This window comes from Mauremys mutica, chromosome 1 (genome assembly GCF_020497125.1).
Source record: "Mauremys mutica isolate MM-2020 ecotype Southern chromosome 1, ASM2049712v1, whole genome shotgun sequence".
Taxonomy (NCBI): Eukaryota; Metazoa; Chordata; order Testudines; family Geoemydidae; genus Mauremys; species Mauremys mutica.
This window is the reverse complement of record NC_059072.1, coordinates 151,370,981-151,652,777: the sequence shown is the minus strand read 5'-3', so window position 1 is coordinate 151,652,777 and position 281,797 is coordinate 151,370,981. Positions and strand designations below refer to the sequence as shown.

The following is a 281,797-nucleotide window of genomic DNA, read 5'->3' as shown; positions in this document are numbered from 1 at the left end:
TGTGATGCAACCAATTCTAGCTGGAGCAGGGGCTGTGCTCTCAGGTGGGGCAGGATCTAGTATCAAAGAAAGGTGTTGATCCTTAGCATACCAGCCTTTTCCTCAGGGCTAGTCTGCACTAGACGTACTACAGCGGCACAGCTGCACTGATGCAGTTGTGCTGCTGCAGCAAGTCTGCTGAAGATGCTCTCTGCCAATGGGCGAATGCTCCCCTTGGCATAATAAAACCACGTCCGTGAGAGTTGGTAGCTATGTCAGCAGGAGAAGCTCTCCCACCAACATAGTGCTGTCCACACTGGCACTTAGGTCAGTATATCTTACTTCACACCCCTGAGTGACATAAGTTATACTGCTATAACCTGTAGTATAGCCAAGCCCTCAGTGAAAGGCTTGGACTTGTCTCTGAATTTGGAAGACACGGCCCCATTATGTTAAGAGGAGTCACTAGCTGCATCTGGGGCTGCAGGGCAGGGCTGGGGGCTTTAGCAGAGCTGGGAGGAAGGCCAGGCCTGGAATAGGAGGCAGTTCTGTGGGTCAGGATTGATGTGAAACCTCTGTTATGTGCCTTCACCCTCTTCTGATTCTCTTCTCGCTGCCACCTGCATTTCCACAAAGGGTGTCTACTTAAATCTTTAAGGTTTTGACACAATTCAACAAGATGTCCCCCTTCCCTTTTCGAAAGAGGGTATTTATGCCCAGAAGCATGCAAGAAACCCCAGTTCCATTCCTTGTCCCAGGTTCTTGCTAGCTGGGGGCTGGGCGTGCTGCAGTGGTTTGACCCAGCACTCTCTGAAGCTGGTATTCTGCTCTGCTATGCAGGACACCCAGGTTCCATTCCCTGTCCTGGTCTCTTACTCCCAAGAAGCTGGATCTCCCACCTCAGGGTAAGGAGCCTGTGCTGCCGTGTCGGAGACATACGTTCCATTCCCCAGCCCACTCACGAGGGGCTGCGAATGCTGTACATACACAGGCTGCATCTTCATATTCACTCCCCATTTTATGGGCTCTCCAGTCTGGACCTAAACTGGCTGATGATTGCCTGTCTTGGAGCGCCCTCGGCTGGCCAATAAGCAGACAAAGCAAATTTCATATATTCTATACCCATCCCCCTCTGCCACAAAGCAGGTAGTGTCTGATTCATACCCACTTGTGACCCAGTGCTGGGCTCCCTGCATACAGTTCTTCAGCTTCCCCTTGGTCATGAGCCAACAATGAGGCAGTAACTGAGACTGTGACATCTACTGAAGAGGTTTTGTGCCCTTTGCCTTTCTTTCCACATGGATGTGTAGGGCCTGAACACGCATCTCAGTGTAAAGCTCTAATTCAATCCAAAAATGTGATTCCAGAAGCAACGGGGCTCTGGGCTTCACAGGGAGTAACACTGCATTAGACAGAGGCTTGGTCTACACTACGAGTTTAGGTTGAATTTAGCAGCATTAGATCGATTTTACCCTGCACCCGTCCACAGGATGCAGCCATTTTTGTCAACTTAAAGGGCTCTTAAAATCGATTTTGGTACTCCTACTCGACAAGGGGACTAGCACTGAAATCGACCCTGCTGGCTTGAATTTGGACGCAATTCAACGGTATTGGCCTCCGGGAGCTATCCCAGAGTGCTCCCATTGTGACCGCTCTGGACAGCGCTCTCAACTCAGATGCACTGGCCAGGTAGACAGGAAAAGCCCTGCAAACCTTTGAATTTCATTTCCTGTTTGCCCAGCATGGGGAGCTGATCAGCACAAGTGACCATGCGAAGCTCATCAGCACAGGCAACCATGGAGTCCCAGAATTGCAAAAGAGCTCCAGCATGGCCCGAACAGGAGGTACTGGAGCTGATTGCTGTATGGGGAGATGAATCTGTGCTATCCGAACTCTGTTCCAAAAGACGAAATGCCAGAATATTTGAAAAAAATCTCAAAGGGCATGAAGGACAAAGGCCTTAACAGGGACCCGCAGCAGTGGCATGTGAAACTTAAGGAGCTCAGGCAAGCCTACCAAAAAAACAGAGAGGCAAACGGCTGCTCCGGGGCAGAGCCCCAGACATGCCGCTTCTATGATGAGTTGCATGCCATTCTAGGGGGGTGCCCCTACAACTACTCCACCCCTGTGCTTTGACTCTGTCAATGGACTCTCATGCAACAGGGATGCAGATTTAGGGAATGAGGAAGAGGAGGATGTTGAAGTTAGCGAACAGCAAGGAAACGGAGAAAACGTTTTCCCGAACAGCCAGGAACTGTTTATCACCCTGAAGCCAGTACCCTCCCAACCCTCTCAAGGCGGGCTCACAGACCTTGAAGGCAGAGAAGGCCCCTCTGGTGAATGTACCTTTGTAAATATTGTATATGGTTTAAAAGCAAGCGTGTTTAATGATTAATTTGCCCTGAAAACTTGGGATGCATTTGCAGCCAGTACAGCTACTGGAAAAGTCTGTTAACGTGTATGGGGATGGAGCAGAAATCCTCCAAGGACATCTCAGTGAAGCTCTCCTAGATCTACTCCCAAAGCCTTTGCAAAAGGTTTCTGGGGAGGACAGCCTTATTCCATCCTCCATTACAACACCAGGCCAGTAGCACGTAGTCTGGAATAATTGAATAACCCAGGGCCACCCTGGGGGGGGGGCAAGAGGGACAATTTGCCCCAGGCCCCAGACCCCACAGGGGCTCCCACGAGAGTTTTTCGGGGCCCATGGAGCAGGGTCCTTCACTCGTTCCAGGGGCCCTGGAAAACTCTTGCGGGGTCCGGGCCCCTGGAGCTTCTTCCACTCCGGGTCGTCGTTGGCAATTTGGCAGCAGGGGGTCCTTTCCACTCCGGAACCCGCCGCTGAAGTGTCCCAAAGACCCGCGGCAGGGGGTCCTTCAGGCACTTTGGCGGCAGGTCCCGGGGCGGGTCTTTGGTGGCAATTCGGCGGTGGGGGGTCCTTCCGCCCAGGACCCATTGCCAAAGTGCCGGGTCTTCGGCGGCAATTCGGAAGCGGGGGCCCCCCGTCGCTGAAGACCCCATGCCCTCTGAATCCTCTGGGCAGCCCTGGAATAACCAAGCATGGCAGCGTATGGTCCCAGTGTTTGCTGGCATTCAAGCAACATCCGTTCTTTCTCTCTCTGTGTTATCCTCAGGAGAGTGATATCATTCATGGTCACCTGATTGAAATAGGGGAATTTTATTAAGGGGACATTCAGAGGTGACTGTTCCTACTGGGCTGTTTGCCTGTGGCTGAACAGAAATCATCTCCTCTGTGTGTCACATGGTGTGGGGAGGGGTGAAGCGATCATCTCAGAGAATAGGGTGGGGTGGAGGGCTTTAGTTGGGTTTGTGCTTCACGTTAACCCAAAAACCGCAGCCCCTCCTTTTAAATGGCCAACCCATTTTAAATGGCCAACCCAACTGGTGCTTCCTATGGGACATGAAAGCGCTGCTGCTTGAAACCATTCCCACATGTTATGAAGGTTAAAGAAGCCAAAAGACTATGGCTTATCATGTCTGCCTGCAAGCCGAATTCTGTTGCCCGCCAGCCCTGCGTGTGTGATCTCTCATACCAAACCAGCAGGCCATCAATATAAGAGTCAAAATGCGACCTTGTACCGAAAGCACGTGTGTTATGTAATGGTAACAGCTTGGTTCACCGTGGAAGAGTCTACCCATTGTTCTCTAAAATGTGTCTTTTTAAATACTACTCTCCCTTTTTTTCCTCCCGCAGCTGCCAATGTTTCAACGCTCCCCCTATCATCTCCATCCCAGAGGCTAGCGAAGATTAGAAGGTGAAAAAAAATGCACTCGAGATGACATGTTCTCTGAACTCATGCAGTCCTCCCTCACTGAAAGAACCCAGCAGAATGCATGGAGGCAGACAATGTCAGAGTGCAGGAAAGCACAAAATGAACCTGAGGACAGGAGGGATGTGCGAGAGGACAGGAGGGACCAGCGAGAGGAGATGTGGCGTCAGCATGATGAAAGGAGGCATGAAGCAATGCTCAGGGCTACTCGAGGATCAAACTCATATTCTCCGGCGTATTGTTAAGCAGGAAAGGCAGCAGGAGGAACACAGACCGCCGCTGCAGCCCCTGTGTGACCAACTGCTCTCCTCCCCAAGTTCCATATCCTCCTCACTCAGATGCCCAAGAACGTGGTGGGGGGGGGCTCCGGCCACCCAACCACTCCACCCCAGAGGACTGCCCAAGCAACAGAAGGCTGGCATTCAATAAGTTTTGAAGTGCAGTGTGGCCTTGTCCTTCCCTCCTCCACCACCCCACCTGGTGCTTCCCTTCTCCCCCACCCCTCCCGGGATACCTTGACAGTTATCGGGGAGGGGAGGGCGGTTTATTTACAGGGAAGTGGAGTGAACCAAGGGGGCAGGTTTTTATCAAGGAGAAACAAACAGAACTTTCACACTGTAGCCCCCTGACCAGTCATTAAACTGGTTTTCAAAGCTTCTCTGATGTGCAGCGCACCCTGCTGTGCTCTTCTAATCGCCTTGGTGTCTGGCTGCATGTAATCAGTGGCCAGGCGATTTGCCTCAACCTCCCACCCCGCCCTCTCCCATCTCCCCCTTACTCTTACAGATATTGTGGAGCACACATCAAGCAGTAATAATGATGGGAATATTGATTTCGCTGACGTCTAAGCGAGTCAGTAAACTGTGCCAGCAAGCTTTAAAACGGCCAAATGCACATTCTACCACCATTCTGCACTTGCTCAGCGTATAGTTGAACAGCTCCTGACTACTGTCCAGGGTGCCCGCGTATGGCTTCATGAGCCATGGCATCAAGGGGTAGCCTGGGTCCCCAAGGATAACTATAGGCATTTCAACATCCCCAACAGTTATTTTCTGGTCTGGAAAGTAAGTCCTTTGCTGCAGCTGTTCAGACAGACCAGAGTTCCTGAAGATGCGAGCGTCATGTACCTTTCCCGGCCAACCCACGTTGATGTTGGTTACAGGGCCGGCTTTAGGCCTATTCCACCAATTCCCCCGAATTGGGCCCCGCGCCTAAGAGGGCCCCACGCCCAGTGAGAATCCCTTCCCCGGTTAGAGGCGCCTTTCTAATTTTTACTCACCTGGCGGTGCTCTGGGTCTTCGGTGGCGGGTCCTTCGCTTGCTCTGGGTCTTCGGCGGCACATCGGCAGCGGGTCCTTCAGTGCCGCCAAAGACCTGGAGTGAGTGAAGGACCCGCTGCCAAAGACTCGGAGCACCGCCCGGTGAGTACAAGCCCCATGTGTTTTTTTTACGTTATTTTTATTTTTTTAGTCATCCCTGCTGGGGCCCCGTCAAAACTGTTCAAATTGGGCCCCACACTTCCTAAAGCCGGCCCTGGTTGGTGAAATGTCCCTTGTGATCCACCAGTGCTTGCAGCACCATTGAAAAGTACCCCTTGCGGTTTATGTACTGGCTGCCTTGGTGCTCCGGTGCCAAGATAGGGATATGGGTTCCGTCTATTGCCCCACCACAGTTAGGGAATCCCATTGCAGCAAAGCCATCCACTATGACCTGCACATTTCCCAGAGTCACTACCCTTGAAAGCAGCAGCTCAGTGATTGCATTGGCTACTTGGATCACTGCAGCCCCCACAGTAGATTTGCCAACTCCAAATTGATTCCCAACTGACCTGTAGCTGTCTGGCGTTGCAAGCTTCCACAGGGCTATTGCCACTCGCTTGTGAACTATGAGGGCTGCTCTCATATCGGTATTCTTGCGTTTCAGGGCAGGGGAAAGCAAGTCACAAAGTTCCATGAAAGTGCCCTTCTGCATGTGAAAGTTTCACAGCCACTGGGAATCATCGCAGACCTGCAACACTATGCGGTCCCACCAGTCTGTGCTTGTTTTCCGGGCCCAGAATCAGCGTTCCATGGCATTTCAGTCTTTTAGACGTTTATGCCGGGGTGGGAGGTTGAGGCAAATCACCTGGCCACTGATTACGCGCAGCCAGACACCAGGGCAGTTAGAAGAGCACAGCAGGGTGCGCTGCGCATCAGAGAAGCTTTGAAAACCAGTTTCATGACTGGCCAGGCTATGGTGTGACAGTTCTGTTTGTTTCTCCTTGATGAAAACCCGACCCTTTGGTTCACTCTACTTCCCTGTAAGCCAAACGAGACCTCCCCTCTTCGATCACTGCTTGCAGAGGCAATAAAATCATTGTTGTTTCAAATTCATGCATTCTTTATTAATTCATCACACAAATAGGGGGATAACTTCCAAGGTAGCCCGGGAGGGGTGGGGGAGGAGGGGAGGAGGGAAGGACAAGGCCACACTGCACTTCAAAACTTATTGAATGCCAGCCTTCTGTTGCTTGGGCAGTCCTCTGGGGTGGAGTCATTAGGTGCCCGAAGGCCCCCACACACACATTCTTGGGCATCTGGGTGAAGAGGATATGGAACTTGGGCAGGAGGGCGGTCGGTTACACAGGGGATGCAGCGATGGTCTGTGCTCCTGCTGCCTTTCCTGCAGCTCCACCATACTCATAGACTCAAGGTCAGAAGGGATCATTATGGTCCTCTAGTCTGACCTCCTGCACAATGCAGGCCACAGAATCTCACCCACCCACTCCTGTAACAAACCCCTAACCTATGTCTGAGTTATTGAAGTCCTCAAATCGTGGTTTAAAGACCTCAAGGTGCAGAAAATCCTCCAGCAAGTGACCCGTGCCCCACGCTGCAGAGGAAGGCAAAAAACCTCCAGGGCCTCTGCTAATCTGCCCTGGAGGAAAATTCCTTCCCGACTCCAAATATGGCGATCAGTTAAACCCTGAGCATGTGGGCAGGACTCACCAGCCAGCACCCAGGAAAGAATTCTCTGTAGTAACTCAGATCCCAACCCATCTAACATCCCATCATAGACCACTGGGCATACTTACCTGCTGATAATCAAAGATCAATTAATTGCCAAAATTAGGCTATCCCATTATACCATCCCCTCCATACACTTATCAAGCTTAGTCTTGAAGCCAGATATGTCTTTTGCCCCCACTGCTCCCCTTGGAAGGCTGTTCCAGAACTTCACTCCTCTGATGGTTAGAAACCTTCGTCTAATTTCAAGTCTAAACTTCCTAGTGTCCAGTTTATATCCATTTGTTCTTGTGTCCACATTGGTACTGAGCTTAAATAATTCCTCTCCCTCCCTGATATTTATCCCTCTGATATATTTATAGAGAGCATTTATATCTCCCCTCAGCCTTCTTTTGGTTAGGCTAAACAAGCCAAGCTCTTTCAGTCTCCTTTCATAAGACAGGAGCATATCAGTTTGATCCTCCAGTAGCCTCAGCATTGCATCCTGCCTCCGCTCATCATGCTGCCGCCACCTATCATCTTGCTCCCACCACCTCGCCTCTCGCGCATCCCTCCTTCTCCTCGCATTTATTTTGTGCTTTCCTGACTCTGACATTGTCTGCCTCCACACATTTTGCTGAGCTCTTTCTGTGCAGGAGGACTGAATGACATTTCATCACGAGTGCGGTTTTTTTTGCCTTCTTATCTGTGTTAGCCTGTGGGATGGAGATGATAGGGGGAGCACTGAAACATTTGCAACTGTGGGAGGGAAAAAAAAGGGAGAGTAGTATTTAAAAAGACACATTTTAGCGAACAATGGGTAGACTCTTTCACGGTGAACCAAGCTGTTAACATTACATAGCACATGTGTTTTCAGCACAAGGTAAAATTTTGCCTCTGAATGTCCCCTTAATAAAATTTCCCTATTTCAGCCAGGTGACCATGAATGATATCACTTTCCTAAGGATAACACAGAGAGATAAAGAACGGATGTTGCTTGAATGCATTCCAGTAGCTGTACTGGCTGCGAATGCATCCCAAGTCTTCAGGGCAAATTAATCATTAAACATGCTTGCTTTTAAACCATGTATTATATTTACAAAGGTACACTCATCAGAGGTGCCTTCTCCGCCTTCAAGGTCTGGGAGCCCGCCTTGGGAGGGTTGGGAGGGTATTAGCTCCAGGGTGATAAACAGTTCCTGGCTGTCGGAGAGAATGCTTTCTCCGCTTGCCTGCTGTGCACTACCCTCCTCCTCCTCCTCCTCATCTTCCTCATCCCCAAAATCCTCATCCCTGTTGCATACGACTCCCACCTTGCAGGAGTCCACGAACAGGGGTGGGGTAGTGGTGGGGGCACCCCCTAGAATTGCATGCAGCTCATCATAGAAGCAGCATGTCCAGGGGTCTGACCCAGATCAGCCATTTGCCTCTTTGGTTTTTTGGTAGGTTTGCTTGAGCTCCTTAAGTTTCACATGGCACTGCTGTGGGTCCCTGTTATAGCTTCTGTCCTTCATGCCCTTGGAGATTTTTTCAAATACTTTGGCATTTCATCTTTTGGAACAGAGTTCGGATAGCACGGATTCATCTCCCCATACAGCGATCAGCTTCAGTACCTCCTGTTCGGTCCATGCTGGAGCTCTTTTGCGCTTCTGGCACTCCATGGTCACCTGTGCTGATCAGCTCTCCACGCTGGGCAAACAGGAAATGAAATTCAAAAGTTCACAGGGCTTTTCCTGTCTACCTGGCCAGTGCATCTGAGTTGAGAGTGCTGTCCAGAGCGGTCACAATGGAGCACTCTGGGATAGCTCCCAGAGGCCAATACCGTCAAATTGCATCCACACTACCCCAAATTCGACCCAGCAGGGTCGATTTCAGCGCTAATCTCCTCGTCGGGGAGGAGTACAGAAATAGATTTTAAGAGCCCTTTAAGTCGACAAAAATGGCTTCATCATGTGGACAGGTGCATGGTTAAATCGATCTAACGGTGCTAAATTCAACCTAAACTCATAGTGTAGACCAGGGCTGAGAGTATGTATAAGTAATTTAGGGTAAACTATGTTAAAGGGATGGGGTAATTATCCCAAAATCAGGCATTACAAACCAGGAAATTCAAAGGTTGGGTTAAACTTGTTAAGAAACATCATCACTAAATACACAGAACCTCCACAGGTCTGCCTTGTGATACCAAATATGATTAGTACAAAGTAGGGCTTGTGGTCCCAGAGTAAAGTGATTTAACTACAATTTCATAAAGAAATCACAAACACTAATCACAAGAAGGGGAGAAAAGCCTAAAATTCAGTGTGGCAAAAACCACCTTCCTTGGGAACATGGTGTGTGTGTGCAGAGAGTGGGGCATTTCAAGGGAAAAATAATCTGCAAGATTCACAGATTCTCCATGAGAAAAAAGCAGAATAATGCCCACCTCTGACAGGAGGACTGTGGCAGGCACCAGGCAGTGGGTGCTATGTAAATAGAAAGACTGAAAACAGAGACCCTGGAATACTCAGGAGGAATAGTGTACTGGGATGACCTTTTGATTTCTTTGCTACTCCTAGAACAAGGTGCATCTCATGCAGGGATTAGAGCAAGTCTTTTGGTTTCCTGCTCCTTCTATCTTCATTGCCAGATGAGGAGTTGAGCAAAAGCCCATGCAAGTGAACTGCAAAGGGAAAAAATGGAATTTGTGCCATTATTTTGCTTCTTTATGGAGAATAGAGAGTCCTGAAAGAACTTTTTTAAGTAGGAAGGAGTAGGTGGGGCTCTGCTTAATTTTTAATCTTAGAACTAGCAAGAATGCCAAATCTCATTTTCCCTACTTGTTGCTGCCAGCTCCTTAGAGCACACAGATCCATGGAGTGGGAGTTCTCTGAGTAGGTCATTGAAGAGCCAGAGGGTTGGATCTTTAACAAAAAGAGGTTTTCTCCAAACTATTTGTTAGGCATTTTATATTGTTAGGTGTTAAAAAACAGATTTTTTTATTCTAGCTGTGTAAAACTTTCTCCTCTTAATTCATCTGATTTCATAAGAATACACATTCTCCAATCCTCCATCGAGCCTTCCAGGAAAAAGAAAGTAGAAAAGACCTGAATTGTTATTGTAAAAGCCAGGCTGGAAAAAAATTAAACACAAACAAAAGCCTTCCAGGTCTTTTTAATCCATCAGAATAAAAGGGAAGGGGAGGGGAAGAAAATGCACACAAGCCCTTGTTTCCCCCTCCAGAACAAATTTTACAGATTACCTTACAAGGTCCTTAAACCATTAGCAATTGAATGTAAGAGCATATCTAATGAGGTCTCTCCAGGGTTTTCTGTGGGATTTAGAGCCAAAGCATGTGGTAGATTACAAAGGGTCTGAAATGTCCTATGAAGAAACCCCCTCATGATATAAGCATAACGACTGTGAGTAAACGCAGAATCAGTGGGATGAGCCCCTTCACCACATGCTGTGGAATCAGTCTGGCAAAGTCCCGTGAGGAGACGGGACCCAAAGCAGGATTGTTCCCTACGGATGCTCCAGGAGTTTGCCCAAGAGATGGAGAAGCCCCATCAGATAGCATCTAATCCATTTCCCCATAGGACACAGTCAGGGAGACAGCGTGGGAGCAGAGAGGTTGATCTGTGAGCCAACAAGGTAAATGGCGGTTGAAACAGTGTGAACGGAGGAAAGAGAGTGTGAGTAGGGCTCTACCAAATTCACAGCCATGAAAAATGCATCATGAACCATGAAATCTGGTATGCCCCCGTGAAATCTGGTCTTTTGTGTGCTTTTATGCCATACTATACAGATTTCATGGGGGAGACCAGTGTTTCTCAAATTGGGGGTCCTGACCCAAAAGGGATTTGCAGGGGGGTTGCAAGATTATTTTAGGAAGGGGTGCGGTATTGCCACCCTTACTTCTGCACTGACTTCAGAGCTGGGTGGCCTGAGAGTGGCAGCTGCTGGCTGGGCGCCCAGCTCTGAAGGCAGCGCCCTGCCAGCAGTAGCGCAGAAGTAAGGGTGGCAATATCATACCACGCCACCCTGACTTCTGCACTGCCGCCTTCAGAGTTGGGCAGCCGGAGGGTGGCGGCTGCTGACTGAGGGTCCAGCTCTGCAGGCAGTAGCACAGAAGTAAGGGTGGCAATACCATGCCATCCTTCCTTTTGTGCTGCTTCTGACAGCGGCTCTGCCTTCAGAGCTGGGATCCCAGCCAGCAGCCGAAGTAAGAGTAGCAATACCGCACCCCCCCCCATAATAACCTTGCGACCCCCACACAACTCCTTTTTGGGTCAGAATCCCTACAATTACAACACCGTAAAATGTCAGGTTTAAATAGCTGAAATCATGAAATTTATTATTTTTAAAATCCAATGACCGTGAAATTGACCAAAATGGACCGTGAATTTGGTAGGGCCCTATGTATGAGGCAGCAACTGGAGTGGCAGTGGAGGTGGAGGGATGTCTGTTTGAGATTGGGGAAGAGGAGCAGGCTTGCATTAAGAGAGGAAGTACCAGAAAACAAAGAGAAGTTAAGAAGGGAGGGGATCATAAGAATGGAGGCAAAGGAAGTGAACAGCCCGGAGGGGATGGGGCCAATTAAGTAGGAAGAGAACTTAGAAGTGGAGAGCCTTCAAGGAAGCACAGAGTCTGGATCAGAGGAACAGAGAGAACTGTGGGGGAAGAGGAAGTAGAATTTGTAAGATCTTGTTGATCAGCACAGGCAAGTGATCCTGCACAGAGAGGTTGCAGGAGCAAACTGGGTTTGTGGTACAATTCCTAGGTGATAGACGGACTATGGGGGCTGGGGCTTAAGATGCACATTCAACAGTGACCAGAACAGACTGAATCAGTCCAGTCCCCTGAACAGCAGAACGCAAGAGTCACAGCTTGTGTAACAGGAACATTAGGGCTGTGAAATAGTGTACATTAGAGATCATGGAAATAGCACCTTGGACGTTGGTACTAGCTGCACTCTGGTAGTGTCTGGACAGTCACTGACTGGGATGGATTCAACCTGAATGTTTCCCAGCTGATGCTTGTAAACACTGTGGATTCAAAACAGAGGTGCTGGAACAATTTGTGTACTGCGGGTGCTGAGAGCCATTGAATCAACTTGTAAAAACTGTATATAATGGAAACCACTTCAAGTCAGGGGTGTAGCAACACCCCCCCGCACCCCTAGTTCCAGCACCAATGGTTCAAAATGATTCCCAGCAGCTGGTTCCATGGAAAAGCTTAACTGACAAGAGATCAAAAATGTCAGTGCTGGATCCACAGACGCTGTTCAGCCAGCACAGTGCAGCCACAGCATTGCCTGCCTGGGTCAACACTAGCACAGCACCGCCACAACCCCAGCACAGGGCAGCCACAGCGCCAGCACGGCCTGGCCAGGCGAGCGCCTCCCATCCCGAGCTGCTGGGCTCCGCAGAGAAGGCAATTTCTGGCAGGCCTTCTGGAACAGTTTTCATAGTGGGGACGCTGAGAGCCATTGAACCAAACTGCAAACCCTGTATAGGATGGGAACCGCTTCAAGCCGGTGGTGCAGCAGCGCCCCTAGTTCCAGCGCCTCCGATTGCTGGTGCTCGTTCAGCCGCGTTAGGCTGCAGCCCCCTGCGCACAACAGCGAGTCGTTCCCTCCAAAGCGCTGCACCGCCCCCACCCCCTGCCCAGCGCTATGAGCGCACCACAGCCGCGCACTGGCCCTGCCCTAGCCCCGCTCCTGCCTTCTGCCCCCTCCCTGCTCTCCAACGACCCCACCCCGTCATGCGAAACCATGCACCGCCCCCTCCCAGCGAGCGGCAGCCAAACCCCTCCCGGCTCCTGCCAATTGCCTGGGAACTCTCGCCCACCGGGACTTGTCAATCACCGACTGTTGCCATGGCAGCAGATCCTGGCAAGAGTTCCCACCTACCGCCTGGGTTTCCATAGCAGCAGTAAACAAACCCTCCCTCTCCCTGCAGGTCCCAGGCTCCTGGAGCCACTCACAGCTGGGGTCAGTCCCCCCCCCCCCCAAGCAGGGGGCAGGTTTGGGTGCCCCGGTGCCAGTCTGGATGCAGGTCCAGGGCACCCATTGGTGCCGGCATTGGTGGATGGGATATGAGGCTTCTCCCCTCTAGTCACCAGGCCCCCTCTGGCCCCAGCTGATGCCCCATCTCCCCCAGTGGAGATTTCTCAGGGCCCTTTGTGTGCAGCAAGGTCATGGGTTCTCAGCAGGACTGGGGTCTGCACCAGTGTGACTGGGAGCCTCTGCACAGACTGAACTCCTCTCTCCCCTCAAAGGGGGCCCCTAGCGCAGGCCAAGGCACAGCAGCTGGGGGCGTGGGTGTAGGTAGGGCAAAGCTCTCTTCACTGCTGGCAGGCCAGGGTTACACACAGGCCCCCCAAGGGCTGCTGGTCAGGGCTCTCTGGCCAGAATTAAATTATCTTCTAATGGGGCTTTTTCTAGTCTCTGAAGATGTCGGATGAGGAGTTTGATGATGAGTACAGTGCCAACGAACAAGAAAAGGAGGGGGAGGAAGAGAAGGATCCAACAGAGGAGGAGGAGGAGGTAAGGAAGCCTGACATGGAAAGGAGGACCCTGAGCGTGAGGGGAGGGAATCTGCAGGGGGACATGGCTGGGGTTAGGGGTGAGCTGAGAGACTGACCCTGCCTTATTTTTGTGTGATGTTATCTCTAATCTCTCTTTCTCTGACTGTTTGTTTCTGTCTCTCTCCATTCCTTCTCCCCCCACTCCAGAGCTTGTCTCCCCACCTTCTTACAGAGGAGATCATGAAGGAAGGCCTCTCCCTCTTGTGTAAAACAGGCAATGGCTTGGCTCATGCCTATGTGAAACTAGAGGCAAAGGAAAAGTGAGTGTGGTAACATGCACAATCAAATCCTTCTTCCTGCTCCCCACTGGTAGCAGGGCAGAAGCCAACACCCTTTCTGCAGCACCCTTTCTAGGTGGATGGGAGAAGGTTGGGGGGGAAATTCTGGAAAGATAATTAATGGGGAAATGGATTGCAGTGCCCAGTAGTGTGGCTTCTTTCTGTATGGGTTGCCATGGTTGGTGGGGTATCCCACTCAATATTCTGGACAGATCATATTATGAGTTACCTCTGACTGTACCCTGGGATGATGGGAAGGGATATGGGGTGTCCCTCCTCCCTTCCTGTGTCTGCTTCTCCCCCAGTATCTACATAGGCCTGTTCCTGCTCTCCCTAGTCAAAGCTGGCACTAGGAGATGACTGGCCAACTGGAGTTCAGCTTGTTGGGCCAGCAAAGCATTTCTACGGCCCTGTCTCTCTGGTTAGACTCACACGTTGCAAGACATCATGCCCTGGTGGAGACCTCACCACGGTTAGCCAGCCCTAAGTTACCTCTGAGATACCCCATTCCAGATCACTCTGATCAGTAGGGTCAGGTAGATGCCCAGATACATTGATGAGAACACCAATATCAGCGTCCAGCTAGATACAATGACTGGGTAGATATGACAGATGGATAGTTAGATGGACACTCCAGGAAATGCTCTCAGCAGCTCTCCTTTTGTGAGCAGTAAGGAGGCTTAGATGACATCCCCCAGAGCTATGCCCTTTGCACTGATTCCTGGGGCTGTTCAAGTGACTTCGCCACCCCAAACTCAGCAGCCACCTGAATTATCTTCTTCCTCACCCACCAGTTGCCAGTAATCCATGGACCCATAAGTGTCATGGGGAGGACATTATTGGGAGACTTTGGAACTCACATCCCTGTGAACTGAGCCCCACGCTGGCCATATCCACCAGGTACTAGAGAGACCTTCCTGTCTTTCATTAATCAGGAGCAGCCCTTGCTGTTTTGCTGGCCAGGGTGGAAAATGTTTTCTGCACCCTATGCCTGAGCGGCTCAGGAGAGGTTGGGGACCCTGGAAGTTGGTACCCAGGTCAAATTCCCTGCTCGCCTGCCCCTAGAACCGGCGCTGTCACTAATTATGCATTCCAGCCTTCTAGTCCTGCAGCCTTGTCCTTCCCCATCTCCCATTTTTCCCCACCCAGCCCTCAATGCTAAGACCACTATCTGATGGACTTATCTCTTCACAGCCTCTCTGGGTTTCCTCCCCTCAGTTTCTGCCTGCTCCTGACAGCTCCTTCTCCATTCCTGGGAGGGGTCTCCACCCAGGGGTCCATCCGGGCTCTGTTTCCAACCCCTCTGCTCACTCCACCATCTGCCTTCTCCCTCCTTCTTATGTCCAGAGAAGCTTCTCCAGACCAGATGTAGGTAGGCTGCAGAGGAGGGGACTGGCTCCCCAACATGGAGGAGGGGCAGAGTGGAGATCAGCTCTGGGAGGAGAGGGAGAAAGCTGGATGCTTGTTTCACATCCTCATCCTGTGGCAGGGACCTGACAGATATCAGCCTTCTCCAGAACTACATTCACTTGCGTTATGTGGACTTGTCAGAGAACCAGCTGCGAGATCTGTCTCCTCTGGGCAGCCTCACCCACCTTCTGTGGCTGAAGGTGGATGGGAATCGGCTGATCAGCACCCGTCTCCCAGAGCTGCCCTACCTGCAGATTGCCAGCTTCGCCCACAACCACATCAAGGACACAGAGGGTATTACCCATCCACGCCTGGGCAGCCTCAACCTTAAAGGTGAGGTGGGTGTGTACCAGGCCTCACCACAAAGAAGTGCTCCTTGCTGTGTGCTGGGAAGGGAATGCTGGAGGGATTAACCCTTTTGCTGCTTCCTTCTCTGTCACTCAGGGAATGAAATCCAGGTGATATCGGGTCTGGATCCAGGGAAGCTGACAAACCTGCACACAGTGGAGCTGCGAGGAAACAAGCTAGAAACCACCGCAGGGCTGCACCTGCCCAAGCTCAAGAACCTTTACCTGGTAAGAGCACCTCACCTCAGGGGCATTATGCCACCGAGAGTGGTGTAGAGACTCCATTGGGGCATCCATGCGCCAGTGTGGTGGTAGGCCAGCACTGTGCAGCCTTGTCAGCCTGAGAGACTAACATGTTTCAAAAAGGTCAGGGGATCACAATCAACTATTTGGGGCAGATTCTGTAATCTAGTGTGTTCCCAACATGCTCAATCAGTGGCTCTCAGCTTCTCCTTTTTAACCAATCCCCTTGGCTGCTCTGGGTAGCGGTGTAAGGGAGAATAGCATCTTGTGCCAGGTGCTCTCCTAGGCTCAGGGGGGGCGAGTCAAGCTCCTATCCTGCACTCTCTGGGGGTTCCCACAGCAGGCAATGGAACAACCAGAGTTACTCTCTTCTCTCTGAAAGCAGCAAAGAATCCTGTGGCACCTTATAGACTAACAGACGTTTTGTAGCATGAGCTTTCGTGGGTGAATACCCACTTCTTCGGATGCAAGTGGGTAGTCTTGCATCCGAAGAAGTGGGTATTCACCCACGAAAGCTCATGCTACAAAACGTCTGTTAGTCTATAAGGTGCCACAGGATTCTTTGCTGCTTCTACAGAACCAGACTAACACGGCTACCCCTCTGATACTCTCTTCTCTCTGTGATGCAGCAGGCAGCCTGCAGGGAAGCTGCTGAGCAACTGCAGCAGATAAAGAACTGCAGGCACTCAGAGACCTCACAGCTAGACCTGCTCCTGCAGCTGCAGGGGATGTGACTTCCTTTAGCTCCTCTGTGACCCTCACTCCTGTCCCTGTTTTTCATTAGTTGTACCCCCAGAACCACTTGAGATCCGGGTCTGGCAGCTCCTCCCCTTAGGTTGGGGGAAGGGAGGGACCTTTAGATGTGGGGGGCTTGTGCCCATCCACTCCTAGATACTCATAGACTTTAAGGTCAGAAGGGACCATTATGATCATCTAGTCTGACCTCCTGCACAAAGCAGGCCACAGAATCTCACCCATCCACTCCTGTAACAAACCCCTAACCTATGTCTGAGTTATTGAAGTCCTCAAATCATGGTTTAAAGACCTCAAGCTGCAGAGAATCCTCCAGCAAGTGACCCGTGCCCCATGCTGCAGAGGAAGGCAAAAAACCTCCAGGGCCTCTGCCAATCTGCCCTGGAGGAAAATTCCTTCCCGACCCCAAATATGGCGATGTTAAACCCTGAGCATGTGGGCAAGACTCACCAGCCAGCACCCAGGAAAGAATTCTCTGTAGTAACTCAGATCCCACCCCATCTAACATCCCATCACAGACCACTGGGCATACTTACCTGCTGATAATCAAAGATCAATTGCCAAATTAATTGCCAAAATGAGGCTATCCCATCATACCATCCCCTCCATAAACTTATCAAGCTTAGTCTTAAAGCCAGATATGTCTTTTGCCCCCACTACTCCCCTTGGAAGCCTGTAAGGTATGTTACCCACTCTGGATACCTGCACTCCCATCCTTTTTTTCCCCTTTGTTATCTCTGGAATCATTTGAGTTTTGGGTCCAGTAGTTCCTCCCCTTAAGCTGAGGGAGGGGCTTTATATGTGGGCAGGTTTGCACCCCCCCATCCCCTTGATCTTCAATAGGTGCAGGATATGAAGTGTGAGGCATTTAGGGAGATGATGCTGTCTTCCTTCTCCCTGACAGTGACAGGACTGATTCCAACCCCCAGTTTTGAAAGTGTTGTGCAGGTTTTCTTTGAGACTGAGGACTGATAGGTCAGAGAAGGAACCTGTCAGCACTTGAAAGGATTGCATCTTAGAACAGCTAGAACTAGAGCAGCCAGGAGGAGAAACTATTAGTCCTAAGTAATATTCAGTGACAGGAGCTAGCCACAAAGTAATAGTGACTACAGTATAATTAGGTTCAACATTCAAGGGGCAGGTAGGGCAACAAAAAATGATACAGTGAGTGACCCTGAGCTTTGTAAAGGGAGATTTCAGTAAAATAAGATTAGTCAAAGACCCAAAGTTAAAAGTAAACAAAGTAAAGTCCTTAGATTTGACAAGGATACTACCTAAGAAAACAACGGATGGAGGAGGCGATGGCATAGGAAGGAGGGTTTTAAGTTTATTAGGAACTGGCAACCTTTTAGGAAAGGAGGAGCCTATATAGGAAGAATGGGCTCTACCTAAACCAAAAAGGAACCAGATTGCTGGCATGTAAAATTAAAAAGCTTGAGAGGATTTTGTAAACTAGTGACTGGGAGAAAGCCGATGGAGGCAGAGGAGCAAACAGTTTGGGCAAAGACCCCTCTTAGAGATGAGTTTATTAAAGGGGACTCAATATGCTAGTAAAGAGGATAGGAAGAAGTTGGTGAAGTGCAGGTAAGAGCTAGTGAGGAACAAACACACACACACACGAGTTCTATTTAAATAGAACACAAGAGGCAAGCAGCTGAATATTGACAAAATGTACAAGTGCTTATGTAACCTTTTGGGGGCTAGAGTTCACTTCATTACCCTTATCCAGTGCCTAAAAAAACCCAACTCCCATAGAAGAGTAGCTGGAGACCCAGAGTTTAGTCTCTCAGGGTTTTCAGCAAGGATTGCACAGGGTCAACCTCCCCACAGTCAAGTCCCAAAAGGAACTAAAGAAATTAATTTAATTAAATAACCTTTTTATCATAAGCTTTTATAATCTAATTTTTACAACATGACATGGCTATTTTATAATCCACAGACATTACTTTCACAGTTATACATAAGCATAAATAAAGAAAACACATTAAAATCTGAACAGGTCAGTCCCCACAGAAATACAGTGAGAAGAAACTGAAAGTTCCCAAAAGCTTAGATTTTGTTCACCTAAGTCTCAGTTAGAGTCTTTGGTCACCAAATCTAGACAGTCTGCTGAGTCTATAACAAGGGTGGGCAAGCTACATTTTAAACTGGCCCTCAAGCCTCACCACGCGGCTTGGTCCTGCTCTGGCCGGGACACTGGGTCGGGAGCCACAGCATTGCCCTCATGGAGTCTGACTCCAGCAACAGGGAACCTATTGAAGCAGACCCAAAACTACCACACCCAATTCCAGAAGCTTCTGGAGTGCTTAATCTGCCTAGCAACAATGATCCAGACACAGCTCACTCCCACCTCCCCCCATTGGGTCTCCTAAAGAGGCATCTCCCTATTAAACACATGGGTTACATACACAGACACTGGAAGTTTAATACTAAAATAGGTGAACTAGAGTACCTGGCATTAAATGAGGACATTGATATAATAGGCATCACAGAAACATGGTGGAATGAAGATAATCAATGGGACACAGTAATATCAGGGTACAAAATACACAGGAACAACAGAAATAGGTTGTGCTGGTGCAGGAGTGGCACTATATGTATGGTAAAAATCTTATATGAATCAAACTGTGCTATCAAATCTCTGTGGATAGAAATTCCATGCTTGAACAAGAAAAGTATAGCAGTACAAATATACTACCGCCCACCTGACCAGGATTATGAAATGCTCAGAGACATTAGAGAGGCTACAAAGGCAGAAAACATAATAATCATGGGGGTTTTCAACTATCCCCATATTGAGTAGGTACATGTCACCTCAGGATGGGATGCAGAAACACCATTAATGTCTGCTTCTTGGGAGCAGCTAGTTCTGGAACCTACAAAGGGAGAGGCAATTCTTGATTTAGTCCTAAGTGGAGCACAGGATCCGGTCCAAGAGGTGAATATAGCTGAATCACTTCATAATAGCGACCATAATGTAATTAAACTTCACATCGTTGTAGGGGGGGAAAATGCCAAAGAAAGCTAACACAGCAGCATTTAATTTCAGAAAGGGGGACTACACAAAAATGCAGAAGCTAGTTAAACAGATATTGAAAGGTACAGTCACAAGGATGAAATGGCTACAAACTGCATGGAAACGATTTTAAAACACTATAATAGAGGCTCAAACTAAATGTATACCCCAAATAAAAACAAACAGTAAGAGAACAAAAAAAATTCCACCATGACCCAACAGCAGAGTCAAAGAGGTGGTTAGAGGCAAAAAGGCATTCTTTAAAAACTGGAAATAAAATCCTATTGCGGAAAATAGAAAGGAGCCCAGCCCCTAGTAAATCAAGGGTAAAAGTATAATAAAGCAGACCAAGAAATAATTTGAAGAGCAACTAGTTAAAGAGACAAAAACTAACAGCAATTTTTTTAAAGTACATCAGAAGCAGAAAGTTTGCCAAACAATCAGTGGGGCCACTGGGTGATCAAGGTGCTAGAGGAGCACTCAAGGAAGACAAGGCTGTTACAAAGAAGCTAAATTAATTCTTTGCATTGGATTTCACTGATGAGGATGTGGGGGAGAGCCCCAAACCCCAGCCATTCTTTTTAGGAGATCAATCTGAGGAATAGTCCCAGATTGAGGTGTCAGTAGAGGAGGTTTTGGAATAAATTGATAAATTAAACAGTAATATGTCCCCAGGCCCAGATGATTACACCCAAGAGTGCTGAAGGAGCTCAAGAATGAAGTGGTTGAGTTACTAGCAATAATATACAATTTCTAATTAAAATCAGACACTGCTCCAGAAGATTGGAAGGTAGCAAATGTTGTACCTAAAATATTCAAGGGGTGATCCAGGGAATTACATCCCAGTGAGCCTTATTTCCGTGCCTGGCAAATTGGTTGAAATTATAATTAAAAGGAGAATAATAGAACACCTGGAAGATCATGAGTTGATAGGGTCTCACCAGATGTATTCTGCAAATGAAAATCACGTCTCACTAATCTCAAAGCGGAACTCACATTGACTTCAGTAGTAGGTATGAGCACTCAGCACTTCTGCTGATCAGCCCCCAGCTCTCAAATCAGACCCCTGAAAATGAGGAACATACAGCTAGTGACCACCTGTGAAAAGTCTGGTTGAAGTGATTTGCCCAGCATCACACAGGAACTCTCTGGCAGAGACAGGGCTAAAATCCAATTCTCCAGCGCAGCCTTAACCATGAGATCCTCCTTTCTCTTCCTGCAACCCTGTGCTTCCTTCAGTGCATGCCTTCCAATTTCTGCAACAAACAAGGTAGGGGTCCTACAGAAAACAGCCTCCTTTCCTCTGATTTACTCCCTGAGCACCAGCCATCCTGTGCACTGAATGAAGCAGTGGTTCTGTGGAAAAAATAGTATGTGATCATGTCATTGAAGATTGTAACATAATGCATATGTATAAGGGCAGCGTCGGCTCCAGGCACCAGCGCAGCAAGCGCGTGCCTGGGGCAGCAAGCCACGGGGGGCGCCCTGCCGGTCGCTGTGAGGGTGGCAGTCAGGCTGCCTTCGGCAGCGTGCCTGCAGGAGGTCAGTTGGTCCTGCGGATTCGGTGGTGGCTATACCAAAGCCGCGGGACCGGGGACCTCCTGCAGGCACGCCGCCGAATCCGCGGGACCGGGGACCTCCCACAGGCACACCGCCAAAGGCAGCCTGCCTGCCGTGCTTGGGGCGGCAAAAAAGCTAGAGCCGCCCCTGTATAAGGGGAGCCGAATTCAGTTTGCATAGACAGTTTTAATTATGGCATTTCTTAACTTTCGAGTGCAGCCTTAATAATGTTCTTTTAATGTGGAGTGTCATCAGCAAAGTTGGAACCTTTGGATTCATTGCACAGACCTCTGCCACTTCAATTAACAGAGTAACCGATAGCAGTATAAGTTGCCATCCTCTATGTCCGGGGCGGGCAACCTTTTTGGTCCGAGGGCCACATCTGGGTATGGAAATTGTATGGCGGGCCATGAATGCTCATGATATTAGGGCTCCGACTGGGGGTACAGGCTCTGGCGTGGGGCTGGGGATGAGGGGTTGGGAGTGCAGTAGTGTGCTCTGGGCTGGGACTGAGGGATTCAGAGGGCGGGAGCGGGAATCAGGGCTCGGGGAGGGGGTCAGGGAGTGCAGGCTCTGGGCAGTGCTTACCTCAAGCAGCTCCCAGAAGCAGCAGCATGTTCCCCCTCTGGCTCCTACGCAAAGGCATGGCCAGGCAGCTCTGTGCGCTGCCCCATCCGTAGGCACTGCCCCTGCAGCTTCCATTGGCCATGGTTCCCGTTATAGTCTTATTATTAGAGTGTGGAATTACTTACTATCCATAGAGATTCTATGGTACAATTTGATTCATTTAAGATTTTGACTTCATTTGATTCTATGCTTTCTTTCACATACAGTGCCACTCCCCCACCAGCACGACCTGTTCTGTCCTGCCGATATATTTTGTACCCTGGTATTACTGTGTCCCATTGATTATCCTCACGCCACCAAGTTTCTGTGATGCCAATTATATCAATATCCTCATTTAAAATGAGGCACATGAGTTCGCCCATCTTATTAGTTAGACTCCTAGCACTGGTATATAAGCCCTTTAAAAACTTGTCACTTCTTAGCTGTCTGCCATTATATGGTGTAATTGAATGGGACTCTTTTTCATTTGACTGTTTCTCATCAGATCCTACCTGTATTTTATCATTTTCCATCCTCTTCTCCTTACTAGGACATAAAGAATCTCCATTAATAGATCTTCCTCTAAGGGATGTCTCTGTCCAAACCACATGCTCCTCCAAACCTGTTGGCTTTCCCCCAGCCCTTAATTTAAAAACTGCTCTACGACCTGTTCATGGAGGATAGGTCCATCAATGGCTCTTAGCCAAGATAGTCAGGGATGCAGCCCCATGCTCTGGGTGTCCTTGGCCTCTGACTGCCAGAAGCTGGGCAGGATAGATCACTCAATGATTGCCTGTTCTGTTCATTTCCTCTGGGGCACCCGGCATTGGCCACTGTTGAAAGACAGGATATTGGGCTAGATAGACCATTGGTCTCACCCACTGTGGCCATTCTTATGTTTTCACATTTCCCAGTGGGTTTCACAGATGTTTGTTGACAGCAGACAAATGGTGAGGAATCTTGGGTTCCATCCAGGCTCTGGAAGGGAGTGTGCTCTAGTGGGCACAGATTCTTCTGTCCGTTTCCCCACCAGCTTCACCCTATTTTTCCCCATCTTCTCCAAACTGTCCCTATAACTGTAATAATGACTGGCCTAGACAAAATAAATCAGAAACTTCTGTTCTCCCTGTCACCTAACACAAGAACAATGAGACATTCAATGGCATTGAAAGGTGGCAAATTAAAAACCAATACAAGGAAATATTTTTTCACACAACATGTGATTAGACCATGGAATTTATTGACAGAGGTAGTTGTTGAAGCCAAGCACTTAGCAAGATTCAAAGAGGGACTGGATATTTATATGGATAACAAAAATATCCAGTTATAACAGTAAAGCCTACAAAAAATTGGAAGGAACATAACACTTCCCTGTTTCAGGGTTTAAACCATCCCTGGGGGCAGATTATCTCACATTTGGCTCTTGCAGTTTTCTTACCCCTGCCTCTGAAGTGTCTGTTTCTGGCCACTGTCAAAGGCAAGGATGGCAGACTAGATGGCCCACTGGGCTGATCCAGCCTGGCAAGCTCTGTGACCCTGCAAACACATTTTCAATTCATAATCAAACGCACAGAATGATAATTTAGAACCCAAGGCCACAGATTGGGTACTGCTGTGGTAGGGGGCACTGTGCTGGTAGTGCTGTGGGTGAACCGTAGGGCTCACTCTGTTCTCTAATTGGTAATGATCTCAATGCCCCAGTGTAATTCTAGGGGCCACTGTGCTGCAGGGAGTGGTGGGGGTTACTCAGTAGGGGACATTCTCCCCTTGGAGCCAGTCCTGGCTCCATTGCCTCAGCATAATGCTGCTGGAGGTTAAGTCTTTCACAAAACATTTTTCTTGGGTCCTTGTAGGCGTCAAAGATCCCCTATCCCTTTGCCCAAGTCAGGGTGTTAACCCTCATACTCAAATCCCAACTCAGATTATTTTAGTCTCAATCATAGAATCATAGAATATCAGGGTTGGAAGGGACCTCAGGAGATCATCTAGTCCAACCCCCTGTTCAAAGCAGGACCAACCCCAACTAAATCATCCCAGCCAGGGCTTTGTCAAGCCGGGCCTTAAAAACCTCCTAAGGCAGGAGATTCCACCACCTCCCTAGGTAACCCATTCCAGTGCTTCACCACCCTCCTAGTGAAATAGTGTTTCCTAATATCCAACCTAGACCTCCCCCACTGCAACTTGAGACCATTGCTCCTTGTTCTGTCATCTGCCAACACTGAGAACAGACGAGCTCCATCCTTTTTGGAACCCCCCTTCAGGTAGTTGAAGGCTGTTATCAAATCCCCCCTCACTCTTCTCTTCTGCAGACTAAACAAGCCCAGTTCCCTCAGCCTCTCCTCTCAAGTCATGTGCCTCAGCCCCCTGCGGGACTCATTATTCCTAAAAATTTTCCTGCAGCTTCTATTGGAAACAGTATTCCACTGGACCTACTATCCTAAGTCATTGCACAGCACTGTTGTTGTTTTGTTAAACAGTTGTTGTGCCCCACCCCAGAGAAGGGTGCACTTTAGAAGAGTGCACTGGGGGTGATGAGTATGTGGAAAGTGAAAGGGATTTTAGCACTATAACATTATTCTGATTCTCTCCTCCCTTTCTCCAACTTTCTTTCCTTCTCTCACCCCAATCTCTCCTCTCCTTTCCTGGTGCTCAGGCCCAAAACTTCATTACCCACCTTGAGGGCCTGGAGGAACTGGTGCAGCTTACAACCCTGCATCTGCGTGACAACAGGCTTGTGACTCTGGATGGCTTCTCTAAGAGCATGAAGTGTCTGCAGTACCTCAATCTGCGGTGGGTCCTCCCCTGATCAACTTTGGCTCTGGAAAGTGCTGGGAACCCCCAGTGGGCAATGGGACTGCTCTCCTCAAAGCATGTCAAGTTAGCTGCTTTGGAGACACCAGTCTTCACCAGCAGGTGGGGCTGGGGTTGGTCTTCCCAGCCCACTGATTTCTAAGGCCCAGGCTGAACCACCTTGATGGGCCCCAGTTCTCTGATTCCTCAACCACTTTAGGATGCCTCTCTTTGCCTCTCTGTGTTCCTTCAGAGAGATTGGTCCCTCCACATCCATCTCGGATCTGCCCTGCTGCACCTTGTACCCTTTGCTAAAATCCTCTTTGGTCCCTCCGCCCTCCCCGCTTCAGTACCCTATTGATTGCAAATCCCCTTTTCTCCTAGGTATTTGCTATACTGGGGAGGCGATGACACTGGCTGATCCAAAGGGCTGTCTGTACACTGAGGAGACACCTAAGGAAATCCAGAGAGGGGAAGGTCTTTCTTTTTGTGTCTCTCAGTTTGGGGAGCCCCAGGTGCTCAGGGCTGTTTGCTGATGAGTCCCTTTCAGTAGGTCATGTCTATTCAGTCACTATATTGTTATTTTTACTGGGGGATCTCAATAAATAGAGTTATTCTCTCTCCCTGTTTCCCCACCACCACCCCTCTGCAGGGGGAACGGGATTCTGAACCCTCAGGAGATGGCAAAACTGCAGGTTCTGCCCATGCTGCGGGCACTGGTGCTGATGGACAATCCCTGTTCTGATGAAAGTGAATACCGGATGGAGGCTCTGGTGCTGCTTCCCCGTCTTGAGCGTCTCGACAAGGATTTCTTTGAGGAAGATGAGCGGGCAGAGGCCGAGGAGACACGGCAGCGACACCGGGATGAGGAACAGGTTAGTGTTATGTCCTAGGGGCAGCCGGTGTAGGAAGCAATCACTTGAGGCCAGAGAGCAGACAGCTAACCAAAACCTCCATTTTATTTACAAAAACAGAGCGCTCACTCAGCCGGTTGAAACCGGCTGAGCTATCCCTTAATAGTCTAACTCAGTTGCCATAGTAACAAAACCCATGACAACCAAATACACAACAGTTAGAGCATAGAATCTCAGGGTTGGAAGGGACCTCAGGATGTCATCTAGTCCAACCCCCTGCTCAAAGCAGGACCAAATCCCCAGATTTTTACCCCGGTTCCCTAAATGGCCCCCTCAAGGATTGAACTCACAACCCTGGGTTTAGCAGGCGAATGCTCAAACCACTGAGCTATCCCTCCCTCCAGGGGAAGCGGGGTGGGGGGGCGTGGTGGGAAGAGACTCGGAAAGGAGAAAGACTAGAGATTTTCAGTCTGAATGTCTTTTCTTTAGATTAAGGGGGGAAAAGAAAGCCTAAAGTCGAGCCCCAGGAGAGAGTACAGTGTGTAAAACATCCTCTGAAACATGCTGCATCACATCTGTCATACAAAATGGCCCGAGCCATTAGCCTTAGCTAATGAAAGAGTCAGCATCGAGAAAACAGTCAGAACAATTATAGGGCCACCTACCCCACAAGCAGGGAAGAAAGCAACATCTGGAACCATGCTTGTTAACTTCTCCCTTTTCTCTTTTTCCCTCAGGAAATGGAGGAATCTGCCCAAGGGGAAGTGACTGAGTGACACCCTCCAGTTGCCCCTAGAGTCCCTTAGAACTCTGTGGGGCAGGAGTAGGTTGGCCAGGGAGCAGGACTAGTGTCTACGGCTCCATGTATTTGGCCCTTAGAGACCTTTCCTTTGCCCACACTCCCTGTCTCTCCTGGGAGAAGTTGGTGTCAGACACCCCTCTGTGCTGCCTAAGGGAATGCAGCTCTATTGCAGTCAGTACAGCACAGGCTCTGCTCCTCACAGGCCAAGGAGAAGGAGGGACAGTTAAGGTTTGTGCAGTTTGAATTGTGGAGCCTGAAGCTCCTGCAATATTTTCTGCTTTGAATAAAAAGAATTAATGAATCTGGAGTGAGTGAAGTTGATTATCCTGGGCCCCTCTCCTCTCCTTTTGTGTCTCTGGCTCACTCTCTCCATCCCCTACGTGCTGTTTGCAAAGCTTCTTCTAAATCCTGACTCATCGCAGCTCTGGGTCACATGCTGCTGTCTCGGCCCTATCAGGGGCGTCTCCATCCTGCTGCTGCTGCCGCCGTTGGCTTAGAGGACACATCATCTCCCCTTGAGGTCCTGCTCCTACATTCTTCCTCAGCTTCATCCTCCTCCTCCTTCCAGCAGCACTTTCTCAGTCTCTTGCTCACACCTGCCTTAGGAAGGTAAGTGTCCCCCTCACATCCAGCATCCCCCTTGTGCATCTCTACACTCCCCATCCTGGGGGGCCCCCAGCACCCCCCAGCATTTGGGTCCTTGGAGAAAGGGACCAGGCGGAGAGGCAAATAAACTAGCTAAACTCCTCTCACTTCCTCCTCCTGCTCTCCCCTCCCCCTGCATTCTCCCCCCTCTGCTTCTCTCCTTTCCTTCTTATTTTAATGTCATGCAATCCCCCCTGTCGTGCCCTTATCTGTGCTACATCACAAAGCTGCAGGACAACACAGCTGTGCCTCTCCATGGGGTATTTATTTGGGGAGGGCTCAACCACCAGAGGTAGGTTGTGTTCCCAAGGGCACCCAAGGGAGAAGCTGTGGCTTAGAAGCTTACTTGGGGGCAGCTGATTCCTGATGTCTCTGAAAGAGCTTGATGCTAGGAGGGGGACTAATCTGAGGTGCTGGTGAGCATCATTCATGGGGGAGGGAACCAGGAGGGACCAGCTTTGCTGAACCCTGGGATCAGACTAATTTCCTAGTCTAGCAGGGCGTTGGCAGCATCACAGAGCTGCCTCCCAGGGGGAGGGAGGAGAATTGCCTTGTGCGACATCACATAGTTCACAGCCCCACACCCCGCTGGGGGGCAGTGATGGGAAGAGATGGCAGCCAAGCAAGCACTAACTGCAGCAGCCCCAGCACTGCAGCAGTGTGAGCTTCCTGGGAGCAGTGCCGAGCCTGGGGGAATTGCAGCAGTGCCAGCTGCCTTACAGCAGTGCCCTGCCAGTGCGTTGCTGTGGAGGACTGCAGCAGGCTTGAGGACTGGGGAGGAGGATTGGGCAGTCCTTGCCACTGCCTGGCTTGGCAAGCGGGGGATGGAGGGATGCAGCAGTGTTAGCTTCTACAACACCATGCCCTGGCAGTGTGAACTTCCTTGAAGCAGTGCCAACCTGGGGGAACTACAGCAGTGCAAGCCTCCTGCCAACGTTACCCATTCCACCAGCCACCAGTCCCTCTCCCAGGACTGTGTGATGGCTCCTTGCGGAAGCTATCCAGCCTTCCTCTCCCAAGGGCCTGTGCACCCTTCAGCCTGACGTCTGCCCTCTTCTTCTTGAGCTGCGTATGAGTTCCAGGCTGGGGCTCTGTTCCAATCCCTTATCCCAGCTTATCCGTCTCTGACCTCCTTTCAGGACAGCACTGCTGCAGCCAGTGAGTTCCAGTGCGGCTCTTCCTCCATCTGGGGCCTTGGAGGTGGAGAACTGGACAGTGAGAGACAGAGAGAAGCAAGGAAGGAAGGGTACAGAGGGGAGAGGAAAGAGGAACAGAGAGAGTGATGGGGGCATGGGGATGCAGCATGGCTGAGGTCTGGTTCCTTTGCTGTCCTTGAGCCAGCTGCTTTGTGGCCTTTGGCAGGATTGGGTAGAAGAGGAAAATGGACAGTCCGAAATGAAGCTGGCAATGTTGCTGCTGAGGGGATGGGAAATGTTTAGTCCAGTTCATGTGTCATCATCAGGAAACTCACACGTGTGGGGTCTGTCCCTCCTTGCCCTCTCCCTCCTTTATGCTGCCTGCCAGGGCACTGCCATGAGGGAGACGCACACCCGCAGGGCACTGCCATGGGGGAAGCGCCTGTGGGGTCTGACAGACTGCGTGAGAAATTCGGCTTGCAGAGCAGCTGCTAGGGCAGCTGATGGGGATGCCAGCCCAGATGGTGGCTGTGAAAGGAATTGCAAGGGGGAGAACAGCCCTGCGTGGGCTCTAGGGACTCTCAGTTTCACTGGCTGAGCTTTCCCAGCGTTGGAGACGTTTTCTGTAACAATGTTGTGATTTCCAGACACCAGGAGAATGGGCTTGAGACCAGCTCCTGCCCCCAGTATGGGCTGCTCCTGGGCTCCCCGCTGCTCCCTCCACCCCACGCACTGCACACAGTCCCTGGTAAGGTGGAAATCTCTGCCCACCCCCACGCCACTGTGCCTTGTACTGGGCATTTGTCCCCTGGGCAAAGGCTTTGCAGGGCTCACCTACTGAGAATTGAGTTTTCCATGGGCTCAGCTTCGGATTGGGTTTAATATCCCCACTCAGAGCTGGTTACCCCTGGGGGTGGGGAAGGGGGACTTAACCTGTGTGAGCAAGAGAGGAGGGGAAGGGTGATGAAGGAAAGAGGGAGGAAGCAATGAGGAGAGGCAGAGAAGGGAAGCGATAGGAACTGGGGGGATTCAAGGGGCAATGGCTTGCGGGGGGTGGGGGGAGATGGTGCATTGAATTCTGCCATCCCCTGCCCTAGGGTGCCACTCCCTAGAGCAGGGGTGGGCAAACTACGGACCAGGGGCCACATCCGGCCCTTCAGACATTTTAATCCAGCCCTCAAGCTCCTGCTGGAGAGCGGGCTTGGGGGCTTGCCTTGCTCTGTGCATGCCGTGGTACTATGTGGCTCCCGGAAGCACCAGCATGTCCCCCCTCTGTCTACTACATGTAGGGGCAGCAAGGGGGCTTCGTACGCTGCCCCTGCCCCAAGAGCTGTCCCCGCAGCTCCCATTGGCTGGCAACCACAACCAATAGGAGCTGCAGGGGTGGCGTCTACGGATGGGGCAGCGCACAGAGCTGCCTGGCCGCGCCTCCACGTAGGAGCTGGAGAGGGGACATGCCGCTGCTTCCAGGAGCTGCTTGGGGTAAGTGCCGCCTGGAGCCTGAATCCCTGACCCCTTCCATCACCCCAACCCCCTGCCCCAGCCCTGATCCCCCTCCCGCCCTCCGAACCCCTCGGTCCCACCCTCCTGCACCCCAGAGCCCGCACCGCCAGCTGGAGCCCTTACCCTCCCACCCACACCCCTGCCCCAGCCCAGAGCCCCCTCCCGCATGCTGAACTCCTCATTTCTGTCCCCACCCCAGAGCCCGCACCCCAACTCCCAATTTCGTGACATTCATGGCCCGCCATACAATTTCTATCCCCAGATGTGGCCCTCAGGCCAAAAAGTTTGCCCACCCCTAGAGTTATTGCTAGGTACCTTGTCTGGCAGCCAATAGGTGGGTGGCAGCTGGGTGAGAAGACACATGGGCCTCAGATTGTTGGGAAGGGGAGCGGGGATGGGGGAAGGACTTCTCTGGACACCCAAAGCCTTCAAAGCTGCTCTGCTCCCAAATCTGGTTAGCTACGACTGAATCTTCAAACCTCCTCACCGCCCAACCCTCGCAATACAAGAGACCTCCATCCTCCCCCTCCCAGCACACTCATTAGCATGACTAACATATAGCACTCAAGATTTAGAAGCTGGGACCAGCCCCATACCCCTCTTTCCTCCCCCCCGGGCTGCAAGACAAGAGCGTTCCTCTTAGTCCATTCCTGGGGCTCCTTAGTGCCCACTTTCCCTAATGCTGGGACTCCAGGCCTTTCCCTCGGGGAGATGGTCCCCTGGGCTCACAGACCCCTCCGTGCTAGAGCCCTGATTCCTGTGTTCCTTTGCCTTGTATCAGTCTCAGCCTTTCCTCCCAGAGCAAAGGTGTGCAACCTGTGGACCTTAGGGCTTTGAAATGTGACCCTCAAGGGTGACCGTAGGCTAGAACAGTGTATTGGAATTGTAATGGCAAAGGTGCTCCCTAAGCTGTGCCCTGCGATTTAAAATTGCAGTGTTTGGCTCAGCCCCACCACTAGAAACCAGGATCCAGAAGGAAGAGAGAGCCGCCTCCCGCTGCTTCCCCTGCAGCCCCATTCGCAGCTCGACTCTGAGCTGGGAGCACACCGCAGCCGTTAGGCTTTCCCTGGCTGCTTGCCTAATGCCTTGCAGTGGATGGAAGAGAGGAGCTCTGGTTGCTCCATTGCCTGTTTCCCTGCCAGGCTGTGGGTAACCCCGGGACAGCAGGATAGTGATGGGTGGCTCCCCTCCCCGATAGCCAGCCTAGGCAGCCCAGGAGTGGGGAAAAGGAGAAGCTGAGAACTACCGACCAACTACAGGGACTTGATTCTCTGTCCCAGTCTTCATTAGAGCAGCCTGGGGGCTGGCCAGTTCCCAAGAGACCATATACCAGCTGGAAATAGCTCCAGCCATGCCCCTCCCCTGCATCCTGTTGTGCCTCCCCCCAGTGCCAGGGCCTCTGTGGAGGGAGATGTAGGCACCAGCTATGCCAACGCTGCACCCACTGGGGTAGGGCAGTTCCCTTGTGCTGCCTGAGCATGAAAGGAGCAGAACATGGCAGAGATTGGTTGTGGCCGCCTGAACGTTTTGCAATAACGTCTTCAGACTTCAGGCTGAAAAGGTTGGACAGTGTTGAACTAAACAACCCCCTCCCCTGAGGAATCACACCTTCGGGCATTTGCCAGCAGTTCGCATGTCCTTCCCTTAGCCATGGCTTCCCGGAGCCAGGTGAGTTTAGCCTACCTGTGCCCAGAACCCAACCCCTGCGGCCCCAGAAGCGTTTCTCTGGCTTGTCTCCAATGTTGCATCTACACTTGGGACAGATTCCCAGCTCAGGTAGACACACATGTGCCGGCTCTGCTCGAGCTAGTGTGCTAAAAATAGCAGTGTGGCCATGGTAGCATGAGCAGTTGCGAGTGATAACTCGGACTAGCCAGGCCAAGTACAAATGTGCCCAGACCCTGAGGGTATGTACTTAGGTCGGCTAGCCTGTGCTGCTGCTCACCACTGCCCTTGCTACACCACTATTTTTAGTGCATCAGCTTGAGCATGTCTCTGGGAACTGGGAATCGCACCCCCAGCTCCAAGGGTACTCAGACATAGCCTGAGATCCCTCCTGCCTGTCACTGTCTTTCTGGGAATGAAGGGCCCAGAGCTGAGCCCCATATCCCAGATAGGATGTGAGGCCTCTGCGATGGAGAAACCCAGAACTGAGCCTTTTTCCTTGCCTCTCCTCCCCCCCGCTGCCCATCTCCAACTCTTCTGCAGGAAAGATCGGGATCACCATGTCCATTGAAAAGATCCATGCCCGGGAGATCCTGGATTCCCGTGGAAATCCCACCATTGAGGTGGATTTGTACACAGAAAAAGGTATGTGTGACAAGGTGGGAGGAGACTGCGCATGTCTGGACTGTCCAGCACTGGGAGGCAGTGGAATTAGTTCAGTCCTGTGGCAGCCAGATAGGAAATAGCGCCCACAATCTGGATAAGCTGTGTTTCTTCAGCAGCCAGGCACCTTCTCCTTGCAACACCTAGGACCTTGACCACTTAATTCCTGCTGGTGAATTTACAACTAAGAGAAGTTGGGTCCCAAAGTTGTAACCTTATCAAATGAGTGAATGTGTGGATGAGTTTGTGCTGATAAGTGTGTAGTGAGTGTGCATGGGTGTCTGTCACTGAGCTCCCAGAGAGGAGAAGGCACCTCCTATACAATTCATGTCCTCTGAGAGATCTTCTGTTAGCTGAGGCAGGAGAGGCCTGTGGTTTTGGAGCTGAAGGATCAGCGTTTGTGGCTGGATCCCTAGGTAGGGGTGTGTGATTTCTCTAGTGAATGTGTGCATGCTCTGTAGCATGAATATTCATTAGCCTCCAGGAGGTTTACAGTCCAAACAGTGTTGTGCTAGTACATGAGCACCAGAGTGAGTTACTCGCTGGAAACTGAAATGAAACTGCTGATTTCTGTGTGTATGTGCTGGGTTGTGCATCTGTGTACACAGTAACAGCTATCTGTCCCTGAGTATGTTAGTGCACCCATGTGTGCCTCCATGTCTGTACAATGTCACAGAATTGGGTTTCTTTGTCTAGTAGGTATTTATAGAGTCTAGCTGTATCTTCAGGCATGTGCATGATCATGGGCCTTGCATGTTTATAGATTTATGATGTAGATTTATATGCATACATGTGCAAATACTCCTGTGTGTTCATATCTGTGCACGTATCCATGTGTATCTGTGTTTGTGTCAGGTTTCTGTCCGCTTCTAGAGCTGAATGCTTCATTCACTTCTTTATTCAATGAAATATCAAAAAAGGAGAAATTACCAGTCAGCCACCCTTCAAACTCAGACTCCCCTGGAAGGGGTGGAGACTAAGGGGTTTGAGTATGAGACTGAGGAGCAGGGCCCCTGGGTTCTAGCTCTGGTTCTGAGATGGAGTAGGATATAGTGCGTGCACCACAGGGAGGAGCTGGGAGTCAGGACACCTGGGTTGTCTACGTGGCTCTGCTACTGTCTCACTGTGTGACCTTGGGTGAGTCCTTTCCCCTCCTTGCGACACAGTTTCCCTACCTAGATTGTGGGGTAATGCCACTATCCAAACAGCTCGTGGGCTGTAAATTACATTCAGGAGGACAGGCAAACAAGAGGTGCGTAGGGGCTTAGAAGCTTCCCTTTTTCTTCCTTCTTTGCTCTCTTTTCACACCTATGTTTTGCTTTTTCTCAGGCATGTTCCGTGCTGCAGTTCCTAGTGGTGCTTCCACTGGCATCTACGAAGCTCTGGAGCTGCGAGATAATGACAAGTTCAGATTCCTCGGAAAAGGTGGGGACATTTCAGCTCCTGCTCACCCTCACTGAACAGTCTCAGGCAACTTCGTAGCCCCAGTGCTGTGTGTGTGCGTGTGTGTCCATCCCTCTGAGGGCCCGATTCTGCACTCAGCACTCCCGGTTTTGTGCTGGTATAATTCCACTGACCTCCGTGGAGTCACACGAATATAAAGCTGGTGTGACTGAGTGGAGAATTAGGCTTTGAATCTCTGTCTGTCTCTTTCTTTGTCTCACTTGCTGTCTCTGTCTCTTCCCTTCTCTAGGGGTCCTGCAGGCCGTGGATCATATCAACAGCACTATCGCCCCAGCTCTCCTGGGCTCTGTAAGGATGTCCCTTTAATCTCCTTTCTGGGAGGTTTACTTTGGTCTCTTGCTTTCTAATCTCTTCCTGCCTCTGTCTTCTTTCTTCATTTCACCAACTCGGTTGGCACATTACTGTTCCCTATGATTCCAGACCCCTCCCTGTGTGTGTGTGTGTGTGTGTGTGTGTGTGTGTGTGTGTGTGTGTGTGTGTGTGCAATTGACAGGTCTCTGCTCCACTGGGTGGGTGGGGCTTTATTCCATGTGTGTGTGTGTGTGTGTGTGTGTGTGTGTGTGTGCAATTGACAGGTCTCTGCTCCACTGGGTGGGTGGGGCTTTATTCCATATGGCCCTCCCCCATACTCCAGTTACCATCTGATCTGGCACCTCTCCAGCTGCCGCTCATTGTAAGGCTCTCTCCCTCTTTCACACATGCACCTCTTGGAGCACTGCTCATTCCTCATCCAGATCCTCCATTCCTATTCCCATTAGTCTCATCGTCCCTCCCCCAGCCAGCCTGGCATTCACAATGCTGTGGCCTATGGATGTTGTTTGTGCAGAATCTTGAATTTCCCATGACATGTTCCGTGGCCTCATCAGGCAGTGGCAGTGCTTTATGGCCGTAGGGCAGCCACTGTCCAGGTTTACTCAGGATCATCCCTTTTTTGAGGTAGCTGGCCTGGGAAATCTATAAGGAGGCTCAATACACACTGCCAGCTGGCCAGTTTTATGGGCTCAGGATCTCCCTGGATGTCCCATTTTTTTGTACCTTAGAGGTGGCAAACCTACATGGCCCAGCCACAGAGCCAGTTCCTCACAACCAGAGCAGAGGTGTGATGTATACTGAATCCATGTGCTACAGAAGTGCTATACAGTTACACACACAGCCCTCCCTTAGCTTTCCACACCTTCCTTTCTTAGCAGATGTGTCTTCTTGCAGGGTCTCTCTGTTGTGGATCAAGAGAAGATAGACAACCTCATGCTAGAGATGGACGGGACAGAAAATAAATGTAATTCCACTCTCCTTTGGCATGGAAAATAGAAATATAGATGTGTGGGGGGTGATACTGCAGGGCAGGACTGAGGGGCATTGGCAGATCTGTGAGGGGAGCCCAGGACTGGAATAGCGGGAGGCTGCAGGGCAGAACTGAGGGGCATTGGCAGAGCTGTGTGGGGAGCCCAGGGCTGGAATAGCAGGGGGCTGCAGGTCAGGACTGAGGGGCATTGGCAGAGCTGTGTGGGGAGCCCAGGGCTGGAATAGCAGGGGGCTGCAGGGCAGAACTGAGGATGTTTGGAGAATTCATTCCTCCCTGATTTTGGAATGTCCACAGCTAAATTTGGAGCCAATGCAATCCTGGGGGTCTCTCTGGCTGTGTGCAAGGCAGGTGCTGCGGAGAAGGATGTGCCCCTGTATCGACACATCGCTGACCTGGCTGGGAACTCCGACCTCATCTTGCCAGTGCCCGTAAGAACCTTCTATCCCTGGCTTCAAAGTCCACTTGCAAACAGACTTAGAGAACTGGGGAGGCAGGGAGGGGAGGCCAGGAATATGGAAACATGGGGACTTCAAGCACCCACTCAGCAGAGGCCCTGTCCCGTACCGGGCTGGGATATTGACGTTTTCATCCCCTGCTTCTTTCTGGACTTTTCCAGGCCTTCAATGTGATCAACGGAGGCTCCCACGCAGGGAACAAGCTGGCCATGCAGGAGTTCATGATCCTGCCCGTGGGGGCTGAAAGCTTCCGGGATGCCATGCGCATTGGAGCCGAGGTCTACCACAACCTCAAGAGCGTCATCAAGGAAAAGTATGGGAAGGATGCCACCAATGTGGGTGATGAGGGCGGCTTTGCCCCCAACATCCTGGAGAACAGCGAAGGTGAGAGATATCAAGGGAGCAAAGCCTCCATGCTGAGGCTCAGGGCAGGCTCACAATCCCCCACTCCATCAATTCCCCAGGATACCTGATTCCTAGTTCCTCAGGTGCTGGGCCCCCAGCCTGTCCCTGGGTGCAGCAGTTCCCCAGGCTCAGAGATCCCTCAGCCTCAGAAGACAGCTCCTAAGCTCCTTTCCCTTGGTTTAATCTCTCTCCATTCCCAGTCCCCCTAAACAACACCTTCCCTCTGGGGCTTACACCCCTCACACACTAGCAGACAATTCTCATGTCCTTCCCTCTCGGTCGTGGCGTTGCTCAGCTGGGCTTTGCTCTTTGAATCAGTCCCCAGAACTTCACCCCTCCAGCTCCCACAGCTTGTCACTCTCTTTCTCGGATTGAGAAGCCCATCACTGGGCTCAGCATGCCAGGTGGGGTCTCCCCAGAGCCACACAGGGAGGGACTATCTCCCTTTCTGCTCTGGAACATGAGACCTTGGGATATTCAGCCCCATGCTCTGTCCCACTGCAAACTCCTGGATAGTCTGCTGTCCCCCTCTCCCCAGGCAGGGTCTTACGAGAGAGAGACCATTCCTTCCTGACTGCCTTCAGTTGTCCTGCCCCTCAGGCAGTTGAATATCTGGGGTTTGGGAGGAGTTTTTACAAAACAGATGGCTGAATCTCATTCTGTCTCTCTCCCCATCCCAGCTCTGGAACTCCTCAAGGAAGCCATTGACAAAGCCGGCTACACTGAGAAGATTGTCATTGGCATGGATGTGGCAGCATCTGAGTTCTACCGCGATGGCAAATACGATTTGGACTTCAAATCCCCCGATGACCCCAGCCGCTACATCTCTGCCGACGAGCTGGGAGACCTCTACCAAAGCTTTGTTCGCGATTACCCAGGTGAGCTGCTGTGCTTTGTGAATCTTAGTGCGTATGTCCCGAGGTGTGGCCCCACCATGCTTGTGGATTGGGAAGTGGGGCAGCTTTAACTCACCCATCTTCCCCTGTCTCTGCAGTGGTCTCTATTGAGGATCCTTTTGATCAGGATGACTGGGAGGCCTGGTCCAAGTTCACAGCCAATGTGGGGATTCAGATTGTGGGGGATGACCTGACAGTGACCAACCCCAAGCGCATCGAGCGAGCTGTTGAGGAAAAAGCCTGCAACTGCCTCCTGCTCAAAGTCAACCAGATTGGATCAGTTACTGAAGCCATTCAAGCGTGAGTCCAACCAGCCATCTACTCCCAGCACCAATCTAACTACAGCACTTTTTACACTGATTAGTAAAATCGGGCTTTTTGTGTATAGACCAGCAGTAGGCAACCTATGGCACACGTGCCGAAGGCGGCACATGAGCTGATTTTCAGTGGCACTCACACTGCCCGGGTCCTGGCCACCGGTCCAGGGGACTCTGCATTTTAATTTAATTTTAAATGAAGCTTCTTAAACATTTTAAAAATCTTATTTACTTTATATACAACAATAGTTTAGTTATATATTATAGACTTATAGAAAGAGACCTTCTAAAAATGTTAAAATGTATTACTGGCACGCAAAACCTTAAATCAGAGTGAATAAATGAAGACTCGGCCCAGCACTTCTGACTCCTGGTATAGACAAAGCCTTGGTCCCTATCACCGGGGTAAAAGCCCCCAGGACCATCACTGGGGATTGGGGGTGTCAGGGTCCCATCCCCAGCAGGTGGAGGCCCAAGAAGGATGATCCATTTACTTAATTTCTCTCTGCAGCTGTAAGTTGGCCCAGGAGAATGGCTGGGGAGTGATGGTGAGTCACCGTTCTGGGGAGACCGAAGACACCTTCATTGCTGACCTGGTTGTGGGCCTGTGTACTGGGCAGGTATGTATCAGCTAAGCTGAAATCCAGGCCATGGAGAGCTTCAGGGAGGAAGAGGGGAGGTGAAGACTGGCACTGAATTAACATAGAGCATGAATCCCCCTCCTACCTCTCAGAGCACCCTCAGGGTCCCATGCGGGAAGGCTGGTGTGTGTGGGGGGAGGTCTCAAACTGTGCTTTGTGGTGAATATTTTACAGATAAAGACAGGAGCCCCCTGCAGGTCTGAGCGACTGGCCAAATACAACCAGCTTATGAGGTGAGTGGCCTGGGGCTGAGAATGCAAAGGCGGGAATGTCTCTCTGGCTCCACTAGGGGACAGACTCACTGGGGAGGGAGGAACTGACAGTGCAGGGAGAGAGGGAGTCTCCAGGACTAAGGATGCCAGCATGGGCATGTCTCCCTGGTACCAGGAAGGATCCCAGACCTGAGTGCAGTACCCTAGGTGCGGTCACCCCAGAGCTGACTTGTCTCTCCCTGCTCCAAGACATGATGCCTCTGTCAATGAAGTCACCACACTTACACTGCATCTGAAGAAGTGGGTATTCACCCACGAAAGCTCATGCTGCAAAACGTCTGTTAGTCTATAAGGTGCCACAGGATTCTTTGCTGCTACCACACTTACAGTGGCCTGTTTTCCTGCTCTGCCCCATTCCAAGCTCCTGTATGACTTGCTGTGTAGCACTTGCTCCCCATGCCTAGGAGAGTCCCTCGCGTTGAGGCTCTGAGTTGCACTACCTCTCTTTCTTTCTCTGGCAGGATTGAGGAAGAGCTTGGGGATGAAGCTCGCTTCGCTGGACACAACTTTCGTAACCCAAGTGTCCTTTGAACACTGCCCATGGCACACTGCAACTCCCCAGCCAATTCCCAATGCACAGACTCTGAAGCTACCTTTTCCGCACCATCCCCACCCCGCCCACACACACACACACACACCTCTCTCGCTTTTTTCCTCTCCACCAGCTGGTCTCCTCTCTCCTCAAATCCCTGAGTGCAGGTCTCCCTAGCTGGAATTACCCAAGGGAAAGATAAGAATGAGGCTTCCCTTTGTCTCCTGCTGAGGGGTATTGTGAGCGTGTCTGATTGTGCACCGTTTGTATTTTCTCTCGGTGTGTGGATATGTTCCAGTCATTCTGTTTGGGTATTAGATTGCATGAGCATATTTGCTAATGTTTTTTGTTGTGTGTGTGGTGAGCAGATGTGTGTCTGAGTTTGTGTGGTGTCAGGTTGTGTGCTTTCCCTTTGTGTACTGTGCTGGTTAGTGTGAGTCTGTGTGTATAGTTGTGCTTGACTTTGTGTGTTGTCAGTGGCTGTTTGCTGGGTGGGTGGGTGTGTCTTTGTGTCAGTGTGTTGTGTGTGTCTCTGCTGATCTCCAAATGTCCTTTTGTCCCAGGTGTGTCTGTGTTGAAGTGTGCTGGAATCTGTGTGGTTGACTTTGAGTGTTGTGTTGAGCTGTGTTTGTCTGCACTTACCATTGAGTTTCACTGCTATGTGTCACTTGATTTGTGTGTGCATGTTATGACTGTCTGGGTCATTTGTTCCGTGAAGTTTTGTGGGTCAGTGCATTGTGGTATGTGGGTGTGGAAAAGCGCACACGCGTGCACACACACACACACACATCCTTGGCTGCTTCCCTGGATCTCATTCTTGCTGTCTCCCTCTCTGTATCTCTCTCTCTCCTTCACCCCCTGTTCCTATCCATCACATCTGCTTTGTCCTCGGGACAATCCATCCTCAACTGAGCAAAAGAGACAAAACAAAACTCTAAACTCAATTAAAATCTATTTCACACCTGAGTCCCCTGGCTGAGCCTGAAATTTCTCTGTGTGTTACTTCCTGGGAGACAAGAACATACAGGGGCCATGATAACAGTCTTCAAGTATGTGAAAGGTTGTTCTAAAGAGCAGGGTGATAAACTATTCTTTTCCACTGGAGACAGGACAAGAAACAATGAACTTAAATTGCAGCAAGCAAGATTTAGGTTAGACATTAGGAAAAACTTCCCAACTGTAAGGGTAGTTAAGCACTGGAACAAATTACCTTGAAAAGTTGTGTAATCTCTGTCATAAGAGGTTTTTAACAACAGGTTAAACAAACACCTGTCAGGGATGGTCTAGATAATATTTGGTCCTACCTCAGTGCAGTGGACTGGATCAGATGACCTATCAAGGTCCCTTCCAGTCCTACACGTCTATGATTCTATACTACATGGAGTTCAAGAAAGTGGAGGAAAGAACACCAAAACGAGCAGCGAGCAAAGGTTAAGAAGGAAATGGTGAGGTTGAGAGAAGTGGTTCACACACACATACACACACTGTCCAATAAACCCTCCTCATGGCACTGTCAGAGGAAGTTCACTGCATGCAGTAGCTCACTGGCTGTGCATATGTTTATATACCAAGAATGCTCTCCAAGCCACCAAATTCTAGAGAGGGGGTCTGAAGAATATCTGAGATAAAAGTCTGTGCTGGGGTGTCAAGTCCCACCCCATACCCTGTGCCATCCAAAATAACTCCCAGGAGGAGAAGTTGTGCAAGGAATTTCAATCACTCTCTTCTGTCAAGTTAACATGGGTGGGAGCCACGAGCAGGCCTCAAACTGTTTAGCCGGGTGACACCTACTGGTGATAGGTGGAACTGCAGCTATTTGGGACATGAAAAGGCAAGGACTGAAAACAGACATCCAAAGCCTCTGTGGGGGGAGATGTTTCATCTGTGTCCTAGTTCAAAGTCTGCCCATCTTAGGGTGACCAGATGTCCCGATTTTATAGGGACAGTCCTGATATTTGGGGCTTTTTCTTAAATGGGCTCCTATTATCCCCCCACCCCCTGTCCCGATTTTTCACACTTGCTGTCTGGTCACCCTAGCCCATCTTGAGGTGTTTGGCTGATAGCCATACCTTCTGTCCTACTGCACCTGAAGGTACTGGTCAGCATGATGTTTGTATGCTGCCTTGGCTGCCTCTAGGGTTTGTTCCAACTCTTCCTGTATTCCTCGGATCTGATTAATCAGATCTGAGGCTGCAGGAACTGAGTGGGCTGTGGGCAGTGCAAGGTGGAAACAGGAGTGGAAACTATAATTGAAAAAACCCCAGACTCATCTTGGTAGAGACCTGGTTTGCATTGTTGTATGCAAATTCCACGTGAGGAATCAATGAGGCCCAATCATTTGGGTGGTAGTTTGTGAAGCATCGCACATGTTGTTCTACTGGCGGTTCAATCTTTCTGATTGGCCATCAGCTTGGGGATACACTGCTAGTAGGCAGAACACCTCCCGCCAAAACCGAGATACAAATTGGGATCCCCAAACTAAGGTGAAGTGGTCTGGGAGGCGGAACACATGGGTAATGAGGGGATGAACAATGTCCTTAGTGGTGGGAAGATGTAAGCAGGGAACAAAGTGTACCATCTTCATCAATGAACCCTTTATTGTCAGTATGGTATGGCATCCCTCAGATTTTGGTAACTCGACAGTGAAGTCCATCGTAATATTGGACCAAGGACATAAGGGGGTCTTGGTGAGCATTAACATCCCAAAGGGTTTGGTTCAGGGAACTTTGTTGCAGCCACAGGTATCACAAGACCTGGCATAGGCCTGAACATTGGATCACAGTTTTGGCAACCAGAACAATCAACATGCCAGAGAGTGGTATGGCTGGCTGAAGTGTCTGGCCCAGGGGACATCATGACAAATATGTAGGGGCTCCAAATGGGGGCATCCTTCAGGGACTAGATATACCTATAAATAAGGAGGAGTCCATCCTTGTGTATGAAGTTACCCTGAGGTTCAGCACTAGAAGTTAGGAGTGTCTGGGTGAAGGGGGTCATCTGGTAAGGAAGAATGTATGGTCACAAATATTTCACATAGTAGTGATCCCCGGAGGAAGTGATGTAGTTTCCAGATGCAGGGAGGCTCTTCACCTTAGGATCAGTGGCATATTCCCCTTTGTGGAACAGAACATCTGCCTTCCTGTTACAGGATTCAGGGCAGTAGGTGATAGTAAAATCAAACCTTGAAAAGAAGAGAGCCCAGCATAGTTGTCATTGGGTTAGGGCTTTAGCAGAGCATGGGTATTCTAAATTATTATGGTCAGAGAATACCCGAACAGGGTGTCTGGCTCTTTCTAGTTAATGCCTCCAGGTCTCAAAAGCCATTTTGATGGCAAGTAGCTCTTTGAACTGTCATAATTGTGCTTAGCAAGGGAGAGGTTGTGGGAATAATACTCACGGGGATGAAATTCTTGGCTGAGGCCCTGTGTCTTGGACAGACCCCGCTCCAGGTGAAGGTGTCGGTTTTCAGAATGAATGGCTGATTTGGTCAGGATGTGCAAGGATGGGCATAGAGGTGAATATCATCTTCAGATATTTGAAGGCTTCTTGGGCTTCTGGTGTTCAAGCAAACTTGGTGGTTTTCACAACAGAGAGGTTACAGGGGTCAGATTTGGGAGTAGTCACATATAAATCTTCTATATAAAGTTGCAAACCCAATGAAGCACTGAATTTCTTGAATGCTTTGCAGCATTGACCAATCATGAACTGTTTCCACCTTCCAGGGACCCATGTGGACTCCTTCACGGGCCAGAATGCAACCTAAGAATTCCATGGTGGGCTGATCAAAGATGCATTTCTCCAGTCAAGCATAGAATCCATGTTGGCAGAGTCTTTCTAGGATGTTGTGCACATGCTGATCTTTGGAGTAAATGAGAATGTTGTCTCAGTAGGCAATCACATCAATGGTACAGCATACCCTGCAAGGCATAGAATATCAGGGTTGGAAGGGACCTCAGGAGGTCATCTAGTCCAACCCCCTGCTCAAAGCAGGACCAATCCCCAAATAGATTTTTACCCCAGTTCCCTAAATGGCCCCCTCAAGGATTGAGCTCACAACCATGGGTTTAGCAGGCCAATGCTCAAACCACTGAGCTATTCCTCCCCCTGGAGGAATTAGATGCTGAAAGGTCATGGGTGCATTAGTAAGTCCTACAGGCATCACTAGATATTCAATGTGGCCATACCGAGTTCAAAACACAGTTTTCCATTCATCAGATTTTGATTAAGTTGTATGCCACTCCGAGGTCTAACTTAGTGAATATCTGGGCTATCCTTACCTGATCCAAGAGGTTTGGGATTAGCAGTACTGGGTATCAATTCTGCACAGTGATTTTATTTAGGACACGGTAATCTACACACATCAGTAGTTTCTTGACTGCTGGGGCGAGAGGAGAGCAGTGATCCTTCAACTGTCTCAACTAAATCAAGGATAGACTTAGGTTGTATGGATAGGCCAAGTATTTGAACCACAGTAGAGTCCATGAAGTTATTTCCTGCCCCAGAGTCAATCAGGGCTTTCTTGGAGATGGGTGATTGTCCAGAATCCCAAAGTTGGAGTTGCAGCTGGAGTTCTAGGTGCAGGGACATTTTCAAAGTCTCAGGCCAGGCACCCAGAATGGTTGCTGGAGGGGGCTGCATGGGGTTTTCCTGGTGTTCTCCAGGCTCAACCTGCCTTATCAAGGTTGGGCAGTCATTTCTCAGAGCCGCATGGTGCAGGGGCTTGCCAGGACAGACACCATGTGGCCGGTGCCACTGTGGTAAAAGCACAAGTTCTCTCACCATCAGTTTTCTCATTCAGAAAAGTCCAATTGGGTCCATACTGAGTCCACCTGCATGGGCTTGGATGAGGGTGCCTTCGCAGGGATTGTGGATAATGCCTGGACACAGAGTGAAATCCCTTTCCTCTCAAGTTGCCTTTCACTACATCAGGTGGTGATTTGGATGCAAAGCTCAACAAACATGCCTAGATCTGTGAGAGGTTCCAGAGAGGCAAGTTCATCTTTTATTTCCTTGCCAAGACCAAGATAGAATCAGCTCATTCCAAACTGTATCTGCTGCCAGGCTTTGGAAGTGGGCCGCATATGTTGTAGCGGGCCCCAAGACCTAGTGAAGTTTCCATAGAGCCATCTTCATGGTATGAGCCCAATGAGGATCATGGAAAATTGTTACAAAGGCTCTCAGGAAGATGTCCCAGCTGGCCAGTATGGGATGATCCTGCTCTAGCAGAGGGGACAGCCAGTCCAGGGCTTTGCCTATCAAAGCTTGGGTAAAGTTATTGTGGTTTTGGGTCCAGAAGGCAGCATGGGATGTGGGGCTAGGGAAGATGTACCCACTTGCAGTGATCTGTTCCTAGTTTTCTGCCCAAAGCTGGTCCATTGTGGCCTGTAAGATTTAGTTTTCCATCTGCAGGTGGGCAATCTGCTCCGAGTGTCTCAGCGCACCCTGGGGCACCTACAATGCCGAGTCGGTGGGTTCCAGACCCTTTCGGGGTAGGATAAGCCCAGGAGAAGACTGAAGCGGTATGAGCAAACTGTGAGGCCTGATGGCCAAGAAAGGCTAGGGGCAGTCCGGAGCAGTGGTCAAGTGCACACAGGTGGTCAGGTAGCCAGATCAATCGATATTAAAGGCAGTCCAAGGCAGTGGTTGGCGTTCACACAGGGGTCACCATCTGGAAGATCCAATTCAAGGGGCAAGGTCAGTGAGATAAGGATGCGAGATGGGTAAGCCTGCAAGGCAAGGTCAGGAGAAGCAACAAGATCTAGGCCAGGGATTCCCAAACTTTTTGCTGGCATGATTCCATTTTAATTAACTATTTCCTCCCAGGACCCCAGATAGCATGGAGGATGCTATTCTGAAGAGCAAAATGGCATCCTCTGTAAAGCATGACCTCTCACACACCATACATGTGAAGTCACAATGCATGGAAGATGCCATATTGCTCTACAAAATGTCATCCTCCACACAGTGTCACCTCGTACATATGATGCATGCAAGGTCACAATCTGAAAAGGATGGTAGAGCAAAACGGTGTCCTCCATGCATCATGACCTCAATGCACCGTACATACGAGGTCATGCTGTATGGAGCAAAATAGCAACTTCTGCACACTGGGAATCATTGCGACCCCATCTGCTGATGGTACAGCCCGCTTTGGGGGCACAAACCCACAGTTTGGAAACCGCTGGTCTAGGCAGCAACCATCAGGCAACAGCCTATTGCTCAGACAGTCACAGCTTCCTGTTCCGGTTAGGTTCTTTATGTAGGCCAGCTACCTAATGAGAATGTTGTCTGTCCAGCCACTCAGGACCCTGCGACATGGTTGCTGTGGGGATGTAGGCCATTAGCACTAAGGCTGTTGGCCAGAAGCCATAGCTAAGCATGCTGCTATGGCAGGAAGGCTAGGGATGCTATATAGGTATCTCGTGGTCTGGGTTAAATAGCAGGCTCCTGACATCAGTGTTGCAGCTGTGTCATAGTAAGGCTTGCAGTGTAGCCGTAGTATGAGCCAGCTACAGTACAGTACCCTCACTGCCTCAGAGGGTTGAGCACCACCTACTGATATGGGAATGTGCAATCTGACACCATTTGTGAGGCCACATTTGGGGGTAACAAGAAGCATTCTGGGAACTGTAGTTCAGAAATCACCTTGGTAAAAGCTCCATTTTCCTGTCTCCCTCTCCTCTCCTTTTCTCAAAATGTGTATCTCTTCAGCAGGTAGGGGAGAGGAGGTTGAAGAGGAGGATGTTTGACTGCGGATCTCCCATGAGAGGGCAGTAGTGTCCAAGGACAGAGCTCAAACAGGAGAATGGCAGAATTGCTAAATTGCCTTATTTAGTCTATCTGTCAGTGAGTTTGGCAGGGTGAGCAAGGTTACTGAAGTGTGCGTAAAGGGGAGGTCTTACTGGACAGAAATGAGGGGTATCAACTGAGTTGGAGTGTGTGTGTGAGGGGCTGGAATTGAGGAGGCTGCAGGTCTGGACTGAGGTGCATCTGCAAATGAGTTGAGAAGGACTGGAATATCAGAAGACTGCTAGACTGGAGTATATTGGCACAGGTGTGTGTGCTGTGTCTTGATAATGATGTTTTATGTGTAGTTTAATATGGCAAACAAAGCATTTTGATATATAGTCAAATTATGTTTGCATGAAAACTTGATGAGGCAGACCAGTATATCAGTAATGCATATGCATATAATGTGTGTCTTTTTCAGGAGAGTTTTGTATTGTGTTTATACTTTTAGATAACTGATGAAAATGGTAATTATTTAGAATCATAGTTAATGTTGTTTTATGATTAAATATGCATTTCTTTGCATCAGATATGAGTAATATGTTATATTTATTATGGGGGCACTCCACTGTTCATTTCCTTGCTTTTAAGTGCCTAGGCTTTGTAAATGATGTGATGTTGCTTAGCAACCTTAGCTGTTTTTTTACACAGTTTCTTAGTTTTGGAATTTCCTAGGTTTTGTTTTGTTTTCTTCTCCTGTCATTCGTTTTCATTTTTTTCTTTTGTGTAGGTAAATGAAGATATGTTTGGGAAAAAAACTAAATCCATGCGATGGGATATATCACCAAATTACTGAATTAGTGGACTGGGCCATGTTGGTCAAGGTAATAACAGCAGGCACTGAAATTGTTGTGGAAAGAATTTGTTAGCGAAGATTCATGGTCAACAAGCAATACATCACCCCAGTATGCCAATGAAGGTTCTGAAAAACACTTGTCAATGGGAACACACTACACACAAGCAATATATCACCTCAGCATCTCTGATTTTGTAAATGAAAGGATTTGACAATGAGCGCACACTATGTACAAGAATACATTGCCTCAATATTTTTGCTTTAGTCATTGCTGAAATAATTCCTCATTGGGAGGGGTATCCTAGACTATATTCTTCATCTGTTTTTTTTTCTTTTTGCTATCAGCCTCGATGATACAGATTCATTTCTAGTTTACATTTAATAGTAATATCATAAATAATTTATTATTTCTGCCCTTGAAAATTGCCTGTTGCACAAGCCAATATCAAATGTTTCTCAGAATATTGTGGTGTACTGTTATTTCAGTTCCAGACTGAGGCATACAAAGAGATGGCAGACTCTTCACAACATTTTAAAAAAGGAAGCATTTGTAAATTGCTTAATCTCAAAATATATTTGCTCTGTTTAGCTGACATTTTCAGAACAAAATTTAATCTGAAAACTGGAAGCATGAAAAATGTTGGTTTTCTCACTCATAAGTGTGTGTATCTGTTTGTGTGAGAGTGTGGATGGAGGGAGTTGTCTCAAAATCAACCTTATCATAGGGCATAGCTACTGCCTCCTTATAATATCATACTTTTTACTATTTTTTTTTATTATTATTTTTTTCTCACACCTTAAGGGTTGGGCAGCAGTGGAACTGATCCCCTGTAGAACAACATGACCAAAGAAGAGGAGGAGCTCTTCTCGTAACCCCCCTACAGCCCTTGGGATATACACAGGAGAGGTACTGACAAGGCCCCAACTGTTACGGGCTGGGCAACTTCTATGAGATACTGGATACCATCAGGTATAGGAGTTTGTGGTTTGGTGCTGAAGGCCAAAGACTATAAAAAATAAACTATATGATATTGTAATGGGCCACCATTAAGAGTTGTCAAGGTAGTGAAAGGGTGGATAGAGGAGATAACTCGTTAAAGGGGTTTAAATTGAGCCAAATGGCCCAAGCCCCCTGGTCAAAGCATGTAGGCTCTATGGTTGTGTGGAGCTACAGGGCTGCCCTAGATATTACTAATATAGCGGCTAAGGGTTTGTTGTAGACAGAGTTTGAGTAAAGCAGGAGAAGTGGGTTTGTGTGAACCTGAGGAAGCAGAGACAGAGAGGCAGCCTTTCCTGTTGGGCACCGAGCTGGCTGGCGGGGGGGGCTCACTGGGGGATTGTCCAGCAAGGAAACTCCCTGTGTGCTCTATGTTGCTACTGCTCCTCAGGCAAACAGGACTTTGTGTATGTTTCTGTCAATAAACAGATTCACCAAGGATTACCATCTCCTTGATTTCCCATCCAAATGGCGCCACCTCACAAGGCCTTGATTTCAGCCTTCCACTCAGCCCAAGAGCCAACATTATTATTTCAGAAGTTGTCTATGATCTGATCATATAATTAAAGACAGCAATGTAAATGGACATATATGAGGGGGTGCCCAGGAACTCTCACATTTCCTGATTTTTCAGTGCTTCTCTGGGCAAGTTTAGCACCCTCTTAGTATAGGTTATTTTTATGTTTATTTTTTCTAGGTTTTCTAGGATAAAGGAGATAAACTAAATATTCCCAAATCTGGAATATATTGACTAAACTGCTACCCCTGGAAAGTATTTTCACATGCATCAACGTAAAGTGTGATTCCTGCTTTATTCAATCCATACCTGGCAAAAAAGGCACACAGTCAATCTGTATGTAGAACACAGGATACCTTCCCTTGGAATGCTAGAAAATCATGTGCAGAAAAGTGCTAGAAAATGATAGCATGTTAAATATCATACCCATGACTAGAACACAGAGCTTTTGGTTCTATAACCAGGGCCTACGCCTCACTACCACCTCTGGCTGAGTCATTCAGCATCTCTGTGGCCACCTTGAAAAAAATGTAGCTAATAATGCTTTTCACATACCAGTAGATTTCAAAGCTCTTCACAATGATGAGTTAGAGTCATTACTCCCACTTTACTGTAAGTCCAACTGAGGCCTTGTCTGCACTAGAGCACTCAGCCATTTGTGCTTAAGTTGGTTGTTTGACACCCACACAAGCAACTTGTGAACATTTGCATCCACAGTAGGACTAACACCAATTCAAGGAGGGTGGCTGCATCCTTAGCCAGTATCCTTAGCCAGCGAACCTCCTTAGTTTGTGAGCTGAGAGTTCCCTCTTTGTTCCCCATCATGTCCCCTCTAGTCATGCTACCAATGGGCTCCTCCTCCCAAAACTAGACCCCTGGAAAACCCCTCTCTAGCTCCACAAGCCTTCAGCTCCTTGCCATGCCTCCACATAGCAGTCTCCTCTCCTCTGGCCAAAAAATCAGCCTTACTTGGAGAAACTACCACTTCTCCATGATAAGCCACACAAAATTGCAAAGCCAGGGCTAATCACTTATGCAAATGCATCTTTATAGTTATCTTGTCGCCAATGAATCCCACCCCAATTTGTGTGCTTAACCACCTATTGTGTCTTGTCATAAACACAGATTGTGAGCTTTCTGGGGCATAGACGTTGTTTTATTTGTTTGTGAAATGGGACTTTGATGCATGATTGCGACCTCTAGGTGCTACCACAATATAAATAATATTATATATTAATAATACATTACTTTTTAAAAATACTATGTTAACAGAAAGTTAGGATATCAAAGTCAAGCACTCAGAAGTTAGGATATGCCAGATTTAAGGTTGCATTAAATCCCCTTGTGTGTATATGCTATAATACAGTCTTTAATTACAAAATCATATGCTGTTTTCCACAGGACTCTTGTCTCATTCAGTGCATGGAATGGATGGTGTTCAGGGAATTAATCAGGGGTTTATAGTGAATGAGGCAGTTGGCTATAGACTCCCTGCCTCATTTGTGTCAGAAGTTGGAAGTAAATGCAACTGAGATCAATGGGAGCTGTGCTCTGTACATAGGAAGTGGTATACAATGCTAAGTACGCTGAAAAATCAGGACCTATCTGTTTCAAGATGGTCACCCAAAATTAGAGTTCAGGCATGAAAATACATCAGTGTACGTTTGGCCTTATTCTCTCTGATCCTGAGTTCTCCATGTGTAAAATGGGGGAATAGCTCCCTACCTTACAGAGGTGTTGTGAGGAGGAATTCGTTATTGTTTGTGAAGCACTCAGGTATTATGGTGACCAGCACCATAGAAATGCCCATGACAAAATTAATAATTCTGTATTCAGTGCAGGGTTTGGGTGCTGGGCAGTAAATGAGGCCTGGGGCCACACTTTGAATGATGCAGATAAAAAGAAATATTGACTAGTTACCCATTCAGTGTGCACCATGGATCCCGTGGAAAAAATAGTTTGTGATCATTAATTAAAGATCATATCATAATGTATACACACAAGGGGGCTGAATTAAGGTTACAGGCAAACTTAATTCTAGCATTTCTTAACTGTTGAGCTATTGGCTTCGCAACCTTAATGTTCTTTTAACATATTTTTTTAAATGTAATAAAATACTAGTAACAGAACTGGAATTCTTATGAAGCAGTTCAAGAAATAAAGGCTCCTACATGTGTGCTAAAGCAGCTGTTAGGTGCTGAATATAGGAGCACTCTTAACTTCAAAACTTAAACCAACCAATTAAGGGCATTATATTTTCTTGATCATTTGCACACTTTCTCTTACACATACATGCACACACACACAATACCTTGTCCTGCTTCCAGCGTAGATAAGGACTGAAATCACCAAGTGGCACCAGTGTGAGCAGAATTAAACCTCTACATGTCAAACCAAAATTAATTAGCTACTTAATTAATCACAACTTTTGATCTCTAAATGTAGCTGGTGCATGTATTTTCAGTGGCACTGAACTCTGTGGATAGTTTGAAGGGGCAGTAAGCTGCCATTTTTGAGCTAGAGGGGCACGGAACATTAAACAAAATTCCATTTTTTTTAAATTCAGGGTAATTTTTTAATTACTTGTAATTTAAAAATCTTTTGTTCAGACTTTATAGAATTTCTTTTTCTTTGCAATCAGAATAAATTTGGCATTGTTTGAGGCCTATGGAATGCTCCAAGCCAAAATGATAGATTATAAAGAGGTTTAAATAAGGCCTATAATAGGTTTATTATGGATGTCACAAATGTGTTTTCACGCCTGTTCACTTGTGGGTTTATAATTTTGGGTTAGTATCTCACATTTTCTAGGGCATTCAGCTATTTGGCCCTGTTGCCTGTTCGACATTTTCATTGCATTCTATGTGTGTCTATCTGTCTCTCTTGCTCTTCATCTCTCTTGCTCCCCCTCATTCTCAGGTGGAAAGACTGCGATTGGGTTACACTCTCATCCATTCTTGCAGGGCTCAGGGCCCTCTCTTGGCCTCCACGCTAGACTCTCCCTTTGTGCCGTTGCTTGGTAACTGGGAAAGGGGGATGGGGCAGGCTACAGGAGGGAAAGATGGGTTGTGGGGGGGAGGGAGTTGTGTGAGCAATTGAAGTGTGTGCAGCTTGTGTAATCCTTCAGGCGGACTCTGCATGCTGATTAGATCCAGACCGGCAAAAGCAAAGGCCAGGCATGGAGCCTTGGCCAGCTCGCACAGACACAGGACTAAGGTATTTGGAAAGAATCCCTACCCAAGGCACACTATGGATGCTTCAGGGAGTGGTATGAGATGCTCAATAGGGGACAAATCCTGCCTCCCCCCCAGTCAGTACTGATCCCAATACATAGGGCGCTACCAAATTCACAGCCATGAAAAACGTGTCATGGACTGTGAAATCTGGTCTTTTGTGTGCTTTTACCTTATACTATACAGATTTCACAGGAGGAGACCAGCGTTTCTCAAATTGGGAATCCTGACCCAAAAGGGAGTTGCAGGGGGGGTCACCAGGTTATTTTAGGGGGCTCGCAGTATTGCCACCCTTACTTCTGCACTGACTTCAGAACTGGGAGGCCAGAGAGTGGCAGCTGTTTGCTGGGCACCCAGCTCTGAAGGCAGTATCCCACCAGCAGCAGCAGCACAGAAGTAAGGGTGGCAATACCATACCATGCCACCCTTGCTTCTGTGCTGCTGCTGAAGGTGGCTCTGCCATCAGAGCTGGGCTCCCGGCCAGCAGCCACTGCTCTCCCGCTGCCCAGCTCTGAAGGTAGGGTGACCAGATGTCCCAATTTTATAGGGACAGTCCTGATATTTGGGGCTTTTTCTTATATAGGCTCCTATTACCCTCCACCCCCATCCCAATTTTTCACACTTGCTATCTGGTCACCCTATCTGAAGGTAGCACTGCTGCCAGCAGCAGTGAAGAAGGGTAGGAGTACCGCAACCCCCCCCCCCCTACAATAACCTTGCGGACCCCCCCGCACAACTCCTTTTTGGGTCAGGACACCTACAATTACAACACTGAAATTTCAGATTTAAATAGCTGAAATCATGAAATTTATGATTTTTTCAATCCTATGAGCATGAAATTGACCAAAATGGACTGTGAATTCGGTAGGGCCCTACCAATACACTAGTATGCTGTTGGATGATGCTATGCTGCAAAGTGGTGTCCATGAATCAGTAAGGGGTGCTTTCCTTTGCCTCAGTAAGGACAGAAATGGCTCTCCAGTTTACAGGGGGTGGTATGCTACAAGGAGCGATGTGGGTGATTTGGCATGGGGCATTCTGCCCTCAGTAATGACTCCTGGGCCATGGCCTTGTGCTAGGATGTATGCTGGAATGCAGAGTGGTGGTGTTTAAAAAAACCTGAAGCCCTAACCTCGGCTCTTGGGGTCCTAAGGATCCTGTCACTTTTCTCAATCATTGGCTTGTTATCCCCATGGTCCTGGCCAAATCTCAATGTAGGAGGTTGTTTCTGCCTCTTTACATTCACTGTGCAGTGTTCATCATATATAAGATTCTCCTTATTTTTTAGTGTTAAATAGCTGCAACCTACTGCCCCAGAAGTGGCTGCATTTCGGTCCAATTCTTAGGATTCTTTGATGCTTAAGGAATGAGAGATACATTATCAGAAAGTTTTGAGTAAAACCCTTAGGAACTGCAGTCCCATCTATACCTCTCTGGCTTGCTTTACTCCCTTCTAGGCCCGCCCCTCTCAGAGATACATGGGGGTCTTTGCTCTCAAGCCCCACCCCTTGTCCTGGAGCTACATGGAGGCCTCAGTCTCTCTCCTGCTTCAGGAACACGGGATTGCTCAGCACTCCAGTTCCTGAGAGATCCAATCCATTTCTTCCCTCACTTTTCTCTCAGATTCGGTTGCTCCTGGGTCTGTCTTGCCAAAAAAACTCCAGGCTTCTCCTTTGTATTGGGGAGTGGGAAGGGAGGAGAAATCGCAGGAAACTGGGGAACGAAAGGGGAGTGGAGCGAGACAGATTTGGGGAGAGGAGGGAGCCAGGAAAGGAGTGGGACACCATCCATGTCACCTGAGTTCAGATGCAGGCTCTCAGGGGAGAGGGTCTGTGGCTCGGAGAGACAAAGATGTTCAGATGATTCCTGATATTATCTCTGCCCCACCTCCCCCAACTTTCTGTTGAGCCTCTGAGTCCCCATCTCCCTCTAGTACAGACTGACAGTAGGGGGCCGCTGTTGGGTCGCTCCCCGCTGCCCCTCCTGGGGGGGGGTCTGTTTTTGGGGGGAGTTTGGAGAGGGACTCGGGGCGCTCGCAGCCCACAACTAACCTGCGGGACGAGCCCGCGTGGCCAGGGCCTTCTGCCGCCCCGCTGAGGCTCGCCCCCGCTCCAGCTCCCCCCGAGCTCCCTCTTTCCAGCCGTATCGCTCGCCCCTCTTCCTCCTCCCCCCACCCCCTCCTCTGGCTTTGCCCTCCCTCTCCCCGGCCCCGGCGCGGCTCGGCTCGGCTCGGCTCTCACGCGCTCCCCCCGCCCGCCGGCTCGCGCCGGGCTCGGAAGAGAAACATTTTGTCTAGCGGGAGGTGACGGCCGGGCCGGGGCGGGGGCGGCAGCCGCCGGGGGGCGGGGGGCGCTTCGGAAATGGGAGGCGGCTAAGGGCGGCCGCCGCCGGAGCGATGGGCGAGCGGCGGGGCGGGCTGGGCGGCGTTTGAACGCGGGGTGCTGCGCGGCTCCACGGCCCCGCGGCCATCGCTGCTCCAGCGGCCGCCGCCTCAGCAGCCCGGGGCCACGGAGCCAGGAGGCGGACGGAGGGAAGGGGCGTATTTAGTGCCCTTCCCCCCACCCCGCGCCCCCAGTCGACCTCCTCCCGGGAGCTTGCGGTGAGTCCCGCGCCTGCTCGGGCTGCGCCTGCCCCCGCCTGTCATTGTCTCTCTCTCGGCCCCCCCCACCCCACGCGTGTCGGCCCCTGGCGGGTGGGGGGGGGGCGAGGCAGGACCGCTGCTTAACCCCGCCGGTGCCAGCCCGGGCCGTGCCCGTGCGGCGCTGCCTGCTCCGGCGGGGATGCAGGGGGCGGGCGGGAGGCAGGGTCCTGCAGCCCCGGGGGCTGTGGCAGAGCGCGGCGGTCCCTGCTGGCACGATCCCCGCTGTCTTGCCCGGCGGGGTTGCGCTCCCTGAGCGGCCCCCCCAGTAGGGGGCGATGGACGGCGGGGGGGGGGGGGGCTGCATCGGGTCTTGGGGTCTGTCCAGTCTCCTCCCACGCCGCGGGGGGCCAGAGCTCGCACGACGTGACGTCACCCTCCGGGTGCCTTGCTGGAGCAGCCCCGTCCTCGCCGCCGCCAGGGGAAAGGGGCTGTGGGGTCCGAGCGGCGCTTGGGGGAGCCGGGATGCGGGGCAGCTGGGCACGGGAGGGCTGGGTACGTGGGGCTGGGTACGGGCTGCAGCGGGGTGGGGAAGGTTCTGAGCGTGCAACCCGACGCTGTGCAAGAGCAACGCTGGAAAAGCACCAGGCAAACGTGTTGTATTACTGGGATGTCTCCACCTTCTCCTGCCCCCCTCAGATCATCCCCGGCTCATCTTGGCAAATTCCTTTCCCAGAATTGGCTCTGAGCTGTTGGTTCCTTTCCAGGTGCAGTTTGGGGAGAGGCAGAAATAATTTTTGGTTCTCTTCGGAGTCCTGGTGATTCCCACATGATCTCTTCAGGGGAATAGGCTCAGGAAGAAGGTTTACTCAATCCCCATCTTCCCACTCCACCATGGGGGGGACCTACCACCCGCCCACTACTCTGAAATTCTTCCAAGAAAAACCACTAGGTTGCTGCCAGGGCACCAGAGTGCAGACAACTGGCCTGCAAGTGGGTTGTCATCAGTCTGGCCGTTGTGGTCCATTCCACTTGGCCATGGTTGTCTTGCTTGTTATGTTGGCTATTCAGTTGCTGTTGGTCCTGGAATTGATCACTATGTTTCCCATGGTGTCCTCAGTGTTTTAGCTGCAGGCCGGCCACCATGTTTGTTTTGTTCTGTGTGCCATTTGTTTGTGGTTGTGTTGGTCATTGTTGCCCAGTGGGTTTCTGTAGTTCTGAATGTTTGGTCACCATTGCATAACCCTATGCATTATCATTGCATACTATTGAGTTGCATTTGGATTGTCTTTTATGATGGCCATTGAATTGCTATTGTGTTGGCCAATTTCTTAATGTTATTTATCGTGTTTCTCTTTGTGTTGTGACTGGTTTGGTCTCTGTGCTGACTGTTGAGTTGCCCATACTATTACTATGAGGTTGTTCATTGCTTTATGACTAATAAAGGCTCTTCTGTCCTGCTCTGGTTATGCAACCTTTTACCCTTATCCAGATACTTCTTCATTATCCCTGGAAGATGTACCTGTATTTAAGCAAGTGGGTGAAGCCATGCTGCAAAATTCTTACCCATTATCACAGTTGGGTTGTGGATGGAGATGGTCAAATTATTAATTGAGATTAATTTATTTGAGGAATTTCATTTTCTTCTTGTGAATATTCCTTGCTCAAGTAATTATTTTCATGTTACTTGTGATTGTATAATGACTCACTTGTGTGAATAAATGTCAGCCGTTGGTTGTTAGTGACTTGCTTGCTCTGTTCCCTGACTGGATGATCTGGTCTTTCTCAGCAGAAGGACCCCTTTTCCATTTGTGATCTCTGGGAAATTGTTTGAATTCTTGACTGGACTTTTCAATATGGTTGTGAAGGAACATCCAATGCTAAGGCTGTCACCCAAAACAATAAAATTTACTCAGTCATTTGCAAATTAAATATCATGCATCCTAATGATAAAACTTGCTGATCCTCTTCTACTTTAGTAATCCCCCTCCCCTCAGATACTGGATAGATGGTTCTTATGTCCTTAACTTAGGGCTTGTCTACATAGAATTACATTGGAAATTTAGTGGCGCAGTTATACTGGAATAACTCCCCATATAGACACTTTTATTCTGGAATATGTGGAGTTATACCAGCATAACTATAACGGTATAATATGCAGTCCCCAGTATTGCACTGATCACTTTTCCAGCTCTGTCCCATTGCAAATTTCTGTGTGATTCCTCTTCTTCTCTGGTGTCTTTTTGTTGCTTCTGCTCTCCAGGCATCTCCTTTCCATTGAGAATCTGGGTTTCAGATTATTTCCCCTCAATGTTAGCTGGATTTGTCCAGGTTTTGTTATTTCCTGCCCATGTCTCTAATCTCTCTTGGTCATGTGAAGTACTCTATTGTCCTCTGTGGATTTTGCAACCCCTTTCAGTTTAGTATCATCAGATCCTCAGCTACAAGGTACCCTAGAAATGAAAAATATTTTTCATGTATTTATCACTTCATCTTTGCTGCATTTTCTTAAGGTGGAATTTTACCAGTGAAACAGTAACTTATTTTTTGGCTGTTGAAAAGGTAAAACTAAGTACAAAATATCAATCCTTTATAACGTTCTTAAAGGCTAATAGCCTGAGGGGAAAGTCAAATACTCTGAGTATGATTAAAATAGAAAGTGCCTATGAGAAAGTGTTCTTAAAAACCTCCTGGGCCACTTTCCGGTTGTCTTCACTGCAGAGTTAACCCAGTTGATCCCCCCCCGGTCGGCCTAGCCTGGGTGTGAGCAGCCATGTTGCCAAGCCGTATCTTTGTTACTGTGTGCTCACTGGAACTGCATTCACCCATATGTGTTGCTAGGACTTCTGGGGGCACATCCTAGGATTTTTTTGTGCTGCAGTAAGTTGAACTGCTCTATGATTCTTTCCCAGTGAATTGTGGGAGAACTCATCTTCTCTTCTGCATACAGGAGGAATTGTGGGAAGGCACTGGAGGACTGTAGGCACTCAAGTGATTTAGCCTGCAGCCTGACTCATGGCAAAGTGGATGGATTACCAGCTCAGGTGAAAGTCTCACTTGGGTATTAGCCATACTGCCAGCCGGGCCAAATAGCTCAGGTTAAAAGCACCACTAACCTTGAGTGAGGAGGGGTTTGTTTGTGAGTAGGAGCAGGCTTAGAGGTAACACCTGAATAAGAGCCTAGGTTAACTCCACAGTGAAGACATGCCCTCACAGGTCGTCTGAAAGGGGTTTCTTCTGACTACAGTAATTTGTTATTGTAGGGTCTTGTGTGTGCAGCTGTTTGTTACTGTCTACGATGCTACGATGAGATAACTTTTTTTTTTTTGATGGATTGGGATGGGGACCATATTTTCTCCCGGTAAGCACAAGGGTAACTACTTTGTCGTCTTTGGGCAGTTTTAGCCAGTAGTACCCCAGTTGGGTTTTGCTGAGGGAGGGCAGGCAAGTGATGCCACTCTTCCCCCACATTCATTGCCCAGGTGATGTCATTTGTCAGGGATCAGCCTAGCTGGGAGATTTCAGGCTACAATGATTCTTTGCCTTACAAGCTGCCTTTGAGTACTGGGATTTCATTCAAGGATACTTCTTGATTTTTTTGTTAGATGGATTTTAAAGCTTGAATGGACTATTATGACCATATAATATGACCCCTCAGTTGCCGAGCAAAGGGCATAGAACTCACCCAGTGATTCCTTCATGAAGACTATAACTTCTGGTGGAGCTAGAGTGTATCTTTTAGATAGATATTCTGTCTTCATTTAAAGATTTCAAGTGATGAAGAATCCACCACTCTCCTTAGTAAACTTTTTCAGTGGTTAATTACTGACTATTAAAAATGTGCATCTTATTTCCTATTTGAAGCTTCAGCTTCCAGCAGTTGGATCTGGTCTGCTAGATTAAAGGGCCCTTTGCTTTCAAAAATCTTCTTGCCATGTAGGTACTTACAGACTGTGATTAAGTCACTTTTTAACCTTTTTGATAAACTAAATAGATTGAGCTTCTTAAGTCTCTCTTTATAAGGCAGGTTTTCCAGACCTAAAATCTTTCTTACAATTATTTTCTGAATCCTTTCCAGTGTCTCAACATCCCTTTTGAAGTATGGGCATGAGAACTGAACACAGTATTCCACTAGAGATCTCACTAGTGCTGTATACAGAAATAATAACATCTCCCTACTGCTACTCAATATTCTTCTGTTCGTACATCCATGGATTTCACTAGCTGTCTTAGCCATAGCATTGCACTGGGAGCTCATGTTCAGTTTGTTATCCACCATGACCCACAAGACCTTTTCAGAGTCAATGCTTCCCAGGATACAGTCTCCCTTCCTGTGAGTTTAACCTACATTCTTTGTTCCTTGATGTATGACCTTCCATTTGGCTGTATTAAAATTCACGAACCCATTTTACCAAGTAATCCAGATTGCTCTGTATCTGATCTATCTGTCCTTACCATTATTTATTACTCCACCAATCTTTGTATCATCTGCAAATTTACTGCCTCCTTCAGTAATAGTTTTATCCTGAGATAAACCACAGTTGTGCCTTTGTATAAGCTTTCAATAGACTGATTCCCCACGTACTCACTAGGGAAACATCCTAGTTATTCTTATGACACTGGGTTCATGTGTTAGTGTTTTCACTAGTTAAGGGGCAGGCCATGTTTGTGCCTTGAGCACTTTTGTTATGTGCAGTGGTTTTGCCCACAGGTTGTCAAACAGTGCTTCATGTGGATGATGGTTATTCAAGGTTATATCACAATTGCCAGTCTAGAAGTGCTTCTGTAGGCTACTGTTTCACTTGCATAGGCTACTGCTGTCCCAAGTGCCTTGGGGGATTATGGTATCCAGAGATTAAATCATAGTTTTTCATTAGGCAACCTGTCTAAAGGTGATAGTTATTCCCACGTTTAGAACATGATTGTCTCCCATGTGGTCTCTTTATGGCTGATGGTTTCATTTAGGGTTAGGACATGGTTACTCGAAAAACATTGCCCAATAATTTGTGCCCTTTGCACACTATCTTCCACAGAGCTTCCCTTTGCCTGGTGGGCAGCTGTGACCTAATGCTGAGTGACACACATTACGCAGTGAGTAACTGCATGATGGACAACTGTGACCTGACCAGGTTAACTCATTACCAGGGGATATTTCCTGATGGGCAATTAAGATTTAGGCCAGGATTGCTCTGTTACGTAGTGACGGTGCTTTCTGATGGTGGACGATCATGACTGTGTTCTCCAGAGAAGATATCTGTTGACAAACATCTGTGGCATAGCTGTAACCGGAACCATCACCTTTTACAGGCCCTTCCTGAGAGGCTACTATGGCCTAACCTTGATTGCTGAACGAGGGACATTTATACATTGAGTCTCCAGCTTTTCCTCTGGCGGCCCTTAATGAGTGGGATTTGGGCTCTAAGGAGCTCAGAGGGTAAAGTGTTTTCTTGTTTTGTTTTGTTTTTTTTAATCTCCTAGTGTTGACAACCAAGTAACAGGTAGGTACAGCTTTGGATGTGCCATACAAGTGAGAGGTACCTGCACCTTCTTCATAAAATCACTAGTGAGATCATTCCAGTTAATGTATGGTGTCGTGTAGGGCATCTGTCCCTCTCCAGCTTTAGGTGCTGGTTGGGTAATGACAGGTCCCTGGTTAACAAGGGCTGACAGGCTTCATGTTTTTGGTCATTGAGTCCTGGCTGATTGCTGTCAGTTCTGAGGTGGCAGAGATTTTGGGGATACCCAACAACCCAAAGTTGATCTTTGCTTTGGTACCCATCTCCAGGGGCTCAGGTACCCATTTAGGCAGGATGAGGCCAACTTCAGACATTGACTGTGCTGTGACTAGGGAGACCATGAAAACTTAGAATCACAGAACTTAGTATAGGAACACTCCATCAGGTTTCCCCCAACCCAAAGTCTAGGGACCAGGGCAGGACTATTCTCCATGTTCCATTTTGTAGGGTTCCTGCTTCTCAATATTCCAAGCAATAGGGCTATAGTCTATTCTGGTATGGAGATGGCTCTCACAGCCTTCAGATGCCTCAGTGCTATAGGACAGTTTCTGTGTAGATTTTCCTTGGCTCATCTCACCCCTTTCCTTCTAGTTCTCTCCACTTATTCCCCCCACAAATTCCTCTCCCAATCGGGTTTTTGCCTCTCAGGCACTTGCAGAGAGTTTTTAGGTCCTCCCTCAGTCATGGCTTCAGTGAGGCCAGTGGATTTTACTGTTTGAATCAATCCCCAGTACTTAACCCCTCCAGCCAACTGAGCTTCTCTGTACCTCTTCTCTGAGCTCCCTCTAGTTTGTCACTGTCTTTCTGGGACGGAGGAGACCAGAACTGAGTACAGTATCCCAAGTGGGGTCTCCCCATAGTACCCACAGAATTAAGTATATGCAGAAAAAGCAGAAGTGTTCAATACATATTTCTGTTCTGTATTTGGGAGAAAAAAGATGATGTAGTCATATGATAAGACTCTTTCCATTCCACTTGTGTCTCTGGAGGATGTTGAACAGAAGCTATTAAAGTTAGACATTTTTAAATTTGCAGATCTGGATAACTTGCATCCAAGAGTTTTAAAAGAGTTGGCTGAGGGGCTTGCTGCAACATAGATGTTGATTTTTAGTAAGACTTGGAATACTCGGGAAGTTAGAAGACTGGAAGACAGCTAATGTTGTGCCAATATTTAAAAAGGGTAAACAGGATGACCCAGGTAATTATAGGCCTGTCAGTCTGACATCCAATCCAAGGCAAGATAATGGAGTGGCTGACACAGGACTCAGTTAATAAAGAATTAAAGGATGGCATTAATTATACCCATCAACATGGATTTGTGGAAAATAGATCTGTCTAACTAACTTGATATCTTTTTTGATGAGATTACAAGTTTGATACATGTAACAGTGTTGATGTAATATACTTGGACTTCTGTGAGACATTGATGTGGTACCACATGACATTTTGATTTAAAAAACCTCAAATTATATAAAATTAACATGACACGTTAAATGGATTAAAAGCTGGCTAACTGATGGGTCTCAAAATGTAATTGTAAATGTGGAAGCATCATTGAACAAGAGTATTTGTGGTGAGGCCACACAAGGTCCAGTTCTTGGTCCTATACTATTTAACATTTTTATTAATGACCTGGAAGAAAACATCACTGATAAAGTTTGCAGATGACACACACAATGGGGGAATGGTAAATAATAAAGAGTACAGGCCACTGATACAGAGCGATTTGGATAGCTTGGTAAGGTTGGCTCAAGCAAACAATATGCATTTTAATATGGCTAGATGTATACATCTGGGAACAAAGAATGCAAACCATACTTATATGCAGGAGCAGCTCCAGAGCAGTGGAGCTGCAGGTTTTGCCTGGAGCTGGAGCCAGAGCACAGCTCCAGAGCCCTGATTATATGATACAGGACTCTGCTCTGGGAAGCAATGGCTCAGAACAAGATTTGATAATCAGCCGAACATGAGCTCCCAGTGTGATGCTGTGTCCAAAAGGGCTAATGCAATACTTGGATGTATAAATGGGAATCTTGACTAGATGCAGAGAAGTTATTTTACCTTTGTATTTGGCACTGGTGCGATCACTGCTGGAATACTATGTCCAGGTCTGGTGGCCACAATTCAAGAAGGATGTTGATAAATTGTAGAGGGTTCAGAGAAGAGCCACAAGAATGATCAAAAGCTTAACCATAAAATTTATTTATTGAATAATAGTGATAACCACACCAGGAGAGCCTAAACCAACATAACATACATTATTAAAGGTTAATACCTAAGGTAGAGAGGAAAACAGAGAGGGAGAAAGAGAAGGGGATCTCACCACGCCCTGAAGCTTGAACTGGTCGGGGTTCCCAGAAGATAGTGGTAGCTCAGGGTCCTGAGGGCAGGAGACAGGCAGAGCCCCCAGCATGATTAGTCAGGAGATGGAGTCCCAGTGGAACTGATGGATAGCTTGGATCAAAGGGCTTGGCTACACTTGTGAGTTACAGCACAATAACAGAGCCCCGGGCGCACTAGCTCACTCCCCGTCTACGCTGGCAAGGCACGTAGAGGCTCTGTCTCCGCGGCTACAGCGCTGCTGGTACTCCGACTCAGCGAGAGGAATAACGTTTGCTGCGCCTTGGCTACAACGCACTGGCGTCAGTGCGAACGAGGTGTTGCATTACTGCACTCTGATCGACCTCCGGATATGTCCCATACTCCCCTAAAGTCAAGTGGTCACTCTTGTCATTGTTTTGAACTCCTGTAGGAATGCGGAAATGCCCTTTCAAAGCTCCGTTTCTGACAGCCGGCATGCAAGCCATTAGTGTGGAATGCTGTGAGTGAGAGAGAGAGGCGGAGGGGAGGGGGGGTCAGCTGCTGTCTGAACTTACAAGAAAGCATGCTGACATGCTCTCAAAACCCCACTCTCTCTCCTCCCACATACACACAACATACTCCCTGTCACACTCCACCCCCCACCCCCATTTGAAAGGCATGTTGCACTCACTTGCATGCTGGGATAGCTACCGCAATGCACCGCTCCCAATGCCACTGCAAGTGCCGCAAATGTAGCCACGCCAGTGCACAAGCAGCTGCCAGTGTGGACAGACTGCAGCACTTTCCCTACTGTGCTCTCCAAAGGTGGGTTTAACTCACAGCGCTCTACATCTGCAAGTGTAGCCGTGCCCTAAGCAATAGAACACTTGCTTGAACATAGGTGAGGGGTTTTGTAGAGAAACAACCATGGTTCAAGGGAGAACAGTAGATTTGTTTATGGGTAAACTGATGACTCAAGGGTTTTCTTTAGGCTAGACAATAGGAGCTGATCACTCTTGGCTATGGGTGGTGTTTTCTTCCAGGGAGCTCACAATGCAACTAGGCTGCTTCAGTATTTTGGATATCTATCAAGGATTCATTACTAGAATTGGTCTGATAACTGCTGAGCTGGGTCTGGGCAGGTGTAGGTTCATTAACATATGGAGCAGAGATTCCCATGATGCAGTGCTTCCTTGCTTTTGTAGTCCCAGAGTTCAGTGCGGTTTTCTGTTCTCCATTCCGTGTGCTAATCCCTGTCCCATCTTTCATGCAGATGAGGCTAGGGGAGTTGTCTCTGCTCTCCATTCTGTATGCAAATGGAGATGTCTTAATTTTGTCACCCTTGTCAGGAAGGGTCTAGGTGTGTTGCCCAATGCCCTTCACTGCTCTCTGCAAGTCTTTCCTCTGATCGGTCTTGGTTTGAGCAGAGACCAGCGGGGGTGGGGGGAGTGTCCCTCATGAGTCAGACAGGCCAGACACTGCACCCTGGTTCCCCAAAATCACAGAGCTGACTGGTATCAGTTTTGGGTTCCTGTATTCCATGTATAACATGTAGCTGTGGATTTACCAGTAACAGACCATGAAAACAACATCCCCATGGTCAACACCAATAAGAGATGCATCACAAGACCATAATCAGGATGGAAGAACAGCCAAGGGTGGGTCAGCATCCAGATCACTCCCACAGAGCCAGCCGTCTGATGCCTGATTGGAACTGGTCCATGACTTCTACAAGACACTCACTGACCTTCCTGAATAAGTGAATTTTAAACAGTGGTCTATAATTGAATAAACGAGTGGATAAAAGGGGCTACAAAAGAGCACAGCGTTATTAATTATAATAATATGGCATCACTGCAGCTCTATAAGTAAGGTTTGGTTGAGTGTTGCAATTACAGTATCCTCAGTGGAGCATTTAGGCCCTAATCCGCATTTAGGCCCTGATCCTGTACTGAGAACAGGATTGGTGGATTGCTGCATCCATATGGACTTCCATTGTGGTCTGTCCACCACCGGAGGAGGCCTTGCTCTGTGAGCACAAAATGATTCTTCTGATATTTTCAAGTAAATCCGTTAGTTAGTTATAACCATTATAAGATGTGCCCTTAGGAATTATTTTATGGTGAATCCAATCTTCTTCTGGTTCCCTATAGCAAATAGATTTAGTTACAATGTGGAAGTAGAAATTAAAGGCATAGGTTACTGTTAAAGTTTATTAATAAGGAGAGTTCTGTATATATCAACACACGTAGTCCTATTTTTTCTACTTCACAGTAATCATTAGCAAATATTTTATTCTCAGATATGATTCTCATTGAATTATAGCTGTCATTTAAAAAAATTAAGTTTCTAGTCCTGAGTGTGAAGAAAATCTTAAAAGAACAAAAACCATAACCTGAGTGTAATTGGTGTGGTATTATCTGCCTGAGTCTGCAGGTAGCCTGAAACATGGGTTTTTAGTTGTCAGATTACCCCTATTCATCTCAGAGAAGTTGTTAACTTAGAAACTTGATGATGACCATTTAAATAGAAATACTGTTAATTATTTTACAGATGATCATGTAAGTAGAAACATCCAGATAACGTGATGAGTGGATCTGATCATTTTGAAAGTTGCATAACATGTAAAGCAGGGCTTGTCTACAGTTAAAATGCTATAGCAGCACAGCTGTGCCGCAGCAGTGCTTCATTTTATACACTACCTACCTCAACGGGAGGGCTTCTCCCATTGCCATGGATAATCCACGTCCCTGAGAGATGGTAAGTAGGTGGATGGAAGAATTCTTTCGTTGACCTAACGCTGTCTACATAGGGACTTAGGTTGGCTTAACTACACTGCTCAGGGGTGTGGATTATTCACATCCTGAGCAGCATAGTTATGCCGACCTAATTTTCTAGTGTAGACCAGGCCTTAGTTATATAGCGTATCCTCCCCAAATGTATATAATTTACTCTTTGAGTACAGAATGAGTTTTGTGAACATATACAAGTAAATTTGTTAATTAGTTTGAGCTAAAAGCATTTTAAAATGACTCCTTTCTAAAAATGTTTTTGGTGTTTTTTGAATTCTTCTAGCAAAGACATTCCTGTAGACTGACAGTAGACGATTTATTTATAGAGTATTCCAGAATCTAAAATATGGGTTATTTTATAACTTGTCAGATCTTGCAAAGGCCTTGGGCTTGGTCTACACCGAAAAGTTTTATTGGCATAACTACATCTGTCAGGGGTATGAAAAAAACACAGCTCAACCAGTGTAGTTCTGCTGACACAGCTCCATCTACATTGGGAGTTATGTCAGCGGAAGAAAGCTGTCTTCGTTTGGGAAGGTGGTGTTCCTACATAGACAGAAAAACCTCTTCTGCTGGCATAGGCTGTGTCTACAAGATGAGATTATGCCATCAGATCTGTGGCAGTATAGTCTCTGTAGTGTAAACATACCTGTACACACAAATTGATGGCATTTCTGTATTTCGTCTGGTCTACACTGGGAATTTAAATTGGCATAGCTACGTCTCTCAGAGGTGTAAAAAATCCACACTGAGGGTATGTCTACACCACGAAATTAGGTCAAATTTATAGAAGTCGATTTTTAGGAAGCGATTTTATACAGTTGATTGTGTGTGTCCCCACTAAGCGCATTAAGTCGGCAGAGTGCGTCCACAGTACTATGGCAAGCGTCGACTTTCGGAGCAGTGCACTGTGGGTAGCTATCCCACAGTTCCCGCAGTTTCTGCTGCCCATTAGAATTCTCGGTTGAGCTCCCAATGCCTGATGGGGCAAAAACGTTGTTGTGGGTGGTTTTGGATACATGTCATCAGACATCCCTCCCTCTGAAAAAGCAAAGGCAGACAATCGTTTTGTGCCTTATTTCTGTGCAGACGGTGCAGTAGGACTGCTAACCGTTGTCATCCAACCACCACTTCTGCTGCAACTCTGCTCTCCTGCAGATGCCATACTATGGCAAGCATGGAGCCCGCTCAGCTCACCACTGCTGTTGTGAGCATTGTAAACACCTCGTGCATTATCCTGCAGTATGTGCAGAACCAGAACCTGCAAAAGCAGGCGAGGCGGCGACGACAGTGCGATCACGATAGTGATGAGGGCATGGACACAGACTTCTCTCAAAGCACAGGCCCTAGCAATTTGGACATCATGGTGGTAATGGGGCAGGTTCATACCGTGGAACACTGAATCTGGGTCCGGGAAGCAAGCACAGACTGGTGGGACTGCACAGTGTTGCAGGTCTGGGATGATTCCCAGTGGCTGTGAAACTTTCGCATGCATAAGGGCGCTTTCATGAACTTTGTGACTTGCTTTCTCCTGCCCTGAAGTGCAAGAATACCAAAACGAGAACAGCTTACAACACCAGACAGCTACCGGTCAGTCGGGAATCAATTTGGAGTGACTAAATCTACTGTGGGGACTGCTGTGATCCAAGTAGCCAACACAATCACTGAGCTGTGATTCTGGGAAATGTGCAGGTTATAGTGGATGGCTTTGCTGCAATGGGATTCCCTAACTGCGGTGGGGTGCTAGATGGAATGCATATCTGTCTTGGGACCTTGGCAGCCAGTACATAAACCGAAAGGGGTACTTTTCAATGGTGCTGCAAGCACTGGTGGATCACAAGGGACGTTTCACCGACATCAACGTGGGATGGCCGGGAAAGGTACATGACGCTCACATCTTCAGGAACTCAGGTCTGTTTGAACAGCTGCAGGAAGGGACTTACTTCCCAGACCAGAAAATAATTGTTGGGGATGTTGAAATGCCTACAGCTATCCTTGGGGACTCAGCCTACCCCTTAATGCCATGGCTCATGAAGCCATACACAGGCACCCTGGACAGTAGTCAGTAGCTGTTCAACTATAGGCTGAGCAAGTGCAGAATGGTGGTAGAATGTGCATTTGGATGTTTAAAAGCGTGCTGGTGCAGTTTACTAACTTGGTTAGACCTCAGCTAAACCATTATTCCAATTGTTATTGCCACTTGCTATGTGCTGCACAATATCTGTGATAGTAAGGGGGAGACGTTTATGGCGGGGTAGGAGGTTGATGCAAATCGCCTGGCCACTGATTACGCACAGTCAGACACCAGGTCGATTAGAAGAGCACAGCAGGGTGCGCTCCACATCAGAGAAGCTTTGAAAACCAGTTTCATGACTGGCCAGGCTATGGTGTGACAATTCTGTTTGTTTCTCCATGATGAAAACCCTCTCCCTTGGTTCACTCTACTTCCCTGTAAGCCAACCGCCCTCCCCCCTTCGATCACCGCTTGCAGAGGCAATAAAGTCATTATTGTTTCAAAATCATGCATTCTTTATTAATTAATAACTGCCAAGGCAGCCCAGGAGGGGTGAGGGAGGAGGGAAGCACCGGATGGGATGGTGGAGGAGGGAAGGACAAAGCCACACTGCACTTCAAAACTTATTGAATGCTAGCCTTCTGTTGCTTGGGCAGTCCTCTGGGGTGGAGTGGTTGGGTGGCCAGAGCCCCCGCCACCACCACCACGTTCTTGGGCATCTGAGTGAGGAGGATATGGAACTTAAGGAGGAGGGTGGGCGGTTACACAGGGGCAGCAGCAGTGGTCTGTGCTCCTGCTGCCTTTCCTGAAGCTCCACCAGATGCTAGAGCATATCAGTTTGATCCTCCAGTAGCCTCAGCATTGTGTCCTGCCTTCACTCATTGCGCTGCCACCATCTCTCATCTCGCTCCCGCCACCTCTCATCTCATTCATCCCTCCTGTCCTTGCGTTCATTTTCTGCTTTCCTGGACTCTGACATTGTTTGCCTCCACGCATTCTGCTGAGCTCTTTCAGTGAGGGAGGACTGCATGAGCTCAGAACATTTCATCACAAGTGCGTTTTTTTTCACCTTCTTATCTGCGCTAGCCTCTGGGATGGAGATGATAGGGGTAGTGTTGAAACATTTGCTGCTGCGGGAGGAAAAAAAGTGAGAGTAGTATTTAAAAAGACACATTTTAGAGAACAATGGGTAGACTTTTACACGGTGAACCAAGCTGTTAACATTACATAGCACATGTGCGTTCGGTACAAGGTTGCATTTTGCCTCTTATATTGAGGGCCTGCCGGTTTGGTGTGAGAGATCACACACACACGGAGGGCCGGGCAACAGAATTCGGCTTGCAGGCAGCCATGGTAAGCCAGAGTCTTTCAGCTTCTTCAACCTTCAAAACGTGGGAATCGTTTCAAACAGCAGCGCCCTCCTTTCCCATACCAAGCACCCGTTGGGTTGGCCATTTAAAAGGAGGGGCTGTACTGGCCACGAATGCATCCCAAGTCTTCAAGGCAAATTAAACATTAAACATGCTTGCTTTTAAATCATGCATTATATTTACAAAGGTACACTCACCAGAGCTGCCTTCTCCGCCTTCAAGGTCCGGGAGACCACCTTGGGTGGGTTGGGAGAGTATTAGCTCAAGGGTGATAAACAGTTCCTGGCTGTCGGGAAGAATAGTTTCTCCACTTGCCTGTTGTGTGCTATCCTCCTCCTGCTCCTCATCTTCCTCGTCCCCAAAATCCTCATCCATATTGCATGAGACTCCCCCTTTGCAAGTGTCCATGGACAGGGGTGGGGCAGTGGTGCCCCCCTCTCCCCGAATTGCATGCAGCTCATCATAGAAGTGGCATGTCTGGGGCTCTGACCCAGAACGGCCATTTGTCTCTTTGGTTGTTTTGGTAGACTTGCCAGAGCTCCTTAATTTTCTCGCAGCACTGCTCCAGGTCCCTGTTGTAGCCTCTGTCCTTCATACCCTTGGAGATTTTTTTCAAATATTTTAGCAATTTGTCTTTTCAAACAGAGTTCTGATAGCATGGATTTGTCTCCCCAAACAGTGATCAGATCCAGTACGTCCCGTTTGGTCCATGCTGGAGCTCTTTTGCAATTCTGGGACTGCAAGGTCACCTGTACTGATGAGCTCGCCACACTGGCCAAACAGGAAATGAAATTCAAAAGTTCCCGGGGCTTTTGCTGTATACTTGGCTAGTGCATCTGAGTTGAAAGTGCTGTCCAGAGCGGTCACAATGGAAATGCGCCTGCCGCCCTAAGGGCGCACGGACTGCCCCCGCCGCCCGCGGCGGCAATTCCACGTGCTGCTTGGGGGCAAAACAACAGGGACTGCCACCCCTTGCAGATTGCCGCCCCAAGCACCAGCTTGGAATGCTGGTGCCTGGAGCCGGCCCTGGGTATGGGGAGAGATTGATGGTATCTAGTATGGAGAAATGGAGGACACAGAGAGCCCTTGCCATGGGGAGGAAATAGAGGGCATTGGGGAAGTGAAAAGGGGGTGTATGCAGAGCCACTGGCATCAGGGGGAGTGTGCAGGACCCTGAGAGGAACAGGTGAAGACTCACAGAGCTGTTGGCTGGGTGGGGAGCTGCAGGGAGTCCTTGAAATCGAGGGGTACAGGAGGGAAGCACACATGGAGCTGGGGATGCGGAATGGAGGCATGCAAAGAGCCCCTGGTGTGTGCAATGTAGTCGGCATACATAAACTACAAAGTTTAACAACATATTACTTTTGGATTTATGAATAGTTGTAACTGTTTCTGCTGCAATGGTGATCCTGTAATATTTCTTTGTCGACTTGTATCTTATAATGAATATTGTGTTTGATTATTGATTTTGTTTTTGTATCAATTATTTTCAATTGATAGTGGATGACAGTGTATTACTGCAGGTTAAGTGATCTGTGAAAAGCCAACAGCAAACACATTCTTCATCCATAGCTCAGCTAGTTGGGCAATTCAGCACTTCAGTTGCTGAGCTGCAAAAAAATAATTCTGCTCTGAGCTTGTCTCCTGGATGTTGAGAAGTCTAAGAGGGAGGAGAGAGTTTCTGTGCTTTGAAGATCTGCAGGAGAAGAGCTACTCACCTGGCCATTCTGCAGAACTTGGGAAAGCCCCATGCCAACTGGCTTGAGCTTTGGCCTGCTAAACCCAGGGCTCACACTCAATCCTTGAGGGGGCCATTTAGGGATCTGGGGCAAAAATCTGTCCTGGGGATTTGTCCTGCTTCAAGCAGGGAGTTGGACTAGATGACCTCCTGAGGTCCCTTCCAACTCTGATATCCTATGAAACTGTCCCCCAACCAGTGCTTCCACAAGCCCATTATGCTTCCCCCACTGGTGTCCTCCTCTCCCCCCCCCCTATACCTTCTGCTTTTCCCCCTGCCATTTTCTATTGGTAAATATAAGCACATACACTATATGTATATATACACATTTGATGTGTTATTTTCAAGGTCAAAAATTCTCTTTCATTTTAACAATCTCCCTCCTCAATGCATATATCAAAGAAGTGACAATCACTCTGCAACACACAACCTGAGCTCTGACCCATTAGTTTGGTATATAACTGTGTGTGTTTGGGTGCGTGTGCACACACCTCCCACCCTCTCTTAATATTATTAAGGTTGCAAAGTCAAGCTCTCATAAGTTAGGAAATGCCAGAATTAAGTTTGCCCTTATATAGCACTTTATATGTTCAAGGCACTGTATAAATATTAACACTATTAACACCTTTTGGTATTGTTATCCCCATTTTGTGACTTGCAGAGAGAAAAGCAGTGACTTGCTCAGAGCCAGACACAGGATTAGAATTTAGGGATCTGGAGAAAAAAAATCTGTCTGGGGATTGGTCCTTGTAGACGGGTCGGACTCACCCCTGCGGCGCCTCCTGCTGGTGACTCTGGGAATTAGCTCGTTCCAGCATCCAGAGCGCCCTCTGCAGGCCGGTGATCCACCTGTCCTCTGGCCCCCGTGTCCCTCCCTGGACCCGGTGCCCTTTCACATGGGGTGCTGCCCCCTGGCAGTAACCCCTTTCTCTCTGGGTCTCCCCTCCTCGGGGAACCCCCACCCTCTGTCCCCACCTTGCCTCAGTATATGGCTACTGCCAGTCATTGTCTAGCCCCACGCCCTGGGGCAGACTGCAGTATCAGCCTACTCATCACTGGCAAGGTTGGGTTTGGACCTGCTGCCTTGGCCTACCCCTAGGCTGCCCTCTGCAACCCCTAGTACCTGTTGGCCCAATGCTAGGCCGCAGCCTGGGGCTTTCCAGGCTGGAGCTCCCCCAGCTCCTCAGCCTTTCCCCAGCCCTGCTCCACTCAGGTACCCAGTCTAGCTCCCTGCAGCCAGGCCTTTCTCTCTCTGAAGGCAGAGGGAGACTGTCTTCTTGGGCTTCTGGCTCACAGCCTCTTATAGGGGCCAGATGGGCCTGATTGGGGCATGGCCCAGCTGCAGCCACTTCCCAATCAGCCCAGCTTAAAAGCTGCTTTCTCAAGCCTCGGCCCCTTCCCAGGGCTGTTTTTAACCCCTTCAGGGCCGGAGCAGGGGTCCACCCTGCTATAGTCCTGCTTTGCTGGCTCCCTTGATGCCTTCGAGGAGCAGTGGGTGCTGTACGGGGTTCTCTGCTCGGTGTCCCCGTCAGGCTCCCTTCTTATGACCCTTTGACCGCACTCCCGTCCCTGTTCTTTTACTAGTTGTCCCCCGCAATTAGTGGGTTTCTGAGGCCCTGTAGATCCTCCCCTTAGGCTGAGGGGAGGACCCGTTAGCATGGGGCAGGCTTCTGCCTGCCCCGCTTCCCGGAAACCCAATAGATACAGTCTTGCTTTGCTGGCTCCCTTGATGCCTTCGAGGAGCAGTGGGTGCTGTCCGGGGTTCTCTGCTCGGTGTCCCTGTCAGGCTCCCTTCTTATGACCCTTTGACCGCACTCCTGTCCCTGTTCTTTTATTAGTTGTCCCCCGCAATTAGTGGGTTTCTGAGGCCCTGTGGAACCTCCCCTTAGGCTGGGGGGGGATCCGTTAGCCCGCCCCGTTTCCCGGAAACCCAATAGATACAGTCCTGCTTTGAGCAGGGGGTTGGACCAGATGACCTCCTGAGGTCCCTTCCAACCCTGATATTCTATGAATTGCTTATTGCCTGATACCCAGCCCTGTGCTCATACCTTCAGACCATGTTGTACTCCTGCACAAAGTGCTGAGTATGCACAGCTCTCATTGACTTCAATCGCAGTATGAGCACTCAGCACTTCTGCAAATTAGGCCTTAGATGTCCTAAGTCAGCTGCCCCAGGTACTACATCTGGGTGTCATTCACCTGCCTTCACCAAAAGACCATCCTTTCTCTTCCTGCAGTCCCCTGCCTCATTCACTCACACCTTGCAACTTCTGCAACAAATGAGACAAGAATCCTACACATCATTCCCTACACAGCCCTGATTGATTCCCAGATCAGGTCCATCCGATGCACTGAAGGAGGGAGGGGGAAAATGTGATTGTATAATTTAAAGACCATATTGTTGCCGCTTTTCAACCCAAGTGACTAGTCAAAGTTTGGGGCCCTATGAGTGTTGGGAGTAGAAGTAGGTGATAGTTGGGTATTTCTTTGTTGTAGTTTTGCTTATTTACCAAGAACATAGAAAGTCATGTGTCTTTCAGTGCAGAAGGATTCAAAGAGCAGGAAATGGCTTCTTTTGCTCACAGCACCAGGAACATTCTTTTTAGTTTGCACCCCTGACCCACAAACCTCGTCCCAGGTTTCTTCCAGAGTCAGCCACCATGTTTCAGCTGGTCTTTCAGGCTCTGTGCCTCTCAGGGTATGTATACACTTGAAATGCTGCGCTGCTGTAGTGCTTCAATGTAGACACCACCTATGCTGATGAGGGAAGTTTTCCTGTCACTGTAGATACTCCACCATACTGAAGTAAATTCCTACTGTAGACAAGGCCTCGGTCTTTTCCAGTTTAATGTGTGTTCTCCCCCTCCCGCACCCTCACTCACAATACCTGGTTAAACCCTCTAGCCACTGGATGCTAGTTTCTGGATGGCCTTATCAGACTTTGTTTTAGGTGTGGCCCCCTGTCTCTTATAACGATCTTAAATGGGGGACACATTCACGTATCAATTCAACGGAGGTTTTAACTCAGCCCATAGTTTCCCAACTTTTGAGCACTTGATCTTTGCAACTCATGTAGCTTTGTTAGCATAGTTTTTTTCTGTTAGGGGTTTCTCACATTTTTAATAATGAAAAAAGGCAAAACCTGTTTCTGTTGCATGCACCTGTTACAGCCCCTGCCTGCCTCGGCAGCAGGGTTTGAACTCTGAACCTTCAATACTGCAGCAGAGACCTCTACCACTTGAGCTAAAAGACTAACTTCACTAGCTCTTAAGAAGAAAAGGCTGTTTTCCTCTATGGACCAGCCCTTATAGGCTAGTACAGAGAGCCTCTCGTTCCTCCCTCTTCTGGGGCTATGTGACCCACCTAAGGACTAGTTGGCTCTGGGTTCTTTGCACCTGCTACCTCCATCTAGGTGCATAACTTAATAGACAGTCCCCGAGACTTCTAGGACATTACAGATTTATAGTTACAAAGAATCAAGGACAGATAGATTATAAGGCAAACATTGTATTCCTTAGAAAGATAGAGGTATGTGACGTTCCCCTAGTGTTATCTGGACCAATGATCTGCTAGGTCACTCCAATCCTTGACTCTAGGAGCCAGCCTTACCCTGCTCTGCTGTGAGAACCCCCACTCCTGGGCTGTTCACGCACAGCCTCTGGCATGTAAGCTGCTCCTTGGATTGTGCAACTGAATGACACTAGCCAATATCTCCAGTCCCAGACACAACCTTAGGAACTTCCATCTTCCAGTGTCCAGTTATGCCTGCTGGACGCTGCAAACTTATGTGAGTTTGTCAATTTAACAAAGAAATTGATATGCACCAGGCTTGTTATCCCAAGAGAAGTGTGTGACACGCTTCCAACCAAATGCACTGCTTCAGGTAGAATAAACAAACAAATTTATTAACTACAAAGATAGATTTTAAGTGATTATAAGTCAAAGCACAAGAAGTCGGATTTGGTCAGATTAAATAAAAGCAAAACACATTCTAAGCTGATCTTAACACTTTCAGTGCCCTTACAAACTTAGATGCTTCTCACCACAGGCAGGCTGGTTGCCCTTCAGCCAGGCTCTCCACTTTGGTCAGCATTTCAGTTGTTTGGTGGTGATGTCTGTAGATCAGGGGTGAGCAAACTTTTTGGACCGAGGGCCACATCTGGGTATGGAAATTGTAGTCCGGGCCATGAATGCTCATGAAATGGAGGGTTGGTGAGTGGGAGGGGGTGAGGGCTCTGGCTAGGGGTGCCAGCTCGGGTGGGGCTGAGGATGCGGGTTAGGGGTGCAGGAGGGTGCCCCAGGCTGGGACCAAGGGGTTCAGAGGGCGGGAGGGGGATCAGGGCTGGGGCAGGGGGTCGGGGCACGGGAGGGGGTCAGGTGCCAGCTCCAGGCGGCACTTACCTCAAGCAGCTCCCAGAAGCAGCGGCCTGTCCCCCCTCAGGCTCCTACGCAGAGGCACGGCCAGGCAGCTCTGCACACTACCCTGTCTGCAGGCACCACCCCTGCAGCTCCCATTGGCTGGAAACCACGGCCAGTGGGAGCTACGGGGGCGGCACTTGGGGTGGGGACAGTGTGTGGAGCCCCCTGGATGCCCCTACATATAGGAGGTGGAGGGGGGGATATGCCACTGCTTTCAGGAGCCGCGTGGAGCAGGACAAGCCCCCAACCTCGTTCCCCAGCTGGAGCACCAGAGCGGGACAAGACCTGGACCCAGCTCCCTAGCAGGAGCTCAAGGGCCAGATTAAAACATCTGGAGGGCCAGATGTGGCCCCTGAGCCATAGTTTGCCCACCACTGCTGAAGATGGAGGCGGAAGTGAGAGGGAGAGCATGGCAAATATCTCTCCCTTTTATCATGTTCTTTCTTTCCTCTTGGCTTTGCCCCTACCCCTCCTTCAGGGTCAGGTGAGCATTACCTCATCATAGTTCCTGACTGACCAAGAGAAGGCAGATGACTCACTTGAGTGTCCAACAGATCCTTTGTTGCTGCCTAGGCCAGTGGCTTTGTTCCTGTGAGGCTGGGCTGGGTTTGTCCCCTACATGCCCTGATGAGGTGTGAACTGCCTCTCTGTTCCTGGAGAGTTTGCCTGGGCTTGTTTTAAGCCATGAGGACACATTTTCAGCCTCAAATATATATACATGAAATTGCAATCTATAACATTACTATAACAACAATGCTCAGTGCATCATGAGCCTTCCGAAGACACCTGACATGACAAACTTTGCATTGGATGCCACACAGTCATATTAAAAGGATGAACATTTGGGTGTAGGGTGTTCCCCCAAGGTACAGAATGTCAGAGGGTAAAATAAAAGAAAGGGGAAAGATAGGGAATTGGGGATACTAACTGAATAACTAACCAATCACATAGCAATAAGTGAGACTCCCATTAACTTCCGTGGAAATTGGATCAGGCCCTAAGCTAGGCTGGGGTGATGGTGTGCAGGGCACCATGCATTTGTGGTGGGAAGGTTGTTCATGTGTGTGTGGGGGGCATATACTTATATACTAAGAAAATATAACAAAAATGCCCAGTAGTCTCCCTGCAGCTTTAGGTGGTTGGCTGAGTTGGAGCTGAATGAGAAGCAAGTGGTATCCCCAGCTGGGAAACCAATAGATGTCCTGGTTGTGTGGAGTGGGTCTCGGGTGTATGCCTCAGGTCCTGCCCGGCTCCAGTGCTGGGGATAGGATGACCAGATTGCAAGAGTAAAATATCAGGACACATGAGGGAGGAGGGCACACAGCCCTAGGAAGCTGTGTGTGTTTTGGGGGATGTACTGTCCCTGCTGCAGCCTTGGCTGCAAGCCACGGGGCCAGCGGCTGCTCCAGGCACCAGCACTCCAAGCGCGTGCCTGGGGCGGCAAGCCCGGGGGGGCGCCCTGCCAGTCCCTGCGAGGCGGCAATCAGGTAGCCTTCCGCGGTGCGCCTGCGGGAGGTCCGCCGGTCCCGCGGATAAGGCGGCAATTCGGCGGCGGGTACTCCAAAGCCGCGGGACCGGCGGACCTCCCGCAGGCCGAAGGCTGCCTGAATGCCGTGCTTGGGGCGTCAAAAAGCTAGCCACCTCACCTCCTAGCAGGGCTGGTGAGTGTGGCCAGGGGAGGGGACAGGGCATGGGGGAGTGAGTGTCTGGGAAGTCTGTGTGGGGGATGCTGGGCAGTGAGGGGTCTGGGGGGCGCTGGGCAGTGGGGGAGATCTGTGTGTGTTGGGGCACTAGTCAGTGGAGGGTCTGTGTGGGGCATTGTATAGTGGTGGTGGTGGTGGGGCTATGGGGAAGGGCACTGGGTAATGGGGAAGGGGGAGATCTGTGTGTGTTAGGGAACTAGAGAGTGGGGGGTTGTGTGTGGGGTGCTGGGCAGTTGTGGTGGGGCTGTGGGCAGGGAGGCGCTAGGCTGGGGTGATGGTGTGCAGGGCACCATGCATTTGTGGTGGGAAGGTTGTTCGTGTGTGTGGGGGGGGGGCATAGCAGGTCTGCCGGGCACTGGGCACAGCTGTGTGGCATGGCATGGGCCTGCCCTCAAGAAGAAGAGGCATGGTGGCAGCACAGGGCAGGAAGACCAATGTGCATCTGGCTATGCCATGCGTGCCCCATTGCCCTGGCCAGCTCCCCCTTGCACTTACTTCTCGCCTCCTCACCTGAGGGCTGGGGCAGGGGGAGGAGGGGTGCGGTATGGGTTTGGGCGGTGCTTACCTGGAGCAGCTCCCAGGTGGTGGCTGGCAGGTCCCTCTGGCTCCGAGGGTCAGGGGTGGCTAGAGGGGTCTCCGCATGCTGCGCCTGCCAAGAGCGCCGGCTCTGCAACTCCCGTTGGCCAGAAACTGTGGCCAATGGGAGCTGCGGGGGGCGGGGCCCCCCGGACACCCCTGACCCTAGGAGCCAGAGCCACGTGGCAGGGGCAGGGTCTGGGCAGGATGGCTCCTGGGAACCGGCTGGCAAGTCCCTCTGGTTCCTAGGGTTAGGGTTAGCGGGTGCAGCTCGTGGAGACCCCTCTGGCCACCCCTGTGCCTAGGGGCCGCAGGGTCCTCCTGGCCACTTCCCAGGAGCTGTGCGAAGCCAGGTAGGGAGCCTGCCAGCTAGGGTGATCAGTCCAGCCCTGTGCCAAATATTGTGTCAAATGGCATCCCAACGGTACATTGGTCGGGATGTGGGACAAACAGCTGAATATCGAGACAGTCCCGATTTTACCAGGACATCTGGTCATCCTAGCTGAGGAGGTCTGCTGGGGCCCACTGATAGTCATCTCAGACGCTGTGGAGGCTCCATCTGCCCTTTTTGGTCTCAGACCCTTTGGCTGAGGCTTTATCTACACTACCCACCTTTTAGTGGCACAGCTGTGCTGCTACAACTGTGCCACTAAAAGGCGCGCAGTGTAGCTGCTGTTTGTCGGCAGGAGAGAGCTCCTCCCACCAACAAAAATCTTCCATCCCCAACAAGCGGCAGCAGCTTTGTCGGCAGAGCGCTCCTGCCGACAAAGCGCTGTTTACACCGGTGCTTTTCGTTGGTAAAACTTTTGTCGTTTGGGTGAGTATCTTCCATCGACTTAGTGCTGTCTATGGCAGGGTGCTTAGGTTGGCTTAACTATGTCATTCAAGGGTGTGGATTTTCATACCCCTCAGTGATGTATTTATGCAGGCCTAATTTTCTAGTGCAGACCAGGCCTGGGGCTGTTGCTCAGCTGCTGTGTAACCTTGCTTCCCTGCAGCAAGCTTTCACTGCACAATGTCCTAGGTGGGCTGCAGTCTTGTGATGGGGCTGAAGCTGTTTGCCCTGCTTGTCAGTCGAACTCACAGGTTGTTTGTGTCTCGGGCACAGACTAGACAGGTCATGTCCAATTTCCCCATCCTCTGTGCTGCAGTCTGTGGGAACTGCATTTTCAAGTCCCCCAAACTGACTACACATATAACACACTGAAATCAATGGGTTACACATGGGACTTAAATTCAGCCGGAGCTGTCCGGAGAAGAGATCTGGTAAATATTTTCAATCCCCTTGGAGTTTTTACAGCATGTTGAGGGAGAGGGAAGTGGGCCGCATGTCTGGAAAATACTCTGTAAGAATCTAAGCCCTGGTTATGCAAGCAGGAATCGTTCCATTTTGCAGACAGCTGAGCCAACTACTAGTATTTGACCAACTCTTTCTGAGAAATAGTGTAGCTAAGTAGATGAGACTTGAGCCTGCTGTATTAGGGGACAAAGTCTATCCCCGGCTTGTGTAACCTGTGAGGCCTTGCTCAGTGATAAGAGTAAAGGGTACACAATTATTAGTATTAGCAGAAGTGAGACTAGAACTCATGGTCTCCTGGTTCCCAGTGGAATGGATCTGCTGCTAAGCAACAGGCTATGTAGATTTGGGAAAGGAGCTGGATTTATTTTGTCTTCATCCTGCCTGGAGGGTCACTGTGTGTGGACTGCTGAAGTGAGACACTGGGCTGGTGTAAATGGAATCTTGAATGGTTTTGGCAGCGAGCCAGAAACCAGCTGTGTGGTGTGAAATACAGACATACCATGGCAATTTTCAGTGTTTTACAACTCAACCAAATTTGGAAAGATTTTCATGAGGCCAGCAAAAGTCAGCTCCCAGGTCCTGCTGCAAAACCATGTAGGGGAGGATAGACAGTCACCAAGAATTTTTGATAAGGGTACCCGTATGAACATAAGAACAACCATACTGAGTCAGAACAGAGGTCCATCTAGCCCAGTATCCTGTCTTCCGACAGTGGCCAATGCCAGGTGCTCCAGAGGGAATGAACAGAAAATCATCAGGTGATCTATCCCTTGTCATCTATTCCCAGCTTCTGGCAAACAGAGGCTACCTATCCTGCCTAATAGCCATTGATGGACCTATCCTCCATGAACTTATCTAGTTCTTTTTTGAACCCTGTTATAGTCTTGGCCTTCACAACATCCCCTGGCAAAGCGTTCCACAGACTGACTGTGCATTGTGTGAAAAAATACTTCCTTTTGTTTGTTTTAAACCTGCTGCCTATTCATTTGGTGACCCCCTAGTTTCTTGTCTTATGAGGAGTAAATAACACTTCCTTATTTACTTTCTCCACACCAGTCATGATTTTATAGACTTCAGTCATATCCCCCTCTTAGTTGTCTCTCTTCCAAGCTGAAAAGTCTCAGTCTTATTAATCGCTGCTCATACGGAAGCCATTCTATACCCCTAATCATTTTTGTTGCCCTTTTCTGAACATTTTCCAATTCCAATATATCTTTTTTTGAGATGGGGCGACCACATCTGCACACACTATTCAAGATGTGGGGATGCCATGGATTTATATAGAGGCAATATGATATTTTCTTTCCTCCATTGGAGGCAGGTGCAGGTATACCCCTACCTCAACGACTGGCTGCTCAGGGGCCTCACCGGGGAGCAGATGGAGTCTGAAATATGATTGGTCAGATCCACATTCGAGAGACTGGGTTTCCTCCTCAACTTGAGCAAGTCAACCTTGGCAACGACCCAAAGAATAGAATTCATCGGGGCGGTGTTGGAATCGGTTCAGGCAAGGGCACTTTTGCCAGAGTCCCAATTCCAAGTCATGATGGACATCATTCAAGGGCTCAGGCAGTACCCGACCACTACAGTAAGGGAATCCCTGAGTCTCCTCAGCCACATGGCAGCCTGCACTTACATGATCTGGCATGCCAGACTGAAGCTCAGGCCTCTACAGGCATGGCTCACTTCGGCCTATCACCCGGGACGTGACGGCCTGAATTCAGTGGTCACGGTGCCAGGGCAGGCGCTTGAGTCCCTTCAGTGGTGGCTCGACCCTGGGACAGTGTGCAAAGGAGTCAGTCCCCTTCAACCAGGGCCGGACTAACCTTTTGTGGACCCAGGTGCCAAACATATATATGTAGTCATTGTGGACTGCGAGTGTGGGCCTGGTGTGGTGGTGCCATAGTATACCCGGTACTGAATCTCAGAGACATTTTTAATTTTGACCACACACCTCTCCATGACTATATGCATTGCCATACACAGCTCCCTCAGCCCCCAGGTTTTCTCATTGAGCTGTACACTCATGTGGGTTTACTGGTGTCCACAGTGAGTAGAACTTTAATAGTGATCAGGGAAACTCCCCACAGATTTATCTCCTTCCTCATTCAGACCCTTTCTAGCCATGTCTCCAGTACCCCCCATGTCACCAGTCACTGCATGTGGTCCTAGAGTTCCACAGCCAGCAGATACCTGATCACTTCTGACAGATCCCCCCCTCAGCCCCCATCCTGCCATGTGAGCAAGCCACCTGCAAACACCATTTCCCCAAAGTGAGGACTTAGCCCTTGGGAATCTGAAGACACCAGCCTTTCTCCCTCTGCTCCCATCTACATGCTAGTCTGCTACCTGGTCACCACCACCTCTCCCCATGCCTGTTTCCTTTCTACTTTGGACATGCTCCCAACCAACTGGAAGCTTCCTCTGCAAGCCTGACCTGCTGCCTCATTCCCTGCTCCCCTTGACATTCCTTTCCTGCTGGTGACCTCTGTTCCTTGAGGTTAACTCCAGCGTCTTTAGCTGCTCTAGCTTAATGGCCCCCAGTAGTCACAGAGCCACCTGCAGCTTCTCTGGCTGTAGCCATGAGGCCAATTGCCAGAGGCCAGCCTTAGACAGCTGCAGCTACTAGCCGCAGGAGGGGTGGCAATGCCAAGGCTGAGCATGCTTGACCCTTGCAACGGCAGCACTAGGGACTCTAAATCCTCTACACTGGCCCTAGGCAGCTGCAGACTCTGCAGTTAAGTGCTTCCCTCCTCTAGGCCATGGCTTTAAGTACCTGAGATGCCCATCACCTGCAGCAGAGGCCACCAATTCCCACACACCCCTCAGCTAGCACATAGTTGTGCAGAAAGTGCAGCCTGAATGATTTTGGAGGCTGGGGTGCCAGGAGGTTCCCATCCCTGAGCAGCAGCTCTGCAACAAGCTCACATGGCCCCCCTCTCCTATGGGACCAGGACCCTATGAAGACAGTGGAGTTACCCTGTGTATAACCAGTTCTGTCCAAAGCCTGTTGAAGTGAGTGGGAGTCTTTTCATTGTCTTTAATGGGCTGTGTATAGAAGCAAAGGCCCCATTCTAGACTCTAGGAGCAAAGTGCATTCTGTGTGGCACTGGTTTACTAGTGTAACGGGAAGGTCTCACATGACCTAGTGAATAAGCAACACCTCCTACAGCACCTAACTTTTTCTGAGAGGCTTCCACCCAATTACTAAATGTGAACCTGATTCGCTTACAAGGGCTGAACATATCAGGTAGTATGGTCACAAAAGTAAGGCACTTCTGAATTCAGTAGGAATTTTGCATGTGCACAGAACACAGATAGGACTGGTTCCCACATGGTTACAGAACTGCTGTAAAGTGGAACAATTTTCAAGTTGTGTGATTGAAGGATATCTGGATCCATATTATAAGACTATCCTACATAAATGAGGAAAAGTTGAGGCTCCTTTGTTATTCTTTTGCGCCACTCTTCGTTTCTATGGGGAATTTGCCAATGCAATATCACTGTCTTCCTTTTAAACAAACAAAACTAAAAAAAAATGGTAATGGCTGTTGAAAATAGCAATTCCAGTCCTAGTTAGCGCTGGGGAAATGCCAGCATTTGTTGCTCAATTTTATCCTACTTTTTCTACAGCAAGTTACAGTGGATCAGTATATTTGATTTGGGAGAAATGATGATTTAGTTGGTGTTGGTCCTGCTTTGAGCAGGGGATTGGACTAGATGACCTCCTGAGGTCTCTTCCAATCCTAATATTCTACGATTCTGTGAGTCTATGACTCTAATTAACAGCAGCCTAAATAGAGCTTGAGGACTCCTGAATTTTGACAGGTTTCAGAGTTGCAGCCGTGTTAGTCTGTATCCGCAAAAAGAACAGGAGTACTTGTGGCACCTTAGAGACTAACAAATTTATTTGAGCATAAGCTTTTGTGGGCTACAGCCCACTTCATCGGATGCATGCAGTGGAAAATACTGTAGGAAGATATAGATATAGATACACACAGAGAACATGAAACAATGGGTGTTACCATACACACTCTAACAAGAGTAATCAGATAAGGTGAGCTATTACCAGCAGGAGAGGAAAAAAAACTTTTTGTAGTTGTAATCAAAATAGTCCATTTAAAGCAGTTGACAAGAAGTTGTGAGGAACAGTAAAGGGCGGGGGAATAAACATGGGGAAATAGTTTTACTTTGTGAAATGACCCATCCACTCCCAGTCTTTATTCAAGCCTAATTTAATGGTGTCCATTCTGCAAATTAATTCCAATTCAGCAGTCTCTCGTTGGAGTCTGTTTTTGAAGTTTTTTTGTTGTAATATTGCGACTTTTAGGTCTGTAATCAAGTGACCAGGGAGATTGAAGTGTTCTCCAACTGGTTTTTGAATGTTATAATTCTTGACGTCTGATTTGTGTCCATTTATTCTCTTGCCTAGAGACTGTCCGGTTTGGCCAATGTACATGGCAGAGGGACATTGCTGGCACATGATGGCATATATCACATTGGTAGATGTGCAGGTGAACGAGCCTCTGATAGTGTGGCTGATGTGATTATGTCCTATGATGGTGTCACCTGAATAGATATGTGGGCAGAGTTGGATTTTGAGAGTGTTCAGATCTGGAAGGCAGGTGCTAAATTCCCTTTCTGAATATTAGATAAATCTGGAAAGAAAAGCCAATTTCTGCTTCCATAGCTCAGACATGGAAATCCTCCCATGTGCCTGGTACTGTATCTAAAGCTGCCCAGATCTTCTATTAGAGCCTTCCCTCCCTTACTTATCATTTTAATTTCTGGTGGGATCCACATACCTCCCCTGCTAGGCTTCAGATAGAGAGGGGCACTGTCCATTTAGTCCACCCAGTTCCTTCTTTGCGGGCTGCCAGGTGAGGTCACACCAGCATCTCTAATCCAGTCTGGGGAAGTCTTCTGAGGGTGATATCTGGGCCAAAGCCTTCTACTCCTTAGGCACACTTGTTCCCCATTTACTGTGCCACCCCCTTCTAGCAGCCAGCTCTCCATCCACAGCAAGCTGCATGGGGTCTCAGCTTCCTCACTCCTTCCCACTCCCTTTCCTGTTGATAGCTGCCAAGGGAAAGCTGGGAAATGTAGTTCCTTCCCTGCTCCAGGGCCGGCTCTATAGGCTGAGAGCTGGGTAAGGAACAACAGCTCCCAGGGCCCCTTGGGTTCTCAGCTCCCATGTTGGATCCCTGCTGCTCCGAGGCTCCTTGCTCTCAGGGCCTCCGCTTCTGCAGTGCTGCTAGAGGAGAGGAAGTGAGTGTTATGGGACCCTTCTGAGCTTGGGTCCGGCGCTATGGAGCCATTGGCGCTATGGTAAATCCGGTACTGCCTTGAACAGCCCTCCTTGTCCCTAGTAACGGACGCGTCAGTTCTGGGATGGGGAGCGCACTTGGGAGACCTCCAAATACAAGGCCTTTGGTCGCAGGACGAGCTCTCCCTCCATATCAACATCAAGGAGCTGAGGGCAGTGCGACTGGCATGCCAGACCTTTCAGGCCTGACTACAAGGTCAGTGCATAGCGGTTCTGATGGACAACACGACTGCCATATTTTACATCAACAAGCAGAGTGGAGCCCAGTCCTCTCCCCTATGTCGGGAAGCCCTCTGGCTGTGGGAGTTCTGCATAGCCCGCTCCGTTCACTTGGAAGAATCTTATCTACCAGGAGTTCAGAACACACTGGTGGACCACCTCAGCAGGTCCTTCCGCAGTCACAAGTGGTTTCCCCGGGTTGATCTGTTCGCCCCCCAGAGCAACAGAAAGTTTCCAATGTTCTGCTCCTTCCAGAGACACAGCCCAGGCTCAATCATGGACGCATTCCTGCTACTCTTGGGAGGCCGCCTGCTCTACGGCTTTCCCCCATTCCCTCTTGTGCACAAGGTCCTACTCCAGGTCCACAAGAACGAGGCAGAGATAATTCTGGTAGCACCAGTGTGACCTCGACAACACTGGTACACCATACTCCTGGAACTGTCAGTGGACAGCCCGGTCACATTGCCTCTCCTCCCCGACCTGATCACTCAAGACCACAGTCGCCTTCATCACCCCGACCTGCAGTCCCTCCACCTCACAGCTTGGAAGCTTCATGGCTGAACCCCATGGAGCTTCTAAGGGAGGTCCTACTCAGCAGCAGAAAGCCCTCCACTAGAGTCACATATCTGGCAAAGTGGAAAAGATGTACTTGTTGGTATGACCAGCGTTGTACACCTCCTCTCCAGGCACCTGTACCTCTCATCTTAGAGTACCTTCTGTGCCTGAAACAGCAAGGCCTGGAATTGTCCTCCATAAAGGTACACCTCATTGCTATCTTGGCCTTCCACCCGGGAGCGTCTGGACTCTCCGTCTTCGCCAATCCTATGGTTGGTCGGTTCCTCAAGGGTCTGGAACGGCTACATTCTCAGATCAGACAGCCTGTCCCTGCATGGGACCTTAGCTTGGTCCTCTCCAGGCTAATGAGGCCCCCATTTGAACCGCTGGCGACTTGCTCCCTTCTCTATCTGTCGTGGAAGGTAGCCTTTCTCATTGCCATTACTTCAGCAAGGAGAGTGTCTGAGTTAAAGGCCCTTACCTCAGACCCACCTCATACGGTTTTCCACAGGGATACAGTACAACTCAGACCTCACCCGGCCTTTCTTCCTAAGGTTCTGTCACACTTCCACACTAATCAGGACATTTTCCTGCCTGGTTTTTATCCTAAGCCGCATGCCAGTAGCCGTAAGCAGAGGCTGCACTCCCTGGATGTTCAGCGTGCACTAACTTTTTACATCAAGCTCAGTAAGTCATTCAGGAAGTTGAACCAGTTGTTCATAGTGGTGGCAGACCAGATGAAAGGGCTCCCAGTCTCAGCTCAAAGAATATCTTCCTGGATCACGTCGTGCATCCACACATGCTACAAGCTGGCCAGAATACCAGCCCCGGCTCTTACGACACACTCCATGGGGGTTCAGGTCTCCTCAGCGGCATTCCTGGCCCAGGTCCCAGTACAAGATATCTGCAGGGCAGCAACTTGGTCCTTAGTACATACGTTCACCTCTCATTACGCCATTGTCCAGCATGCCAGAGATGATGCAGCTTTTGGCAGAACGTTGCTCCAATCAGCGATTCCATAACTAGGCTTGGAATTGGAATCGATATGAGCAGTCACTCAAAGAAGAAAAAACGGTTACCTTCTCGTAACTGTTGTTCTTTGAGATGTGTTGCTCATATCCATTCCAAACCCATCTGCCTTCTCCTCTGTCGGAGTAACCGGCAAGAAGGAACTGAGAAGGCGCCAGGTTGGCAGGGTCATATATTGAGTGCCATGAAGGCGCCACTCCAGGGGGCTCCACAGCCGACCCGCGGGTGCTGCTAGGGAAAAATCTTTCTGATGACTGTGCACGCGGCATGCACATACCTAATTGGAATGGATATGAGCAACACATCTCAAAGATAAACAGTTACAAGAAGGTAACTGTTTTTTCTGTTATCTTTTTTGACTGCTGCTGCACACTGAGCGGATGTTTTCAAAGAGCAATCCACAATGACTCCAAGATCTCTTTCTTGAGTGGTAACAGCTAATTTAGATCCCATCATTTTGTATGTATAATTGTAATTATGTTTTCTAATGTGCATTACTTTGCATTTATCAGCACTGAATTTCATCTGCCATTTTGTTGCCCAGTCACTCAGTTTTGAGAGATCCTTTTGTCTGCCTGGGACGTAACTATCTTGAGTAGGGGTCCCTGCCATTCTCCCTGTCATTATGAATGTAGATATGAAAGGCTGACCATGTTTCTATTTCATAAAAAGGTCAGAAAGCACCACTGTGATCATCCAGTCTGACCCCTTATATAGCAGGCCATAGAATTTCACACAGTAATTCCTGTATTGAGCCCAATAATTTGTTATTAAATTACATTATATATTTTAGAAAGATGTTGTGATTCCAGGTGATGGAGATTTTATGACAGCTTTCAGTAATCTGTTTCAGTTGCTAATTACTCTCACTTAAAAATGTGCATAATATTTGTGTCTGTTTGAAATTGTGTGTTGTACATTTGATCTACATTTTGTAGCTATTCCAGGAAACATTTTTGATAAGAAAGAAATTTGGAGTGTATTCAGCTTTGTATTCTTTCTCTGACATGAGTGTGGTATGTGGAGATAAGACTAGTTGTCATTATTAAGCTATTAAATAATGTAGTGTTGGAAGGTTGGAGTTAAAATTGTGCATTATAGTTTGATGTGTGACTTGAGGATGATAGTATTGTTGAATTTAAAGTGTGTGTGTCAGAGAGTTTATTGGCACGTTGATGTCATTTATGTCTTATGATGGCACTTGGCTAATGCTTGGAAACTGCATGTGAATGTTGTCTTTAGCTTAGAATTTCCTTGTTTTTTAGTATGTGCATTATGAGGAAATTCATTTGAGAAATGGCTGGATAACCCTACTCAGAGAGTAGTTATTAATGGTTCCCAATCCTGCTGGAAAGTTATGACAAGTGGGGTTCCGAAGGGGTCTGTTTTGGGACCGGCTCTGTTCAATATCTTCATCAACGACTTAGATATTGGCACAGAAAGTACGCTTATTAAGTTTGCAGATGATACCAAACTGGGAGGGATTGCAACTGCTTTGGAGGATAGGGTCATACTTCAAAATGATCTGGACAAATTGGAGAAATGGTCTGAGGTAAACAGGATGAAGTTTAATAAAGACAAATGCAAAGTGCTCCACTTAGGAAGGAACAATCAGTTTCACACATACAGAATGGGAAGAGACTGTCTAGGAAGGAGTACGGCAGAAAGGGATCTAGGGGTTATAGTGGACCACAAGCTAAATATGAGTCAACAATGTGATGCTGTTGCAAAAAAAGCAAACGTGATTCTGGGATGCATTAACAGGTGTGTTGTGAGCAAGACACGAGATGTCATTCTTCTGCTCTACTCTGCGCTGGTTAGGCCTCAAGTGGAGTATTGGGTCCAGTTCGGGGCACCGCATTTCAAGAAAGATGTGGAGAAACTGGAGAGGGTCCAGAGAAGAGCAACAAGAATGATTTAAAGGTCTAGAGAACATGGCCTATGAAGGAAGGCTGAAAGAATTGGGTTTGTTTAGTTTGGAAAAAAGAAGACTGAGAGGGGACATGATAGCAGTTTTCAGGTATCTAAAAGGGTGTCATAAGGAGGAGGGAGAAAGCTTGTTCACCTTAGCCTTTAAGGATAGAACAAGAAGCAATGGGCTTAAACTGCAGCAAGGGAGGTTTAGGTTGGACATTCGGAAAAAGTTCCTAACTGTCAGGGTGGTTAAACACTGGAATAAATTGCCTAGGGAGGTTGTGGAATCTCCATCTCTGGAGATATTTAAGAGTAGGTTAGATAAATGTCTATCAGGGATGGTCTAGACAGTATTTGGTCCTGCCATGAGGGCAGGGGACTGGACTCGATGGTCCCTTCCAGTCCTAGAGTCTATGAATCTATGAAATGTTAATTCTAAGGCCCTACTATACTATAAATCCCATCAGTTTAACTGGATTGATTTAAACACCAATGACCAAATTAAGCTGAAGCAATATAAGCAATATTGAAATTGATTCAAGTGGGTCTACATCAGGGGTTTGCACTGGTTTAAGTATATCAATTTTAAATCAGTTTTAGTTAAATCAGTGCATTTTTCTAGTAAATACTGGAGCTAAGTTAATTCGTATGGAAATTATTGTTATATGGGCCCCAGATGACCTGCAGCATGAGGGGCAGATAAAATATGAATGAAGTTAAAGTCGCAAGTGCCTTTCATCTGAGGATCTCCGAGCAATCTGAAAAAACTAATTAAATAGATCTCATACTCCCCACCACTCTCCCAAGAAGTAGGTCAGTATCTTTGTCCCCATTTTATAGATGGGGAAACTGAGATACAGGAAAGAGAATTTCCCAAGGTAAAAGAGCAAGTCAAAGGCAGGGCTGCGAATGGGATCCAGGAATCCTCACTCCCAGTTCCTTTGCTTTAACCCACTAGACCCAAACTCCCTTGCTAGAGCAAGGAATAGAATAGTGTATCCTGATTTCCCTTGCTACAGCGCTCAAGGACCCACTCCCCGCCCAGAGCTGGAATTGACGGTAGGAATCCTGATTCCCAATCTCCCTGTGCTAACCCATTAAACTCCAGCCCATTCCCAAAGCTCTCAGATGACTCCTTGCCCTTAATGCCTTATCCACTAGATCTACTTTTCTCTCTGGGAACTATCCACCCTAGGGATAGAGTCTGTGAGGGGGCGCATGTCCCAGAGCAGAGATGGGATAGTCTTTCTCTCTGTGGCTCAGGGGAAACCCCACCTGGAATTATGCACTCAACCATTGACCCCTCAATCCCAGAAAGACAGTGACAAGCTGGGAGAGCTCAGAGAAGAGCTACAGAAAACACTTCAGGGATCAGAGTTCTGAAAAAAGATTCAAAGTTAAATGGGCCAGATTTTGTTTGTGGCTTGCAAAGTCAAGTTAAAGTGCATATGCTTGTGTATATTGGGCACCCCTGCAGATGTACAGCGTGAACAGGACTTGTCAGCATCTCTGTATAATAAGCTTGTTGCAAATGTGGTGCATTCATGGATGTGTGTATTGTTGGGGCTGAGTTTGCATAACGTAACCCCCTGCAAAGGCCACTTGGAGACCATTTCTCTGGGCTATGACTGTTACGTAACTGGGCAAGGGTATTAAGGTCAGGACTGCACTGAGACCCGCTGCAAAGAGCTACTTATAAAGTCAGAAGAATCATGATTGTGAACTTAAATGCTAATGTTTTTAAGCAGTTTCTTTCCTTTTTTTTTTTAATCCCTCCTTTAAATAAAAAAGTAACCAGGGAAATGAAATATAAAAACAATTTGAGATCATGTAAAAATTCAACACCCCAAATACTGAGGGAACCAATTTCTTCCATCACATGGGTACCACTCCACTACAATGGGAGTAAGAGATGATAATCTTAAATAATTTTCTGTGGACTTCCAGTGAGCAAGCATTAAAATTATTATCTCTTATTTGTGAAGATCTCCAAGCTTATAAATAAAAGATATGGCAACTGTAGTAATTTTTTGGCATTTATATCATGAGCTGAAATTTTGGTGTGAAGTGGCCTCATACACACAACTCACTCTCTTTTTCCATTTTTCTGTCTTTGTCTCCCTCTCCATCTTTTAGGTCCACTAAGAACCTGTAGTAGCTCTGGAGTGAGCCCCCACACTTCTGGAGGAGCTGATCCTGCCCAAATCCCTGAGGCCATCATCTCAGTCTTCCAGGGAACAGTGGAAGAGGGGGGAAAGTGACACAAATTTATGTTTTCATCCAACTGGGCCAAGGAGAATGGGGGTCCCACACCCAAAAGAATGAAGACTCGACAGAACAAAGACTCGGTATGTGAAAGGGGAGGAGGTGGTGGGGAACCAAGGACTGGAAAAGAAAGAGAGCTGTGGGTCAGGACTGAGGTGCATCAGCAAAACTATGTGGTGCACGTAGGACTGGAGCAGTGGAATGACATGGGTTAGCACTGAGGGCCTCAGCAGAGCTGGAAGGTGGGGCGGGGGTTACATAGCAGGGGGAGCTGCAGGGCGCTCTCAGTGTGTTTTCTTTCATCTTAGATGTCAATGCGGAGTGGACGGAAGAAGGAGACTCCGGGACCCCGAGAGGAGCTCAGGTCACGGGGCCGAGCCTCCCCAGGTGGCATCAGCACTTCTAGCAGTGATGGCAAAACTGAGAAATCCCGGCAAACCAATAAGGTAGGAAACATTAGTGTGATATTGAGTGGTATCGTGAGGTCCACCAAGAACCTGGCAGAGATTGGTTCTTCCACCCTGCCCTCTGCTTATCCCCCAACCATTTTACCAAGAGGTTATCCCCCACCGACCCTTTTCAGTGTTTGTTTTTGCTAGGTTGTGACCTGCTAGAGAAACTATGACTCCTAAATCCCCAGGGTCCTGTGTCAATCTGTCCAATCTGTCATTTTGTGTACAAATCACTTGTATGTCAGCGTCTCTCGCCCACTGCGGGAGCTTCGGGAAGGAGTTCCATGTGTGACCCTTCCCTCCTCTCCCTTGCAGAAAGGACGGGTGGAGGAGTCCTGTACCCCCAAGGGTAACAAGCAGGGCCGGATGGAGGAGATTTCAGAGAGTGAAGGGGAGGACAGCAATGCCCCCAAGAAAACCAAAACTGAGGTGAGTTTCCCTTTACACCCCACAAACACCTCTATGGTCTGGTGCAGGAAAAAAGCCTCTGGGAGTTCCCCTCCCTCCCTCTTGCGCTGGATCACGATCTAGCCCGCTGCCCCGGCTGCACTGGATCACACCAGTGTGTTGGTTGTGGGCTGACAGGCTTTACCAAGCAAGGAGAGAGAATCCTCCCCCATAAATAGGCCTCCTCCCACATTTCAGGGGCTTGGCCCAGTCCCAGCACTTCCCTTTCTGGGGCAGGAGGTGGTTCCCCAGAACCCAGGAGCATGTAGTTCCCCAGGATATCCCTGTCAGGTCTAGCATATCTTCCGTCCAGCTCGTCCTCTGGGGTTGGGATCGTGCAGGCCACAAATCATCACTTGCTCGATTTAGGTCTGGCTCAGCCAGCTAGTCTGGGACCTCCAAGCAGCCCTGGATGTGATCAGCTAGCTTGCTGCTTTGTCAATTCAGGGACACGGATTGTGTGTCTGGGCTGTCTGGAACTGCCCTACAGTGATTCTAGTGAAGTGGTTATATGAGGGGACTGGCATTAACACTCATGAATTCTCTTCCTGGCTCTGGGAGGGCTATAGGGCCTAACAGTTTAGAGCAGAGGAGACTGAGAATCAGGACTCCTGGTTTCTATTCTCAGCTCTTCCCCTGACTCCGTGTATGATCTTTGCCAAGTCCTTTCCCTCTCCTTATTACTGTTGGCATTTCAGTGGTGTCCGGAAGCCCCACCCAAGATTGGGCCCATTGCTGTAGGCGCTGTAGAAACACGCAGTAAGAAAAAGCTGTGCTCCAAAGAGCTTACCGCTAACTAGATAAGACAGGTGCAGGATTTTTAAGCTCTTTGGAGCAGGGCCTTCTCGTTACATGTGAGTACAGCACCCAGAACAGTGGGGTCCTGATCCATAATGGTCTCCCTACACGTGACTGCAATCCACAGAATACTAATACCATCTTACAGATTGGAAACTGAGGCACGGAGAGGTGAAGTGACTGGACCAGTGTGTCACAGGGAGTCTGTGGCACAGCAAGGGATTAATTCCAGATCTCCCAAGTCCCAGTCTAATACCTTAACTACAAGACCATGCTTCCTGTGTAACAGGGGTATCAGACATCTGGCCTGCATGATGTATTCCTGTAGCCTGCAGGACATATTCACGTTCTCCAGAATCTCTGCTTTCATTTTTTGGAGAAGTGAGTTTCTTGCCCTTCTGCTTGCAGAAATGACTTTTTAAACATGACCCGAGTGTAACTGATTCAGTGTCGTCTGCCTGGGTCTGCAGACAGCCTGAAATGAGGACTCAGAGGAGGGAACTCCTCAGTCCCCATTGGGTCTTTTGCTCTTTACACAACAAACATAATATGAAGGAACCACATAGGCACAGTGAGGTCCAAGGAAATTCAGAGGAGATTCACAGAGACAGGGACAGGGAAGGTGGGGAGAAATAGAGAAAGGGGGATGAGAAGGAGGAGACGTGAGGGGCACAGATAGCAGTGGCCCAACAGGCTGGGGGTTTCCTTGCTCAGTGCTGAATGTGACGATAAGGCATTGAACAAATAATAAATAATCACTGAATATTTAGTTAGTTCATAAAGGCCATATTCTCCCCTTGATCTCTGTACAAATCTCCCACTGCTGTGGAGGGGGATAGTCCTGAATTATAGCCTGGACCACAGACCAGAAATCGGCTCTTTCTTCCAAATATGTTTGACACTCCTGCTTTATAACTGTTCTCTGTGTGTCAATTACCCCCTCTGTCAAATGGAGCTAATGATACTTACCTACCTCCCCAGGGGTCATGAGACTTAATTCATGAATGTCTGTCAAATAGGTGGAGCTTGGCAAATGGAAAGCGCTAGGATTGTTATAAATACACTGCCAAAGGGCATCTGCTTCCATCTGCTGTGGTGAATCTGTTCCCTTTTCCTTTTCTGGGAGATGAATAAAGTGGGGCCAGGGGAGGAGGAGCATCTCACAATCTTCTTTGGTGCCCCCAGAGAGCTCCAGAGAGGAGAGTCACTGGGGACTACATGTAAGGGGTGTCAGAAAAGGGTGACCTTCCTTCTCAGCTCCTATAGCGAGGGGCTGAGAACTTCAGAAAGGAGAATGTCTGGGGCTCAGAAAGGGTTAACTTTTTTGCTCATGCTCTGAGGGACTGTCTGATATCTCCCTCCTCTCTGTACCTCAGGAGCTACCATGTCCCCAGTCTCCTTCGGATGTTGACAGCCTTGATGGTCACAGCTTCAATGATGAGATGAGCAGTGACCCACGGGACATTGACCAGGATAACCGGAGCACCTCGCCCAGTGTCTACAGCCCAGGCAGCGTGGAGAATGACTCAGACTCATCCTCTGTGCTGTCCCAAGGGCCATCCCACTCCTACCGTCATCCCTCACTGTTCCCCCAGAGTCCCCCACCTGCCCCTCCAATTGACAGCCTAGCCCGTCCACTCGAGCCAGGTTTCAGCCTAGCAGGCGAGGTTCACCCTCAGGCCCCTGCAGGTGGCTACCACTCTCAACTTGAGACTCAGGCATCGAGGATTTTCCAGGCCCAGGCACCACCAGTGCCTGCCTCCTCTTCCTCTTCCTCAGCTGCACATGCTCCTCTTTATCCCACTGCCAGTGTGGTCCAGGGGGGGCCCAAAGCCACTACTGGAGGGGGGGGCCTCCCAGTGCCGGGAGGGCGTGAACAGACCCTTGGTGCCAAGCACAACCCACCACCCACTACTCCCATCTCCCTGGCCTCTGTGGCAGGAGGACTACCCCCTCAGAAGACTCCCCCAGGCAACCCCCTGGCAGCACCCCCAGCTTCTGCCCCCTCCTTCCCCCATGTCACAGCCAACCTGCCTCCTCCACCAGCCCTGCGCCCACTGAATAATGCATCCACCAACTCCAACTCGCCTGGGATGGTGGGGCAGGCATTGAGTGGGCACCTCCCATCGCCCCACAGCATGGGGCAGGACAAGGCACCTGCCCCACCCCCCTCACGTTACCCCTATGCCCCCCCTCCACCCAGTTCTTCTGCTCAGTACCCTCCACCTCCCCCTGCCCAGGCCCTGCCCAGCTACAGTGCCTCCTATGCCCACTCTTTCCCCCCACCTAGTGGCCTCTCCATCTCCAGCCAGCCCCCCAAGTACACCCAGCCCTCTCTGCCCTCCCAGCCCGTGTGGAGCCAGGGTCCACCACCCTATGGCCGCCCCCTGGGCAACACCAGCTCCCACCCCACTGCCTCCTTCCCTGGCCAGCCCTCCCAGCAGCCACCACAGCAGCACCACCACCATGGCCATGGTGCTGGAGGGGGGGTCTCCCCAGCCACAGCAGCTGCTCCCCCGCCACCTGGAGGTTACCCCCACCCCTTGGAGTCAGGCACTCATCACCCTTCACATGTTGCCTATGGACTACGTCTCTACCCACCCCACAGCCAGGCCACATACAGCCAGGCTCCTTCAGCCTCCTCTTCCTCCTCCTCTTCTTCCTCCTCCTCCTCCTCCTCCTCCTCTTCCCAGGGGACATACCCAGGTGTCTGCGCTCACCCCCAAGGGCAGAGTCCTGCTGCCTACGCCTTCCCTCCGCCACCTCCACCCTCACCTGCACATGGAGCTGGCCCACCAGTCACGTCTGCCTCTGTCACCCTCTCCACCGTCATAGCCACCATGGCCTCCTCCTCAGCCCCCTACAAGACGGTGTCACCCCCTGCTCCTCCCTCCACGGTGGCCCCCTATGGGAAGCGGGCAGGCTCACCTGCCCCCACATTCCAGCCCCCAGCTCCCTACAAGCCAGGCTCACCCCCTTCTTCCTCCACTTCATCGTTCCGTGCAGCCACGCCCCCCGGGTACAGAATGACCTCTTCTCCAGCGGCTGGCAGCTACAAGGCCCCTTCACCTGCTCCCACTGCCCCCCCATTGCCTGGCGGCATGGGAGCCCCTGCTCCCCACCTGCCACCACTACCACTGAGCGCTGCACAGATCAAGCAAGAGCCGTCAGAGGAGTATGAGCCCCCGGAGAGCCCAATGCCACCAGCTCGGAGTCCTTCACCAGCCCCCAAAGTGGTGGATGTACCAAGTCATGCCAGCCAGTCAGCCAGGTGAGCAGGGGAGAGCGAGACAGAGAGGGAAAAATAAGACAGAGGGAGGAACATGGAGACAGAGGGAGAAAAGAAGGGGAGAGAGGAGGGTGGGGGGAGGGCGGCTTTCCAGGGCTTGCAGCAATAAGTAACCCCCACTGGAGTTCAAAAGAGTGGCCTATCCAGAGGGTGGGCCTTTGTGCAGGGCATCCAGGAAGTCCTGGGTCACTGCAGCCCCTGGCATAAATTAGAGCAAACCAGTTTGCACGGGGGGCATTGTTGTAGCCCGACACAGTGCCTATATCAGGGAATTTTCCCCCGGACTTTTGGTTTATGGTACCTGTAAGCTGCCACAGTGGCATACAGTGGTGGGAGAGGGGATGAGAATCTCACCCTGTGTGTTTGGGGAGGAGATTGGGCCACAGAGGTAGGGTGCTGGATGCAAGTAAGGGAAAACTATATGAAAAATAAGGGACAACACTTTATTTTAAGGGACATTTTAGGAAACACCATTTCCCTTAGCAGCTCAAGTGTACGTTTTTACTGTCCTCATGTATACAATACAAATATCATAAGCTTCAATGAACTGTTTTAAATGGTACTTATCAGTTTTCATACATTTCAATACATCTTTGTTCTGAAATCAGTTCATAAAACTCTTTACATGTACAATTGAAATAAACTTTTAATTTGAAGCTCAGCCTTAAAATCAATATTTAGCAAGTCTTTTTACACAAGGAAAATATTCTTTCCGTTGCTGCATTTGAGATAGAAATGAACATCATAAATTCCATAAGTTTTAAGAAACTGGGAGAAGGAGCTGGCTACCATGTTTCAAAGTCCCACCCTTTCCCCTGCACACAGTATTCACTGAACCTTCTTTGCTGTAACATACTAGTGCCCATATGTGGTAAGCATTTGCTATTTACTTAGTCATTAATGAACCTTTCCCTTTCCAAAAATTTTCTAAATTCTTCCTCGCATTTTCTTACCTGTGTTATAAGTACAAAAACAGGCCTGGGGTCGAGAAACTTCTGAATATTTAGTATGTTTTAACAACAAAGTCTCAAACATGAAGCCACATCCAAGATTTTTTATTTCAGGTGCACAGTTCAATGCAGTCTTAAGACAATACCAAAAGAGAATTTTTTTTGAGCTTTGTGGTTAGTTTTTCTTAAAAGTAGAGCTGTCAAGCAATTAAAGAAATTAATCACAATTAAGCGCACAATTAAGCGCACTGTTAAACAATAATAGAATACCATTTATTTAAATATTTTTGGGTGTTTTCTACATTTTAAATATATTGATTTCAATTACAACACAATACAAAGTGTACAGTGCTCACTATATTATTATATTATATTATTACAAATATTTGCACAGTAAAAAACAAAAGAAATAGGTGAATTGAAAAATACTAATACAAGTACTGTAGTGCAATCTCTTTATCATGAAAATTGAACTTACAAATGTAGAATTATGTACAAAAAAACCTGCATTCAAAAATAAAACAATGTAAAATTTTAGAGTCTGCAAGTCCACTCAGTCCTACTTCTAGTTCAGCCAGTCGCTGACAAACAAGTTTGTTTACATTTGCAGGTGATAATGCTGCCCGCTTCTTGTTTACAGTGTCAACTGAAAGTGAGAACAGGCATTCTCATGGCACTATTGTAGCCAGTGGTGCAAGATATTTATGTGCCAGATGCGCTAAAGATTCATATGTCCCTTCATGCTTCAGTAACCATTCCAGAGGAAATGCTTCCATGCTGATGATGGGTTCTACTTGATAACAATCCAGAGCACTACGGACCGACGCATGTTCATTTTCATTATCTGAGTCAGATGCCACCAGCAGAAGGTTGATTTTCTTTTTTGGTGGTTTGGGTTCTGTAGTTTCCGCATCGGAGTGTTGCTCTTTTAAAACTTCTGAAAGCATGCTCCATACCTCATCCCTCTCAGATTTTGGAAGGCACTTCAGATTCTTAAACCTTGGGTCAAGTGCTGTAGCTATCTTTAGAAATCTCACATTGGAACCTTCTTTGCGTTTTGTGAAATCTGCAGTGAAAATGTTCTTAAAATGAACAACATGCTGAGTCATCATCTGAGACTGTTCTAACATGAAATATATGGCAGAATGCGGGTAAAACAGAGCAGGGGAACATACAATTCTCCCCTAAGGAGTTCAGTCACAAAAATAATGCTTTAATTAAATTTTTAATAAGAGTCATCAGCATGAAAGCATGTGCACTGGAATGGTGGCTCAAGCATGAAGGGGCATACGGATGTTTAGCATATCTAGCACATAAATATCTTGCAATGCCAGATACAAAAGTGCCATGCAAATGCCTGTTCTCACTTTCTGGTAACATTGTAAATAAGAAGAGGGCACCATTATCTCCTGTAAATGTAAACAAACTTGTTTGTCTTAGCGGTTGGCTGAACAAGAAGTAGGACTGAGTGGACTTGTAGGCTCTGAAGTTTTACATTGTTTTGTTTTTGAGTGCAGTGATGTAACAAACAAAAATTTACATTTGTAAGTTGCACTTTCACAATAAGATTGTACTACAGTACACCTCTATCCCGATATAACGCGACCCGATATAATATGAATTCAGATATAATGTGGTAAAGCAGCGCTCCGGGAGGGCAGGGCTGCGCACTCTGGTGGATCAAAGCAAGTTCGATATAACGCGGTTTCACCTATAACACGGTAAGATTTTTTGGCTCCCGAGGACAGCATTATATCGGGGTAGAGGTGTACTTGTATGAGATGAATTGAAAAATACTGTTTATTTTGTTTATCATATTTACAGTGCAAATATTTGTATTAAAAATAATATACACTTTGATTTCAGTTACAACACAGAATACAATATACATGAAAATGTAGAAAAACATCCAAAATATTTAATAAATTTCAGTTGGTATTCTATTGTTTAACAGCGCAATTAAAACTGCGATTAATCACATTAATTTTTTTAATTGCAATTAATTTGTTTGCGATAATAGCGTGAGTTAACTGCGCTTAATCAACAGCCCTACTTAAAAGATTAGGTTTCTTCAGGCTGAATTCTACATTGAAAACAGGGTCTAATCAACAGTTACTTTGAAGCTGCTCTGCTAAGGTTGATTCAGCCTGTCCTTACTGATACGACAAATTAATGAAATAAGGAAGTCTAGGGATGGTCCCTTAAAATAAGGGATGGGTAGTCACCCTGCACAGAGGGGACTGCTGGGGCGGGACACAGCAAGGGAAGGGGTGTATCAGGTGTGTGGGGCACAGCTGCTTTTCACAGCCCTTACTGGCTGCAAGATCCCTGCACACCCTCCACCTTCCTTGATACATTTCCAGGCTTGTGCCAGTCCTCACTATTCCCTCAGTCCTCCATCTCTCTCACACTCCGACACTTGTGCCTCTGTTCTTCTCCACAGGTTCAACAAACACCTAGATCGTGGCTTCAACTCCTGCTCCCGTACAGACCTTTACTTCGTGCCCCTGGATGGCTCCAAACTCGCCAAGAAACGGGCGGATCTAGTAGAGAAGGTCCGCAGGGAGGCTGAACAGAAGGCCCGGGAGGAGAAGGAGCGGGAGAGGGAGCGGGAGAGAGAGAAGGAGAGAGAGAGAGAAAAGGAGAGAGAATTGGAGAGAAGTGTGGTAGGTGTTGCAGTGACCCCATTGGGGAGAATGGGGCTGAGCAAGGGGTGATGTTTAGGGATCACAGTGCCCCCTGCTGGGGGAGGCTCTTTTTAGCCTCTGACACTGAAAAGCTTCTCTGCTCTCTTGCAGAAGATGGCTCAGGAGGGCCGGCCAGTGGAGTGCTCGTCTCTCGGCCCTGTCGCTCACCGTCCATCCTTTGAGCAAGGCAGTGCCGTGGCTACCGTCCCGCCGTACCTGGGCCCCGACACTCCAGCTTTGCGCACGCTCAGCGAGTATGCCCGGCCCCATGTCATGTCCCCCAGCAACCGCAATCACCCCTTCTATGTGCCGCTGGGTGCTGTTGACCCCGGTCTGCTGGGCTATAATGTGCCAGCCATCTACAGCAGTGATCCAGCCACACGGGAACGGGAGCTGAGGGAGCGGGAGGCCCGGGAACGAGACCTGAGGGACCGGGACCTGCGGGAGCGTCTCAAGCCTGGTTTTGAAGTCAAGCCGGCTGAGTTGGAGCAGCTCCATGCTGTGCCTGCTGCTGCCATGGATCCTTTCCCGCGCCACGGAGGGCTGGCTCTGCAAGCAGCCCCTGGCCTGCACCCTGCTTTCCCCTTCCACCCAGGGCTGGGCCACCTGGAGCGGGAGCGGCTGGCACTCGCCACCGGCCCAGCCCTGCGTCCCGATATGTCATATGCTGAGCGACTGGCGGCTGAGCGGCAACACGCAGAGCGGGTAGCTGCCCTGAGCAATGACCCCCTGGCCCGACTGCAGATGCTCAATGTGACGCCCCATCATCACCAGCACTCACACATCCACTCCCATCTCCATCTGCACCAACAGGATGCCATTCATGCAGGTGAGGGGAGTGCGAGGGCTCAGGGTGGGACCCCCAGCCTCCAATGCTCTCTTTCCCTCTGTAGGTTGTCTCGTTTTCATACTGTATCTCTTGTCTACACGAGAAAATTTAGGTGCTTCCAGCTTTGGTTCTAGCTTCTGAGCAAGTCTTAGAATCGTCTCAGCCTGCACACGTTCAGTGCTAGTGTAGAAGGAAGGCGCAGGCAGCGCCACTGCATGGGCTATCTTGGCCCTTTAGTACAGTCCCTCAATGCTTATGCCTAGCTCAGTTACAGCCCCGAGCACTGGTGGGATGAGATGGGAAGCTCTCCATCCACTAGACTCATGTAGAGCTGTACTCAAGTAGTCCCAGCTCCTCCACCTCATTCAGACTTGGATGGGGGAGGGATAGCTCAGTGGTTTGAGCATTGGCCTGCTAAACCCAGGGTTGTGATCAATCCTTGAGGGGGCCATCTAGGGAACTGGGGTAAAAATCTGTCTGGGGATTGGTCCTGCTTTGAGCAGGGGGTTGGACTAGATGACCTCCTGAGGTCCCTTCCAACCCTGATATTCTGTGATTCAGGATAGGCCTAAGGAGCCTTGGCTAGTCTTGGCTCAGCCTAGCCCTCCTAACTCCATCTCCTTAGAGGCACAGAGACCTATTCCAAATGCAGTTTTATTACATTTTTTTAAATGTTGCTGTTTAATAGCATAGAACACTCTATACAATTTTTTTTTTAAGTTTTAAGTCTTTATCCTTTTGGACCAATGTGTTTCAGCTCCTGAAAATGCAAGCACACCAGAGAGAGGCTAGCGGGCACACTCAGCATCACATGGCTGCTCTTATCTTACTGGGTGCTGATGTGGGCAGTGTCTTGGCTGCAGCTCCCAGACTCCTTGACCTGAAAAAGTGAAACCAGGGGCACTAGTAACTATAGACACAGACACATCCCTATGCCCAAAGAAATCCGAGCTCTCTGCTCACCTCCTGATGTCTCCTACTGCCTAAGTTGGGAGATGAGGTGCTGGGGGTGGGAGTAGGGGAAGTTTGATGGCTGGGCTACACAGAGAGACCTGGAGGGATGTCCTTCCATCAAAGTTGGGTCCTGGGCATTTATATCTCAGCATCCTAAAGAGAAACAAGGAAAAGGAGTAGTTCAGCAATGACAAACTCAAGAAAACAAACCCCAGCTACCAAAATAATTGTACCAAAGAGAGGAAACGCCATATCCCCTTGAGCAGCGTCAGTCATACCAATCTGTTGAGAACCTGGTGACTGTGTAGGCACCTGAATGGTTTGTGTAGATCTGTGCCCCAGCACAGATCCACAGATGGCCCCATTCAAAGCAATTAGAACCAATCAAAATAACAGGAGCAAACCAATATCCATTATTCCCCTTTTACTGATGTACCTCCTACCAGCATTCCAGCATCTAACACCACATAATGATATGTCCATCCAGAAGAAGCAGCCACCATACTAAATAGTAAAATGCTGATGCAGTACAAAGTACTTGCAAGCTGGAGTGCCTGCATGTTGGGCACCCAAAATGAATGGACACTTCTGAAATGTAGCCCATGCAGCATATGGGCTTTATGTTGTGCATGCAATATGTGGCCTCATGCCTATGCTGCACATCTGCCCCAGAGGGCTGTGGCTGGAACTGGAGGGTACTGGAAGTGCCCAAATGCCAAGCTCCGGAGATGGTTGCAGAGGATGGCGTTGCGTGTGGTCTTGCAGAACAATTTTCCGTGAGCTAGCGTGGGTACAAGGAACAAATAAATGGGACTAAAAGCTGCATCAGCTGACCTTGCAATGGTTCTGCCCCTAGTACAGAACAGCTTTAGCTGTGTGTGTCTCTCTCTCCCTCCCCCTTTCTTCCCCTACTTCCATAGCACAGAGTACCTATGGATATCTTCTCTCCCCAGCCTCAGCCTCTGTTCACCCCCTTATTGACCCATTGGCCTCGGGGTCGCATCTCACTCGGATCCCATACCCAGCTGGTACCATCCCCAACCCACTCCTTCCTCACCCACTACATGAGAATGAGGTGCTGCGCCACCAACTTTTCGGTAAGAACACTGGTGGGAGCTGTGGGGGAGGACTGAAGGGCATCAACAGAGCTAGAAGGAGCAGAACTGAGATAACAGTGAGAGACTGAGGTGCATTAATAGCTGTGGGGTGCTGTAGCACCGGGACTGGAAAATCAGGGTACTGACGGGTCAGGACTGAAAGGCACTGGCAGAACTGTGAGAGGAGAACCCAGGGTTGGAATACTGGACTGGGAGGTGCAATAGGTCTGGACTGAGCAGCAGGATGGAGCTCTACTAGTGGGGCATGATTGAGTCAGGGAGGAGTGGATGATGATGGGGCTGATAAGATGACGTGTTCTTTTTCTTTTCTTTGGTTGAAGCTGCCCCCTACAGGGACCTGCCGGGATCTCTCTCTGCTCCCATGTCCGCAGCTCATCAGCTCCAGGCCATGCATGCACAGTCAGCAGAGCTGCAGCGTCTGGCTCTGGAGCAGCAGCAATGGCTTCACGCCCATCACCCTCTGCATGGAGTGCCACTCCCTACACAGGAGGATTATTACAGGTGTGTAGAAACCACTGCTCGGGGGAGTGGGATATAAAACCTTTTGCCTGTAGGGCACTGGTTCAAATCTGGCCCCAGGATGCGGGAACTAATGGGATAAGGGAATGGGATAGGAGGTCCTTTGCCTCAAGGTACCAATTCCAATCAGATCCCAGGTTTGGGGGGACTGGAATATGGAGTCTTTCGCTTCTAGGGTGCACCAGTTCCACTATGGTCCCAGGTTGATAGCAATTGAAAGTCATTCAATTGCTGTCATTCAACAGCATGAGTGGCTGTTCCATGGCCCTCATGCTAAATGACTATGTGAGGTCTCAGCCCTGTTCTTAGGAGGGGCAAATGCCTGCTTCACAAAAGCTGGCAGCACAATTGGCTCTACTAACTGATCTCCTTGTTGTCAGAGGACTGAAAGGGTCACAGAGCTGGATTCCCCCTCTCCTCTGTGAGGGCCGTCTCTGGGACGGGGAGACCACATTGTCAGGGGAGCAGTATGTGTGTGTTTGGAAATGACTGGATTGTACTGCTCTGGGGATTTACCAAGGATTCAGTTACTGAGCCAGCAATTTTATCAGGGACTAAATTGACTTGAATAAATGAATAAATACAATTCACAATATTAAATCCTCTCTCTCCATCTTTTCCTTTTATTCTGCTATTGCCTTGCCTCTCCTAGTCACCTGAAGAAAGAAAGTGACAAACCCCTTTAAATGGACCCCAACCTTCAGAATGACATCATCATGTCTCCCTCTACAGAGGAGCAACCAACCAACCAAATCCTGGGGGAGGGGAAGCTGTAGAGTGATATATCCTGATCCTACTCAGCACCGTGCAAGACAAGAAGGGGTGGAGAAAACAAGATGGCCACCCTGGGAGCAAAGGCGGGGAGGGGAGAGGAGGGGAAGGGAGTAAAACCAACAAAAAGCTTGGAGCACTGGCTGGACTTTGAAAGGGGCACTGAAAGAGACAAAGTTGGTGTTGCAAAGAGCTGGTGGTACAAAGAATCATGGGGATTCAAAATGGCTGCTGCTCCATCTTCTCTTTTAAAAGTTGTGTTCAATTTAAAAAAAAATGGTGGAAAGCATCTTGAGACTTTTCTCCATAGGGCAGCAGCCCCTTCTGCTTCTTTGAGTGAGCAAACATGGCCAAGAGGCAGACACTCAAACCCTGGTGGAATTGCTTTTCCTACTGCCCCCCCCAGTTTGATGTAAGATATGGCTTAGAAGTGCAAGGCATCATGGGACTTTTCAAAAATGGGCAATGCTGCTTCCCACACTCCAAACCCTTTCAGGAGTGAATGTGGCGAAGAGATGCAAGCACCACTGGAATTCTTCAGAATGGACACTGTGACTTTCCCACACTACTCTTGAGGGACTGGGCCTGGCCATGAGGTGCAAAGCACCATGGGACTGTTTTCAAGAAGGTGGCTGTATTTTCTCCCACCTTAAGGGAACAGATGTTGCCAGAAGGTGCAAAGCACCATGGGATTGTTTTTGAGATGGTAATTACCCCTCTCCCTCCCAGCCCACTTGGGAGGGTTGATGTGGTCAAGAGACACAGGATATCCTGGGACAGTTTTCAAGATGGTGGCTGCCCCTTTCCCTTCACCCATTCCAATTGATGTACTTTAACTCATGCACATCCCATTAGACGTGGCGGTTTTGTGTAGCAATTTGTGACTCTCCAATCCGTGTGTGTGTGTGTGCGTGTGTCTGATCTCACGGTTGTATATCTCGATCTGTCCCCATATATATATTTACTTCAAACATTAAAAAAAGCTATGGAAAAATACCCAAAGTCCCCCACATTCCCAGCCCCCAACATGCATTCTAATAATTTATATATATAAATATATATATGAAGCTCTTAAAAAAGAAAAGCAACCAAACAAAAAACCCTTCCAGAAACTGACTTTCTTGTGTTCATTTCAAAGGAGCTGGGCGTAAGGGGATGTGACAAACAGCTGCACTGCAGTGTGTGAAAATGGAGCATGGTCCCCCAGCTGCAGTGGCCCTAGCTCCAGAATGGGGTGCAGGGAGTGTAGAAGTTGGGGGTGTAGAAAGATTTGACGTGCAAGATCTGAAGGGCAGCTTCTCTGAGAACACAGCACCTATGTCTGCCAGCTGGGGTGTTGAGATAAGGGTCCTGTGCATGATATGAAAAAAGGTGACACTTTTAGCAGCACCTAGTGCCAGGTTGTGGTGTGGAGGAGATGGAGATGGCGAGGGAACAAAGGGCAACACCCCATCAGTCAAGTACCCCCAGTATTAGAGAAGTGTGGAAATCTGAGGCATAGCCAGAATATGAAGGGCAATACCTCCAGTAGCACAGCACCTCCCAGTGGCAAAACAGAGTGCGGGGGAGAAGAGGCAGGGCCAGGGCATGGTGAACAACACTGCCCCTAATAGCAGAAGGCCCCCTTTATGCCAGTCTGCTTGCTAGGAGGTGGGGCAATATATGAAGAGTAGCACCTCCTGGAGCACAGTAACCCATAACATCAAGTTGGGGGAGGGGGGAAGTGCATGTCCAGGGTATGAAGGGTAGAATAGTGCCCCCTAAGATGAGGTTGGGGTACTGGCAGATGCAGTGTGTCGGGGGTATGAGCAGTACAGTAGATCCTCAGACTTGCGAACGCCTCAGGAATGGAGTTTGTTCGTAACTGAAATGTTCATAACTCTGAACAAAACATTATGGTCATTCTTTCAAAAATTTACAACTGAACATTAACTAATTACAGCTTTGAAACTTTACTATGCAGAAGAAAAATGCTGGTTTAAACTAAATATAAATGAAACAAGCACAGAAACAGTTTCCTTCCCTGTCAAGGTTTTTTTTTTAACTTTCCCTTTATTTTTAGTAGTGTATTTTTAACACAGTACTGTACTTGCTTTTGGGGGGAGGGGCTGACTGTGCTGCTGTGTGATTGCATATTTCCGATGCCAAATGAGGGGTGTGACTGACCGGTCAGTTTGTAATTCTGAGGCTCTACTGTACGTCCTGCAGCCCAGTACCCCCTAATGCCAACCTGGGTTATGGGGGAGATGGGCATGTCCAGGAGCTGAGGGGGATCACCGCCACACCTCATTGCTGTGAGTGTGCAGAGCAGTGGTGCAAATAGAAATCATTTCTTGCCAGTACTGCACTCGTGGCAGGGACATAAGAGAGAGCACATGACCCTTCATGTGACTCCTCCCCGTCCCCAGCCCGGGGCCCCTATGCTCTCCCCATCCCCTCCGACACCCCCCTTACCTGTCTAAAATGATGCTTTGGGCCCCTGGTGCCACCTGTACTTCCAGGTGTCATTGAGGATCCAGCAGCACCCCAAATTGAAAACTTCTTAAACGAAAGGATAGGCAGGACAATCACTCCACTTTCCATTAACACACTAACAGTGCCTCCCTTATGTCCAAAGTAAGCTTCCCCCAAACTAAGCTTCTGCCAGCTTGCAGAAGTGTATCTAAGTATTGCTCTCCCCCAGGCACTAGGAAAGCATCTGGGTTTGATGGAAAAGAGGCACAGAACTGTGTGTGCCATGTACATCTTGATAGAACTACAGCCCAAATTGTTTTATTATTTTTCTCAGCATGACATACAGGAGGGGCAATCAAAATCAGCCTGGCAGACAGGGCCGTCCCTAGCCATTTTGGTGCCCTACGCAGCCCCCAAGGCCTCCATGGGGGTGGGGGCAGGAGCAGCCTTGGAGGGCAGGGGGGAACCACTCCCCAGCACGAGCCAGTGGAGGGGAGCGGGTTGGGGACAGGTCACTCCACTTCCCGCTGCCCCGTGTGTGTGCAGGGCAGGCCCAACCCTGCACTCACAGCGCGGCGGGAAGTGGAGAGACCCAGACCCAGCCTGCTCCGCTCTGCTCTCCTGACTCCCAGCCTCGGGGGGCTGGGGGGAACCGGCAGCATGGCTGGAAGCCAGTGGTGGGGAGTGGGCTGGGGCCGGGTCGCTCCACTTACCGCCGCCTGGTGAGTGCAGGGCAGGCCTGACCCCTGCTGCGGTCCTGAGAGAAAGGGGTGGAGTGGGGACGGAGCAAGAGCAGGGGCTTTGGGAAAGGGGTGGAGTGGGAGTGTGGGCCATGAGGAAGAGGCGGAGCAGGGGTGGGGACAGCTTTCCTGGGCGGCTCAGCCAGCCGGGGGCTCAGGTTGGCCGCTGGAGCAGCACACAGCTGCGTAGGGCACTAGGAAATTTGGGGCATTTGGTGCCCCAATTTCCTGGTGCCCTACACAGCTGCGTACTGTGTGTATGGGTGAGGACGGCCCTGCTGGCAGAACATGCATGCAAACTCTCTCTGGACAGATAAGCAATTGATCAGAATCACATTCTCTGATCTCTTGGGGCCAAATCCTATTCCCACGGAGATCAAAAGGAGTTTGACATTTGGAGAGGAAAGAACAAAACCACTCAAGCAAGGGCTATGTTGCTTATACCACAGGTATCAAAGGCTGCTGACTCGTGAGAAAGTCAGCAGACATCTGATCTTTGTCCATTGCAAGAGAGAAATCAGCAATCAGTGAGGCTAGAACAGTCTCTGTACCATATCCAACTCATAAATCCATCTGCAAAGGATCAAGGAAATATGAAGGCTCCAGATTACCTTCAGATTACCTTCAGATTACCCTTGGTTAGAGTGCTCCCAATAGTGTATGTTCATACTCCAGAGGCTGGAGCAGGAAAGAGGCAAAATGGATGTTTCCAAGCCAGGGCCTTTTAGCTTCTGCCAAGTGCCAAATAAAGGGAAATCTGTTCTTACTATGAAAGATGGTGTTTGGAGTCACATACCGTAGGCACGTTACATGTCCATCACCCCCACCCATATTCTAGTTAGAACAGAGGTCAGCAACCTTTCAGAAGTGGTGTCCCAAGTCTTCATTTATTCCCTCTAATTTAAGGTTTTGCATGCCAGTAATACATTTTAATGTTCTTAGAAGGTCTCTTTCTATAAGTCTATAATATATAACTAAACTATTGTTTTATGTAAAGTAAATGAGGTTTTTACAATGTTTAAGAAGCTTCATTTCATTTAAAATTAAATTAAAATGCAGAGTCCCCGGGACTGGTGGCCAGGACCCGGGCAGTGTGAGTGTCACTGAAAATCAGCTTGCATGCCCCCTTTGGCACGCTTGCCATAGGTTGCCTACCCAAGTTAGAACATTCACAAAAAGTACATTAGTGTAGACAAGTGTTTTCCAGGGTTCATGGTGAGCTAAGTGTTCCTTAATGGGCCATTCAATTTGACTTGTCCCTTCATGTGCTGGTTAAATACCTTGTGGGCGTTACCAGAGGAGCAAACGTGTAGCGTAGCTAATATTCCAGCTAGTTCACCCTACATGACTATTCCCAAAAGAGATTCTGAAAAATCACCCCACGTACCTGAGACCCTATGTGCCAGCACCATGCCCCACTGGAGTTCTGTTATCTGTTATGTAACAACAGAGATGGAGCCAGTGACATGACTTTGTTTAGCTTAAAAGGGCAAGGTTAATTTTTAGCTGTTCGGGTGTGACCACACCTTTAATCAGTGAGGGCATACTGGCTGGCACACATTCAGATTAATGGGCTTCAGTGTGCCTTTGCAGTTACCTTTTTAATGTTCATAAACCTGGTATGTGCTGAGGTGGTTTAAAGCATATCACAGGTTTTTAGGTTTGCAAATCTGTGAACCTCTGCCTCTTTGAGATTTTATTTTATTTTATGCTGGTCATAATGTGGGAGGGTATCTTCTCCGCCTTCTGCTCATGAGGTTATGTATGTGTCTTGTAACACTTTTCTGAACGCCAGTTGGATTTTTTTTCCAGTAAGTGTGGACTGATTCTTTTCTCTTAGAAGGCATGTAATTTTTTCAGGGTCACACTGATTAACACAGTGGGCTGTTAAACTTTGGGGCAGTTAAACTTTCTTCAAATTCCATAGAAAATTTAGTTCAGCTATATTTTCCAGTACAGTGATGAAATGAGCATTTGTATATACAAACATCAACATGCTTAACTACTGACTTTCCCCCAAAATGTGTAGTATTTCAGTCTGTTTATATGGAATATGGGAGTTGGATGAGGAGCCATTTCAGCGTATGTATGACTTACTAAAAGACAATTTTTAAGTAGAACCATATCCTAAACTGCATTATGATATTGTACCCAAACATTGCATTTCAATGAGAGATTCAACTTCCTTTATAGGAACAGAACAGACTCCTGAAACTCTTACTACAAAAGTGGTCCGCAGACATGGAAATAGTCCCATTGTCTTCAGTAGGATTGATCAAATGATTAAGGGTTTACAGGATTAGGTTCCAAATTTGTAAATTGTTCTAGATGAAACTGACAATGCCTGAGCTGTCAGATTAGAAGGATCATCACTGGAATAAAGGTGGGCAGATGTGTGATAAATCTTAGCTCTGTTGCTAAAATGAGGGACCTATTTTCAGCAAAGTTCTTGGCAGATTCCTGAGGTAGCTGGTTTAAGGTAATCAGTTTCCGGCATTATAATCTTCACTTATAGTTCTCTCACTCACAAAGCTGGAAAAGGAGGCATTTGTTTTCTTTGTTTTGCTGCTCCAGTTCCATTTAGCAAAATGCATGTTAGACTAGTCTGGCAGCAAAGACTAATTCTATGTACACTGGGGACAACACCTGATTCCAGTTGGGCTGCAGAACTGGTCTGAAATCAGAATCCAAACATCCTCTGGTCAGTGCAAGCAGAGGCATTCCTCTAATGATTTGGACTTGATGTGCTGCAGTATGAATGTCATAGATAATTCAGACACAGAATCAAACACACTGTTTAAACACCTTCCGTTCCCCCCCCCCCCCCCCCAGGACTCTTGACCAATTTGAAAGCACAATACATTTGCTAACAAACTTAAACAAAGCCTTTGTTTAAATGTTAGCATACGCATTGTGCTGTTAAACCCATATAAAGCATGAATCCTCTCCCTAACCCTGTTCTCCTCCTTGAAGGAGCGGAGCAGAGCGCAGCCCCGCCCCACCCCACGGAGGGTAAGGGGGGGCTAGCCCCAAGTCTTTCAGGTACCCCGTACCCCCTAAAAATCTCTTGCCTGCACAGCGTACCGGAACGTACCACCGTCCTTGCACTACCGGTGCACAGATAAATTCGCTAAAGGCAGCGCACTGCTGTGCACAACCCGGGCCTCTATCACTTCCCCCGATCTCCCCTCTAGTCTGAACACCAGCACGGGGTGCCCGCGGCGGCGCCAGACAACAACTTCCTCCCGCCCCTTTCCTCCGCCTTTCTTCCCCGTCTCCGCACGCTGTCGCGGCCGGGGGCGTGGCTTACAGTGATTTACACCAATAGGAAAGCGCCTCATCTACATATCGCTCATTTGGTTAAAAAGCCCTGTTTTGCGGGGCTCAGAAAACGAACCGCGGGGCACTGGGGGTCCCGGCACCTTGGTAGCCCCCGTGCAAAGCCGCCAAGAGCGCTGCTTGCCGGGCCGGCAAGTCACCCTCAGCGGGAGCGCGCTACAGCCGGGCTGGGGACCCGCGCTCGAGGGGTGGGGCTCAGTGATTTCAGCTCTTTTAGTATTTGTCTAGCAGGTTTCCTGGGCTGCCAGGAAGCCTCTGTGGGCGGTGAATGTCAGACTGCGGCGGGGCGGGGCGCTGGGCTCGGGGTGGGGGACTGGCGGGGCCCCTCGCTGCGGGGGAGCCGCCGGGGTAATGCGGCGCTCAGGGGGCGGGGGCCGGCCGGGGTGCGCCCAGTCAGGGCTGGCACCGCGCACAGCCAATGGGGGCCGGCGTACAGAGCCTGCCGGTCCGCCGGGCGGGGGAGCGGTGCAGCGGGGACCAATTTCCCCCCCCCCCCATCTCCGCCGGCGCCTCTCGCGGCCTCTCCCCCCCCCCGCCGTGATTCCTCCCCGCCCCTAGGCGTCAGGCCGCGGCGCAGACTCGCTCTCTCCTGCCGAGGCGGCTTCCCCCGCCCGCCCGAGCCCATGGTCCTGGCCGGGGCCTGCTGCGCCGCCCGGGCGCGGTGACATGCGCGCCCCCGCCCCATGTCCAGCCTGCAGCGCCCCATGGCGGCTCCGGCCCAGGCCCCGCCGGGCTCGCTGAGCGCCGAGCAGGCCAAAGGTGAGGGCGGGTTGGAGCCTCCCAGGAGTCCCCCTGCCCCCCCCCCGCCCGGGGGGCTTGTCTCGGCCCCCAGCAAAATGCGGCGGCGGCGGCCGCGCTGGGCCGCGCGATACCCAGCCCCTCGCTGGGTGCACAGAGGGACGCGCCCGGGCCGGCGGAGGGGAGCACCGCCCCCCCTCCCCCACTTGCCCCTGCTCCCTCCCCGGGGCCAGGAGCGGCCCGACCGCTCCCCTGCCCGGCCCTAGGCTCCCCCGGCAGCGAGCGCCCCGGGGAGGGGAGGGGGGTCGGGTCGGGCTCTCACTGCTGTGCCTCTGCCCTAGTGGTCCTGGCCGAGGTCATCAAGGCCTTCGGCTCCCCGGAGAATGCCCAGCGCATGGAGGAGGCCCGGGACAACGCCTGCAACGACATGGGCAAGATGCTGCAGTTCCTGCTGCCCGTGGCCACCCAGATCCAGCAGGATGTGATCAAAGCCTATGGCTTCAGCAATGATGGAGAAGGTAGGGGCGCCCTGGTTGGGAAGGCAGAGCTGGGCTGCGGCAGGTTTCCCTTTCCTCCCTTTGTGTTTGAGGGTCCCTCCTGGGGCAGGGAGCATACAGCCTTGTGGGTCTAGGGGAATGGGCAATGCAAACAAAATTTCAGTTTAGCTGTTGGTTCTATATGCAGGATTTTCTACGTGTGGCTGCAACTCCTTTGTCTGGCCACAGGATGGTATCCTTGGTAAACCTACCATCTGGGGAATCTCACTTCAACAGTTACAGTTGTTCTGAGCTGTTTTCTCTCTTCCCCTTCTCTCTCTTAGGGGTCCTGAAATTTGCCAGACTGATAAAATCTTATGAGTCCCAGGACCCAGAGATTGCAAACATGTCTGGGAAGCTAAAAGCCATGTTCCTGCCTCCAATGACACTGCCCCCACATGGGGCTGGGACAGGGGGTGTGGCTGCCTCCTGAAACTGGGACCTTCTGCTGGCCTTCCTGGTCAAGGTCAGTGTGTGAGAATTTTTGGCTAGTTGTATTCCAGGACTGCTCTCCACCATTACCATCAGTATGCTGCAACTGGTCAGAAGAGCCACCTACTTCCTGGAAGCCCTGCAGCAACTGGCTTCTTTGTGCATCTTTGGTTTTTGTGCTTGTGAATAAAAGCTGCTTTGAAAATGTCTCCCTGTGTTTCTGAGTGAGTCTTTGTCCAGTCTGGACCCTACTGCTGCATCCTGGGAAAAGGGAATTTAAGGCAGAAGGGAGTTCTGGTTATCTCCTCCCCTACTGGTAACCCTGTAATCCTTGTGGCTCTGCCTTGAGGAGACAGCACCTTATGTGAGATAAATTAGAGGAAATAGAAATCATGATCCCTCATACCACACATCTTAGGCCTGGAAGTAAAAGGCTTGAAACCAGTTAACATTTTCTAAACATCCACCCTTGTAGGCCCAGCAGGGAGTGCTGTAGGCCAGTACTGAGAGGCAGCAGAGTGACGGGGGTTCAGAACTGGAACAGCAGGCATGTAGGTGAGGGGCTACATGTATATCTCTCAACCTGCCAAGACCCAAGTGTCGGATGCAATGGCTCTGTCTAATTTTGGAAAATAGGTTGTGTTTAAAAATGTGGTAGCAGAGACTACTTAATAACACATGTTTATACTAGTTTAGGTGTGTTTAACACTGTTAGCGGAATCCTAGGGTTGATCACCACAAGGTAACATGTTTTTAAAGGTGTTAAACTGTGTCGTCTTAAAAGATAGTGTTTAACAATGTGTAAGTTAAAAGATGTTGGCTAAAGTATTCTTAAACACAATTTATTCTCCTAGTGTAGACAGGGCCAATGTGTGACAAAGACCCAAAATGAGGGGCACAATACATTATTGAGGCATGAAATTTAAGAAGCTGCACAATTCTTGAGAGTAAAGGACTCTATAACTCAGGGTTGGTCTACAGTAGAAAATTAGATTGACCCAGATACATTGCTCAGGGATGTGACACCCTGACTGATGTAGTTAAGCTGACCCAAGTCCTTGTGTAGGCAACAATAGATTGACGGAATAATTCTTCCATTACCCTAGGTGCCACCTCTCGGGTACTTTGTGGGGAGCCTAGTGCTGGATTTACTGCAGTGATGGGAGAACCCTCCATTGCTGTAGTACAGGTCTACACTGAAGCAGCACAGTGGTATTTTAAGTGTAGACCTCCAGGTGCTTTCTTGGCTTTAGAGGCTGATAAAAGAGACCTGTGGTGGAAGAGAGAGACAGCTCTGTAGCATTTAAAGTGTAGACATAGCCTCAGCCTCATGATTTGCATTTCTGATACTAATTTTCAACAATAAAAGTGAGGGGACACCACATTTGTGGAGAATGTAGGTACTCTGGGATTTGAATGAGGGGCATTTGACTGATGTGACTTCAGGGCAGGAATGAAGGCCAATGGCAGAGCTGTGCAAGGAGCCCAGCACTGGAATAGCAGGGGGGCTGCAGGGCAGGACTGAGGGGCATTGGCAGAGCTGTGTGGGGAGCCCAGGGCTGGAATAGCAGGGGGCTGCAGGGCAGGACTGAGGGGCATTGGCAGGGCTGTGTGGGGAGCCCAGGGCTGGAAGGGCCCGGAGCTGTGGCTCAGGTGGCAGCTTCCAGGTGACCAAGTTTTATTTGCTTATGCGTTCTCTGTGGTTCTATTACCAGTCCACCAGTGAGGGCGGAGACTTAGTGAGGAGGAGGCAGGGAGAACAGGCAGTTCCTACCTTGCTCACCTGCCCACCCCGTCAGGTTGGATATCCCCTCCCCCACTTGCCTATCTATTTATTAACTCTGCTCAGGGAGAGATTTGCAAGTGGTGAGACGGAAGCCCTTTGTCCTGGGCCTGGTTGCCTGATCTCAGGCTTCTCCCTCTACCACAACTCTTGTAACCATGTGGGCGGGGAAGTATTAGGGCTGGACAGGTAAGTGGCATTCAGAGCCTTACTGACTGGATTAGACGCAGACGAGTCAGGGGACTCTTACCAGCCCCTGATCTAGTAATGTCAGGTCCATTAACCATCTTGTCCCAGGCCCCATAAAATTACCCATGCTTTCCCTCTGGGTGCTACCCCCACTCCGTGGGTCTGTAACGGTCTTCAGTCCTGCACCCCTTTCCCAGGAAATTCTTCCTGTTTCCTCGGTATCTTCAGTATTGTTTATTTCCTTTTCACTAGGCTCCTCTGGCTGACAGCTGCAGTACTCCATCCCCTTGAGCCTCTCTTATTCCTTCCTTCTCAGTGGGGACCCCTGCGGCCGGGGACCTGATGCCATCCTGTGGGTGAGTGTATTTCTCCAGGGGTTTGTTGGCTTTAGGGTCTGATAAAAGGGTCCTGTGGTGGGAGAAATAGGAAGTGAGAGGCAGACGTGGGGAAAGTGAAGACCCTAGAGCAGGGGTCAGCAACCTTTCAGAAGTGCTGTGCCGAGTCTTCATTTATTCACTCTAATTTAAGGTCTCGCGTGCCAGTAATCAGGGCCGGCTCCAGACCCCAGCGCGCCAAGCGCGCGCTTGGGGCGGTGTGCCGCGGGAGGGCGGCAGGCGGCTCCGGTGGACCTCCCGCAGGCATGCCTGCGGAGGGACCGCTGGTCCCGCGGCTCCGATGGAGCATCCGCAGGCATGCCTGCGGGAGGTCCACCGGAGCCGTGGGACCAGCGGACCCTCCGCAGGCACGTCTGCAGGAGGTCCACTGGAGCCGTGGGACCGGCGACCGCCAGAGCGCCCCCCGCGGCGTGCCGCCCTGCTTGGGGCAGCGCAAATCCTAGAGCCGCCCCTGCCAGTAATACATTTTATCATTTTTAGAAGGCCTCTTTCTAGAAGTCTATAATATATAACTAAACGATTGTTGTATGTAAAGTAAATAAGGTTTCTAAAATGTTTAAGAAGCTTCATTTAAAATTAAATTAAAATGCAGCGACCCCGGACCGGTGGCCAGGACCCGGGCAGTGTGAGTGCCACTGAAAATCAGCTCGCGTGCCGCCTTCGGATCACGTGCCATAGGTTGCCTACCTCTGCCCTAGAGGGGGTGGGCAAGGGGGGCTGTAAGGGAGCAGGAGTGATGGGATTCAGCAGGGCTGTATCGGGGGTCAGTACTACTCACCCTAGCAAAAGTAAAGGCTCATTTGCATTGAAGCACAGATGGGGAAGGGATTGGCCCACGTCCCATGGCAAGTCAAAGGCAGAGCCATTAATAGAATCCCTGAGGCCAGGCCTCTCCCCACTCTAAACCACTCGCCCTGCTCCCCTTCCTGCGCTGGGAATTGAACCCAGGAGTTCTGACACTTACCGTGCAGATTCTAGCAGACAGCACTGCAGGAAGGCACCTCCAGAAAGCTTCCTATACAGCCAAAGGGCTGGCAGCTGAATTGTTTTGAAATGGCTGCTGAATTCTGCAGAAGGGTCCGGATTCCACAGTATCACAAGAGTCACGGAGCCCAGCATACTGGGGGCCCCTCTCGACCGTGGCTTGAGCCACATGTGTCCCTGGCTGATATCTAAGCCGTGGTCAGTACCAGTGAATTCAAGTGCTTAGAGCTGTTGAGTTGTCAGTGAGAATGGAATGAGGCCCCTTAATGAGGTCTCTCCTTTCCCTCCCTGCCCCCATGCCCATGGTACAAGAACACTGGGGCATAGCTCCAATGCTCATTCTTCCCAACTGTCTGGAGGAGGGACCAGGGAGAGCATTAACATAGCAACTGCCAGATCTGGTCTGTCTAGTCCAGTCTTCTGTCTCAGACAGTGGCCGCAGCCAATTACTTCAGATCAATGTGTAGAAAATCCCTTGGTTTATTGTGCAATAACTTGTTTCCAAGAGAAGTTTCTTCCTTACCGACCTTAGTTAGTGATCGGGTTATGTCCGGCAGCAGGAGACGTACTATCCTGCTGTTTTTTCTTATCTAATGTAAATGTGGATGTTCTTGTTATCCATACAAATGTCCAATCCTTACATGAATCCTGCTAAGCCCATGGTATCAGAGAGACAAGGTGGGGGAGGTAATGTATTTTATTGGACTGACTTCTGTTGGTGAGAGAGGCAGAGTTCTCCTTCAGGGCCTCACCAGCAGAAGTTGGTCCAATAAATGATAGCTGCTTCACCTTCCTTGTGTCCCCTGTATCCTGGGACTGACACGGCTACAACTACATACAAGCCCTTGGTATGGCAGTTTGCAGTGCTGAATTCCACAGACTAATAACACGTATTTAAAAAGCAAATTCCTTGCATCAGCTTTACATTAGCTCCCTTTCAGTGTCATTGACAGTCCCCTTGCTCATATGTTATGAGAAACAGTGCATAGGAGTGCCTGATTCACCTTCACTATCTGAGTCCGTATTCTTATTAGACAGACAGCATAGTCAGGTGGAGTCAGGAGACCTAGTTTCTGTTCCAGGCTCTGTCACTGACTTGCTGAGTTACCATAAGCAAGTCACTTTCCTCTCTGTGCCTTTTCACCTCTCACTCTTTGGCCTGGTTTACCCTTAAAATTAGCTCAACCTAGCTATGTTGCTCAGGCAGGGGTGTGAAAAATTTTGCACCCTGGGCACCATAGTTAGGTTGTAAGCCCCAGAACGGAATGGCTAGGTTGAGGAACGATTCTTCTGTTGACCTGTTTACTGCTCCTAGCCTGGTTAACCTAATTTCCAAGTGTAGGTATAACTATGTTGCTCAGGGGTGTAAAAAATCCACCCACCTGAGCAATACAGTTAAACCAATCTAATCTCTAGTGTAGACAGTGCTAGGTCCGCCAGAGAATTCTCCCATCACTCTAGCTACCACCTCTCCGGGAGGTGGAGTACTTACACTGACAGGAGAGCTACCTCCCGTCGGCATAGATAGTGTCTTTGCTGATGCGCTACAGTGACTCAGCTGCACCACTGCAGCATTTTAAGAGCCCTTAGAGAAATGGATTTACTACATTGACAGAAAAAACCCTTTTGTCACTGTAGGAGGCGACAGCTGCGGCTGTGCTGCTGCAGTGCTGAGAATGTCACGGCCTTTGTTTTGTCTATTTAGACTGTAGGCTCTTTGAGGCAGAGGCTATCTCTGTGTCTAATATGAATACATTGCCTAGCACAATGCAGCTCCAGCTAGTTGCTGCCCTACCGCTACTGTCGTATACATTTCTTGTCCCCTTTTATTGGTTACCTCTCTAAACAGTCCCAGTCTTTCCAGACCTGAGAGAGGGTAACTAGAGATGAGCACGGTGTTCCAGGTGAGGCCATCCCACTGATTGGTGCAACAACATTGGTAGAGCTCCAGCAATTCTTCTCCATCCCACTGGTCTGCATCTTAAAGCCTTGTTGGATTCTTTGATGGCTACTGCCCGTTAGGCAGACGTTTCATTGAACCTCTACAAGGACACCCAGGTTCGGGTTAATTTAGAACCCAATAAGATGTAGGACGAGTTCACATTATTCCTTGCAATATCCGTTACCTTGCACTTGTCAGCAGTGAATTCAGTCCACCATCATGCTGCCTTCTGAAATTTTTCACCGTTTTATCCTGTCATGACCAGCATAAATATTTTAGTGTCATGTACAAATGTTGTCACCTCACTGCTCACTCTCTCTGTCAGATCAGTAAGAAATATGTTAACTAACCGTCCCATTGCAAAACCGTGGGGCATTCCACTCCTAACCCTGTGTCACAATGGAAATTGCCCATTTATTCTACTCCTTGTTTCTCTTAGACAGTTTCCATTCCATGACAGAATTTCACCTCTCACCCTATGCTACTTACTTTTCTTAGCAGTCTCTTGTGAGGGCCTTTGATAAAGGTTTTTTGAAAACTATGTCAGCCAGTTCTCCTTAATCCATTATTTTATTGATAAGTTCAAAGAATTATAATAGATGTTCCTTTGCAGAAGCTGTGATGTTCGTCCCTGTTTGTTATGTTCACACAGAGGGTTGGTTTATAATGCTATTTTTAATCATTGTTTCAGCCAATTTTCCTGGTACAGAAATAAGACTTTCTGGTCTGTAATTCCCATGGTCACACTTAGCACCCTTTTTCAAGGATTGGTACATTTGCTACCCTCTGGTATAGTTGCTGATTTTAATGAGAATGCATATTCTTGTAAGCAGTTCATCTGGTGAGTTTTATTTTTGCCCAGGTGCCTATTTATCTCTGTGGTCTAAACCTGCCCCTGCTACAGTGGAGCTGTAATTTCTGCCTACTCTCTACTGGACAGTGATGCCTTGGAATCATTGACATCTCTAACAAGATGTCTTTGTCTAACCTGAGTGCTCCTTAGCACCTATTGGCTGCTGCCCAGTCCTAGTTGAAGCAATTCCCCCAAATTTATTATTTTTCTGTGCCAGTAATCTACTTCTACCTTGCCTAAGGTGCTGCCCATTCCTTGTATAAATTCTCTCCCTCCCCCTGCCCTCCATCAAATTCCTGTGCTGGTTAAATGTAAATCCGTCTTCTTAACATCAGCTTCGTAGCCATATGTTGAGACGCTGAAGTTCCCCTGACCTAACTAGTCTTTTGTATGGAACTAGACGTGTTTCAGAGCTGCAAAGCCCCTGGAACTAAGCATTCTTTCTAGCAATCTAAATATAGCTTCCAGGACTTCTCTCCTACACTTCCCCGTGTCATCAGTTTCAGAGTGTACCACAGGCTCCTCCTCAGCCACCCCTAGTAGTCTGTCTAGATGTGTAGGATCTGCCACCTTTCTAGCTAGTAGAAAAGTCATTGAACAGTTCTTACAGTCACCAGTTATCCATAGTCTAATGATCAAATCTCCACAAAACACTCAGCTTATGTACATCTCACATCTGTATCCCCATCTTCTGGAGCACCCTTCCTGTGGTGAGGAGGAAGGACCAGCCTCCTCAACTTCTGTCGGAAGATGGATCCCGTCTCTTTGACCCCCTAGTTCTCCACTTCTCCCCCGCAAATGGAGGATTGGGAAAGTCAGTTCTAACATCCCTATATTCCATAGCTATTAATATTTCTCTCTGCATCGCCAGTTCAGCTACTTTGGACTTAATATGCTGTATTTGGACTCTGCTGCTTGCACCAGGTGATGCATATGCCATTTGGTTGTATAGGTATATGTGCTGCACTCTGAACAGTAACCTGGGTAGCCCCAACCCTTGCTAATCCACTGATGCTCTTCATCTCTTCATCTGTCCAGGGCAGGCAGTGCAAGGAAGGATGGTCTTGTGGTTAGAGCACTGGACTGAAATTTGGGAAACCTGGGGTCAATGCCTGGCTCTGCCACAGACTCCTTGGGCAAGACACGTCATCTACCCTGTGCCTCAGTTCCCCATCTGTAAAATGGGAATAACTTCCCTACCTTGTAGGAGTGTTGGGAGGGCGCTTTCTTTCATGCTAAGCTAGATAGTTCAGAATAGCTGAGTACAGTCTCAGCTGCTTTCAGACCTCCATGGAGTGGCTTACCTGGTGGCAACAGACATTGTGGGATGGGACTAATTGCACCACTGCAGCTGCGGGGCCAGCATTTGCTGTCTGCATTGGCCCTGCAGCTGTGCAGTGACCCCGTACAAGTTGCAATGATGCTATGAGCTGCTCTGCACCATTGCAAGAAGCTTTGTGTGTTTGGTGTGAAGCATGTTACTGACATGTTGGTGGGGAGGGGAGTTACAATGCCCAAAGAGGTAACCCCACCGTGGGTGGGCGGGGAACACACCAAGAATAACTGAGAAGAAAAAGCGGGGGGAGGGAAGCCAAAAGGAGAAGCAGAAGTTTGTGCAAAGCAGCTCAGGGCTGAGGAGCTGATGGCTCAGCAACGCTTCCTGTTCCCTGACTTGTGTGCTATCTGAGCCACACACTTGCCTTTCTTGTGTTTGTGCCCCGCCACAGGGAGAGCGTGAGTGAGACGGGGAGAGAAGGGGAGTCAGAATCAGAGAGAGGCAGATGGACTGAGAGAGGGGGACACTGGAGAAGTAGATGGCCAGAGTAACGCATCGGGAGCTCAGCATTAGGGAGTCGAGCAGAGACAGCAGACGCTTACTTCCCTTTTCTTGTCAGCGTTAAAAGCTCATTTCTTTACATTTTTCAAGTTCCTTTGGTTGTAGCTACCCAGCCCCTTGGCTGCTCTCCCTCGACGATGGTGAGGTAAGAGGGGAGCTGAGAAGGTGGTGGGGGTGGGACAGGTGTTGGGGAATCATCTCACTTGCTCTATCCCACTCACCCCAGTACAATCCTTTCCTGGGGATGGGTCTGGGATCATACCCCAGGAGTGTGTGACAGAGGACCTTCCCAGGCCATCTGTTGTACCACCCCCTCAAGGGTTGGGATCCTTTTTGGGGGACCACCGTACAGACCCCTCATAGAAGTATGGCTGTATACCCTCTGGCTGTCAGCGTTTACTCTTTCCTGCTTTTCTGCTCTCCCCTAGGTGGTTCCACCGGGACCTGAGTGGACTGCAAGCTGAGGCCTTACTCAAGGGACGAGGAGTTCATGGAAGCTTCTTGGCTAGACCTAGTCGAAAGAATCAGGGAGATTTCTCCCTCTCTGTCAGGTGGGTAACTCAGACCCCATCCTGCCACATTTGTTGCCATCCCAGGGATATGTGGATGCTTCGCTCTCTGCCCCTTCCCTCTTCCGTGGCCCCATTCTGCCTATACCATCCCCAAGGGGGATATATAAGGGGCTGTGCCTTCCAGCCCCATCGCTCCCTCCCTTCATCCTGCCCAAAAGATACCCGAGGGGCATCATTGTCTGACCCACTCTCCGTCCTACTTCCTGACCCCAGTCCCCCTGCACCCCGTCCTGGGAGGGACTTTCCTTTCCTTTCTCCTTCCCCTTTTCCTGACCCTCTCTTCACCAGACTCCTCTCTGCCTCATCCCTCAGGGTCGGTGACCAGGTGACCCACATTCGTATCCAGAACACCGGGGATTATTATGATCTCTATGGAGGGGAGAAGTTTGCCACACTGTCTGAACTGGTGGAGTACTACACACAGCAGCAGGGTTCACTACAGGATAAAGATGGGACTATAATAGACCTGAGGTATCCACTGAACTGCTCCGATCCCACTACAGAGAGGTATGGAGTAAGCAGAGCAACCACCAGTCTTTTACTGAGGGGCTAACGCCCACCCCCACAGCCTCGTCCTGCAACCCTGTGAACTGAGGGGCTAATTCCCGTGGTACGCCCCTCTTCACCCCCCTGAACACAGTTTTGGTACCAGACTGTCTGGGACTGAGAGCATAGCCCAGCCCCCACTCCAGAACTAACTAAATATAAAATGCCCCCCTCTCTGCTCCTTTGCATGCAAGTCTGTGAAATTTCAATGTGGGCCCTGCTTATATTTGGCAACTTTGACTTCCGCTGTCTCATTGGTTTTGCTATTTATATCTTGTTGCTAAAAGTGAAAATTGTGATGCTAGTTACAAGAAGAGGCCTCGGTGTAATATAGAGTGCAGTGTATGACCCAATGTCCCTCAGTCCTGCCCTGCAGCCCCCCCTGCTATTCCAGCCCTGGGCTCCCCACACAGCTCTGCCAATGGCCCGCAGACCTGCCCTGCAGCCCCTGCTATCCCAGTGTTGGGCATCCTGCTGAAGGACCTCTCAGATCATGCTATTCCAGTCCCCACCTGGTCTCCGTCCCCTCCCCTATTGCATATGTCTTCGGCATTGTGTTCCTAAATCAAATCAGGTGGTTTGCACTGTGTTGTGCTCTCAGCCCCCTGGCGGTGGGTGGCTGTTCCACAGCGGTGCCCCTCGCCCTGGGGCAGGGTTGCGGTCCTGTGTGGGGCGCAGCATGTGTGCCCCTCCACGTTTTGTCTGCTCCAGTCAGGGCCGTTGGCTTGGGCTGGGGCTCTGCAGCTTCCTCCCTTACTATTGCGGTTGGAAACTTCTCTCCCCCTGCTCTTACGAAAGCTCCTTTTCTCACTCTCTCTCCCTGAGAGATTTTCCATCACGTGTCTTCCCTGAGCTGGGCCACCAGGGGGGTTAACTATTTCCTCTCTGCAGATGGGGAGAACAGAGGCCCAGCCCTGGAATGAGACAGGGCAAAAAGAGCCCCTTGCCCCAGCAGGAAGGGCTGCCTGCTTCCAGCCCCCCCAGAACCCCAGGCTGGGGAGAGCCTGCCCTAGGTGTCTGAAGACAGGCCAGCTCCTGTAAGGCGTGATGAGGTTTTCTTCATTGCCTGGTCCCACTCAGGTGATCAAGGTCAGGGTGACAGAGGGTTTATATCACTGTTTTGTGACAGCCAGGATCCACAGCCATTTACTTCAGTGTTAGTGGGTGTGTAAATCTCAAACTGAACCTCGATGGCTTGCTAATCACACAGCCATTTCTTGCTCTCCAAACAGCTCCCTCTGCCCCTAAGCTGACATGCAAAATGCTCAGCCGGTAGCATGTGCTTTTACTAAGTCACCACAGCCCGGTGCTCAGATGAAGAAGAAATGTTGGGAATCGTTTTGGTTTGTGAGTGGTTTCATTAATCTGTTCAAGGTAGAAACAGACCGTAAAGAGTTGGAAGCCACATTACAGAAACCACTGAAGCACAGCCTGGACTTCAGAACAGGCGCATGAAGTTGCCACAGCACTGATTAAATGTGAAAGAGGGGCCAGGCGAGCAGCTTATTGTCATGCCAAAAGTGCCTGGGAATAGTGGCCTCAGGAAGAGGATTTGAAGTAAATAGGATTCACTTACCAACTGCTTCTGGAAGAAAATTTGACAAATTCAAATAAGAAAACAAAAAACGACCCCAGCTCACAACAGCTGAGGAAGTCCTTCTAGCTTGATGGTTGGGAGGAGCAGTCCCGGGATCTCCAATCTGACTGGGACCATCAAGAGGAATTTGCTGATGATGGGACCCTGTACAGAGGAGGTTGTTTTGTAGTATAAGAACATAAGAATGGCCATACCGGGTCAGACCAAAGGTCCATCTAGCCCAGTATCTGTCTACCGACAGTGGCCAATGCCAGGTGCCCCAGAGGGAGTGAACCTAACAGGCAATGATCAAGTGATCTCTCTCCTGCCATCCATCTCCATCCTCTGACGAACAGAGGCTAGGGACACCATTCTTACCCATCCTAGCTAATAGCCATTTATGGACTTAGCCACCATGAATTTATCCAGTCCCCTTTTAAACATTGTTATAGTCCTAGCCTTCACAACCTCCTCAGGTTGACTGTGCACTGCGTGAAGAAGAACTTCCTTTTATTTGTTTTAAACCTGCTGCCTATTAATTTCATTTGGTGACCCCTAGTTCTTGTATTATGGGAATAAGTAAATAACTTTTCCTTATCCACTTTCTCAACATCACTTATGATTTTATATACCTCTATCATATTCCCCCTTAGTCTTCTCTTTTCCAAGCTGAAGAGTCCTAGCCTCTTTAATCTTTCCTCGTATGGGACCCTCTCTAAACCCCTAATCATTTTAGTTGCCCTTTTCTGAACCTTTTCTAGTGCTAGAATATCTTTTTTGAGGTGAGGAGACCACATCTGTACACAGTATTCGAGATGTGGGCGTACCATGGATTTATATAAGGGCAATAATATATTCTCAGTCTTATTTTCTATCCCCTTTTTAATGATTCCTAACATCCTGTTTGCTTTTTTGACCGCCTCTGCACACTGCGTGGACATCTTCAGAGAACTATCCACGATGACTCCAAGATCTTTTTCCTGACTCGTTGTAGCTAAATTAGCCCCCATCATGTTGTATGTATAGTTGGGGTTATTTTTTCCAATGTGCATTACTTTACATTTATCCACATTAAATTTCATTTGCCATTTTGTTGCCCAATCACTTAGTTTTGTGAGATCTTTTTGAAGTTCTTCACAATCTGCTTTGGTCTTAACTATCTTGAGTAGTTTAGTATCATCTGCAAACTTTGCCACCTCACTGTTTACCCCTTTCTCCAGATCATTTATGAATAAATTGAATAGGATTGGTCCGAGGACTGACCCTTGGGGAACACCACTAGTTACCCCTCTCCATTCTGAGAATTTACCATTAATTCCTACCCTTTGTTCCTTGTCCTTTAACCAGTTCTCGATCCATGAAAGGACCTTCCCTTTTATCCCATGACAGCTTAATTTACGTAAGAGCCTTTGGTGAGGGACCTTGTCAAAGGTTTTCTGGAAATCTAAGTACACTATGTCCACCGGATCCCCCTTGTCCACATGTTTGTTGACCCCTTCAAAGAACTCTAATAGATTAGTAAGACACGATTTCCCTTTACAGAAACCATGTTGACTATTGCTCAACAGTTTATGTTTTTCTATGTGTCTGACAATTTTATTCTTAACTATTGTTTCAACTAATTTGCCCGGTACCGACGTTAGACTTACCGGTCTGTAATTGCCGGGATCACCCCTAGAGCCCATTTTAAATATTGGCGTTACATTAGCTAACTTCCAGTCATTGGGTACCGAAGCCTATTTAAAGGACAGGTTACAAACCTTAGTTAATAGTTCCACAACTTCACATGTGAGTTCTTTCAGAACTCTTGGGTGAATGCCATCTGGTCCCGGTGACTTGTTAATGTTGAGTTTATCAATTAATTCCAAAACCTCCTCTAGTGACACTTCAATCTGTGACAGTTCCTCAGATTTGTCACCTACAAAAGCCAGCTCAGGTTTGGGAATCTCCCTAACATCCTCAGCCGTGAAGACTGAAGCAAAGAATCCATTTAGTTTCTCCGCAATGACTTTATCGTCTTTAAGCGCTCCTTTTGTATTTTGGTCGTCAAGGGGCCCCACTGGTTGTTTAGCAGGCTTCCTGCTTCTGATGTACTTAAAAAACATTTTGTTATTACCTTTGGAGTTTTTGGCTAGCCGTTCTTCAAACTCCTCTTTGGCTTTTCTTATTACACTCTTGCACTTAAGTTGGCAGTGTTTGTGCTCCTTTCTATTTGCCTCACTAGGATTTGACTTCCACTTTTTAAAGGAAGTCTTTTTATCTCTCACTGCTTCTTTTACATGGTTGATAAGCCACGGTGGCTCTTTTTTAGTTCTTTTACTGTTTTTCTTAATTTGGGGTATACATTGAAATTGGGCCTCTATTATGGTGTCTTTAAAAAGGGCCCAAGCAACTTGCAGATTTCACTTTAGTCACTGTACCTTTTAACTTTTGTCTAACTAACCCCCTCATTTTTGTATAGTTCCCCCTTTTGAAATTAAATGCCACAGTGTTGGGCAGTTGAGATGTTCTTCCCACCACAGGGATGTTGAATGCTATTGTATTATGGTCACTATTTCCAAGCGGTCCTGCTATAGTTACCTCTTGGACCAGCTCCTGCGCTCCACTCAGGATTAAATCTAGAGTCGCCTCTCCCCTTGTAGGTTCCCGTACCAGCTGCTCCATGAAGCAGTCATTTAAAGTATCGAGAAATTTTATCTCTGCATTTCGTCCTGAAGTGAAATGTTCCCAGTCAATATGGGGATAATTGAAATCCCCCACTATTATTGGGTTCTTAATTTTGATAGCCTCTCTAATTTCCCTTAGCATTTCATCATCACTATTACTGTCCTGGTCAGGTGGTCGATAATAGATCCCTAATGTTATATTTTTACTAGAGCATGACATTTCTATCCATAGAGATTCTATGGAACATGTGGATTCGCTTAAGATTTTTACTTCATTTGAATCTATACTTTCTTTAACATATAGTGCCACTCCTCCCCCCACACGACCTGTTCTGTCCTTCCGATATATTTTGTACCCCAGAATGATTGTGTCCCATTGATTGCTCTCAGTCCACCAGGTTTCTGTGATGCCTATTATATCAATATCCTCCTTTATCACAAGGCACTCTAGTTCACCCATCTATAACATAGCATGAGATCACCACAGCTTCCAGCTGGGTACTATGAATGCAAAAGAGAGCTGGAGGTGGTCTAGTCCCACCAGGCGCGAACACTGCCACAAAGATAATAAAATGTAAATACAATACCACTGTCAATAGAAAGAATGAGGAGTATTTGTGGCACCTTAGAGACTAAAATGTTTATTTGAGCATAAGCTTTTGTGGGTTAATGCACAGGGGACGGCTGACATCATATGAGATACATGATCACCCTTGGTCTAGGGTAGAGCTAGATCTACTAGAACTAAATAGGAACCTCTTATTTGTGAGCAAGTACTCAGCTTCTTAGAAGATTGAGCTGTTGCAGACCATGCTGAGTAGCAAGGGAATAACCATTGTGTAGCACTGAGCTCACCAGGGGATAGCAGAGAATGGCCCACAATCAGGGGCGGCTCTACCTTTTTGGCCGCCCCAAGCAGTCATGCGCGGGAGGCGCCCCGGAGCCGGGGGAGCAGCGAACCTCCCGCGGGCATGACTGCCGAGGGTCCGCTGGTCGCGCGGCTCGGCTGGACCTCCCGCAGCTGCGGACGGTTCGCAGGTCCGGCGGCTCTGCTTGAGCTGCCGCAGGCATGCCTGCGGGAGGTCCAGCCGAGCCGCGGGACCAGCGAACCGTCCGCAGTCATGCCTGTGGGAGGTCCACTGGAGCCGCGGGACGAGCGCCCCCTCCGCAGTCATGCCTGCGGCAGGTCCGGTCATCCCGGGGCTCCGGTGGACCTCCCGCAGGCATGACTGCGGCAGGTCCGCCGGCCCAGCCTGCCGCCCCCCCGGGAAAGGGCCGCCCCACACGCGTGCTTGCCGTGCTGGGGTCTAGAGCCGGCCCTGCCCACAATTCATGAGTGGCTCGTTTCTGCTCTCTGCATTAATGTATCAGTTCCACACCGCAAGCCACACCCTTATGTGCACTCAAATGCAGTCATTTAGCAAAAGTATTGGTACAAATAGCAAAGAACTCGAGAATCAAAATAAAAAAGGGTCCTGGCAGATTCACGGGATCCCTATTTAGCTTTGTGAGTCTATCACAACTCACCTCACAGGCTCCCTTAGAGTCCCCGGTTCAGAGACCCATTGGCAGCAGGACACAAACCTTAGTGCCACCAGCTATTAGCTGTAGCTCTGACTTCTTCAGCCAGAGACCAGTGACCCTGGAGTGCTTACCAAAGAGCAAGAAACTGCAACATAAGAAAATTGACAAGAAGGCTGGAGTCACCCCATTGCAAGCAGGAGAGAATGTTAATTCCAAAAAAGAAGGAGCTGGAAACCTTGTCAACAGCTGCACCACTCACTGAGAGGTAGTGTCATAGACTCTCCTGAGGGTCAGTCCTACAGAAGGAACAGAAGACATCTACACAAAACCAAGGAGTTTCCATTGGTGCTCTGTATCTAGCGGACACGTAGAATGCTACTGAGAAGGCTTGTGCAATGGGAGAAGTAACACACGTGCCTAGTGACTGACAATGAAAACTACCAAGAGTAGTGAACACAGACAGACCTACCTATGTGGCCAAACAGATCCCTGCCAAAGGACCTGTTCTGGGAACAGGAAGTGGCTGTGTGATCTGAAAGCCATCAAGCTTCAGAGATGACACATGTCCAAATAGAGTCAGAATAACCTTCTCCTTTGTCAGGGGATGCAGGTTATATACCCAGATCAGGCAATCTAGATATCCCATCTGTGTGTGTGATATTAAACTGGCTGTACTGGTTGGGCATTTGTATTATGTTTCAGGTGCATTTGATTTTCCAAATAAAGGGGGAATTGTAACTGTAGCTACTTACATCACTAGATACTGACCCCGGCTGTGCCGTGCAGTGAGTCACGGGGTAGTGACCCCTGCTGTGTTAGCCTCACCCCCGTGAGAGGACTTAACATACAGCTCTTAACATTGCCCCCGTCCTGCCGTGTCTCACAATTATTAAACCTGTCTTCCACTTAGCTTTCCCCTGGCTCCCTGCCCCTGGCTCACCTGTCCCTTCTGTTCCACGCCCCATCCACCTTGGCACCCCTCAGATCCTGTCCCTCCTAGCTTTGCTCAGCCACAGGTACCTTCTACTCATCTCCCCTATAACTCTTGGTCCCTCCACTTCTTTCCCTCATCCCCACGTGCCCCAGGTCCTGTCCCTCACTTGGTTTCCCTCTGGCCCTGCAACCCCCCCGCTCTTGTCTGATCCTGTCCCATTTTTCCCAGGTGGTACCATGGGCATCTATCTGGCCCAGCAGCTGAGTCTCTGCTCCAGTCCAAGGCCATCCCCTGGACTTTCCTGGTGCGTGAGAGCCTCAGCAAACCTGGTGACTTTGTCCTGTCTGTCCTGACTGACCAACCCAAAGCTGGGCCTGAGGCCCCACCAACTGGGGCTGCTGGCACCCCTGGGGTTCGGCTTAAGGTCACCCATGTCAAGATCATGTGTGAGGTGAGAGGGATGGGGCGGGGTGCAGGGAAGGGAGCAAGCAGAGGGAGGGAAGGAAACATTTGTCTGTGGCAGCTGTTTGATCTATTTTTACCAACAGGAAGATATGGAAACTGCTGGAATGTTTTTGTATCCAACAATGTATATGAAATCCATGCTAAGGGCTTGGCTGCCTACTGTTGGGTTCCTTAGTCCTTGCCTGGTCTGAGCAGTGGCTGTGGGGGATGGCTGATTTTGCTGCATCCAGGATGAGGGAGGAGTCTAGTGCAGACACAAGTGGCAGGAAGACAGGAAGGGAGCTCTGGGTAGCAATGGGAGTTCCTACATTGGACAGAGCAGAGATGTGCAGAGCCTCAAAGAAGCCTGTGAGATTGAAGGAGAGGAGAATCTGGAGACTGAACCAGACAGTTATGCACCTGGGACAGAGAACAAAGTGTGACACAGGGAGGCCAGAGAGGAAGATAGCGGAGAGAAGGAAGGTCAGTTGTTTCTGGTCTCCTTGGCTCTATAGGGTTCTTCAGACTTCATAGGGAGTTCCAGAAATGAACTACTGAGCTGTGATGAGAAGCTGAGGAGGTACAAGCCTCTTGTAGGAGAGAAGACCTTGCTGAGGTCCCTAAGCCTAGCCTGGTGGATAAGATCAACCCATACATTACTAGGTCTTCTCTCACTCCATATGATCCTTCTTTGAGGATGATCCTGCTTTGAGCAGGGGCTTGGACTAGATGACCTCCGAGGTCCCTTCCAACCCTGACATTCTATGATTCTAACATGGGTGGGTTTGGGACAGTGGAGTGTGTATGCAGGTGAATTATGGGGAAACAAAACAACTGACCTTAAACAAGAGCTGGGGGGGAAGTTGACTTCTCTGGGTTTCCACCCATGCAGCAGGACACCCGGGGTCAGCTCACCAACTTACAAGTTTGATGGTACCAGAACAAGCTCTCAGTTGCCCATCCTGCCAGGAGGGTGTGACACATACCACATGAGATGCAATGCTTCAAACTCAACAGAGCAAGACCTACCCAGGGCTTCATGTCCCAGTGTAACAATCTCCCATGGCACTGGTTGTAAGATACACCATGGGGGGCAGGGAGTCCATTAGGAGATGTGAATAACACAGCTTTACTCTCTCCAGAATGGGAGATACACAGTGGGAGGTGCTGAGATGTTTGACAGCTTGGCAGACCTAGTGGAGCATTTCAAGAAGACTGGAATCGAGGAGGTGTCCGGATCCTACGTGTACCTGAGACAGGTAAATGGGGTCCTTGTGTCAGAGATACTTTTGGGGGCTTCACCCTCTGTCCCTGTCTACAGCATGTGTCCATCTCCGTCCTATCCCTCTTGCTCACCAAGCCTTTCCCTTCTTCCTTACCCAGCCCTATTATGCCACCAGAGTGAACGCGGCAGACATTGAGAACAGAGTGCATGAACTGAACAAGCAGAGCCCGGCTGAGGAGACAGCCAAGGCTGGATTCTGGGAGGAATTTGATGTAAGTGATTGTGTTGTGACTGTCTCCATGTCCTTCTGGGAGACCCTGCTCCCAGCCTCATTCTCTTTCCCGTCTCCATTAATGGATTCATCCCTATCATGACCTCTCTATGTCAGGTCATCTCTGAACTTGGCCCCCATTACCACAGAATCTGAGCGCCTCACAATCTTAAATGAATTTATCATCCTCACACCCCTGTGAGCTGGGGCAGGGTATTAGCCCCATTTTGTGGCTGGGGAACTGAGGCACAGGAAGGCCGTGCAGAGCAAGGAACTGAACCCAGCTTTCACGAGTCTCCTAGGCTACTGCCCTAGCTACTGGACCATCCTTACTCTCTGTGCTCCCCACACCAATCACAGCGGGTTGCTCTGCCGTAACGGTTACCCTCCCTTCCCCTTTCAGAGCCTGCAGAAACAGGAGGCCAAGCATCTGTATGATCGGCATGAGGGGCAGAGACCTGAGAACAAGGGAAAGAACCGGTATAAGAACATCTTGCCCTGTGAGTCCTGCCCTCCCATCAGGAAGACATCCAGAGGCTGCATGTTCCTGCCTCAGCGGGAGGGCCTGACACACAGAGGGGCAGTGAAGACCTGTCAGAGCCCTGCCTAGACTTACCCCAGAGGAAGCCTCAACCTGCCTGGGGTTTATTTGCCCTCCCGTGGGGATGAGCTACAAGGGGCCCCTGGCTGGGTATTTAAAGCCATAAAGGATTTAGTGAGAGGCATTGCCTCCTCTGCATGCCCTTGTGGGTGTGGGTGTGCATGCTCATCTGGATACACTGGCTCATTGGGCTGATCCGGCTCAGAGGGTAAGTGGGGGGCACTGGGTTATATGGTCCTGTTAGTCGGATCCAGTATGAGGGATGGTGGGGAAACAGAGTTTGATGGGCCCATTGGATTGATCTGGAGTGTAGAGAGTGGGCTAGATGTGGGACCAATGCCTGAATTTTGGGGTGGGGGGATACCTCAGTGTTGTGTTAACCCCTTCCTTGCCTCCCTAGTTGATCATTCTCGAGTCATCCTACAAGGCAGGGACCCAAATATCCCCGGAGCGGATTATATCAATGCCAACTACATCAAGGTGAGCCTCCAGCAATGCTGCCATGTCTTGGAGAGGGGGCACAGGACCCTGGTTCCTGTAACCCCTGCCCTTCCCTTGTCCATTTGCCCCTCTGTAGAACCAGCTGATCAGCCCAGATGAATTCACCAAGACATACATCGCAAGCCAGGGCTGCCTGGATGCCACCGTCAATGACTTCTGGCAGATGATGTGGCAGGAAAACTCTCGCATCATTGTGATGACCACCCGGGAGGTGGAGAAAGGGAGGGTAGGTGTCTCAGAGGGCCTGCTGCCATGTCTTGCACCCATCCCTCCTCCTTTCTCTTCCCCACCCCCAGCCACTCACCACTTTACCTTTTTCTTTCTCCCTAGGGATTTTTCTTCTGTTAGTCTCCTCGTTTCAGTCATCACCGTTTATTCTTGTTTCCTCACAGAACAAGTGCGTCCCCTACTGGCCAGAGGAGGGCAGCACCAAAGAGTATGGTCCTTATATTGTGGAGAATCTTGGAGAACATGATGCCCTGGAGTACAAACTCCGACAGCTCTGTCTCTCGCCAATCGACAATGTGAGTGCCACGCCCCTGAGCATTAATTGTTCCTGGGACTTTAGCTGTGGCTAAGTCTTCAAGGTTGGGAATCAGTGACTGTGGCATTTCAGGTGACATTAGGCAAAGTGCAACGGGACCTGTAACTTCTATGGTCCTGGTTCCAGTCTGGTCCCTGATTTGGAAGGAGTGGGAGACTGGCAGGCTCAAGGGTCAGGAGATGGAGCATGGGCGCTTTCACCCCTAGGTCCCTGTTCCAGGCCAGCTGGAGGGCTTCACTGACCAAATATTGTTTCCCTCTCTCTGTCATTTGTTGTTTGGGAACTAAGTTGGCCTGTTCTCAGTCTGGAGGTTAATGGGCAGAAACCCTCAGTCCCTTCGTCATGCAGGATGGGAACCTAAGGGACTGGGGGACATGGGGAGGATGGGGTGGAACTGTGCACAACCTGCCATGTGTGTGTTTTGTTGTCCCCTAGTGTAAAGCCGTGCGGGAGATCTGGCAGTACCAGTACCTGAGCTGGCCAGACCACGGAGTCCCCAGTGAGCCGGGAGGGGTGCTCAGCTTCCTGGACCAAATCAACCAGAAACAAGAGAGTATCCCTGAGGCTGGGCCCATAGTGGTGCATTGCAGGTGGGTGTGGGGGCCGTATCTGCTCATTTTAATGCTCCTGCTGCTGTGCTGCAGGGAGTTGGTTGGCTGACTCCACAGGGGGCAGTCTGCCCAAATGCCACACTCCGCAGGGGTCTCTGTAAACTGAACACCCTGACTGCTCACAGTCATTAAAGATCATGTCTGTTCCCTGTGACTAGGGTGACCAGACAGCAAATGTGAAAAATCGGGACGGGGGTGGGGGGTAATAGGAGCCTATATAAGAAAAAGACCCAAAATCGGGAATGTACCTATAAAATCGGGACATCTGGTCGCTCTATCTGTGACTCTTGATTGAATCCCTTTGTTCTGGCAAATCCCAGTGCTGGCACTTCCATTCCACCTTCCTAAATCCACCCCAAGCTCAGGATGGAGATCCCATTCTCCTTTCCTGTCCTAATCTCTTGTGCAGTGTTTGTGTGCCGCTGCTAAACAATGCCACACCTCTGAGGTGGCTGCTTTGTAGCAGTGGGTGCAGGACAGCCTGGGAAACCCTTGGAGTTGCTGCCAGAGGCTGTAAGTTGCTGGAGGAATGTGTATGTATGGTACTGCCATCTCCTGACTTCTGCTTGTGCCCTTGTGTGCAGTGCTGGGATTGGCCGCACCGGAACCATCATCGTCATTGACATGATAGTGGAGATGATTTCCACCAAGGGTAAGATACTTCCCATGCTTATGCTTTTCCTGCAGGGCTCTGCCCCGTGGTCAGTCTTCTCCGCCAGCTGGGTCCTAAAGGCAGCTTCACTAGCTGGGAAATATCAGGCATGTGGGTGAGAAAGTGGTTGCCTGAATATCCCAGGGCCTTAATGGCAGGGGTGGGTGACCACACCCCTTTGCCAAAGCTCCCACCGTAGGGCCAGGGCAGAGGAGAGGTGCAGGGGGCTGCCACTGGGGATTGTAACGACCCATTAGTGGAAGCCTGGCAATGGCTGCTGGCTGGCTGTCCCCGGATAGTAGCTGGATCTCTGGTGCTCTCATTTGTGGATATAACTGCCCAGTCAGTGGCGCGTTAGTGTTGCCCAGGGATTGGCACTCGCACTTGGTTGACTTAGAGGCATGCAGGCAAGAAGAGAGTGTGAGTAGTGGGAGAGAACCGAGGGCTGAAGGTACCAGTGTCTCCTCCCACCCTGGGGAGGGGGAACCTGCTGGGACTAGGTTCCACTAGGATTTTGTCTGGTGACCTCGCAGGCTGGGGATAGGTAAATGGTGAGGAACTCACTGCAGCAGCCTTCAGCCCATAACTGCCTCTTTGCCTCTCCCTGTCCCCCAACGCACCCCCTCCAGGGCTGGATTGCGACATAGACATCCAGAAGACCATCCAGATGGTAAGAGCCCAGCGCTCGGGAATGGTGCAGACTGAGGCCCAGTATAAATTCATCTACATGGCCATCTGCCAGTTCATAGAGACCACCAAGAAGAAGCTGGATGTTATGCAGGTGAGAATGGGGACGCCGTGCACTCAGTCCCAGGAGATGCTGTGCTGCTGTCTGTCATAGCCTGACCATGCCCCATTTCCTCACGTCCTACCCTGGCATAAGGGGCCACAAGGCAGCTGCCCTTTGCCCCCTGCCACGCCCCATTACCCCACACCCCAGCACTGTGCTCTCTCCCCTTCTCCAGTCCTCTCTTGTCTCGTTTTCTCATGCAGTCTCAGAAGGGGAGATCCAAAGAGTCTGAATATGGGAACATTGCGTACCCACCTGCGCTGAAGAACCAACATGTCAAGGCCTCCCGAAAGTCCTCTAAGTAAGAGCTGTAGCAAATCAGGAGTCCCCCCCCCCCCGGGCATTAACCATGCCCTCTCCCCTCCCCCCCCCCCCCGGCCTCCCCACCATTCTGGTGCTGCCCTCCTGGCTCTCCATGCCCTGCTCACCTCTCTGGCTTTCTCGCTGTCTCTCAGGCAGAAGGAGGAACCAACGGTTTATGAAAACTTAGAGAACACCAAAGGAAAGAAAGATGAGAGAGTGCGGAAGCAGCGCTCGTCCGAGAAGGAGAAATTGAAGGGCTCACTTAAGAAAAAATAACTTCCCGCTGCAGGTGCGATCAGGATCTGGGCTGGGATCATATTCCTGGCGAGTGGGGGTCATTCTGTTCTCTAGGGGCCCCAATAAGATCTTCATGTGCAGACCCCACCTGACTCTATGGCCTTGTTTATGTGGCCAGGATAGCTGTACTGGCAGAGCCCCCTAATGGAGACACGACATAGGAGTGTTTCTGTCAGCAAGTAGCACCATCCCCCTGCAAGACGTTCGCTGTGTCAACAGAGGCCCTCTTTTGTCAGCATCTCGCATCTAGGTGGGGGGTTTTGCCACACCCCCAGACCAACATAGCTGTGCCGAAAACTCTGTAGTGTAGACCTGCATTCTGGCAGTACCTTTCATCTGTTCTCTCTCTCGTTCCAGCTCCCCTCAGCTACGGAAGACACCCTGTCCTTGGTCAAGTGACTGGGATCCCCTCGCTGTCCTTGCACCCTCAGTCCAGTAGGCCCATCCAATCTGTTCTGCTTTCCAGCCTGCTGCTTTAAGATACTTTTTAACAGTCAGATAAATAATATCCTCTTTAATTTTCTGTGGCCACTAACGGCTCAGGCTCATCTCCAGCTCCGTTTGTCCTTCGCAAGCTCCTCTTGTGGGAGACAGGCCCCCACAGGGGTTAACCTCAACACTGGCATGAGACTAACTGCTCCTGCTAAGTCAACTGTTGTTTGACGCTGGCCCTTTAGATGCTTGCGGCTTAACCCCTTTCAGCTCTCCCTGGATCCAAGAGAAAATTCTCTCCCTGCCCACCACCTCAGCCTTGCGGGTCCACTCACCTCCTTGTGGTGCTGTAAATACTCATGGATTTGAGGTGTTGTTTTTGCTTTCCTTTGTAAATAAACCAGGAGTTTTGTCTGATTCTTTTATTCTCTGGTGTTTTCAAAGTTTTCACCAAAAATTGGGTTTTGTTTTTTAAAATACGTTTTTGAGCCGCACAGACTAGCGCAGGGAGTGGAACAGTCGGTTTCCTTGCTTCTGCCAGGGCCTGGTGCATGAACCTGGTAGCAGGTTCTCTCCATATGCCCAAGTGTCATTGCCTTAGGGTGAATTGCCAGTGTGCCAGTCACACCAGGCAGTCCACTGACCTGGGACTGGATTGGAACCAATGCTTGAGTGGTGAAAGGCCCCATATGGTATTCCAAACCCACCCTGAGCCAGCCAGTGCCTCTCACCTGGCCCACCTAGGATCCGGTGCCCTAGAGGTGAAAGGCTCTCTATCCCATTCCCTGTCTCTGGCTGAAGCAGACAGTTCTCTGAGTTGGGATATGGTCAACAATTGTGGATTTAACCCTGTGCAGTCAGTGGCTGAGGTCCTAACTGCTCAAAAACATGCTGCTGTTCATGCAGAATAACATTTTTTCATCTGAGCCTCTGGAAGGGCATGTCTGGAATTAGCTAATTAAGCCTGGTACTCACGCTGATGGTTGGGTAGGGCTTGTATAGGGTTGGTTTGCCAAGCACTGAAATGCAGTCACATCTTGGTTCGGAGGCAGGAGCTGTTCAACGGCTGTACGGCAACGCTGTCACTTCTTATCCTAAACAATTGTTCATGGAATTCCATCTCCAGTTGTAGCTACAACTAAAATGTTTGGGATGAGAGAATGGAATGATCAGAGCTGGACTGGGCCCTGGACCCTGATTCACAGCCCAGCTCTTGGGGAAAAGAGCAAGGTCTGTTCAGTAACACAAGAGGTGGGGCCTTGTATAGTCTCTGCTGATCAGTGCAGGCTGCAGTGTCAGGCCTCCCAAGTGTGTTTTCATTTGTGAACGAGAAGAAAAGCTATTTAAAAAAACAAATGCGTGGGTTTGTTAACCTGGCCTGCGAAGGCAGAGGCGTGGCCGGCAGACAAAAGTGAATGACAGTGCCAGGTGCTTGGACCTTCAGTGATGAGCACAACATATGAAACTGAACAGACTGGGGAAAAAGGGACAGCAAAGCTCAAAAGGCTGTCTCTGTTTCTCCTCCTTGGCTCACGCCCTGTCTACGCTACAAAATGAAGTCACTAAGTTGCCGTAAATAAAGTGATGCTCCATGCCCATACGTGCACCTTCTCGTGGCTGTGCATGTCCTCACCAGGAGCACTTCCACCAACTGAAGTGGGGTCTCGTGGGACACAGACAGTTAGAGCCTGGCAGCCCTGGGACTGAAAGCCTCTGTAGGCATATCTGCCTCCCACCCAGCTGTTAGGAAGGTGTCACAGCTGCCCCCCTCACCCCCAACCGCCTGAGCTGTCAGCTGGGTCCCCCTGCAGCGCTCAGTTTCACAGTAGGGAATCTAAAATCGATACTGTTGTTTCGCAGCTGCTATTATTTCACATTTCAGCTCCAGCTCTGGCTGTCTGCCGGGGCTGGTGTCACAGCTGGAGCCCTCTTCCCCCTGGCCTGGGGCTGATAGCCCACGCTTTGAGCCCCATGTGGGGAATCACAACTGGAGCCCCCCCACAACTGACAGCCAGGAGCCCGAGAGGCAATGTGAAATAATAGCAGCTGTGCAACTGACAAGAATGTCAATTTCACCACTGGTAGGCTCCCTGCAGTAAAACTGAGCCCTGCACAGGGCTCACAACTCTGCCTGTCATCCCTGGGATGGGGTGGGGAGAGCTCCAGCTGTGAGCCCTGCTGCTGCTTCCCAGTGAGGGATTGGTGGGGGTGTGAGGTGGAGGAGAGCCTGAGCCCAGCTGGGGCTGACAGCTGATGTAAGTAATACAACATCTGTGTAGCTATAACTACATTGACATATACTATGCCTCATGTGGTGATGTCAGTGGAAGCAGCATTGCCAGGAAGGGGTTAATCAGGGTGACGTGTTAGGGGGAGGGACTGTCACTTTCCACACTGATGGGTGCTTTGCTGATCCATGGAGGTGCAGGGGAACGAGGCTGAACCAAAGGGCTGCTTCTGCCCAGGAGAGGCAGGGTGCAGCAAAGGTCGGCTGGGGGCTCTGGCGAAAGCCAGGAATGGAAGTAGTGAGGGGGACAGGGCAGCGCTGACTGAAGTGACTGTAACACTGATGGCCCCACCACCACTATGGGGCAGGGAGGGAAGCCCTGAGCTAGGGGAGGGGAGCTGAGACAACAGCTCTGAGGCTCCCCAGGCTGTTGAATAACCAGCACTGTGGAACAGAAACCAGCAGGGAGGAGGCAGCTGCAGAGCAAGGCAGTGTAAAGTGGCAGTCGCATTCCTGACCCCCGAGAGGAGCTATACTGTCCCTCTCCAGCTCCATGTGCACGCCAGTCCAGGCCCCAGCCAGAGCCCCAAGCCTGGGCTAGGTAGGTGTCCCCATTTCTTTAACCCAAAGCTAAGTGTCTGTCCAGTAAATTAATGGTCCTGGTGCCAGGGCAAAACTCCAGGCTGGGGAATGACAAAAGGAGATAGCGCCACTAATCACCACACTGGGTCAGACCAATGAGCTGTCTAGAGCAGTAGCTGGTCTTCCAACAGTGGCCAGTGCCAGATACGTCGGAGGGCCTGAACAGAACAAGGCAATTGTTGAGTGATCCAGCCCCCGACATCCAGTCCAGGCCCAGATTCCAGTGATCAGAGGCTCTGGGATACCCAGAGGATGGTGCTGCATCCCTGACCACATTGGCTAATAGCCATTAATGGACCTATCCTCCATGAACTTATATAGTTCTTTTTTGACCCGTTATACTTTTGGCCATCACAACATCCCCTGAACAGCAGCTCTGGCATTGCTTTGCCACATCTCACTAAGGTGGGATGTGGAGACCGAGACTCTGCAGTAGCACTCTACTCTGATCCTCACCGATACCTTTCACCCATCAATTGCCATCTGTGCAGCAATGACAATTCTTTGGGAACCATCTGGATCTCTGCCTGCTAGTGCCGCTCTCACTAGAGCTGCAATGCACAGCACTGCACAGCTGCAGGGCAGCTCCTCCCCCTCAAGAGTGGCCAGTCTATGAAGACAGATGCAAGAGAGCTGGGGGGGAGCTGCTGCAGTTCAGTCTGGAGCAGGCAGTTTTGACTGCCCTTGGTATTTTCATCACTGTATGGAAAACTAAGGGTGGGGGGGAGAGATCCTTAACAGAGCCCCACTTTCCTGTCAAGCAGTGGGCTCCTACAGTTGAGCTGCTCACCATCCCCAGTAATATTTATGGCATTTCCCTTTGCAGCTGCCCTTGAGTTGGGGGACCTACCCATCAAAGTTTAGTCCATCTCCATGTGAAGATCCAGACACTGAACTCATCAGGACTGACACACACCCCTCCCTGCCCCAAAAACCCTTTTAAAAGCCTAGGCTCATCATACTTTACCCTAACAGCCACCCAAATCTGGCCACAGCTTTTTGGCCCTTGTGCTGTGGCAAGGCCGAGCCACTTCTGCTGCACCTGAAGGCCCCATGGCTAAACCAAGCTCCAGCCCAGCTGGCTGCCTGCAGCTCAGACAGCTCCCCTGTAGAGCTCACATTTAGGCACAAGCAGGTCACTTGTAAATGCCAGAAGCAGAGGTCAAATACCAGCCAAATAAACAAAGTCCAGAAATAGCAAGAACAAGGGGCTGTTTTCTAAGTCCAGCTCTACTGCCTGAGGCTGATGAGTTGCCTGTTCTGTGAAATGGGGATAATACTCCCAGCATGCACAAGGTGCAGAGGCAGGAAAGTGAGTTTAAGTCCATAAAACTCTGCTGCATCCACATGGTTAATTTCCACCAACCCCCTCCTCCCCCCGAGGGAAAGCTAAACATGGCCCAGAACAGTGCAAAAATCCACTTAGGAAGGAAGCAGCTTAAATATTGGCACTATGCAGAGTGTCCAGCAAATGTCCACCCTATTCCCCTGCAGCAGGAGATGGGATGGGAGATCGTGTGTAGGCCTCCTATAGGAAACATAATAAAAGACCATTTAATCCAGGTTTGAGAGGAGCAGAGGGAACAAGGGGGCTCGCCCTCCTAAATCCAGTTTGTGCTGAGCAAGAAAGGCAGGGAGAGGGCTGTATTAAATACAGCTGTTTATCCAGCCTCCCAAGCAGTATGCTCTGCAGGAAGTGCTCACAGCAGCAGTCTTGCTCATGTGGGGCTTTTTTCATCCTCTTGACTCATGCAGCTGAAAAGGCAGCGGAACCAGCTCCGTGCACGTCAAGTAATGGAGAACATATGTATAGATGAAGCAGGTGTAAAATTGAGATAAGAGGGTGCTTAGGAAAGGAGATAATGAAGCAGCTTCTAATCATGTAGGTCTTGCTATGAGCTCAACTCCAGAGTGTATCAGGCTGGGATACAAGAGTGACCCTGCCCAAGTGTGTTTAGCTCCGTCCATCACTCCCAACACAATGAGGGTTTCACACACTGTCCCTCTACGATCTTGGTCCTGGTCACTGCCACCCCCAAGCCCCTCTTCTTAACCAAAAGAAACACAGAACTCATTTTCCACTACTGGGACAAGTTTTGTTTTTTGGTTTTTATTTTTTTCCCCTCTTTTACAAACTTTTGAAAGAATCACTGAGCAGATAAAATTATGTGATCTGAGAGCCCAAAAATGGCAGGAGCCCCATGAAACCTTTGTTCAAGAGTTTTCCCATGGGGAAGGGAGGGCTGGAAGAAAAATTAACAAGAGATTCATTGAACTGAAAGCTAGGTGCTGGTACCAAAACAAAGGCCTCACAGGCTTGGCAGACACAGCAGTTACAATTCTAGTCCTATAAAAATCCAAGCCCTAGCAGAGGCTGGGTGTGAATAACAGGTCCCCAAGGGCTCACACTGCCCACCCCTGCCCGAGTTTAAATCCCCTTTGGTGGTTTTAAACTAGCCAACTGGTGACGCCCAATGGCAGAGATGGCTCCCAACACTGGGTATTGGGTACCAGGTTGGCCATTGCATTGGGAATTTCAAAGTAAGTGAGAGAGAACAATCAGTGAAAACTAACAGGCACCAGCAGAGGGGGAATCTTGGGTGAATGACTTTGGCGATCTTCCCTCACCCATCTTGCTCTGCCAGTTGGTGTGAATGGTTCTAGCAGTTTCATTTCTTCCCCGGTTTGGTCAGGAGGCTGTCACTGTGAGGAGAGAGGAATGAGTCAGTCTGGAAGGCAAACTCTACCCCCTGCATGTGTAACAGATGATCCAGCCTGACCTTTGGAAAAAAAGTTGGCCTCCAGCCCTGGCTTCACTAGCATGTCTCTCAAAGCTCCATGAGCCCCCTGGGAGAAGTAAAAATTCAACCCATTTTGCAGTGGCAGAAATAAAGGCAGAGGGAGGAAATGACTCAAGATCAAACAGCTAGACAAGGCCACAGCTGAAACAGAACCCTGGAGTCCTGACTACCAGGCCCCCTGCTTTAAGCAATTAACTAGGCCACTGAAGACTGGCTGGCCTTCTCCTGTGTCACACGTGGGATTCAGCAGGGGGATAGACTCTGGGCCCAGGAGATCACCATAAACACCAAGTCTTTGAGGGCATGGAGGAAGTTTCAGCCTGCTTGGAGAAAGCCTATGGAGAAAGTGATCCTGTATAGAGAAATACCCTCCCCCCACACCTTGCAGCAGCCAAACACACCCACAGCATGCAATTCCCATGCCAACTGCCCGCTTCCATGATCCCACCCCTCCTCAGTCTGGGCTCTCCATGCCACTTGCTTGTCTCCTCCACTTTCAGGAACCCACCCTGATCTCATCTTGGCCTGCACGGACCATGCTGCTAAAAGCACTGATTCACCACCCATCTGGCCTCCAACCCTCGCTCATCCACCCATGGTATTATCTCACTCCCATCACCCCAGTACTGGAGCACCTCACAGTGTGATGTATTTGTCATCACCACACGCCTGAGAGCTCCGGCAGTGCTATTAGCCCCATTTGACAGCTGGCCTACATCCTCATAGGTCTTTATGCACCAAACTCCCATTGACTTGCCCAGGGCACACAGGTAATCTGGGAAAGGGCAGGGAATTGAACCCAAGTCTCAGGCTAGTGCTCAAATCACTGGACCGTCCTCTTCCAAATGGCACATCTCCCTTGCTGCCTGAAACTCGGGGATACCCTGCAGCCCTGCCTCCCATGTGATGGAAAAGGGCTCACACAAAGTGATCTGTGCCTTACCTTCCTCTGCATGTCAGGAGAGGCAGCCAAAAAGAGAAGAGAGAAAACAATTAGATTTAACTGGATTTGAGTCCTGAGCTTTAGAAATAGAAGCAAGGCCCTCCCGTGCTATCCATGGACTCACCCCATTCAAGAGAAATGTGATTCAGAGGGACAAAGCTCCAGAGGGGTATCTCTGGGCTCAGAACACCTTTAACATTCACATTGAGAGGGAGTGAGTTTGGGGAAAAAGGAGGAATCCATCTTGTGGAGCTATTTGGAGCCTCTATGACCCCACTGTCCCCCTCACCTGGTGAAGCCCTCATCCTGTAGGTTCAACTGCAAGTTGTCAGCTGTGAGATACACGCGGTTCTGCGACGCCGCAATCTGGAAGAGAGACCAAGTGAGGGCAGGGTGGCTGGAGTGGGAGCGAGTTCACAAAGGGATGGAGTGAACGAGACCCCTCCACACAGCTGCCACCTTGCTCACATATTTTTGAGTGGGACAGACTCTGGGCTGTTGAGTGTAGCTGGAGTCCTCGGGAGGGGATGGTGTGTTAAGGGGCTTCCAAGAGAGGCTGGGGAAGCCTCATCAGGTTAGCAAACTTCTGTGAGGGATGCTCTAGGTTTGCTTGGCCCTGCCTGAGTACAGGGACTGGACTAGATGACCTCTCGAGGTCCCTTCCAGCCCTACATTCTATGACACCTGCTAACTGAGGCCTTGATATTTGAGGCTGCACCAGTTAAATTTTAAATTCAGTTTAAACACAGATTTAGTTAAGCTGGTGCAAAATCACGTGTGGACATTCTTAGTCTAATTTAAACCTGGCTTATGTTGATTTACCATAAATCAATATAGAACTGGCTTCAGTGAACCAATATAAGCCAGGCTTACCACCAGATCAGGAGTGTCTACATGGAGTTCTGTATTGGTATACTAGCACATCTTAGTTCAAGTAGTACAAGTTTGAATAAGGACAAGGCCACGTCCCACATCCAGTGCCATCAGATTTCGAGAACTAGTGCTCATTTCAACTTCCCGTCACCCTGACCTTTGACCCCCAAGCAGGCATGTGCCCACTTTCCCAGACCGCAGGGTACTGGGGCCTCTGGACGCTGTGGCTGGGTATGGGGGGGCTGAAGTTTGATATAGATCTGTCTTTACGGTGGGGGGGGGAGCTCCCTCCCCCCTACCAAGATCACAGATCAGTACAGACAACCCCCACCCTGACCAGAAGGGTGGGGGTGCAAAGGGGTAAGGTCAGGAGGAAGCAGGTCACATTCGCCTTAGACTCATCACATGGCCTCTGGGATGGGTGTGGGGAGTGCAAACAAGGTAGTGAAGGGGAAGGAGACAACCCTACCCCCTAACTCACTGTCTTGGAGATGTTCTGGGCAGCTCGGATCTTGCGCAGCTTGATGTAGCCTGGGTTCTTGCTCAAGGCATCACCAATGTGAGGACAACAGTAAGTTAAGGGGGAAATCTGCTAACAGACCCTCACCCAGCTTCCCCCTCCTAACTCAGGGTCACCAGATCCTCTCTGAACCAGGGCTCATTGAATCAGCTTGACCTTTGTGCTGTCCCATGAGGTCAAGCAATGGGACGGAGTGGCCGTAGCTGGAAAGTTGATGTAGATCAAGTAGGTGTCAGTTGGGAATGGAGGCTCCAGCCTATCACCAAGATCACAGGCCAATGCAGACAGCCCCCATGCTCTGCCCAGGGAAGGGCAGCAAATGATAGAAGAAGGCAAGTCACATCTGCCTTCCATCCATCACATGGGCTTCCAGTGTGTGTATCGTGGGCTGAGACAGACTCCCTGTGTCCAGCACACCTCCCCGACCACACCCACAGGGCATGGAAAGGATATCATCTTGGCAGCCGTGGCTTCCCCCTCTGCCTGGACAATCTTCTGCCTCTGTTCCTGCTTGGCCTTTTCCACCAGGAACTGGGCTCGCTGGGCCTCTTGCTGGGCTAGGGAGGGAAAAGGTCAAAACCAGAGACACTAGAACCAGGTTTCATCCTTCCAAATCCCATGGCAGGATCCTTCCTACAGTCTGTTCCCTGGGGCTCGTACTTCTCAGGACCTGAAGTTATGGTATCCTGGGCCCTTGCCCAGCTGGTCATTTACTTAGATTGTCCATTTTTTGACACAGGGACCACCCTGTGGCAGTACCTAGCACAGAGACGCCAGGGCCCCTAGGCACAGCCACAACACAGCTACACACACTAATAGTTGGGAACTGAGCGTAGCTCCCTGAAGCAATAGGAACTCAGGCCTGCTGCAGGAATGGAGAATCTTCTAGTCCAGGGGTCGGCAACCGGTGGCTCGCGGCTCGCCAGGGTAAGCACCCTGGCGGGCCGGCCCGGTTAGTTTATCTGCTGCGTCGGCAAGTTCGGCCGATCGCGGCTCCCACTGGCCGCGGTTCATGGTCCCAGGCCAATGCGGGAGGCAGGAAGCCGCGGCCAGAACATCCCTCGGCTCGCGCCGCTTCTTGCCTCCCGCATTGGCCTGGGACCGCGAACCGCGGCCAGTGGGAGCCGCGATCGGCCGAACTTGCCGACGCGGCAGATAAACAAACCGGGCCGGCCCGCCAGGGTGCTTACCCTGGCGAGCCGCAAGCCACCGGTTGCCGACCCCTGTTCTAGTCCATCTTCCATGACCAAGCACTTTCAAATGCTGCCCGTCAAATACACAGGTTCTGGATGCTGGCCAAAGGAGCCAGACTTGGGCAAGACCTGCCTGTGATTATATCCATGTGATATTAGTGCTATTTTAGATAAAACTTTCAGCACTGAATTTCCTTATACGAAAAGGAAAGGAATGGAACTGCCTGTGGCTAAGGGTCCCAGTAGGATTCCAGAGTTCACCTGTCACAGAGGCAGATGGGCTGAGGATTCCAAAACAGAAGGGCCGCTCCTGCAACACTCATCCTCTAAGACCGTGCTGAGGCTTGAGGGCAGTACCAACTCACCCACTTGCTTAGCCTCAACAGCCGCTGTGTACTCGCGGCTGAAACTTAGCTCTGTGATGGCCACATCATCCAAGATGAGGCTGAAATCCTTGGCTCGCTCTGTCAGTTCCCGTCGGATTAGCAGAGAGACCTGAAATGAAAGAGCGGGTAGGAGGGGCAGGACTTTAACCCACAGATCTCTTCCCAGTTACCATTCCCTCCAGAGCATCATTGCCTCCCTTCCCTTCAATCCACTTCCTAGGGACCCTAGTTCCCAGTATGCTGAGCGATAAGGAGAGGATTCTTGGGCAGCACAGGCCCCTTGCATAGGAACCTAAGAATTGCCAGACCAAGACCCACGGTCCATCTAGTTCAGTACCCTGTCTCTGACAGTGGCCAGGGCCAGCTGCTTCAACGAAAAGTATAAGAAACCCTGCAGCCAGCAGATGTGGAAAACTGTGACCATGTTAGGTTTCAGCCTGGTCTCTAATAGTCAGAGATCGGCTTAAACTCTGAAGCATGACTTAACATCCCTTTCAAAATGTGTGTTGCCATTAACTAACTCTGGATAGTCCCGATACCTATATGAATATCCACTCTCTTTCAATCTGCTAAATTCTTGGCCTCAGTGACATTCTGTGGCAATGATTTCCTCAGTTTCAATGTCATGGAGAGTCCTCTTGTTCTTGTGTTCTGAGACAGGGAGAAGAGAAGTTCCTGATCTCTTCTCTACAGGGGGTCATTATTGTATAGACTTATGTCCCCTTTCTAAGGAAACAATCCCAATCTTTTTGGACTCTTCGTTTTTCCAGGCCCTTGATCATTCTCATCACTCGTCTCTGAACCCACTCGAGTCCCGCAATATCCACTGGAGATGGAGTGACCAATACTGCACACAGTATCCCGAGAAGGCTGCACCAGTGATTTATATAAAGGCATTATAGTGCCTGTATTATTCACAATCCCATTCCATATGCCTCCTAATATTTTCTCTCTTTTTTGACCACAGAGGCTGTCACTGAGCTGTCTGTGTTGCCCAGGTCTCTCTCCTGAGCTGATACAGTTAATTTTGAATCCTATAGGGTGCAGAGGTTCAGCTTTTTCCCTCCACCATGCATTACTTGGCATTCACTGACACTGGATTTCATTTGCCATCATGTGGCCCATTCCCCTAGCATGTTTGGGTCTCTCTGAAGTTCCTGCCAGTCGCCTCTGGTCCAGACTAACCCAAATAACTTATCTGCAGATTTTGTTTCCTCACTGCTCACCCAGGTCCTTTACAAATCATGAATACACGTATTAAACAGCATGGGGCCTAGTACAGTCCCTTCAATACCCAGCTGTTAACCTCTAATCAGATGCCAACTAACCATTTATTCCTACTCTTTACTTTCCATCTTGTAGCCAATTTTTGATCTATAGCTATATATCGTCTCTCACCCCCACAATGACTGAGCTTCTTCAGTAGGCTCTTGTGTAGGACCTAGTCAAAGGCTTTTTGGAAGTCTAAATAAATGTCAACCCTTTCTCCTTTATCCACTATTTCTCTTACATGTGCAAGTAATTCTGAGATGTATGAGACATGATTTTCCTTTGCAGGATCTGCGCAGGTTAGACACTATCAGATCATGAAATCTTAGGTGTTTTGTGGTTTATAATCATTTCAATCTGTGTGCCAGGCACAGAAATATGGCTCACTGCATAGTAATTCCCCAGATCACCCTTAGGGTCTTTTTTAAATATAAGTACACCATTTTCTATCCTCCAATTTTCTGGAGCAGAGGCTGTTCATGAGAGTGTGAATATTTTGTTAGCAACTCCGCCACTTCATCCTGAAATTCCTTCTGTAACCAGCTGTGCCTGGTGATTTTTTGCCTTTTAAATTATCAATTTGGAACAGACCTCATCTTCACTACCAGGAAAGAACAGATCATAGTATGAATCCCTCCAACATTCTTAGTGCTGAAGACTGATGCAAAGAAAACATGCAACTTCTCAAACAAATCCTTATCTTCCTTAATTGTACCTTTAACCTCTGATAATCCAGGGGACTCACTAATTCTCTCAGGCTTCCTGGTTCTGATATGTTGAAAGAATCTCATTTGTTTTTTGTCTTTCGCTATTTGCTCTTCAAACTCCATTTTGGCCCTTCTAATTTCTCTCCTACACATTATCTGCTATAATTTATGCTCCTGTTTATTGGCTTCATTAGGCCCAACTTTTGAAAGATTTCTGTTTGGCTTGAATAGCATCTTGAATCTTATTCGGTTATATTGGTTCACTCCTTGCCTTTCTGGATCCCTTTCAGTTCAACAGTGCCCATGTCTTCTCAATTATTGTTTTTATAAGCAGCATCAATTCTACCTCTTGGGATTTTACCTCTGTTCCTTTTATCAATTAACTTCTAAAAGGGCCTTTTGACTAACCTACTAATTTTATTGAAATCTTGCTTTCTAAAGTTTAGTGTAACTTTTTGGTACCCTAACAGCCCCTAGGATGTTGAGCCTTATTATACGGTGGTCACTATTACTTAGTTAAGTCTAGAAGTGACAGTATCTGAGTCACTATCAGCTTCTTAAAACTAAAATGGAAGTATTCTTTCTTCTCTTGTGCTAGCTAGAACTTACTTCTTGGAACAGCTCTCTCTTAAAATGTCGATCAATTGCTTCTCTAAATTTGGTCCTGTTGTGCTATTAGACCAGGCTGTGTGTGGGCAGTTAAAATCCCCCATTATCTTCATTAAGTTTTCCTGCCTCTGATGTTTCTCCACATTGTGCACTCAATTTCCTCTTTTTGATCTGGAGGCCAGTAATATATTCTTACATCTTGGGATCTGTATCCCTGGAGATTCAATGGTGTGGTCCTGGCCAATGAGAATTTTTATCTCGCTGGATTCTATAGAATCTTGTAGATACAGCAGTGCTCTGCCATCGCTTCAGTCTAGTCTGACTGACTTGTATAGACTGACTTTAGGTCTCCTTCCTGAGGCGTTTACATTTGGCCTCCAGGATCTCTTTCCTACATTCCCCCGTGTTTCTGGTCCCAACATGTACCAGGACAGACCACGGGCTCCTCCTCACTCACCAGTTGAGGTGTCAATGATGGCAGATTTCATAGTATCTGCCATCATTGAACCTGGCAGGAAAGTGACCCTGACCCTGGTGCCAAAGGGCTAATCCTTCCAAACTAGCCTCTGTCCCTTGTCCATCCGGTGCATCGGGGTGGGAGTGTGTGTGTGTGTGTGCGGGGAAAAGGAGAAGAGACACGACATGGGGGATGGGGAAGTAAGCTAGAGGCAGGTTCTAGCACCTCAGATCCCCCACTATGGGATAATGAACAGACCTGAGCTCGTTGAGTGATGAGCTGTGAAGCATTGAACTTGGCCACAACACTTTTGAGCACCTCATTGACGATGGAAGGAAGGACCCGCTCCTCATAGTCCAGACCCAGGCGCTGGTACATTTGGGGCAGCTCTGTGGCATTGGGGCGTGAAAGGACACGCAGAGAGATGTTCACCATCTGCAGATCTAAGAGACAGAGAATCAGATTGACTACATCCCCAAAGCCCAGCCTGGCTCCCACCAGCTCTGCCAATACCCATAAATCTGCAGACCCCAGACCACTACTCCAATCCCTTCTTTCTGCTAAAGTCTTATTCCTGGCTTGCAGCTCCACCTCCACTATTCCAATCCTCTGCTTAGGCTCCACAAACACCCTAGTATTCTAGCACTGGGCTAATACAGAAACAATGGGCAAAGGGCTGTGCCCCTTTCCCTGACCTGGTCAAGTAGATGGTCTCACCTTTGGAGCCCGTTGGGGAGGAGATTTTTCGGGGTCGAGCTCGGATATCATAAATTATTGGATACTGAATCCAGGGGATTCTGAAAAGCCAAGGAAGAAGTCACATGTTATACAACCAACAGGGGGATCATGAAGGAGGAAAAAGAGATTGGGATGGAGAGTGTACGTGTACGTGTGTGCAACAGGAGAAAGGGGGAACAGCAAATCCAAGGACTGAATAATATTGGAGAAGAATGAAACCATGTTTAGGGCACTAGCTTAGGACCTGGAAGACTACAAACCCCTTCTCTACTACAGCCTTCCTGCATGACCGTGGGCAAGTCAGTCTCTCTGTGCCTCAGCTCCTAGACTGTAAAACAGGGATAACAGCATGGCAGGGGCATAGTGAGGATAAATACATCAAAGATTGTGATATGAGGATCTTAAGTTCTACAGCAATGGGGGCTAAACCCCCAGAAGTACCATAGGTAAATCAGTACTACTGGGGCGGCTAAGCTGTTACATCAGATATTTTCTGCTAAAAACTTTAACTTTTTCCTGTTTTGATGATGCCATTACAGCAAGTGGATTTTTTGTATTCTCTCCCTATTTTTTAAATCCAGAAAGTGGGTGTGTCACACGTGCAACAGTTATTTTGACAATCTCAATTTAGCTAGGACATTGTCACCTCATTGCTACGAGTTCCCAACTTTGCAGCTGCCGTGTGGCTGAAGATGGTACCCTGCAAAGCTCTGTCAGCAGCACAGGCCCTTCCAGCATTACAGCTGGATCTTTAGAATAGTTAGAAGATTGTTTTAAAGTAAGATTTAGTAACGACAAGAATGTCTCTGCTCCTGGGATTAAAGCTGCTTTTCCAAGAAGGAATTTAGTGGGGGTAGCACTGAAAGTCTTGGTTTGAACAAGGAAAAAGATCTTTTACCTGCGGGTGCTCACAATCAAGAGCAAGTTGGCTCAAAAGGAATCTAGGGAGGTGGATGAAACCCCAGGAGCCCCCTCCCACCTCTGCCCCTTACCTGAAGTGCAGCCCCTCGGCCAGGATCGTGTCTGGCTGGATCCCACCGATGCGGTTGAAGAATATCGCCCTCTGGCCTCCTTCCACTGTGGGGAGAGCGGGCAGCAGTCAGGCGGGGGGGGGAGGGGGAGGGGGCGGGAGCGGGCAGCAGTCAGGCCGGGCGGGGGGGGGGGGGGGAGCGGGCAGCAGTCAGGCCGGGCGGGGGGGGGGGAGGGAGCGGGCAGCAGTCAGGCCGGGCGGGGGGGGGGGAGGGAGCGGGCAGCAGTCAGGCCGGGGGGGGAGGGGGAGGGAGGGAGCGGGGGCCCAGGCCGCGGGGGGAGGGAGCGGGGGGGGGCGCGGGCCCAGGCGCACTCACCGGTGAAGACCGACTCGCGGACCCCGTAGGCGACGGCGCCGGCTCCCAGCAGCAGCTTGAGGGCGGTGCCCATCCCGCGCGGCCCGGCGGGGAGGCGCCCCGCCAAGTCCTTCAGGTTCTGGGCCATGGGGAGCTCGGTCGGGCGCTGCGGGACAGACAGACAGGCCGGCGGGCGGGCGGGCAGCCGCGTCAGACAGACAGACAGACAGACAGTCCCGTCCCGTCCCCCAACCGCCCCGCCCCGCCCGGCCCCCGCCCCCGCGCCCCCCCCCGAGCCGGGAGCTGAGCTCAGCCCGCGGCCCCGAACCAGCCCTCACCTGCCCGCACGTTGCCGCCGCTGCAGGAGGAGGAGGAGGAGGGAGAAAGGGCACCGGAAGTGTCCGTTTTCTAACCCCTCCGACAGGAACCGGTGACCGGAAGCGGCTCTTTTCCCCCGCACGGCGCCCTGAGATTAAGAAAACAAGCGGGCGGAGGCGGTGCCGCTCCACAGCGAGCGCGCGGAAACAGCCCCGGCCGCGGGGAGCGAGGCGCAGGGAGGGTAAATAGCCGGACACAGGGCACGTGACGTCGATGTTTAGGTTCTCTCGCCGGAAGCAGCCTTTCGCACACCGGAAGTGCTCGGAATATGGCCGATTTCTAGGCTCCCTCCCCGCGCCGCTGGGGGAAGCGCGAGGCCCCGGTTTGGAAGAGCACGAGCCGTAGCTGTGAGGCCGCTTCCGGTTCTAAGATGGCGGCGCCCACGCGGCAGCTCCGGAGACCAGCAGGGGACGCGGCGGCGGAGACGGCCCCGGAGGCGAAGCGGCCCTGGGGGCAGCGGCGGCGGCTTCTGGTGCTTCTCGAGGGAGCGAGTCTGGAGACCGTGAAGGTGCCGGGGAACGGGGCTGGGCCCGGCGGGGAGTCCCCGTGACCCGCCTTGTCCTCACTCTCGCCTCTTTGGTTGCAGGTTGGGAAGACGTACGAGCTGCTGAACTGCGACAAGCACAAATCGCTGCTGCTGCGAAGCGGCCGGGACCCGGGGGAGGTGAGGCCCGACATCACACACCAGGTACGACCCACGTTGTGCAGGTCCTAGGAAGGGCCAGGTCGCTGTGCCAGCAACCAGCCCCTGCAGGAGGCGCTTATGCAAAAGCCACCCGAAAGGGAACGTTTTCTCTGGTCTCCCCATAACAAGAGATCAGCGTGTGCCTTCAAGCAGGACTGGCTCTTCCAAAGATTTGTTTTTTAATTTTATAAATCACATTGCCCACATAAACACCCATCTTTTTAAATTCTGCTGCAGCAGAGCCAGTGCACCTTTTTTAATCCTTTTCTCACCACTTCCTCGGCAGAATAGTCCCTTCCTGTTCAGTGTGCCCAGACTCTGATGTCTGAGAGTTGATCCTTCCTTTTAGCATCAAATTCTCTGGTGTCATGTGCTTCCCCCATTGTGTGCTCTCTCTCTCTTAAGAGCCTCCTGATGCTCATGGACAGTCCCCTGAACCGGGCTGGCCTGCTGCAGGTTTACATCCACACCCAGAAGAATATTCTCATTGAAGTCAATCCCCAGACCAGGATTCCCAGAACCTTTGATCGATTCTGCGGTCTGATGGGTAAGAGGTTCAAACTGCTTCATCCCCGTTCCGGCTCCCCACTTATGACCCTTTGACTCTCTAGCCAGTCTCTGTTTTATTATTTGCTTCCCCCTCCTCCGCTTGCATGTACAGGGCTGGAAATTTTTGAGGCAAGATTCAAAGAGCCATATAGACTCAGACTTTAAGGCCAACAGGGACCATCATGCTCATTTAGTCTGACCTCCTGCACATTTCAGGCCACAGAACCTCAGCCACCCATTCCTGAGATAGACCCATAACCTCTGGCTGAGTTACTGATGTCCTCAAATCATGATTTAAAGAGTTTGTTACAGAAAATCCACCATTTACACTAATTTAAAACTGAGAGTTGACCCTGCTTCAGAGGAAGGCAGTAACCAACCAACCCTGTGTCTGTTTACTGTGGTGAAGCTGCACCTATCAGAGCAGAAGAACCTTCTGCAAGTCTGGGGATGTAAACCGCAGGCATAGTTTAGGAGAGTGGAATGAGAGAAAGTAGCCCAGGTCTGAGCCTCAGGGGTGCTGCCCCACGGGAAGGTTCTGCATTGTTAATGGCATTGGAAATTAGGAGGCTCAGACATGAAACTTGAGGCTTTTCCCAACTCCGCTTGCTGAAGAATGTTGGCACATGAAAATTTCCTGGTTCTCTTCTTCTCCTACCAGTTCAGCTGTTACACAAACTCAGTGTCCGTGCAGCCGATGGGCCCCAGAAACTGTTGAAGGTAAAAGTTTCTATTCCTAACTGTGGAGGGGGAACTTAATGAGACTGTGGTGCTCCGTAAGGGCTGAGGATGTGTTAGGAAGCGAGCCTCTGCTGCTGTACAGAAACATTGTTTTGAACCCTAAGATCTCACCTCTAAACCTCAAGCTAAATGTGTTTCCCTATGCAGGTCATCAAGAATCCAGTGACAGATCATCTCCCTGTGGGCTGCATGAAGATAGGCACCTCTTTCTCAGTCCCCAACGTGACAGATGTGCGTGAACTGGTTCCCACTGCAGAACCTGTTGCAATTGTTGTGGGAGCTTTTGCCCATGGCTCGGTAAGGGTAGTGGTGGCTGACATACCTCTTCTCCCATCACTGATTGCCTGGTGGAGCAGTAGACCTGTCATGGGAAGTAGGGGACTCTTTCCTTTTCAGTATAGATCATGGTTTTCCTGTACTAGAGAGGAGATGCTGTTGATGCAAGGCCTGTGCTCTGCTGCATGACCACTTATGTTAAGGGGGTATTCCCTTTCAATTCCTCTCCCAGAATTGCACTGAAATTGTATGATCTTATGCCATACCCATGCCCACCCTCTTCACCTGGATACAAGATGTTATGAGTTAGTAGCTGTCCTGCCCTGCTCCAAGGGTAGGTGCTTATCAGTTTTGGGTGGATTGCAGTACATAGTGAGAAAAGTACTGGAAGTGCAGCAAGATTGTCAGTGGTTGGGGGTGTTAATTGACTGGATAGTAACATGGATTTCCTGCTTCCCCTCATTCTTCTCTCTCCCCAGCTGAATGTTAACTATACAGAGAAGATGATCTCCATCAGCAACTATCCCCTCTCTGCTGCCCTGACCTGTGCCAAGATCACCACAGCCTTTGAGGAGGCATGGGGGGTGGTGTGAGCCCTCCATAATTGGCCCTGTGGAGTAGGACTCTGATCTTTCTAGAATTGGCAGCTGTTTTTCTACTTGTGTGTGTAAAGGAGCACTGAGAGTCAACCTTGGCTGAAGGCCCAGTGGTAGAGTTCAAGGCATACCATGCTGAGCTTTCCTTCGATACAGGCTGCTCCCATGGTGAGAGGCCAATGGGCACCCCTCTGGGAGTGTTCTTTCTCCTTATATTAAAATTACTTTTGATAAAAATGCATTTTTGTGCTGTGAATTTTTTAACTGCAGGTGAGTAAAAGGGTGAGGAGAGATGCTGTGGTCTGTGCCTGTATTATGACCTTTGCTGCCATAAACCTATTCCTCAGCAGCAGTGGATAGCATAGTCAAGAGTAACTGTCACTTAGCCATAGCATTTAAATATGAGCCAGAGAGATCTCCCACAGCAGATATTTAACATTCCTTAGACCTACTGTTCCCTGGGGAGGAGGTTTCACCCCTCCCACTCACCAGAAAAGGCAGCTGAAGCAGGAGTGGGGAGGGGAAAAGAAACAGGGAACAATTTTTATCTGGGATGACTGAAGTAGAAAATTCAGAGGTGGTTCCATCCCCACATAGTGGCGGTGTTTAGTGCTTTACAATCATTTAAAGTCAGCATAAAGGAGTGTCCACCAGAGGGCAGCAGAGAGATAAGGCAACATGTAGAGGATGTGGAAGTGGGGGGGCATTGCCCTCTGCACTCCTCACCAGTGGGTCTCTGACCCTGTACTCTCTGTTCCCCTCATCACATTGACAGAACAGTTGAACTTGAACACAGCAAACTTGACAGGTGATGCTTCAGCACAGGATGAGTCCATCACCTGTGCCAGTTCACTCATGGTACAAACTGAAAGGAGACAACAGGCAAAGTTAGGAATAAAGCAGCCCCCATTGACATTAGTAATCCCTTGAGCCTGACCTGCACCTTTGCCCCCTTTGCTGTTCTAGGCCTCATGTCTCCCTGTCCCACTCTGCAGCTGTACCCAAGTCTCACCTTTTGGCTGTTACTCTGCTTTCTTTAGCTTTTCTTTCCGTGGCACAAGTGCTCTGCGGACGTAAGGCAACACGAGCAGTAAAGTGAGGAATATCATGTGGCCTAGGAAATAAATAGAGCTATACACCTGTGTGGAGAGAGAGGGGATTAATGATTAGCTTGCATGCTGGTCTCTCCTGTCCCCCAAAATCTTGCTGTCCTTTCAAGGTTTTTATGTACCTTGATCCACTTGTCCCAAGAAAAAAGGCAGAATGGCACCAGTGAGTAACCCATGAACATCCAGTGGATGGTTTGCTGCAGCACATAGTAGAGAGGCTGCAGGATAGCGATGGAGGCCCAAGCACTCAGAATAGGAGAGTCCCGCACTAGGTTGATGGCCTGACAATAAAGGAAGGAGTGGTCAGTATAATATTTCTACTGTAACTTGACATCTGTATGCATTACACACAGGGTCCTGTGCATTCAGTGATCATAAACAGAATTGGCCTCTATGCTCTGAAAGATGTCGTGTTGTCAGACTGCAGTCAAACAATGACTCTGAAAAAAGTTGGGTAGAGTTTTAATATGAACCCTAAAGAGATTAGCTGTAAACTAGTGTTGTCAATTGCAGGTAATAACTGCAATTAATAAACCACAATTAACACATTAATGACATACCTGTGGGCAGGGTGGAAGGCATCAGCAACAGCTTGCAGCTCTGGAGGTGGCACAAGGGCTGGAGGGGGTGCTGCACTGGAGCAGCCTGCAGCTTCCCCTGGGGAGTAGGGCTGAAGCCCTGACCCTCTATTTGAAAATAGCCCCCCCCCATATAAATAAATGGTATTCTAATGTTGTTTTAACTGTGATTAATCACGATTAATTTTTTAATTAAGCTTCCCAAGTGTCCAGAGCCTCAGTTGCCCCCTACCCATAAGCCAAACTGGCTTCCTCCCTGATATCTTCTATGATGGAATTATGGATTGTCCACACAGATGCCAGCAGTCTACTTAAGAGCAAACAATATGGTGTAAAATGCAGATACATAAGGGACCGGTCAGTTTTATATTTAATTCAGGTAAAGCTTCCAGCGTGGAAGTTTCTCAAAGTTACCAGACTCCTGGGTCTTTAGAAACCATGGGGCCTTGGCTATTACAAGCCATCCCCCTGCTAATATACCAGACACAGCGTACCTGTCTTTCAATGATGACTATAAGGAACTCCATTTGGAAGCACACAAGGTAGCCAGAGTGCAGCCCATGCCACACAGCCAGGAAGAACAGGGCCAATGCCTGTGACAGAAGCTTGTTACCCAAGAACTTCAGCCGTTTGAAGATGTAACTGGAGCCAAGAAGAGAAACTCAATGCAGTTCTGATTGATTACTCCTTTCCCCTCTGCACACTGGGGATGTGTTCTGAGAGACTGAAGGCCTCTGGGTCCCTTCAGTGGGATAGGCAGCAGGGCTGTTCCTGCTGCCTGGTCAACATGCCTCAGCCCTGCCCTGGAGACATCCTGGCTAATGGGGAGAGGCCAACCTGGTGAGAGCACTCAAGTGCTGGGGCAGGTGAATACTTTGCATGACTGAGCACTTGACCCAGCTCCTGGTTGGACAAGTCATTTAAAAGGGTCATGAGATGGGAAAAAACTTTCCATCACAACTGCTTTGGGGCCACATTAGAACCAGTGCCCTAGAGACAAAGGGCTTCATACTCCATTCCCAACATCCCTGTCCCAGCAAACCCTCCAACTTCTGGCCTGGGCCTAGATTGAGACTGGTGCTCTGACTGTGAAAGGCCCCCTGCTCACCGAGCCACCCAGGCATTGGTGTTGATGTTGAAGGAGGCAATGGTCCCCGTGAAGAAAGGTGTTGTCTCGAATAACCAAACCTTCATGTTGGCACAAGCATCCCACTGTGGTTTCCCATTCTCATCTCGGCCATTGTATCCAAGGCCAACGAGGATGCAGACTCCTTCCTGTGAGAAACCACACATATCAGGGAAAAGCAGCACTTCCTACTGGAGAAGTCGGAGTTGGGCAGTTATAGGCTCCTCCCCCATGATGGCACAATGCCTACTGTTGGTAATGGCAGAGATGAGCTGCTACAAGTTGCCTCCCTACTGGCTAGGAAGGGCAGAACTGGGTAGCAGGAGGATACTTCAACTCCCTTGTCTGACTATTATGTCTCACTCCCCACAACTGAAGCTGGGGGCGGGGGGAAGACTTTTCCCATCCTACAAAAATATGAAATGTCAAGAGTTTTCCCCATTCCACAAGGAGTTTTAGATTCACTGAATCAGCATTTTCTGATTAATCTATTTTGTCAAAACATTCCCAACCAGCTCTTTGTGTCAGCAGCCCCAGTGAAGGAGGGCAGAGCAGAGCAGAGCAGCTATAAGGTTCCTTGCTCTGATGCATCTGTCCTAGTCAAAAGGGGAGGTTTTTTCAGGGCACATCCCCCTTCTGGACTCACCGTGACAAGCCAGCAGGTGACATATTTGTAGAGTATCACTTTGCCCCATATCAATATGTAAAAGCATCGGAACCAGAAAGGCTGTTCCTGCAGAGACACAAAGAGAACCCAGGAGAAAAAAAAATGGTGGCTGAAAACTGTCCAGGTGTTATATTAGCTCTAGCACAACATCTCCTGGATCATGGAGGATAGCTCTTAATGAAGCAGGCCAGTGGAAGGATTCACATTCGTGACTTCAGAGAACCCAAGAGCTCAGATACCCTAAATACCAAGCTAGCTAGCAGTACTGAGACACAGACAGCATTGTTAGATCTGAGCACGTGAGGTCTCATCTCTCTAGTCTGATCTAGTGTTTAAAGGAGAGATGCTCAATTTTATATGGCTAAAAATAGTTAACCTCCTGTAATCCAACTATTTTATAGCCAAATACCATCTGGAGCAGTAACATAACAGCCATTTCAGAAGCATTTTAGGGTTAATATCAGGGCTGTCAAGCAATTAAAAAAATTAATCATCGCATTGTTAAACAATAACAGAATAACAGAATAATATTTATTTAAATATTTTTGGATGTTTTCTACATTTTCAAATATATTTCAATTACAACACAGAATACAAAGTGTACTGTGCTCACTTTATATTTATTTTTATTACAAATATTTGCACAGTAAAAAACAAAAGAAATAGTATTTTTCAATTCACCCAATACAAGTACTGTAGTGCAATCTCTTTATCATGAAAGTTGAACTTACAAATGTAGAATTATGTACAAAACCCCCCTGCATTCAAAAATAAATGTAAAATTTTAGAGCCTGCAAGTCCACTCAGTCCTACTTCTTGTTCAGCCAATAGTGCAGACAAACAAGTTTGTTTACCTTTGGAGGAGATAATGCTGCATGAGGTGAACTGAAAAATACTATTTGTATATAACTTTTACAGTGCAAATATTTATAATAAAAAATATACACTGATTTCAATTACAATACAGAATAAAATATATATGAAAATGTAGAAAAACATCCAAAATATTTAATAAATTTCAATTGGTATTCTATTGTTTAACAGTGCAATTAAAACTGCATTAATCACAATTAATTTTGAGTTAATCGCATCAGTAAACTGCAATTAATCGACAGCCCTCATTAATATTTTTATTTCTAAATTTTAAAGTCTTTGTTTGTTCCTGGTTATGTAGAAAAACTGATGAACTTTAGGGGGAAATCAGCCATGTCTCCAAGGATCTCAAAAAGTCAGATCAGTTTCAAACTCAAGTGACTTAACCTGCAGAGTGAGCTGGACCTGCTGAGTAAAGTCACTACTTTTTTTTTTTTAAACAACAATATTGACAAACAAGTGGGACCTTGAGTGGATCCTTCATTGTTGTGTTGGCATTAGGGAATGCTTATTTTGTGAAGTCTTGAAAATAAATGGTCCATGATTTCTTCTTTACCTTTTTTAAGTATAAAAAAATCCTAAGAAACTATATGCAAAGAACTTTGTTACGGTAATGATTAAAGGCTAATCATTAAATGATCAGGAAATATAAATGGTTCCAACAGTAACTGGATTGCACTAAGTTTCTTGTTCAATTTATAACTCAGTATTCATGTTAGTCATTAAATGCAACCCCCCAGGCATGCAATGCCACTGAATTAGTGAGGGGTGGTTAACATTTGCAGTTACTGACCCTTCTGTGATATTTAATTAGGCAATCCTTAAAAGCCCTTTCACTTAGTTTTCTAGTTTTACAATTCCTGTCTTGAGTAGCTGGTGCCACCTACAGAAACAGATTAGCTTCTAAAGCTCAGCTCTAGCTACTAAGACTAGTACTTACCAGGTATGCATCAGAGATGAGGTATTCATCAGAGATGTATGGGCTCACCAGGGTATAGGTTACCAGAAAGAAGAGGCCTAGGGTAAGGCGCTTAACAGCAGGCACAAGGCTGGGGGGGGGGGGAAGAAAGTGGAGATCAGAGGTCAAATGTTGCAAAGAAACTCAAGACTCCCAAATTGAACAGAATTAAAAAATATAAGTGGAGATAACGGCTCAGATGGGGCTGAAGGAGGATCCACGGCAGTGGCCACCCCCATTGGGAACTGGGATCAAGACCCCACCAGGCTTGGGCTGGGTCTGCATTAAGTGTTGCAGACTCAGAACAAAACAACAATACCCAAGAGCAGTGCTAAGGAGGGTGCTGTGTTGTGGCAACTTTGTAGGGGAGTCTTGGGAGGCTGCATCCCCCTGAGAGTCAGTACTGACCCCTGAGATCCATTGTGGTGCTAGATGGCAATGTACTGCAGGGACTGGCATGAATATCTTGGTAAAGGGTGCTTGAGGCTCTCATGAGGGAGGAGGCCAGAGTGGCTCCGGTTACCTGTTGGGTCTTTGGCCTGGAACATCAGTCAACTCGCCTCTTGCCAGTTTCTGATAGTCTGTCATGGAGAACTGGGGCCCCACCATGAAGGCACCATAGAAATAGGAGAAACCCGAGACCTCCAGTAAGGTAGGAACTCCATGGACTGCAAACCGCTTCTGCTCAGGGGTCAGGGACTCCTGTATCAAAGGGAGCAACATTAACATTTCTCTAGACTAATCGTGGATTTAATTCCCCCAATCCACCTCCCCTCTGGTTTGAGTTATAAACTGCTACACTCAAACGTCTCACCAGTTTAATTGATTCCTGTAGATACACGCCTCCGGCTCCCAACAGCAACAGTATCTGCATTCAAGGCCCAATCATGGGGATCCACGCTCCCAGCTGATCCCTCAACAAGGGGAACTGCACCCATCCCCTCCAGCATGCCAAGTGCAGTAGGAGCTGCACTCCTAGTCTCCTCTAGTCTGCAGTGGCATGCACACACCCCAACTCATACAAAGCTCCAGTGCTGGGGTCCACACTTCCCAGCAGAAGGATACATTCCTGGGGCACAAGCCCATTACACTACTCACTAGTTTTGTTGCTTGAACTTCACCTTGGAAGTCTCAACTGAACCATGTTCTCTTATTATCAGTGGTAATTTGTCTGGGTGGGGGACAGGGCAAAGCCCCAAACACTAGACATGCAAGGGCTATGTTAGAATGGGGATTAGGAGACAACAGCAGAGATTCTAGTCTCTCTTCCTCCATAAGGAAGCAGTATTTCTCACACCCTACTTAGGGGTAGGGTGACTGCTCCCAAGTTGCTAGGGTCCCGATCCCAACACCCTAAACAAGGAATAAGGGGGAGGGCCAGGTCACCTACAGAGGCAGGCACCCTATGGGACTGAAGAGGGTAGAACAGGGATGAGACTGAACCAAGAGAAAGGAGCACAGGAAGTCTGACTCAGTGTTGAGATGTCTGTAAGACTCAGGAGTATTTCCCCAAAGGAAGGGCCTCATTGTTCAGGACATGGGGAACTAGAAACCCTGAGGAATGGATTTTATGAGACTGGGGAGAAAATAAGATCCTGTCATGGATCCCAGAGCTGAAGTGGCTAGCCCCACCTGTGATTACTATTGTCCCAGACAAACCCTTTCCACTCTGGGGTTCATGCCCCTTATACACACACAGATGCACCCTCCCAGCCATGGCTTTGCTGAGCTGGGGATTTAGTTCTTTGACTCTCTCCCCGGAACTTGACTCCTCTAGCCTTCAACTCACAGGAAAGAAGTGGGAGAGGAGAGAGACAGGGCTTCACTCACCAAATCCTTCCCTCCATCGTAATAATCGATGGCCAAGCCTAGAGATAGAGAGAACAGAATTACGCTGAGACCATCTTTGAAAGGATAGAGTTGAACTACTAAGGATTGAAACACCTCCTCACCTTTGGGGCAGGAGTGGTGGAAAGCATATACACGGTGTGTGTAAAGGAAGAGAATAGGTGGCATCACTCACCAATCAGCTTGAGAGTCAAGACACAGTGTGGCATGGTCCACTTAATGTCATAATGCTCTGTGGCAGTGAAGTAATAACCAGCCATAAGGTATATCTGAAAGAGACCATGGTATGGATTCCTCAGGCTGACTATTCCAGCAAAACTTGTTCTATCCCCTCCTATGCTCACTACTGGGAAGTAAAGGGTGGGGTAGCAGCAGCAGGCTCCCCACTCTAGATGAACACAGAGAAGAAGGATGCACTTACTACTTGAAAGCAGAAGGTGGTCAAGACAGCAGTTATCGTGCGGCCCATAAGCCTCAGTATGAGGAACTGGATTAGGATACACAGCAGGGAGTGAGCGAACTGCGTCCCTGTGGAGAGAGATGGACTGGGAATTGAACTACACAGCAGCTCCTCACCACAGGTTCTCAAACTGCAGCAAGCTCTGAGCCAAGCAGCCCATTTCTCCCCATATCCCTCTTACCGAAGTTGAAGTAGGCAATTGAGAGCCCTGTTACGGTGTTGTAGAGGTGAATGAGGTAGACCTCCTTCTGGAAGAGGAAATAGCGCTGGAACAAGGCAAAAGGGTACCCTGGGTGGGGAAAGAACAGGAATATAACTTAGTGCAAACAAGAAGACAGGTTTATAAAAGTCCAAGCAATAAACCTCTAGGGCCCATTAGTGGGTATGTGTGCTCCTGGGCTCTGTATTCCCCCTCCCCAGTGGCCCAAGAATTAAGGTTGCCTGTGCAATCTTAATTCAGCCCCCTTGTGTATACGCCAGCGGTAGGCAACCTTTCAGAAGTGCTGTGCTGAGTCTTCATTTATTCACTCTAATTTAAGGTTTTGCATGCCAGTAATACATTTTAACATTTTTAGAAGGTCTCTTTCTATAAGTCTATAATATATAACTAAACTATTGTTGTATGTAGAGTAAATAAGGTTTTTTAAATGTTTAAGAAGCTTCATTTACAATGGAATTAAACTGCAGAGCCCCCTGGACCAATGGCCAGGACCCGGGCAGTGAGGCTGCCACTGAAAATCAGCTCGCGTGCCGCCTTCGGCACGCGTGCCATAGGTTGCCTACTCCTGGTGTACGCATAATGATAGTATGTGATTATGTAATTAAAGACTATTATTTCCACAGGGTCCCTACTTCATTTAGTGCAGAGGATGAATGGTGCTCACTGAATAGGCATTTATTCAATACTTTGTTTTCTCCTCATTGTTTATTTACTATACTGACTTATTTACTATACAGTATTCAAACCCTGCTCTGAAGACAAAATTATTAATTTCTGCATAGACTTTTCTGCAGCACTCATCGCTATAGCATACAAGTGCTTCACAAATGTTAATTTATCTTCACAACACCCTGAGAGGCAATATGATATTATCCTCATTGTACAGAAGGGAAACTGAGGGGCAGAGGTTAAGGACAAAACGTTCCCTCTAATTTTAGGTGCCCAATTTGAGATGCATTGGATTTTTTTCAGAGTAATTAGCATTATATAGCACTTTATATATTCAAGTGCAGCTCCCACTGACTTCAGCTGCAGCTGCGAGTGCTCAGCACCTCTGTAAATCAGACCTCAGAAAGTGAGGAATACACAATTAGTGATCATCTCTGAAAAGTTTGGTTTAAGTGATTTCCTCAGTATCACACAGGAATTCTGTGGTAGAGACAGGGATGAATCCAATTCTCCAGGGCGGCATTCAACTGCCTTAATTATGAGACCAGCCTCTCTCTTTCTGCAATCCCCAACTTTATTCACCTTCCAACTTCTGCACCAAACAAGGCAGGGGTCCTATAGACACCAGCCACCTTCACTACACAACCCTGATTTGTTCTCAGGGTCCCATACAAAATGTACAAAGGAGCTGTGAGAGGATAGAGCATGCTCATGGAGGATGGAATCTTTGGCGATTTTAGCTGTTAAGCTCTGCAGGTCTCTACTGAACATATGCAAACTGGTTTTTCAAAGGCTTATAAACTTAGCCAAATTTTGGCAGATTTTCACAGGGACAGCAAAAGGCATCTCTCTGCCTCTGGACACAAATTTCAACCCCTGCTCCAAAGCATAGGGGCACTAGAGCTGTTCGAGAAAAATGTCTCAAGGATTAAAAACAAACAAACATCATTCTCAGAAACAACTGAACCATTTTGGTGGAAACTTTCCCCCCAAAAATTCAGCCTGAGGCAGACACTCAATGGGAAATTTCAGACAAAGTTATAAGCAATTGAAAACAAAATCTTATATTGGGAAGTGTCAGGCAACCCTAATAATTGCTATCACTTTTAGCTCCACCTATAAATATTGGGCTGACAAGTTTACAAATTCGTGGTAGCCAGAGGTATAAACATCCTTGCCAGAGTCCAACAAAGAAAATGAGGACCCACCAGCAAGGTCCAGGGGCAAACTGCTACTTAAAATAGGGCTCTCCATTATGAAAGCATTTCCTGAAGCTCAGCAACACATTTGATCACGTTGACACTGACAAAAGTCACAACTACTTGCTTCTCTTTTGAAGACACTCAGTCCCATTGGTCAGGAAGTGGGCGAGGAACATCCGTAGGCATGATTACATTACCCTAATGCTGCTGCTTACTACAGTCTCATCTTCTCTCTACTTAGGAATCAAATTACTTCCAATGTCATATTGGCCCGAGTTAAGAATGACTTAAGCTGTTGACCTGGCCTGGTCTATAGGCTATCATAATAATAATTAGCTACAATTGTCAATACCTTAGTTAAATTAGAACTTAATTTCTCCAAGAGCAGTCTATGCATGAGCTTTAACTATATGGAGAGGTTGAAGAGTCTGTTGTTCCATTATTAAGATTATTCAGGATAAAAGAAGTGGGGCACCAGCTTCTAAAATGAGTGCTAACTTTCTTATTTTGATTAAAGCTTATAAATAAATGTGGTAATTAGGATCTAAATTCTCAGAAGCAGCAAAGAATCCTGTGGCACCTTATAGACTAACAGACGTTTTGCAGCATGAGCTTTCGTGGGTGAATACCCACTTCTTCGGATGCAAGCAGTGGAAATTTCCAGGGGCAGGTGTGTATATATAAGCAAGCAAGAAGCAAGCTAGAGATAACGAGGTTAGATCAATCAGGGAGGATGAGGCCCTGTTCCAGCAGCTGAGGTGTGAAAACCAAGGGAGGAGAAACTGGTTCTGTAATTGGCAAGCCATTCACAGTCTTTGTTTAGTTCTGAGCTGATGGTGTTAAATTTGCAGATGAACTGGAGCTCAGCAGTTTCTCTTTGAAGTCTGGTCCTAAAGTTTTTTTGCTGTAGCATGGCCACCTTAAAATCTGCTATTGTGTGGCCAGGGAGGTTGAAGTGTTCTCCTACAGGTTTTTGTATATTGCCATTCCTAATGTCTGATTTGTGTCCATTTATCCTTTTCCTTAGAGACTGTCCAGTTTGGCCGATGTACATAGCAGAGGGGCATTGCTGGCATATGATGGCATATATTACATTGGTGGACGTGCAGGTGAATGAACCGGTGATGGTGTGGCTGATCTGGTTAGGTCCTGTGATGGTGTTGCTGGTGTAGATATGTGGGCAGAGTTGGCATCGAGGTTTGTTGCATGGGTTGGTTCCTGAGCTAGAGTTACTATGGTGCGGTGTGCAGTTGCTGGTGAGAATATGCTTCAGGTTGGCAGGTTGTCTGTGGGCGAGGACTGGCCTGCCACCCAAGGCCTGTGAAAGTGTGGAATCATTGTCCAGGATGGGTTGTAGATCCCTGATGATGCGTTGGAGGGGTTTGAGCTGGGGACTGTATGTGATGGCCAGTGGAGTCCTGTTGGTTTCTTTCTTGGGTTTGTCTTGCAGTAGGAGGCTTCTGGGTACACATCTGGCTCTGTTGATCTGTTTCCTTATTTCCTCGTGTGGGTACTGTAGTCTTGAGAATGCTTGGTGGAGATTTTCTAGGTGTTGGTCTCTGTCTGCGGGGTTAGAGCAGATACGGTTTCCACTGCTTGCATCCGAAGAAGTGGGTATTCACCCACGAAAGCTCATGCTGCAAAACGTCTGTTAGTCTATAAGGTGCCACAGGATTCTTTGCTGCTTCTACAGAACCAGACTAACACGGCTACCCCTCTGATACTAAATTCTCAGAAAATTCTTTCTGTATTCCAGTTGTAAATCTCATAATTTTTGGGGAAGTTATACTGCATCCTTCATACATAAGAGGTTGAATCCTTGGTGCAAGTGCAAAACACAACCACAGTTACAAAGCTGTGGCCAGTGACTCTACAATGTATTCAGTATCTTATTGTTGCATTCTGCACTGCTCATAGGGAAACTATGCTCCCCTTTATGACACTGCTATTTCTGTCCTTTGTTTTTCTTCCTTCCCCATTCTCCTTCCTCTACTTCTCTCCCTCATCTTTGGGCTTGTCTACACTGAGTTTGGAATTGAAATAATTAAATCTGTTGCAATTCACACTTTTTGGTTATTTTGGCATAAGTCTGCATAGACACTCATTCCAAAATAAGAGTGCCCACTCACCGATTCATAGTGAAATAACTGATAGCTATTTCAATTTCACTTTCCACATAGAAAAGTCCTAAGTCTCTCTTTCTTCCCGCTAGCAACTTACAATTCCCACACCCTACTCTATCCACTAAAATGATCAGCAGTAAAAATGAATCATCATCAGGCTTGAAGGGATATGAGACATTTATTGTCTTCCTGAAATGACTGACAGCCTGAAACACTATCGGTTTATATTCAGTGCATACGTGGAAAGGTTTTTTCCCCTCAGTCACAATGGCTAGAAGCTTGCTCCCTTTCGGCAAGCAAAGTTTAGTTTCTGCAGAATCTGAACATATCATACAAGCTCCAAAATGACATCTGCCTTAGGCAAAGGAGTAATCTGTTCCCAAAATCACCTCTACCAAAACCAGAGAAAATACTGAAAGAAGCAGCAGGGGAAGCTTCTCTAGATGGTGCCAAGGAAGAAGTGGAAAATGCAAGATAAAGGCCTAGTCTATACTAGAAAATTAGGTTGGTTTAACTACATCGGTCAGGGGTGTGAAAAATCCATACACCCTGTGCAGCATAGTTAAGCCAACCTAAGTCCCCGTGTAGGGATAGTGCTAAGTTGATGGAAGAATTCTTCCTCTTGGGGAGATGGATTACCTATGTTGACTGGAACCTCTCCCAATGGCATAGGTAGTGTCTACTACCAAGATCGATGCTTTTATAATTTATGCTCAGGTAAAGGAGGAAATCCCTGGAAATATTCATTTTTAGAAGGGGGTTCGCGAGACTTTTAGTGAAAGGGGTTCACAGGTTGTTAAAGTTTGGGAACCACTGGTCTACACTGAAGCTCTACAGTGGCACAGCTGTTCTGCTGTAGCGTTTTAAGTGTAGACATACCCTAAGAGAATGCACAGACCAATTCGACATTGAGGCATTTCAACTCATGGCTGATGCCAATGTCAGAAATAGAGACTTTTGGGGAAGCCAACCCTGGATCTGGCCCACTGATGCCCAGACATCTGGCCACCCAACACTGTGGAAACAGTCCAGATAGATTCACATGGCATTAAGTTCCCAGCACATCAGATAGTAGGAACACTGGTAGGAACACCAGAATCCTGGTACCATAAGATCTGGAGGCCATCAACATTAAGACATCCAAGTGGAGGACATTGGATGTTGTCTATCTCAACACCTGGAGCCCTGGAATCCAGACAAACCCATGGTAATAGTGGTGCGAACCTTATTTTAACTTGATACTGAGGGAGAAGACTGACACTGAGAGGCAGTCTCTCACAGATTCACTGGTTTGCCACAAGGACTGAGATAGCACTCAATGTAGGAGCAAGTCTTTTTGCCCACAGGTTTCAGAGGACAGGACCATGAAGGTGAAGAGCTCCAGAAGGTCAGCTTAATAGCACTCTTACCAAAAACTCGAAACACTGTAGCTAAATTCTGACCTGCCCAGATGTCCCCTGGCCCAGAGAGTGAGGCTACCAAATCCTGTCTCACCAATGCAAGCCAGAGAACTCAGAGGAACCTCTCCAGGCACTTTAGTGTCAGAGCATGACATCCCCTCAGAATTGCCTAAATACAGCATAAGGCAGCCCTCCAGGGTTCACAGGTGTGGTTGGTGAACAGCTTGCACACGGAACATCAGTCAAGCAGGGGCGGAAAGTTATATGGGCCTGTGGTGCCTGTGCTCCAGCAATATTCAGGGCTCGGGGGCCTGGGTCCACCAATGTTTGGGGCCGGGTCTCTCGCCTGGCTCCATCTGCCACCCCTGCACGCCTCCCCCGAGCGTCCCTTAGCCCCCAATTGCTGCCCCCGCACGCCTCCCCTGGGTCCCGGAGCGTCCCTGCCTCAAGCCGCTCTGCTGGCTCCTGGCATCAACTGCCATCGCAGGGTCCTAGTGCCCCCCATCCACAAGTGCCAAGGCAGGCTGATCCTAACCCTGTCCTTCCGCCTGGGACCCTTCCCTTTTCCGCCTGGGACCCTCCACAAGCACCGCCCCCCCCCCCCCCCCAGTCATCGCTCCTACCCCATGCTGGGCAAGGGGCAGCCCCATCCCCCACTCCCAGTGAGGCTACAGTGAGGGGCGGCAGCAGAAGAGGAGGCGCACATGTGATGACAGCCCCCCGCAACACCCACCACAGGGGAGGCGAGGGGGCTTCCTGGACCTGAGAGGACCCCTAGGGGCACATGCAGTGACAGTGGTGCGAGGTGAGTGTGCTGCTGGGAGGTAGAGGGGGGCCCCTCCTCCAGAGCTCACTGCTGCCGGTGGGGACAGGGCTGGGGGGAGTCGTCCTTTCTGGCCCCAGGTCTGGGACAGCCTGCCTGCTCTCCAAACTCCTCATCCCCAGCCCCACCCACCCGAGAGCCCACACCCCCAGCCAGAGCCCTCACCCCCCCGTACTCCAATCCTCTGCCCTAGCCCTGAGCCCCCTCCTGCACTGTGAACCCCTCATCCCCAGCCCCACCCCACAGCCCTCACCCCAACCCTCTGCCCTAGCCCTGAGCCCCCTCTCATACCCCAAACCCCTCATCCCCAGCCAGAGCACTCATCCCCCCACACCCCAACCCTATGCCCCAGCCCTGAGCCCTCTCCTCCATCGTGAACCCCTCATCCCTGGCCCCACCCCACAGCCCTCACCCCTGCACCCCAACCCTCTGCCTGAGCCCCTCCCACACCCCAATCCCCTCATCACTATCCACACCCCAGAACCCTCACATTTTTACATTATTTTAAAAAAATATATATCTGCTTACAAGGCAGGTTTGGGGGGCGGGACTAGGACTTGTTCTGGGCACCACCAAAAATTATACAAACCTGCCGCCCTGTTAAGTCAAGAATTCATAAAATAGAAATAAGAGTTGAAGAGCACTCTGGCCCACTGATATCAGTTTTTAATACAACCTGGAGTATTGGGGAAGTTTCACAGGACTGGAAGAAAGCTAATGTGCAAATATTTATAAACGTACCACAAGGTGACCAGGTTAACTGCAGGCTGGTTAGTCGAACAGTGACTAGGAAAACAATGGAATGGTGGAAAGAAGACTCAAAGAATTACAAGAATAGAAATATAATTAATGCCAATCAACATGGTTCAATGGAACATAGGTCTTTTCAATCAAATTATTTTTGGTCAGAACTTTGTCAGCTAAGCATGTAATAACTGACATTAAGTATTAGTTGTAGTATTGTAGCACCTCTAGAAGCCCTACTTATGGAGCAGGACCCCACTGTGCTGGGGGCTGTAAAAAACACAGTTCCTACCTAAAGAGTTTACAATCCAAGTATAAGACAAAAAGACAACAGATGGGAATACAGAGAAATAGGACAATATTAGAAGTTATTGAATTTCTATAAAAACAACAAGGAGTCCGGTGGCACCCTAAAGACTAACAGATTAATTTTGGCATGAGCTTTCGTGGGTAAAAAAAGCCCTTCTTCAGATGCAGGGAGTGAAAATTACAGAAGCAGGCATTATTATACTGACACATGAAGAGAAGGGAGTTACCTCACAAGTGGAGAACCAGTGCTGACAGGGCCAATTCGATCAGGGTGGATGTAACCAGGGGTGAGCTGCAGACGGTTCGCGACGGTTCACGCGAACCGTTTGCTAAAATTAGACGCCGGACAGAGAACCGGTTGCTAAAGTTCTCTGTCCGGCGTCTAATTTTAGCAAACGGTTCGCGCGAACCGTTGCGAATTCTGCCTCCACCTCCTGCCATGAAGCTCCTCCTTGCTTCTCCTCCCCCACGGCTTCCCGCGAATCAGCTGTTCGCGCGGGAAGCCTAGGAGGGCTGAGAAGCAAGCAGGCTTCCCCGCCCAGGAAGACGACGCTGAGGTAGGAAACTACGGGGGGGGGGGCACATGTGCCCCGGCCGGTCCCTGGCCGCGGCCCGTCCCCGCCTCCCCGGCCGCGACCCTGCCCGTCCCCGGGTCCCCGCCCGACCCTCACCGGCTGCGGCACAGCCCCGCGTCCCCCCCCCCGTCCCCGGCCGCGACCCGCCCCGTCCCCGCGTCCCCGACTCCCCCAGACCCCCTCCCCGGGCGGCTGGCGCCTGCCGCACCCTGCCCGGGTCCCGGCCGTAGGCTCCAGGGCCGCGCCCCCCCCCCCCGCGTTCCCAGCCGCGACCCTGCCCGGCCCCCCCCCGCCCCCGGGTCCCCGCCCGACCCTCACCGGCTGCGTCACGGCCCCGCGTCCCCGACCCCCCCCGAACCCCGCCCCCCCCGCCCGGCCCCGGCCGCACCCTCCCCGGGGCCCCGCCCGCGCCTCCCTGGCCACGCCCCCCCCCCGCATTCCCGGCCGCGACCCTGCCCGGCCCCCCCCCTTCCCCGGGTCCCCGCCCGACCCTCACTGGCTGCGGCACGGCCCCGCGTCCCCGACCCCCCCCGAACCCCTCCCCGGCCGCCTGGCTCCGGCCGCAACCCCCCCCCCCGGCCCTGCCGTGCCCCCACCTACCGGGATGCTCGGCTCTGGACACGGCCCCCCACCTCCAGCCCGGCCTGGCCCCGTGGCTCCAGCCGCCCCTGCTGTTTTGCCAGGGGGCCAGGCTCCGGCAGCGCGGGTCTGGGCGTGGCGGCGGCCCCGGCTGCCCGGCTCCAGCTCTGGCCGCAGCCCTCCCTGGCTCCACCTGGCCAGCCGCCTGGCTCCGGCCGCTGGGCTCCCGTCGCATCCTCCGGCTCCGGCCGCGCGACTCCTGTCCCGGCCCAGCCACGTCCAGGCAGCGCGGTAAAGGGGCAGGGAGGGGGTGTTGGAGAGAGGGTAGGGGAGTTTGGGGGTGGGGGGGTCAGAGGGCAGGGGGATTGAATGGGGGCAAGGGTCCCGGGGAGCAGTCAGGAAAGAGCAGGGTTGGATGAGGTGGTGGGGGCACTCAGGGACAGAGAGAAGGGGTAGTTGTATGGGGTAGGGGTTCTGGGGGGCCATTGAGAATGAGAGGAGGGGTTGGGTGGGGCGGCAAGGGGCAGTCAGGGGACAGGGAAGGAGGGGATGGGTCAGGGGTCTCGGAGTGTGTGTGTCAAGGAACATGAGGGGTTGGATGGGGCACGACCCCCCCCCCCCGGAGGGGGGGGGGAAGGAGGGAACCCGTTGTTAAAATTTTGGAGGGAGGAGGGAACCGGTTGTTAAAAATTTGGCAGCTCATCACTGGATGTAACCCACTCCCAATAATTGACAAGGAGGTGTCAATTCCAGGAGAGGCAAAGCTGCTTCTGTAGTGAGCCAGCCACTCCCAGTCCCTATCAAGCCCAAATTAATGGTGTTAAATTTGCAAATGAATTTTAGTTTTGCAATTTCTCTTTGAAGTCTGTTTCTGAAGTCTTTTTGTTCAAGTATAGCTACTTTTAAATCTGTTATAGAATGTCCAGAAAGATTGAAGTGTTCTCCTACTGGCTTTTGTATGTTACCATTCCTGATGTCCAATTTGTGTCCATTTATTCTTTTATGTAGAGAAGTAACTATACTTAAAAGTATACTATAAAGTAGCTATACTCTCAAACTAGCACGCAAAGGTATAGTCAGATCCAATGGCTGGAAGCTGAAACTAGACAAATTAAATTAAAAGGGTGCCTTTTTGTTGTTGGTTTTTTGGGTTTTTTGGATGGTGCACATAATTAAGCAGTAGAACACATTAACAGGAATGTGGTGGACTCTCCGTCACTTGAAATCTGCAAATCAAGATTATGTGTCTTTCTAAAAAATTTGCTCTAGTTCCACCACAAATTAGGTGCAAGAATTACTGGATGATACCATATGGTCTGAGTTATGCAGGTCAGACTAGATGATCACAGTGGTCCAATCTCATGTTAAAAAAAAAAAAAAAAAAAATCAATGACTCTACCTGCTTCCCCTCCAAAGGCAGGGCCGCCTGGGGGGTGGGGTGGGGTGGGGGGGGCAATTTGCTCCAGGCCCCGGGCCTCGTAGGGGCCCTGCGAGCCCTGGCCCGGTGGCGGTCCGGGTCTTTGGCAGCGGAGGGCCTTCAGTGCTGCCGAAGACGTGGAGTGACTGAAGGGCCCCCCGCCACCGAAATGCCACCGAAGACCCGGACCGCCACCAGGTGAGTACAAGTGCCGCAGCTCCCCCGCTTTGCCCCAAGCCCCCTGAATCCTCTGGGTGGCCCTGTCCAAAGCAGAATAGGCACCGTGCATGTTAGTCAGCAATAGGCATTGGGCTAACTCAGAAGCTCAGCTTGAAGCCAAAAGACTTTGCTTCATCTGTCATGGAAGTGCTTGTAATGGTGCCCAAGTGCCCCAGCGGTGCCTTGGGAGATTCAGGCCATGCCTACACTACAAACATTGGTTGACACAAACCTGTGTTTGTGTATACTTGACTCCTTGTGTCAGCAGTGAGCATACTCAACCAGGAATGTGTGTAACAATGCGCACTTGGGTGCACTATGGGTAGGTATCCCACTGTGCAACCCACCACCAGCCAGCACACAGTCTTTTGGGAAGTTTTGGCAATGCATAGTAGGGCAGAAATTAGATGCACAGGGGCGACGAGGAGCAAGGTGTCAACTTCTTAATGTTTAACTGTCTACATCCCATAATGTCACCTCAAAAAAGATATTCTAGCACTAGAAAAGGTTCAGAAAAGAGCAACTAAAATGATTAGGGGTTTAGAGAGGGTCCCATATGAGGAAAGATTAAAGAGGCTAGGACTCTTCAGTTTGGAAAAGAGAAGACTAAGGGGGAGGACATGTTAGAGGTATATAAAATCATGAGTGATGTTGAGAAAGTGGATAAGGAAAAGTTATTTACTTATTCCCATAATACAAGAACTAGGGGTCACCAAATGAAATTAATAGGCAGCAGGTTTAAAACAAATAAAAGGAAGTTCTTCTTCACGCAGCGCACAGTCAACTTGTGGAACTCCTTACCTGAGGAGGTTGTGAAGGCTAGGACTATAACAATGTTTAAAAGGGGACTGGATAAATTCATGGTGGCTAAGCCCATAAATGGCTATTAGCCAGGATGGGTAAGAATGGTGTCCCTAGCCTCTGTTCGTCAGAGGATGGAGATGGATGGTAGGAGAGAGATCACTTGATCATTGCCTGTTAGGTTCACTCCCTCAGGGGCACCTGGCATTGGCCACTGTCGGTAGACAGATACTGGGCTAGATGAACCTTTGGTCTGACCCGGTACGGCCTTTCTTATGTTCTTATGTCATCTATATCCCACAATTTTCATGGATTTTTTTCAAAATCACACAAATCCATTCAGCTCTCCTCGCTATCCACCATCTGTGACAGAAACATGGATCCCGCACAGCTCTGCACTACTGTCATGAGCGTTGCAATCACAGTACACATGATCCTTTAGTATTTGCAGAGCTGCAAGAAGAACTGAATCAATGGGGAACATGACGAATTCTTACAGGACAGAATGCTGTGGGATGTGTAGAAAAAACAATTAAAGGTTGTTGGTGGTGTTCACACAGCAGCTGCAGATCATGGAGTGCCAATTGTGGGCCTAAGAAATGAGCACTGACTGGTGGGATCGCATCATAATACCGGCTTGGGATGACAAGCAGCGGCTGCAGAACTTTTGGATGCGCAAGGCCACATTCATGGATTTGTGCACCAAACTCGCCCAGCCCTATAGCACAGTGATCACACTGTGGAAACTTGCAATGCCAGATTAATGGGTCAGTTGAGTATCAATCAGAGGTGGGAAAATCCACCACAGAGGCCATTATCATGCAAATGTGCAGGGCCATTAATCATCTCCTAAGTAGGACTGTGACTCTTTGCAACGTGCAGGACATAATGGATGAATCTGCTACAATGGGGTTCCCAAACTGCAGTGGGACTGTGACGAAGTGAGACTGTTCTTAGGGGGACCCCATTACTCCATGAGAAAGCTCATGCTGCAAAAACATCTGTTAGTCTATAAGGTGCCACAGGATTCTTTGCTGCTTCTACAGAACCAGACTAACATGGCTACCCCTCTGATACCGTTCTTAATGTTTCCTCTGAATACTGTGTGGGTGCCTCAGTTTCCCCTATGCATTTCTTAAGTCTCCAGCATACATAAATGGCTGACACTCTGTCTCCTGGCAACAAATGGCTGGGGTCCTTCCCCCCTGCAAGGGGATGGCTAAAGGTAAACAAAGAGATCAGGTGAGCTCCTGGCCCAGGAAAGAGACAAAGGCCAAAAAGGAGGAGCTGGAGGAGGTTTCAGTTTGGAGCTGGCTGGGGACGTGGAGTGAGTACAGACATGGGTGTCTGGCTCGCTGGGCCACAGAGTGGACCCGGCTGAGGGGTCCCATTCTCTGTACCTACAAGCTCTGTTTTAGAGAGTGTTCCTGTCATCTAATAAACCTCTGTTTTACTGGCTGGCTAAGAATCATGTCTGACTGCAAAGTGGGGGTGCAGGACCCTCTGGCTTCCCCAGGACCCCACTTGGGCCCGGGTGGACTCGCTGTGGGAAGCGCACGGAGTGGCATATGCTGAATGCTCCAAGGTCAGACCAGGAAGGTGAAGCCGTGTGAGCTTCTTGCCATGAAGACAGTCTGCTCCAAGGGAGAGGAGGCTCCCCAAAGTCCTGACTGGCTTTGTGGAGAGCAGTTCCAGAGTATCACCGGGGGACTCTGTGACAACTGGTGGTAGGGGTGGGATACTGCACCCCCCGTGAATGGCACTTCTTGCAGTAAGTGACTGGGGAGCAGTAAAATGAAGGGGGGATAATGAAGACCAGACATACCGAAGGCTCAGAGAGGGACGGTTTCAGGAGGCGATTAACCCCTGGGAGTGTGTGACCAGCGAGAAGGACTGTTGGAGTAATGGGGTCCTCCTGAGGACTGCAGCGAGCAATCTCAGGGGCGGAGGAGCCTGCAGCTTGACCCTGGTAGAGAGAAGGACTTTTGCAGTAGCAGGGTCCCCCTGGGGATTGCAGCGAGCGGTCCCAGGGGCGGAGGAGTCTGCAGCTCGACCCTGACAAAGAGGTGGTGACCACGAGAAGGGCTGGCACACCAGGGGTTCTTCCTGGAAACCATGGGGGAGCTAAGAGGACACAGGCCTGTGAGTCCAGAGCAACTTGGGAACAGTGAAGTGATGGCCTATCACCATCTCCATAAGAAGGACATTGTGATCCTGTGCAAAAAGAGAGGGTTACGCATTAGAAAGTTCACCAAGGCCCAGTTAATCGTGCAGCTGGAGGACGAGGACTGCTCTAAGGAGCAGATTCCTGACCCAAATGGGGCTACAAGAGGATCTGGGAGCAGCTGGAGCAGTAGCCAGGCATCCCCAAGAGTCTGGTCCCCAACCAGACGAGGGTCTTCACGATCGGGTTCCCCATCAGGGGATCAGAGATGGATGGGTTTGGAGCTGAGTCCGAGAGAGCAAGAGGACCGTGAGAGAGAGCAAGAGCCTGAGGAAAAGCTGCAGGAAAAGCAACAGCAGCATGGACTGGCGATGGTGGAGTGGAGAGGCATAGGGGACTTCCCAGGGGTGAGTGGGGATAGACCTCGAGCTGCCAGTTCCGCAGCAAACCTTGATACTAAATTGCTGCCCCTGGTTAAGGAGGGGGGGGACGTGGATGCCCACCGCACTGCCTTCAAGCAGGTGGGTGATTTGAACCAGGGGGACCCTGCGGAAAAGCCCCAGTATCTAGCTCCCTTGCTGGGTCCCAAGGCCATAGATGCTGTCAGCCAGATGGGTGGGGTGGTGGACAGGCTCCCACTCCTGGCCCGGGCCTATATGTCTACGTGGAGTCTCCTGGGCTCAGGCCCCTCGGACCCCCAGTGGGAGCGGAAGGTGGTGGTCAATGGGGAGACCTGCCTGGGGTGGTGAGACCCTGGGACAGAGAAAACTGGTGTCAGGCCCCAGGTGGTGCAGCTGCAGATGCTGAGGGGCTGTGTGACCTGGGTGAAGGTCCCAGGGATGGAACCATTCACTCTGCCTATGGCTCGGATCCCTGTGCAGACCCACGGGGGTCAGGCTGGCTGGTCGTTGGGGTTCTCCAGGATATCAGCTGTGAGGCCCTTTTGGGGGGGTGACTGTGTCTCTTTGGGACAGGATGCAGGCACTGTTCCTGTAACGGCCGAGGATTTGAATTTGAATCCAGGGAACCAATTGGCTAAGATGGAAATGGTCAGTGAAAATGCAAATGACCTGGCTGGCAGGGGGAGGGGCTGCAGGGCTCAGGATACCTGCCTACCTGTAACCAGCACCCTGGGGCTGAGTGGGATGGATAGATGCTTCCTGCCCCCCTGCATACCAGAGAGGGGGCTCACGCTGGCTCTGATGCTGTGACCAGAGCAGAGAACTCGCTGCCTGCCCCCACTGGGACAACAAGGGCAGCGCTGAGCGGGGTGGGAGCTGAGACCCCAGCTGAGCGGGGGGACACCCAGGCAGGGCAGGTCGGCTGCCAACCAGGTTTGCCTGGTCCAGACGTGCTGCTGGGAAGTGATTACACAGCAGGGAGGGAGCTACCCGAGACCGGGCTCAGGGGGGCTGTGACCCCAGGCCCAGCCAGCGAGAGGGAACAGGTCGCACTCCCTTCCCCAGCCGCTGAATTCCAGACCAAGCTGCAGAAGGATCCTTCCTTGGAGAAGCTAAGGGTACGTCTACACTACGGGATTATTCCGAATTTACATAAACCGGTTTAACAAAACAGATTGTATAAAATCGAGTGTGCGCGGCCACACTAAACACATTAAATCGGTGGTGTGCGTCCACGGTCCGAGGCTAGCGTCGATTTCTGGAGCATTGCACTGTGGGTAGCTATTCCGTAGCTATCCCATAGTTCCCGCAGCCTCCCCCACCCCTTTGAATTTCCGGGTTGAGATCCCAGTGCCTGATGCGGCAAAAATCATTGTCGCGGGTGGTTCTGGGTAAATGTCGTCAGTCACTCCTTCCGCTGGGAAAGCAACGGCAGACAAGCATTTCATGCCTTTTTTCCCTGGATTGCCCTGGAAGATGCCATAGCATGGCAATCATGGAGCCTGTTTCGCCTTTTGTGACTGTCACCGTATGTGTACTAGATGCCGCTCACAGAGGCGATTCAGCAGCGCTACACAGCAGCATGCTTTTGCTTTTGCATGATAGCAGAGATGGTTATCAGCCATATTGTACCATCTACCATACCATAAATTGGTAATAAGATGATCGTGGCTACCAGTCCTTTTGCACTGTTCCATTTGCTGCTGTCATAAGTGCCCCTGGCTGCTCTTAGCCAGGGGCGCAAAAGCCAAAATTGGGAATGACTCCCTGAGTCAATCCCTCCTTTTTGGTATCTAAAAATAGAATCAGTCCTGCCTAGAATATGGGCAAGTGTACTAGAGAACTACTGTATCAGAGAACCAGAGAGCACAGCTGCTCTGTGTCAGATCCTGCAGAAATTATGAGCTGTGTTCTATTCAGGGGGGGTGCTCCTGCAACAATCCCACCTGTTGATTCCGTTCTTCCCTCAGCCTTCCTGGGCTACCGTAGCATTGTCCCCCCACTTGTGTGATGAAGTAATAAAGAATGCAGGAATAAGACACAGTGACTTGTTAGTGAGATATGAGTGGAAGGCAGCCTCCAGCTGCTATGATAGTCCAGACAGGACAGTAAGGAGTGTGTAGGAGAGGAGCCCAGCATCCCTCTGCTAGTTCAGGGGCAATTGAATCTTTTCTTTACACATGAAGGGTGGGGGCTGATGGAGCTCAGCCCCCTGTTGCTATGATGACGATGGTTATCAGCCATACTGTACCATCTACCAGGAAAAATTAGGACCAGGCGCCCTTGATCAACCTAACAGATGCTAGTCAGCATGGTTACCAGTCCTTTTGCACTGCCCCATGTGCCAATAGGCTGATGATGAGGACGGGTACCAGTCATTTTGTACCATCAGCCATCCATAGCGTGGGGGGAGCAAGGATGTTGGTGTTGAGTGCTGCACCATCGCGTCTATCTGCAGCATTCAGTAAAGATAGGGTGACATGTAAAAGAGTCAAGAGAGGATTGTTTTCCCTTTCACTTCTGGGGGTGGGTGGGGGGAGGTGCGTAAATTGCCGAGCTATGCCCTGACCCACCGCGGACACGGTGTTTGACCCTAGAAGCATTTGGAGCTCAGCCAAGAAGGCAAATGCTTTTCAGAGACTGCAGGAACTGTGGGATAGCTTGAGTCCTCCAGTCCATGAGCGTCCATTTGATTCTTTGGCTTTCCGTTACGCTTGTCACGCAGCAGTGCGCTGAGCCCCTGCTATGGTGTCTGTCTGGAGATTTTAAAAAAATGATTTTGAATTTCGTCTTCTGTAACGGAGCGCTGATAGAACAGATTTGCCTGCCCTTACAGCGATCACGTCCGCATGGTCCATGCGGGAGCTCTTTCTTTATTTTGATTTTTAACTGCATCGCCACACATGCTGATCGGAGCTCCATGCTGGGCAAACAGGAAATATTCAAAACTTCGCGGGGCTTTTCCTGTCTACCTGGCCACTGCATCCGAGTTCAGATTGCTGTCCAGAGCGGTCAGTGGTGCACTGTGGGATACCGCCTGGAGGCCAATACCATCGATCAGCGGCCACACTAACCCTAATCCGATATGGTAATACCGATACTAGCGCTACTCCTCTCGTTAGGGAGGAGTACAGAAACCGGTTTAAAGAGCCATTAAAATCGATATAAGGTGCCTCCTAGTGTGGACGGTTGTGGCGTTAAATCGGTTTCACGCTCCTAAAACCGATTTAAACGCCTAGTGTAGACCAGGCTTCAGGGAACTTGCTGGCCACAGCGCTGCAAACCCCCTTGGGGAAGGCTGCAGGGACAGATTCCTGTGGGAGAAGGGATTCCTGTAGCGGAAATGGGCTCCCTAAGGGGAAGTAGAACTGTGGGGAATCGGGAGGCAGCTAGTGGTGCCCCAGGAATCCACAGGGTTCTTCCCTTTTGAGCTGCTGTATGGGAGGAGAGTGAGGGGACCCCTGGACCTGGAAGGGGAGGATTGGGAGGAGAAGGGGAAAGACCCCTTGGTGGATCTTTTCCCTGAGGTGGGAGCCAATCTCCCCATCAGGTGTTCCCCGTTCAGAGTCACTGGGAAAGCAGCCCAGAACCTGGAGAGAGAGGTCAAGGACCTGCTAGCTTTAGATGTGATCCAGGCGTTCAACAGCCCACAGGCCTCACCCATGGGGCTGTTCCCCAAGGAAGATGGGATGATCTGGTTCTGTGGGGACTATTGGAAGCTTAAAGCCATCACCATGTCCGATGCCTACCCCCATGCCTAGGCCTGAGGAGATTCTAGCAAGCTGAGGGGGATGGAGAACTTGGCCCTGGCATACAATGACATGTGTGTCTTTAGCCAGACCTGGGAGGAACATGTGTCCCAGGTGAAGAGGGTGCTGGGCTGCCTCAAGGAGGCAGGACTGATGGTAAAAGCCGAAAAGTGCAAGGTGGAGATGATCAAAGATTGGCCCATTCCAACGTGACGGTGTCAAATGCAAGGGGCTGATGCCGAGCTGCGGGTGACAGAGACACCTGTTCAGAGGGTGGCCAAGGTCAAGATGGGGGCTCTTAACCAAGAGAGCCCGAATTGCAGCCCTCCAATCTCAGTTTAAACCCCAGGGGTGTTGGGGTGGAAAAAAGGGTACGGGCCACATAAACGTTCCCACATGCAGCCTGCAAGTGCCATCAAGCACAACAGACCCACAGGAGGGTGTGAAACTGGAAGGGCCTGGTGTAACTCCCACCAAGGAATGGGAGAGATGATGGGGCACCCCTGGGAACGTTGGTGGGTTCGAACTTCCCCAGGTCACCAGCTAAAGTGACCTTGCTCAGTTCAGTCTCGAAGGGGGGAGAGATGTGACGAAGTGGGACTGTTCTTAATGTTTCCTAAAGGCCAGAAAGGAGGGGCTGGAGGGGGTTTCAGTTTGGAGGTGGCTGGGGACGGGAAGTGAGGGCAGATGGGGTTGTCTGGCTCGCCGGGCCACAAAATGGACCTGGCTGAGGGGTCCCATTCTCTGTACCTACAAGCTCTGTTTTAGACCGTGTTCCTGTCCTGTTTTACTGGCTGGCTAAGAATCACGTCTGACTGTGAAGTGGGGGTGCGTGCAGGACCCTCTGGCTTCCCCAGGACCCCACTTGGGCCTGGGTGGACTCGCTGTGGGAAGCGCATGGAGGGGCATATGCTGAATGCTCCAAGATCAGACCCAGGAAGGTGAAGCCATGTGAGCTTCTTGCCCTGAAGACAGTCTGCTCCAAGGGAGAGGAGGCTCCCCAAAGTCCTGACTGGCTTTGTGGGGAGCAGTTCCAGAGCATCGTCCGGGGACTTTGTGACAGGGACACATCCCTAATTTTGCACCAGACCACATGGCCACAGAATACATCAACAGAAAGGGCTACTCTTTTTTGGTTATGCAAGTGTTCATGGATCACTGGAGACACTTCACTGACAGGGCTGGTCTGGGAAGGTGCATGATGCTTGTATCTTTAAAAAGACACAGGATTCTTCAGACAGCTACAAGCAGGGACTTTCTTTCCTAACCACCAGATTACCATTGGGAATGTTGAAATGCCAATAGTAAACCTGGGGATCCCAGCCTACCCCTTGCTGCCCTGGCTCATCATGAACTGTACACTGGCTGTCATAGATCCACAGGTCTGGTGCTCTGGAACAGTCCCTGGTAGGACCCCTTCAGAGTGTTCACCCCCTTAGGGTCTCTCACTCTTATTGGGGTAAACCCATTAGTTTCACCGCCTCATGGAATTGAACGCTGGAGCCTTCAGCACCGCTGCTTACTCCGTGAAATCCCCTCAGAGAGTCCACTTGATTTGGACACCCGGGGGAAGGCTTGCACACCCAAAGGGGGCAGTGCACCCCCACTTCCTTAGACTAGAATAACTCTCAGCGAGTGTTGTAAAAAACAGAAGGGCTTATTAGATGTCTGGAACACAGTATAGGAAGTACTTGGTTAGCACAGAGAACAGAAAAGTTACAGCAAAGTCCACCTGGCTCTTTCCAGAGTTCTCTCTGACCTATCAAGTCCCAGTCCAGAAGCCAGAGTCCTCCTTCCAACAGACCACACTACCAACACCTGGCTCCTCCTCTGTCCTTTGTTGTTTCCTGGGGGAAAACAGGTCACCTGGTGTAACGATGCTGCCTTTGGTGGGATCCAACTGAGAGTGCCAATTCAGGACAAATTGCTTAAAGCAGGGCAGTTACAGTCCAAGGCTGGGGTTCCTTTGCACACCAAGGCAAACCAAAACACCCAAACAGAGAAAAGACTTCAGTTTTACCCCACTGGCTAACCACAAGTCACACAAGCAATTCCCTTAGACACTCCAGTTTCCCAGTATCACCACCAATGCCACTTGCTATGGGAGTGAATGGTTATGAAAACCAATACCCCCGTAAAACAGAAATGGTTCTCCCAATCCCAAAGGACCAAGCCCCAGATCAACGTCAATATACTGATCAGATCTTATCCATAAATCACACTGTTGCCAATTCTTTAGGATCTAAAATCTAAAGGTTTACTCATAAAAGGAAAAAAGATATAGATGAGAGCTAAAATTTGTTAAATGGAATCAATTACATACAGTAATGGCAAAGTTCTTGGTTCAGGCTTGTAGCAGTGATGGAATAAACTGCAGGTTCAAATCAAGTCCCTGGAGTACATCCACAGCTGGGATGGGTCATTCAGTCCTTTGTTCAGAGCTTCAGTTTGTAGCAAAGTCCCTCCAGAGGCAAGAAGCAGGATTGAAGACAGGATGCTGCATCTCCTCCATCTTTTTATAGTCTCATAGACTTTAAGGTCAGAAGGGACCATTATGACCATCTAGTCTGACCTCCTGCACAATGCAGGCCACAGAATCTCACCCACCCACTCCTGTAACAAACCCCTTGCTTTCTTTGTTCCAAAGATAAGCTGTCCAGCATGTGGCACAGAAAAACCTTAGAGTTCTGTCCCTAGGCATGTCTCTGCATACCTTGCTGAGTCACAAGGCATATCTGCCTTCTTTCAATGGGTCAGTTGTATAGCTGATGATCCTTAATGCGCCATCAAGCAGGCTAGGCAGAGCTGACACCAACTTGTCTGGGGTGTCGCCCAGAAGCATAGCATAAGTTTGAAATACAGACAGTGTAGAGCCAACATTCATAACTTCAACTACAAAAAGGATACACACATACAGCTAGTATAATCATACTCACCAAATCACAACCTTTCCATAGACACCTTACACAACAACCTTTGTACAATATTTGCTGCAAATACATAACAGTGGTTGCAACAATGATCTACACTGTCACAGGTTATGTCAGTAATGTCACACCTGGCTACCACCCTTAGCGCTTCGTTCTCCAGCTGGTCACAGCCAGCTGGCTTTCTGCAGAGGGTGTCGGCAGCCCTTGGTCATCAGTTGCTAGGCACCAGATGTCCAACCATTGGAGCGCCCATTGTCTGCTGAGTCTTTGACAAGCCCTTCCCACCACCCAGTTAAACATGTAGCACATAGGGGAAACTGAGGCACACAGCATTCATACAAAATATTAAGAAAATTCCTATCATCACACTGATAGCACCATGGAGAGATTGAACTACAGGCTCAACAGGTGCAGAATGACAGGTGAATGTTTCTGGGAGATGAAAGGGTGTCTGACACCGTTTACTTACCAGATTGGAACTCAGTGAGACAAATATCCCAATGGTTATAGCTAAGGCTAAGATTTTGTCATTAGGTTACGGAATCTGTGACTTCCAGAGACCTCTGTGACATTTTCCGCTTCAGCCCTGGGGTGGCAGAGCTGGAGGGTCCCCCCATAGCCTCCTGCTGCCACAGGCGGTGGGGGGGGGGACCCTAGAGCCCCAGAAGCAGTGGGTACTGGGCCCTCCTTCCTCCCCATTTTGTCAGTTATTTTTAGTAAAAGTCAGGGACAGATCACAAGCTTCTGTGAATGTTTGTTATTGTCTGTGACCTGTCCCTTTTACTAAAAATAACCCTGACAAGATCTTAACCTTAGTTATAGTTGCCTGCTGTGTCCTGCATAATGTGTGTGCAGCAAAGGGAGAAAAATTTCCATCAGGGTAAAAGGGCGGAGATGAAGCAGTTACCTACTGAGTTTAAAAAACCAGACAAGGCCTCTTAAAAGAGCATCACACAGAGCTACACAGCTCAGGGAGACTTTGAAAAAGAAAATGAAGATTTCCTGGACAGACATCAGAATATGCTTCTGCAGTCACAACTTTCTGAAGAATGAGAGCAGGTTGTGCAGTGGAGACAGAAGGATGGTGAAGAAAATTGGCAGCATGTGACCTCCAGAAGAAGAAAGAGGAGCATCCATGTACCAGCAATGCAGATACAGGTGAGCAACCGTTTTCATGTTCTCTTAGATACAGGTACTAATGTGGAGAGTGGACCAGATGATACATCTGAGGGAAGGGAGCACAAGGAGACTCCACCGATTGGAAGACATGAGATGCATTCTCCTAGGGATGGGGGTTCCACGACCACCGCTCCCAAGAGGAGGCGGCTGGTGGTGGTCAGGGACTCCCTCCTAAGGGGGATTGAGTCATCTATCTGCCGTCCTGACCGGGAAAACCGAGAAGTGTGCTGCTTGCCTGGAGCTAGGATTCACGATGTGACGGAGAGACTGCCGAGACTCATCAAGCCCTCGGATCACTACCCCTTTCTGCTTCTCCACATGGGCACCAACGATACTGCCAAGAATGACCTTGAGCGGATCACTGCAGACTACGTGGCTCTGGGAAGAAGGATAAAGAAGTTTGAGGCTCAAGTGGTGTTCTCATCCATCCTCCCTATGGAAGGAAAAGGCCCAGGTAGAGACCGTCAAATAGTGGAAGTCAATGAATGGCTACGCAGGTGCTGTCGGAGACAGGGTTTTGGATTCTTTGACCAGGAATGGTGTTCCAAAAAGGATTGCTAGGCAGAGACGGGCTCCACCTAATGAAGAGACGGAAGAGCATCTTCGCAAGGAGGCTGGCTTACCTGGTGAGGAGGGCTTTAAACTAGGTTCACCAGGGGAAGGAGACCCTGAGGTAAGTGGGGAAGTGGGATACCAGGAGGGAGCACAAGCAGGAGAGTGCAAGAGGGAAGGACTACTGCCTCATATTGAGAAAGCAGGACGATCAGCAAGTTATCTTAAGTGCCTATACACAAATGCAAGAAGCCAGGGAAACAAGCAGAGAGAACTGGAAGTCCTGGCACAGTCAAGGAATTATGATGTGACTGGAATAACAGAGACTTGGTGGGATAACTCACATGACTGGAGTCCTGTCATGGATGGATATAAACTGTTCAGGAAGGACAGGCAGGGCAGAAAAGGTGGGGGAGTTGCATTGTATGTAAGAGAGCAGTATGACTGCTCAAAGCTTCAGTATGAAACTGCAGAAAAACCTGAGAGTCTCTGGATTAAGTTCAGAAGTGTGAGCAACAAGGGTGATGTCGTGGTGGGAGTCTGCTATAGATCACCAGACCAGGGGGACGAGGTGGACGAAGCTTTCTTCTGGCAACTAACAGAAGTTACTAGATCACAGGCCCTGGTTCTCATGGGGGACTTCAATCACTCAGATATCTGCTGGGAGAGCAATACAGCTGTGCACCCGACAATTCAGGACATTTTTGGAAAGTGCAGGGGACAATTTCCTGGTGCAAGTGCTGGAGGAACCAACTAGGGGCAGAGCTCTTCTTAACCTGCTGCTCACAAACAGGGAAGAATTAGAAGGGGAAGCAAAAGTGGATGGGAACCTGGGAGGCAGTGACCATGAGATGGTTGAGTTCAGGATCCTGACATAAGGAAGAAAGAAGAGCAGCAGAATACGGACCTTGGACTTCAGAAAAGCAGACTTTGACTCCCTCAGGGAACTGATAGGCAGGATCCCCTGGGAGACAAACATGAAGGGGAAAGCAGTCCAGAAGAGCTGGGTGTATTTTAAAGAATCCTTATTGAGGTTGCAGGAACAAACCATCCCAATGTGTAGAAAGAATAGTAAATATGGCAGGTGACCATCTTGGCTTAACAGTGAAATCCTTGCTGATCTTAAACACAAAAAAGAAGCTTACAAGAAGTGGAAGATTGGACAAATGACCAGGGAGGAGTATAAAAATATTGCTCAGGTATGCAGGAGTGAAATCAGGAAGGCCAAATCACACTTGGAGTTGCAGCTAGCAAGGGATGTTAAGAGTAACAAGAAGGGTTTCTTCAGGTATGTTAGCAACAAGAAGGTGGTCAAGGAAAGTGTGAGCCCCTTACTGAATAAGGGAGATAATTTAGAGACAGAGGATGTAGAAAAAGCTAATGTACTCAATGCTTTTTTTGCCTGTCTTCACGAACAAGGTCAGCTCCCAGACTACTGCACTGGGCAGCACAGTATGGGGAGGAGGTGACCAGCCCTCTGTGGAGAAAGAAGTGGTTCAGGAGTATTTAGAAAAGCTGGATGGGCACAAGTCCATGGGGCTGGGCACACTGCATCCAAGGGTGCTAAAGGAGTTGGCGGATGTGATTGCAGAGCCATAGGCCATTATCTTTGAAAACTCATGGCAAGCAGGGGAGGTCCCGTATGACTGGAAAAAGGCTAATGTAGTGCTCATCTTTAAAAAAGGGAAGGAGGAGGATCTGGAGAACTACAGGCCAGTCAGCCTTACCTCAGTCCCTGGAAAAATCATGGAGCAGGTCCTCAAGGAATCAATTCTGAAGCACTTAGAGGAGGGGAAAGTGATCAGGAACAGTCAGCATGGATTCACCAAGGGAAAGTCATGCCTGACTAACCTAATTGCCTTCTATGACGAGATAACTGGCTCTGTAGATGAGGGAAAAGCAGTTGACGTGTTATTCCTTGACTTTACCAAAGCTTTTGATACAGTCTCCCACAGTATTCTTGCCAGCAAGTTAAAGACGTATGGGCTGAATGAATGGACTATAAGGTGGATAGAAAGCTGGCTGGATCGTTGGGCTCAACGGGTAGTGATCAATGGCTCCATGTCTAGTTGGCAGCCGGTATCAAGCGGAGTGCCACAAGGGTCAGTCCTGGGGCCGGTTTTGTTCAATACCTTCATTAATGATCTGGAGGATGGTGTGGACTGCACCCTCAGCAAGTTTGCAGATGACACTAAACTGGGAGGGTGGTAGATACACTGGAGGGTAGGGATAGGATACAGAGGGACCTAGACAAATTAGAGGATTGGGCCAAAAGAAATCTGATGAGGTTCAACAAGGACAAGTGCACAGTCCTGCACTTAGGACGGAAGAATCCCATGCACTGCTACAGACTAGGGACCGAGTGGCTAGGCAGCAGTTCTGCAGAAAAGGACCTAGGGGTTACAGTGGACGAGAAGCTGGATATGAGTCAACAGTGTGCCCTTGTTGCCAAGAAGGCTAACAGCATTTTGGGCTGTATAAGTAGGGGCATTGCCAGCAGATCGAGAGACGTGATCACTTCCCTCTATTCAGCATTGGTGAGGCCTCATCTGGAGTACTGTGTCCAGTTTTGGGCCCCACACTACAAGGAGGATGGGGAAAAACTGGAAAGAGTCCAGCAGAGGGCAACAAAAATGATTAGGGGGCTGGAGCACATGACTTAGGAGGAGAGGCTGAGGGAACTGGAATTGTTTAGTCTACAGAAGAGAAGAATGAGGGGGGATTTGACAGCTGCTTTCAACTACCTGAAAGGGGGTTCCAAAGAGGATGGATCTAGACTGTTCTCAGTGGTACCAGATGACAGAACAAGGAGTAATGGTCTCAAGTTGCAGAGGGGGAGGTTTAGGTTGGATATTAGGAAAAACTTTTTCACTAGGAGGCTGGTAAAGCACTAGAATGGGTTACCTTTGGAGGTGGTGGAATCTCCTTCCTTAGAGGTTTTTAAAGTCAGGCTTGACAAAGCCCTGACTGGGACAATTTAGTTGGGGACTGGTCCTGCTTTGAGCAGGGGGTTGGACTAGATGACCTCCTGAGGTCCCTTCCAACCCTAAGAGTCTATGATTCTATTAAAGACTACTTCAAGAGTGATCCACAGTAATACACTGTGGTGTACTGTGTTCTACCAGGCTCTGCTATTTTGTGGCCTGTTAAGAACTGCGTGGTGCTTGGTGTACGTGTATGATTCTAATATGATCAATGCACCTATTAATTTTGTCTGTGACCAATCCTATGAGTTTTGTGACACTGTGCTGTAATGTATAATTGGTTGCTTTTAGAACTGCTAGGCACTCAGCAACATATGTTGTGAACTGATAAAGATAAATTATGTTCTAAATAATATAATTTTATTCTGTTGCCAAATCAGTACAAAAAGTGCAGTTTTAAAATAAATAAAAATTAAAAATTAATAAAATGTAATAAATTAACAAGAACGGAATTTATGAAGGAAAAAGAACATTCATGTCAATTTCAGCTACACAGACCAACTGAGGTTTTCACAGGTCAGTGTATGTGAAGCTGTGATTGTCTTTAATGTACCCCAGGGTGGAGTGGTACGGGTAATGCAGCAGCCCCTGATGCCATGTGGAATGTTGGGGGCAAGGCAGGGAGGTCCCATAATGGAGTTCTCAGTGGGTTGCAGAGGAAAGTGAGCCCGGGATTGTTGAACCTATAAGTCCATCAGAGCTGTAGTATCTGTGATTGCTGCCTGAGAAGCCCCATTATGTCCTGGTGTATTTCACTGTCCTTTTCCTGCTGGGACTCCCGGGCCTCTGTCCTTTCCACTCTTTCCTTCTCCAGGCTGTCTGCAATGTTGACCTTCCAGACCATGTGCTCATGGTCTGATGCAGCACTGGCATGCAAGATCTCACTGAACATGTCATCCTGAGTCCTCTTCTTTCCCTTATCTGGCTCAGGTGTTTCCTGGGTGTGGTGGGGGAAATTTCAAAGCTGCAATGGCGGCAGCTGCAGCTGCAGAGAAAACACAGAGCAGTACTATAGTCAGTATAGTCACAGTCAACATAGTTACAACAGAAAGTGAAAATTAGATTCAGAATTCTCCCCTTCCCTCACACCTCTAAAGTGTTAAACAAGACAAACTTATGGACACTTATGCTTTTGAGTTCCTGATCCCTGGTACCATTCACAGCACCAGCCATGGTGAGTATGAGCACCATGCATGAGGGAAATGAGAGAATTGCTTGGCTGCATGAAACTATAAATATAGGGAAATGGTATGGAATACTGGCACCATTTTCCACAGGCAGTGGAGACTTTCACTGGTATCTCACTCCTGAAAGTAACAAAGGCAGACAGAGAGCCCAGTTGCTGCTGGCATTCCAAAGACACGCAGGCTCGTACTAGCCTGTGTACTGCAATGGTGCCTGCCGAAGTTATTGCTGAGTGGCATGCAGAAAGTTTCCTACTGAAGAGGAAGAAATAAGGCTGCCATCCCTAAAAACCTTTGGGAGAAGATTGCAGAGTACCTCAGTGAAAGTTTCATCCAGATCTCTCAGAAGGATTCAAGGGACATCCCAGCGTACATAAACTGCCCCACAGGGTCCCCCTTGCCTAACGCTACAGAGCAATGAAAGGCACATCACAACACTATTTCTCTTTGTTGTACCACTACCTCTTCTAGTTTGGATAAATTAATGTGAAGTCGATAGCTGCATCCTGTTAAGTTGGGGGTGCCATCACTGTAATGGGAAATAAATTGACGCACTTACCTGAGGTTCCTTCCTCTGCATTGGGCTTGTCTGTGCTTGGCTGCCAGGACTGACTGGACTGCAGTGGAGACTCAAACAGGTCTTGGTTCATGGCACAGATGGACTCCCCAGTTGCCAGTTCCTCCTTCCTCCTCTTCTTCCTTCTCCTTGCTGTTCAGGCCAGGGTCCTGTGGGTCAGGGTCCTTGGAAGTATCGATGTTAGTATGTGGGGTGGTGGTGCCTTTGTCAAGTTTCACATGTAGCTCTTTATATAAGTAGCAGGTCTGCGGCTTGATAATGTATTGACTGTTGGCCTTCTGATACACCTGCCACAGCTCCTTCGCTTTCACACGGCACTGCTGCTGGTCCCCATCTTCTCCATCATCCCCTGAACAATCCCTTCATAGATGTCAACATTTCTACAGCTAGTCCAAAGCTGTGCTTGCACAGCCTCTTCTCCCCATAGGCTAAGGAGAGCCAATATCTCCCATCTATGCCAAGCCAGAGCATATCTAGAGCGTGCAGCCAACATGGTCAGCTGCACACAACAATGGAGAGCTGCTAGGTGTGCTCGCCAAGCCAATCAGGAAAACACAAATTCGTGGGGCCTTCTGCTCTCTGTGACACCTAGGCAGTGGAGTAACATCAGACATTGTGGGATAGCTGCTAGAGAACTGTTAGGGTCGACATCAGTCACGCAGCATCTACACTTGTGCTACATTAACGTTGGCACTATACCGCTCAGGAAGGCAGTGTTACTATGTCGGTGTAACAGGGTGCTTACGTCAGTGGGAGACAAATTTAAGTGTACACACATGCACAATTAAGTCGACGCAAGGCAGCTTATGTCGACCTAACTTTGTAGTGTAGGCCAGGCCTCCAGATCAAAATTGGCCAAAGTTCTTCCACTAACACACCACTTCTAACCATGAATAAAAACTACATGCAGTAAACACCAATTTTCACACATGGAAAAGGAGATCAATAAGGCAACAAAGGCCACTAGATTTCTAGCCTGTTGGGTTCCTGCTTGCTAACTTCAGCAGTTTCAAGGAACGCTACATGAGAAGGTTACATTGGTTTAAAACAATACCTTTGGTTAAATCAATTTAGATAGACTGTCCCTGTATGGACATTCTCTCTCTGTGGACTCTTCCTTCTGCTTAAGTGTGGTTTGTTTCAGTTTAGCTTAAATTGATTCCTAATAGTCTTAAACTAAACCAAAATAATAGTATCCACAAAGCCTTTTGCACTTGCTTAACTAAATCAACATAAAAATCACACCTTTAGTTAAGCCAGTGCAACTTTGCTTAGCAGCGGTAGCCACTCAGGTTGGAAGAGATGGTGAAGGGACACATTGCTTAAACAGACCCTACTATTTAACAGTTCCAAGTTCACAAAATCAGAGCTCTCAGGACACTTACAACAGAGATTCATGAAACCTATATTTGAAGAGAAACTTCAAGTTAATGTCTCTTCTTTGTGAAAACACTTCTTGGCCCCATGCAACCGCTTGGGAGCCTCAATCACTGTATATGTAGCTTCCTGGACCAGTTTACATAGAAAGCCCTTTTTAATATGCTATATTTTGACAGAGGCTATTCCAGTGGTTCTCAACCTGCAGCCCACAGGCCACATGTGGCCCAATTAACTGTGTGCTAAAGGCCACTGGGCCATGCAACAGGGTCCAGGTTCCCAGCTGCCTGGTGTAGCCGAGTCCAGGCTCAGGGCTGAGGCTTCTACCTGGCCCCACGCAGCGGGGGTCTGGGGCTGCCACCTGACCCTGCAGGGTCCATGGTCCGGGGCTGCCAGCCAGCCCCACAGGGTCAGCGTCTGGGCTGCTACCCAGCCGCCCGGCCACCTGGCCCCCACAGTGGGGTCCAGCAGGTCGGGGCTGCTGCCCAACCCCACACAGCAGGGTCCAGGGTCCCTGCCAGCCGCCCCAGGCTCCACTCCTAGCCCCACTGTCAAGGGGTCTCTGGGTTGGAAGCGCTGGCCGTAGGGGTCTGTGGGGAGGTGGGGGGCACTGTGGCCTTCAACCTGTGGCCCACAATAATAAACAGATTGAGAACCACTGGGTGTATTCTCTGAGGTGTACATTGATCTTAGCTGTGATGTAATTCTGCCACATAGTTTCCATCCCAGGTGAGGCACTGGCACAGTGCCCTAGCTGTTAACCAATAAACATGCAGTGTTCCCTCACCCACCTGGTAGTTACTGGAGTGATATGCCATTTCAATGCAGTCCTGCTAACAGGGTGCCTACCTACACAGCCAGTTGGGTAGGAATGCTTCTCTGTAGAGATGTTTGGCATAGATTCATGTGTGCATCATGTGCGTGTCCAGATGTAAGACAGTTCATACGAAATCAGAGGTGCATGTGATATTTATCACCTACATACAGTACCAAGGTACTTAAGTTTCAAAATCCCTCAAAATGCAGATGTATTTATCCTTGTTTTACAAATTGGAAAACTGCAGCACAGTGGGTAAGGGACCTGCTCAGGGTTGCACAACACAGGGACAGAGCAGAGAATGGAACACGAGTCGTGAGTTTTACATCCCCTGCTCAGTCAAGCAGGCAATGCTCTTATCTCTGTATGTACACACTGGCTTTCCAATTTAAAAAGTGTCCCCAGGAATAGTGTTCCCAGGCCCATAGCCTCTTACATCACAGAGTGAGTACTCTAAACACTAATTTTCATTACCTTGATCTCATTCCTTTCAGTTACACCCCCATTTATGATAGAAAATAATTTCTTTGCTTACTAGCGGTTTAGGCCCTTCAGCTATTTTGTAAGCTTATTATACCAAACTCTTATCACAGCTTTGACAAGCCAGGTAAACCAAAGTCTTTGAACCAGAGTGGGACTCTTCTAGCCCCCCAGAGCATCACGTGGAGCACCCTCCAGTTTGTCACTATGTGTCCAGGGCCGAGGGCCCAGAGCAAAGCAGTGTCTCTGGTGGGACGGTCTCAGAAGCACACAAGGAAGGACTCTTTCTTATTGCTCTATCCCAGCATCAAACACCAGTGGGATTCGCTACCACCTTCCTAAGGGGTTTCTCGCTGACACTGACCATGCACGTGGCATTTCTGCCCAGCCTATGATGTGTCCTTCGGTGAACGTGTCCGCTTAGCCAGCCCCGAGGATGTGCCCGTGTCCCTAACTGTCTGTGCAGCCAGGGCTCTACACTGGCCCCTGGGCAGCAGGGCAGCGGGCACGCGGCCACACGAGGCACGCGGGCAGCCCAGGCTGGGGTCCCACGCCGCAGCCGAGGCGCACACGGGGGATGCGCAGCGCAGGCGCGGGGCGCGCGCGAGACCTTTCACCCGCCTCCGTCCGTTACCGGCTGCCCTTCGCCCTCGGCCCGCCTCCCCGCCCGCCCGGCGCCGACCCCCGCCCTTACCCAGGAAGATGGAGACGATGAGGCGCAGCGCTTGCTCGGAGGAGCCCAGCGCCTCCGCTGCCTGGGCCAGGCCCAGACCGACCCCCGCCACCGCCATGTTCTCCCCGGGCCGCCCGGCCAGACCCACCGCGGCTCCCCGAACCCGGCAGCTGCAACAGCCGCCGGCGCGGCCCCCTCACCTAGGCCACACCCACTTGGTAACTATTGGCTGCGCGGCTCCTGCCACGCTCCCCACACCGCCTCCCATTGGCCAGTGTGCGGCAGCGGGGCAGGGCCGAGAGCTAACTGAGGCAAAGGTTACTCCACGTGAGGGTGGAGCGACGAACGTCCTTGTCAACCAACGATTGGCTGAGCCTCTTCCGGGAATCAGACTCTGATTGGGCAAGAGGGGGCGGGGCCCTGAGTATGGGGTGGGGTCCGGCTCCCCATTGGTCAAGCCGTGGACAGGAGAGAGCGGTCAGGGGAGGGGGAGAAGGAGGCGAGGCGAGGGTTACTATCGGGCACCAGGCGAACGGCGGAAGAGGGTGGTGCAGCTAGCGCGGTCCCAACGGCCCACCAGCAAAGTCAGAATACCGTTAGCGCGGGCGAACCTTATGCATATTTATCATATGCTAATAAGCCTAGCGCGCAATCGGCCTCCTTTAGCCTTTCTCCTGCATTTTTGGAGCGTGTCCTATTGTCACCACCCCACGAGTTATATGAAAATTAATTTCAATATCCAATGTACCGTTCTTCTGGTTTTATACGTTTAATTAATAATTATTATGCTAATATTACTCTTGAATATGCAAATATTATGTGCAGAGATGACTTGCCTCTGTTATGCTCTCTGCCAGTGCTTTGCAGTTGCTGTAGTTGTGTGTTTCTCTTATGCTTATGTTGTCCCCTTACTAAAACTCAGTGGGGGTGTTTTGGTTGGCTAGCTCCCAGTACCAAAAGGAAGGGGAAGGGTCGATGGGAAATCAGGGCCCTGAGACTGATAGGCCCTAAGAACAAGGGGGCGAGGCCATTGCTCCAGGTCAGCCTGATTGACAGGGCGGGTAGGCTAATCAGGCAGTCAGGAAGCCAGCGGGGTCCACTTCTCTGTATGACCTGGAATTGCCTGGGTCTGACAGAGTGGGGCTGAGCTAAGGAGAAAGCAGTAGGCCAGGCTCAGCTGGGGAGCAGAGCTGTGATAGCAAAAGGGGTCAGAAAAGCAGCCTAGGAAACAAGCCAGTGCTGGGAGCAGAGTCACAGAAGCAGCCCACAGAGCAGACCTGTCCTCACATCTTCTTGTCAAACTGTCTCAAATGGGTTATCTTAATTATCACTATAAAAGTTTTTTCTCTCCTGCTGACAAGCTCTCTTAATTAATTAGCCTCTTAGAGTTGGTAGGGGAATGCCCACCTTTTCATGTTCTCTGTATGTATATATATCTTCAAACTATATGTTCCAGTCTATGCATCCGATGAAGTGGGCTGTAGCCTACGAAAGCTTATGCTCAAATAAATTTGTTAGTCTCTAAGGCAGGCCTGCACAACTTGTAAAGCGGCAAGGGCCACATTACTCCAAAGAAATCAGCTGAGGGCAGAACCCCCCCCCGGCCCCCAGCACCTCCCGGCCCTGCCGAAACATCCCACCCCAGCGCCGCCCAGCCCTGCGGAAACAAACCTTCCTTCCCCAGCCCTGCCCCACCAAAACAGCTGTGGGCCAAAAAGGAAGGTTGGGGGTGGGGAGGTGATACTTTATTTTAAATGAACCCGGGGCTCCCAGCTGAAGAGGTGGCTGGGAGCCCTCAGGGGCAAATTAAAGGGCCTGGGGTTCCGGCGGCCAGGTGAACCAGAGTTTTGCAGGGCTGGGGCAGGGATTTAAAGGGCTCAGAGCTCCTGCCGCTGAGGGGAGCCCGAGCCCTTTAAATCTTAGCCCCAGCCCGGGCGCCAGAGCTGCGGCCGGGATTCAAAGGGCTCTGGGCTGCCCGCAGCCCCGGGGAGCTCTGAGCCCTTTAAATCCTATCCCGGCCGCCGGAGCCGTGGCCGGGATTCAAAGGGCTCTGGGCTGCCTGCAGCCGCGGGGAGCCCTGAGCCCTTTAAATCCCAGCCGCGGCCAGGATTCAAAGGGCTCTGGGCTGCCCGCAGAGCAGCGGGATTTAGAATCCCCCCGCGGGCCGCATAGTGAGCCTCCGTGGGCCACATGCGGCCCGGGGGCCGTACATTGTCGAGGCTTGCTCTAAGGTGCCACAAGTACTCCTGTTCTTTTTGCGGATACAGACTAACATGGCTATTACTCTGAAAAAAAAAATCAGATGATTTTCAAACTCAAGTGAGTTAACCTGCACTTCACCGAGGTAGTGTGTAAGCCAGGAAAGTTCCGCACAATAGCAGGACTATTCCCAGCTTACACATAATTAACTGCATGAAAGAGACCTTGCACATAATTAATATCATGTAAATATTCTCATGCATAATTCATTTAATGCAAATTGTATGTCTGCATATTTGTAATATGATTTCCTCATGCATAGTTAAACGTGCATTTTTTCCCATATATGTAACTCGTATGGCGCACCTTCATCACTGTCATCATCATTGTTCATATATATTTTCTGTGCACGGTTGCTCCCAGAGCAGATAGGAGAGAGATGATCCCTGTCCCCAAGGGATGGCAGACAAAATTAGACATACAGTGGTAATGAGAGTTTGTGGAAAAAGAGAGGGGCCCCAGCACTGTAATTACACAGTTCTCTATGTGGGATGGGCTCACCCAGGGAGAGGTTGTGAGTCTCCCAGGGCTGTGATGCTTCCTGGGGATACCCAGGGATGTGAGGCACCTTGCCACCATCTGCTTTTAGCCTGAGGAAGCTTTATCCATGTCTGCTGGAGTCATCTCTCTGACTCCACCAGCCATGGCTCCACTAATTAGGTGGGTGGCCCTTCATTCTCTCATGTGCGGCTGCCCAGGAGTGCACCTTAGAGGGAACTATCTGCGGACCACCTGAATGGAGCTCGTGGACCACTGGTGGTCCATGGACCACAGTTTGAGAACCTCTGAATTAGAGAACATTAAAGTTGCCCAATGGTCCTTTATACTGTTTGGCAGCCCCCTGCTTGCAGAAAGAGCAGCCTGTTGGAGCTAGCTGGTGGGGCCTTGGAACCAGGGTGGGTTGACAGCCCCCCATCAGCTCCCCTAAGTTCCCTGTGCGGCTGCCACCCAGCAGGCTATCAATTGCTGGGCAGTTCAGGTGTCCCTCCCACCCACTTCCCTGTGCTGTTCCTGCCCTCTGCCTTGGAGCTGCTCCGGGAGCCTCCTGCTTGCTGTGCAGATAGGGTGACCAGATGTCCTGATTTTATAGGGACAGTCCTGATTTTTGGGTCTTTTTTACCCCCCACCCCCTGTCCTGATTTTTCACACTTGCTGTCTGGTCACCCTATGTGCAGGGGCGGGAAGGGGAAGAGGGGTGGTGGTGTCTCCACAGAGCGGTGGGGGACATGACAGGGCTCAGAATGGAGGGAGCTTGCTGGCAGCAGCTGCTGTCTCAAAGTCTCTCTCTCTCTCTCTCTCTCTCTCTCTCTCACACACACACACACACACGGTGTGTGTCTCTGTCTCTCTCTCTCTCTGCCATGCTGTCTTCCTCCCTCCACCCTCCATTCCTGCTGCCTTATAGAGTGTGAGGCTACATTAACAACAATGTGTTAACCCTTGAGGGCTCAGCCGAGTGCTAGTTCATTATTTAGCAGTAAGGCATTCCCTGGGAAATATCCCACCCTCTGACTCCTCCACCTCAACCAAGCGTCACAATCATCATTGGTGTGTACAGTATTAAATTGTTTGTTTAAAACTTATACTGTGTATATATATAAAAAAAATCCCTGGAACCTAACCCCCCATTTACATTAATTCTTATGGGGAAATTGGATTTGCTTACTCTCGTTTCACTTAAAGTAGCATTTTTCAGGAACATAACTACAACATTAAGTGAGTTACTGTATATTTTTTAAAATAATGTAAAAATGTGAGGGCTCTGGGGTGGGGATGGTGATGAGGGGTTTGGGGTGTGGGAGGGGCTCAGGCAGAGGGCTGGGGTGCAGCAGTGAGGGCTGTGGATGAGGGGTTTGGGTGTGAGAAGGGGCTCAGGGCTAGGGCAGAGGTGCAGGGGGTGAGAGCTCTGGGGTGGGACAGGGCTGGGGATGAGGAGTTTGGGGTGCAGACAGGCTGCCCCGGGGCAAGGGCCAGAGAGGAGGATTCCCTGCAGCCCTGTCCCCACAGGCAGCAGCGAGCTCCAGGGGAAGGCTCCCCTCACTTCCCCCCTGCACCACACTCACCTCACACCACGGTCACTGCATGTGCTCCTAGGGCCCCTCTCAGGTCCAGGAAGCCCCCTTGTCTCCCCTGCAGTGGGTGCCGGGGGGGAGAGGGGCTGCCATCACATGTGCGCCTCCTCCCCTGCGGCTGCCCCTCATTGTAGCCTCACTGAGGGTGGGGGATGGGGCTGCCCCTTGTCCAGCGTGGGGCAGGAGTGGTGACTGTGTGTGTGGGGGGGCTGTGTTGGTGGAGGGTCCCATTGGAAAATGAAAGGGTCTGAGGGGGAAGGGCAGGCTCAGGGTCAGCCTGCCCTGGCAGTAGTGGATGGCGGGCACTAGGACCATGCGGCGGCAGCTGAGGGAGGGAGGCAGCATGGCACTTCAGGGGAGAGACAGGGATGCTCTGCTCCGGGGACCCGGGAAGGCAAGCGGGGGCAGCAAGTGGGGCCTGGGGGACACTCGGGGGAGGCACATGGGGGCGGCAGGAGGGGCCGGGTTTCTCCCCCGGCCCCAAACATTGGTGGAGCTGGGCTCCTGGGCCCTGAATATTGCTGGAGCCCGGGCACCATGAGCCCATATAACTCACCGCCTATGCACATACCTGGGGCAGCATGGCAGAAGGAAAGGACTTTCTGCAGGAAGTGGATAAACAGGCAGACATTGGTATCACTGGGGAGTGGAGGGCAAGGGGCCATGCAATAAGAGACAGTGGGTAAATTGGGAGGGACAGAGGCGTATGGGCCCTTGAAGGCGTGGACAAGAATCTTGGTCTTGAAACAGTGTAAGAGGCACGGTAATGTGGTCAGCATGATGAGTCAGGGAGATGATTGTAGCATTTGGGTTTTGTGTGGACTAGAGAATAGTGATCTGGGTTTCAGGGAATCTAGCAGGAGAAGGCTGCAATAAGTGAGACAGGGTATGATGAGGCCCAGAAGAGTTTTCCGTATATGAGCAGGCAGATAGACTTTTGCAAATTTGTGATTCTTACCCCCCCCCCCCCCACCATTTTGCAGATGTAGTGATTTTAAAACACATCATGGGTAGCTGGGTCTATGTAGACTTAACTCACAAAAAGCTGAGGTCAAAATTAGCCAAGTTTTTTGCAAAGCTAAAAAGGTTATTGCAGGGGTAGGCAACCTATTGGCATGCATGCCAAAGGCAGCACACGAGCTGATTTTCAGTGGCACTTACACTGCCCAGGTCCTGGCCACCAGTCCCGGGTCGCTGCATTTTAATTTAATTTTAAATGAAGCTTTTTAAAAACCTTATTTACTTTACATATAACAATATATTATATATTATAATATTATATATGATAGACTTATAGAAAGAGACATTCTAAAAACGTTAAAATGTATAACTGGCACACAAAACCTTAAATTAGAGTGAATAAATGAAGTCTCAGCACACCACTTCTGAAAGGTTGCCGGTTCCTGGGTTATTGTATACAAATTTATGGTATTCCTCATGTTTAATTAATATTATGTTGATTTTTCAGATGTGTGGTATTTGTATCTCTCTTTAAAAAACAGCCCAGTGTTTAAAATCTCTCATGGGCAATTGGCCTTATGTAGATTTATCTCATGAATAATAAAGAAGATGGAAATTGATGTGCACATCAGTATTACAGTGTGCAGGAGCACCCCTATAGATAAGGTTATGTCATGACATTTGTTTAAAGGTGGATCTTTCTAAGTCCTCTAAAATTGGTATGTTCAGTTTGTTTTCTTTTAAATTTGGTGTGCCTCAGGAGGTTGAAGAGTAGGATTAGTAATCCAAATGTGGAGTCATTTTGGCCAGGGGTTCCAGAGATATAAGCAGTGGTGAGCTGGAGCCGGTTCCCACCGGTTCGCAGGAACTGGTTGTTAAATTTAGAAGCCCGTTTAGAACCGGTTGTCCCACCAGGGACAACTGGATCGAAAAGAGCTTTAAAATTTAACAAAAGCTCTAGCAGCTCCCTGCCCTTCCCCCAGCCCCAGCTCACCTCACTCCGCCTCTGCCTCCTCTTCTGAACGCTCCCTCGGCTTCTCCTCCCTCTCCCCAGCTTCCCGCGAATCAGCTGTTTGCGCGGGAAGCCTGGGAGGGCTGAGAAGGAAGCAGCGGCTTCCCCCAAATGAGCTGGGGCGGGGACGCGAGCAGGAGGAGGGCTCCAGACGCTGCAGGGCTCCGGCCTGGCCCCCAACCCCGGCCAGCCCCTGGGTCCGGCCCCGACCTTGGCTGGGCGCCACAGCTCTTGCCCGGCTCCCGGGTCCGGCCGCGACCTCAGCCAGGCGGCACGGCTCCTGACCGGCTCCCGGGTCCGGCCGCGACCTCGGCCGGGCGGCGCGGCTCCGGCCCGGCTCCTGGCCCTAGTCCCGGCCGAGCGCCCTGGCTTCGGCCGAGCGGCTCCGGTCCCAGCCCTGGCCCGGCCCCCACCTCCAGGCAGCGCGGTGAGGGGACAGGGAGTAGGGAGGAGGTGTTGGGGGTGGTGGATTAGTGTCGGGGCGGTCAGAGGGCAGGGAACAGGGGGATTGAATGGGGGCAAGGGTCCGGGGGGGCAGTCAGGAAGGAGCAGGGGTTGGATGGGGCAGTGGGGGCAGTCAGGGGTAGGGATTCCAGGGACAGTCAGGGGACAGAGGGAAGGGGTGGTTGGATGGAGCAGGGGTCCCAGGGTGCCATCAGGAATGAAAGAAAGGGTTGGATGGGGTGGCAGAGGGCAGTCAGGGGATAGGGAAGGGGGGTGGATGGGGCAGGGGTCCCGGTGGGGGGGCTGTCAAGGAACGTGGGGGGTTGGATAGGGCAGGAGTCCCGGAGGGGGGGCATGACCCCTTCATGGGGTGAGGAGGAGGGAACTGGTTGTTAATATTTTGGCAGCTCATCACTGGATATAAGGGTCTAGAAAGATAGCCATTTAAAAAAAAAAGGTTCTAGAGTTTTTTTGTTTTTTGGTGGGAGGGGGGCAGAGCTGGAGATCAAATTATTGACGTGATGCTGGTCACAATGGTCTCAATCTGTTGAGTTTTATCACAGGTAGTTCATGGCATCTGCTTAATCTTTGAGGGACCCTGTGAGTGGGATCCAGTGGAGGCCAGCTGAGGTCACTCAATTAGGGTGAACTGCAAAGAATGGGGCAGACAATCCCCAAAGCTGGTGGATATTCCAATACTTAGATTTACCAAGCCAGCCCAAATCAGCTTCTTTATCATCTCACTGGTTGCCCAGAAGCCAACAACACAGTTCCCTTAAAGTAACCCAGTCTCAGGCCTCCATCCAGGTACCCAAGTCAAATATGATGAAGATTTCTGAAAATCTTATTTCATCTTATAAAGAAAAGGTTCTACCAATCCCAAAGAATTGGACATGTTACCTCCCAGGTTAATGAATATTCCAGATCTTACCCAAATATATGCTTACATCCAATTCTTATTAATTAAACTAAAATTTATTAAAAAAGAAAAGAGAGTATGGTTAAAAGATCAATATACATACAGACATGAGTCAGTCTTGTGATTCAGATTCATAGCAGAGATGGTGAGCTTTGTAGCTGCAAAGAGTTCTTTCAGAAATAGTCCATTGGTTATAGTCCAATGCTTATCTTCAGGGTGGTTCAGTCAGAACAGGGATCTCCTGATGGATTAGGCTTCCCCTGCATGAAACCTCAAGCAGATCAGAGATAAAAAGAATTGGGACCCAAACATCTTTTATACAATTCAGGCCTTCTTTGACAGGTCAGAGTCCCAATTGGCTTACAATAAGTACCGTAATTAGGGCGACTTTGAAGTAGGTCCATCACCGGTACTTAGCTATATGAATTATCATAAGGCAGTTGCCTGTTCCTCCACTATTCACAGATGGTTTGCTATATATTTCAAAGAGAGATGAATACAGCGATATCCCATGTTTACAATTCATTTAAATGCTAGGATGTTCTTTTGATCTCTGAATTATCAGAATACAGCATAGATAGAGACTGTTGATTACATTGTTGACCACTACCCATATATATGTAAATAAACAATAGCACCAACATTATCTCCCCATATGTCTTTAAGGGTTGAATTTGAGTCATTCATCCTGCAGGATGTTTAACCTTTTCTGGTCATGTGTCACAGACCCACACTCAGAACAATAAGAAAAGGTATTTTTTTTTGTTTTTCTTTTTTTTACACTGTGGATGCGCCTATTCCAAAAAACAGCTAGATCAGTGGTTTTCAACCTTTTTCATTTGTGGCCCCCTAAAAAATTTCAAACGGAGGTGCAGACCCCTTTGGAAATCTTAGATCACAGGTTGAAAACTACTGAACTAGAGGGTTTCCATTCCCAACTGTGACACTGCACCTCATATTCTTCGCAGTGATATTCTTATATGATTCTGACACAATTATAATATATTTAATGCAAGATAAGTCATGTGAGGTGTCATTGGAAAAGCTATGATTTGCTGAATATGATTATCCCATTTGTATGTGTGACGGAATCCTCGAGGTGCAGCATGGAATTGTGGGACGGCCATGCCCCCTTTACTCTCCAGCCTGGGCTGTCTCTCACAATGCTTTGCTAGTGACAAGCAGCAAACCCCTCTAGGCCCTGTTATCACTCAGCACAACAGCATGTGGAGCCCCACACTCAGCTAGGTTGCATGAGTGCTCCCAGAGCCACTCATGAATCACACAGATGTAGGCGTCAGCCAAGTTCCACCAGCTCCCAACCTTGTACCTCAGGAATATACCGTCTTGCACTGCCCAGAGCAGTGCAAATTTATTAATTGGTTCACCACTTCATCGATGGAAAGTGGATATACACCAGCCTTTGTAAACCTGAGCAAGCACACCCTTCCCAAACCCTTCAGGCAAACTCACCGGTAAAGATAAACAGTAAAAGACATTTATTGACTACAAAAGATAGATTTTAAGTGATTATACGTGATGGGCAAAAAATGAGAATTAGTTACCAAAATCAAATAAAATATAAGCACGCAATCTAAACTCTCAACCCTATTAGACTGGGCAACATCTAGATTAAGCAGTTTTTCTCACCCCACTGGATATTGCAGTCTTTAATATACAGGTTTGTTCCTTAAATCTGGGCCAAATCTGTTGGAGTCTTCAGTCTTCTGAATGTCTTTGTTGTTTGCAGCATAAGGGAGGGGGGCAGGAGAAAGGCCCCTGTGTTCTGTTTTATACCCTCAGTCCCATGTGCTTGGAGAACACAAGTCCAGGCATGTCTGGTGGGCACTGCTGATTCCCCAGGCCAGGTTGAGCAGTTCCCCTGGTGTGGCCGTATGCAGGTGAGTTATCGCATTGTAGTTCCCTTGCTGGACAATGGCTGGTGATTTCTGTTCAGCAGCATCCACTCAGGTGTTGGTTACCTCCCTTGTCACAGACGCTGACTTTCCAAAGCACCAGGGATGCTTGACCCCCAGCTCTGTCCCAGGCCCCGCTCCCACTCCACCCCATCCCCCAAGGCCCCAACCCCGCCTCTTCCCGCCCCCTGCTCCACCCCTGCCCCACTGCTGCCACTTCCCACAGCTCCCATTGGCCAGGAACGGTGAACCGCGACCACAGGGAGCTGTGGACAGCTGTGCAAATGTAAACAAACTGTCTGGTGGCCCACCAGCGGATTACCCTGATGGGCTGCAAGTTGCCCATACTGATACAACACATTCTCATAATTTCATATGCGTTAATGATTAACATATTTAGATAAAAAAAATGACTTTCAGCAGATCATAACCCTTCCCCGATACCTCACATGGCCTGCTTTATTTGCAATATCACAATTATATATAAATGAGGAATAAGGGGGTTACAGGGTGCTCTCCCAAGGTATAGAATGTCACAGTGTGCATGTATCATTTTTGTATCTGAAGATATGAATATTGACTATAAATCTGTATTTCAAATGTAGTTACCCCAGGGTAAAACTGACTAGACAAGATGCTTTCAGTCTAGATAGTTGATGGGAAAGGGCCTATTCAAGGCAATGGGACATTAGGAAAAAAACAAAAGGCCTTAGGAAAAGCTTATCTCCCACCTGGGGAGCCTTCCTGAGAAGGTTACAGACAGCCTCCAAGTAATGGCTGCTGATTCTACAGGGTCATGTGATCAGACCACATGATTAGGGCCCTACCAAATTCCCATCCATGAAAAACGTGTCACGGACCATGAAATCTGGTCTTCCCCGTGAAATCTGGTCTTTTGTGTGCTTTTACCCTATACAATACAGATTTCACAGGGGAGACCGATGTTTCTCAAATTGGGGGTCCGGACTTAAAAGGGAGTTGCAGTGGGGTCAGAAGGTTATTGGGGGGGGGTCATGATATTGCCACCCTTACTTCTGTGCTGCCTTCACAGCTGGGTGGCTGGAGAGTGGCGGCTGTTGGCCAGGCACCCTGCTCTGAAGGCAGCGCCCCACCAGCAGCAGCACAGAAGTAAGGGTGGCAATACCATACCATGCCACCTTTACTTCTGCGTTGCTGCCTTCAGAGCTGCATGGCTGAAGAGTGATGGCTGCTGACTGAGGGCCCAGCTCTGCAGGCAGCAGCACAGAAGTAAGGGTGGCAATACCCATACCATGTCATCCTTACTTCTGCACTGCTGCTGGCAGTAGCTCTGCCCGGCCAGCAGCCGCCACCCTCCAGCTGCCTAGTGCCGCCGCCAGCAGCGGTGCAGAAGTAATGGTAGCAGTACCGCAACCCCCCCTACAATAATCTTGCACACACACCCCCAACTCCTTTTTGGGTCAGGACTGTTAGAGGGTATGATAAAAGAAAGGGGTGGGGGGGGGCTCCCTTTTATGGATACCCAGCCAGCCAGTTAGCTATAAATCCTTCTTGGTGGTAGTTCTCTATTTGTTTTACCTGTAAAGGGTTAAAAAGTCTCCCTGCATAGGTAAAAGGAAGGGAGTAGGCACCTGACCAAAAGGGCCAATGGGAAGGCTAGAACTTTTTAAAATTGGGAAAAAGAGTTCCCCCCTTGTTTGTCTGTGTTGTTCTCCTGGAGAGCAGAGAGAGGGCTGGAACTATGCTGTAAAAAGCTTTGGGTCAGATATGAAAAATCACCGGATCATACCTAGAAACTACTCATTTGAAACCCCAGATATGTAAGTAGATCAGGAAATGTCTAGGAAGATGCAATTAGGTTTATCTCTTTTATTTCTTTATGGCTTGTGGACTCCTCTGTGCTAACCCCAGGTGCTTTTGTTTTGCTTGTAACCTTTAAGCTGGACCTCAAGAAGCTATCTTGATGCTTAATCCTTGTAATTGTTGGGCTTTTTTAAAAAACCTACCAAAAAGCCTAAGTTCCAGATGTATTTTCTTTCTTTTTGTTTTTAATAAAATTTACCTTTCTTAAGAACAGGATTGGATTTGTGTCCCTAAGTGGTTTGTGCACATGTTGTTTAATTAGCTGATTTCCTTTGTTATCTTTCTCAGCTCTTCCCCGAGGGGTGTGTGAGAAAGGGCTTCAGGGTACCCCACAGGAAGGAATTCCCAGGTGCGCCTTCCTGGGTTCTCAAAGGGGTTTTTGCACTTGGGTGGTGGCAGCATCTACCCATCCAAGGTCAGAGAAAACCTGTAACCTTGGGAGTTTAATACAAGCCTGGAGTGGCCAGTATTAATTTTTAGAATCCTTGCTGGCCCCCACCTTCGACACTCAAAGTGCCAGAGTGGGGAATCAGCCTTGACAGAGGGCTTTCCCTTTACCCTCTCCCCTGGTTCTCGTCATGCAGACAGAAAGCAGAGGACCAGAAGTCCAAAGTGCAGGCAATGCGATGTTTATTGGGGTTAGTTTCCAGCAAGCATGTATACCATAACTGTGACGCTGCAGAGCCTTGTTTCCCAGTGTTCCATCCTACCCCCTTCAGCAGGCATAATTATACCTGAAATGCACACCCACAGTCCCAACTCTTACAACTTATGAATATGTTCCGTTTTGGGGGGTTGTGGGTCTGGGGTCTGTGTCCCATCTCTTTTGTACCCCATGGGAGGGGTAAGGAGTGAGGTTGTGCTACAGTCAGGGGCAGGCATTTCTCCAGCCTTTTAGTCTTTTACCTTCCTCCCAGTCTCCTCTTGTTCCTCCCGACTGGTTGCTTGACCTTGCCTTGAGATAGGAGTTGAGGCAGTCTTCAAGTGTGCGCTCATATTTTATACTCCCACCATGCCCAGAAAACACTTTAACTGCTCTTATCTGTTCCCATTATACTAACAAACCCATCGGGCTAGGCAGAGGCAACATACACAGTATTATTGTCCTTTGTTCACACCTATTAGTAAGGATCCTTTTGTTCACACCTATTAGTAAGAATGTATGTGTATCAAAAAAAATCAAACTCAAAATACTATCTCAGGCAAAAGTACAGGCCTGAATCCTACACTGGCACTAGCACGCCTAACAAAGACCCCTACAATTACAACACAATGACATTTCAGGTTTAATAGCTGAAATAATGAACTTCATGATTTTTAAAATCCAATGACTGTGAAATTGACCAAAATGGACCGTGAATTTGCTAGAGCCCTACACATGATGCTGAACTCCATCTTGGGATGTCAGTATTTTTCCACAGACTGGTCTGGGAACCAAGCTTTGAAACAAAGGGTTCCTGCCATATGCAAAAGCTATATAAGGCAGGGAGTGACATCATTGGGGTTCTTCTCTCCCCACACAAGAAGGATCCTGCAAAGACCTGAGAAACAAAGACTGAAGTGGGGGAAGTGCTGGACCCTGGCTAAAGGGATTTCTAGCCTGGGAATGAAATGCCTGGGGATTCCAAGCTGTAAAGCAAGTGCAGCTTGTCCCTTAAGAATCTGCAGCCTGCTTGTGTCATCTCTTAGAGTGAGAATGTGCTATTCATACCCAATCTATTTAGTATATTAAGCTTAGTTTGCATTTTTTATTTCTTAGGTAATCTGCTTTGATCTATTTGCTATCCCTTATAATCATTTAAAAATCTATCTTTTGTAGTTAATAGATTTGTTTTTGCTTTATTCAAACCAGTGAATTGGAGCGAAGTGTGTGGGAACCATAACTCAGGGGTAAAGGCTGTTGTATATTCCTCTCCACATTGAGGGAGAGGGCGAATTTTATGAGCTTATGCGGAACAGTTCCCTGTGCAGTACAAGATGGCATAATTTTGGGTGTATACTCCAGTGGGGGATGAGAGTCTGGAAAGCTGGGAAATTGGCTGCTGTCGGCTGCATGTATTTGAGTGGCTGGGGTGAAGCAGCTCTCAGGTAGCTCAGTTTGGGTGTGTTGGCGCCACCTATTGTCGTGTTGGGTGATAACAGGGCCTAGGTTAGGCTGGTTGTGTCCCCAAACAGTGTGAGCAGGGCCAACTAGGGCCTTGTCTACACTACAGGACTATTTCGAATCTACTTAATTCGAATTTGTGGATTCGACCTTATGAAGTCGAATTTGTGTATCCATACTAAATACACTAATTCGAACTTCTGAGTCCACATTAACGGGGCCGGCGTCGACTTTCGAAGCGGTGCACTGTGGGAAGCTATCCCACAGTTCCCGCAGTCCCCGCTGCCCATTGGAATGCTGGGTAGAGCCCCCAATGCCTGCTGGGGGAAAAAATGTGTCGAGGGTGGTTTTGGGTAACTGTCGTCATTGAACCGTCAATCACGCCCTCACTCCCTCCCTCCCTGAAAGCGCCTGCGGGCAATCTGTTCGTGCACTTTTCTGGTCAGTGACAGCGTGGACGCCACAGCACTGCAAGCATGGAGCCCGCTGCGATCCTCGCCATTTTCTCCTCCTCGCACTTTATCGTCCACCTCTTCCACATTCAGCTGCTGAGAAATTGGGCTACTTTTCAATGGTTCTGCAAGCACTGGGGGACCATAGGGGACGTTTTACCAACATGAACGTCGTATGGCCGGGCAAGGTTCCTGATGCGTGTGTTCTCAGGAACTGTGGGCTGCTCAGACGCCTGCTGGAAGGTAGTTTCTTCCCGTACCACGAAATAACTGTTGTGGATGTGCATTTGCCTATAGTGATCCTCGGTGACCCAGCCTGCCCGCGAATGCACTTGCTCATGAAGCCCTATACAGGCGCCTGGGACAGCGACAAGGAACTCTTTAAATACCAGCGAGCAGCGAGCAGCGTGACCTGTGACTGTTCAGTTTCTTTACAGAGAAGCTGAACCTGCCCCTGTTTCTTTACCCAGTTACTGTTGACTCTCCTCTTCGGTTAAATACCCCGTTCTCCCCGTTTCCTCCACTTCCAAGACACGTGTAAAAATAAAATACATGTCACACTGTTACTGAGGAGAGGTTTCTTTATTCATGACTTTTCGTTAAAGGGTCGAAACTGGAACGCAGACTGCGGTGGGTAGGGTGTGCGCTGATGTAAAGACCGCCTCTAAACTCAAGGAATGACAGGCTCCTGCTCCTACAGCGGTCCGCATTGCCGGACTGCTTGTTTCAACGGAGCCTGCCATCCCTCCTTTTTGGGATTCTGTGTGCGGGGGGCTATGTGGCCTTGTGGCGGAGGAGGACGGATACAGATTCCTCTGCTGCGTGACTCAGCGGTCCACGACAAGGACCGCTGTATAAGATCTGTACCCGCCCTCCCCCGCTAAAAAGTCACATCCCCACCGCCCACACAGAACCTGGAAACCACCTCCCATACCGACCACGGTGCCTGCTGACTGCACTGTGTGTGTTACCCGCTGCTGATCCGGCCCCCGTGTCTGTACCCTGCGAAAGGTGCCTGTCCTATGCAATTAGCAACGCACTTCCCCACGCACCCCATTCAAACACAGTCTTCAGTGAAGAAACATGACGGAAACAGTACTTAACAGCAAAGTATTTTTATTACTTAAGTACACAGTTATGGGATGGGACTGGGATTGGGACTTGTTTGAGTCCGGAAGGGAAGGACTTATGCAAAGGTAGGGTATGAGAGCTTTTGGTTACTTGAGCACTCTGCTGGGGTGCAGTGACAGTATTCACGGCCCAGGGCGGGCATCCTCCTGGTTATTTGGGGTGAGGGGAGTATGTGACTTTGTGGCGGGGGAGGGCAGTTGCAGAGATACTGCCGGGGGCTCTGTCCTGCAGCGGTCCTGCAGAACATACACAAGTCGCCGGAGCGTGTCCGTTTGCTCCCTCAGTAGTACAAGCATTGCTTGAGTCGCCTGCTTGTGTTCCTCACGCCACCTCTCCTCCCATTCGCTGTGTGAGCGCTGGTACAGAGAGACTTTCTCCCTCCACTGCCTCTGCTGGTCCGCCTCGGCTAGGTAGCAGCCCACACATTCATCGAAAATCGTGTCCCTTGTCTTTTTCTTTCGCCGCCTAATCTTCGCCAGCCTCTGCGAGGTGGATGCTGTGGCAGGTCTGGAGACAGTGGAAGCTGTGAGATGGGAAACAGTTAGTTAATTCCTTGCAATGATACTTTTTTGCGAACAATTAACTGAGTCTAGGCTGTCTCTGTGAATTTTTTGTTGAGACCCCTGTGCCTGCTGTTGCACAAATCATTTGCGCGGTGGATTCTGGGTAAATGTCGCCAGTCATTCCTTCCTCCGGGAAAGCAACGGCAGACAATCATTTCGAGCACGTTTTCCATGAAATGCCCTGGCACACGCCATAGCGTGGCAACAATGGACCCTATTTTGCCTTTTGTGTATGTCACCGTATGTGTACTGGATGCCGCTGACAGAGGCGGACCAGCAGCGCTACACAGCAGCATGCTTATGCTTTTGCATGACAGCAGCGATGATTACCAGGCATACTGCACCGTCTACCATACCATGAACTGGTAAGAAGACGGTAATAAGATGGTCATGGTTACCTGTCCTTTTGCACTGCGCCATTTGGTGCTGTCATAAGTGCCCCTGGTCGATCAGCCAGGGGCGCAAAAGCAAAATTTGGGAATGACTCCCCGAGTCAATCCCTCTTTTTTGGGTATCTAAAAATAGAATCAGTCCTGCCTAGATTATGGGCAAGTGTACTAGAGAACCACTGTATCATACAACCAGAGACCACAGCTGCTCTCTGTCCAATCCTGCATAAATTTTGAGCTGAACGCTATTCACAGGGTGTGCTCCTGAAACAACCCCAGCTGTTCATTCCGTTCTTCCCCCAGCCTTCCTGGGTTCCAATACCATTGTCCCCCCACTTGTGTGATGAAGTAATATAGAATGCATGAATAAGACACAGGTAGTCGTTTGTGAGAAATGAGTGGAAGGAAGCCTCCAGCTGCAATGATAGTCCAGAGATGACATTAAGGGGTGTGGAGGAGGGAGCCACTCATCCCTCTGCTAGTCCAGGGGCAATTGAATCTTTTCTTTACAATGAAGGGTGGGGGCTGATGGAGCTCAGCCCCCTGTTGCAATGATGAGGACGGTTACCAGCCATACTGCACCATCTACCATGAAAAATTAGCAACAGGCGGCCTTGACCGACCTGTCCCAAGCAAGTTGGTATGGTCGTTATGGTTACCAGTCCTTTTGCACTGCCCCATGTGCCAATAGGCTGATGATGAGGATGGATTTCCATCTTATTGTACCATCAGCCATCCATAGCGTGGGGGGAGCAAGGATGTTGGTGTTGAGTGCTGCACCATCGCGTCTATCTGCAGCATTCAGTACAGATACGGTGACATGTAAAAGAGTCAACAGAGGATTGTTTTCCCTTTAACTTCTGGGGGTCGGGGGGGTGCGTAAATTGCCGAGCTATGCCCCGACCCACCGCGGACACTGTGTTTGACCCTAGAAGCATTTGGAGATCAGCCAAGAATGCAAATGCTTTTCGGAGACAGCAGGAACTGTGGGATACCTTGCGTCCTCGTTCCCCCCTCCCTCCATGAGCGTCCATTTGATTCTTTGGCTTTCCGTTACGCTCGTCACGCAGCTGCGTGCTGAGTCTGTGCTATGCCGTCTGTCCGTTTAATTATTAAAAATACTTTGGACCAGGCGTAACGTAACATTTCTTCCCCTACTTAGATGCAGGAGTCTCCGAGCGAGATCACCGTGAGGACGGGCACTGAAGGAGATAGAGAGCGCATGCTGCGTGAAATCTAGCATGAACCATGGACCTATGCAGCCGTGCTCTGGGAGGCAGTGCTCCCTGAATACCGCATGAAAGCCTCGCGCGGAAAAGTGTGCTATCACGGAGCACCCAATAAGGCAGCTCTCCCCAGGAACCTCCTGCTGATGCTTATCGATTAACGGCAGGAGAGCTTCGTGGCGTTCTCCCAGGAGGATTTCTGTTCTATCACCATATATACAGAGACCTCCTTTTCACACACTTCAGATTCCTGTTATATTAAGAATAAAAGTTAACATGGTTAAAGCACTTACCGACTGCTCCTACCCCTGATTCAGGATCCGGGTTCCTGGCCGGGGAGGGTTGGTAGGGGATCTCCGTGACGGTGATGAATAGATCCTGGCTGTCGGGGAAACCAGCGTTGTAAGCGCTATCGCCTGCCTCGTCCTCCACAAACCCTTCCTCATCTTCCCCGTCCGTGAACATCGTCGAGGAACTGTCCGTCGACACTGTCCCATCATCAGAGTCCATGGTCACTGGTGGGGCAGTGGTGGCAGGCTCCGTAGCGTCCGTTGGCCGCTTTGATTTTTTGGTAGCCTTGTCTGGGGTCCTTGGTTTTCACGCGGCGATGCGTTGCATGACGGCTGTATCCTCTGTCTGTATCATGGCTTTGGAGACCTTCTCGTAGGTCTTTGCATTCCGTTCGTTGGAGCGCAGCTCCGAAAGCACAGACTCCTCGCCCCACACACCGATCAGATCCAAGAGTTCCCGGTCAGTCTATGCCGGGTCCCTCTTTCTATTCAGAGATTACATGAACTCCTCTGCTGGAGAGCTCTGCATTGCTGCCGGTGCTGCGGAGCTCACCCCGATGTGCAACCAGAACATCAGATTCAAACCACCCAGACAGGAAAATGAATTCAAATTTTCGCGGGTCATTTCCTGTGTGGCTGGGCAGAGAATCCAAGCTCGGGCTGCTGTCCAGAGCGTCAACAGAGTGGTGCAGTGTGGGATAGCTCCCGGAGCTACTAAGTTCGATTTCCATCCACACCTAGCCCAATTCGAACTAGCCATGTCAAATTTAGCGTTACTCCACCTGCCGGGGTGGAGTACCAAATTCGAACTAAAGAGCCCTCTAGTTCGAATTAAATGGCTTCCTGGTGTGGACGGTTGAGCGGTTAGTTCGAATTAACGCTGCTAAATTCGAATTAAAGTCCTAGTGTAGACCAGGCCTAGGGTGACCAGACAGCAAATGTAAGAAATTGGGACAGGGGGTGGGGGGGTAATAGGAGCCCATATAAGAGAGAGACCCAAAAATCAGGACTGTCCCTATAAAATCGGGACATCTGGTCACCCTAGAGCCAATCCAGCTGAGTGGTTAGAGGGGCCTAGGGGTTCCTACCGCTGCCAAACTGCACCCCAGGGATGACAACTTGTGACAGAGGTGCAGACCCCTTTGGCAATCTTAGACCACAGGTTGAAAACCACTGAACTAGAGGGTTTCCATTCCCACCATTTTATATGCTTTACACTCACTCGATAATCATAAGTGCAGTAAAATCCAGTTAGTCGGGTTGCTTTGAAATATGGTGTATCTCATAAGGGTGCAGAGTAGCGTTAGGGATAAAATTTGGGGGTCTTTTGAGCAAGGGGTTCCTTAGTTATTACAGGCCTCCCAGAAAAACAGTTTCTTTCTGTTGCCTTCTACTGAGAGGTACTAATGACTGGATGAATCACAGATCTTTTCATGACTGTGAACTCACCCTTCAATTAACATAACTAAGGATAAGTTAATCACAACCCCGACCTAAGACAAAAGGAGTTTTGAACTGAGTGGCTGGAGTTCCTGCAATTTGTGAGTCATGGGTGGCAATTTTGCTTTGGAGGGAATGTAATCAAATAATTTTGGGGGAAACAGACATGTGAACGGCTCCTGTGGGGAGAAGGGGCATTAGGGGGCACAGGAGTGGGGGCATAGGGAGACAGAGGTTTGGAGCCAGGGGGAGGGGGATAAATATGGATGGATGGTAGGAGAGGTGAAGAATTGCACCCACCCAGCTCTTCCAATGCACCCCAATCATGTACCCATCCCCTCTGTAGCCTGAGCTCTGCCAGTGCTCCCCACTCCCTTTGCACCACAACCACACTGTAGCCCCAGCTCTGCTAGTGCATCCTATAGCAGAGTTGCCATTCACCAGGTGCCCCCTTGTAGCCAGAGGTGTTTCTGCATGGCGCTGCCTCTGGTCCCTGTCTTCAGGGAGGGCCCTGTGAAAACACCCCTGAAACTGGGTCAGTAGCCCAAGGTAATTAAAACTAGTTCTCAGTGTCCCAAACACAAGGTCCATCATAACAACTGCAGTTCGTACCCATCTCCATGCTCCTGTCCTTCACAGAGACTTTGCTCAGCAGAAGTCTAGCCTTCTAGCTTCCTTCTTCTGTCCACGCGCACCCTGTTCTGAGACAGATGGCAGCGGATATACTACCCTCCTTCTGAGAGCGTCTCCCATTTGGGCAGGGGAGAGGGGAGCCCTGTTCCACCCTACATTACAGAGCTCCTGATTGTGGGCCCTTAAACTGATGGTGTCCTGGGATCTTCCCATCCCACTGCTAACACCCAGGACCACCTCTTCTCTTCCAGTTGTGTCTAGTTTCTGATCCTGTACTCACAGTAACTTCCCTGGAATGGGGTCTTCTGACCCCCCCCACCTCCTTAGTGTAAGCAGGTGACTGGTCCCGCTATTGTGGGGAACTTTCCTGGCTTATACACTACCCAGGTGGAATGGGCTAGCAAAAGGATCTGAATCCTCGCTCCCACTCCCTTTACTCAGAGGCCTGCTTGACCTCAAGGGCTCCCCTTCCACTCTCCTGTGTGCAGGGCTGGTTTCAGGAGAGGCGGGGCCCAATTCGAACAGTTTCAATGGGGCCCCGGCAGAGATGACTAAAAAAAAATAATCAACACGTAAAAAAACCCAAAAAACCCAACACATGGGGCTTGTACTCACCAGGCGGTGCTCCAAGTCTTTGGCAGCACTTCGGCAGCAGGTCCTTCACTCACTCCAGGTCTTCAGCGGCACTGAAGGACCTGCCGCTGAAGACCCAGAGCAAGTGAAGGACCCGCTGCCGAAGAGCCGCTGAAGACCCGGAGCGCCGCCAGGTGAGTAAAAATTAAAAAGGCGCCTCTAGCCAGGGAAGGGATTCTTACTGGGTGCGGGGCCCGATTCGGGGGAATTGGTGGAATAGGCCTAAAGTCGTCCCTGCCTGTGTGGCGGAGTCTTCGTAACCCCAACAAGGCTGGGCCCAAGATTCCTGGGGGGCTCGACCCTCAACCTTGTCGTGGTCACTTAGAACAGGGATGGCCAACCTGAGCCTGAGAAGGAGCCAGAATTTACCAATGTACATTGTTAAAGCGCCACAGTAATATGTCAGCAGCCCCCCAGCAGCTCCCACCACCCGCTCGCAGCATCTCCCACCCACCAGCAGTCCCCCAATCAGCGCCTCCCCACACGTCCCAATCAGCCGTTTCATGGCATGCAGGAGGTGGGGGGGGGGGGAAGGAGCGAGGGCACGGCAGGCTCAGGGGAGGGGGCGGGAAGGGGTGGAGTGGGGGCAGGGCCTGGGGCAGAGCCAGGGGTTGAGCAGTGAGCACACTGGAAAGTTGGCGCCTGTAGCTCCAGCCCCGGAGTTGGTGCCTATACAAGGAGCTGCATATTAACTTCTGAAAAGGCGCACGTGGCTCCGGAGCCACAGGTTAGCCACCCCTGAGCTGGGGTGTCCCCACTCCGGGGTGCTCTCTCTGCACTGGATGTTGCCTGACCTACTGATCATTACATACAGTTCAAAGCAAATACAATTGATTAAAGAGCAATCAATTAAAAAAATAAGGGAAAAATGGGAAAGGTTAAAGGAAAACACGTCACCCTGCTCTGTGGCATGGGGACATCACAACCTGCGTCTCGGGAATGTAAGGGAAGTTCAGTCTGTTTCTCACATGTCCCAGGCCTCCTTCTCAGGCCCTGGCTGTGCTGCAGGGATGCCATGGGTTGGACACTTGCTCTGGCAGAGGCAGGGCCGGCTCCAGACCCCAGCGCGGCAAGCACGTGCGTGGGGCGGCCCTTTCCCGGGGGGGCGGCAGGCTGGGCCGGCGGACCTGCCGCAGTCATGCCTGCGGGAGGTCCACCGGAGCCCCGGGACGACCGGACCTGCCGCAGGCATGACTGCGGACGGTTCGCTGGTCCCGCGGCTCGGCTGGACCTCCCGCAGGCATGCCTGCTCAGCTCAAGCGGAGCCGCCGGACCTGCGAACCGTCCGCAGCTGCGGGAGGTCCAGCCGAGCCGCGCGACCAGCGGACCCTCTGCAGTCATGCCCGTGGGAGGTCCGCTGCTCCCGCGGCTCCGGGGCGCCTCCCGCGCATGACTGCTTGGGGCGGCCAAAAAGGTAGAGCCGCCCCTGGGCAGAGGCCACATGCGCTCAGGCTTTAGGTGGCAGGACCTTTTTTCCAAGCATCACCCTGTAGGGATTATGATTCCCCTCCAAGTCTGGCCTGCAAGGCCTCTCGGCTGGGGCATCTCCCTGTGCTGGGCCCTCGGCCCAGGGTCCGACTGGCTCTCCCAAACTACTCACTGCACTCGGTTCCGGTCTGCTCCAGCTCCACTCTGCCTCAGCACTTCTGCTGCTCTGCCTCCAGCTCCCTGGGCTGCTTCTCTGGCCCCTCTGGCTCTGGTTGCTACAGCTCTGCTCCCAGGACAGGTCTGCTCTCTGTGGGCTGCTTCTGTCGCTCTGCTCCCAGCACTGACTTGCTTCCTGGGCTGCTTTTCTGGCCTCTCTGGATCTGACACAGCTCTGCTCCCCAGCTCAGCTTGGGCCCCTGCTTTTTCCTTAGCTCGGCCCCACTGTCTGACCCAGGCAATTCCAGCTCACATGGAGGATGGGGCCCCCCTGGCCTCCTGACTCCCTGATTAGCCTGCCCACCCTGTCAATCAGACTGACCTGGAGCACTGACCTCTCCCCCTTGTTCCTGGGGATTGTCAGTCTCAGGGTCCTGATTTCCCATTTACCCTTCCCCTTTCTTTTGATACTGGGAGCTAGCCAACCAACCCCCCCCCCCCCACCGAGTTTTAGTAAGGGAACAACAGTCCCCTTACATTAGGTTTAACTGGCTAGGACACCCCATTACAGACCCCAACCACCTTGCATGCCTATATGTCTCCATCCTCCAGTGCTGCCGGTGCATCCCCAGCTTCCTGTACCTCAACCCCCTTGGACTCCTCAGCTTTGCCAGTGCACCTCAACCCCTTGCACTCCAACTTCCCAGCTCTACCAGTGCACCTTAAACACCCTGCACCCCAACATCACCACTCCAAACTGCCTGCACACCACAGTGTTGTCAATGCACCCCAATCCCCCTGCTCTCCCAGTTGTCAGTTCATCAAAACCACTCTGCACCCCAACTGTCCTGCATCCCAATTCCCCTGCACCCCCCAGCTCTGCCAGTGCACTCAAGTCACCTTTCATCCTCTATCAGAGCACGTCAACCCCCTACACCCCAACCTTCCTGCACACCACAGCTCTGCCAGCGCACCCCAACAATTCACAAAAGCTATTAACAAGTTGCCATAAAACAGTTAGTTAAGGGTTAAGGTCTCTTTTACCTGTAAAGGGTTAACAAGCAGTAACCTGATGAACACTTGACCAGAGGACCAATCAAGGGACAAGATAATTTCAAATCTCTGTGGAGGGAAGTCTTTGTCTGTGTCCTTTGTTTGATTTGCCGTTCTCTCTTTGGATTTAAGAGAGGCCAGACATATTCTTCAAGTTCTCCAAGGTTTCCTGAAATATTTTCTTCTATTCAGTATAGTGAGTATTAGAAGGCGGTTTAGTCTTATAATTGATTTCTACATTTGCAATTGTGTGTTGCTGGAGAATATCTTTATTTTTGTTTGCTGTTACTTTGATTATTCTGAGGAGGAGGGAGGGGAAAAGCCTCTCCAGGTTTATAAGTTAGACCCTGTATTTTTTCATCCTGGTATACAGAGATAGTGTACTTTCTTTCTTTCTTTTAATAAAATCTTTTCTTTTTACAACTTGATTGATTTTTTTCCCTTGTTTGGATTTTCAGGGGAAGGGGAGGGGGGAAAAGTGAATCCCTCTTTGTTTGATTCAATGAGTTTGAATCAAGGTATCTCTCCTAAGGACTAGGAGAGGGGAGGGGGGAAGGAGGTGGGGGAAATAGGTGATTTCCCTTTGTGTTGAGATTCAAGGAGTTTGGATCTGTGTTCCCCAGGGAAAGTTTGGGGGAACAGGGAGTGTGCCAGACACTAACAAACTGGCTGGTGGCAGCGTACCAGATCTAAACTAGGATTTTAGTTTAGAGGAGTCCATGCAGGTCCCCATCTTGTGAACGCTAAAGTTCAAAATGGGGAATAAACCTATGACACAAGTGTTGGAAAGACATTGATCAGAAAATTGAAGGGTTCGTTTCTCTGAGATGAGGTACATGTATTTGACGTGTGTGTGTGTGTGTGTGTGTGTGTGTCAGAGGATCTGTCCCTCAAACAAAAAACTACCAGTGTCCTGTAACAGAAACTCTGTCTTGTAATTTCTCACTGCCCCTGCCACAAACTGCACACCCTCCCAACCAGTCTGAAACACACTGGAATGGTTTTTCTGGATGTAACACAGCTGTCCTTTGCTCCAGGCACTGCATGTGAGTCATGGGAAGTAACAGCTTCTCTGAAACCAGCAATAAAAGTGTTTGTATACTAGAGAATGAAGGCTTCAGGGAGATGAGTTCCTTGCTTGCAGGAACAGGGTACAGTAGTGTGGAAGGCAGCAAATGAGTTGGGGGCGTAAATGAGGAGGTGTGTTGACACGGGGCTGATGGAGTCCAGCTGATGTGAGTGTAGTGAGCTGGGTCAGTGTGTCATGACCACAGATCCTAGTTTCCTTGATTAAAAAAACCCCAAATTCTTTGATTAAAAAAAAACAAAAATCTGCACTTTTGCATGATTAACAGGAAATCATGAACTTTAGTTTCCCTTGCCACAATATATATAGGTATCAGTTCAACACAATGATTTATTGATATAATTTACAATTTTTAAGCAAGTTCAAAGCCTACCAGTGCCATCAATTATAATAAAATAAATAGAAGTATTTGTAAGAAATACAAATTGCAACTCTATGTCTGTATTCTATATTTCAGAAAATTGTTTTTTAAATGCACAAAAACACTGGATCATCCAGTCATAGTATATTGTTTCTTTAGTGTTTCCAATGGCCCTGCTGTTTCAGCCTCGTTTTCATTTATTTTCATTCAGTTTATGTTTAGTGCTTTTCATGTGTTTTACAATTGTTTGCCTTGGAAAGTAATCTGCAGCCTTGCGGCATACAGTACAGAATAGCACACTACCATCAGTGTGACATTTGTCCAAACTCAGTGACATGGTCTTTAGGATGATTTTTAAAGTTTTCGGCATCTTTTCCTAACTTTAATTACTCACATCTGTGGGCTGAAGTGAAATTTGAGATGCATTAAAACACAAACCCCTATACGCCATTGAATAACCTTTATATGCCGGAAGCAGTTTATTGGAATATGTTTAGCTGTGTAAATTAAAAGCACATTCAAAAATCAACCACAAGAGGGGGAGTTTGCACACATTGAATAAGTGACACTGGTACTTTCAGTAAAATGTAGTTAATGTTTTTATTTTTTCACAAAATGTAAAAACTAAAGATTCTCTGTAAAAATGCAAATTGCATATTTTTCTGTGGCAAATGGATTTTGAGGACCCCTGGTCATGACCCACAGGTCTCAAAGCTGGACCCACAAGGGTCAGTGGCACAGCCATGTGCCAACTCTCCACCTAGCAGCCTACTAACAATAGCGTACCTGAGACCCATGAAGCCCAGCCTCAGTGTGAGGCCCACCACTGAGGTCTGATTGGCCCACGGGCCCTACTTAAGCCAGCAGCAGGACCAGGAAGCCATCTGAACAACTGGGATCCACCCTGTTCTGGACTATGTGGCCCTTACCTCCCTCAGCTTGATCTCCTGGCATCTGACTTGTAGTTCCTGACCTCCAGTTTGTCTCCTGCCTCTGACCTCCTAGTATCCTGACCTGGCCTGACTCTGGTTACCGACTTGTGGTTCTGAGAGTTTGTCTCCTGCTTCTGATCTCCCTGTATCCCAACCCAGCTTACTCTTGACTCCTGTGTCAACACATTGGACTCTGGCCGCCAGGTCTGGCCACCCACAACCTGGCTGTGACAACTTGTTTGGACCACAAAAAACCTGCAGGACTGAGCCCAGTGTGAGAAGGATGGACCTAGCAGCACCAACACAGCCACCAGAAGCACTGGACTGACCCAATGGGCCCTCTGTCTCCAGGAAGATAATGAAGCACTGCAGGCCAAATTGAGCAGCTGTAAAGCAAGGCAGTTCAGCACTGAGAATACTGTGCTGTGTTCACAGTGTGTGGCACCTTGCCCCAAACAGGGGCCTGCAATACCCTTGCCCCAATGGGTCAATGGGATTTGCTGGTGATTACAGGGTTTCATGAACCAATGCTGCCTTCTGTTTCTGATGCATCCCCAAATCTATGCCTCTGACTTGGCCAAGGCGGCTTTGGTGATCAGCCTGCTGAAAGGAGAAGTGTTAGACTGGGCGTAACTGCTGGAAGGCCATAATCTGGTGCTGTCAAACTGGGATGCCTTTCTTCAAACCATGTCACCATTTTCAATGACCCTCACTGAGCTCAAACAGCTGAGGCCGTGCCCAGAGGTCTCTGGCAGGGACAAAGCATAGAGGCCTCCTATGCAGCACATTTCTGCCACCTCATAGTGGGTACAGAGTGGAATGGAGCAGCGCAGATGTACGAGTTCTGGTGGGGCTCGCAGGAAGAAATCAACAATGAACTGGCTGATGTAGAGACACCTAGATACCACTGAGGACTTTACCATCTGCATTGATAATCGGCTGCAAGAACAAAGGGAGGAGAAAAAAAGACGTTTTTTGCAGCCTCCCTACTTGTATACTCTGACCTCAGCTCCTTTATCGCCTGACGAATCTATGCAAGCCGATTGGGTGTCAGCTGCTGATGAGGCAAAAGAACAGGAATGGTGCTGTCAGCATCACCTGTGCCTCTTCTGCGGTGAACCTGGCCACGCTATCTTGGCCTGCCCAGTACATATGCCATGGAGCTCGGGAAAACAAGCCAGCCCAGGCTTCTGAGAGAAGAGAATATTCCCATTCCCTAGTCCTCACTGAGATGCACCCTGATACCCATTTAGAGGCTTCTCATTTGCAGGTGCCTATCCAGCTATCCAATGGATGCTCTTCCAATGGATTCTCATCAATCCAGGAGCAGTGTACAATTTCATGAATGCAGCTACTGCTCAGGCCCTACAGATATCCCTGCTATGCAAAGCCATGCCTGACATTACTGAAGGTACTGATAGTTCCAGCCGTCTCCAGGCCCAGTTGTGGAGGAGACTGTACCTCTGGAGTTGATTATTCAGAGACACAACAGAGAAATAATACAATTTGGCATGATCCATTCCCCACATTTCCCCCTAATCCTGGCTGACATTTCATGATCCCTCATGCATTGTCAAGAGCAGAAGGTCACTTTCTCTTCAGAATTCTGCCAACAGCATGGGCAGGGACCAAGAAATGTTGCACCTAGATCCAAGAAGACTCAGGTAGGTGTAATTGCCTGCATTGAAACACTCACTGGGGGAACTATGGAACACCCCCGCCCCCACCCACACCCTCCCCCATGACTGCACTGATGTCTTTGAGAAGAATGCAGAAAACTTCCCCCCACATCGGGACTACAACTGCCCTGTAGAACTTCAGCCAGAGGTGAAGATACCATTTGGGCAGATATATGCAACATCAGAGCCTGAAATCATGACATGATGGCAATATCTCAAAGAGAACCTGGCCTGGGTGTTCATCCACAAGTTGACTTCACCAGCTGGCACCCTGGTCCTTTTAGTACAAAAGACAGATGGCAGCTTCTGCCTCTGTGTTGGTTACCAAACCCTAAATCAGATAAACCAGAACCATCACCTGCTACCTCTAATCCCTGTTGGGCAACATGGGAGCTGCCCACATATTCACAAAACTGGATCTCCTGGGAGCTTACAATCTCATCTGTATCTGAGAGAGGGACAAATGGAAGATTGCCTTTTGCACCCTCTGTGGCCACATTGAATATTTCATTATGCATTCAGACTGACTGATGCCCCAGTGACATTGTAGTACTTCATTACCAATATTCTACAAGACCACTGGACCAGTTTGTGGTGGTATACATAGATCTTCTCAGATAATTTGGACCAACACACCGCTCACATCTGCACAGCCCTGGAGACACTATGACAACACAGTCTCTATGCTAAACTTGAGAAATGCACTTTCAATCAGACCTCTACCAAGTCCCTGGGTTTCATCCTGTCCCCAGAAGGAATCAAGATGGATCTGCACAAGGTCCAGGCTGTCCATGAATGGGTAGCACCCCACAACGTGCATGGCCTACAACATTTTTTAGGCTTCGCAAACTTCTCATGAGGTTCATGTTGAAATTTTCAAGACAAGACAAGCCCTCACAGCTGTACTATGAAAAACACCCAGTTCCATTGGTTGCTTGAGGCCCAGCATGCATTTGAGGAATTGAAGCTTGCTTTCACTACTGCTCCAGCTCAGCAGCGTATTATCGCCTAGGCCAACAAGGCCTAGGCCTAGGGCGGCAAATTTGCTCCTGCCCCGTCCCCAACTCCGTCCCTTCCCCAAATCCCCAGCCCTCTTCCTCCCCCAGGCACGCCGCGCTTCCCTCTTTCCACCTCCTTCCCAGGCTTGCTGCGCGAAAGCGCTGGGAGGGAGAAGCGAGTAGTGGCGCACTCGGGGGTTAGCGGAGGTGAGCTGGGGCCAATGGGTGCAGGGAGTAACCCTTCGGGAGCGGGGGGGGCAGGGAGCCGCTCCCTGCCCCAGCTCACCATCACTCCACTTCCGCCATCCCCCGAGCACGCCACAACTCCCCTTCTCCCCCCTCCCTCCCAGGCTTACTGCCGGGGAGCGGAGGTGAGCTGGCGCGGGGGCGGGGGGCAATTTTTTGAGGGCCTAGAGGTGACAAATTTGTTAATCCGCCACTGCTCCAGCTCCTGCTCCTGGTTCATCCAGACACGATATAAGCTTTCGTTGTAGAAGCCGATGCCTCTGGTATGGTGATCAGGGCAGTCCTCTCCCAAAGGCATGGACCTGAGCAGATGCAGCACCCCATTGTTTACTACTCAAGGAAGTTTACCCCTGCTGAACAAACTGTGATATCTCAGACAAGGAGTTCCTAGCAATTAAGACTACCTTCAAAGAGTGGTGACACTACTTGGAAGGGGCTCGCCATCTGGTCTAAATATTTACTAACCATAAAGAACCTGGAGTACCTGCGCAGGGCCAAGGCCCTAAACAAGTGATAGGTCTGGTGGGGCCATATTCTTCTCCCAGTTCCACTTTACCTTGACCTACTGCCCTGGAACCAGAAATGGCCAGGCTGATGCATTATCCCAAAGATGTGGCTCTGACCCATTAGGCCCCAGTCTTGGAATCAGCCCACATTCTCAAGTCCCAAAATTTCTTTAATGCGAATCACTGCCAGGATCTGCTCACACTCACCTCCTCTGCAATTCTGCCCAGTGAGATGGCCATTCTCAAATGAGAACTGCATAACACTTGGGAAGAGATCCCATTCATAAAGGGCAGCATCTATGTTCCCCCAGGACCTGCGAGAGTGGCGGTTCTTCAGTTGTGCCACAACTCCATCGGTTTCTTCTGGTGGCCCCGAATGTGCCCCATGATAGAGACCTTTGTAGCTTCCTGCCAGGTGTATGCTTGCACCAACATCCCACATCAGAAATCCTGTGGTCTTCTCCAACCTCTGGATACCTGGGATGCCATTTCCTTGAACTTTGTGGTGGAACTACCAGAAACCAGCAGTTTCACAACCATCCTGACAATGGTAGATCACTTTTCTAAGATGGCTCACTTCATTCCATGCATGGGTTTATCCTTCGCAGAAGAAAGTGCCTGCTCTAGATAAACATAGTCTGTCTTCATGGCCTCCTGGATCACATCACTTTCAACCAGGGCCATAGTTTGCTGCCTAGTGCTGGCCTGAGGCCCTACATTATTAGGGGTTCATGAACACCTGACCTCTGCCTGTCATCCTTAGTTGAATGGCCAAATGGAAAGAATCAGCCAGATTCTCAAACAGTAATGCTACATCAGCCATCATCAGGATGGGTGGTCTTCACTGTTGACCTCTGCAGAGGTCTTGTACAATAATGTGGATCACACATCCAGAGACCACAGCCTCTTCTTTATCAACTGTGGTTACCACCTGTGATTTCACTGACTACTACCCACATCTTCCTCCAACCCATCTGCCTTCGACCTAGTACAACACATCTATCACATCCAAGAGGATGTGAAGGGATATCTTGAAAAGGCAAAAGAGTACTACAAAAAGGTACACAAATGAATGTAGATAACTCTATAGGACAGAAGGTATGGCTTTCAACAGAGCACCTCTATGCAGAGAGATCCTCTTGGAATCTAGATTGTCAGTTCCTTGGCCTGTACCGGATTCGGCAACAAATCAACCCGGTCATCTTCAAGCTCCAGCCCCCTTGATCCCTTAGAGTCTGCCCCGTATTCGCTGTCTCCAGAGGGACGCACTTGGGAGCCAGCTGATAATGTCCATGCTCCCATCCTGGTTCAAGGCTTCTGTAAGAGCCACCCCAAGAAACATGGAGTCTTGTCATCCAGAGGGCAACCCCAAGGGAGGGGGTGATGTCAGGTCTTAAGCCCTGGCCCACAAGGTCTATGGGAGCAGCCAAACACTAATCTTCCACCTGGCAGGCTGCTGACAATAGATTATCCGGGACCCCTGAGGTCCAATTGGCAGAGTCCCAGAGCAGCTGACTGGCCCACTGGCCCTACTTGAGCCAGCAGTAGGAACAGGAAGCTGTCTGAACAGTGGGCTCCATTCTGCTCCTTGCTACCCATTTGCGCTACCTGCTCCTGCTTCCCTGGCTTGAATTCCTGGCATCCTGACCTGGCTTGACTCCTGACATCTGACATGTAGTTCCCAGCCTTAAGTTTGTCTCCTCCTCTGACCCTCCGGTATCCTGACCTGGTTCTCAACTCATGGTTCTGATCTCCAATTTGTCTCCTGTTTCTGACCTCCCAGTATCCTGTCCCAGTTAATTCTTGTCTCCTGTCTCATAGCTGCAGACTCTGGCTCTGACTATTAGATCTGGCCACCCACAACCCGCGTGTCACTGTATGCTAATATCACAGGACATAATATGTACAACTGCCTAAATGACTACTAAATCCTTCAAACAACATATATTTTACCTGTTCAAAACACCAGTCCAGTTCAATGGCAAAAAAAAAACAACTATGTTAATGCAGAGTTATGATTACTTGGCAGTATATCATCGACTTGCAGAACATTGAGCTGAGCAAAACTGAAACTTTTGAAACCCAGGAAATGCAGAAATCCCTCTTTTAGCAGTGCTTCATTATACCCTGTTAATACACATACCTTTATTTTGCCAACCCCACAGTTGCTGAAACGTACAAGCTCTTGGAGTGGAGGTGTGGGGGTAAAAGGGAGGAAGGCAGCAGAGGAATGGAGCAGGGAAGGAAGGTGGGGAGTCTGGAAAGCTCAAAGAATGAGGAAAAGAAGCAGGGACATACAATATCCCTGGAGACCATAATCTCTGATACAGGGAGCTCAGCAACATACAGATTGATGAGATTAATTCAGTAAATCAATCTCATAAAGTAATAATAAATAAGCTATTGTAGTGCCTGAAGAGGCCTCAACTGAGATCAGTGTGCTAAACACTGAACCAACATGTAGTAAGAAACAGTCCTACCCCCAAACAACTTACAACCTAAGAGAAGTATAATCTACTGGTGAGTGTTACAGGCCTTCCTTTGTGCCCAACCCACAGAGGATATGAGTCTGTCACAGCCTCAACCACAGAGCTGTGGCTCTTCAGCTCTAGCTATAATGGCTCATGCGTTTCGTTTTGGAACTTCCTTGTTCAGTCCCAGTTGCTGACTAAGCTACTTGCCATCACCCAAGGCTCTGTCTTTCCTATTCAGAGGAGCAGGACAGGATGTAGTGGCATAGATAAGTGGCAGATTATTTCACCCCTGCAGCAAGAAGGGAGCCAGGGAGACAATTATAACTGTAAAAAAAAACAGGAGTACTTGTGGCACCTTAAAGACTAACAAATTTATTTAAGCATGAGCTTTCGTGAGCTACAGCTCACTTCTTCGGATGCATAGAATGGAACACACAGACAGGGGATATTTATACATACAGAGAACATGAAAAGGTGGAAGTATGCATACCAACAGGCAGAGTCTAATCAATTGAGATGAGCTATCGTTAGCAGGAGGAAAAAAACTTTTTGAAGTGATAATTAAGATGGCCCATAGAAGGTGTGAGGAGAACTTAACATAGGGAAATAGATTCAATTGGTGTAATGACCCAACCATTCCCAGTCTTTGTTTAACCCACAGTTAATAGTATCTAGTTTGCATATTAATTCAAGTTCAGCAGTTTCTCTTTGGAGTCTGTTTTTGAAGTTTTTTTGTTGCAAAATTGCCACCTTCAAGTCTGTCACTGAGTGGTTAGAGAGGTTGAAGTGTTCTCCCACTGGTTTTTGAATGTTATGATTCCTGATGTCAGATTTGTGTCCATTTATTCTTTTGCGTAGAGACTGTCCGGTTTGGCCAATGTACATGGCAGAGGGGCATTGCTGCTACATGATGGCATATATCACGTTGGTAGATGTGCAGGTGTACGAGCCCCTGATGGCGTGTCTGATGTGATTAGGTCCTATGATGGTGTCACTTGAATGGATATGTGGACAGAGCTGGCATCGGGCTTTGTTGCAAGGATAGGTTCCTGGGTTAGTGTTTATGTTGTATGGTATGCGGTTGCTGGTGAGTATTTGCTTCAGGTTGGGAGGCTGTCTATAAGCGAAGACTGGCTTGTCTCCCAAGATCTGTGAGAGTGAGGGATCATCTCTAAGGATAGGTTGTAAATCTTTGATGATGCGCTGGAGAGGTTTTAGTTGGGGGCTGTAGGTGATGGCTAGTGGTGTTCTGTTATTTTCTTTTTTAGGCCTGTCCTGTAGTAGGTGGCTTCTGGGTACTCTTCTGGCTCTGTCAATCTGTTTTTTCACTTCAGCAGGTGGGTATTGTAGGTTTAAGAATGCTTGATAGAGATCTTGTAGGTGTTTATCTCTGTCTGAGGGATTGGAGCAAATACGGTTGTATCTTAGAGCTTGGCTGTAGACAATGGATCGTGTGGTGTGTCCGGGATGGAAGCTGGAGGCATGTAAGTAAGTATAGCGGTCAGTGGGTTTCCGGTATAGGGTGGTATTTATGTGACCATCGTTTATTAGCACAGTAGTGTCTAGGAAATGGACCGCTTGTGTGGATTGGTCTAGGCTGAGGTTGATGGTGGGATGGAAATTGTTAAAATCTCGGTGGAATTCCTCGAGGGCTTCTTTTCCATGAGTCCAGATGATGAAGATGTCATCAATGTAGCGCAAGTAGAGTAGGGGCGTTAGGGAACGAGAGTTAAGGAAGCGTTGTTCTAAGTCAGCCATAAAGATGTTGGCATACTGAGGGGCCATGCGGGTACCCATAGCAGTGCCACTGACTTGAAGATATATATTGTCCCCAAATGTGAAATAGTTGTGGGTGAGGACAAAATCACCTGGTGGCTGAACTTTGTGATTTTGTCCTCACCCACAACTATTTCACATTTGGGGACAATATATATCTTCAAGTCAGTGGCACTGCTATGGGTACCCGCATGGCCCCTCAGTATGCCAACATCTTTATGGCTGACTTAGAACAACGCTTCCTTAACTCTCGTTCCCTAACGCCCCTACTCTACTTGCGCTACATTGATGACATCTTCATCATCTGGACTCATGGAAAAGAAGCCCTCGAGGAATTCCACCGAGATTTTAACAATTTCCATCCCACCATCAACCTCAGCCTAGACCAATCCACACAAGCGGTCCATTTCCTAGACACTACTGTGCTAATAAACGATGGTCACATAAATACCACCCTATACCGGAAACCCACTGACCGCTATACTTACTTACATGCCTCCAGCTTCCATCCCGGACACACCACACGATCCATTGTCTACAGCCAAGCTCTAAGATACAACCGTATTTGCTCCAATCCCTCAGACAGAGATAAACACCTACAAGATCTCTATCAAGCATTCTTAAACCTACAATACCCACCTGCTGAAGTGAAAAAACAGATTGACAGAGCCAGAAGAGTACCCAGAAGCCACCTACTACAGGACAGGCCTAAAAAAGAAAATAACAGAACACCACTAGCCATCACCTACAGCCCCCAACTAAAACCTCTCCAGCGCATCATCAAAGATTTACAACCTATCCTTAGAGATGATCCCTCACTCTCACAGATCTTGGGAGACAAGCCAGTCTTCGCTTATAGACAGCCTCCCAACCTGAAGCAAATACTCACCAGCAACCGCATACCATACAACATAAACACTAACCCAGGAACCTATCCTTGCAACAAAGCCCGATGCCAGCTCTGTCCACATATCCATTCAAGTGACACCATCATAGGACCTAATCACATCAGACACGCCATCAGGGGCTCGTACACCTGCACATCTACCAACGTGATATATGCCATCATGTGCCAGCAATGCCCCTCTGCCATGTACATTGGCCAAACCGGACAGTCTCTACGCAAAAGAATAAATGGACACAAATCTGACATCAGGAATCATAACATTCAAAAACCAGTGGGAGAACACTTCAACCTCTCTAACCACTCAGTGACAGACTTGAAGGTGGCAATTTTGCAACAAAAAAAACTTCAAAAACAGACTCCAAAGAGAAACTGCTGAACTTGAATTAATATGCAAACTAGATACTATTAACTGTGGGTTAAACAAAGACTGGGAATGGTTGGGTCATTACACCAATTGAATCTATTTCCCTATGTTAAGTTCTCCTCACACCTTCTATGGGCCATCTTAATTATCACTTCAAAAAGTTTTTTTCCTCCTGCTAACGATAGCTCATCTCAATTGATTAGACTCTGCCTGTTGGTATGCATACTTCCACCTTTTCATGTTCTCTGTATGTATAAATATCCCCTGTCTGTGTGTTCCATTCTATGCATCTGAAGAAGTGAGCTGTAGCTCACGAAAGCTCATGCTTAAATAAATTTGTTAGTCTTTAAGGTGCCACAAGTACTCCTGTTTTTTTTGCGGATACAGACTAACACGGCTGCTACTCTGAAACCTGTAATTATAACTGTGATAGTCACAATTTACTCTTTTGTTTGTTCTGCTCCTGCCTCTTGCTCAGGGCAAATTGTAAATTTACAGTCTAGTCCCAAATAGACAAGACAAAAAGCAGGAGAAAGGACAAGTTATTTATCCCCATTTTACAGTTAGGGAACTGAGGCATAGAATGATTAAGACCTGATCCTCCAAGTGATTTCATATGAATGGTTCCCTGAATCAACCTGGGCCCCATTCACTTGACTGGGGCTTTGTTCAGGTGCAGGGTGTGATGGGTTCAATCACAGAAACCTCCTTGGGATTGTCACCTGATGTGTTGACACTACCTCTGAGCCCATTTTCTGTCAGTTTGGGCCTCCAGAACCCTGCCTTGTTGAGCCAGACACGCCATTCTGCTCCAACACAGACCCAGGGTCTGAACCACGTGCCCCAAAGCTGCAGACTTAATTTAAAACATCTTAAGAAGTGCTCCTGACTCTAGCACCCAGACACCCAGTTCCCAATAGGATCCAAACTCCAAATGAATCTGTTTTACTCTGTATAAAGCTTATACAGGATAACCTCATAAATTGCCTGCCCTCTATAACACTGAGAGAGATATGCACAGCTGTTTGCTCTCCCTGGTATTAATTGCTTACTCTAGGTTAATTAATAAGCAAAAGTGATTTTATTAAGTATAAAAGTCGGATTTAAGTGGTTCCAAGTAATAACAGACAGAACAAAGTAAGTACAAAATAAAACAAAACACGCAAGTCTAAGCCTAATACATTAAGAAACTGATTAGATAAAATCTCACCCTCAGAGATGTTCCAATAAACTTTTCATAGACTGGACTCCTTCCTAGCCTGGGCCCAATCCTTTCCCAGGTACAGTTCTAGTTAGCGCCAGCTCAGGTGGTAACTAGGGGATTTCTCATGACTGGCAACCCCCTTTGTTCTGTTCCACCCCCTTTTATAGCTTTGGCCCAAGGCAGGAATCCTTTGTCTCTCTGGGTCCCCACCCCTCCTTCTAAATGGAAAAGCCCCAGGTTTAAGATGGATTCCAGTAACAGGTGACATGCTCACCTGTCCTGTGAGACCCCCAAGCCTTCATTCTTCCAGGCCTGACTCACAGGAAGGTTTGCAAGTAAACAGAGCCATTTACAGCCAATGGTCCTAGTTGATGGGAGCCATCAAGATGCCAAATCACCATTAATGGCCCACACTTTGCATAATTACAATAGGACCTCAGAGGTATATGGCATATGTCTAGTTTCAGTCCGGAGGCTGGCGAGCTAATTCCCTGGACGACCAGCAGGAGCTGCCGGGTGAGTCATTGCCCCATTACAGAGTGGTGGAGAATGCGGGCATACACAGTCCACCCCAGATACAAGGGGTGAGGGCAAGGACTGTGGGACTATTGCCCCTTCCTCCACTGGGATTTGGAAGGTGGAGACGCAGGACCCAGAATGGCGGATTATTATTGGAGAGCCTGTGTGGCCCATCTCGCCAAGCAGCAAGCAAGGCTGCTACAGCTGTTGCGGGGGAGGGCACATCGGGGGCCAGGCACCTGGGGCAGGAGGCTGGTGCCGGGCCCTAAAGACTTTCGCCTGTGGGCGAATGGGGCACTATAAGAGGAGGTGCCCCTATTAGGATGGAGCAAAGAGGCTCCACCCGGGACATTGTGAAGCCAACAGGGGGGCTCCAAACTTGTTGGGCCTGTGGGGAGCCAGGGCACAAGAAGAGGGAGTGCCCCCACGGGACTCACAGGGCCCGGCCTAGCCCAGAGGTGGCCAAAGAAAGGCACTGGCTGTGCTTCCTGTGCCACAAGGGCGGCCAAGTAAGATGGCCTTGCCCTCAGAGAAGGAGGGAGGCTAGAGGATCGGGCTCAGTCTGAGACTACCCCAAAGGAGGGGGTGGTAAAGACCAGGGCCCCAGCAGAGAGGGGGTTTGGGGCAGAGGGGCCCCAGCAGAGAGGGGAACCCATGCGGGGGCGAGACAGGCCACGATGGAGACCCAACCAGAAAGGGAAACCCACCTGGGAGCTAAGCAGGCTACAGTGGGCACCCAAACCCTTCTGGAGGGTGGCCGGTTGCTCCTCATGCTGGAGCACCTGTGACAGGAACGGGATGTCCTGTGGGCCCAGTAGAACAACCCCTCCCCCCAGTGGAAGGGATCTTGAGGTGGGATGTGTGTAGGGGGGTGGTCACCCCACACCAGCCCTGAAGGGGTTAAAAGCAGTTCTGGAGAGGGCTGCAGCAGGGAAAAGGAGTGAGAACAGCTGTGAGAAGCTGAGTGAGTCGCTGACCACAACTGTGGCCAGCTTAATCAGGGCCCAGCCAGCCCTTATATAAGAGGGCTGGGGCCAGAAGTTAGAGAGACACTCCTCTCTCTAGCTGTTGAGAGGGATGGGGCCTGGCTGCTGGGAGCTGAGCAAGGCACCTAAAGTGGAGCAGGGCTGGGGAAAGGCCAGAGGAGCTGTGGAGCTCCAGCCTGGAAAATCCCCAGGCTACAGCCTTGTTAAAGGCCGAGAAGGTACTGGGGTTGTAGAGGGGCAGCCTAAGGGTAGGCAGAGGCAGCAGGTCCAAACCCTCCTTGCCAATGATGAGGGGCAATTATACTGCAGTCTGCCCCAGTAAGCGGGGGCTAGATGGTGACTGGCAGTAGCCAAAGACTGAGGTGAGGTGGGGATAGGGGGTTCCCTGGAGAGGGGAGACCCAGAGAGACTGCAGTGTACTGCAGAGGGAAGAACCCTGGCAGAAGGGGCACCGGGGTCTGGGAGGGAAACAGGGGCCAGTGGCAAGGCGAGACACTGGCCTGTAGAGGGCGCTCTGGAGGCTGGCGAGCTAATTCCCTGGATGACCAGCAGGAGGCGCTGCAGCGGTGAGTTGTTGCCCTGCCACATTCAGATACAAGAATGATACATTTATACAAATCACCACACTCAGTAGATTATAAGCTTTGTAATGATACCTTACAAGAGACCTTTTGCATGAAGCATATTCCAGTTACATTATATTCACATTCATTAGCATATTTTCATAAAATCATATGGAGTGCAACATCACACAGGGGTAGTGTCATGGATGATTATCTAGTGCTGCTAACTCTCACAATTTTATCAGGAGTAACATTATATTTGGTGTTTTTCCTTAAAGTCCCTGCTCCTGGAGTCACATTATTGAGTGAAAACATAGGAATGGCCATACTGGGTCAGACCAAGGTCCATCTAGCCCATTATCCTGTCTTCCAACAACGGCCAATGCCAGGTGCTCCAGAGGGAATGAACAGAACAGGTAATCATCAAGTGATTCATTCCCTGTTGCCCATTCCCAGCTTCTGGAAAACGGAGGCTAGGGACACCATCCTTGCCCATCCTGGGCTGATAGCCATTGATGGATCTATCTCCAAGAACTTATCTAGTTCTTTTTTGAATGCTGTTATAGTCTTGGCCTTCACAACATCCTCTGACAAGATGTTCCACAGACTGACAGTGCGTTGTGTGAAAAAATACTTCCCTTTGTTTGTTTTAAACCTGCTGCCTGTTAATTTCATTTGGTGACCCCTAGTTCTTATAAGCACACTTCCTTATTTACTTTCTCCACACCAATCATGATTTTATAAACCTCTATCATATTCCCCCTTAGTCATCTCTTTTCCAGGCTGAAAAGTCCCAGTCTTATTAATCTCTCCTCATATGGAAGCCATTCCATACCCCTAATCATTTTTGTTGCCCTTTTCTGAACCTTTTTCAATTCCAATAAATTATGAGATGGGGCAACCACATTTGCACACAGTATTCAAGATGTGGGCGTACCTTAGATTTATATAGAGGCAAAATGATATTTTCTGTCTTATATATCCTTTTCTTAACGATTCCCAATATTGTTTGCTTTTTTGACTGCCGCTGCATATTGAGTGGATGTTTTCAGAGAACTATTCACAATGATTCCAAGATCTTTCTTGAGTGGTTACAGCTAATTTAGACTACATCATTTTAAATATCAAGTATCATTTAAAGAAAGTCAATTTCTACCCTTCAAGCTTGAAAATATGACCTCAGTGTACCCTAAAGATTCAAAAATCAGAAGGGTAGGTTCTGATGAGAAACAATCAAATCAAAAAGAGTCCCATTCAATTACATCACATAATGGCAGACAGCTAAAAAGTGACAATTTTTTTTAAGTGCTAACCAATGCTAGAAGTCTAAATAATATTATTGGCGAACTTGAATGCCTTATATTAAATGAGGATATTGATATAATAGGCATCACAAAAACTTGGTAGAATGAGGATAATAAACGGGACACAGTAATACCAGGGTACAAAATATATCGCAAGGACAGAACAGGCTGTGCTGGTGGGGGAGTGGCACTATAAGTGAAAGAAAATGTAGACTCAAATGAAGTCAAAATTTTAAATGAATCAAACTGTTCCATAGAATCTCTATGGATAGCAATTCCATGCTTTAATAATAAGACTAAAATGTTACCTGATTTGCCTGTTACTTTGGGGTATGCTCATTTATTAGGGTTACTCTTCTATGTGTGGGGGTGTTCTATAATTCTATCAATGTTTTTCATCCCAATCCCTCCCTGATCTTTTTACTTGTTTTTTCAAAGCTTCCTTTAGTGTGCGATTGGTTCGTTCAATTTGTCCAGAGGACTCAGGTTGCCCAACTATGTGGAAATGTTGCTTAATGCCTAAAGCCTTACATAGCTCTTGCATAACATCTCCCACAAAATGGGATCCCAAAATGGGCTCTGGAGCCGGCCCTGTTCCTTTATGCCCTTGCTCATGCACAAACTGAATCAGATCCCCCCCCCATACCTGGCTGGGGACTCTCCAGTTCCTTTGTTACCTGCACAAAATTCTGTTACTCACACACTCTAGGGGGCACCCACATTTACGTAGTTCCTAGGGCTCAAGGCATAGCCCTCTTGATTTAGGCACCCCCACCCTTTCCCAGTTCATAGGACTTCAGGTGAAAGGCACCTAAATTTACTCCTCTGTGGGCTCCAGGCAAACACCCTTTCCCTGTGGACTCAGGGCTTAATCTTTTGCAGGTTTACGGGGTCTCCCACCAGCAAAAGAGCCCCACACAGCAATACCCCACTCAATCTCCACCTGTCAACAATCACCAAAACAGAATGTACACCCCATACACACAACGCTCACCACTCCCTACAAGACAGATGAACCCTTCCCGATGGCCAGCCAGGACCAGGTCCATCTGGGGGACTCCAGCCTCCACATGGTGCCACTGGCAGAGTGCCGAGGTCTGGCAGCTCTGATCCTGGGGCTGTTTCCTGAAGTTAGTTCCCTTAGAGCACCCCTTTTCCCAGGGGTATTTCCCCTTTTTCATTATCCATCTGTGATAGGGTTGGGACTCACCCCTGAGGCCCCTCCCACTAGTCACTCCCAGGAATTAGCTCAGTCCATGAGGAGCGCCCTCTCCTGGTGGTGTCCCATCCATCCCTCACCTTCTGTTGGCACCTGAACCCCCATTGCTCCCTTCTGCTCACGGTGTCCCCTTCAGGACACTGCCCTCTGGCAGTGCCCCCTAGTCCATTCTCACCCTCTTCACGGGGGGTGGGGGCTAACAGCAGTCTTTCACCTGCCGCAGTGGCCAGCCACTCCCAAAGTCTAACCCCTTCCTTCAGGGGTATGGTGCAGTCCAATATGGCCACTTCCCATGGCCAGTTGCAATATAAGGGGGTGGAGGGGGGAGAAACCCAGGCCCGCCCACTACTCTGGGTCCCGACCCTCTAGCAGTAGCCTCCCTGCCCTCCTTCTCTCCCCTCACTTGCTGTCTGCTCTACCTGGGTCACTTCCCCTCTGACCCTTTGCACCCTTTAGGCCCTTCCCTCAGGGCCTGCAGCCTGGCAGGTAGCAGGCTGGAGTTCCCTTTGGCTCTCCCAAGCCTGCCCAGCACTGCACTGCACTGCACTGCACTGCACTGCACTTTCCCAGGTGCTGGTCTCCTAACTCAGGAGACAGACCTTCCCTGTTGGAGGTCTGGGAGAGACTGCCTGCTCCTCTCCTAGGCAGACTTTATATAGGGCTGAGCCTGGCCCTGATTGGCTGCCACTTGCTCAGCCCTCATTGGCTCTTCCACAGGCCTTCCCTGATTGGCTGCCTCTCAGTGCAGCTACTCTGGCCTGCCCTAGCCCAAACTCTCATAGAGGTCTTATTGGAAACCCGGGGGGTGGGCGGGTGCCCTACCACACCATCTCTCTATCCTGTTGGTTTCTCTCTCAAGCAAGCAGCCAAGTGGTGGTGTTTTTTTCCCCAGCCATCTCTACTTCCTTTATCTCACTAGTGATCCCCATCAAAAGCCCTTTCACACAGTCACAGTATTGCGCTAAAATCTTTACTTTTAAGGCACAATTCTTAACTCCTTATTGCACAGTCCTACAATTATTCTAAGCACAATTCTCAACTTAAACGTTACAGGACGTTACCTAATATTCGATGAGAGGGACCTCACTAAAGGGGCTTAGTCTGAAAAAGGAAAAGACAATTTGCTCAGAATCATAGAATCATAGAATCATAGAATTCAAGATCAGAAGGGACCATTATGATCATCTAGTCTGACCTCCTGCAAGATGCAGGCCACATAAGCCGATCCACCCACTCCTTAGCAAGCGACCCCTGCCCCATGCTTCGGAGGAAGGCGAAAAACCTCCAGGGCCATTGCCAATCTTCCCTGGAGGAAAATTCCTTCCCGACCCCAAATATGGCGGTCAGCTGAACCCCGAGCATGCGGGCAAGACTCTCCAGCCAAACCCTCTGGAAAAGGTTACATCATACCATTGACCCATTGTACTATTTACCAGTGTGGCACTTAATTGACCTATTGACTAAGCCCGTTATCCTATCATACCATCCCCTCCATAAACTTATCTAGCTTAATCTTAAAGTCATGGAGGTCCTTCGCCCCCACTGTTTCCCTCGGTAGGCTGTTCCAGTATTGCACTCCCCTGATGGTTAGAAACCTTCGTCTAATTTCAAGCCTGAATTTCCTGACTGACAATTTATATCCGTTTGTCCTCGTGTCCACATTAGCACTGAGCTGAAATAATTCTTCTCCTTCCCTGGTATTTATCCCTCTGATATATTTAAAGAGTGTAATCATATCTCCTCTTATCCTTCTTTTGGTTAAGGAAAACAAACCGAGCTCCTCAAGTCTCCTTTCATACGAAAGGCCTTCCATTCCTCGGATCATTCTAGTGGCCCTTCTTTGTACCCGTTCGAGTTTGAATTCATCCTTCTTAAACATGGGAGACCAAAACTGCACACAATACTCCAAATGAGGTCTCACCAACGCCTTATATAACGGGACTAGCACCTCCTTATCCTACTAGAAATACCTCGCCTAATGCAACCCAAGACCGCATTAGCTTTTTTAACGGCCACATCACATTGCCTACTCATAGTCATCCTGCGATCAACCAGGACTCCTAGGTCCTTCTCCTCCTCCGTTACTTCCAACTGGTGCGTCCCCAGCTTATAACTAAAGTTCTTGTTAGACATCCCTAAATGCATAACCTTACACTTCTCACTATTGAATTTCATCCTGTTACTAATACTCCAGTTTACAAGGTCATCTAAATCTCCCTGGAGAATATCCCGATCCTCTTCCGAATTGGCAATACCCCCCAACTTGGTGTCATCCGCAAACTTTATCAGCCCACTCCTACTCTTGGTTCCCAGGTCAGCAATAAATAGATTGAATAAAATCGGACCCAAAACCGAGCCTTGAGGAACTCCACTGGTAACCCCCCTCCAACCGGACAGTTCCCCCTTCAATACTACCCTCTGCAGTCTCCCCTTTAACCAGCTCCTTATCCACCTCTGGATTTTCATTTCGATCCCCATCTTTTCCAATTTAACCAGTAATTCTTCATGCGGTACCGTATCAAACGCCTTACTGAAATCCAGATATATTAGATCCACCGCATTTCCCTTGTCTAAAAAATCTGTTACTTTCTCAAAGAAGGAGATCAGGTTGGTTTGGCACGATCTACCTTTCGTAAATCCATGCTGTAATCTATCCCAGTTGCCATCGGCCTCATGCTCCGGAACCACTCTCTCTTTTAAGATTTTTTCCATGACTTTGCATACTACAGATGTTAGACTAACAGGCCTATAATTCCCCGGGTCACTTTTTTTCCCCTTCTTGAATATAGGAACTACATTAGCTAATCTCCAGTCAGTCGGTACAATCCCCGAATTTAGGGATTTATTAAAGATTATCGCTAACGGGCTAGCAATATCCCTCGCCAATTCCCTTAATATTCTAGGATGAAGATTATCCGGGCCCCCCGATTTACTTCCGTTAAGCTGTTCAAGTTTGGCTTCTACCTCAGATACCGTAATGTCTACCCCCACATCTTCATTCCCATCGGTCCCTCTATCACTATTCCTTAGCCCTTCATTAGCCTCATTAAAGACTGAGGCAAAGTATTCGTTCAGATATTGTGCCATTCCAAGATTATCCCTAATCTCCACTCCGTTTAAAGTTTTAAGCGGTCCCACTTCTTCTTTCTTGGTTTTCTTCCTATTTATATGGCTAAAAAACCGTTTGCTATTGGTTTTAATCCCCTTCGCTAGGTCCATCTCCACTCGTCGCTTTGCCTTTCTCACAGCTTCCCTGCACCCTCTGACCTCAATAAGGTAGGTTTCTTTGCTGATCCCTCCCATTTTCCACTCCTGGTACGCTTTCTGTTTTTTCTTAATGACCCCTCTAAGACGCTTGCTCATCCAGCTCGGTCTAAAACTGCTACCTACGAGCCGTTTCCCCTTCTCGGGATACATGCCTCTGACAACTCCTGCAACTTCAACCTGAAGTAACCCCAGGCGTCATCTGCCCTTAGATCCCTAAATATGTTAGCCCAGTCCACTTCCCTAACTAGTCGCCTTAATTTAGTAAAATTAGCCCTTTTGAAATCATACACCCTAGTCTCAGATGCACTATTGATTATCCTCCCATTTATTTGGAAACGAATTAGCTCATGATCACTCGAGCCAAGGTTGTCCCCTACAACAATGTCCTCAACAAGGTCCTCGTTACTCACCAAAATCAAATCTAAAATGGCATCCCCCCTCGTCGGTTCAGCAACCACTTGATGAAGGAATTCATTAGCTGTCACGTCTAGGAAAAGCTGAGCCCTATTATTATTACTAGCATTTGTTTCCCAATCTATATCCGGGAAGTTAAAGTCCCCCATGATCAAGCAGTTCCTATTAGTGTTTACCTCCTTAAAAACATTAAAGAGCTCTCTATCCATCTCTAAGCTAGATCCTGGCGGTCTATAGCACACCCCAATCACTATCCCGGGTGAGGCTCTGGTAGTTTTCTTCCCCAATGTGACCATTGCCCAAACAGACTCTGTATTGTCCATTGCAGTGCTAGTTATCTCATTACATTTCACCTCATTATTGATATACAGTGCTACTCCCCCACCTTTACCTTTGCATCGGTCTTTCCTAAACAGCACATACCCTTCCATACCTGTACTCCAGTCATGGCTACCGTTCCACCATGTTTCTGTTATTCCTACGATATCCGGTTTCAATTCCCGGACCAGGAGCTCCAGTTCCTCCATTTTGTTACCTAAGCTTCTCGCATTGGTGAACAAACATCCTAATTTTTCCTGTTGGGCTCCTCTCACTCTTTTCACCCAACTCGGTAGGGACACAGTACTTCCAGTATGACTTGTAGATCTAGTATCTGTCCCCCCCCTCTTCCTTACATGTAACCGCCCCCCTCTGGCTATATCTGTTGTTATCTTGTTGTCCTCACTCCCAATGTGAAAATTTGGCGTGGAGAGCACTAGGACCTCTCCCGACCGTCTCCCCCCAGTGTCTAGTTTAAAGCTCTTTTAATCAGATGAGCCAGCCTCCCTCCTAGAAGTCTACTTCCTTCCCTACTTAGGTGGAGCCCATCCCTTGAGAACAGTTGTCTGTCCCCAAAAGCCTCCCAGTGCCCATACATCCCAGGTCTGAGCCTGTTTCCCCACTCTGCAGCAAAACTTTTTCACTAGTAGGGTGGTGAAGCACTGGAATGGGTTACCTAGGGAGGTAGTGGAATCTCCTTCCTTAGAGGTTTTTAAGGTCAGGCTTGACAAAGCCCTGGCTGGGATGATTTAGTTGGGTTTGGTCCTGCTTTGAGCAGGGGGTTGGACTAGATGACCTCCTGAGGTCCCTTCCAACCCTGAGATTCTATGATACTCAATAAGTACCATGTGATTAGGGCCATGTGCTGCCTGTGTTCCTCCACCAATTTGTTACCAGTTTTTCCCCATTACTTTGGGGTATGCTCATTTATTAGGGTTACTCTTCTGAGGGGGAAGGTTATGTAATTCTATCAATGTCCTGCTCGTGTCACTTGTGTCCTCATATGGATCTCTACTTCTCCCTTCTCCAAGTTCCCTCCCAATGGAGCTATCCTGTAGGACCTAGGTTCCTTAGGGCTGGGTTCTTCCAGCCCCAGAATCAGGCAAACACACACAGACACACTCATCAACAGAGAATGTCTGAGAGGACTGGGAAAAATCAGCACTCCCAACCTGACCCCTTATATGTCCTTGGACTCAGTAGGCTGGGTCGAGCAGCACCTCCAAGCTGTCACCCTCATATGCCACAGGCACTGCCCTGGAATAGAGTACCCCTGAGCAGGCTGAGTCGAACAGCACTTCCAAGCTGCTACCCTTATATGTCCCAGGTTCAGCACATCCCTGTTCCCACTTTCATGTTACAATTGTTCTGGTAGTAACCCACTTGATGAGCAAACCCAACAGGATTTTTGGGCACTGCAAGGATCTTTAGCTCAGGTATAAGGAATGTTGCTGCAGAGAGAATGGGGAAGCCAAAAAACACCCACGAGGAGGGGGGGGGAGAGAGAGAGAGAGGCACAACTAGCGTAACTATGAAAGTTATGTATTGCAAGGTAATAACCATACAAGGGAAGCCAAACAAACACAACAGTTAATATAGAAAGCTATACAGAGAGAGAGAGAGAGAGAGCTGGGTTCTCACCACTGCATGAAGCTTAAATCAATTGGGGGTCCCCAGTGGTGGTGGTAGCAGCTGAGGGTCCTGTATGCTGGAGACAGGCAGAACCCCCAGCATGATCAGTCAGGAGAAGATGAATTCCCAATGGAACTGATGCAGATTTTGGATCTAGGCATCAGAACACTTACTTGAGCATGGGTAGGGGTTTTTGTAGGGAAAGAACAATGGTTCAAGGAAGAAGACTAGATTTGTATATGGGTAAACTGATGGCTCAAGGGAATATACCAAAGTTGTTTAGTTCAGGCTAGACAATAGGAACTGCTCATTCCTGGCTGTAGGTGGTGTTCCTCTGAGGGAGCTCACAATGCAATTAGGCAACTTCAGTATTGTGGATACCAATAAAGGATTTATTACTAGAATTGGTCTGATAACTACTGAGCTGAGTGTGTGCAGGCGTGGGTTCTTTAACATCTGGAGCAGAGATTTCCCCAGTCATGCAGTACTTCCCTGCTTTTCTGGTCCCAGAGTTCAGTGCGGTTCTTGCCTTGGAATTGCTATTCTCCATTCTGTATGCTAATTGGGATGCCTCGCTGTCCCATCTTTGATGCAAATGAGGCTAGGGGAGTTTCTTTAATTCTGTCACCCTTGTCTGGAGGGGTTTAGGTATGTCTTCCACTGCCTTTTCATTGCTTTTTGTAAGGCTTTGGATCAAGAAGAGGCTGTGGGGGGCAGGGAAGGACACTGTGCCCTGATTCCCCAAGAACACCGAGCTGATAGGTAACAATAGCAGTAGGGCTATATTACTAACCACCTGACCAGGATGGTGTTAGTGATGTTGAAATGCTCAGGGAGATTAGAGAGGCTATAAAAATAAAAATCTCAATAATTACAGGGGATTTCAACTATCCCAATATTGACTGGGTACATGTCACCTCAGGACAGGATGCCAAGATAAAGTTTCTTGACACCTTAAATGACTGCTTCTTGGAGCAGCTAGTCCTGGAACCCGCAAGAGGAGAGGCAATTCTTGATTTAAGTCCTAAGTGGAGCACAGGATCCGGTCCAAGATGTGAATATAGCTGGACCACTTTGTAATAGTGACCATAATATAATTAAATTTAACATTCCTGTGGCAGGGAAAACACCACAGCAGGCCAACACTGTAGCATTTAATTTCAGATAGGGGAACTAAACAAATACAAGGAGGTTAATTAAACATAAAAGGCATAGCACCAAAAGTGAAATCCCTGCAAGCTGCATGGAAACTTTTCAAAGACACCATAATAGAGGCTCAACTTAAATGTATACCCCAAATTAAAAATCATAGTAAGAGGATCAAAGTAGTGTCATCATGGCTAAATGACAAAGTAAAATCAGTGAGAGGTAAAAAGGCATCTTTTAAAGAGTAGAAGTTAAATCCTATTGAGTAAAATAGAAAGGAGCATAAACTCTGGCAAGTGAAATGTAAAAATATAATTAGGAAGGCCAAAAAAGAATGTGAACAACAGCTAGCTAAAGACTCAAAAAGTAATAGCATTTTTTATAAAGTACATCAGAAGCAGGAAGCCTGCTAACCAACCAGTGGGGCCACTGGATATTCAAAATGCTAATGGCGCACTCAAGGATGATAAGGCTATTGCAGAGAAACTAAATTAATTCTTTGCATTGGTCTTCGTGGCTGAGGATGCGAGGAAGATTCCCAAACTTGAGCCATTCTTTTTACGTGACAAATGCATTGAGGAACTGTCCCAGATTGAGGAGTCAGTACAATAGGTTTCAGAAAAAATTGATAAATAAAACAGTGTAGGAGGACAGGGAACCACGGAAGATTTTGTTACGGCTTAGCTTAGGCAGTTTTGCTTTCTCAGCGCCCAGTTATTGTAGGACACAGCATGCCAGTTCCAACCTCTCATAACCGTCTGGATCCGCTGCGTGGAAAGCCCCTAGGCTGTTGCCCAAGGGGGTGGCCCCGGAGGGTGGAAAGTCCCTATTGCATTATGTATGAGCTAGCTTGCTGCTGTTTATATAAATATGAGCATGATTTGTGTTTGCTTTTGGACTCCATACCAAGCTGAGCTCCGGGGCGCTGGGTTCCCCGCCTCCGTGACAGCAACGCTTGGAGTCCCCGTTGCGGGTGTGTCACTTTACCTTCATTAAAGCCAATAACTCACAGTGTGTGTGTGGGCCTCGTTCTTGCAGAGCACCTTGGGAGGGCCTACAGCCCCCCATAGAATCTAACAAACAGTAATAAGTCACCAGGACCAGATGACATTTACCTAAGAGTTCTGAAGGAACTCAAAGATGAAACTGCAGAACTACTAATCATGGTATGTAATTTGTCATTTAAATCAGCTTCTGTACCAGATGACTGGGGGACAGCTAATGTGACACCATATTTTAAAAAAGGCTCCAGAGATGATCCTGGCAATTACAGGCCAGTAACCTTAATTTCAGTACCGGGAAAACTGGTTGAAACTATAGTAAAGGACAGAATTATTAGACCCATAGATGAACATGATTTGTTGGGGAAGAGTCAATATGATTTTTTCTAAAGGGAAATCATGCCTCAATCTACTAGAATTCTTTAAGGTGGTCAACAAGCATATGGACAAGGGTGATCCAGTGGATACCATGTACTTAGATTTTCAGAAAGTCTTTGACAAGGTCCCTCACCAAAGGCTCGTAAGCAGTCGTGGGATAAGAGGGAAGGTCCTCTCCAGGATCAATAACTGGTTAAAAGATAGGAAACAAAGGGTAGGAATAAATGGTCAGTTTTCAGAATGGAGAGAGGTGAATAGTGATGTCCCTCAGGGGTCTTTACTGGGACCAGTTCTGTTCAATATATTCATAAATTATCCAGAAAAAGGGGTAAACAGACAATACAAAACTACTCAAGATACTTAAGTTCAAAGCAGACTGCAAAAGATGAAATTCAGTGTTGATAAACGCAAAGTAATGCACATTGGAAAACATAATCCCAACTACACATGTAAAATGATGCGGTCTAAATTACCTATTACCATGTAAGAAAGATCTTAGAGTCATTGTGGATAGTTCTGAGAACATCCACTCAATGTACAGTGGCAATCAAAAAAAGCAAACAAAATGTTGGGAATCATTAAGAAGGCCAAGACTATAACAGGGTTAAAAAGCAACTAGATAAATTCATGGAGGATAAGTCCATCAATGGCTATTAGCTAGGATGGGCAAGTCTGACATCCTTAGCAAGGGCACCATTTGAGGGAGGCAGGGAGAGTGGGAGCCCCGCCCTGAGTTTCGTACAGGAGGTGTGGGAGCTCCCAGGTGGAGCTTTTAACTACAGCACAGCATTAGTGTGAAATGTATAAGTTCTGCAGAGGATAGGTGCCCCTGGGACAGGGAATCAGTATTTTGTTTACAAACAGAGGCAGGGTGATTAAGATAAGAAAGGGCTGGTGAGTATCTGGATGTCTAGCCTGTAAAACAAGAATCCCTTCGGGGTGTGTGTTGTTTTAGAGAGAATACAGGGGACTCAGGAAAAAAAAAATACAGCCAAGACCTCTGAGCCAACATTAATTTCAGAAAAGGAGATTTAGGGGCATAAGTGAAAAGAAGGGGCCAAAACCAAGGGAAGGGATAGCAGTGGTACAGAGAAGTTCCCACTCTACCTGTGAGGCCCCATAACTGTGGTATGTGAATGCCTCACAAGGTCTAAACTGTTTCTCCTCACAGCCCCTCGCTGAGGTAGAGCAGTGCTATTATCCCCATTGTACAGAAGGGGCACTGAGGCACACCCAGACTAAAGGCCAGATTTTCAAAGGTATTTAGGCACCTAGTGGGATTTTCAAAAGTGCCTAGATGGTTAGGTGCTTTGTAAACCCCATTAGATGCCTAGCTGCATCTTTGAGTACCTAAGGTTTTGAAATTCTGTCCATAAGGCACTGGCCTGAGGTCAGACAGGAAGTCCATGGGGGGGGGGGAAGGGGTGTAGAACCCAGGTCTCTCAGGGCTAGCTCCCTATCCAGCAGGCCAGCCTCTCTCTGCTGCATGCTGCCAAAAAAAAAAAAAAAAAAAGACTGATAGATGGGAGCAAAACCAAGGTGGCCAGTTCTCTGAGACTCCAGCAAACGACCCCAGGAGGTTGAGATGGATGCCATGGTTGACAGTATGAAAAGCACCACAGAGGTCAGGAAGGATGGAGAATGAGAGTCAGATTAGAGAAGATCACTTAACTCTCAAGGGGTGGCAGGTTCTGCCCCATGCTTAGATGTAGAGCAATGGCTGCTGTGCGGTTTAACATTTTAACTGAAAACCGTTTTGTCATCGTTTTTTGTTCTGAGTTTGAGAAAAGGAAGGAATCAAAGTGTCATATAAGTAACAGATGTGTTTATGCCTCAAATTCTTAAGGTTTCAGCTGTAGTCAGGCCAATTCCAGACCAAAGAACAGAAACTGCATCCACAGAGTCCATGAAGTCGACAGTTACTGTCATATGTATTATTCACTGGGCACCATCTGTGTGCTCAGCACTGTTCAGCATATGCCAGAAAATGTAGTCCCTGAGCCAATATGTATAAAATGTGTAGCCCTGGATAAGATGGCTCAGATAGTTAAGTATGAAGTGTATAATTATTAAACACATGTTAATATCTATGAGTGGAGGCACTGATAGCGTTAGACGTTTAACTTGATTAAGGACTAGAAGAATTGACCCTCCAACTTTCTTTCAAGAGAAGAGCTGCCCAGAGCTCCTGAGCCTGTTTCTTTTCCTTTCCTGCCTGCGATGACCCTGATATCTCAGAAGTCTCAATTTTCTCAACTTTAAAATGTGGAATTTTCTTGGTGTTTGGTTTTAAATATTCTCCTGTGAGAACTGCAACTCAGTCACTGTATTGTTGTGTTTAAGAGCCTTCTGGAGAGTAACTAGCCTTTATATAGAAGTAAAAGCAGTGTTGCCAACTCTCATGATTTTGTCATAAGTCTCATAATTATTCTTTTCTTTAAAGCTCCCAGAGTGAAGTGGATAAGTGATGATTTCAGCCTTCATTCTTAAAGAAAAATGAAGTTTCTAACCTTCATGTCTGTGGAGAAAGCTTCAAAATGTGACTCCCCTCCCAGTGCACCCTAAAGGCTCAAAAAGCAGAAGGCAAATAAAAAGATCACCAAATCTATTATTTTTACATAATCTTATGAGTTTAAAGCCAATCTCATGATTTCTGGTGAGCCTGATTCATGATTTTTGAACACTTGGGATTGGCAATACTGTGAAAGTGACTTGAAAGCGTCAGGTTTCAGAGTAGCAGCTGTGTTAGTCTGTAACCGCAAAAAGAACAGGAGTACTTGTGGCACCTTAGAGACTAACACATTTATTTGAGCATAAGCTTTCATGGGCTACAGCCCACTTCTTCAGATGTCACTTTCACTTCTGTTTAAGGTCAGTTTCTAGTCTCTTTTTTGTAGTGAGGTAACACGACAACGGCCCCAGGCAGGTGCAGTATAAACTCATGGGGCCTTGCCCTAGTAGGATGTTTTCAAAGTTAAATGATCTGTTTCAAGCTTGGTGAACTGCAAAAAAGTGATAGAAAGTAATCTAGATTTTTCTAGAAGTATTTCAATTGTTGTATTCAAGAATTAGTAACAAAGTATGAATATATATATATACAAATTTTAAATCTAACCAGTATCCCTTAAGTGACTTGCCACAAGATGTGAGAACATGTCTGTTTGCCAGAAGCTGGGAATGAGCGACAGGAAATGGATCACTTGATGATTACCTGTTTTGTTCATTCCCTCTGGGGCACCTGGCATTGGCCATTGTTGGAAGACAGGATACGGGGCTAGATAGACCTGTGGTCTGACCCAGTATGGCCATTATGTTATTAGAGCTGAGTGGGTCTAACATTTATTTAATTCTCTTTTTTAATATAGGAATTAGATACCGTGCTCCTATCAGCTAATTTCAAAGTTATTATAGGCACAAAAAACCCTAGAGTTTTCAGGTGCCCAAGAAGCCCCTGGAATATCAGTTAAAGTTGTCTCTCCCCAATCAAAATCTAAAATGGCACCCCTGGTCCTTAGCTTCTGTTGCCAGAAGCTGGGAATGGGTGACAGGGATAGATCACTTAATGATTACCTGTTCTGTTCATTCTCTCTGAAGCACCCGGCATTGGCCACTGTCAGAAGACAGGATACTGGGCTAGATGGTCCTTTGATTTGATGCAGTAGGCTGTTCTTAATGTTCACTACTGGGGCTCATTGTCAAAATTGCTTCTTCAAAGCCTTCCTGATTCAAATAGCCCCCTGTTGAGCCCCTCTAACAGCCCTGGTATCTGGCTCCTCAAAAGCCACCACCAGCCAATCCACCTCAGTGCACCATCCCTGGGGAAACTTTTGCCCCTTGGCTTCACAAATGTTATAGAATCATAGAATATCAGGGTTGGAGGGGACCTCAGGAGGTCATCTAGTCCAACCTTCTGCTCAAAGCAGGACCAATTCCCAACTATATCATCCCAGCCAGGGCTTTGTCAAGCCTGACCTTAAAAACCTCTTAAAGAAGGAGATTCCACCACCTCCCTAGGTAACCCATTCCAGTGATTCACCACCCTACTAGTGAAAAAGTTTTTCCTAATATCCAACCTAAACCTCCCCCACTGTAACTTGAGACCATTACTCCTTGTTCTATCATCTGCTACCACTGAGAACAGTCTAGATCCATCCTCTTTGGAACCCCCTTTCAGGTAGTTGAAAGCAGCTATCAAATCCCCCCTTATTCTTCTCTTCTGCAGACTAAATAACCCCAGTTCCCTCAGCCTCTCCTCCTAAGTCATGTGCTCCAGCCCCCTAATCATTTTTGTTGCCCTCCGCTGGACTCTTTCCAAGTTTTCCACATCCTTCTTGTAGTGTGGGGCCCAAAACTGCACACAGTACTCCAGATGAGGCCTCACCAATGTGGAATAGAGGGGAATGATCACATCCCTCGATCTGCTGGCAATGCTCCTACTTATATAGCCAAAATGCCGTTAGCCTTCTTGGCAACAAAGGCACACTGTTGACTCATATCCAGCTTCTCGTCCACTGTAACCCCCAGGTCCTTTTCTGCAGAACTGCTTCCTAGCCATTCGGTCCCTAGTCTGTAGCAGTGCATGGGATTCTTCTGTCCTAAGTGCAGGACTGTGCACTTGTCCTTGTTGAAGCCTTGTTATGCAGAGCACAGCAGGCTGCTATGACAATGGGAATATTTCTCATTGAGGTCTAACCTGCCACAAAGGCAGCACCAATAAGGCACATTCAAGAATCATTCTGCACGTGCTGAGCCTGTTGAAGCGCTACTTGCTGCTGTTAGTTTTTCTGGTGAAAGGCTTCAGGAGCCATAGGACCAAGGGGTAGGCTGGGTCTCCCAGGATCAAAATTGGCATTTCTGCATCCCCAATTATATTTTTCTGATCTGGAAAGGAAGTCCACCCTAGCAGCTTTCTATACAGGTCATTGTTCCTGAAGATGCATGTGTCATGCACCTTCCCTGACCACCCCTCATTGATGTTGGTGAAACGACCCCTGTGATCCACCAGTGCTTGCAATACCATAGAAAAGTAGCCCATTCTGTTGATGTACTTTGTCACAAGATGATCTGGGCCCAAAACGCTGCAAAGCCATGCACTATTTCCCACACATTGCCCAGTATCACAGTCCTTCATAGCAAGAGGCAATTAATGGCCTGGCCCCTGAACACTTGCATGACTGCAACCCTCAGGGTGGACTGCCCAACCGCAAACTGATTTGCAAATGACCGGTAGCAGTCTGGAGTTACCAGCTTCCACACTGATTGCAACTCGCTTCTCCATCATGAGGGCAGCTCTCATTCTGGTGTCCTTGTGCCATTGGTTGGGGTAAGCTCTGTACACAGTTCCAGGCAAGTGGCTTTGCGCATCTGAAGATTCTGCGGCCACTGCTTGTCATCTAACACCTGCATCATGATGCTATCCCACCACTCAGTGCTTGTTTCCCGAGCCCAGTACCAACAGTCCACTGTGTGCAGCTGCTCTGTGAATGCCAAAAGCAATTTTGAATTGTTTCTATGGCACACACACACACACACACACACACACACACACACACACACACACACGGGTGAAAGTAACTTACAAGACTTACTGGTATGGCCGGAGTCCTGCGTGTGTGTGGGGGGGGTTGCCTCAACTGGAAGAGGCGGGGCCTCAAGATTTAAAGGCCCTGGGGCACCAGCTATGGCTGGGAGTCCCAGGGCCTTTGAATCACCCAGGGGGCTCCCAGCTGCAGAGGTGGCTGATAGCCCCCGGGGCAAACTAAAGGGCCCGAGGCTCCAGCCGCCGTGGAGCTCTGGGCCCTTTAAATGCTGGCCACAGCCCCCCCGCCAAAGCTGCGGGTGGGATTTAAAGGGCTCCTCAGGGCTCCCTGCTGCGGCGGGGAGCTCGGAAGAGCCATTTAAATCCCGTCCGCCGGAGCTGCAGGCTGGGATTTAAAGGGCTTGGGTCTCCCCGCTGCAGAAGCCAAATGCGGTCCGGCATGGCATACTGGCTCTTGCCAGTACGTTGGACCGGACGAGCTTACTTTCACCTCTGGGCACACATCAGGGCAGACAGCACACAGTGTCATTATTCTCACTTTCTCTTTTCAAACATCGTTATCTCAAGGCTAGGTCACACTGACTGTTCTGCTGTTTTCCACTCGCTTCTGATGTGAGCCCTGCTTCTACAAGTCTCACAATATTAGGCTAAGACTTGACAGAACAGTTGCTCTGTCTTGAAACTTAAATGGCTTCACTTAAACCCACTCTTTCCCTGCTTCCACAGGTCATTCACGTTGTGTTCATAATGCTCATCACAAGACTGGAGAGCAGTGCAGGATTCATGTTTTCAGACAGAGATAGTGGGCGCACAATTTACAGAGACTGTTGAAAAGTGGTGCAAAATGTGTCAGAAGCCCATAGAATGATGGAATGGTGAGCCTGTTCCATGAAGCACTGTGATCCCTTCCCAGAACTTCCAGCAGCAGAGGGTGGAGAGTTGCACACTTGGATAGCTACCACCGGTGCACTGCTCTGTCGATGCAAGAGCACCAACTGTGGATGCGCTTCACCATCACAATGAACATTGTGTGGATGTGCAAAAAGTGGTTTAATTACAGCAGTAGATGATCTTCGATGTAACTTAAATCAGCAAAACTGAATAGTGTAGACATGGCCTTAAACATTTGACTTTTGTTTAATCAACTTTAAATTTTGAATAATCTTTATTTAATTAGCTTTGTGTAACCAACTTCAGTTTTATTTGCTTTGATTATGTAGGTGATTTCTCTCAAACAATTATGCAAAGAGATAAAACATACATTTAAAAACTTTATCAATCTTTAATTTATTGCTTTAAATTAACTTTATTAAATCAAGTTGTTTAATAAAACTAGCTTAAAATTTTAGAGGTAATTTGCCTAATGAATAATTGATATTTACACTCATGTAAATTAAAACTAATATTCATCCTTTAAAATTACTTGCAGCTAATTTAGTTTGCTAATTAATATAATGCAAATATTAGGGCTGTCAAGTGATTCAAAAAATTAATGATTAACCACGTGATTAATTGCACTGCTAAATAGAATACCATTTATTTAAATATTTTTTGATGTTTCCTACATTTTCAAATATCTTGATTTCAATTATAACACAGAATACAAAGTTTATGGCGCTCATTTTGTATTTATTTTTAATTACAAGTATTTGCACTGTAAGAGACAAATGAAATAGTATTTTTCAATTCACCTAATATAAGTATTGTAGTGCAATCTCTTTATCATGTAGAATTATGTACAAGAAATAACTGCATTAAAAAATAAAACAATGCAAAACTTGAGCCTACAAGTCCACTCAGTCCTGCTTCTTGTTCAGCCAATCACTCAAACTAATTTGTTTACATTTGCAGGAGATAATGCTGCCTGCTTCTTGTTTACAATGTTACCTGAAAATGAGACCAGTTGTAATGAGACCTGAAAATGGCACTGTTGTAGCCAGATATTTATGTGCCAGCTGCACTAAAGATTCATATGTCCCTTCATGCTTCAGCCACCATTCCAGGGGACATGCATCCATGCTGATGATGGGTTCTGCTTGATAAAAATCCAAAGCAGTGCAGATCGACGCATATTCATTTTCATCATCTGTCAGATGCCACCAGCAGAAGGTTGATTTTCTTTTTTGGTGGTTCAGGTTCTGTAGTTTCCTCATCAGAATGTTGCTCTTTTAAGACTCCTGCAAGCATGCTCCACACCTTGTCCCTCTCAGATTTTGGAAGGCACTTAAGATTCTTAAACCTTGGCTCGAGTGCTGAAATCTCACATTGGTACCTTCTTTGCGTTTTGTGAAATCTGCAGTGAAAGTGTTCTTAAAATGAATAACGTGCTGGGTCATCATCCAAGACTGCTATAAGATGAAATATATGGCAGAATGAGGGTAAAACAGAGCAGGGGACATACAATTCTCCCCCAAGGAGTTCAGTCACTAATTTAAAGCAGTATTTTTTTAATTAGCATCATCAGCATGGAAACATGTCTTCTGGAATGGTGGCCAAAGCATGAAGGGGCATACGAATGTTTAGCATATCTGGTACATAAATACCTTGCAGTGCTGGCTAAAAAAGTGCCATGAAAATGTCTGCTCTCACTTTCTGATGACATTGTAAATAAGAGGGCAGCATTATATCCTGTAAATGTAAACAAACTTAGCAATTGGCTGAAGAAGTAGGACTGAGTAGACTTGTAGCCTCTGAAGTTTTACATGGTTTTGTTTTTTAGTTCAGTTATGTAACAAAAAAAAATAAAAATCTACATTTGTAAATTGCACTTTCACGACAAAGATTGCACTACAGTACTTGTATGAGGTGAATTGAAAAATATAATTTCAATTACAAGAAAGAATAATACACATAAAAATATAGAAAAACAACCAAAATATTGAATAAATTTCAATTGGTAGTCTATTGTTTAACTGTGTGATTAAAACTGCAATGCATTGCAATTTTTTTAATTGCAATTAATTTTTTTAGTTAATCACATGAGTTAACTATGCTTAATCAACAGCCCTAAAATATAACTACATTTAGAGCCATGCAATTCCTTTGTTTAGTATCTTTCAGCTGAAATTTTTAAAATATCCAAGTAATTTATCTTATGAATAATTAATACAATGAAGGTGTATGCAAATAAAAAAGATACCTTTTTATTTACTCAATATAAAAAATACAATAAGGTAGTATCATATGAATAATTAATACTATGCAGATCTGTGCACATCTCAAATTTAGCTACCCATTTGTTCAATCAACTTGTAATTAATTAGAAGCTGAATACTTCCCCACAATATGAATTATTAATATCATACAAATGTATACACTAGCTGCTAGATAGCTGAATCAAGTGAATGTGATATAATGACTAAATAATACTGTAGATGTGCGTACTCACCCCTGCTGTGCCTCCCTCTGGTTGTCCTCCAGAATTAGCTCTTCTTCCAGCCAGGAGTGCCCTCTGCAGGCTGGTGATCCACCTGTCCTCTGGCCCCCTGTCTCCCTCCCTGGACCTGGTGCCCTTTTAACTGGGTGCTGCCCCCCAGCAGTACCCCTTTCTTTCAGGGTCTCCCTTCCCTGGGAAACTCCCACCCAATGTCCCCACCTTGCCTCAGTATCAGGCTACTGCCAGTCATCATCTAGCCCCCACGCCCTGGGGCAGACTGTAGTATCAGCCTACTCATCACTGGCAAAGTTGGGTTTAGACCTGCTGTCTTGGCCTACCCCAGGCTGCCCTCTGCAACCCCCAGTACCTTTTAGCCCACTGCTAGGCTGCAGCCTGGGGCTTTCCAGGCTGGAGCTCCGTAGCCCTGCTCCACTCAGGTACCCGGTCTCTAGCTCCCCGCAGCCAGGCCCATCTCCCTCTACAGCCAGAGAGAGACTCTTCCTTCTGGCTTCCCTGGCCTTTTTGTAAGGCCTTGTTGCTCAGTTTGGGGCATGGCCTCAGCTGCAGACACTTCCCCCAATCAGACAGGGTTTTATCTTGACCAGCCCCAGCCCTCTGCAGGGCTTTTCCAACCCCTTCCAGGCTGGAGCGGATGGTCACCCCACTACAAATACTATACACATTTATGTAAATTAGAAACCTATATTAATTGTCCATTCTTTTTTTTTTCCATTCCACTTGAAAAATATGATTACATATGTGACTCAGAGGCTCTTTGGCAAAGGATCCCCTATTCTTTGCAAACAACTTTCACCTCAGACCTGGCAAACTCACTAAATCAAACACATGTATTGCAGGATATTTATCCATAAAGAATAATATGTAAGGTATCTACAGAGAACGCTAGGTATTTGTCAAGATCCCTAATCACTGTGAGATGTCCATCCGGGTATATTTAAGGAATAATATAATTATATGGGAAGTAGATTTTATGGACTTGGGGCACGGTAGAGCAACTAGCCAGCCTGTGGCGAGAAGCATCTAAGTTTTGAGGAGAGTTAAGATGGAGGTTCCTAGGGTTGTGTCTGGGACCAGAGATATTGGCTAGTGTCATTTGGTTGCAAGTAGGTGGGACCAGCTTACATGCCAGAGGCTGTGCGTGAACTGCCCAGAAATGGGGGATCTCACAGCAGAGCAGGGTAAGGCTGGCTCCTAGCGTCAAAGATTGGAGTGACCTAGCAGATCACCAGTCCAGATAACACCAGTGGGGAACATCAGAATAGGCACCCCACATGATGGAGAGCCTTACAGTTCAGTGACTGAGCACTGCATGCCACCAGGGCCTAGCACCGAAAACTATTAAATAATAAAAACAAGAAAGGAAGCCTAACTACTGGTACTCACTGCTAACTAACTAACTATTTACATAAAAAGTAAAGAGATAAAGTCACTGACAAGGCAGAGATAAAATGGCGAGGTAAGTCACATGGGGAGATCCAGCTCAGGCCATGGGTAGTGAGAAGGAACTGAAGGGGATTGGGGAGGTACTGCCCTTATATAGCCTCTGCAGGGGCCATAAGGATGCACAGGGTACATGTGCCATCCTGACAGCTACTGTGGCACAAAACTCACCAGCTCCAGCACACTGGGCATGCACACGGCTGAGTGGAATGCACATGTGCAACCAGACAAAGACGACTTTTATCTTGCATAGGCTACACCTCAGTCAACTAAAATCAAGCTACAGGTATTACCATGCTGCATCCACCCTAGAAAAAAAGGTGGCGTTTATGTGGGGTTTAGCTAGCACATTAGCCAGGTCTACCTGAAACTCACTCGCTTTGAGTGAAGCCCTCAGATGTATAACTTCACTGCTAAGAGTAGGAATGGGAGTTGGAACCTGTAAGGGCATCCTTTCCAATCCAGCACCAGGATAGGAGGTTTGGCTGGCTCGGGGATGGGAGGTTGAGGAAAGAGATAAGTGTCTTTTCACCCCTAGGCCACAGGCTCCAATCTGGCCTCAATCTGGCTGGTTTAGGGGGAATGTCTGGGAATAGGATATGAAACTTTGCTAGGGTCCCAGTTCTAACATGACCCAGGTTGACTGTGATGATGGCCCCATGTTGAATCTCATGCTCAATTGGTGGGTTGTTGTATGTGAAACAAGTTTGTGGTCTCTCAACCCACTTCCTAACATGGCAAGGGGTCACACTGCAAAAACCAGCAGAACAACTGACACTAACTGGCCCTTGCTGGCAGCCTCAAGCAGAGAGACCCAGGAGTGAATGGGCCGCAGAGACTGAATCTCCTTTCTCCTTCGAAGGGGTCATGGTGAGGCACTTTAGCAGGGGGCAGTGTGGTTGTGGTGGCTGCTGTATTACTGTCTGGAGCTGAGGGGCCAGCATCTTTTCTTAACACTTAAAGCCTTTATTGACGACTTCTTATCAGGGCTCCTCCTTCTCCAAATCCTCTGACCTTCACTGCCAACCTCCCACAAGTGGTGTGTGTGTGTGTGTGTGTGTGTGTGTCAGAGATTAATTCCTTCCAGCTGGAATTTCCCTTGCCCTCCCTCTTCCCAAAAGTCACCTGATTTCCCCGAAAATCAGCATATGCTAACCCAGCCTAGATCCACATGCTCCCACCCCAGGGACTCAGCCAAGGGGATTGTGAAACAGGCTCTGGAAATTCCGCTGGATGGGAGCTTAGGACGTGAAAAAGCTTTATCTGAGAAGGAGATACAGGGAGCCACATTCTACAGGCAGGGGGTGCTACAGCATTGTGAGTAAAGGCTCAGACCCTTCCCTATCAATGCCCCACATCACTGACTGGGATGTGGTCTGGAGACAGAAAAAAAGAGAGACGGAACAGGGAGAGAGAAACAGAGGCAAAGACGGAGAGAGAAGGTAAAAATCTCCAAAACTAGCATTAGAAATGGGCATGGACGACATTCCCCATTGCTATTGTTTGGGTTGCTTGGATTAGAAAGGGGTTAATCTGTGTGGTACAGCAGAAAGCAGTAGGAGGCACTGTCCCCAGACTCCAGTATAGTATAGGGGATTCTAGTATAGTATAGTAGGGTGGGTGACTCAGCAGGGAGCACTTTCTGGCTTGAGTCAGTACTGATCCAAATACCCTAGCCTGGTGCTTGAGGATGCTGTGTGATTGGGTGTGTGTGACTCATAGGGGTGCTCTCCACTCTGAGTCAGTACTGACCCCTACACCCCACCATGGTGCTGAGGTGCTATAGTGCAGGAGGTGCTGTTGTTTGGATGAGAGGTACAGCTTCCTCTCCAGGCATAGGAACTAAAGTTGCTTTGGCACGTTCCCCATGAGTTGGGACATTGAAGCTGTTGTCCTGCCCACCAAGCACGCACACACAGAGAAAACACTAATCAGCGCTGTTGTTTTTGTCCCAGTCCTGTAACTCCAAAGTCCAGAAGCTGAAGCTTTTCAGGAAGGACACAGGATGGAACTTTTGCAGAAGTGGTGAGTTGCTGGGTATAGAAGGGGAGCTTTGGCTTATTAATAATTTAATGAACAATGCAGCTCTCCCAGCTCCCAGGGAGCAAGGGATGGAAACAGGGAATGGGACCTAGCTCCCCTGCAGGGACTGTCCACCAGGCAGTGCTGGACCCAGCCCCTGTAGCACTCCCAGCACCCAGGAAGTGGGAGACTAGGTCTGAGAATGGAATCAGTGCCCATGTCTCCCCTGGCAAGAGCTCCACGTAAAGATCTGCAAGAGGAAGCTATTCTCAGTGTACAACGGCAAGTCTGATTGCTACTGAATAACTCTGGAACTATGCTACATATTAATCTTCAGAGCCACCCACTGGCACTTTTCTGTTAACTATTTACATATAATCAGACATAGAGCACTCCTGTAACATTGCCTTCCTCTTCCCTCTCTCAGGTGGCTCATCCTCTGTTGCCTCCTGGCCTGGGCTGATGCAGCCCCCATGTACGGCGAGATCCTGTCCCCTAACTACCCTCAGGGGTACCCCAATGATGTGAAGGAGTCCTGGGAAATCAGTGTCCCCCCAGGGTATGGCATCCGCCTCTATTTCACCCACCTAGACATAGAGCCATCCCAGGACTGCGAGTATGACTCTGTGAAGGTACAGTACCCCATCCACCCCCACTCAGGGGAACAGAGGGGATTGTGGGGCAGGACTAAGGAGCAGCAGCAGAGCTCAGTGGGGTCTGTGGGGAAGAACTGAAGGTCATCGACAGAGCTTTGTATGGGAGCCCAGGACTGGAATAGGGGACCTACCGGCCCCTCCTGGGGTCGAACCCATTGAAGCACAAATGATTCAGCGCATTCACACTAGCCATGGCTGAATCAATTTGAGTTTTGCCTGGCGTCTGCACTAGCACTCTTTAAACCAATTCAGTTTCAATGCCCTCTGGTCACCTGTTCTCACTACAGGGTTATATGCAGAGCTACCAGCTCCGTTCCACAGCTGTCTCAGCCACTGAGCCTCCAGTAGTTTGCCAGCCGAGTGTCCACTCTCACCCGTCCACCATTTCCCTTCCACATTGTCTCCATTAGAAATGCCCTCCCAACCACTGTTAATGTCCCCCTTCCAGTCACATCCTCAGTCAATGAACCCTAGTTGTGCAAAGGCTATTTTAGCTATGAGTGTCATTGACCTTCACACTGGCACCCAAACACTTAAGCCTGAAATGACTCAAAGTTAACCTCTGAACAACCACAAACTATGCAGTGTAACTGGTTGCACGATAATGAGCTGCTCGGGGAGCTTGGGTGTAGACATGGGGCATGTTGCTATTGTGCCAAGGGGCTCAAATGTTGATAACAACAAATTTCTCTAGTGAAACAAGACTTCTCTGTCTGTCCTCTGCAGATCCTGTCCAGTGACCATGTCGAGGGCCTGCTCTGTGGGCGAAAGCGCAGCAAAGACCCTGGTTCCCCAATCCTGGAGGAATTCTATGTCCCTTATAACACCCTGACTGTGACTTTCCAGTCAGACTTTTCCAATGAGGAGCGTTTCACTGGTTTCAGTGCCTATTATGTTGCAGTGGGTAAGGCTGGGCCTGCCTCGGAGTCTCTGGAGTGTCCTGTGGACATGAGCTTCTGCACAGCAGTGTCCAGGGACTGGCAGGAGGGAGGGGCTTTTGCACCAAGGTATTCCTCACAGTGCTGTACTATCAATGTCCAACTGGGAGAGACCCCAGCAGAGTGAGCTTCTCCACAGCAGTGCCAATCAGCACTCTGCTTCAGTGCCTCTACTCTAGAGACCTCCCCTGCTTGGCATCAGTGCCTGTTTACTCCACTCCCTAATCGTAACCTGATTTCTTCCCCCAGTTTCCTCTCTCACTCGGGTCTCCCTTTACTCCTTGCAGATGTGAATGAATGCATGGATTTCATGGAGGATGCCTGCAGCCACTATTGCAATAACTACATTGGTGGTTACTTCTGCTCCTGTCCCCCAGAATACTTCCTGCATGAGGATCAGAAGACATGTGGGGGTAAGAGCCTCGCACCTGCTGCCCCCAACAGCAGGAGGTGAAGAGGGCACCACTGATACTGAACTGGGAGGAATGTCTCCATCGGTGGTCTGGCTGTTAAGGAAATGCACAGGGTTTGGTAAACAGGAAGGAGATGCAACAAACTGGGAGTACAGAACAATAAACTAATGGGCTATAGAATGGGAATAACAAAATGATTCACCATCTGAATGGGGAGGAATAGCGCTAAACAACGGGAGGGAGTAAAGAACTACAGAGACCAGTAAATCAGAAGTTTGCAAAGTGTTTTGGCTTCCAGCAAGGCCAGTGCAATTTGGGGGTGATTGCATAAATGGAGGTATCCTGGAGCAGGGAAGTATCAATATAGTATCCCACTGGGACACTGTGCTCAGCTGGAGGGGACTCAGTCTCGGAGGCCTCACATCCCAGAACGGAGAGGGACAGTCCTTCTCCATAGAGCTCTGGGGAGATCCCACCTGGGGTACTGTAGGCAGCAATGGGATCCTTAACTGTAGGAAAAGAGTGACAAACTGAGGGAGCTCAGAGAGGAGCCCAAAATGCACAGGGAATCAGAGGGGTACATTCAAAGAGCTAAATCCCGCCAGCTAGGCAAAGCCCTTGTTGGTTGTGTAACACAAACACTGTCTGCAGGTGTGCAACGGGCACAAATCAGAGATGAAGGGGGATTGTTTCTGGAAGGCTGAAAGGGGAGAACTAGGGGAAATGGGGGTGAGATTGAACCAAAGGACAGGTGCTCAGGAGCCATCCCCCATTCCAGGGGGATCTGTGCAGTTGTCTCCCCAGATGAAGGACCCAGAGCTCCACTGCTCAGGACACTAAGATATGGGGTCCCCAGAAAGTGGATGGGAGAACAATCCTCTCCTGGTCCACCAATGGGAGAGACAGATTCTCATTTCTGGCTGATGCAATGTCTTGACGTGATTAATGCAGGTTACAGGACACTGAAGGTGGATTGGAAGGTGAGGGCTCTCCCCTCATCTCCCTTCCTGACCTCCCTGTCCATGTTCCTTCCTCAACCATAGTGAACTGCAGTGGGAATGTATTCACTGAGCTGTCAGGGGAAATCTCCAGCCCCAACTACCCCAACCTGTACCCTGAGAGCTTGATCTGTGAATACCGTGTGGTCCTGGAGCCGGGCTACCGTGTGGTGCTGAACATCAGGAGTGAGGACTTTGATGTAGAACCAGCTGACTCAGAAGGGAACTGCCCCGACAGCTTAACAGTAGGTGGTGGGGTACAGACAGGAGATCTCTCTGACTGGGGTCCCATTACCCTGCTCACCCCTGATCTCAGCCATGTCTCCCTAGAGATTCCCTTCCCCTCACACTCAGGGTTCCCCTCTCCCTGCTCATCTCTAATCCCAGATGAGCCCCCCCCCCCCAATTAGAGATTTCCTTCCCCTCGCACTCACTGCCCCGTCTCCTTGCTCAACCTTAATCCCATCTGTATATCCCTGTTAAGATCTCCCACTCCTTGACTCTGTCTCTGTCACTTTTTCTCTGTCTCCTGCTCATCTCTTCCAATTTGCCATTGCTTCTTGTTTATTATTTTCCCAGTTCACAGACGGAAAACGACAGTTTGGTCCCTATTGTGGCAACAAATTCCCAGGGCCTCCAGAAATTAAAACCAGGAGCAATATTCTTGATATTATCTTCCAAACAGACAAAACGGCACAAAAGAAAGGCTGGAAAATGCGCTACTTTGGGGACCGTGAGTAAATACCTTTGGAAAATGCTCACTTTGCTGCTCTGAGACAGAGAGGATGGATAGATGGTTTGGCTAAGTTGGTGCCTGTTGCTTGAGTGAAAGTGGGATGGCTGGCTGGGAGTCAAAAAGAGAAAGGTGGGAAAAGAGAGAGAGTGAGTCTCAAACCGATCAGTCACTGATATCCTCTTTCCTCTCCAAAGCAATACCCTGTCCCCAGAGTGTCACCCCAAATTCTATTCTTGACCCACTAAAGGACAACTACATCTTCAAGGACTACGTGAAGGTGACCTGTGTGAAAGGTTATGAGGTTGTGACGGTAAGCTGCCCATCCAGCCCTGCAATGGGGTTCTATGATCCCTTCCCCTCAAATGTCCTGAGAACCCTGTTGACCTCTAAGTATCTCTCCCAGGCACTCTGACACACCTTCTCCTTCCTCCCTACCCACCATGGAAGCGGAAGGTCAGTTCCTAAAAACCTGACAGGGAGAGAATATGTTGTGTGCAGACTTTAGCACAGAGCCACTTGGACAAATGGGGACTCCTTCCCCAACAGCTCTGCAGTGGTTCTGGATGCCCTCACTGGTCCTGAAACAGGAAATTGCTATGGCTGACTCAGACCACTGGGCCTGTTTAGCCCCATGACATCACGCCTTCTGCCCCACTCCAGACCAGGTCAGACCAATAGCCTTGTCTAACCTAGTACTCTGCCTCCCTCTATACCTGACTGCTCTGCAGATATCCCTACATCTCAGTGAAATCCCTCCATGGGGGAGCTTAATTCGGTTACATTTCACTCTCAGTAACTGACACACATTCTTCTTTCACTCAGGAACAAGGCAGCCTAGCAGCCTTTCACTCCAGCTGCCAGAGTAATGGAGAATGGAGCAACTTGCACCACAAATGTGTCCGTAAGTGTCCCTTTCCTCTATGGCTGTAGGAGATCTGGAAATGGGATATGGGCCTTTCAGTGTTAGGGCGTTAGTTTCAATCTGGCCTTAGATGTGGGGGAATGGGTGACCCACAGCGGGATGAGGAATGGGCTCTGAGCCTGCTTAGTGCAGTGATGACCACTGACGAATGAGCAGTTGCAGTGGTTCCTAGTCAGACAGTGTAAATTGATTGTTGGGTGGGGATACCCCTTTGATACCGTCTTTTCTGTTTTTCTCTGCAGCTGTGGACTGTGGTCTGCCTGACACTATTGACAATGGCAGAGTCACCTACCTGTCAGGATTTGAGGAGACTCAGTACAAAGCCAATATCAGCTATGACTGCGAAGAAAAATATTATACCCTGCAAACCAGAGGGGATGGTAGGCATTCCCCAGACACGGTGGCCTCTACCCATGACTAAAGGCCCAAGAAATAGTATTGTCCAACTGCTGTATTCTGACTGCCCCGAGTAAGATCCCCTCATGGGGCTGAGGCTGGGACTATATTCCTAAGGAAGACTGTACTAGTTGGCGTAGTCCAGCCTCACCCAGATAAAATCCCGTAATTGGGTGGGCTTGTAGCCGATGGTCCTGTTCAATGGCCACTGCCATGGTATCTGAGTTTGGTGGTTTGTTTGCATTGTGGTAGTGAGCTCTCAGTCTAGCTCCCAGGTACCCATACCACAAAAAACCCACCACACAACTGGCACTGATAGTCTCTGTCACTGGCAGCTTCAGAAGAGTGGTCACGGATTTAATAGGACAGAGCACATACTCCCTGCCAGGGAAGGAGCTGAGGCACATTGGCAAGGGTTCTGTGTTTGTGTGAGGGGGAGCTCGCTCTGCTGCTTACTGGGCTATACTCACTGTCAGTCTGTCACCTTTGCACAGTAATCTCTCCCTTCCCACACATTAACTAGATTAAAAACTGGCTAACTGATAGGTCTCAAAGTGTAATTGTAAATGAGGAAGGTCATGGAGCAGTTGTGCTTCCAGTGGAGTCCCACAGGCATTGGTTCTTGGCCCTAGGCTTTTTAGGGTTTTTATCAATGAGCTGGAAGAAAACATTAAATTGTCACCGATAAAGTTTGCAGATGACACAAAAATTGGGGCAGTGGTAAATAATGAAAAGGACAGGTCACTGATACAGAGAGATCTGGCTTGGTTGGTAAACTGGGCACAAGCAAACAGTTTGTTTTAACATTTTAGTACAGCCAAATCTAAATGTACGCATCTAGAAATAAAGAATGTAGGCCATATTTGTAGGATGGGGGAGTCTAGCCTAGAAAGCCATGATCCTGAAACAGATTTGGGGGTTGTGGTGGGTAATTGTGAACTCCCAGTGTGACGCTGTGGCCAAAAGAGCTAATGTGATCCTTGGATGTATAAATGGGAATATTGAATAGCTGTAGGAAGATTATATTACCTCTGTATTTGGCACTGATATGGCCACTGCTGGCATACTGGGTCCAGTTCTGTGTCCCTAATTCATTAAAGATGCTGATAAATTGGAGAAGGCTCAGAGAAGAGCTATGAGAATGATTAAAAGTTTGGAAAACACACCTTATAGTGTTAGACTCAAGGAGTTCAATCTATTTAACTTAACAAAGAGAAGGTTAACGGGTGACTTGATCTCAGTCTATAAGTACCTACATGGGGAACAGAAATTTGATAATAGACTCTTCAGTCTCGCATACAAAAGTATAGCAAAATCCAATGGCTGGAAATTGAAACTAGACAAATTCATACTGGAAAGAAGGCAATTTTTTAACAGGATGGGTAACTAATCCATTGGAAAAACTGACCCAGGGCCATTGTGAATTCTCCATCACTGGCCATTTTGAAATCAAGATTGGATGTTTTTCTATAAAACCTGCTCTAGCTCACACAGGATTTAATAAATTAAGGGAAGTCCTGTGGCCTGTGTTTTGCAGGAGATCAGACTAGGTGATCACAGTCAACCCTTCTGGCCACAGAATCTAAGAAAACCAGTTCCCCAGAGTTATTGGTCACATTCTCATGATGTTTTGTACTGAAATCCTTTCTATGCTTCTGTGTTTTCCAAGGGATTTATCGGTGTTCAGCCAGTGGGAAATGGGTGAGCGAAGAGATGGGAACAGAGCTTCCAGCATGTGTCCCAGGTATCACAAAGAACTTTGTCTATGTGTGCATGTTGTGTGTGTGTGTGTGTTTTGTAGAGACCCGACCACCATTAAAAGTCAGTTTTCTCTCCACCACTTCTCTCTAATTTAAAGAAAGCAGAACCAATCTGCCTGAAAAATTGCTGCTTCCTTTTCCAGGGTAGAATTCGACTGGGTAATTTGAGTAACATTAGATTGGGTGTTTCTGAGATCGGTGGGTTCCTGAGAAAGATCAGAGAGGGCAGCAGAAGGAAGCTGGGAAGTACATAAGCTCTACTGGTCTTCTAGTGAACCAGCTCACCGCAGCCAGTATTGGACCCTGCTACCGCCTCTGTTTCCCTACTATTGGCTATGCTGGTTCTCATGTTTTAGCCCTTCAGACAAATTAAAATTCATCCCCTTCCAGCAGGTAAACAAAAAAAGTCTGCAAAACCAAAACAGACGTCCAGCAACCTCATGCTGGGTCTTCCCCAGTTTAGTCAGGTGCATCCTCACCAGGCCACATAAACTTTTCACCCTCTCTTGGATGTAGCTTCTCTTGTAGCCTTCTCCTGGGCTCAGCAGTCCATTATGTGCTGTTGGAGCAGGGCAATAGACAGGGGACTTCACCCACCTTTGCTGGAAAGCCCAGCCTAGACCCTTAGGAAAGCATAAATGTTAACTCTCTTCAATACTCATCCATGCTCTCCTGGCCAGACTACCTTGAATATGCTTTCTCAGGGCCTCTAACTGCCCCTTAAGGAGGAGTTGCTCCTGCCCCTTGCTGCAGTTAGCTCCAGCCAGGCCTTTCCCTCTAGTTAGTATGGAGAGCTTCTTCCCTAGTGCTCTCTGGGTCTCCTGTAGGTCTCTCACCTGTGACTCATTCAGCAGGCTCCCTCTGATAGGAAGCAGCACCTCGTGGCTACAGGTATGTGATGCCTGGTTACCTGAACCAACCACCAGGTCCAGCTCAAACTCACCATCTGGGAGGTGGATAACTAGGCACCGGTGGGGCTGAGCTAGCCCCCCTGAAAGGGCCAGCCCACTCTGTGACATGAACCTTGCAATGTCTGCATAGACTCCTGTCGAACGGCAACTCCTGAAACATGGTTTAAAAAATAAAACTAAGGAAATTCCATGACAGAACAATGAATTACGTTTCTGTGAAGTCTGAAACTGTAGCCTGGCAATTGTACAACCTAACATTCTAAACTAGAGACATTCACTTTAATTGGATAAAATCCACAAAAGATGGAAAGTCACAGACTTCACAGATTATGATAATGTGACAAAGAGTCCTGTGGCACCTTATAGACTAACAGACGTACTGGAGCATGAGCTTTCGCGGGTGAATGCCCACTTCGTCAGATGCATGTCACAAATGTATTACTGTGATAATGTGAGCAGCCTTATGTGTGGGCCCTCGTATTATCACTGAATAAGCTGAATCTCACAGACAACTTTACCCTCAAACAGGGCCGGTGCAAGGATATTTTGCACCCTAGGCGAAACTTCCACCTTGTGGCCCCCGCCCCCACCCCTCCCCCCGGAGCATCGCTTGTTATAAACTTTCAAAAATGAATACTGCATAATGTGGCATTGTTTATTAGAATTAATACACGTTCAGCTTGAAAATTTATTAATTTCATTAGTTAGTCTACATATTTAATGAAACTAAATGAATAACCTGACAGGGGGTGTGAGGCTGGTTGGCTTTGGATCTGGAGGTGTGGCAGGGGTTGGCTGGAGACAGGGGGTGTGGGCAGCGATGAGCTGCCAAAATCTTAACAACCGGTTCCCTATAAAAAGTTCTGATTTAAGGGGGGGGAGCAGGGGAGGGGCCAGGGAGAGATCGTCGTGGGGCCGGAGGCCCCTGCAGGGCCTGGGCCAATTGCCCCACTTGACCCCTTCCCTCTCCTCTGGCCAGCCCTGGAGCTTGCAGCAGCCCCCGCCCCCACCTTGCTGGGCCATTCAAAAAGCAGCAGCAGGATGACTCCAGAGCTCAGCTGAGCTGCCCAGCTGATGCCGGCGGCTGGCCACGCTGCAGCTGGGGGGAAGCAGGGGAAGGGCCGGGGGAGCCTCAGCCTCCCCAGCTGGGAATCCTGGGAGCAACAGGATGGTCCGGCCCACAGGCCAGAGTTCTTTGCCCACCTCCTGGCCCTTTAACAACCGGTTCTCCACCAAGGTCTAATTTTAGCAACCGGTTCTTGAGAACCTGTAGGAACCTGCTCCAGCTCACCACTGGGTGTGGGGCTGGTTGGCTTTGGGTCTGGAGGTGCGACAGGGGTTGGCTGGAAACAGGGGGTGTGGGGCTAGTTGGCTTCGGGCACGGGGGTGCGGCAGGGGTTGGCTGGAGACAGGGGGTGCAGGGCTAGCTGGTTTCGGGCACGGGGTGCGGCAGGGGCTGGCTGGAGGCAGGGCAGGGGGTTCAGCAGGGGCTGGCTGCGGGCAGGGGGGTGTGGGGCTGACTGTGGGCAGGGCAGGGGGTGTAGCAGGGGCTGGCTGGAGGCAGGGCAGGGGGTGCAGCAGGGGCTGACTGTGGGCAGGGCAGGGGGTGCAGCAGGGGCTGGCTGCGGGCAGGGTGGTGGGTACCAGGGCCATCCCTAGATATTCTGGGGCCCCAGGCTTCCGTGGGGGGGCAGGCCTCCATGGGGGGGCTCGCTTGGGGGGCAGGGGGAACCACACCCCAGTACTCACTGGCGGCGCGGAGGGGGCCGGGTCTCTGTACTTCCTCCCGCCAGTGAGTGCAGGCCTGGCCCTGCTGCAGAGCTCAGAGGAGTGGGGGCGGGGGCCCCGGGGAAAAGCCAGAGCAGCAGGGAGCATCGCAGCGCCCCCATTAGCTGGAGGAGGAATGACATCATTCCCGGCCTGCCTGCCCTTGCCCCTTGCACAGCGGCGGGAAGAGGGTTACACGTTTAGCTGGTGCCAGGTGAGCATCCCAGACATTTTGGGCACTGCTTTTTGGCGCCCTCAAATCTTGGCGCCCTAGGCAGCCACCTAGTTTGCCTAGTGGTTGCACCGGCCCTGCCCTCAAAGAACACACAGCTTCACTGCATCCATGAGACTCATTGCCTGTGACCCTCCTAACCAATGCCCCTACACTATAGGATTTACATACCATGAGCAGAGAAGACTCTGATGGCAAAAGATCAAAGACAACTATGTGTAAAACCAGTGCATTATACTTCAAACTATCCAGAGTTCATGTATAAATTCTCCAGAAGAGTGGGTTTGTCTGATTTAATTCTTTCTACGGCCTTTACCAAACTCCTTCACAAAGAAATCCTTCATCTTAAGGGAATATATTGCAAAACAAGAACGACTGGTACAGTAGATGGATGATATGAGCTTGGCAGTGATAACAGGGCAGAACTGAGCCTGTTTGGGTGACTTTAACAGTGAATTTCTTGACTTCTTACATTAGAATTTGAGGATGCATAGGAGACAAGGTGGGTGAGGACCCACTTTTGTTGGTGGAAGATACAATCTTTTGAGCTACACTGAGTTCTTCTTCAACCAGCATGACTTCAACAGCAATGCAAACAATTTAAGGATAGGCATTTTTATACTTCACTGAAGTTAACAAACTTTTTATTTCCGAATTTGTTTAGTATGGGCTGTCAATTAGTTGCATTTAACTCAAGCGATTAATGCAAAACAAATGAATGAGATTTTTAAAAATTGTTGCGATAAATTGCACTTTTAATCACACTGTTAAAAAGATAATAGAATACCAATTTAAATTTATAATAAATATTTTGGATGTTTTCTACATTTTCAAATATATTCACTTCATTTACAACACAAAATACAAAGTGTACAGTGCTTACTTTATATTACAACAATGCCATGCAAATGCCTGTTCTCACTTTCAGGTGATATTGTAAATAAGAAGCAGGCAGCATTATCTCTGGTAAATGTAAACAAACTTGTTTGTCTTAGTGATTGGCTGAACAAGAAGTAGGACTGAGTGGACTTCTGGCTCTAAAGTTTTACATTGTTTTGGTTTTGAGTGCAGTTATGTAAAAAAAAATTTGACATTTGTAAGCTGCCTTTTCACGATAAAGAGATTGCATTACAGTACTTGTATGAGATGAATTGACAAATACTATTTCTTTTATCTTTTTACAGTACAAAATATTTGTAATAAAAATAATAATATAAAGTGAGCAGTGTACACTTTGTATTCTGAGTTGTAATTGAAATCAATATATTGAAAATGTAGAAAACATCCAAAATATTTATAATATATTTAAATTGATATTCTATTATTGTTTAACAGTGTGATTAAACTCAGAATTAATTGTGACTATTTTTTTAATCGTTTGACAACCCTATTCCTTAGTTTTTCTTTTCTGTAAACTTTGGATGCAGATTATTTGACACAGAACTGCCATGGACAGAGGTTACTCTGAACCAGGATGATGTCAAGGAGACAGGAGAGAGGGGACTAGGGGGGTTTTAGGGGGAGGGATAGCTCAGTGGTTTGAGCATTGGCCTGCTAAACCCAGGGTTGTGAGTTCAATCCTTGAGGGGGCCACTTAGGGAGCTGGGGCAAAATCAGTACTTGGTCCTGCTAGTGAAGGCAGGGCTAGGGTAACCAGATAGCAAGTGTGGAAAAATCAGGGCAGGGGTGGGGGGTAATAGGATCCTATATATAAGAAAAAGCCCCAAATATCAGGACTGTCCCTATAAAATCAGGACATCTGGTCATCCTAGGCAGGGGGCTGGACCCAATGACCCTTTGGGGTCCCTTCCAGTTCTATGAGATAGGTATATCTCCATAACCACCCTACTAGCAAGTGGTAATTCTCCCATTACATCCCTTTTTATTTCCCTTCTAGTCTGTGGAATCCCCAGTACACCCATCCAGGAGCAGCAGAGGATTTTTGGGGGCACCCGTGCTAAGCCAGGCAACTTCCCCTGGCAGATCTTATTCCAAAACCCACGGGGAGGTGGGGTACTTATTTCGGACCGCTGGGTGCTGACTGCAGCTCATGTGCTGGATGATTCAAATAGCAAGCCCATAATGTATGCTGGGGTGACCAACATCAACCAACAGATCAAGAGGGAGGAGCCCATACAGCTGTTTGAAGAAGAAGTGTTCATTCACCCTAACTGGGCAAAGGTTGCAAACCCAGAAGCTCGGACAAATTTTGATAATGACATTGCACTGCTGAGGCTGACGGCGCCTGTGAAGATGGGCCCCAAGATCTCACCACTCTGCCTCCCTGGTGGTTCCCCTGAATATGAGCTGGAGAAAGGCAGACTGGGCTACATATCTGGCTGGGGCCGGACAGAGGACCGAAACAGAGTTTACCATCTCATGAAGGCACAGATCCCTGTGGTAGACATGGCACAATGCCGTAGTGTGAAGCCGAAGCCACCTGCTGATTCCACCACTTTCCAATTCACTGACAACATGGTCTGTGCTGGAGATGGCACAAAGGACAGCTGTTCTGGGGACAGTGGCGGAGCGTATGCCATCAATGACCCCCACAATGAGACACGGTACTATGTGGGTGGCCTGGTCTCCTGGGGACCACGGTGTGGCACATATGGCCTTTACACCAGAGTGGGGCGCTACCGGGACTGGATCATGGAGACCATGAGCCGATATGAGGAGGCAGAGGGATCACACCAATAGATCCTTCTCGCCCTAGGGCACTGCCATCTCACCAGGTGTTGAGGTCACATGTCCCAGCAGATTGGCTGCCCTTTAATCCCATCTACTCTTTGCACAACAGACCAACTGCATTGTGGCTGTGCCGGAGTAGGGAGTCAGAAACAATGGGTTATCTATTCCATTGTAACTACATCAGGGAGGGGCGTCTCTCTTCCTTCTTCCACTGGAATTGCCAGGGCAGGAGCAGAGAGCATGCTGGGTAAAGAGGCCCCCTTTTACCTTTACCCTTCACATTCTTTGCTCAAATTCCTTGGTTTTTAGAGAGATGCTAGCCAGGCCGCGTCCGCATGGTCGCTCTGAGGCTGAAACCCATCAGTGGGGACAATAGAGGGTAATTGCTGGTCCACAAGAACTAGGTTCAGAGCCTGGCCAACCAAAAGACGAAGGGCTGCTCCTTCTCCTCACTAGGACAATAGAGGCTCATTGACTTCCGACTCACGTATTCTCTGTATCACTCACAATATCTAACTGCATTAAAGGATCACCAAATCACCTCCCTATGTGTGCAGTCTCCTTTCTTCTCAGACTAGACCTAGGTTCCCAACTGAAGTGATCCATCTCCCCCCTCACTCCCATGCTAATAGCTGTAGGCCTTTTAAAAGCTGTGGCTCATGCTACCTCACTGCAGCCAGGGGCGGCTCTACAAATTTGGCCGCCCCAAGCAGTCATGCCCGGGAGGCGCCCCCGAGCCGCGGGAGCAGCGGACCTCCCGCGGGCATGACTGCGGAGGGTCCGCTGGTCGCGCGGCTCAGCTGGACCTCCCGCAGCTGCGGGCGGTTCGCTGGTCCGGCGGCTCCGGTTGAGCTGCCGCAGTCATGCCTGCGGGAGGTCCACTGGAGCCGCCGGCCGAGCGTCCCCTCCGCAGTCATGCCTGCGGCAGGTCCGCTGCTCCCGGGGCTCCGGTGGACCTCCCGCAGGCATGACTGTGGCAGGTCCGCCGGCCCAGCCTGCCGCCCCCCCGGGAAAGGGCCGCCCCAGGCGGGTGCTTGCCCCGCTGGGCTCTGGAGCCGGCCCTGACTGCAGCATCTGGGACCTTTATATGAGCCACAGCTGTACTGGCTGGATCCTCACTGGCAGCTGCTGTCAAGGAGCAGGGCTGCCCAGAGAGGGGGCAGGGGGAGCAAGTGGGGCAATTTGCCCCAGGCCCTGGGCTCTGCAGGGACCCCCATAAGAATATAGTATTCTACAGTATTTCAACTTTTTTTTATAGAAGGGGCCCCCAAAATTGCTTTGCCCCAGGCCCCCTGAATCCTCTGGGCAGCCCTGTCAAAGAGAAGTGGTTATTTCACAGATCCAGGTCTAGGAATCAAGCTGAGGGGAGCAACTCGTCTCACATTCGCCTGCCTCAGGGCCAGTTTTTCAAACTTAAGTCATCTTGTGCAACATACACAAAGTCCAGGGAGGGCAGTGGACTTACACCAGAGATGTACTTGTCAATCATCAACGTCTCACAGACACCTTCCTCTCCAGCATGCTACTCCCAGTCCTGAAATCTCCATACACATTCTGGAGTAGTGAGGGAATAGTTCCTCTGTTTGTGGCTCTGAGGAGACATCACCAGGGTTACTGTGCTCCGCTCTAGGATCCTCAATCTCTGAGGCTTCATGTCCTGGAGCAAGGAGGGAATAACACCTCTCTGTATGGCTCTTGGGGAGACACCACCTGGACACTCTGCTCTGGTCTGGGCCCTGGAGTCCCAACACTACCTTTCCATTCAGCCTTGGACAGGCCCCACCTGAGGGCCTGCTTTCAGAATTGGGCCTTGTCAGGGTTCCCTCCCCACTCTGAACTCTGGGGTACAGATGTGGGGGCCTGCATGAAAGACCCCCCAGGCTTATTTTTACCAGCTTAGGTTAAAAACTTTCCCAAGGCACAAATTCCACCTTGCCTTGAACAGTACGCTGCCACCACCAAGTGATTTAGACAAAGAATCAGGGAAAGGACCACTTGGAGTCCTATTCCCCCAAGTCCTGCACCCCCTTTCCTGGGGAAGGTTTGAGAATAATATCCTCACCAATTGGTACAGGTGAACACAGACCCAAACCCTTGGATCTTAAGAACAATGAAAAAATCAATCGGGTTCTTAAAAGAAGAATTTTAATTAAAGAAAAGGTAAAAGAATCACCTCTGTAAAATCAGGTTGGTAAGGACTTTACAGAATAACAAAAGATTCAAAAACACAGAGGATTTCCCCTCTAGGCAAAACTTTAAAGTTACAAAAACAGGGATAAACCTCTCTCTTAGCACAGGGAAAATTCACAAGCTAAAACAAAAGATAACTTAACACATTTCTTTGCTATTACTTACTATTTCTGCAATATTAGATGCTTAGCTTAGATATGGCTTAGGTAGATGTATTTTCCCTGCCCTGGTTCCTTGTTGACTCTGGGAGACACAGACAAAAAACCCTCCCCCACAGATTTGAAAGTATCTTCTCCCCTTATTGGTCCTTCTGATCAGGTGCCACCCAGGTTATCTGAGCTTCTTAACTCTTTACAGGTAAAAGAGGAATTAACCCTTTACAGGGCAAAGAGGGATTTTATGCTACCCTTAGCTGTATGTTTATGACAGGCCTCTTTATCAGAAAGGGCTTTGGAGGTCAGTTGAAAAAACCACTGTAAGTCCTCAAAATAGCCAGATCTGGACTAGCAGAAAGCCTGAGTGTCTGATGTTTGATGGCTACTTCAGCAGAAGCAGCTCTTCAGAGTTCAATTTGGGAAACACTGATCCTTTGGAAGCTATGGAAATGGGGATACCCAAATTAAACAAAGATATTTCTTTATTCCCCAGGAAACTCTAGTCTCTTCTCTCCACTTCAGCCAAGCAGCATCCCTCTGTTCTTCATTGAGCCCTTGTTGGAGAGAGATTGGTTCCTATGGGTACTGGGAAGTATTATGTTAATTTTCATGGAATAAAATGGACCAGAGAGTCAAATATGTTATCATGGCTCGGTCATTGTACTACACTAAACAGTTAAACATTGTTTGGGGTTTTGAATACAGATACCTTGGCCTGCTTAATTCCATGGCAACAACCACCATTAAAAATCTGTATAACCTTTTATTAAAGATACAGAAAAAGAAGGAAAAACAGTTAAAGCATTTCAAATGTAAAATACTAAATGAGGCTTTCATTTTAACAATATCTCTTCCTCCCTTTCTCTTTAGCTGTAGGGAGCTTTCATAGGAACTCCCCATGTCTGACTGTCCTTTGTGGGGAAAAGAGAAACAGTTGAGAGTCCAGGGTTGCGACAGTCCCTTTTTTCAAGGGACATCCCTTTTTTTTAAATCTCTGTACAATAAGATCGGGAGTTGCTGAGTGCTGCAAAAAGCAGCAAGAAATACCCTTGGCGAATGTAAGTGAGTATTGCTAATTCATTATTATTACCCTAGCTGCAGCTGCCATTATTGTTGAAGTCTGATCCTGCTTCCTTTAAGCCAAAACAAGACAAACACACTCAAAAGGGGACAGAAAAGAACAGCAAAGGTAGAAAATGCAGTTTCTGTTTCTGGTGTTGACTCTCACTTGCAGCCTTACTACTGGAGAAAACAGGCATGGCATATGGTCTTATTAGCCGGGACAAGACCCGACAAACTTATATCAGCATCAGGCTGTTTAAGACATTGCTTTTAGCTGCCTCTCTGGTCATGCACTCACAGCAGTGTTGTGAAAGAGACTGTTTTGGCCAGCTAAGTCAGTCTGTTAGTAAACAGAAGGCAAAACGAGAGTGATAGGAAAGGGAAAAAATCAGATGATGAAGGAAAAGGACATCCGAGGGAGGCAGTGACAGGAGGCAATGAAGGGTCACATTCCAGGTGTTGTTCAGGACTTAGCTGAAGCCAGTGGAGTGGCAAAGTAATCGATTCCCTTTCTGAGGCCTGGTGTGGTTATGATGCCTTTCAGGACCAGGATGATGACAGCTTAACAATGGCATGGTGGATTCCGGGGTCCCAGGAGATGGTGGAGAGTGAGGGTGGCAGCCAGAATGGTGTAGTTCATTCCTTTCAATCCACACATTCCCCTGTTTTGATTGCCCCCCCAATCTCTTTTTAAATAACCCCAAAAGAGGGTGATAAGTGGATAGCCCAGCCCCTCATTATTTTGTCCACCACTTAGGCCTAATTTCCAACACACCAATATCGTTTCATTAAGTTCTGATGCCATTCTCCCCTTGTTTACCCCTCATAATCTCTAAAGAGCCCTTCGGTAGTATCAGCAGACCTTTTGGTTTGGACTAATTCATTCTCTGTCTCCCTTTTGTGTGAAAAAAATGTTTCTGTCACAGGCTGAGCTGGACTTTTGCTGTTCTGAATACAGTACAGGCCTCTACACAACAGGAAGGCCAGGAGGACAAAATGTTGCAGCAATTCAGCAGAAGGAAGGGGAAAGAGACAAACAGAAATAGGTGAAGTTGAATGGGCCAGGACAGGGGGCAAGAACACGAGGAGGCAGTGGGAGGCTAGGGATTATATTACCAGCTTGGACCCACATTTCCTATGTGACTTTTGGGCAAGTCACTTCTTCTTTCTGTGCCTCAGTTTCTCCACATGTAACTTGAGGGACACTTATAGGAGGCTTCTCTCATTAGCATTTGTCAAGTGCTTTAAGATTGTAAGGAGTGGCCTGGTTTGTAGTTTCTTTAGGCTGAGCGCATTGCACACACTCCATGTGTCCCTCCATTCCCCCATTCTCCTCCCCACATGGGATCTCTACGTGCTCCCCATTGTCTCTTGACCCATGCCCCCTAACCCCCCATACCAGTGTCCTCCACTCTCCCCCTCTCCATGCCAGAGGCCCTGTGTGCCGACCATTTCAAGGTCCCCCACTTCCTCCATGCAGAGGGCTCTGAGTGTGCCCTCATTCCCCTCTACCATCTTTAAAAACGAATAGGAGACTGAGCTCCTAGAGCAGGGGCGGGCAAACTTTTTGGCCCGAGGGCCCCATCATGTTTCAGAAATTGTCTGGAGGGCGGGTTAGGTGAGGCTGTGCCTCCCCAAACAGCCAGACGTGGCCCAGCCCAGCCCCCTATCCAACCCCCACTGCTTTTTGCCCCCGGACGGCCCCCTGGACTCCTGCCCCATCCAACCTCCCCATTCCCTGATGGCCCCCCTGGAACCACTACTCCATCCAGCCCCCACTCCCTGTCCCCTGACAGCCCCCAGAACCTCCACCCCTGACTGCCCCCACCACCCCATGCAACCCCCTCCTCTCATTCCTGACTGCCCCCCCGGGACCCCTGCCCCCATTCAACCTCTCCTTCTCCCTGTCCCCTGACCACCCCTGGAGACCCTGCTCTGACTGCCCCATCCAACCCTCCGTCTCCTTCCTGATTTTCCCGCTGTTCCCCGCCCTCTGACTGCCCCAACCCCTATACACACCCCTGCCCCCTGACCACCACCCTGAACCCTCTGTCCTCTATCCAACCCCCACATCCCCGCGCTGCCTGGAGCACCAGCGCTGGCAGAGCTACAGCTGCGCCAGTCAGCTGGAGCCAGCCATGCACCGCGCAGCACAGAGCATCGGGTCAGGCCGGGCTCTGCAGCTGCGCTGCCCCAGGAGCTCACAGCCTCACCACCCAGAGCATTGCGCCGGCGGCACAGTGAGCTGAGGCTGCGGGGGAGAGGGAACAGTGGGGGAGGGGCCGGGGCTAGCCGGATGTGGCCCGCGGGCTGTAGTTTGCCCACCTCTGTCCTAGAGAGAGGGCAAATATTATAATTAGCATCAATATGTTTATCAGCCCTGTCCTGTTCATGTCTCAGACCCTTTCCCATGGCAGAGGATCTCCAGAAGATGAACAGGACAGAGACCTGAAGGGCTCTCAGAAGGGGAAGGAAAGGCACTGCATCCCGCAGCCAAGGGACTGGCCATCATCTTAGCCTGAGGGGCCTGTTCCCCTACAACTCCCTGACCTGACGGGCTTATGATCTAAAGGCAGAAACCGACGAAGGGTGGGCGATGGGGCTACAACAGACAAGCAGTGAGCCTGGGGAAGAACTGGCTCAGTTTGCTAGCTCCAAGGAGCTTTCTCAGTGGGCTTAGGAGGTTGGGGGGGAGGGGGAGGACAGGAGAAAGGAAGGATGGGAAAAGAGACTGCCACAGCTTGTCACCTGCCTGGCTGCGATCAGCAGGCTGGGTTCAGGAGGCCTCCTGGCAGGGGTGAGAGGACTGGAGGAGGATGAGGCAGTGGCTGTTTGGATCTTACCCAGGTATTTTCCCCATGCACAGGGGGCAGCATGGGAGGGAGCATGCAGGGCTGAAGGGAGAAACTGACTGGTGGTCATGGGAATACTGGCAAAGTGACCGTGGGGATGAGTCTCACTAGATCAGCCGGGCAGGGCCTTACTGGGAAAGCCAAGGGGTTTGTGTCTGATGGGGAGATGCAGGGGGAGCCGGCAGAGGGACGCCCAGGGGAGGCTGATGTGGTCAGTTCCCCGAGAAGGTGATTTTAACAGCAACAATCTTAACAGACTTGAAAGGAGGAAGGGCTGGAGAAGAAGAGGCCACCGTAGTCAAGGTGTGAAATGAGGGGGGTGGGGCGAGAGTTTTGGCCATGGGGACAGAGATGAAAGCCTGGATTTTAGAGATGTTGTTTGAGAAAAAGGGGCCAGATTAAAAATGACCTGAACATGTGGGTCCAGTGAAAGGGGTAATTTAAAGATGGATCCTGGCTAACGGGTAGGGTGACCAGATAGCAAGGGTGAAAAATCGGGACAGGGTGTGTGGGTGGGTTTAATAGGAACGTATATAAGAAAAAGCCCCAAATATCGAGACTGTCCCTATAAAATTGGGACCTCTGGTCACCCTACTTACGGGCCTCAGTGACTGGGAGGATGGTGAGGCTGTCCGTGGTGATGGAGAAAGGGGACAGAAAGGGAGACTGGGGGGGAGAAAGAGTGAGTTTTGGTCAAGTTGAGATTAAGATGACAACTGGACAGGAAGAAATGTCAGAAAGACAGGCCAGGATGCTGGGAGATGGCATGTGTCCAGAGCAGGAAGGATGGCACTTCCAGCAACACAGCACCCTTCACTGCCTCCAACACTACCTGCGATGGCTTCATAAAGGGCAGGTTGCATCTCCTTCTCTATGCTGTCCTCCTGGGGCCCCTCGCACAGAGCTTGACAATCCTCCACTCTTTGGAGAGAGACAGAGTCTGCTGACAGCAGACTGAAGCCCAGTCTCCACAGGCTGGGGTATCTGGGAAAAGTGAGGCCTACCTAAGGTTTAGGTAAGATGGAGATGTATGTGGGCTTTTTGTTGTTTTAATCCTTTTCTCCTATTATGCTGTGGTCCTACACTTCCGGTTAAACCATCCTCTAAGAAAGCTGTCTGGGGTCACTGTATTCATGGCTGGTCACAAGCTCCTGGAGGAAAGAAGTGCAGATACCAAGGCAAGTGGCACTTGTTGGCGGGAAGCACAGCTGATACCCAAAGCCTGGAACACTGATCTAAGAGTGGGAGAAACGCAGGATTCTACCCTAGAGAGGTGAAGGCTCGAGGCCTAAGACCTGGAGGGGGAGCACTCAGAAGAGACCACATGAGGGGACAGAGGCACAGCTAGCCTGGAGCCACAACAGTGTGTTTTTTATAGGATAGGGAAACCAAAGCATATTTGTACTCGGAGGGAAAGGCACATGCTGAGAGAGACTGAGAAGGAGAGTGAGAGGGGGTGAGGGAGTTAGGAGGGTCACTTGGGCAGGAACAGAAGAGGGGCTAGAGGAGGACAGCAGGAAGGATGTCTCGGTGTGTGACAGAGGAGGAGGAAAGTGTACTGGGAAGTGGGGAGTTCATCCTAGATCTTATTGGTTAGGCTCTTGTTCAAAACAAGTTCTCTGGCCCATGTTCTACAGGAGGTCAGACTGGATGATCACAATTGTCCCTTCTGGCCTTGGAATCTATGATTTTTTTGTTGAGGACATCAGCAAGAAAAGGGAGGAGGGAACAGGATAGGGAGGATCTGAGGAAGGAGAACAAGGGGGTGAAGAAGCAGCAGGGATTTGATAAAGGAGGAGAAGTAGAGATGTTTGGTTAAGAAGATGGCAGAATTAGAGGAGGAAAGAGGGAACTGGGATTGGAGAACATCAACATGGTTATGAGACTGTCACCAGAGACACTCAGCAGCACAAGAACAAGGGTGTAGAAAATAGCTGTTGGGGGGGGGGAGGAAGGAAATTTTGTCAGGAAGGATTTTTCCCTGATGTATTCTGTTTTGTTTTTAGCTCCTTATTCTGAAGCATGAGAGAGGATCATGACAAGATATGTGACATCGGACAGGGTGGGCCAATGCTCTGAAGGCCAATGCTCTGAGTTGGTACTGACAATTCTCTCTCAGGTGCTTGGCTGGCAGGTTCTGACTCACACGCTCAGTGTCTCACTGATCATCATATGTGGGGCTGGGAAGGAATTTTCTCCTGGGGGGGGATGGGGTCTGCAGTACAGAACGTGGGTCACTACTGGAATCAGCTGTGTATATGTCACCTAGTCAGTTCCGTGACACAGTGCGAGCCTCAGCCATTGGTAGCACCTGGGTCTCTCCTATTCTCTGCTTGTTGCTTACCATAGTTAAGTCCCTTGAGGTCTGAAATATTTTAATCTAATCTGGGTTATTGGACTGAAAGAGGGGGTAATTGGGTGGGGTTTTGGCCGGTGATGTGCAGGAGATCACACCAGAAGATCTGGTGGTCCCTTCAAGCCTTAAACTCTATGACTATGGGTCAGCCAAGCCATTAGATTTTTCAATGTAAGCAGGTGTAGGCTAGATCTTAGACGGGAGATCTCCAGCGAATACACACAATGCTTTAGGGGTGCTCTCCCCAACTGAGTCGGTACTAATACCCCAATGCCTCAGCATAATGGGAGGGCCACTTGTGATCACTAAAGATTCCTTGGCTTTTTTGCCCATGAGTTGTGCTGTTAATCCCTGGATCCTGACCATACCATGATTCAGGCAATTCCTTTCTGCTTCCTTACAGTTTTGGATTGGTCTCTGAATACCTTCTAATCTGTCCTAAATGCTGTTTGTTTGACTATTCAACATATGCTATACATTACTCGAGAGCAGGGTTGCCAACCCCTCCAGGATTGCCCTGGAGTCTCCAGGAATTAAAAATCAGTCTTTCATTAAAGATTAGGTCATGTGATGAAACCTCCAAACCTCCAAAATTGCAGCTTTCTAATAGCAGAAAACTGAACACCCTTTCCCCGCCCCTTTCCCCAAGGCCCCACTCCTTCTCCGAGGCCCCAGCCCCGGCTCACTTCATCCCCCTCCCTCCATCACTTGCTCTCCCCCACCCTCATTCACTCACTCATTTTCACTAGGCTGAGAGTGGATTTTTATGAGCTTGTGCTGTGCATATTTTTCTGTACTGTGGGAACTGCAGCCAATGGGAGCTGCAGAGGCAGCAACTGTGGGCGGGGGCAGTGCGTGGAGCCCCCTGGCTGCCCCTCTGCCTAGGAGCCAGAGAAACATGTCGCCGCTTCCTGTGAGCCGCAAGGAGCCAGGCACAGAGCCTGCCCGCCCCACTAGTGCTGCAGGCATTTCAGTCAAAAACTGGATGCCTGGCAACCCTACTCCAGAGGGGGAGGCATTTCAGTCTGGATGAAGCAGTCTCTGTATAGGCACAGCCTGCAAGTTTCTTTAAGAACCTGGTGGGAGGAAGGTGCTTTTTAATTATTAAAAAATCCAGGTGGGAGTGGAAGACAGTGAAATAAAAACAGTTGGTTCCTATAGCAGTGATTTTAATATTGACAGAACCTCATTGGTGCCAAGGCATGAGTACAATCTGCACTCAGCACCCTCCAGGAAGCTCTACCACATTGCAAGCATCTCAAACAATAGTGCGACAGATTTCAGAAATCTTTAGGATATCACCAAGACTTCAGCCAATAGCATATTGGATTTCACAAGACTGCCTGACTTTGTCAAGGCTTCACCCAATAGTGAAGACGCATTTGGAAACCTTAGAACATCAACAAAGCTTCAGTCAATGGCACAGAGGCTTTGGGAAGCTTTGATGATATCACCAAGAATTCAACCATTGCTATGGCAGTTTTGACATCACAATGCTTTATGACATCACGATGCTTCAGCCAATGATGTGTGGGTGTTTGGATACCTATATGACATCACTGAGCCTTCAGCCAATAGGATAGTGGCATTCAGAGCCTCTACATCCCTGTTATCTCTTTGATCCAGTCCAGGTAGTTGATGACCTTGGTGTAGAAGCCATAGCTCTTGTGACAGCCGATGCCCCAGGAGACAATCCCGGTGGCTATCCAGCGCTCACTCTCTGAATCCTCCACAGTGAAGACACTCCCACTGTCCCCCTGGCAGGTATCTTTCCCCCCACTGGGCGAGCCAGCACAGAACATGTTCTCATTGAACACCATGGCCTTCCCACTGACCTCCTTTCCCTGCAGCCATTTCTTGCAGGCTGTCTGGTCACCCATTGGCAGTGATACATATTTCAGTCGGTCTGCGAGAACTTTTTTCTCCACCCCAAAGCCGCTCACGTAGCCCATGTATCCTTTGGCATAGAAAGTGCTGTTACTAGCATCTGGGAGGCAGACAGGCAGCAGGTCAGGGCCCAGTGGCACTGGGTCCCGCAGTTCGATCAGTGCAATGTCCCCATTGAAGTTGTTCTCATCATCAGGGTTGTAGTCGCGATGTACGAACACGTTGCGGACGGGGTGGTTACCCAGCTCATGGATCTTATTCACCTCCGTGTGGCCAAGGAACACTTCGATCTTCTTAGCCACCTCAGCAAGGCTCTCTGTCACTGAGGCGTGTTTCTTGGGGTAGATGGTGTGAGCAGCTGTCAGGATCCAGCGGTCACCCAGCAGCGCCCCACCCCCGAGCCCAACGATGTGTGTCTTTGCCTGCCATGGGAAGCTTCCCGGCGGTGCTGTGCTGCCACCGATGATCCGCTGGATTCCAGTGATGGGTTTGTCTGGCTTCCCACACACTGTGGGGAGGGACAGGAACCAAAGAGGCTGTTACATGCTTTCTTCTCCTGCTCTTTCTCTTGTCTTCCCATACCTTTCAGTTCCCTGCTTCCCTGCTCTCATGCTGCCTTTCCATCTGGATTTCTCCATCTCCTACATTGCCACCTCCCTCACAGACAGTCCCATATTACTGTCAGTTCCACTTTTCCATCTCTCTCTCCCTCTTTCTGCTTGTCTCCCTTGGTTTGTGCTGACTCTGAAGGCATATTGCTGAGTGCTGAACAAAGTGAGATGTTCCCTACTTACCTGGTAAACACACTGGGATGTCCTCATGGCCATCTTGGTCTGCCCAGGAGCCCTGAGCAGAGCAGTTGTATGTATCTGAGGGAAAAGAGAAGAAGATAATGATTGCAGGGAGTGATCATCAGGCACAGGGGGAACAGGGAGGTAGTTCCTCTTTCTAGGGCACTGAAACAACCCAACCTGGCATGCTGTGCTCAGCTGTGGGCCCCTCAATCCCAGAGGCATCACACATCAGTCAGAAAGGGGGTGGTCCCTCTCTGCCCCATCTGGAAAGCCTCCAGAAGGGATGCTCTGCTCAGCTCTGGGCCCCTCAGTTCCAGAGAGATAGTGATAAGTTTGAGGGAGCTCAGAGAAGCACCACAGAAATGCTCAGGGGGCTGGAGGAGATTGAGGGGTAATGAGATGCTCATTGGAAGCTATATTATTCAGTCACTGAGTTCTGGGAGAGATTCAAAGAGATAAATCTACCTGGCATGGAACAATCATGACTAGAGAGGGGGTGGGGGAAATGTGAGGATCTTTGCAAGTGTCTGAGGGGTTCAAGTCTCTGAAGAAGTTTTTTTTTTGTGGGGGGGGAGAGGTGAGAATAGGTTGAGACTGAGCCAAAACAAAGGAGCTCAAGAGTCTTCCCCCTGCACTATAAGCCTGGAGAGTCATCTCCCAAAGGGGGGGGCAGAGACCCATTCCAGAGCACAGGGAACTAGGAGCCATGGAGAATGGATAGGGGGATGCTTCTAGCCTAGGCCCAAGGGGCTGCATGGGGAGATGGGATCTGAGGGAGTGTAGCCGGCATTGTCCCCAAGCACACCGCCATGTGGCACAGCACGGCCCTGCAGTTGCATGGCCCTGCAGTTGCACTGCCCGTGCTGCCCCCCCTACCCCGCTTGGGTCTTGCAATGGTTTACTCCCAGATCACAGTACTTAGACCAGTGGTTCCCAAACTTTAACAACCTGTGAACCCCTTTCACTAAAATGTCAAGTCTCACGAACCCCCTCCTAAAAATGAATATTTCCAGGGATTTTCTCCTTTACCGGAGCATAAATTATAAAAGCATCAATCTTGGAAATATAAAATTTGTTTTATGACATGCTTATTACACATGATTTATTATTCATTATTATTTAGCATTACAGTATTTTTATTACATTATGAAAATGACAACACTTTTCCAAGATCTCACTTTCGTAGCTTGTATCACTTTAAATAAGCCTGTTATAAGACAAGGCTCCTATGTTTCATCCAGGAGTATCAGATGTGAAACAGCATGAAGGTATTTAAGAAGCCAACACAAAGTGTTCCTCGTACACAAGCATTCAGGTCTCAAGCAGTCCAGGCAAACAGATGTTACAACAAAGCTTAAACTTGTTCTTCATAATAATTTTAAAAACAATACTAGCTGCCTATTTAATTTTAAAAACAGCAAAAAATATCCACCTCCCTTTCCATTTCTTATAAGGAGTCTTGAAGTTTAAATCTCCTCAGTGTGATAGATATGCTCGCTTTGATCTGCTTAGCTCTTGGAAATCCAGGGGCTCCGGGCTACTGGCCCCATGCTGCCCAGAGTCCCTAGGGACAGCTCTGTCTGCCATTTGGGAATTTTCCCCCCTGAGAACTCCCTGTAGCATTTTACGAACCCCAGTTTGGGAACCACTGGCTTGGCCCAAGATTACCCCTTAACTGGCTTATTTATTAACTTTTGGACAGAGCACAGAACTCTTTAGCTCCTCACCCCCACCCCTCTCCTGGGAGCATGTGTGCTAATTCAGAGACAGGCCCCCTCTCTTAAAAGGTCCGGAGTCCCACAGCCCCCTCCTGGGCCTGTGTAATAATTCAGGCAGGTTTACTCTCCTTGCATTCAAGAGTTCCACCGCCTTCCTTCCGGGACTGTGCTAATTCAGGCCAGCTGCAGTCTAAAACCAGCTTCTCCCAGCTGGCCCTCTTTCAATTTACTTCTTCCAGCCGCACATGAGGAAAGCTCAGCAGCCCCCCTGTTAGGAGAAACGAGGCAGCAAATACGCTGCCCTCCTTCCCAAGGCTCATCCTAATCGGCTGGGAGAGAAGGGAGCCTTGCCTCCACCCTACATTAGAAGGGTCCTGATCCCAGGCCCTTAAAGAGATAGTAGTCTTAGTTTTCCCCAAACACTAATTCCCCAGGACTGCTTCCTTTCTCCCGTATCTGCCTCTGCCATTCCCCAGGTCCTCGTGTTGTTCCCCCAAACTCCTGGATCCTGAAAGAGTCATGCCATGGAACAGAAGTTGACTGATGCCTAGACCCTCTACTCTGCCCTTAAAGGGAATGGACCACCCTTGTTACCGAGGCTTTCCCAGCTCAGATTGCTATGGCTCTTCCTGGGACAGGACTCACCGCTCCCTCTGTTGGTGACTATGCGGTAATAAGGCTCCTTGCACCGGTAGGTGATCACTGACTGGTAGTTGTTGTTTCCGTGTTCGCTAACATAACTGAAGGCCCCGTTGGTGAGATTTTTGGGGTCACCACAGTTCACAACTACAAAAGAGAACAAGGAGAGGAGTCAAGGGGGAGCCACGGTGCTCACTGCTGCAGTGAGGTTCGGAGACTCGTGCTGGACTCAGCTGGAGCCCATGATGTGAGGGAGGAATGGGGACTGTCCATGAGCCTGCTGGAGGGGATGCAGGTCCAGTCCCCACTTGGCAGTGACTAGAGTTGCTTGGAAAATGGAGAAAAAGGCACACAAAAGTTTGAAGTTGTTCAAAGCTGATCTATTTTTTTAAAATTTAATGACACTTTATCAACATTTTTATCAAAAGGGGTTACATATTTCAATAATAATTCTGATTAAAGTAATAAAAATATTGCAAAAAACAAAAAAAAATGAGAACATCAATAGGTTTTGTTTGTTTGTTTTGCTTTTTTGCAATAGTTTTTTAGGGGGGGAAAGGCTATTTTTGTACTAAACAGGTTTTTATTTTAAACATGTTGTTCAGCCCCAGTGGAAAGCATGGTGGCCATTCGACACACCCCTGAGTGCAATGATTTTGGGGAGGGGTGGACTCAGTCTAGGTCCCAGTAGGACCTATGCCTAAGGATCACAATGCCTAAGATACTGTCAGAACTGGCATTTATGAGTCCCCTTGCTGACAATAGAAAGGCCAAAGACTATGTGGGTTATGGAGGATGGGGTTGGGGATCAGTTTGGGGTTGAGGATCGGTTTGGGGGGATAATCCATGTGTGGGGGTGGGATTATTGACTCACTTTCACACCGGGGCATGGGTCGGTGCCAAGTCCCATCATCCTGGCAGACAGCGGTGAAGGATGCCAACTTCTGGTCACCCTGCAGGAAAAAGAAGAGAAGAGCCGAGGACCACATGTAACCTCAGGTCCCTGCCCCAACCCCAAATCATGGGGAGGGACCCTCGTGTCTGCCTTCTCACTGGTGCCCAACTCTGCTCCTGATGTCTACTTCAGTGCCCTTCTGTGACCCCTGAACCTTTCCTCCTTACACAACCTCCTATCCCTCCATCATGCCTTGGCCTTGGCCACCCCTATTTCAGCAGGCTCATGCTGCAGCCTCTTTATCCCAGCCAGAAAAACCTGCTGTCACCAAAACGGCAAGCTCTGATTCTACCCCAGAGACACCCACTCCTGGGGATGGGGCAGGAGAGAAGGGCAGGGAAGTCCTTTCTGCCTTTCATCAGATCCCTGAGCAGAGTGCTGGAGCCCCTTGTGATTACTCTCCAGCCCCTGTCCTGCGTCCCAAACATGCTGGAGAGTAATCACAAGGTTCTTTCTTAATCACCTGACACCACCCATTCCTGTGAAAAGGCAGGGAGCAAGGAGGGGGGAGGAGATTGGAGGGAGGAAAAGAGGGAGAAGAGACTGGAAAGGAGGAGACTTCGACAGAAGAGAAGAAAGGAAGAGTGAAGGAGAGAGCAGAAGGGTGGGAAGAAGGAGGGCCTCACCTCCATCAGTTCATACCCAGTCTGGCAGCTGACGATGAAGTAGTCACGAAATTGGTACAGGGGCTGCAGGTCTTTGATGAGGGTGAACTGGTCCCTTGGCACAGGCTGTGGGCACCGGATTCCTGTTGGGGAACACTCAAGGCTTTAGCAAGCAGCATGCTCAGGCCTGGAGTAGCTCTGCGAAGGGAGCCACTTACTCTCTGAGCTGTAGTGGATCCTCCATCCGTGACTGAACCCTGACTCATCTGTGAAGAACAGCACATCCACCGCGTTGCTGTTGGTTTCGATGCTGCCAGGCGACACCTTGCCACAGAACTCACCAATCTCTCTCCCATGTGCCTGGATCTGGAGAGGAAGAGATGATTCACCAGAACCAGAATCACACCAACAGGCCTCTCCACACCAGTACCCCCTCCTCCCCTGCATCAGGCCAGACCAAGGGGCCCATTTGCCCCATTGCTCCTCAATGGGCCTGTGACCCATCTACTTTGGGGTCACCACTGCCAGATCAGACTAATGGGCCAGTCCCGGCTTCTCCCAGCCTGGGGTCAGATCTATGGGTTCATCTAATCCTGAATATAGGGAAGTGGAGAAGGATGAGGGATGAGGCGGTAACACGGAGCAAAGGAGGACGTTTTCTGGTTAGAATCCAAGAACCACCCCCAGCACTGAGGGGTCTTGGAGGGGCCCAGAGCCCCATTGCTCAGGATGCTGGGGACTAGGTACCCCGGAGGATGGACTGGGGAACACAACTTTGCTCTGGACCCTGGGCATTCCCCCTTTTCTAATCTCTGCTCTCTCCTGCCAGCAGTGCTGGACCTGCGAGCTTCCCTGGGAGAAGCAGGTTTGTTAAGGTCTGATGGCAGGTAGGACGCAGGTTTGGGCTGGTTTCCAGTACCTTGAGCTGGTCATAGGGACAGTGGACCTGCTGGTGATCATCGATATCAAAGGGCTCCAGAAACTTGAGGGTGATGGCCAGCCCCCTGTCCAGGCGGATGCTATAGTTGCACCGCAGCTCTGCCGGGTAGGGAAGGGGGTACTCCGGGCTCGACAGGTACCCAGAGGTCTCTGTGAACAGCTCACTGCTGCACTCCACTGCAGGAGGGAAGAGAGCAGCAGTTACAGTGGGTACAAAGGGGGCAGCCTCTTGTCCCACCAATTGCTTCCTAGGTCATTCCTTCCTCCCTTTCCCCTCTGGGCAGCTCCCACACTTGGGCCCTATTCCCCTGCATCAATCTCTGCACCTTTCACTCACCTCGGCAGGAGCGGTGATCGCTCTGCAGCCGGTAACCGGGGCGGCAGGAGCAGATGTAGCCACCCACATAGTTGTGGCAGAGATGCTGGCACAGAGGCCCCTCTTCTTCCTCAAGGGCATTGCCATGGGCACACTCGTCCAGATCTGAGGGGAGAGGGAGTGCGGGGCAAAGAGAAGAGAGAGTTAAACCTGACTGAAAGCTTTGTACTGGTGGTGCTGCGGGTCTGGCTACTGTCCTGAGGTCTCTGCCTGTTGGGGATGGGGCCCAGGGCTCCTCTGGATTCTCCTGGTGAGGAGCAGCCTTGTGCACCCCTCCTGCAAGGTGTGGAGCTCTCATACTCACCCACAGCTTGGTAATAGGCCAGGAAGCCCTTGTAGGGGATAAGGGTGCCGTTCTCCTCGTTGGAGAAGTCAGAGTGGAACATCATCCTCATCCGGTTCCCTTTGGACACAAACTCCCTGACTCCCGGGTGGTTGCCTGTGGCTGAGCCTAGCTGGCCACAGTACCGGCCCAGGTCTTTCTTATCTGCTGTGATCTGTCAAGGAGAAAGGGGGAGGGGAAATCATGAGAATTCGTGAAGTTCAACCTGCTGCATGTATCACCATTACCTGGCCTATGCATCTCCAACTCCCTCTCCTCTGTGCCTGTTGGCAGGGGCGGCTCCAGGCACCAGCACGCCAAGCGCGTGCCTGGGGCGGCAAGCCACAGGGGGTGCTCTGCTTGTCGCCGCAAGGGCAGCAGGGAGGTTGCCTTCGGCGGCATGCCTGCAGAGGGTCCGCTGGTCTCGCGGCTTTGGCGGACCTCTCGCAGGTGTGCCGCTGAATCCACGGGACCGGGGACCTCCTGCAGGCAAGCCGCCGAAGGCAGCCTGTCTGCCATGCTTGGGGCGGCAAAATACCTAGAGCTGCCCCTGCCTGTTGGATAGCAAGGAGAGCCTGCTTGCTGTTGAAAAATGATTGTGCCCTGAGGTCACCAGCTTCCCCTCTCCAGCCCTACCCCGGGTCTCTGCTGTACGCACCTTGACGTAGTCATAGAGGCAGGACTCCGATGGCTCCAGGTCGAACTGCCAGAAGTTCAACTTCACCACAAAACCCTTTGGGACTGTAATGTCCCAGGTGCTGATGTTGTTGTTGGGGTATGGCTTGGGGTAATTGGGGGACGTGATCTCCCCAAAAAGCTTCCTTGGGGTTGGGCTGGAACTGACCACTCCAAAGAGGAGAGACCCCCACAGGAGGAGCAGGCGGAGCCTGTGAACACAATGTACATGGAGTGTGAGTTACGGACCAGCCATAGATCTGGGCCATATGCAACCAGTGGAAACTGCATGGGAGGCTCATGCGCAGTCCAACGGACCCCTGGGTACACTGGGTACCAACCAGGTGTTATAGAGCCAATGGAGACATTGAAGAGACCCAAGATCCAGTCAGGTACCAGCTGGGCATCAGGCACTAGCCCAGGATATGGTTCCCAGGAAGCCATTTCAAGGGAGACTAGGCACGAACCCGGGGGCACTGGCTCTTTGTTACACACCCACCAGCCATGGACCCGGGTCTCTTGGAACCAAGGGGAGGAACAGTAAGAGACCCAGCCTTATAGGCTCTCAAGGTTTCCCTTTGCCTGGCTTTGGGCCACCTGGTTCAGCTTGTGTTTGTTGTCAGCTTGGGAGCTTGCCCAGCTCAGCAGTTCAGAGTCCAAAAGTCCTCAGCATGGCGGGGAGTGATCCCCAGCCATGCCTGGGTCCCTCTCCTGTCACCCCCCTGTTGAGGGAAGGGGAGACCTGTGCAAGGTCTAACCATTAACCTCCCCACCTCTGCAGGATTTGGTATGGAAATCTGGGCAGGTTAGTTGCCCCCTCACATCATGGTCCCAATCTGGGGGTTACTTGGGGAGTGGGGCCATTACGCTCCTCCAAAATACACTCATTCCCTTTCCCTGGAAGGAGATCAGCCGGGGGGATTCAAACACTGCAGCACTTCTAACAGGAGGATTAACGGGGTAATAGTGGGACATGGATTTAATCCTGTCCACCTCTCATCCTTCCCCAAGGAGCTGGATCCTTCAGTCCTCTCCCCCATAAAGATGCCACCACCTCCCTCCCCAGGCCAGATTGGCAGCACTCACATGTTCTTAGTCTTGTCTGATGTGTATATGTCTCTCTCTCTCTCTCCCTCCAAGCGCTCTAACCAGGGCTTACGAGTTGCAACCAAATGCAAACTCTTAACCCTGCCAGATCTAATTCAGCGAGGTGGGGGAAGACCAAGAGGAGAGGGAGGGAAGAGAGACAGTTTGGTTACAAAGCGATTGACATAGTGAATGGGTTTCATTAGCCCACATTCTGCTGCCCTCTGCTGGCTCTTTGCTCAAACTGTGGCCATGAACTTTTGTTTTTTAAGCAAGAGCCAACAGAGTTGTACACATTTGTGTGTGTGTCTATAGTTAAGGTTGCTCAAGAGAGAACTGGAAATTTCCCTATATTAAAGTGAAATTTGGGTGGGAGTTTTGTTTTTAAAGGTGTCATAAAAAGGAAACAGAAATAGGATTTGTGTTCTCCCCGCCCTTCTTTTTGGGGGCATTTTTCTGATGTGGGAAGAAGGCTTGAAATTTTATTCTTAAAAAAATTTAAAAACCTGCTCCTTTTTACCTTAGAAATATCAAGAATGCCAGGTCTTTGCCTTACTGTTTTGCTGAAGAACTCCTCAGAGGTGTAAATCAGCAGCTTCCTTGATGAGGAAACAAAGAGAAGTTTTCTTTCAGCTGTTTCTTCACATTTGTGTTAAATAGGTGTTAATAATAGCAAACAAAGCCCAGAGAGTTTAAAACACTATGAATGCCAATACCTTCCTCTCTCCCAATTAGGCAGGCCTCTCTGACAGTTCTGCAGTTGTCTATAGAGTCTTCTAAGGGAAATGGGATGTACAAGAACTGAATTATGACTGTGAAAACAAACAGAAAAAGCAAACACCTTTTCAGGCTTTCTTCATACTGTAGGGAAGAAGGCTCAAGACCAATATTATTGTTCCTCTGCACATGAGCTTTCAGTTTAGATTCTCCTGGCTTTCTGATGTTGGGGTCTCTAAAATGACAATGATGTCTTACAGGTTTTTCTTTAAAGACACTGATACTTTGCAAGCTTAACACTATTTTTCTGGGAATCATAGTAAAAAGTCCAAGTCTATGAAAGCAGCAAAGAATCCTGTGGCACCTTATAGACTAACAGACATTTGGGAGCATGAGCTTTCGTGGGTGAATACCCACTTCGTCGGACTTGCATCCGACGAAGTGGGTATTCACCCATGAAAGCTCATGCTCCCAAACGTCTGTTAGTCTATAAGGTGCCACAGGATTCTTTGCTGCTTTTACAGATCCAGACTAACACGGCTACCCCTCTGATACAAGTCTATGAAAAGAGTCACACCAATGAAATAATGTAACAATACTAAATGTTGGAAGCATTTCAAGATATTTATACATGTGTATTTAAGGCTGTAGAGAAACTGTACATTATATATATTGTTATATTGTCTGAAAAAGAACATGTAACCATGTAATTAATGACTCTCATAATAATGTACACACACGGGACCAGAGTTAAGGTTAAATGGGCAATCTTCACTCCGGCATTTCCTGACTTTTGAGTGCTTCGCTGTGCATGATGCACATTCTCAGGCAGCTCCAATCAAAGCCCTGGAGGGAAGCTCACTGGCGCTGGATACCATCAGGAACGAAGCTCACAACCAATGGGCACAATCTGTATGGACGTTTTCAGCCATAGGACACTGCTAGGAGAGAAACTTATAGCAACAGGGCACCAGTAGGAGGAAAGCTCACAGCCACAGGGCACCAATGGGGCGCAGTTTACGGTCATAGGGGATTATTTGCAAGGAAGCTTGTAGTTATAGAGCATCAAAATTTGCAGCTACAGGGCACTGTTTGCAGGGAAGTTTGCTGCCACTAGACACAACTGACAAGGAACCTTGTTCCCCCAGGACACCGCTGGGAGGGAGCGTGATAATACCCATGAGAATGGCACCCATAGAACACTGTATGACAGTCACTCATAACATCAGCTCATAACATAACATCTGGGTCTCCCACACTCTTACAAAGGAACGTCACTATGTGAAATTCAACTGTGTGGGAAACTGCTGCCGATTGCGTGTGTGGAAGGAGCCTAAGACTAGAATGTGGGGGAGGGAGAGGAAAGTGTGTGTGCTACAAGTCGGGACTGGGGTTTACACATGTATAAAGAAGGCAGAAATGTTTCAGTACCAGGCCAGATGCCTCTCTTTTGTGGCCTCAGCATGCCATGGGTATGAGAATCTATTTGCATGTGGCTGTCATGCCATATCGCTTCCATGGGCATAGCTGTCTTTACAATTACATTTACAGCTCCTAACCCTCTCTGTTCTCATGTGCGCTTAGCATTGACATTCTCCTTATAGACTGATGGTTTCCCTGCAAAGCAGCTGTCTGGGGAATGCTGGTTTTGAGGTCAGCTGTTGGAGAGAACATGCACTTTCCAGCTTAAAGAGTCACTTAGACCTTTTGTGGAGGGCACAAGTAACCCTGAAAATTCTCCAGAAGCTTAATTTTCCAGAGGCTTGCTGGGCTCCCACCAGGGTGTGTTTATCAGGGACCTCCTCCCTCTGAGGCACTGCTATCAAATGAATCTTTTCCTCTACAGGAAACTTTCCCTTCCTCCCCTGTACTCCTCACCTTTGGATTGCAGGGAGTGGCTATGAGCAGGGAGTGAAGGGACAGCCAAGATAAAGTGAGACTCATATAGACTCATAGACTTTAAGGTCAGAAGGGACCATTATGATCATCTAGTCTGACCTCCTGCACAAAGCAGGCCACAGAATCTTACACATCCACTTCTATAACAAACCCCTAATCTATATCTGAGTTATTGAAGTCTTCAAATTGTGGGTTGAAGACCTCAAGCTGCAGAGAATCCTCCAGCAAGTGACCCATGCCCCATGCTGCAGTGGAAGGCAAAAAACCTCCAGGGCCTCTGCCAATCTCTCCCGGAGGAAAATTCCTTCCTGACCCCAAATATGGCAATCAGTTAAACCCTGAGCATGTGGGCAAGACACACCTGCCAGCACCCAGCAAAGAATTCTCTGCAGTAACTCAGATCCCACCCCATCTAACATCCCATCACAGACCACTGGGCATAAGAGTCAATCTCAGGGGGCATGGGGACCAGTTCCAGTTTTCCTCCTTCAGTGGGAAGAAGGGCACTTCCAGGGT

General features: G+C 49.1%; 10 protein-coding genes, 1 long non-coding RNA gene and 2 other non-coding genes across 24 annotated transcripts; 8 read left to right on the top strand and 5 right to left on the bottom strand.

Annotated features, from left to right (window-relative positions):
* Positions 1 to 12,597: 12,597 nt before the first annotated feature.
* LRRC23 (leucine rich repeat containing 23) lies at positions 12,598 to 26,283 on the top strand. The gene is made up of 8 exons (XM_045000523.1): positions 12,598 to 12,727; positions 13,181 to 13,282; positions 13,471 to 13,583; positions 15,091 to 15,344; positions 15,456 to 15,586; positions 24,190 to 24,326; positions 24,979 to 25,201; positions 25,918 to 26,283. The coding sequence occupies exons 2-8, from the start codon at positions 13,190 to 13,192 to the stop codon at positions 25,954 to 25,956; spliced, it is 990 nt and encodes a 329-aa protein (XP_044856458.1). The 5' UTR covers positions 12,598 to 12,727; positions 13,181 to 13,189; the 3' UTR covers positions 25,957 to 26,283.
* Positions 26,284 to 26,450: 167 nt separating this feature from the next.
* On the top strand, positions 26,451 to 38,838 carry ENO2 (enolase 2). 2 transcript variants are annotated; one of them, XM_045000499.1, is made up of 12 exons: positions 26,451 to 26,591; positions 31,475 to 31,576; positions 32,924 to 33,019; positions 33,288 to 33,346; positions 34,265 to 34,334; positions 34,656 to 34,789; positions 34,978 to 35,200; positions 35,902 to 36,099; positions 36,216 to 36,417; positions 36,946 to 37,054; positions 37,250 to 37,308; positions 37,809 to 38,838. In XM_045000499.1, the coding sequence occupies exons 2-12, from the start codon at positions 31,492 to 31,494 to the stop codon at positions 37,876 to 37,878; spliced, it is 1,305 nt and encodes a 434-aa protein (XP_044856434.1). In that variant the 5' UTR covers positions 26,451 to 26,591; positions 31,475 to 31,491; the 3' UTR covers positions 37,879 to 38,838. The 2 variants fall into 2 exon arrangements, with proteins under 2 accessions (XP_044856434.1, XP_044856444.1); XM_045000509.1 differs by lacking the exon at positions 33,288 to 33,346.
* A 5,867-nt stretch (positions 38,839 to 44,705) lies between these two features.
* ATN1 (atrophin 1) lies at positions 44,706 to 101,636 on the top strand. Of its 3 annotated transcripts, XM_045000360.1 has the most exons (12): positions 44,706 to 44,933; positions 45,399 to 45,492; positions 46,267 to 46,371; positions 87,698 to 87,909; positions 88,135 to 88,272; positions 88,594 to 88,707; positions 90,900 to 92,794; positions 96,206 to 96,428; positions 96,561 to 97,278; positions 99,186 to 99,329; positions 99,671 to 99,851; positions 100,522 to 101,636. In XM_045000360.1, the coding sequence occupies exons 4-12, from the start codon at positions 87,832 to 87,834 to the stop codon at positions 100,553 to 100,555; spliced, it is 3,525 nt and encodes a 1,174-aa protein (XP_044856295.1). In that variant the 5' UTR covers positions 44,706 to 44,933; positions 45,399 to 45,492; positions 46,267 to 46,371; positions 87,698 to 87,831; the 3' UTR covers positions 100,556 to 101,636. The 3 variants fall into 3 exon arrangements, with proteins under 3 accessions (XP_044856295.1, XP_044856285.1, XP_044856305.1); XM_045000350.1 differs by lacking the exons at positions 44,706 to 44,933; positions 45,399 to 45,492; positions 46,267 to 46,371 and adding an exon at positions 52,577 to 52,810; XM_045000370.1 differs by lacking the exons at positions 44,706 to 44,933; positions 45,399 to 45,492; positions 46,267 to 46,371 and adding an exon at positions 86,348 to 86,620.
* LOC123357144 lies at positions 97,961 to 108,363 on the bottom strand. Of its 5 annotated transcripts, none has more exons than XR_006575507.1 (4): positions 103,808 to 103,847; positions 103,095 to 103,178; positions 98,242 to 98,385; positions 97,961 to 98,158 (listed from the first exon to the last, which is right to left on the bottom strand). It is a non-coding gene; the product is annotated as an uncharacterized LOC123357144 (long non-coding RNA). The 5 variants fall into 5 exon arrangements; XR_006575506.1 differs by having other exon boundaries at positions 103,095 to 103,181; positions 103,808 to 103,844; XR_006575508.1 differs by lacking the exons at positions 103,095 to 103,178; positions 103,808 to 103,847 and adding an exon at positions 108,234 to 108,363.
* Positions 107,217 to 109,088, top strand: C1H12orf57 (chromosome 1 C12orf57 homolog). Of its 3 annotated transcripts, none has more exons than XM_045000441.1 (3): positions 107,217 to 107,361; positions 108,253 to 108,429; positions 108,732 to 109,088. In XM_045000441.1, the coding sequence occupies exons 2-3, from the start codon at positions 108,306 to 108,308 to the stop codon at positions 108,878 to 108,880; spliced, it is 273 nt and encodes a 90-aa protein (XP_044856376.1). In that variant the 5' UTR covers positions 107,217 to 107,361; positions 108,253 to 108,305; the 3' UTR covers positions 108,881 to 109,088. The 3 variants fall into 3 exon arrangements, with proteins under 3 accessions (XP_044856376.1, XP_044856384.1, XP_044856371.1); XM_045000449.1 differs by lacking the exon at positions 107,217 to 107,361 and adding an exon at positions 107,383 to 107,437; XM_045000436.1 differs by lacking the exon at positions 107,217 to 107,361 and adding an exon at positions 107,756 to 107,932.
* On the top strand, positions 107,370 to 107,430 carry LOC123362326. The gene has a single exon (XR_006576425.1). It is a non-coding gene; the product is annotated as a U7 small nuclear RNA (small nuclear RNA).
* Positions 109,089 to 110,710: 1,622 nt separating the features above from the next.
* Positions 110,711 to 131,768, top strand: PTPN6 (protein tyrosine phosphatase non-receptor type 6). 2 transcript variants are annotated; one of them, XM_045000384.1, is made up of 17 exons: positions 110,711 to 110,851; positions 111,104 to 111,207; positions 117,291 to 117,413; positions 117,747 to 117,941; positions 124,909 to 125,131; positions 126,267 to 126,383; positions 126,508 to 126,621; positions 127,024 to 127,120; positions 127,622 to 127,701; positions 127,799 to 127,948; positions 128,115 to 128,246; positions 128,702 to 128,856; positions 129,462 to 129,529; positions 130,159 to 130,310; positions 130,523 to 130,620; positions 130,775 to 130,911; positions 131,277 to 131,768. In XM_045000384.1, the coding sequence occupies exons 2-16, from the start codon at positions 111,194 to 111,196 to the stop codon at positions 130,896 to 130,898; spliced, it is 1,842 nt and encodes a 613-aa protein (XP_044856319.1). In that variant the 5' UTR covers positions 110,711 to 110,851; positions 111,104 to 111,193; the 3' UTR covers positions 130,899 to 130,911; positions 131,277 to 131,768. The 2 variants fall into 2 exon arrangements, with proteins under 2 accessions (XP_044856319.1, XP_044856328.1); XM_045000393.1 differs by lacking the exons at positions 110,711 to 110,851; positions 111,104 to 111,207 and adding an exon at positions 116,483 to 117,007.
* A 4,573-nt stretch (positions 131,769 to 136,341) lies between these two features.
* On the bottom strand, positions 136,342 to 146,516 carry PHB2 (prohibitin 2). The gene is made up of 11 exons (XM_045000417.1): positions 146,380 to 146,516; positions 146,063 to 146,207; positions 145,709 to 145,793; positions 144,696 to 144,775; positions 144,237 to 144,421; positions 140,916 to 141,045; positions 139,811 to 139,914; positions 139,319 to 139,396; positions 138,254 to 138,330; positions 137,965 to 137,970; positions 136,342 to 136,923 (listed from the first exon to the last, which is right to left on the bottom strand). Exons 2-11 carry the CDS (start codon positions 146,187 to 146,189, stop codon positions 136,890 to 136,892), a joined length of 906 nt encoding a protein of 301 aa, XP_044856352.1. The 5' UTR covers positions 146,190 to 146,207; positions 146,380 to 146,516; the 3' UTR covers positions 136,342 to 136,889.
* Positions 138,946 to 139,246, bottom strand: LOC123362303. Its single transcript, XR_006576411.1, has one exon. It is a non-coding gene; the product is annotated as a small nucleolar RNA U89 (small nucleolar RNA).
* Positions 146,517 to 146,644: 128 nt separating the features above from the next.
* EMG1 (EMG1 N1-specific pseudouridine methyltransferase) lies at positions 146,645 to 149,507 on the top strand. Its single transcript, XM_045000430.1, has 6 exons — positions 146,645 to 146,927; positions 147,006 to 147,107; positions 147,510 to 147,651; positions 148,315 to 148,373; positions 148,542 to 148,691; positions 149,150 to 149,507. The coding sequence occupies exons 1-6, from the start codon at positions 146,790 to 146,792 to the stop codon at positions 149,261 to 149,263; spliced, it is 705 nt and encodes a 234-aa protein (XP_044856365.1). The 5' UTR covers positions 146,645 to 146,789; the 3' UTR covers positions 149,264 to 149,507.
* Positions 149,508 to 149,844: 337 nt separating this feature from the next.
* On the bottom strand, positions 149,845 to 187,227 carry LPCAT3 (lysophosphatidylcholine acyltransferase 3). The gene is made up of 13 exons (XM_045000406.1): positions 187,055 to 187,227; positions 157,067 to 157,174; positions 156,847 to 156,953; positions 156,601 to 156,694; positions 156,408 to 156,445; positions 155,101 to 155,279; positions 154,560 to 154,668; positions 152,726 to 152,812; positions 152,062 to 152,228; positions 151,448 to 151,595; positions 150,498 to 150,656; positions 150,279 to 150,405; positions 149,845 to 150,131 (listed from the first exon to the last, which is right to left on the bottom strand). Exons 1-12 carry the CDS (start codon positions 187,149 to 187,151, stop codon positions 150,289 to 150,291), a joined length of 1,410 nt encoding a protein of 469 aa, XP_044856341.1. The 5' UTR covers positions 187,152 to 187,227; the 3' UTR covers positions 149,845 to 150,131; positions 150,279 to 150,288.
* A 59,714-nt stretch (positions 187,228 to 246,941) lies between these two features.
* Positions 246,942 to 260,595, top strand: C1S (complement C1s). The gene is made up of 12 exons (XM_045000310.1): positions 246,942 to 247,054; positions 247,568 to 247,637; positions 248,062 to 248,266; positions 249,017 to 249,194; positions 249,516 to 249,641; positions 250,685 to 250,884; positions 251,219 to 251,372; positions 251,570 to 251,685; positions 252,198 to 252,276; positions 252,540 to 252,677; positions 254,363 to 254,437; positions 259,261 to 260,595. Exons 2-12 carry the CDS (start codon positions 247,618 to 247,620, stop codon positions 260,061 to 260,063), a joined length of 2,094 nt encoding a protein of 697 aa, XP_044856245.1. The 5' UTR covers positions 246,942 to 247,054; positions 247,568 to 247,617; the 3' UTR covers positions 260,064 to 260,595.
* Positions 260,596 to 269,821: 9,226 nt separating this feature from the next.
* On the bottom strand, positions 269,822 to 278,795 carry C1R (complement C1r). Of its 2 annotated transcripts, XM_045000289.1 has the most exons (12): positions 278,666 to 278,795; positions 277,563 to 277,791; positions 276,887 to 277,079; positions 276,544 to 276,687; positions 276,187 to 276,383; positions 275,486 to 275,633; positions 275,289 to 275,410; positions 274,582 to 274,660; positions 273,714 to 273,854; positions 271,351 to 271,425; positions 270,235 to 271,064; positions 269,822 to 270,183 (listed from the first exon to the last, which is right to left on the bottom strand). In XM_045000289.1, coding segments are annotated over exons 1-11 (2,127 nt in total). In that variant the 5' UTR covers positions 278,668 to 278,795; the 3' UTR covers positions 269,822 to 270,183; positions 270,235 to 270,267. The 2 variants fall into 2 exon arrangements, with proteins under 2 accessions (XP_044856224.1, XP_044856222.1); XM_045000287.1 differs by having other exon boundaries at positions 269,822 to 271,064.
* Positions 278,796 to 281,797: the final 3,002 nt, after the last annotated feature.

Bases quoted from the DNA above. Each gene is read 5' to 3' on its own strand.
- C1H12orf57 (XM_045000436.1), top strand. From the start codon at position 107,857: ATGTCCAGCCTGCAGCGCCCCATGGCGGCTCCGGCCCAGGCCCCGCCG. The intron at 107,933-108,252 runs GTGAGGGCGGGT...CCTCTGCCCTAG, and splicing joins GAGCGCCGAGCAGGCCAAAG to TGGTCCTGGCCGAGGTCATC. The intron at 108,430-108,731 runs GTAGGGGCGCCC...TCTCTCTCTTAG, and splicing joins CTTCAGCAATGATGGAGAAG to GGGTCCTGAAATTTGCCAGA.
- ATN1 (XM_045000360.1), top strand. From the start codon at position 87,832: ATGTTTTCATCCAACTGGGCCAAGGAGAATGGGGGTCCCACACCCAAA. The intron at 92,795-96,205 runs GTGAGCAGGGGA...TCTTCTCCACAG, and splicing joins CATGCCAGCCAGTCAGCCAG to GTTCAACAAACACCTAGATC. The intron at 99,852-100,521 runs GTGTGTAGAAAC...TGCCTCTCCTAG, and splicing joins ACACAGGAGGATTATTACAG to TCACCTGAAGAAAGAAAGTG.
- ENO2 (XM_045000499.1), top strand. From the start codon at position 31,492: ATGTCCATTGAAAAGATCCATGCCCGGGAGATCCTGGATTCCCGTGGA. The intron at 33,020-33,287 runs GTGGGGACATTT...TCCCTTCTCTAG, and splicing joins GTTCAGATTCCTCGGAAAAG to GGGTCCTGCAGGCCGTGGAT. The intron at 36,100-36,215 runs GTGAGCTGCTGT...CTGTCTCTGCAG, and splicing joins CTTTGTTCGCGATTACCCAG to TGGTCTCTATTGAGGATCCT.
- LRRC23 (XM_045000523.1), top strand. From the start codon at position 13,190: ATGTCGGATGAGGAGTTTGATGATGAGTACAGTGCCAACGAACAAGAA. The intron at 13,283-13,470 runs GTAAGGAAGCCT...CCCCCACTCCAG, and splicing joins CAACAGAGGAGGAGGAGGAG to AGCTTGTCTCCCCACCTTCT. The intron at 13,584-15,090 runs GTGAGTGTGGTA...ATCCTGTGGCAG, and splicing joins AAACTAGAGGCAAAGGAAAA to GGACCTGACAGATATCAGCC.
- C1R (XM_045000287.1), bottom strand. The intron at 276,384-276,543 runs GTGAGTGAAAGG...TCCCTCCTGCAG, and splicing joins CGATCACCGCTCCTGCCGAG to TGGAGTGCAGCAGTGAGCTG. The intron at 275,411-275,485 runs GTAAGTGGCTCC...GTTCCCCAACAG, and splicing joins GATCCACTACAGCTCAGAGA to GAATCCGGTGCCCACAGCCT.
- LPCAT3 (XM_045000406.1), bottom strand. From the start codon at position 187,151: ATGGCGGTGGCGGGGGTCGGTCTGGGCCTGGCCCAGGCAGCGGAGGCG. The intron at 156,695-156,846 runs GTAAGTGCATCC...GGTCTCTTTCAG, and splicing joins CCACCTTCTGCTTTCAAGTA to ATATACCTTATGGCTGGTTA. The intron at 152,813-154,559 runs GTAAGTACTAGT...GTGTCTCTGCAG, and splicing joins TCATCTCTGATGCATACCTG to GAACAGCCTTTCTGGTTCCG.
- PHB2 (XM_045000417.1), bottom strand. From the start codon at position 146,189: ATGGCCCAGAACCTGAAGGACTTGGCGGGGCGCCTCCCCGCCGGGCCG. The intron at 145,794-146,062 runs GTGAGTGCGCCT...CTCTCCCCACAG, and splicing joins CCGCGAGTCGGTCTTCACCG to TGGAAGGAGGCCAGAGGGCG. The intron at 144,776-145,708 runs GTAAGGGGCAGA...TTGGCTTTTCAG, and splicing joins GCCGAGGGGCTGCACTTCAG to AATCCCCTGGATTCAGTATC.
- EMG1 (XM_045000430.1), top strand. From the start codon at position 146,790: ATGGCGGCGCCCACGCGGCAGCTCCGGAGACCAGCAGGGGACGCGGCG. The intron at 147,108-147,509 runs GTACGACCCACG...CTCTCTCTTAAG, and splicing joins GGCCCGACATCACACACCAG to AGCCTCCTGATGCTCATGGA. The intron at 148,692-149,149 runs GTAAGGGTAGTG...CTCTCTCCCCAG, and splicing joins GAGCTTTTGCCCATGGCTCG to CTGAATGTTAACTATACAGA.
- C1S (XM_045000310.1), top strand. From the start codon at position 247,618: ATGGAACTTTTGCAGAAGTG. The intron at 251,686-252,197 runs GTAAGCTGCCCA...TCTTTCACTCAG, and splicing joins AAGGTTATGAGGTTGTGACG to GAACAAGGCAGCCTAGCAGC. The intron at 252,678-254,362 runs GTAGGCATTCCC...GTGTTTTCCAAG, and splicing joins CCTGCAAACCAGAGGGGATG to GGATTTATCGGTGTTCAGCC.
- PTPN6 (XM_045000384.1), top strand. The intron at 126,384-126,507 runs GTAAATGGGGTC...TTCCTTACCCAG, and splicing joins CCTACGTGTACCTGAGACAG to CCCTATTATGCCACCAGAGT. The intron at 128,857-129,461 runs GTGGGTGTGGGG...CCTTGTGTGCAG, and splicing joins CCCATAGTGGTGCATTGCAG to TGCTGGGATTGGCCGCACCG.